Source organism: Trachypithecus francoisi, unplaced genomic scaffold (genome assembly GCF_009764315.1).
Source record: "Trachypithecus francoisi isolate TF-2019V2 unplaced genomic scaffold, Tfra_2.0 Lachesis_group14, whole genome shotgun sequence".
In the NCBI taxonomy this organism is placed as follows: domain Eukaryota; kingdom Metazoa; phylum Chordata; class Mammalia; order Primates; family Cercopithecidae; genus Trachypithecus; species Trachypithecus francoisi.
Genome location: NW_022681459.1, coordinates 30,883,408 through 31,127,200, shown reverse-complemented (window position 1 = coordinate 31,127,200; position 243,793 = coordinate 30,883,408). Strand labels below are relative to the sequence as shown.

Below are 243,793 nucleotides of genomic sequence, written 5' to 3'. Positions count from 1 at the left end.
GGGGCTGTTTTTGTGTTGCTATAAAGGAATACAGAGACTAAGTATTATACAGAAAAGAGGTTTAATTGGCTCACGGTTCTGCAGGCTGTACAGGAAACATGGTGCCAGCATCTGCTCCTGTGAGGCCTCAGGAAGCTTCCACTCATGGTGGAAGGTGACAGGGAGCCAGTATCACATAGCAAGAGTGGGAGAAGGGGAAGGAAAAGGGGAGTTCCCAGACTCTTTTAAACAATCCACTATCGAGTGAGCTAACTGAACGAGAACTCACTCATCACCAAGGGGATGGTGCTAAGCCATTCATGGCGGATCCGCCCTCATGATCCAACACCCCCCATCAGGCCCCACGTCCACCACGGAATCACATTCCAACATGAGATTTGGAGGGAACAAAGAATCCAAACCGCATCAGTGTGTGTGCGCGTCTCTGCACGTCTGCGTGGAGGTATCTCTATGCATGTGTCCATGTGTTAGCATTTGGTCCAAGCCTTGCTTCCAGAGCCACAGCAGCCACAACAGCACCAGCTGAGGGAAAGGGCTGCTCGAACGCCACTGCCTCCCTGATGCTGATGGGTAACTTAACCACAGGGACAGCCCTGGGTCTCTCCAGCCAAGGCAGAGGATTGGCTGGTTGGTCTCAGAAGGCAGTGGGTGGGCAGGGTCTTCATTCTCTGGCCGAGATTTCTTGGGCCTGGACTATGGGTGCTAAGGCTGCTGAGGAGTGGGGGCCCAGGAGCTGGGGATGGGTCACTGCTGTGGGGTGGGCTGCAGAGCCCACCTGAGCCCCTCCAGGAGGGGAAGGGGTCTCTGTGGCCTGCAGCCCCCAGACATCACTGTATATGGCTGGAGCCTACAGGCTGGAGGGCTGGGATCCATACTGCTGGGCCCCTGCTGATCCCTCCAGCCCAGGGCTTCACCCAGGAACCAGCTCTCCCTCCCATCCCTAACGCTCAGGCACTTAACTATTTGACAAACCAATGATGAAATACGCAAGGACGGGGACCGCTGGAGCCTCATGAGGCCCCAAGCACAGGATCCATTCCCAGATGCCAGTGTCACTCCCAAGTCACCTGCTTTTGTAAGTCTCTATTTTGGGTGGAGCCCTCTGGAAGCCCACACCCTGCTGTCTGTGGCCACTCCTCGCAGCGAAGCCTCAGTGGAGGCTTCTGTAAGGTCTTCACCAGTCTCCTGGCTCCTCCCTCAGAGCAGCTGCCTCCAGAGTATAATTGCCACGTGCGGTTTGTGGTTGCAGCCCCACCCCCCTACTCCGAAGCAGCTCCTGCAGGAAACCTGGGCCTTGTGTGGCTGGGGAACTCCCAGGACTTCTGCCACACAGGTGGACCGGAGGACAGCTTGGGCAGGCAGGGGAAGATTTGCTTGGCTCCACCTGGCCGGAGAGACAGGTGAGGGACTGGCCTTTGTGGGTCCTCTTCGGGCTGTGGCTCCTTGCCTTGCTGTTTCCAGGTGGGAAGGGGGTGGGAGCCAACCTTCTGTGGGAAGGGGTCTAGGAGCCCCGCTGCTGTTCATCCTCACTTCCTCTGGGCTTCCTGGCCTGTCTTGCGCATAAAGGGAGCACACTGCCCTGGAGCGCTGGCCCCATGGCCGGCTCCTCTTTGCCTGGAGGGAAGGAAGGCCGCCTCCTCCTTGGCGTTGCCCCTCCTGTCTTCCAGCAGGCCCAGGGCTCTGCCCACCCGTGGAGAAGGCCGGTACTGGGGAGACAGCCAGGGCTCCCACGAAGCAGGGAGTCCCTCCAGGCGAGGCGCTCCATCCTGTAGTGCTCCCTTAAATTCTGCAAGCTACCCCAGATCCCCTGTTTCCAGCCAACAAATCCTTTTTAAGTTCCTTTGAGATTTGTTCGTGTGGACTCCGGAAAGAAGGCCCAGGCCAGAGCTTTGGGCAGGCGGCCATTTAGGGCAAGGGCGCTGTGCCGGCTTCCCATTGGGGCTGCCCGGCTGGTGGGCAGGAGAGCCAGGGCACCCCTCACACCAGAAGGCAAGTCGTGGACTGTGTCGTCTACACCCGGGAAGGGGTGCATTCCAGGGACGCTGCTCCAGACTCACCGCTCACCTGGAACCCGCAGTCTTGAGGTGTAGGTACCAGGGTGGCCATCCCCTTCTGTTCTGTGCGGCTGACTTCCTGGCTACTCCTTAGCCTTGGGGCCCCCACAGCCCTCGGCTTAGCTTCCCTCCCCATAGCCAGGTCTTGGATAACTCCAGGGTAAAGTGATCCTGTGGCCCCCCACTTCCCCTGTGTCCTGCACAGTCCTGGGGCTTTCGGCGGCGCTGTCTGCTGCAGCCCCGCGCCTTCCTGGGAGAGTGGCCCAGACCTCCCTTCCTGAGTGTGACTGCCCTGCCGTCCCCACCTGCCAGGCCTGCGCGGGTCTTCCCCGGGCTGTCCCTGCTGGGATGGGTACTGGTGGCCCCGGGCCGCGTCCTGGATCCGGCTTGCTCCTTCGCACAAGCCGGTAGGGGTCACCGTCAGGCAGGAGGGCGGGCGGCGGGGGTCCTGGGGGCGCCGGATTCGGGGCCGTGCAGTCCCCAAGAGCAGGCTGTGCGTGTCCCTGTTGGAGCCCCAGGAAGGCGGCCCAGGGCCACCCCTGAGGGCGCGTGGGCCCGCAGCGCTCTGGGATCCGGCTTGCGACCGGCCGGGAAGGCAGGTGTTTAACGGTGCAAAAAGGAATGCACAAGGCCTCGTCCAGGAGGTGGAGGTCGGGAGGGGGGCTAGGGAGGAGGACTAAGGTGGGGACTGGGGGTGGAAAGAACGCGGGGAGAGGGATGGCAGGGTGCCCGCCCGAGGGACCGACAGTTCCGCGCATGACGCCCCAGGATGCTGACGCCGGCGGGGGAGGGGGCCCGAGGGGCGGTCGGGGTCAGGTGGCGGCCCCGGGGTCAGGGCCGCAGCACGAGGGGCCTCGTGACCCGGGCGGGGAGAGGCCGGCGCCGGGGCTGGGAGAGGGCAGTGGGCGGGCGCTGCCGTAGGTGGGAGGATGTCCCGTGGAGACGCTCCTACAGCTGCGCCCAGCCACGCGCGAGGCCCCGCCCTCAAGGCGCGTTCAGTGGGGACGGAGCCGCCCTCCCCGCAGCCGCGGGCCCGCCGCGCCGCCTTGTGGGCGCTGTAGTCCTGGAGTCCGCGTGCGCGGGGCCGGGTCCCGGGAGCCCCAGGGCAGCCGCTCCGCCGAGCCGCAGGTACTGGTGGGGAACGGGGCCGCGTGTCGGGGGCTGCGGGGTGTCTCTTGGCCCTGGGGTAAGTGCGAGGCGCGGGCCGAGGTTTGCAGGGCCCTGTGAAGTGAGTGTGGGGGGCTGGCACTGGGGTCCGCGGGGCTTGGGGAGGGTGCGGGGGCTCGGGCCGGGGTCTGCGGTCTGCGGCCTGGGGGGCCCTGGGGAGGGTGCGGGGCGTGGGCCGGGGTCTCAGCGGGGGGCGCGGTGGGCTGAGAGCCGGGCGCCTGGCAGAACAGTTGCAGTGCAGCGGGTTTCCCGCCGCTAACTTTCCGCCCCAGCCTGCTATTGGGTTGGTGAGGCCCGCCCCCCAGCCTGCCCTCCGCGTCATCCTGGGGCGCCAAGTCCCACCCCCGGGTCTGTAGGAACGCGTGGATCCGGAGTTCGCGTCCAGGCACGTGCTGCTTCGGGACGGGCCAGCCGGCGGGTGAATCCTGCCAGCCACGCGTGGGGCGGGCCCCTGGCACCTCTCCAGGTCATTCTCTCCTGTGCCAGAAGCTTTGTAGGTGCAGCTTCCCCTTGGAGCAGCTGTGAGTGCGGATCCAGCCGAGCAAACCCAAGGCGTCTCAGAGAGAGTCTGGACAGCCGCTGCAGCCCTTCCTGAGTGGGTCCTAACAACACCCTTACAGCAGGAAAGCCATCCCGCTAGGGTCCTGTCCATCAGAAACTCCTGTCCTGGGGAGTCTGGCCTGCCTGGCCTCAGGACACAGGCTAACTAAGGTGGCCCCGAAATCCAGAATGCATCCAGAGGGGAGGTGGGAGAGTCCTTGGAGGTGCCTGTCGGCAGCCCTGTAAAGAGGTGGCCTGTAATCCCAGCACTTTGGGAGGCCAAGACCGGTGGATCACGAGGTCAGGAGATTGAGACCATCCTGGCTAACCCGGTGAAACCCCGTCTCTACTAAAAAATACAAAAAAACTAGCCGGGCGAGGTGGTGAGCACCTGTAGTCCCAGCTACTCAGGAGGCTGAGGCCGGAGAATGTCGTGAACCGGGGAGGCAGAACTTGCAGTGAGCTGAGATCTGGCCACTGCACTCCAGCCTGGGCGACAGAGCGGGACTCTGTCTCAAAAAAAAAAAAAAAAAAAAAGAGGTGGCCTGCCCCCACGGAGACCCAAGGATCCCTGTGCAACCCTGGTTCAATCAGCAGAGCTGAGGCCGCTCTGGCCCAGTGCACCTGCCTGCACTGTCCAGGCCTGGGAGACAGGCTGCATCTCACTGGCCACCTTTGCCTGGGTGCCACCTGTGCACTGCTTGTTGCAATTGCTAATTGCTTTCTTTCCGAAGGGGCTTTGGTGGATTTTTACAATACCGGATAGTACAGTTTTCTGTGCTGGACACAGATGAGAAACAGTGCTTCTCGGGTGTTTGGGCCTGCAGCAGTGATAGCTGGAGGGTCTAATCATGCTCTTAGGAACCCTGAACTTGGTCATCTGAATGGGGGTGGGAGGGTGTGCAATGCTTTCTTCTTCTTCTTCTTTTTAAACTAGCAGGCGTTCTAAAAACGCGACGAACATTCTTGGTTAGCCTTCCAGAGTAGGAGCTGGTTTAAACACGGAATGATAGGTGGTGTTTGCTTTTGTTTTGATTGCGGGTCTCCAGTCTTCTCAGGTGCTTGGAAGGACAGAGCCTGGGCGGGGGTGGTCACAGGGGACACTGGGGATTTGCGGGGGCTGTTACAACCTTCTCCTGAGGCAGGGATTCTCACTGCTTCCCCGTGGCCCTCCTGTCTGGCTGGGACTTCCTTCAGATGCTGGGAAGAGGCCTCAAGCTTATGGGACTGGGCTGGAGTCTAGGCTTCCCCTGGCTTGGGGCTGCATTTCTATGATGGTGACCAAGTTCCCTATCTTTTCTCTTGGAGGTGGTCTTGGTCATGCGCATCTGCCAGTGGGCTACGTTCACTGCACATAAGTTAAGCATGCTGGCAGCAGAGGCTGTTAAGACCAGCAGCACCCCCTTTGCTGGCTGAGACTCTGGCTGTCTCTCCAAGGAAGGAATGTTATGGTCGCTTCTGGAGGTGGCACCTTTCCAAACAGGGGGCCGAAGTACCTGGGGCTCCTGGGGGTCCTGTGGGTGGGGATCTGACTCCTGGGGCCGTGGACTGTGGGCCCAGACCCTGGGCTTAGTTCAGCTCCTGACGGCTCCCGTTGTCTGCGGTGATCTGGTTGCTCTGTGTGTCTGGGGATCGGTGCACCTGTCTAAACCTGCTGATGGGTGGGAAAGTGAGCTTGACAGGGAGTCCCAGGGCCGAATGGGTCTCCCAGTGGGGAGGGGTGGGTGTGGTCTGAGGTATGTCCAGCTCTACCCGTGGCCTCTCTGGGCATCAGGGTCCCTGGTAATGGAGCCCAGCCTTTGTGCACTGATCTTCCCAGCTGTTGTCACAGGCCCTGGGGAGGCGTGGAATGCGAGGCCGAGGCAGGTGACTGTCAGATCTGCCTCAGCCTTGCAGTGGCCCCTGCCTGCGCTTCCTCCTGCCTGGCTGGCTATTTTCATTCTGGCCCTTTGAGAACTTCTGGAGTCCCGGCTGCCTCCGATGGGGGGTGCTGGTCCCATCATCTTCCCAGCCGTGCCCTGCCGTGGAGCTCTGGAAATCTCGAGGTTCCCCAACCCTTCCCCCGCTTCCCTGCAGCCCCCACGGCAAGCCCACCAGCCTGTGCCTTTTAAGAGCTTCCCTGCTGTCACCTGTCTGTGTTCCTTTGTCACAGATGTGAGTGTGTAGAGGTGTGAAGACGGGACCCGGGATGATGCTGATGGCTTTGCCTGAGTGGCCTGGGGAGGGTCCCCCTCTCCGGTCCCTGTAGGCCACCTCTTTCCTAAGCCTGTGTGTCAGGTTGGGGGCAGTTCAGGGACCACTTCCAGCCTGAGTGGTCTCTGATAATCAGAGACTGAGTGCTGAGAGCTTGGGGCAGCTTTTCCTCAGAGTCCCTGGACCCCCAAAGCCGGCCTCACATCGAGGGATGCTCTGAGCACGTGCTGGAGGGTTGGAGGAGACTCTCTCCAAATCCAGACCCTCTGCAGACCCCCTGCCACCCTCCCAAGCAGGCCTTATGGTGAGGCACAACTGTCCGACCGTGTCAGGCCAGTGCAGACAGGACGGCGACCCCGCCCCGTGTGGCTGCCCAGCTGCCCTTGGCATGTGCCGTATCCCCACCCCGCCTAAGCAGCAGGTGGCCTTTCCACGAGCACTCTGCCAGGCCTGGCCTCCAGGAGCAGAGGTCGGCTGATACAGACCTGAGGTGTACCCGTCGGGGACCAGGGCTGGGTCCCGGCCTCACTGAGTTGGCTTGGTGTGGGCCCTGACACACTTGTTTATGACGGCTCACTTTTGACTTACTTGAAAGAGAACTTTACACTGAGGCCTTAAATGGAAAACCAGCACTATGTGGCACCTGGAGACATGATTCTGATAAGTGGACAGGCTGCTACCCTGCAGCTAGAAGGCATGATTTGTGGTGGCGGGATGAGCTCTTGCCCGCACCAGAGGAGCCTTTCTCCTGGGCAGAGTCAGGACTGAAAGAGACAAGCCCTCGGGGCTGCGTGCTGCTGCTGCTCCACCACATGCCCTGGCCGTGTGGGGTGGGGTTGCTGCGGGGATGGTCCCCAAGGTTGGATGCGTGTTGCCTCGTGGATGAAGGCCCGTGGTCTGGGGTGCTCCATTTGGAACGTGTCAGGTCCACTCATGGCTCCTGCTAGCTGCTTTTGTCTAGGATAACCTGCCTCCGGGGATGCTGGGGTCCCTGGGCTCAGGGGCTGGGCCTTGGCTCCATCCCATCCTCCGTCCCATGCATGTTTCACCCCTGGCTGCCCTCAGCCCCCTCAAAGACACCTGCTTTTTCCTCTGCCCTTCCCTCCCTGTGGACTTGGCCTGCATGCCCTTCTGCCAGGGCACAGGGGCGCGTGTGTTTCCCACGCTCGTGTGCAGGATCCAACCCCAGGCTGATGGGGACCTAAGGCTGGTACCTGCAGCCACCCAGTGTCGGCCACCCGTGGTGTGACCAGGTGTGTGCCCGGCCTCCAGCAGCGTCTGTTCTGCCTGTGCCCTCCCCGGGCCACCTGGGTGCTTCTACAGCAGCAGCAGGCATGTGGGCTGCCCTTAGGCCTGTGGGGTGAGGTGTGCCCGCCCGGCCGCCACAGCCACACGCGCTGCCCAGCAGTGACATGAGTCTGCTATGGCCCCAAACCCTAAATTTTGTTAGTATAGTTAATATAGTAAGTCAGTTCGTTAATTAACTTGGTTTTGAGTGGCATTTATTTTTATTTATTTTTTTTTTTTTTGAGGCGGAGTCTCGCTCTGTCTCCCGGACTGGAGTGCAGTGGCCGGATCTCAGCTCACTGCAAGCTCCGCCTCCCGGGTTTACGCCATTCTCCTGCCTCAGCCTCCCGAGTAGCTGGGACTACAGGCGCCCGCCACCTCGCCCAGCTAGTTTTTGTATTTTTAGTAGAGACGGGGTTTCACCGTGTTAGCCAGGATGGTCTCGATCTCCTGACCTCGTGATCCGCCCGTCTCGGCCTCCCAAAGTGCTGGGATTACAGGCTTGAGCCACCGCGCCCGGCCTTGATTGGCATTTAAATCACTCCATGTGACTGGAGACATCCCTCAGCCTTAGAGACCCTGGAGGTGGTGACAGCCTGGCCTGGGGGACTCCGGAGCAACTCAGGTATGGGTGGCTCCCAGTTTGGTGCTGCAGGGTGAGGATGGGTCCGGGGTCTGCGTTCGTCTCGAAGGTGGTTGGTCCTGAGTGGCGAGGAGGAGGCCGGCACTGGGCCTCATTCTGCGGGGTGGGGAGGCCTACAGACTATCTTCTGAGCTGCCCTGACTCCACCCCTCCTTCCAGGCAGAGTGTCACCATTGTCCCCTCCGGAGCTGCATGTGACCTGAGCAGCATGGTGCCCTCCAGCCCAGCGGTGGAGAAGCAGGTGCCTGTGGAACGTGGGCCTGACCCTGAGCTCCGGTCCTGGAGGCGCCTTGTGTGCTACCTGTGCTTCTACGGCTTCATGGCGCAGCTACGGCCAGGGGAGAGCTTCATCACGCCCTACCTCCTGGGGCCAGACAAGAACTTCACGCGGAAGCAGGCACGTAGGCGCCAGGATGTCGGGGCGGCTGCCTGTGGGTGGGTGGGGAGCAGCTTTGGGGGCCAGGGCGCTTTTCCTGTTGGAGGCGTGAGCACTTGAGGCTGGAGAGGGTGAGTGGCCATGTCAGCTGATAATGGTCCCGGAGCGAACCCGGCTGGGGTCTCACACCCCCTGCAGCGGGCACCATCAGATGGAGGGGCCTGGCTGCGGCTTAATAACCAGGCTAGATAAAAAGTGATACTGTTCCTGCCGAGAGGGAGCCTGCCCCACCCCACCTGCCAGGCTGGGCTCATCGGCCCTCCTGGAGGAGGAAGCCCACGTCCAACCCTGCTGGGCACCTGCCTCCAACAGACTTAGTGGCTATTTATCTAAAGAGATTATTGAAGGAATTTTCATTTTACTCAGCCATGAGGACAAAGGGTCTTATTGAAACTGTTCTAATAGACTTATGCCCAGTCACAGGTCTCTCAGGCCACGTGAACGGTGGAGGCAGGAGCGGCCGTATCTGAAGCAGTTTCCTCCTGGGGCTGTGGGGTCCTTGTCCATACGGCATGTCCGCACAGGAGGAGCCTGGAAGCTCTCACAGGCTGCCGGCCCAGCTGATCACCCCGACACCCCATCTCAGGGCCTGGGGCCTGCTCACCTGCCCATCCCAGCCGCTGTCCCCGTCCTCTGCAGCACAGCCACCTGGCCCCTGCACCCACATTGCTGTCGCTAGGCGTGCCTCTTGTTCCCTGTGTCTCCTGGCCGGAAGCCGGGCCCCCATCCCTCACAGACCCTAGAATTGTGAAACTGATGTGCAGCCAAGGGGTGTGGTCTTGGAAAAGTGGAGGTGCTGCCCTTCCCGCGTGCCCGGCTCAGAGCACCATGCGTGTGTGACTGTGTCTAGTCCCACGGCCAGCACTGCTAGCCGCCAGGGCGGGGTCACTTTCCAGGTGAGGACAGGGTCTTTTCCTGGCTCTGGCTGTCGGTGGCGGGGCTGGGGCTGGAGCGGCAGAGCTATCTCCTTGACCCCTCATGAAGTGCCTTCTGCTCCTGGCCAGTCTGCCCCTCTCCCTGCCACCCACTGACCAGATGGCATCTCTGCTCTTAATGGAGGGCCACTGTCAACCGCCAAGGTTATTTATAGGGATGAGCATTATGTGTGGCGTTTCCCTTAAAATAACACAATAAGAAAAGTCTCTAGAGCGAAAATGTTTAAATCCCATCTGCCTGCCCTCTCATGTTGCACATTAACGGATTACAAAGTAGATTCCAGAAATTAAGCCATTCCACCAGGCCTTGGATGTCATCAGAGGGACGATGGGTGCAGGTGCTCTGTGCACCTGCCACTTGGCGGGGGCCCCGATCTCAGCTCCTCTGGCTGCAGGAGAGGCCGGAGGAGAGCTTTATCGCTCCCTGCCTCCCGGTCCAACAAGAACTTCTGACGGGAGCAGGCACGTGGGCGCCGAGGGGCGGGGGCGGCCACCGGTAGGTGGATGGGGAACAGCTTTGGGGGCAAGGGGGGCCCAGCCTGCCAGTACTTGCCAGTCCCTGTTGTTGCCGGGTTTGTGTCTAGGAAGTTTGCGTAAGTGGTGTCTTGTGACCCAGCTTTCGCAAGTTGCTCTCCTGCCCAGTCTGACTTAAGAGATGTTCCACGTGGGTTCAAGGGTGTTCTTAAGCTGCGCCTACCGGGTTGAACTACAAGGTGCTTATCTGGTGCTTTGCTGGAGGCGATTAGGGGATTCCGGTTTCTGCCACTGCTTGGTGATGGCTTCGGGTAGAGCACGAGCCGGCAGCCTCAGGCAGTGGGCCTGAGTGACCCAGCTGGCCCGGGCTGGCATTTCCAGCTCACTCCTGGGGCAAATGCTGCTTCCTATGCAGCCTGCCACGGGCTGCCTGTGTTCCCCTCACCAGCTCGGGTGGGCTGCTGAGCGCCAGCCATCTGGCCACTGTGAGGAGCGTGGTTTCCTTTGCTCACATTTGCTCTGCCTCCATTTCTCCCGCCGTGGGCCAGTGTTTCCTGGCATCCCTGCGGGTGCTGTCCTCCTTGGACCTGGTTCCCTCTTCTGCTTCCTGGAGACCCTGTGCCCTTGGGATCAGACTGGCTGTGTGTTACATCTGATGTTTCTCTGGAGTCATTTTGAATTTGGCCACATTTCCCTCTGGGGTTTCTGCTTTGAGTGGCAGCTGAGAGTGCTTTCCACGGCTGGGTCCGCGAGGTGCTCCTGGGTGGGTTGCGGTTGCCTGGAACCTCACTGGAACTGTGCTGTGTGGTGGGAGCTGCAGCCCCCACCGTCCTCCAGGGAGACCCCCGGCCCAGGACCCTGTGCACAGCCATTCTTCCTGACCCGTGGCCCATGCCCCATCCCCAGCCAGTCCCTGTTGGGTGCCCTTCTCTGGCATCCAGTCCTGCTGCCCCACGCCCGGCCCTGCCCCAACGTCCTGCCTGCCTTCGGGCCTTGCCCACCTTCCCACCTCCCTGTTCAGAGAAGCCTCCCTTGCTGTCCAGGTGTAAATTTGGGTGCAGCTCCCTGCACTCTGCCCATTCAGCCTGGACCCCAACCACAACCTGTGGAGAACAGGGCGGACGCTAGGCTCAGGCAGCAGGAGGCTGTCCTCATGTCAGAGCCGTGGCCGCCTGACAGATGCCACCTCCCTGCTGGGACCGTTGTGGGGGCCCCTCCCCCAGCAGCCTAGTAAGTGGGTCGCAGGTCACAGCTCTGGGCAGAGCCTCCCTGCTGTCTGCCTGCCAAAGCTGAGGAATGGGGAGTAGGGGCCATCGAGGAGGTGCAGGGAGAGGAGCAGGAGGGCCCTGGGTGGGTGCTGGGGGGTGTTCAGGCTCCACCTTGACCCTGTGGTCTGCCAAGGGGGAGCTCTGCACTCGGTTCCTCAACTAAGACCAGGAGGTGCCTGATGAGGCCCCGGCCTGCAGAGCCGGTTCCTGGTGGAAGAGGAGATGAGCGAGGTGGGCGAGGCTTCTAGGACCCCCAGCGCCCTTTTCCAGAGAGCCGTGGGCTCTGGGGAGAGCCTCTTTGCTGGTGGGCTACCATTTTGACTCTGGGCTGTGGGCAGGACCTGTGCCCTGGCCAGGGGCTGAGGCGGTCATGCCCCCGCGCGGCCTCCTGTGTCTGGGGGTCAGGGGTCCCTGAGGCCCTAGGAGGGCCCCTGCCTCTGAGCCGCTTCTTTGGGAATCTGCAGGGGTTCCCTGGGCTGGCCCCGAGGAGGAGCCTCCCGCGGTCAAGCAGGCCGTCAGCCAGGAGAGCTTGCCCACGGTGGGGCTGTTGGATGTCCCCAGGACATTGCTGTAAACACAGTGCAGAAGCCGATGGCTGGCCCTGAGGCTCTCTGTGACCCGGCATGGTCACTCAGCCTCCTGGTGCCTGACCTACCCTCAGAGTGTCCCGGAATGTCCTGAGCAGGATGGAGTGCAGGAGGGACCTTGGGTGCCTGGTGCTGCTGGGACCACAGCCTTCAGGTCAGCCTGGTCTCCATGACGGTGCAGGCTCCGGGGTGCGACCTCAGGGTGCCCTGAGGTGGGGTCTCTGGGCAGCCTTCCCCTGAGCCCCTGGGAAGCTTCTCAGCATGCTGGCCTGGCTGCAGGGTCCTGTTCCCCAGCTGTTCACGGTAGCCAGTGGCCAGACTCCGAGCACATCGGGCCACACATCTTGGGTATGCTGAGAGGCCCTGGGGAGGAGGCGTGGCTCGGCACAGCACCCCTATGCTGACCCAGGGTTTGGTCTTCTCAAGTGTGGCTGGCAGGGGCTGAGGTCACCTGGGACAGCATGAGTAGGGCTGTGGGGTTGCTGGTGGTCAGGCCTGAGTCAGGTGGGGCCTACTGGAGGCCCAGAGTCCAGCAGGGCCCTGCTGGCCCACCTGGTACCAACCTCCAGCAGATCTGAGGTGGGGTCTGGTGGGGCCCCTGGGCAGGACCACCTGCTGAAAATGCACCTGGGCCCCAGGGGAGGCTCCAAGCATAAGGTGGCTCCCACATCAGTCCCCAGGGAGGGGCAAGGCAAGCGGCTTGGGCCTCACGAGGGTGGGGCCTCTTCCTCTGGACTGTGCCCAGGTGAGCCCAAGTGTGCCTGCAGAAGCCCTGGCCCCTGCCAAGCCAGCTGGGGACATTTGGTGCCTGCCTGGAGTAGAGTCTGGGGCAGTGCCCTCTGACCTTGTCCTGTAGGAGGTAGCACCCCCAGACCCATGCCCAGCTCCACGTTCACATGGAAGGTGGATGTATGTTGAGGCCACAGGCACAGAAGCCAGGCCCGGAGTGTCCACCGGCAGCTCAGTGGCCAAGGCTGTGGAGCTGGGTTCCCACATAACATGATGGAGGAGGTGGGGGTGGGCAGGCCGACAGCCTGTGCTCCCCCTCCTGGGTGGGTGCAGGGCAGCTGCAGGGGTGCTTGCCCCCCTCCCTGCCCCTGGGTTGGAGCCTGGCCTGAAAGACCTTGCTCTGGGGACAAGTGTGAGATGGGAGTGCGCAGCCCAGGGCCCTCTGCCCTTCCCCACGCCCTCTCTTTCTCCTTCTTCCCTTTCCTGTCTTTCTTCCCCTGCTGGGTTCCCCACAGTCCCTCCCACGAACCTGCCGTTCCTGATCCTGCTCTTCCTTTCTGTGCCTTCTGTTTTCGTCTCTCTCCAGGAAGGATGGAAGGAACTTGTGTTAGTGTGAATGTGTTATGGGTTACAGCTCTGTTTTCCATATTGTTTAAGATGAAATAAAACCATGTTTTTTATTTTAATAAAAATAGAGAAGCGGCCGGGCCGGTGGCTCAAGCCGTAATCCCCTCACTTTGGAGGCCGAGACGGGCGGATCACGAGGTCAGGATCGGACATCCTGGCTAACACGGTGAAACCCCGTCTCTACTAAAAATTACAAAAAACTAGCCGGGCGAGGTGGCGGGCAGTAGTCCCAGCTACTCGGGAGTGAGGGGAGATGGCGTGAACCGGAGGCGGCGCTTGCAGTGAGCTGAGATCCGGCATTGCGCTCCAGCCTGGGCGACAGAGCGAGACTCCGCTCAAAAAAAAAAAAAAAAAAAAAAAAAAAAAAAAAAAAAAAAAAAAAATAGAGAAGCTGGCTGGTGTGGTGGCTCGCGCCTGTAATCCCAGCACGTTGGGAGGCCAAGGCGGGCGGATCACCTGAGGTCAGGAGTTCGAGACCAGCCTGTCCAACATGGTGAAATCCCGTCTCTACTAAAAATACAAAAATCAGCCAGACATGGTGGCACGCACCTGTAACTCGGGAGGCTGAGGCAGGAGAATTGCTTGAACCTGGGAGGTGGAGGTTGCAGTGAGCTAAGATTGTACCATTGCACTCCAGCCTGGGTGACAGAGCAAGACTCTGTCTCAGAAAAAGTAAAAATAAAAATAGAGAAGCTTAGATGAACAGGATTGTTAATCACAATTCCTTCTGTGGCTACTGTCAGCTTTCTGCAGGCAAATGCTCCCAGGCTCCCGGGAGGGTCGCGAGTCAGAGGTCCCCGTTCAGAGAGGACGATGCAATGGGACATGGGACAGGGGCGTGTTGGGGAGAGGGGTCACACCAGGCAGTGTTGGGGCAGGAAGCCGTCAGCAGCCATGACCTCGCGCGGGCTATGTCTGCTGCAGCCTCAGCATTGCTAACGCCTAGTGGGGCGCCTGCCCGCCTGTCCGCAGGTCACCAACCAGATCACGCCGGTGCTGTCGTACTCCTACCTGGCCGTGCTGGTGCCCGTGTTCCTGCTCACCGACTACCTGCGCTACACGCCCGTGCTGCTGCTGCAGGGGCTCAGCTTCGTGTCGGTGTGGCTGCTGCTGCTGCTGGGGCACTCGGTGGCGCACATGCAGCTCATGGAGCTCTTCTACAGTGTCACCATGGCCGCGCGTATCGCCTACTCCTCCTACATCTTCTCTCTCGTGCGGCCCGCGCGCTACCAGCGTGTGGCCGGCTACTCGCGCGCTGCCGTGCTGCTGGGTGTGTTCACCAGCTCCGTGCTGGGCCAGCTGCTGGTCACCGTGGGCCGAGTCTCCTTCTCCACGCTCAACTACATCTCGCTGGCCTTCCTCACCTTCAGTGTGGTCCTCGCCCTCTTCCTGAAGCGCCCCAAACGCAGCCTCTTCTTCAACCGCGACGACCGGGAACGGGGCGAAGCCTCGGCGTCGGAGCTGGAGCGCATGAACGCCGGCCCGGGAGGGAAGCTGGGGCGCGCGCTGCGGGCGGCCTGTGGGGACTCCGTGCTGGTGCGGATGCTGCGGGAGCTGGGGGATAGCCTGCGGCGGCCGCAGCTCCGCCTTTGGTCCCTCTGGTGGGTCTTCAACTCGGCCGGCTACTACCTGGTGGTCTACTACGTGCACATCCTGTGGAACGAGGTGGACCCCACCACCAACAGTGCACAAGTCTACAACGGCGCGGCCGATGCTGCCTCTACGCTACTGGGTACGCGCGCCCTGGTCCCCGAGGCTCTCCGTTCACCCCCCTGCCCCGTGGATCCTTACCCCGGAGGCTCCCCTTTGCCGCCCCATGCCCCGTGGATACCTTAACCCAGAGCCTCCCCACCACCTCCCCCTGCCCCGTGGATGCTTCCCCCAGAGGCTCCGCGCCACCTCCCCCTGCGCCGTGGATGCTTCCTCCAAAGGCTCCCCGCCACCTCCCCCTGCGCCGTGATGCTTCCTCCAAAGGCTCCCCGCCACCTCCCCCTGCCCCGTGGATACGTTCCCTCAGAGGCTCCTGCCACCTCCCCCTGCCCCGTGGCCCCCCAGGGCCACTGCAACGCCCCATCCCTCCCGTCTCAGGTGCCATCACGTCTTTCGCCGCGGGCTTCGTGAAGATCCGCTGGGTGCGCTGGTCCAAGCTGCTCATCGCGGGCGTCACGGCCACGCAGGCCGGGCTGGTCTTCCTTCTGGTGCACACGAGTAGCATCTGGCTGTGCTATGCGGCCTTCGTGCTGTTCCGCGGCTCCTACCAGTTCCTCGTGCCCATCGCCACGTGAGTTCCAGAAGGGTGGGGAGCCGGGGGTGGGCAGGCACCAGGATCACGCCCCGCACTTCGCCAGGTGCTCCCATCTTCCCGCCGCGCCCCAGCGACTGTGCCATTGCTGGCCCCGCCAGCCACCTGGAGCTGACCAGGGTCCCCGCTTGTCTCTTCCTGGGACCTGGGACATCCCTGCCTGTGCCGTCCAGCTGCTACCCCAGGCCCTCCGCGCTCCTCTCTGAAGCCTTCTGGGCTTGCTGCCCTGCTCCCAACCCCATCCTCCAGGCCGCAGGCTGCTGAGACCCCATCCAGGCAGGAGGGGGAGCATGCACCTGTGTGAGTTCATCCTCAGCTTACACTCACACTAGGCACTCACACCACACGCTCCCACATGGACACACACCACACACTCATGAACACACACCACATGCTCACAGACGGACACACCACACAGACACACCACACCCACATGGACACAACACATGCTCACACACGGACACACACCACACACACGGACACACCACACACATGAACACCACACACATGAACACACCACACACACGGACACACCACACATGTGAACATACCACACACATGAACACACCACACGCGGACACACACCACACACACGGACACACACCACACACACGGACACACCACACACATGAACACCACACACATGAACACACCACACACACGGACACACCACACATGTGAACATACCACACACATGAACACCACACACATGAACACACCACACACACGGACACACCACACACAGACACACCACACACTTGAACACACCCACACATGGACACACACCACACGTGAACACACACCACACTCACATGGATACACACCACACACGTGAACACACCACACACGGACACACCACACACATGAACACATGCTCACACATGCACACCCACCACACATGTGAACACATACCACACACCAATGGACACTCACCACACGTGCACACATGGACAAACACCACACTCACACATGGATATTTCATACATGGACACAGACTACACATGGACACCACACACGGACAAACGCACGCTCACATGAACACACCACACACTCGGACACACACCACACGCTCACACATGGACACACCCACACATTGACACACCTACCACATACTCAGACCACACACACTGACACACTCAGACACTGACCCTGTGTGCTCACACCGGCCCCTGCCTCCCTGGACCTGCCCCCTCTTTCCTGCCAGCTGGGAGGACTTTGGCCCCAGCTCTCCTTCCTGGGCCTCCACTCCAGGGTGGCCTCCGAGCCCTGTCTCCCTCCCTCCGTGGGTCGTCCCCCTGAGGCTTACGCTGGCCACGAGCCTGTTGAGCTGAGAGCACCCTGCCGACCCTTGCATTGTGCCCTCTGCGTTGGTAGCCTCATCCCTGCAGCATTCTGCCTGGATGTGCCCAGCCCCATACTTCCCTGTCCTCCCCACACGCAGGCAGCAGTCTCCTGGCAAGGGCAGCCCGGCCCACCCTTCTCTCCTGCCCCTGCCATACTTGGGTTCCTTTTGCTCCTGTGTGGCCGCCTTCTCCATGCTCCCTGAGGCCCACACAGGGCTCTTGCTGCCCCCAGCTCCTGAAGGCCCCCCTCCCTGACTTGCCAGCACTGTGGAAAGTGCCAGGGCCTCTGCTGATGTGCTGTCCCATTGCTGCATCCAGGGGGACAACGCCTGAAAGGTTTTAGTTATAAAATCATTGATGCCCATCGCAGAAAATCCAACACAGTGCAGCAGTGTGCAAAGCAGAAAACCGCCATTTGCTGTGGGGAATCCCAGCATTTTCTGCTTGTCTGTGTTGGGTTGATGTCGGACACAGACGTAGGTGGTCACTCCGGGTCATGAGTGGTGGGCCTTACAACCCACCCCCAGTCTGTGGGTAAAGTCACCATTTCTATTTTTCTTACAACAGAAGAACACTGAGATGAATGCCCTTCTACCTACATTTTTCTTTCCAAATTCTAATAATGGCCCTCAGGTGGATTCCTGGAAGGGGAATGGCCAGGTTGGAGAGTATGTGCTTTTGAAAGGTTTCTGTCAATATTGCAGGTACCCTGCAGGCTGGCCTGCGGGGCTTTCTCCCCATCAGGATGTGGAGTGGCCTTCCCACCCTCCCTGAGACCCTGATGGACCAGCTGGGCTCCCAGCCTTTCCTTCACAAGAGAGAGGCCAGCCAGCCTGCTGTGGACTGACTGGCCCCTGTGTGTCTCCTGACTGTGTTGGGACTCGCTTTCCTCTCCTGATCTGGGGAGCGCTCATCTGTATCATGTATTTTCAATCATCTGTGCCCCCATCATGCCCCACACTCGTTTGCCTTTAATTCAACTCCCAGTGTTTCTCAGTGTCCTTGGAAGCACTCTGGGGGCTGGCCTACCCAGCGCCAGCGTCCAGAAGCTCGTTTGTGCTGGGTTCTCCCTGTTGTTCATCTGCCCTTTGTCCTGCTGATCCTGCTCACTGGGACCTCCGTGTGCTTCTCGTCCTCACTGCCACCCGCCCCCCTATCTGCACTGTCCCCGCTGTCCCCCCATCTCCAGTGCCTGGCAGCACAGACACCTCTGCCCTTCTCTAAAGAGTTTCTGGCATTTTTGTTTATTTTTTCTTTAGGTGAATTTTAGGATTTTTTTTGTCCAGTTCTTTTTTTCTTTTTTTTTTTTTTTAAAGCACTTTGCAGATTTTAATTGGAACTGCATCTGAAGACTAGTTTCTTTGCAGAGCACCAGAAGCCTTGTGTGTGACCTCTCCATGTCAGGAATGTGGTGCCTTCATTCCTGGACATGTGCATGCCACCGCCCACTTCCAGGGCTCGCGGTAACCGGCTGTTACCTCCAGGGCCTGCCCTGCCTGGCTGCCACTCACCTCCAGGGCCCCCCCTACCCGGCTGCCATTCACCTCAAGGCCTGCTCTGCCTCCAGGCCCACCCACCTCCCACCCAGCTGCCACTCACCTTCAGGGCCCGCCCTGCCTGGCTGCTGCTCCCTCACCGACTCTGGTTTCACTGCTCTTCTAATTTATCGAACATTTAACCATGAAAGACTTTCGTTCCAGACTTTTCTGTCAGTGCCCAGGGGTTCTCTTGATGATGATTTTCTGAGTGTTTTGAGATGCCTGTGACCTGGTCCGTCCCAGAGCTCATGGGAGCCCTTCTAGGCATCTTGTTGAGTTTGTGTTTTGTGACACCCATTGTACAGGTTCAGCATCCCTCATCAAAACAGCCAGAATTCAGCCGGGTGCGGTGGCTCACGCCTTTGATCCCAGCACTTTGGGAGGCCGAGGTGGGCAGGTCACCTGAGGCCAGGAGCTCGAGACCAGCCTGGCCAACATGGTGAAACTGTCTCTACTAAAAATACAAAAATTAGCTGGGTGTTGTGGCGCATGCCTGTAATTCCAGCTACTCGAAGCCTGAGATAGGAGAATTGCTTGAACCTAGGGGTCAGAGGTTGCAGTGAGCTGAGATGGTGCCATTGCACACCTGGGCAACAGAGTGAGACTCCATCTAAAAAATAATAACAACAACAACAACAACACAAAAAAAATCCAGAATTTGAAATACTCCAAAATCTGACAGTTTTTGAGCTCTGAAAGACAATGCAGTGGAAAATCCCACACCTGACCTTGTTTGACGAGTCTCAGAACACGGTCGAAAGTTTCTTCATGCACAAAATTACTCCAGAACTCAGGGTGAGGCCCTGGGCAGTAGCAGCCCCTTTGGCTTACAAATATCTGTTAGGTATTATATAAAATCACCTTCTGGCTGTGCGTATACAGTGTATATGAGCATAAATGAATTTCATGTTTAGACTTGGGTTCCATCCTCAAGGTATCTCCTTATGGATATGTGAATATTCCAAAATCCAAAACCTCTGGCCCCAGGCATTTTGGATAAGGGATCCTCACCCTGTACTGAACCAGGGGGATGCAGCAGCTCCCAGAATGGCCCCTCAAGGGTGGGTGGCCTGGGTGCTGGCTCCTGCCTGGCAGGGGCGGGCATGTGTGGGAGAGATGGGGGCCTGGTGGGGGGGCTTATACATGCCCTGGGACCCCATGGCTGCCAGGCGAGTCATGGGCTGGTGGGAGCCGGGCCGCAGGCTTTTCCCTGTTGCTGCTTCTCGTTCTCCCAGCAGCACCTGATCTGCCCGCTCTTCCTGTTCAGCTTTCAGATCGCATCTTCTCTATCTAAAGAGCTCTGTGCCCTGGTCTTCGGGGTCAACACGTTCTTTGCCACCGTTGTCAAGACCATCATCACCTTCATCGTCTCGGACGTGCGGGGCCTGGGCTTCCCAGTCCGCAAGCAGGTGAGCCCATTTCAGGCCTGCATCCTCGGGGAGGGAAGCTACTTGTGGGGACATTGCCAAGGCCTCCTGGTGCCCTCCTGATGTGGAACCCACTGTGGGCCGGGGGCACAGGGTGCGGGCCTGGGGCTTCCAGTGGGACACACCAGGCCAGTGAGAGCAGGAAATGAGAGAGACCCCAGCAGGGCTCAGTTGTTGTGGGTGGGAGCCTCCGTCAGGCCCTGGGCCTTGGTGGAAGTGACTGAGCCTCTGCTCGCCAAGGTGGACCTGTCCTTGTCTCTGCTCTCTGCCTGTGGCTGCCGGAACTTGGTGTCCTTGAGCCCTGGCTAGAGGCCACGTGAGCTTTGTTCTCTTCAGGAGGGAGAGCTGAGCAGAGCCACTCAGCAGTGTTGGCATGCAGGCTTCTAGCGGGTACCCTCCCCTTCCCCACCTCTGGTGGGCCTTTGCTGCTTCTAAGAGGAGCTGGAAAACACACATTTAACTCCTGAGGGTCCCAGCCAAGGCCGGGTCTCCAAGTGAGCTGGATACAGCCATGGTGGCGTGGTGTGAGAGGTCCTCCCGGGCTCCTCAGGACTGCCCTGCCCCAGCCTGCAGCTAGACAGATGCGCTTGGCGAGTGGAACAAGGGCTTTGTCCACCTGCGGCCCAGGTCTCACTGGGCAGGAGGACTGTCAGGGCTGGCCCTGATCCTCTGAGGGTGCCACGTCTGTTCAGCCTCGGTGACTCTGGAGCTCAGGATGAGGCCTGGGCAACAGCAGGCATCCCCTTCGGCTTGCGAATGCCTGTTAGGTGAGGGTGGCTGTTGCTCACTCATCGAAATGCATCCTTCAGCCCAAGAGTGTCATTAGGGCCTGTCCACACTGGCAGGCCACATGGCCCCGTTCCACAGAGCCCTCTGGGTGCAACGCCCCTGACCCAGATGTGAACACTCAGGGTGGTGACCCTCTGAGGCCCGGGGGTGAATGCGTCCAGGCCTGGCCTGGGTGGACACAGCCTCCTGGTGGCTGGGCTGGTCTCAGGTCTGCAGAAAGGGGGCCCAGAAGGCTTCTGTTGAATGCATGGCCCCGGGGGTGGGGCTGCTGGCAGCAGTCCAGCTGGCCTTGGAGGGGCTCCAGCACCCCGTAGGAAGTCCTCCCCATTCTTGGAGCCCCTAGTTACCTCTGCCCCCAGACAGCGGTGGCTGCCAGCGTGTATGGGCAGGGAGGGCCTGTCCCAGGGAGACTCCAAGGGCCCTGTGTGGCCCCCGCCAGGCTGGGCCTGGCTTTTGACCTGCCTCTGGGTACTGACTGCCCCTGACTACTGTGCCCCCCCACAACCTACATCCCTCTGTGACTGCCTCTTGTTCAGCCCCTGGCAGCTGGAGGGGCAGATGCCTGAGGGCCCTTTAGGGACCCTGTGCGTGTGCTCCCCTGCAGCTGCCCTGTGGAGGGGGCGCCTCCCAGTGGACTTCTAAGGGCCCATGGGGGCTTGGTGCAGGGGTGCTGCAGTTCTTCCCGAGAGGGCTGCTCACGAGGAAGCCCCTTCCCTTCCTCAGCTGGTCCTTGTCCTGGTGTGGCCATGGAGGCCGTGGGGAGATGGCTATGGGGAGGTGGAGGCAGGTTCTGGCCTGTGGTTCCTGGCTGCCTCTTGTCACATAGAAAAAAACACACGGACTTTTCTCTGGCTGGTTTGATTTCCAGGTTAAAAAGTAACTAGTGGGGCATTTTGCTCATGGCTAGACATCCTGCTGGGTCTAGAGGAGGTGGTGCCGGCTCATCTTGCCCCCCCTGCCTGTTACTGGGTGCTGAGTGTCCACTCTCGCTCCTCCAGCATGGGGAGAACAGCTGGAGGAGTTCAGACTTGGCTGCGGGTAGAGTCTGGAGACGGGTGGGAGCTGTGATGGAGCACCGCGGGGCAGACAGGCCTGGAGCTTGCCTGGGTTTGCCTGCTTTTTAAATTAAGCTTTATATTTGGGTAATCTTATATTCACATGCTGTTTAATAAATAATACAGGGAGATCCATGTACCCCATACCCAGTTTTCGCAGTGGTCACATCTTACAGTTCTGCAGCACATCACAACCAGCATGGTGACAGTCAGGATCCAGAACATTCTGTCCCCACAGGGATCCCTCACGCCGCTCTTTACAGTCACGGCCCACCCTGCTCCCAGCCTCACCTCCTCTTTAACCCCTGGCAACCACTGCCTTCTTCTCCACTTGTACAAGTTTGTCATTTCAGGAGTGTTATATAAACACAGTTATGCATTGGATATCGTTTAGGGATTGGCGCTTTTCACTCAACGTTGTTCTCTGAACATTCATCCAGGTTGTTATTGTGGCTCTAGCTGATTCCTTCTTGCTGCTGAGTGGTGTTCCAGGGTGTGGATACAGCAGGCTTTATTTAACTCTTCACTATGAAAGACTTGTTTCCAGTGTGGGGTATTACAAATAAAGCTGCTACAGACATTCTTTTATAGGTTTTTGTGTGAATATAGGTTTTCCTTTCCCTGGGACACACACCCAGAAGTGCAAATGTTGGGTCACGAGGTAGTTGCCTGTTTATGAAGAAGAAACCTGCTTTCCACAGCAGTTGTACCTTTTTGTATCCCCACCAGACTTTGAGAGATCAGTCACAGCGTCTTCAGTATGTCGCGTTGCTACTCGTTTTTATTTTGGCCATTGTGATAGGTGTAGTGATATTTGATTGTGGTTTTAATTTGCATTTCCCTGGGGGATAATGTTTTTTAATTTGCATTTCCCTGGTGGATAATGATGTTGAACATCTTTTTATGTCCTTATTTTCCGTTTGCAAAATCTTCACATCTTCTGCCGTGGATTTTTCTCATTGGATTGTTCATTTTCATACTCTTGAGTTTTAAGCATTGTTTGTGTATTCCAGATTTTAGTCCTTTGTTGGATATATACAGTTTGCAGTTTTTTTCAACTCTGTAGCTTGTTGTTTCATCTACTTAACATGGTCTTTTATAGAACAAGTGTTTTTTTAACTCCCACGAGGTCTGATTTAACAGTTTTTCCTTTTATGGAAACTCTTTGCCTAGCCCTAAATTCAGAAGATTTTCCTCAAATTTCTTTTTTAAAGTTTTGTGTTTTTACATTTAAGTCTCTGATCAGCTTTGAGTTAATTTTTATATAAGATGTGAAGTTTGGCTGGGCGCTGTGGCTCAAGCCTGTAATCCCAGCACTTTGGGAGGCCGAGACGGGCGGATCATGAGGTCAGGAGATCGAGACCATCCTGGCTAACACGGTGAAACCCCGTCTCTACTAAAAAAATACAAAAAACTAGCCGGGCGTGGTGGTGGGCGCCTGTAGTCCCAGCTACTCGGGAGGCTGAGGCAGGAGAATGGCGTGAACCCGGGAGGCAGAGCTTGCAGTGAGCTGAGATCCGGCCACTGCACTCCAGCCCGGGCAACAGAGCGAGACTCTGTCTCAAAAAAAAAAAAAAAAAAAAAAAAAAAGACGTGAAGTTTAGGTTGAGGTCACTGTTTTTGGCCTGTGTATCCACTTATTCCAGCATCGTTTGTTGAAAAGACTTAGCTCTCCCCATTGAATTACTTTTACACCTTTGTCAAAAGTTGGGCATATTTATGTGAGCCTGTTTCTGGGTTTTTTATCCTGTTCCATTGAACTGTGTGTTTCCCGTTGTACCAATATCACACCATCTTGGTTATGAAGCTTTCTAGCAAGTTTTGAAATTGGATAGACTGATTCCTCCAACTTCTTTTTATTCAAAATTGTTTTGACTCTTACAGTTTCTTTGCCTTTCCATATACATTTTAGAGTAATCTTGTCTATATCTACAAAAATTCTTGCTCAGGTTTTGTTAGGAATTGCAATTAAGCCAGTATATCAATTTTGGGAGAACTGACATGGTGACTGTGTTGTTTTCCAATCCATGAACATGGCATATCTTTCCAATTATTTAGATCTTTGATTTCTTTCAGCATTTTGTAGTTTTCAGCATATGAGTACTGTACATGTTTTAGTTTATGCTTTTTTTTAAGTAAATCAAACCGTATCTTGAAATTTGTTATCTGCATTAGTCTGTTTGGGCTGCCATAGCCCAATATCACAAACTGGGTGACAAACAACAGAAATGTATTCTCTCACAGTTCTGGAGGCTGGAAGTCTGAGATTAAAGTGTTGGTAGATTGGTTTCTCCTGATGCCTCTTTTCTTGGCTTGCAGATGGCATTTTCTCCCTTTGTCTTCATATGGTCTTTTTAATGTGTGTGGTCCTCCCTGGTATCTGTTTTTTTTTTTTTTTTTTTTTTTTTTGAGATGGAGTTTCCCTCTTGTTGCCCAGGCTAGGGTACAATGGTGTGATCTTGGCCGATCATAGCCTCCTCCTCCCGGGTTCAAGCAATTCTTCCTCAGCCTCCCAAGTAGCTGGGATTACAGGCATGTGCCACCACGCCTGGCTAACTTTGTGTTTTTAGTAGAGACGGGGTTTCTCCATGTTGGCCAGGCTGGTCTCAAACTCCAGACCTCAGGTGATCCACCCACCTTGGCCTCCCAAAGTGCTGGGGTTACAGGCGTGAGCCACCGCGCCTGGCTAGTGTCTGTCTGCTTATAAGGACACCTAGTCAGGTTGGAGTAAGACGCCATCCTTATGACCTCATTTAACTGTAATTACCTTTTGAAAGGCCCTGTCTTCAAATGCAGTGACATTGCGGGTTAGGACTGCAACATATGAACTGGGGGATGGGTTCACAATAGTGAACCCAATAGTGGATACGTGTTCATTGCTAGTGTATAGAAATATAGTTGATATTTGTGTGTTTATCTTGTATACTGCAATTTTGCTGAGCTTACTTATTAGTTCTAGGAGGCTTTTCTGTTTTTTGGTCTTTGTTTTTTAAATTCCTTGAGATTTTCTATGTAGATAATTATGTCATCTGCAAAAATTTCTTCCTTTCTGATCTGTATATCTTTTATTTTTTTTTCTTAGTGCACTGGCTGGAACTTTATTAATTCCTTATTTCTGCTTACTTTAGATTTATTTTGCTCTTCTTTTTCTAGGTTCTGGAGGTGAGCTATCGATTTGAGACCTCCTCTTTTCTAATTTATGCATCTAATGCTATAAATTTCCCCATTCAGTACTGCTTTAGTTGCATCCCACAAATCTTAATAGGCTATGTTTTCATTTTCATTCAGTTCAGTGTGTTTTTTGATGCATCATTATCTCAAATTTTGTTGTTTAATTTCCAAGTGTTTTGAGGTTTTCCTGTTATCTGTTATTCATTTTTTTGATTATATTGTGATCAGAAAACACATTCTATAATTATTTCAGTCCTTATAAATTTGTTAAGATTTGTCTTATGACCCAGAATATTATCCGTTTTGATATACTGTGGACACTTGGAAAGAATGTATATTCTGCTTTTGGGTGGAGTGTTCTGTAAATGCTGATCGGATCCTATTGGCTGATGGTATTGATTTCCTCTCAGTTCTTGTGGATTTTCTGTCTAGTTTTATTATTATTGAGAGAGGGGGTATTGAAGTCTCCTAAATATAATTGTGGATCTATTTCTCCTTTCAGTTCTGTCATGTTTTTGCTTCACATATTGGTAGTTCTTTTGTTCGTTGCATACGCGTTTGGGATTGAAATTGTCTTGGTGGACTGACTTTTTGTCAATTGTGTAATAGTGGATTATATTATGTCCTTCTCTGTCTCTGGTCTTTTTTTTTTTCTTTTGCTTGGACGTTTATTTTACCTGACATTAATATAGCCACCCCTGCTTTCCTTTGATTAATGTTTGCATGATACATCTTTTTCCATCGTTTTACTTTCAGCCTTCCTATCTTGGTATATTTGAAGTGAGCTTCTTGTAGACAGCACATGGTTGAGTCATGTTTTAAAATCTACTTTGCTAATCTCTGTCTTACAGTTGGTGTATTTAGACCATTTATATTTAATGTGATAATTTGTATATTAGGGCTTAAGTCTGCCATTTCGTTTTTAATTTTTCATTGATTCTCTGTTTTTAGTTTCTGTTTACATTTTTTCAGCTTCCAGTGGGTTACTTGTACATCCTTTAGAGTTTTGTTTGGTTTATCTATTGTGTTTTTGAATATACTTAGCATAGCTTTTTTGGTTGCTTTATGTATTATATTACTAGTCTGAGTGAAGTATGGAAACTTCGCCTGCCTCTACGTCACTTTATCATCTCCCGCTTACAGTGCAATTATCTTAAATATTTTCTCTACATACCTTTAGTGCTACATAAGAAAATATTGTAATTTTTGTATTAATCATCACACATATTTTAGAAAACTCAAGAAGGAAAGTCTGTTTTATTTACCCATAATGTTGCCTACTATGGTATTTCCTCTTTCCTGTTATTTCAAGATTCTTTCCTTCTTTAGTAATTTCCTTTCTGTTTAGATAACTTTTTTTTTTTTTTGCCATTATTTTAGATAGATCTGCTGGTTATGAATTTCTTCTCTTAGTTTTTCTTCACCTATCTTGATTGTTCTTTTATTCTTGAAGGATGTTTTCACTGGATATGGGATGTTGGGTAGACTGTCCTTTTTTTTAGCCTGTGAGAAATGTGGTGCCCCTTCCTCATAGCTTTCGGGATTTTTGATGAGAAATTAGTGTTATTCAAATTGCTTGTCCATGAAGGGTCATTTTTCTCTGGCCACTACCAAGATTTTTTTACTTATTTTTATCGTTAGCTTATAGAAGTTTGAATATGGTATGTGTTGGTGTGATTTTGTTTGGGTTTTCTGTTTGGGGTTTGCTCAGCTTCATGAATCTGCCGTGTATGTCTCACCAAATTTGGGAAGTTTTCAGCCATTATTTCCTAAAGTGCTCTTTGAACCCCACTCCTTTTCTCCTCTTTTTCTAGAACCCCCGTGTCACAAATGTTAGGTTCATGTTATGAAACCCCACAAGGAATGAGACTTTGTTCATTTTTTTTTTTCAGTCCATTTTTTCTTTGGTTCAGGTTGGATAATTTCTATGGTTCTACCTCCAGTTCATTGATCATTTCTCTGCCTCTTCTATTTTGTTGAGATGATTCATTAAGTTTTAAAATTTTGGTTATTGTACTTTTCAGTTCTAAATTTTTTTTATTTCTCCCCTTTCTTTGCTGAGAGTTTCCAGCATGTTTGTTACTGTTCACTGAAGCATTTTTGGGGTGGCTGCTTTAAGATCTTTCTCAGCGACTTCTACCGTCCCTGTGGTCTTAGTGCTGTGGTGTCTGTTGTTTCCAGTTTGAGATCTTTGTGGCTTAGTGTGCCAAGGGATTTTTAGTGAGATGCAAGCATTTTGGGTATGATGTAATTTCAGCATCCTCTCATGGCTGACGCAGCTCCAGCAGGTCAAGTGGGGTGTGCACCTCGCTACAGGGAGGAGGAGTGGAGTCCAGGCTCCCACTCAGCCTTCGTGACACCTGAGCGAGGGTGGGTGGCTGGGTGGGGGCTCCTTCTTGTTGCCAGGCAAGGATGGGAGTCCAGCTTCCCTTGGGGTCCCCTTGATGCCCCTAGGGTTGGGACATTCTTGTTATTCCTGGGTTGGGTGAAAGTCTGGACTCCCTGCTTGACCTCCTCTGACACCTCCCAGCATGGAGGGGGATGGGCACCCTCTTACTACTGGGCGAGGATAAGAGGCCACGCTCCCCACATGGTCTTCACTGACTCCATGAGGCTTTGGGGGTGACAGTCTAGGCTTCCCTGTGGTCTCCGCTGACTCATGCAGGTGAGGGTGGGCATCTTTACCAGCCAGTGGGAGTGAAAGCTGTCGTGCCCACTGGTGTTGTCTGATACCATCCCACAGGGGACTTGGGGGTCCTTGTTACAGGCTGGGGAGGGTGAGGTGTCCTTGCTGACATGGTGGTTGGAGCCGAGGTCTGGTGTCTGCAGGGACCAGGGTGATTCCTGTCAAAAGGTCTTTTTTCATGTTGGGCTGCTCCTTCCCTGGGTCTGAGGCCAGAGAGAGCTGCTTTCATGGGCTCTTTTTTCTGCATCTGTTGGCATTTCCAGCCTGCTGCTTTCTTGAGTTTCAAAATATCTAAGGCGAAAAGAAAAGCCCCCAGGGAGCTCTGCACGGCACAGTTCCCCAGACCCCAAGGGCCCGGCCGGTCTGCCCGCCTCGCTCCCGCTTTCAGAGTCTTCCCAGGTTTTTATCTCAGTGTCTTGGGTAGGAGAACAGGGAGAAGTGTGTCAGCCCCATCTTCCTGAGTTCGCTTTAAAAACAGTTTTCCTGGAAGGGTGCCGGTGCCGATGGGCTGCAGGGATTCTGGCCTGCGGGCGTGGAGTTGGGGCCTCGGGGTCTTGGGCGGGACTCACTGGGCTCTGCCCACAGATGTCCTGAAAGCATTGCAGCCTCCTGAACCCTCTGCACCTCCGGGAATGATCAGGTCCCTCCCTGGTGTCCCAGGGACATCTCCAGTCCCTCCTGCCCCTGGCAGCTGTGAGAATCAGGAGAGACGGGGCCGCTGCTGGTGCTGCTCCTTCTGGTCATCGTAGCACAGCTTCCACCGTCAAGGTGGAGACGGGCTTCATGTGCATGTGCAGGCTGCTGAGGGGTCGCTCTGGGCGTGAAGCCCTGGGGAGCAGCTCCCGGTCACCTGCTGTGGCTGTCCTCACCCTGATCTGCCCGGAGGGACATTCTAGCCCTCGTGGGTGTCCTCCTGTTGTCTCAGCACCATGGATGGGAAGCAGGCACCACCAAGCAGGGGCCTCAGGAGCAGACACTGCAGGCCATGCAGAGCCACCTGCCAGGTTCCAAGGGGTTCTTGGGAAATGGCGGGAGCCCCTCTTCAGGCCTGTGCCAGGCCGTGGCGGGAAGGGGGGCTGTGGTGAGCACTGTGGCACCTGCTCCTGGAGCTGGCCTCTGACTCCTGTGCCATGTTCAGGGTCAGCCTCTGAGCTGGAGGAAGATGAGCCTGGGAGCAGGCGTTGGGGTGTAGGGTGCCATCATCCCAGCCAGGCCCTCCTCACCCGCCTCACCTGCCTCTCTTTCCAGTTCCACTTCTACTGTGTGTACTTCCTGATCCTGTCCATCATCTACTTCTTGGGGGCCATGCTGGGTGGCCTGCGGCATTGCCAGCGGGGCCACCACGTGCTGCTGCCCCCGGCCCAGGGTCTGAGGAGTCCCACGGAGGAGAAGGCAGCACAGGAGCTGAGCGTGCAGGACAAGGGCCTCGGAGGCCTGCAGCCAGCCCACAGCCCGCCACTCTCCCCAGAAGATGGCCTGGGGACTGTGGGGCCAGCGTCCCTGGAGCAAAGACAGGGCGACCCAGCCCCAGCCCCGGCCCTGCAGGCAGCTGGATTCCTGAGCCCAGTGACAGTCCCTTCTGCCTGCACTCCGTGCTCCGCCCAGGCCTCAGGCTCTGACGCTGCAGATGAGACCTGTCCCCAGCCGGCTGTCCATCCTCCTGCTGTCAGCAGGCTGGGTTTGCAGCGTCATCCAAGTGACAGTGTTCAGAATGTGAACCAGTGACTCTTGGGGGCCCCTCTGGTAACTTTGCAGGTGGCCCTCGGTACGTCCCTGTGACCCCTGCCTTGAAGGTCGCTTGCCTTAGCCATGGGGGCCTCCGCTTAGCCTGCTGGCAGGTCCCCTGGGATTCCCCCCACCCTGTGCTGCACTCGAGCGGTGGCCACAGCCTGCTGGCAACACTCAGGGCAGCTGCCTGGCCATGCTGTCCCTGCGCTGTGCCCCGCGGGCTTTGGTTGCTGGAAGAGGTGGGTGGTGGGCTCCTGTGTCCACCAGGCCTCACTGGCTTATGCCCCTTCTGGGGCTTGAGACAAATCTGTGCCCCCCCGGCTGGTGAAATGGCCTTAGATACCAGCTCAGGGGACACTGGCACACAGGAGTTCTGAGCCCTCTAGGGCAGGGTGGGAGCCTAGGCCCCCGGGCATAGCTGAGCTGTGACATTGCTGGTCATCCTCGGTGCTCTTGCGTTTTGGAAGATGCTCTGCTTTTTTTTTTTTTGAGACAGAGTCTCACTCTGTCGCCCAGGCTGGAGTGCAGCGGCGTCATCTCGGCTCACTGCAAGCTCCGCCTCCCGGGTTCCCGCCATTCTCCTGCCTCAGCCTCCTGTGTGGCTGGGACTACAGGCGCCCGCTGCCACGCCCGGCTAATTTTTTTTTGTATTTTTAGTAGAGACGGGGTTTCACCGTGTTAGCCAGGATGGTCTCGATCTCCTGACCTCGTGATCCGCCTGCCTCAGCCTCCCCAGGATGGTCTCGATCTCCTGACCTCATGATCCGCCTGCCTCGGCCTCCCAAAGTGCTGGGATTACAGGCATGAGCCACCACGCCTGGCCCTTTTTTTTTTTTTTTTTAAACTGACGTAGAATGAAGAACTGTACGTGGCTTCTCTGTCTCTGTGGAAAAGCCATCTCAGGTTGGCGGCAAACGCATCCTCATCAGAGGGAGCAGCGGCTCTGGTCCTCAGAGCTGGTTGCTCTCTCCCACCCTAAGGGCAGCCCTCCATGGTCCTGTCTGTCCTTCTGAAGTGTGTCCATCCTGACCTGCAGGTCCTCAGCTGCTCCCACGCTTGTGCCAGCCCGGAGAGGACTGGTCCCGATCACCGCAGACGTGCTGGCCTTGGTGTGTGCGGGGCTTGCCTGGGCTGGGGAGCCGCGGGGGAGCTGCCTTGGCGGTGGGCGCTGGGGAAGTATGTCCCAGCGGCCTCGGGATCTAAGGAGCACTAGTGCCTTGCCCACAGGTGCTGGACCATCTGATGTGATGTGAACGCTCTTCCCACATACATCAAACACACTTGTTACGTGAGTGTGCCCAGGCTCCTGATTCTGGGCCGGCCTGGCCTGGGGGTTGAGGGTTGGCAGTCAGTGAGGAAGCCAGAAGAGGCATCCCAGCCTTCTCCCCCCACCAGCCCACTCAGGGCCTTGGTGCCCATGAGCTGAGCCCCCCTACAACCCTAGTCAATGGGCCTATCCTGCAGGGCCTCTGCCACATCTCAGTGGCCCCGAGTGAATGGCTGGCTGCTCACCGGCTCCACACAGAGCTGGGGACAGAATCTCTGGCTGAGGAGGGGCCGCTGGAGCTGCTCGACCCAAGGTTCCCCCGAGGTGGCTCAGGGGAGCAGACATCTTGGGGTACCCTGGATTGAAGCAGAGGCTGCACGTGGAAGGTGGCCCGAGTCAGTGGATGGTGCTGGTCAGACAGGGCTGTGGTCCTGGACGCATCCAGGGGCCCTGTCATGGCCACCCTGGGGACCCTGCTGGGAAGGGTCTGTACCAGCCATTTCCTGGGCTCGTAGATCTAGCAGGATGTGATGGGTGGAGGTGGGCTGGGCCTGTGCCATGGGCCAGAGCGTCACTGGGGAGGCCCACGCTGTCATCAGAACCCATCCCCCAGGCAAGGGCTTGCTCCCTCCGCAGCCCGCTCACTGCACCCACCGCCTGCCCGCCTCTGAGTCCTGCACTCACCTGGCCACCAGGACAGGGATGGCTGTCAGGATGTAGTGTTACCGGGAGCAAGCCAGGTCCTGCTGTGAGGAGAGACTTGAGAGTGTTGGTGTGTGTCCACACACCTGTGCATGCCTGTGTGCCTGTGTACACTACGGATACTCCTGTACACCTGTGTATAACTGCACACCTGTGTATGCCCAGGCACACCTGTGTATAACTGTGCACACCTGTGTATGCCCAGGCATGCATACCCCCATGTAACTGCATGCCTGTGCACACTCAGGTTCTGCCAGTGGGGCAGTCCAGGGATAGAAGACTCCTGAGGACTCCTTTTGGAGAATTGTGTGACAGTGAAGGCTCTTGCAAACCAAGAGTCAGTGTAAAAGGTCACTTTTATTTACCTGTCTGAATTGGCTTCACATCACACAGTTATAGAACCAGCCCCACCGGTTTCGTCGCAGTCCCGAGGCAGGTGTGTGCTGGCGTGCTGTGGTCAGCCTGGCACTGCCAAGTCCACTTGTCCCTCCACACAACGAATGACTCTGGTGTCGATGCTCTGCCGACTCTGGTGTCGACAGAGGACCTCGTCGCACCTTGTGGCTGCTTTGTTCGCCTGCAGGGCAGCCTGTGTGCACCCCGGGTGTCCCCTTCAGTCCCAAAGAGGGCAAGGATGTGGGTTTCCTAGGAGACAGCCGATGACTGCCCTGCATCTGGAGCCAGCCTGTCCATGGGCAGTGCACAGATGGCAGCCCTTCCCCACTGCCCTGTGCGCTGGCTGCCGCATGTCCTGTGCCAGCCTCAGCCTCTTCGACGTAGCCTTGTTCCATCCTGGCACTCAGCTGGACAAGTGCTGGCTGAGCCAAGTCCCAGCCGGGTGTATGAGATGGGGGCCCTGGATGAGAGGCTGCCAGTCCCCAACTCACAGGTCCCTTGTATCTTCCAGCTTGGACTTGGCCAGCATGGAGCTATCTGCTTTGGATGTATCTTATGGGTCATTTGGGAGGCCAGCCCCAGGCTCCTGTGTGTGATGTTGGAGGACAGGCCAGAGCCGGGGGTCACAGTGGGCCTCTGAGCTTGGAAACCTGCTCATGCCTGGGGTTGCTGTGAACAGCCCAGAGCTGAGCAGAAGGGGTTGCCCCTAGCCCCAGAGACCTGAGCCCCTCCCATCTACCACAGGGCAAGCACACCCTGGAGGAGAGCCCAGGTGGCTCTGTGCTGGGTGAGGCCACAGCTCCCATTGCCTCACGGGGCCCGTCTGCTACCAGGTCTGGGTTTTGGGCACAGAACAGAGGTGCTAGGTGGGAGATGAAGTTGGCACTTGCCAGGGCGAGCACAGCTTCCCAGAGGAGGAAATCCTGGAGAAATCAAGCCATGGTCTGATTCAGGCCAAGAGGCTACACAGGGCATTGATACTGCAGCCTGCCTGACCCAGGCTGTGCCAGCTGGGCTCACAGCTCAGGGGAGAACTGGGGCAGGTGAACGTCAGCATCAGGCTTCCATTTTAAACTTTTAAAAAAATACACTCTTTGGCTTCCTTTTATTTCTTGAGGATTACATGACACGTGAACTATACAGGAAAGTATGGCCGCCGGGTCCTGGGGCTGGGGGCTGGCCGGCCACTCCCTGCCCACAGTGGCTGCTTCCTCCGAGCCGCCCGTCCTCTCCGGCCATCCGCATCCAGGCGGCGGCTACTTGGAGGCAGTCATGAAGCTGTTCTCGATGCAGAGGACGATATAGGCGTGGTGGCAGCTTGCGGCATTCTGCCCTAGGAGCCTGCCCCCCAGCAGGGAGGAGGCCTGACCTGTGACCGAGGGAGACTCTGTCCGCCACGTCTCGCAGTAGCTCTCAGTCAGCCTGCGCCCGCTGGGGTCCGAGCCATGCCACACGCTCTTCTGGGGCCTGTAAGATGCGCCGGGCCCTCAGTCACACCCAGACCTGCTCCACTTAGGGCAGAGGCCGCCCCCCAGGCAGGAAAGGTGGAGGCAGGAGGCCGGCCCTAGGGGTAACGGGGCTGCAGAGGCTCCCACAACCTGGAGGGCCACGTGGCCTCCCTGCTGGCTGCCTGTGGAGGGAGCTGCATCTCCCAGACTGCACCCCATGCTGCTTCTGCCATACACCCACAGCAGAGGGGAGAGGGCCCAGGGCTGGGCCTGGCTGGGTGGACCCGGCCCTCATGCCTGCTAAGCAAAGCCTTCCTGCGGCTGCCTCGCTAGGAAGCAGCTCCACCTCCTGGCCTCCGGCCTGCCCTGTGGCCCAGCCCCACCCACAGCGCTGCCGTCAGAGACCCTTGGCAGGTGCATCTCCATTACAGCAGATGGCCAGGCACTGCTGGGGACACGCTGTGTGGCACCCCGAGACACCCCTAAAAGCATGAGTGTTGGAAGAATCGGGGCGCTCATGTGGGGAGGGCACAGCAACATTTGGGATGAAGCATTCTTCTGGACACCCTGGAAATTTCTCAACATTTTAAGGGCACACATGCTCGGACTCCGTGTTGTCCTTTGAGGAGTTTATTCTCGGTGAACAAACTCACGGTGATGCTTACATGGCTGACCACGGGTGTGGTGACATCCTGGGAGACTTGGAGTCTATCCGCCATGGGCAGAGGGCCGGGGGCGCTTAAAGGCGTTCTTAGAACTACATTCCTCTCAAACACATGCTAATGATTACTTATCAGAGCAGTTTTCATTTTTCTCAATGCTCTTTTGGATTTTATAATTTTTAAGTAATGAGCATGTATAAAATCTGTCCCAAAACTTAGGGGGAACTGCTCTTAGGTGCACTGGGCACACGCCTGCCCATCCATCTGTCCTGCCTGTCTGCCTTCCCTGGCTGGGGCTCTCAGAGCTGCTCACACGGCACTGGGAACCTACCAGGTGGGGTGCCTCAGGACATCCTTGCCGTCAAAGGAGAAGATGCGTGCCCCGGGCTTCAGCGGACCCTCAGAGCCTGCGAACAAAGCCTCCCAGCTGGGAAACAGCAGCTCATCCTGGAGGAGAAACCATGTGTGTGTGGGCGGAGGGGCTTTTGCAGCCTCTGGGCACGTCCCGCCAGGGAACAAGCGCAGGGAAGCCAGGCCTGGCCGGGCAGCCTCTGCAGACTCCAAGAGGCCTCGGCTAAGGCAGGGGACCCTGTCCCCTCATGCCAGGCTATAAGAGGGTGGGGAGCACCGGGCCGCAGCCGCCTGCTCCCAGCCCTGGACCCTGGGTCTGTGACCCCTCTGCTGTTGCTTCTGGGAATGTGGTTCTCCCCAGGGCACCCAGAAACAGCCCAGTGCACGAAAAGGAGCCACAGAATAAAGCAACATGGAGGGGGGTGCTGTGGCAGAGGGGCCACCAGGCCGGGTGGCACAGGAGGCCCAAGGGACGGTTCCTGATTCCAGGCTTGTGTGTGAGGCCTGTCACCTGTGTGGACACTCGGGCCAGCAGCACGGGAGCCTCTGAGAGGCCGGGGGACTGGGGGTCAGGGGACCACGTGGGGGGCCTCATGGGCTAGCCTGGGGGAGGCGGCAGCGCCCAGGGAGGCAGAGGCCCTGGCCTGAGCCTCAGGGGATGTGACCCACCTGGAGCCTGCCCTGAAGTCACCAGCCGGGGTGGCAGTGTCTACCATGGCGGCCTCCAGAGGTCCTCGAGGGGAGCCCCCCCGCTGGGAGTTCACCCCAGAGGTCAAGTGGGGGCCAAGGAGCCCATGCCCTCAGGACTGGACTGACCCACCTTGAGGTTGACGATGGGCACAGCTGCGCGGTCGGCACGGCGCACGATGCTGTACAGGTCCTGCAGCCGCGAGGACAGGAAGGCGCGGAAGGTGCCCGCCAGCCCCACAGCCCGCGCCTGCTGGAAGCACTGGAAGTCGGCCCCGCGGATGCCCCGCATGCTGCCCGGCAGTGGGCTGTTGAGTGCAACCAGGTGGAGCTGTGGGGAGAGGGGCACATCATGGGCTGTGTCCCATGCTGCACCCTGCACCCAGGCCCTGGGCGCCCCACCCCGGCCCCGCACCTGTAGGGACAGGCACGGCCAAGGGACACACTGAGGGGCCCAGGCAGCAGCCCCCATACCCTGCCGGGTCAGAGCAGCCCCGGGCCAGGTAGGTGCCCCCAGCTGCTGCTGCAGGCAGAGGCACGCCGGTTCCTCAAGGACGTGATAGGGGCTGGACTTTCATGACCACTGCTTGGCCACCAGAGGGCAAGTCCCAGGCTGAGCCACCAGACACCCACCCATGGCCGAAGTCTGGGACCCCCCAGCAGCTCTGCAGGGGCTGGGTCCTCTTCTGCCGCCCCGAGAGCCAAGGGGCTAGATGGAGCCGAGCCCACTATGGGAGCACTCACCACGGGCTGGAAGTCGCGGTGGGTGTGGGCGGGTGGGCTCGTGGGGAGCGCCGGCCTCAGGTGCACGTAGGAGCTGTGGTGCGGGGCTCCAGGGTAGGGCTGGGGCTCGGGCAGGCGAGGGGGGCTGGCCAGGATGTCATCTGCCCGCCAGGGCCTTGCGGTGGGGTGGGGGTACTCCCGCCGGGGGTAGGGGTTGCTGTCGTGCAGCTGCACCACGGGGGGCTGCAAGGCAGCCACTTCGTTGTCCTGCAGGTGGGAGATGCGGGGCCTGTCGGCAGGGGGGCCCTCCGCTTGCCCCTCCTCCATCTGTGTCCTCCTCTGGGCTGTGTAGGGGCTGCGCTCCAAGCTGGCAAGCAGGGCGCTGTGCCCCTGACCCTGGAGCTGCCTTGCCAGGGGGGGCAGGAGTAAGGGCAGGGAGTCCTACCTGCTGTGGCGCTGGATCGTGGTCACCTCTGCTCAGGCCCCCAGACCCAGCCGTGCGCAGAAGCTGTGGGCCTCACTGAGCACATGCCCTGACCTGCCCTCTCCTTGCTGTGGCTCCAATTTAGGGCCCCTGACCTAAGCGCAGCGACCTCCAACCTTATGTCCCTGAGCCCTTGCTCTGTCTCCCTCAGAGGTGACCTCCACCCTAGAAATCCCAGCCCCCAGGTCTGCACCCCAGTCTGGATTCCCCTGATTCTGCACCTTTCCCCACAGCCCTGAGCCCCTCTTGACCCAGCTGCCATCCACCTGCACTGCATCCACATTGCTGTCCCCATTGTCCACTCCACAGAGCCGGGCTGTGTGCTACCCAGGGCAATATCCATGGCCACCCGGCACACAGGAGGGGCCGTGACTATTGACTGGCCGACTGAATGAATGAATGAATCAGCAAATGAGTGAGAGCAAACTGGGCTGAACCCTGTGAGGAGATCGGCTGCTGCAGAGCCCGACACTGCTCCACATCAGGCTTCACTCCTGAGCCAATTAAGAAGTCATGACCTGTACTCAAGGAGGGGCCAACAGCAGCCGGACGCAACACTTAGGAAAACGAAAATATTCACCCAGCTTTGCACCATCCATCCACCCACCCATCCACTCACCCACCTGTCCACCATCCATCCACCCACCTATCCCCTCACCCACCTGTCCACCATCCATCCACCCGTTCATCCACTCATCTACCTGTTCACCATCCATCCACTCACCCACCTGTCCCCATCCATCCACCCACCTATCCCTCACCACCTGTCCACCATCCATCCACCCGTTCATCCACTCATCTACCTGTTCACCATCCATCCACTCACCCACCTGTCCACCATCCATCCACCCACCTATCCCCTCACCCACCTGTCCACCATCCATCCACCCACCTATCCCCTCACCCAACTGTCCACCATCCATCCACCCATTCATCCATTCATCTACCTGTCCACCATCCATCCACCCACCTATCCACTCACTCACCTGTGCACCATCCATCCACCCGTTCATCCACTCATCTACCTGTTCACCATCCATCCACTCACCCACCTGTCCATCATCCACCCATCCATCTACCTCCCCATCTACCTACCCATCCACTCACCCACCTGTCCACCATCCATCCGTCCATCTATCCACTCACCCACCTGTCCATCCAACCATCCATCCACCTCCCCATTGATTCACCCACCCAGTCAGCCACCACCCTAGAGATACCCATTCTTGTGTCTGGCACTTTGGGAGAGGGAAGGCAAAGATACAAGATGTGGATTTTGGCCCCAAGGATTTTGACCCTGAGGAGGGCAATGAGTGATAGACACAATTGGGAAAGTTGAGGGATGAGAGTGGCTCCCTCATGAGGCCAGCAGCTGAGACGGAGGTAGTGGGGTGTCTTGCACTGAGACGGAGGTACTGGGGTGTCCTGCACTGAGACGGAGGTACTGGGGTGTTCTGCACTGAGACGGAGGTATTGGGGTGTCCTGCACTGAGACAGAGGTACTGGGGTCTCCTGCACTGAGACGGAGGTATTGGGTGGCCTGCACCTGTTTTCTGCAGCAGAGGCTGATGGTGAGCCACATGCTCAGCTCCAGGGCTCCAAAGGACCACGTGTTGTTCCCCAAACAAGAGACAGCACATACCCCCTCGTGTCCTAACCACCCACCAGTCTCAACAGAGAAAACGCTCCTTACCGTCCCTCGTGGAAGTGGCGTCCGGGGCTCCAGCTGGAAGAAAGCAGCAGGGTCATCCAGGACCTGCGGCTGGGCCTGAGCCAGGGTGCCCTCCCTGCCCAGCACCCGCCTCTCCCTCCCCAGCACCTGGCCCTTCCAGACCACAGAAAGGTACCCTCCCTGCCCAGCACCCGGCCCTCCCAGCACGTTTGCTAGGATGCCATCCTCTGCCACCTCCTGTCAGGACTAAAGCCCCTGAAAGTTAGGATGGGGCTGCATCTCAGTGCCTACGAGGACACCTGGCACACAGTGGGCACCAGCTTGGCGTCTGCTGTGAGACTGGCAGCCTCTCCCTGGCCAGATAAGGGACTGGAATGGGATTCACAGTCTGGGGGACTGCAGGGGCCGGCCCAGGCCCGGGTGGGGGCCGGTGGTGAGATGGAGGGAGTGCTAGCAGGAAGGTGGGAGGGCTGCAGAAGTCAGGGCTGTGTCAATGCACAGTCTCCCGTGGAGGCTCCCACAGACGTCACAGGCCGTTTTGGCGGCACAGGGCTTCTACCAGTCCTCACCTTTGCCACATGAAGGCAAACAAACCATGCCACGCCCACCTGGGTCAGAGTGGCCGCTCTTGCCGTCCAGGCCGTTTTGGGAAAGCAGGAAAGAGGCTGGCCTGGCCTGGAAGGGGCGATCCCAGGTGTGTCCGAGGAGCCAGGCTGGTGAGCAAGGCCCATGCTAAGTGGCGAGCGCACATTTCATGCCACCTCGGTGTTTATAACGTGGGGTGCAGAGCCACGGGACAGCCTGCATCCCAGCCGGGGCCGTACTGTGGACATCACGTGGCCCTGGAGGGCCCGAGCCCCACTCCAGCCTCGTCCCACCAGACACCTTGTCTTGTTAACAGGCGTGTGAGGTGATGTTTATCTTTGTAAATGTTCACTGTGATGTGACCCGCCAGGAGCCCCTCATGCACCATGTGTTCATCCGCTTCCAGAAGTTTGAGCTCACTTTTCTCTAATCCCAAAACTGCTCACAGAAGTATTTTACTAAACTTTGCCAAAAGTTTGAAAGTTTAACAAGCGCTGGCTGCCACCTGCCTCCATCCCTGTCTGGGGCCTGGGCCTCTCGCCTCCCTTAAGCCCCAGGAGGCAGCTTGGGTCCTTCCACAGGTCAGGAACCTGCCATACACAGCACTCACCTGGACCTTCCGGAACCCATTCCGCACGCGGACGTAGAGCTCCTCCTGCTCGGCCACGAAGATGAGCCAACCCTCGGGAACCTCGTGTATCTGGCCCAACATGGCCTGGCGCGTGGCCCAGAGCCTCACCTGCTGGGACCCAAACGCAGGGGCGTGGGGCTCGAGGCGGGAGGGCATGGGGCAGGGGCACAAGAAAGGGATGCCTGCTTCAGGGCGCAGGGCAGGGGCAGAAGGGATGCCTGTTTCAGGGCGCTGGGCAGGGGCAGAAGGAAGGGATACCCGTTTCAGGATGCTGGGCAGGGGCAGAAGGAAGGGATGCCCGTTTCAGGGTGCTGGGCAGGGGCAGAAGGAAGGGATGCCCATTTCAGGGTGCTGGGCAGGGGCAGAAGGAAGGGATGCCCATTTCAGGGTGCTGGGCAGGGGCCGCAGGGCTTTGGGCAGGCATGGACTGAGGCAGCTGCCCCCATGAGCACCGTGGAGACCCCTGCCCGCCTCCAGCCCCTCAGCCTCCGTGGACAGTGCATGGGCCCTGGACACTTCCCAGCTGGTGGTCATCCTCCTGGGCCCACTGGATCCCCCCGCAGCCTGGCCCCGCTTCTACCCTGGAAACCACATCTCGGCCTCCTGTGCATCTCCCTGTGGGGTCCGTGGGACAGTGCCTCTGAGGGGCAGGGGCTGCAGAACCAGCCAGGGCATGGGACCCAGGTGCCCAGCCGGCTGCCTAGATACTCACCCCTGAGGAGGTGCCCATGGTTCCAGGGGGCCCAGGGGGCCCAGGGGGGCCCGGAGGGCCAGGAACGCTGATAGCTGCAGGAGAGAAACCAAGGTGGGAACAGGAAGCCACACGAGGCGGCCTCTGCCCGGGGTCCACTCCCCACTGACTTACTCTGCCTGTGAGGGCCGGGAAATGAAGGGGGCCCTGGGGGGCCAGGGGGGCCTGGGGGGCCGGGAGGGCCCTGGCGCCCCTCGTAGCCGATGCCGGGGGGTCCCTGAGGTCCAGGTGGGCCAGGCTGGCCCCGGATGCTCTCTCCCTTGGGACCCTAGGGACGGCGACAAGAGACGCTTCCTGGTTACCTCGTGCTCTGGGCTGGGGGCGGGCAAGCTTGTGGGGTTGGGGCTGCACTGGGCTGGGGGTGGGCAAGCTTGTGGGGCTGGGGCTGCACTGGGCTGGGGCGGGCAAGCTTGTGGGGCTGGGGCTGCACTGGGCTGGGGGCGGGCAAGCTTGTGGGGCTGCGGCTGCACTGGGCTGGGGGCGGGCAAGCTTGTGGGGCTGGGTCTGTAGTGGGCTGGGGGCGGGCAAGCTTGTGGGGCTGGGGCTGCACTGGGCTGGGGGCGGGCAAGCTTGTGGGGCTGGGTCTGTACTGGGCTGGGGGCGGGCAAGCTTGTGGGGCTGGGGCTGCACTAGGCTGGGGGTGGGCAAGCTTGTGGGGCTGGGTCTGCAGCTGCCAACATCCCCTTGATGAGCGCAACCTGAGTCACTGGTCCCCTCCCTGCCCACACCATAGCCTGAGAAACCCCCACACCTGAGTCACTGGTCCCCTCCCTGCCCACACCATGGCCTGAGAGACCCCCACACCATCACCCCTTCTTCCCTGGGGGTGCGATCCTGGGGCAGAGACCAGCTCTGACCAGAGAGACCAGCAGAGACCAGGGACCTGACGACAGTGTGGGCCCCCAGGCAGAAGCTGGGGCCCATGGCTCTCTGGAGTCTTTCAGGACTGATGGGCCTAAACCCCGATCTGAACCAGCCCAGGAGCAGAGGTGGATGCGCTTGGCCCTGGCAGGAGGGCAGGCCATGGAACGCTGCAGGGGGACGGGGTGTGTCCGGGGCCAGTGCACCCACACCTGGGCGGCCTGCTGCGTCCCCACACAGGGACAGGGCCATGTCAGGGCTGCTGAGCTTGCAGGAGCAGCTCCAGCCTTGGCGGGCGTCGGTGGCCGGGCTGGACCTGCCCTCAGCTCCTGCACCCAGACCCCTGGGACATACGCTCTGCCTGCACAGGCTGGGACTTACTGGAATCCCAGGGTAGCCAGGTGGGCCTGGGGGGCCGGGGGGGCCTGGCAGGCTGGAGCCAAAAAAGCCGCCGCCCCCGGGCTCACCCCTTTCGCCTTTCTGTCCTGCATCACCTCGGTCTCCCTTCTCCCCCTGTGGATGGAAACACTTGTCAGACACAGGAGCCCCGAACCCCTACAAGCCACAGGTGACCTCCCATCCCTCCCGAGCCAGGGTACGGCAGTCGGAAGCTTCTGGAGTCCAGGCCTGGGAGCTGCTGGCTGCAGAGAATAGGGCTCGACTCCCCACCTCCCACTGTATCAGCTAAGTCCCCAAAAACTGAGCCGGGGACAGAAACGTCCTGAGGGACGCCCTCGACGCCCTCTGGAGCCAGCGCTCCTCTCAGGGCTGAACAGGAAGGGGTCTTGGGCTGGATGGCGCAAGGAATTGGGAGCAGCCACCCGGGGGGATGTACAGGACCTTGGAGGCCCCCAACCCCACCAGGGAGGTCACTCACCTTCATTTCAGCCTCCAACTGAAGAAAGTCGAATGGAAACTGCCCTGCAAGAGAGACACAGGTGGGGTCTCACTGAGGTGGCGTCTGACGACGCCGGGCTCCCCCTGCAGCCCCCAGCACTGGCGGGTTTGCCGGAGGCGCTTCTAGCCATTGTCATATTTCCTGGCAGAGATCCCATATTTCATTAGGTTCTTCCTAGCTAACTGATACTTTCTGATGTTTTTGTTAATGGTGTCTTTTTTTTGAGATGGAGTCTCGCTCTGTTGCCCAGGCTGGAGTGCAGGGGGTGATCTCGGCTCACTGCAAGCTCCGCCCCCCGGGTTCCTGCCATTCTCCTGCCCCAGCCTCCCTAGAAGCTGGGACTACAGGCGCCACCACCACCACGCCCGGCTAATTTTTTTGTGTTTTTAGTAGAGACGGGGTTTCACCGTGTTCGCCAGGATGGTCTTGATCTCCTGACCTCGTGATCCGCCCGCCTCGGCCTCCCAAAGTGCTGGGATCACAGGCATGAGCCGCCGCGCCCGGCCGAGTTGGTGGTTTTTCTCAACTCCCCTTCCATCTGGTGACCTCGGTGAACCCTGACGGTCCACCCGCAGATCCACTTGGGCAGCTTATGTTGGAAACGTGCCGAGAAAAGAGCAACGCGATTCCTTCCTTCTCGCGTCCTGTCCTTCCTGTCTCTCCTCTGCCCCTCCCAGGGTGGGCAGGGAGCTGTCTTGGCCCTGACTTGAGGTCCCCACACCCTCTCCGAGGGTGAAGCTGTGGAAGTTCCAGGTGGCTCCTTCCAGACCACGGAGGAGCCCTTTGCTGAAATCACTCCTTGTTGCTTCTCTCCTTTCCATCAGCCTTGGCAGAGGTCAGGAGTGTCGTTAGCCTTTTCAAAGAATTAACTTCGGATTGTTGGACTTTCTTGATCCTTGCTATTTTTATATACATAAACCATACACAATTTCTTTTCACTCATTTTTGATCTTTAATATTTCTTCCCACCTATTTTCATCAAATAAATGTTTGTTGCTCTTTAACGATAAATGCTGTTTGTTCTTTAGCATTTGATGTGTGGAAACAGGTACTATTTAAAGCTGTAATTTTGTCAACGGAGATGACAAAACCCATTCTCCTTCCAGGTGGGACCTTAGACGGCCTTGGGCAAACCTTCTCCTGTGACTGTTCCCCTGGAACCCTGACCGGGGTGGAGACAACCTCACTCTTTTTTTTTTTTTTGAGACAGTGTCTCGCACTGTCGCCCAGGCTGAAGTGTAGTGGCCGGATCTCAGCTCACTGCAAGCTCTGCCTCCCGGGTTTAAGCCATTATCCTGCCTCAGCCTCCCGAGCAGCTGGGACTACAGGTGCCCGCCACCTCGCCCGGCCAGTTTTTTTGTTTTTTGTTTTTTTTTTTTGAGACGGAGTCTCGCTCTGCCGCCCAGGCTGGAGTGCAGTGGCCGGATCTCAGCTCACTGCAAGCTCCGCCTCCCGAGCTTCTCCGCCATTCTCCTGCCTCAGCCTCCCGAGTAGCTGGGACTACAGGCGCCCGCCACGTCGCCCGGCTAGTTTTTTTTTTTTTTGTATTTTTAGTAGAGACGGGGTTTCACCATGTTAGCCAGGATGGTCTCGATCTCCTGACCTCGTGATCCGCCCGTCTCGGCCTCCCAAAGTGCTGGGATTACAGGCTTGAGCCACCGCGCCCGGCCTTTTTTTTTGTATTTTTTAGTAGGGACGGGGTTTCACCGTGTTAGCCAGGATGGTCTCGATCTCCTGACCTCGTGATCCGCCCGTCTCGGCCTCCCAAAGTGCTGGGATTACAGGCTTGAGCCACTGCACCCGGCCCAACCTCACTCTTGGAGGCCGTGCCCTGTAACTCAGAAGCCTCTGAGCAGGTGGCTCCACACCCCCAGGGCACCCCCATCCCACAGGTGCAGTCCCTGGGGTTGGAGGTCATGGCTGCTGTCAGGACCCATGCTCCCTCCTGGACTGGGTCCTTTTGCAGAGGGAGGTGACCGGTTGTGGAGGCCCCTGAGGGTCCTTCCGCAGAGGGATGTGACCAGCCGTGGAGGCCCCTGAGGCTGCAGTGTGAGGACTAGGGATGCCCTGGACACAGCTAAGCACCAGGGGTTCCTCACTTCCACCTGCTTCTCCTTGACTCATGAGCCGCCTGGAAGGGCACTGCCCTGTGGGCATTTCCCACTTGCTTCTACTGCACTCGTGAGATCACAGTTCCTGGAAGCCAGGCCTGCATTCAGCCTACCCTGGGCCCCTCCGGGGCAGACCCTGGTCCCAATGCTGGGGACGCGGCCTGGAGACCATTGCAGGTGACGCCTGTCAGACCTGCTGTTCAGATCTCTGACCCCACTGTCGCTGGGATCCCGTGCTGGGCAGCCCACGCCGGTTCCTGCAGGAGCCTCAGATCCCACTGTCACTGGGACCCTGTGCTGGGCAGCCCACGCTGGTTCCCCACACACGACCGCACTATTGCTGGGATGCCAGTTCCCACCGGCGCTGTCTCTCCCCATCTCTGCACTCCTTTCTCTCGGCCTCATCTTCCCCCTGAAGTGCCCTTCATCGCCGAGACAGCTCGGGTCTGGAGTGGCCAGCCTGCATGTCATCCTCATTCCGAAGGCTACGGGAATACCATTGGCTGTCGGAGTCTACACTGGCCTTTCTTGGATATTTTGGAAACCATTTATGGACACCTCTGAGCTTCCCAGCTCTCTGCTGCTGTCTCCAGGCTTCCTGCGGCTTTTGAATGTGACCTTCAGAGTTCAAGGCGGGTCCGATGACCCCATGAGCTGGGCCTCCCGGTCGGGTGTGTCATCGGCCTCTCCTCCTGGTTTCTGGTCAGCGCCAGTCATCTATGCCCCACTCACTCCTTCCTGGGCGTCGTGTGTGACGCTGAGAGATCCAAGGATGGGACAGGCACGTCTTCCATCTTTCCGCTTGCTTTCTGCCTCCCTTTTCCTCCACAGGCCTTAAGGATGTCCCAGCCTGACTCAACCTCTGCCTGCCTGGTCCCTTCCCACTCCAAGGTGCAGCCCCAGCTAGAGCAGGTATTGCAGCCTCCTCAGCAGAGGACCCTGGTGGCGAGAGGGGACCATGGCGGTGAGAGGCGCCCGAGGCTGGCCTGGCTCTCTGGGCTTCTGCTCTGCCAGCCCCCAGACATCCTCAAACAGTGGTTTTCTCACATTTTATCCAGCTGTTCTCGGTGGTCTTGGCAGGACATCCAAAGCCCCACCACCCTCAATGGAGGTGGGGCTCAGGGGGCAATTCTCGTTCTTCAGGAGGAGCGGGGGTGTTGGGCTCACCCTCCGGACAGCCTGTTGGACAACGCCTCCTTCCCACATGAGGCCCTGGGGAGTTTCTCGACATAAGGTCCTCCAGGGCCAACCCCCGGCCCCATGTAGGGGAGGGGGCGTCTCAGGACCGCCGGCCCCATGGAGGGGAGGGGAGGGGAGGGGAGGGGGCATCTCAGGGCCGCCGGCCCCGTGGCGGGGAGGGGAAAGGTGGGGTGTCTCAGGGCCGCCGGCACACCGAGGCTGCTGTGTCTTTGCGCAGTGCCCACTGGGGTCTAGTGCGGAAGGGCAGCCGCCTGCTCCTCAGGAGATGGGGTGATGGGGGTATCTTGCTGGGCCTGTGCCCTGCAGCTGCCCCCGCCTCCAAATCCAGGTCCTTTGACGTCCGCATCAACCCAGAAGGGGCTTCTTTCCTCCCACAGGGCGAGGTGGTCACCACCCAGTAAGGGTCCAGGAGCCGCCGGGGGGCTCTGGGTGTGACCATGCCTCAGTGCTGGCCACGCCACCTCCTCCGCCTGGGAGGCCCAGAGGTGCTCACCTGGTGGTCCGGGGGGGCCCACTTCTCCTTTGGCGCCCTTGGGTCCTGCAGGGCCCTGATTCCCTGGAGGAAGAGACCCAGTGCCTGTCACGGAGTGTGCCAGGGAGGGCTCCAGGGTGGTGCCCCCCCTGCCTGAAATACCCCAGTGCCTGGGGGCCTGGCTGGCGGGCATTAGATGGACGTGGGGACAGTCAGGGTAGGAGCTCCTGGAGAGCAGGGGCACCCCGGGTCCCCCTCAGCAGGCCACGTGGAGGCCAGGCCACATCTGCAGGGCATGTGCTGACCAACAGCAGGGATGGGGCTGCTTCCACTCTGTTTGGGCAGAAAAGCAAAGTCTAAACGGAGAACAGCAAATGGGGCCACCCCAAAGTCAGGTCCTGGACAGCCGTGCTGGGAGAGCCCCAGGAAGGGCCACCATCATCAGAACTGGGGCATGGGCTGGGCGTGTGGCACCGGCCTTAGGGCACTGGGGGAGTCTCACTGCTGCTGGCGCGGGAAGGAACGTGGGGCCCTGGAGCGTCCCTTCAGCGCCTGTATCCCCAGCTGTGAGCCCGGGGCCCTCACCTGGCAATCCTGGAGGCCCGGGGCGGCTGGACTCAGCAAACACCTGCAAGGAACGGGGAGAGGTGGCTGTGAGGGTGATGTTCTGAAGTGAAGGCCGCCACCACTCAGGGGTCCCCAAGTCCAGAAGCACCAGCCCCTGCATGAGGCCACATGGCAGCCACCCCAGTCAGAGACAGGAGGGAACAGGGGTGTGGAGAGCAGGAGCCACAGCAGCCTCCCCTAGTCAGAGACAGGAGGGAACAGGGGTGTGGAGAGCAGGAGCCACGGCGTGACACCACTTGACCCTTATCGGTCACTTCACCTTGCTGAGCCTGGGAAAAAGCGGGTGCCCCAGCACCCCTGGGCTCAGGCTCTTAGCAGAGTTTCAGCTGGAAGCAGCTCCACACCCAGAGAGCCCTCCCTTCCACATGCCTTCGCCTTCCTCGGGAACTCAGCTGCTAATCCACTGCCCATCAGACTGGCCCATCCCGGAAGGACCCCCGGACGCAGAGGCCAGAGGAGAAGGCCCAGCCCCTCTGTGGGGCTCTGTGGAAGAGCCAAGGGCAGCCGCAGGACAGTAGGCGCCCCGGAGACTTACATTGCTGTCGTAAACAGGAGTCCCTGGAGGGCCTGGGGGCCCTGGAGGCCCTGGGGGGCCGGGCATTCCCTGTGGGGAGGGCAGAGAGCTGTTGTCAGGCTTATGGCCTGCCTGTCAGGCAGCAGGTGGGAGCAGGGACAGTTCAGAAAAATCAGAAACCTGGCCAGGCAGACCTCTGACCACGCAGAACCGAGAATGCAGTGGGTCACTCGGGCCACGGCTCCCTGAGGACAGGAGCTGGCCCCGGCCACACCTCATCCCACGTTGGAGTCATGCACAGACGTCCCTCGGGAGGAGTGAAGAGGCCACCGGGTCTGCGTCTCAGGTAAAACCTGACTGAAAATGCCCCACCGTGCTGACACCAGGGACACAAAGCTCTCGGCTCAAAAGCAGCAGAGTGGATGCCTTTGGGTTGAGCAGGAGAACCCCCAGCATGGAGGGCATGGAGGGCATGGAGGGCATGGAGGGCATGGAGGGCATGGAGGGCTGCAGGGCATGGAGGGCTGCAGGGCATGGCCCAGGCCCATGGACGCCCTGCTGAGAATCCATGCTGGCCGGGTGTGTGTGTGTATGGGTGCACATGCGTGCATGTATGTGTACAGGTGTGTGTGCGTGTGTATATGTGTGCATGAGTGTACGTGTGCAGTGTGTATGCCAATCATGGAATGAGCCAGGGAGGGCTTACATTCATGTATGAGTATATGGATACACATGTGTATATGTACACACGTATATGAGCATCTGTATACACGTGTATGTGTGTGCATGTGGACAGGCACGCATATGCACGAATACATGTGTATATGTGCACATATGTGGAGTATGTGGGCATGTGTACATGTATGAGCACGTGTGAATATGGATGTGCACGATACATGTGTATGTGTGCACACATGTACAAGTGTATGGGCATGTGTGCATTGCATGTATGAGTGGGCACACGTGTGCATGTGTGTGGACATGTATGAGTGTGCATAAGTGTGGCAGGACCAGCGCAGTGTGGCCACATGGCAGGGCTGCTTATAAGTGGCCTCTGAGAGGAGCTGTAGGACCCCAGGCTGTGGCCAGGCCATTCCCAGGTCCTGGTCTCCCAGCCACCCAGGCCCCCCTTGAGGGACACTCACCCTCATGCCAAATCCAAGGTGGGCATCTCCCGGCTCCCCTTTCTCTCCTTTCAATCCATTCATCCCGGGGCGACCCTGGGGCAGAGCACAGGGGGTGGGGACTGCTGGGCTCTGGTCATCACCAGCCACGTTCCAGCAAGGTGGCTGCAGTAGCCCCACACCACGCCCGGCCCACACTCAGCCTCAAACGTTCCCAGCCTTCAGGCTACTCCAGCCCTTCTCACCCCTCCTTCCTGCTCAAAAACCCTTTTGGGAGGAGGTGACTGACCCCAGCACACACAGGCCCACTGCCCTGTCTGCCCCCCAGGGTCTCCTCCTGGGTACTGGCCCCTCCTGGTGTATTGCCAGCCACATCCAGGACAAGAGCTGTGCCCAGGCCGGTTCTGGGGGGAGCACAGGGGGTGCGGTGGCCGTCCACTCCCCTCTGGGCATGTCACCCCCATGGGCCTGGGCTGCTCCCCACCTGCCAGACCTCATCTGCTGCCCCCACTGGAGACCCCAGGTCCTCACCGGCCGTCCAGGGAAGCCAATGTCGCCCTTGTAGCCCGGCCGTCCGTACGGACCCTGTGAGAGGAAAGGAGGCAGGCTTAGAGGAACAGACCCTGGCCCTTGTCCACGAGCTGGGGGGTCCTGGGGAAGGGGAGGGGCCGTGCAGAGCCTGTCGCCCTGGGCCACCCATCAGCTCGGAGGAGCCCGCTGCAGCCTCCCACCGACACCTGCCCCACGTGCTTTAGAGCTGCACTTGGGAGATGAGCCCTGGGCTGCACAGCACGAACTCAGCAGCCGCGGACAACCGCGTCCTTGGGGGCCGTCATGCCCAAGCTCGGTGCAGAGAAAGCCACAGGCCGACTTACCGGGGGTCCTCGGAAGCCCGGCTCTCCCTGAGCAAAAACAACCAAGAAGGCACAGTTAGATGACGGCTTGTGCCCCACCGGCAGCCTCCCTGAGGACCCCTGTGGCTCCTGTGGGTGCACTGGGCAGTCCTTAAGGCGCCGGCAGCCCTGGGGAGGACGGGAGCTGCTGGCAAGAGGAGGTTCAGGATTGGGGTTTGCATCCAGGTTGGTGCAAGCATGGGGTATACCCCGGGGCCCTGAAGCAGGGGCGGAGGATGTGTGTGCCACAGTGTCCTGGTTGCTGTAGGCCCCGGTTCCGATGCACAGCTGGGTAGGACAGTGGAGCTCTCGCTGGGCCTGGGGATCCTGTGTCTGAGGTGCACCCCTAAGACCCCAGAGGGCTCACTGCTCCTCTGAAAGTGGGAGAGCCAGTGCTCCACACCCCAAAGATCCAGGTTCCCCCCCAGGACCCTTCCCCAGGGCTTGTCTGGGTGACTGCCTGCTGGGGTGGGGACCCAGGCACAGGCCCCTTGACGAACTGACTCCGGGCCCTGCTATGCTCAGGGTCCTGCAGGCACCCTGGAGCTGCAGAGAGGAAGGATCATGCGGCTGCTGCCCACAGCATCAGGGCCCCCCAGGAAGAGGTTGGAGGGGCAGCAAGAAACCTGCTGAGGCTGAGGTGGTACAGCCTGGGCTCCTGCACCCCACAGGCCAGGCCCCAGGGAGGCGCGAGTTCAGAGCCGCAGCCCACTGAGAATCTCCCTTCGGCAGGGTGGGCTCAGGGGCAGGGAGAGGATGAGGGGCCGCGGGACCCTCTGACACGGGTGCAAGAGAGGAGGGGCACGAGGGCCAGGCCAGGATGCTGGAGCCCTGCTTGGGAGAAGCTCGTGCGTCAGGAGCCAGACCCTAAGGAAGACCTTCCTCAGGCTGTCTCCATGGCCCCAGGAGCCCCCATGCCCACTGGAAGGAGGCTGCCCAGCCCTCACCTTGGCTCCTTTCTGGGCAGGGCCCAGGGTACTGCCATCGGGGCTGAAGACGCTGCCCGGTTCACCCTTCTCACCCTGGAACAGCAGCAGGTATGGCAGGGTCAGGGCCAGCTCCTTCCCACAAAGCCTCACCCAGAGCCCCGAAGGCAGGGCCGCTGTGACTGAGCATCACAGCCCGGGGTCCTCTCACGGGAGGTGACCACAGGGACAGCAGGACCACAGGGATGGCAGGGTCTCTGTGACTGAGCATCACAGCCCGGGGTCCTCTCACGGGAGGTGACCACAGAGACGGCCCGAGCGCAGCTTGTGAGTCACAGTAGCAGCCGGGGGATCCCGGGTTTCTCCCAGCAGTGGCCACCTGGGCAGGCTGGGGCCACCCCTGCATCACAAAGTGGGTTGAGGGACAGCACCTGAGCCCCTTACCTTGGGTCCCGGGGAGCCTCGTTCGCCCTTAGAGCCCAGGTCGCCCTTGGGTCCTGCAGGTCCCTGGAATGGAGGCCAGGCAGTGAGGCCCAAGTGGCCAGGGTCTCCCCCATCTCTGACAGCTGCTCCACCTCCCTGGACAGCTGTCCCCTGGCAATATGCCTGTCTTGTCTGCCCCCCCAGGGCCCCTCTCGGCCCCAGCCTCACTCCAGACACTGCAGGCCTCCACAGGTGCAAGGAGCAGCCTCAGTGTCACAGATGCCCACCCAGCACGGGGCCTGCCAGGGGCTCTCGCCCACATCCTGCTCCCATCACTTCCTCGGGGCAGTGACTGTCGCTATCCCTCAGGCCTGACGAGGCCCACCCCAGCTTGACCAGGCTGCTCTGTGCTACCAGGCGGAGACCCCTCCCCAGCAGGGAGGGCAGTGGCGGGCAGCGCGTAGCTCTGGCGCCAGGTTACTCACGGGAAAGCCTGCGAAACCCGGCCGGCCCTGGGGAAAAAGGGACAGCGTCAGCTGGGGTCATCACGCACCCACGCGGCTGCCCGGACCCCACTCAGCCTTGTACCAAGGTCCCCACAGGCCTGTCCCTTAGAAGCCAGGCAGGCACGTACCTCAGGTCCCGGCACGCTCAGGACGGCACCCTGTCCACCAGTCAGCAAAAAGAAAAACCGGAAACAAAGAGCCACATTTAAAATGAAACTGGACTCCCACCGAGCGACTTACAAGATCAACAAAACACCGAAACAGGAAATTCAAGGAAAATGTTCTTTCCACACTCTTTCTCGGCCTGGGGCGTCCCTCCTGCAGCGCAGACGCCCCGCGGCTCAGAGCGGCGGACACAGACTCCAGACGCCCTAAGCCCTAAGCCACTTTTTACTTCCATTTTGGTTTAAAATGCTCCTCCCTGTGCTAGATGCTCCCTTGCTTGCTGGCGGAGGCGGCTGGGCTGACGGGGGGTTTTTCTGATGTTCCAATGACTTGACCGTCACGCCAAGGTCCCTGTGGCCTCTTGAGCTGCTGTCTCCCGATGCCTGTCTGCCTGCTCCCAGCCCAACCCCACCCCTCCTCTTGAGACTGTCATGGTCCCACCTCCTAGGTGAGGAGCCGGAGCACAAGAGTTAACTAACTTGTCCAGTGTCACAGATGGTGCCTGCTCTCAGCTCTGCCCTGGACAGCCCCTTCCACTGGTGGCCACAGAGAAGCAGGGATCTGAACCCCTGGCCACACCCAGCTCTGCTCCCCTGGGCCCTGCGTCTGCCCGGGGCTCAGCTTCCTGCCTAGATGGGGGCTTGGTCCCTGTGTTCCATGTGGCGGGGCTGGGTGGGGACGCATCTGCCTCTGTGAGGCCAGTGGGACACGCTGCTGGCAGGGGCAGAGGGTGCAGCTGAGAGGCCTGATGGACGGGCTGCGGTGGGGAGGAAGGTTCTGGAACCAACACAACCTTCACCAGAGAGCCAAGGGTGCGTCTGCTTCTTCTGACGGGGCAGCTGGGTGACTACATGCAGCTTTGGGGCCACAGTGTCAAGGACACAGGGACTGAACCCGATGGGAGCCTCTGACATAAAAACACTGGTCCCCTGTGCCGGCCCTCACCCCTCCCCGGTGTCTCTATCACCGCATGGAGCTGGGCTCCCTGGGCATCTCTGACCGAGGGCCTCTGCAGCCCTCACTGTGGAGCTGGAGTGTGGCCTTGCAGTCAAGGCCTGTCCTGACCGGGGGGGTGCGGGGGGCTCAGGGAGGGATCTCTGCACCCAGTGGGGTATCTGGACAGATTGGGTGCCCACCCACGCAGCGTCCTTACATCCTGCTCCGACACGTAGACCACAGGCCCCGGGGGTCCAGGGGGTCCGGGGAGGCCTGGCTGCCCGACTCCGTCCTTTCCTGGATCTCCCTGGAAAAGGATGAAACGTGTCCAGCATTTCATCTCAGCCACTCTGGCCAGGACCCCAAAGTCTATCCAGTCCTGGAGGGGGTGCCCAGAGCCCACAGGGGGTGAGGAGGGGCCCAGGGCTGTGGACTGTGGCCTTGGAGCCCCCTGCCAGGCAGGGCAGGCGCCAACAGGGATGGCCGAGCCACACACACTGCCCCCAGCCTGAAAGTCACCCCTGTCCACTTGAGGGTCTTTTCCCCGAGTCTCTGAGGTCACATGGGTGGCAGGGGCACGGACCTGGGGGCAGCTGAGGCCAAACCTTCCAGATGTCCCAGCGCCCCCCACCCCATCCACCCGCCCCAGGGACACTCACCTTTTCTCCCTGGCTGCCTCTGTCTCCCTTTGGCCCCTGAGGAGATACGAAGGAAATGGTTGGTCACCCATAGAAACGAGCCCCTGGCTCCCCGTGAGGGATGGCCGTGATGAAGACGTGGGGTTATTTCCCGACCGGCTGGGGCCTGGGAGGGAGGCAGCCACCGAGAGTCCTGATGGAGACTTGTATTCGGCTCCTGGCACTCAGAGACCCGGGAGGGCACACGGAGGCCCAGGGACCCGGGAGGGACACAGCTCCTGCCAGCTTTCACGTCGGCATAGTCCCTTTGGGGCTCCACCCCCGAACCCTGGGCCCACCGAGGCGGCTCACCTGGAGCCCAGCAGTGCCCTCTCTGCCAGGGAGGCCGGGGAACCCGGGGGCTCCGTTTGCTCCAACTTCTCCCTGAAAGAGTCACATGGAGGACACAGGGCATTGGCCACATGTCCAGGAATGTGGGGACCCCCACGAGGAGTCTGGGGCACCCGTGGCTGTGGTGGTGGCCTGGGCTTCTCTATCTCACCCCTGTGGGCTTGAGCAGGGGCTGTGGAGGGATGGAGGAGTGGGGGAGGGGGGAGTCGGGAGGAGGAGGACGTGGGGAGGGGGAAGTGGGGGAGGGGGAAGTGGGGGAGGGGGAGAGGGAAAGGGGAGGGGGAAGTGGGGGAGGGGGAGAGGAAAGGGGAGGGGGAAGTGGGGGAGGGGGAGAGGAAAGGGGAGGGGGAAGTGGGGGAGAGGGAAAGGGGAGGGGGAAGTGGGGGAGAGGGAAAGGGGAGGGGGAAGTGGGGGAGAGGGAAAGGGGAGGGGGAAGTGGGGGAGAGGGAAAGGGGAGGGGGAAGTGGGGGAAAGGGAAAGGGGAGGGGGAAGTGGGGGAGAGGGAAGGGGGGGGGAGGGGAGGGGGGAGAGGGAAGTGGGGGAGGGGAGGGGGAAGTAGGGGAGAGGGAAAGGGGAGGGGGAAGTGGGGGAGAGGGAAGGGGGAGGGGGAAGGGGGAGGGGAGGGGGAGAGGGAAGGGGGAGGGGGAAGTCACGGAAAAGGAGGGAGAGGCGGGAGGCCGGTGGCGGGGGTTGAAGGGGCCTGCACCGTCAGACAGCTGGGAGGAAGGAAGGCCATGTTCCTGACGCAGTCAAACCAGGGGGTACCCTGGGGTTGGGTGCCCTACAGGTGGGTGTTCTGGGGGTTGCCTTTGAAACTAGCACGTCTTCAATTATAAAGAAACAAAGCAGTGCGAGGAAGAGCAGGTGAGGCTACCCCGAGCGGATCTCCACAGGCGTCCGCCTGGGCCCTCCCTGCCTCTGCCTGGCCATGTCCCCGTCCAGTATTTCATCTCAGCCACTCTGGCCAGGACCCCACAGCCCACCCAGCCCTGGAGGGGGTGCCCAGAGCCTACATGGGGTGAGGAGGCTCCCAGGGCTGTGGACTGTGGCCTTGGGGCCCTCTGCCAGGCACAGAGCTTACCTTGGCTCCCCGCAGCCCAGGCACGCCAGGATCTCCCTAAGTGAATAAAGTGCGCTTGGTAAGCATCTGCTTGGGCCGGCCCCGTCCTCAGGCAGCGTCCACCCGGGGGGCAGGGAAGGGTGAGTTACCCAGGATGCATTTCACCGCCCTCCCCCAGCCCAGAGCCGAGGGGTCCCAGGGACACTGAGCAACTTGTGCAGGGACCCCGTGGTCCCCGCTGGCTGAAGGCACCCGGCCTGGACTGCTGTGGAGCCTGGGGACATATCCCATCACTAGGACTGCAGGCAGAACCCTGCTGAGATGGCCTCATTTAAACAATTTAAGAAATCGAATACATGGATCTTCCAAAAAGCCTTTTGCAATGTCCCAACATCTTGCAAATGAAAGCAAAGCATTCTCAAAGGAGCGGGTGCCACGGTAGGGGCTGGTGACAAGTGAAAGTCCAGTCCCAGGGTGGGCCCCATGTGCCCTTGTCCCCCACGCAGCACAGGACACATTGATGAGCGCACAGCGGGGTGAAAGGCGGCTGCTGCCCAGGGCCCAGGAGAGGAGCCTCCAGGCTCACCCCTCAGGCACCTGCCCTGGGAGCTTCGGGGCCTGGGCAAGGGTGGGGTCTTTGGGGCCAGGCTGGGGGCTGCTGTCCCCCAGGGACAGGGGAAGCAAAGGACAAAGCTCCTGGGTTCTACAAGGTCACCACGTCTCTGTCCCTGAGCCCAGGAGCCCACCTGTCCCTGAAGCTGAGGTGGGAACCCCGGGTTCTTCTCCTATGCCCCTCTTTTCAGCCGGAGTCTGAGAATATGCTTCAGGTGTGTGAACCCAGGAATCTTGATTCCTAGGCTTTGGAGAGAGAACGGTACAATGGCCCCTTAACGCTGGAAGTCTGGGTTGGAGGAGTATGTGATTATTTCTGTTAGGCTTTTTTGCTGTATTTTGCAAATTTCCCAGGATGAATTCATCCTACTCCTGCCATCAGAAAACCCGAGGGAAGGCCCTGTCTCCCCTAGCCCCAGGGTGCCAAGGCCAGGGCCAAGCCAGCGACCGCAGAAACCCAGGCGCATCCGTCACTGACCTTCAGTCCTGGCAGGCCGGGGGGTCCCTGTCAGGGCAGAGGAGACATAGCGTTAGTGCAGCTGGAGGCCCTGCTGTGAGATGCTTCTCCCACAAGAAAAGCCCGCTGGTAATAGTCAAGAATTAAAAATGTGTGTGTAAAAGGAAATGTACTGACTTAAAATGGTAAAGCCATTCTAACTTATTATGGAATCAATTAGGTTCTACCTAATTGAAACTTCTCATTCAATTTGCTCAGAGTAAGAAATGTGTCCCAGACATCCGTGCTCTCAACAGGCTGAGTCTCTAAGCCTGAAGCTGGACGCTGTGGCTTCAGCCGCCCCATGTGGCTCTTGGGCAGGGCTATGGCCCTAGGGCCTCCTCCATGCTGGCGCCACGGGAGAGATGGTGGCGTGGAGGGGACAGCAGGGGTGGGGGAGGACGGAGCTGCCAGTCCCTGGGTCTGCCCCTGACACATCTGAGCTGTCTGAACACAGTTGTTTTGGGATTTAGGTCACTCTTTGCCGGCCCTAACCCTGAGCAGTATATATGTTAACAGTAGAACAAGGTGGAGATTTCATAGGAATTTCAGATTCTACTCAGACCAAACATTTGTTACTTCCCAAAACTGGGGCCACAAAAAGAATGTGATGACTTGAATTTCCCCAGAAAGGCCTGTCCTTCAGGCGGCATGCGGCCCCATGCTCTTTGTCTTGACCACCCACAGTGTCTCCCACTTTGCAGACCAGGCTCTCATCCCGTGACTTTACTTCAATGAAGGGGCATCTCCAAAGAGCGAGGGTGGCCCACGGTGCACAGCGCCTGCCACACGCGGCCCTCACAGCTCTGCAGGGTGGCGTCCAGCCCCATGCAAAGCTGGTGGCTCTCAGGGACACCCTCCTGCCCCAGGCAACACTCCCTCAGCCCTCAGAGCGGGCCATGCCCAGCTCACAAGAGTACCTGTGGCCCCTCAGCGCCTCGGGCTGTTGACCAGAAGGGCCCCCCGGAGCCTTCCATGTCATCCTGGAGGAGACACACAAGACACACGTGGGCCTGTGTTGCTTCTTAGGTAAGGACCCCTCCCTGGGGCCGGCACCGACCCCTCCCTTTGGGGCCACGGTGGCCTGGGGAGCCTCCATTCTCGGATGGGGACTGTCTACCTGGTGGCAGGGCCTGGGTGGGGGCCCCAGGGGCAGCCCATCTCAGGACAGCTCATTCACTCTTGGTCAGGGCACAGGTGCCGGGGTATGGCTGGGCCGAGTTCCCCATCAGCACCGTGGGGCACGGGCGACGGGAGAGAGACTCGAGCTCCACCATGGGGAATATGGAATCGTGGGCCAGGGCAGCGCCAGTGAGACCACTGCCCAGGACGTGCTGCCCTGTGAGTGAGATGCCAGGGGTAGCAGGGCTGGGGCAAGGGCAGCCCCCGGCTCTCCAGGGGGTTAGGTGTAGGCGGTACTCACAAATCCAGCGGGGAGTCCTCGTCCTGGTGGCCCAGGGGGCCCAGGGGGGCCAGGGGGGCCTGGTGGTCCAGCAGGTCCAGGGGCTCCTGCCAGGCCACTCTCTCCGCGAGCGCCAGCAGGACCGGGGTCTCCCTTGCTCCCCTGCGTGGGGTGAGGAGAGCGTGTCAGGACCCAGCCCAGCCCCCGCTGGCCCTGCAACCCTGGTGTAGACATGTTTTCTTATGATGCCTTCTAAACCCTGCAAATCAAAAGGTAAGGAACATTCCACAAAGCAACGCAGACCTCACAGCAGCCTTTCTTCTAACTTTATGCTGGAGAGATCTGTGTGTGTGTGTACATACGCTGGAGATTGTATGTGTGTGTGCATTGTGTGTGCGTGCGCACGTGTATATGCACATGCATTCACTCCCAGCCTGTGTCCTCTCAGCCCCTCCTGGTGCTCTCACCACCTGACTCGCTGCTGTCCTCTTCCTCATGCCTCTCCCTACTGGCCTTCCTTCCCTTATCACCCCCAGCCTGGAGCTTGGCCGTGCTCTGGGGGAAGTTCCCTGTTAGTGCCAACCCTGTCCAGCCCAAGGTGAGGAGCTCCTGATGTTTTGGACACGATTCAAGTGTGTGGCCCACAAAGGCCTGGATCCTCGAGGGGACCTCTGGGGACATGTGTGGTGGTGGGGTCGGCACGGATGCCGACTGGAGGCCCAGGACCAGCTCCCAGCACCTCCTCTGCAGGGTTCCGGCTCCTCCTCCAGCTCCACTCCAGCAGAACAGGAGGAGGAAGTGGGTCATTGTGGGGGCGTCAGATAAGCTGTCTGGTCAAGCAGGCTGTGGCCCAGACCTCAGGCTGCCCGAAGGAAGGCTGGGTCCATGGAGAGTGGCTGCCCTGAGTCCAGAGGGTCTGAGCAGACTCTGGGCCAGGCCAGGGCCACCAAGGACACCCCGGCTGCCTTCAGCGCTCCCTCTGAGTGCCCCCAGACGCTCATGAGCCTGCAGGGCAGGTGGATGGGGCTCGCCTGTGGGAGGATGTTGGGGGGCCCAGCTCAGGGCCCTCCCCAGGCCACAGGTGACCTCTCCACCTGCAGTGGCCCAGCCCCTCCTCCCGAAGCTCCCAGAGCTGCTTTATCGCACTTGCCACAGGGAGCTCGCTTCCAGAGGAGCTCAGCTTCCAGGACACATCTGCCCTCAGTTCACCAGCAGACCAGAGCTCAGAGGAAGCCACATGGCAAGAGTGACAAGGGCCGAAGCCGCCTCACCAGAGGGACAGAGGCCGCTGCCAGCAATTCCGGCAGGGTGGACGGATGGCAGGATTGGGGGTCAAGGCCAGCCCCAGGAGAGCTCACTCCCTCGACCATGGGGCCCCCACCCTCTTTGGGAGCACAACCACTGAGTGGGCACCAGGGACAGGGGACTGCTGTGCCGGGGATTCTGCTTGTACCTTATGTCCTGGGGCGCCTGCTTCACCCTGTACGGAAAAGAGCAGGGTTATGACACAATCAGACCCGCAGCACAGAGGACAGAGGAAGGCACATCGCCCTGCCAGGAACTACGCCCTGACCGGGATCCCTGCTTGGCTGCCTGCGCCGGTTTAATAGTTTCTGAGGCTGTTGCCACTGTCATCCCCCTTTCTGGTATGGTTGGGGTCCTGAAAGGGAAGCCACAAGGGACGCCAAGCCTGATCCCAATGCCGGACCCGTCTCCCCGTGGGGCCTGGGGTCCGGATGCCTCCCCAAGGAGGGCCCTTCAGCTCCGCCACAGGCTTAGAGCCGCAAGGGGCATTTACAGCCCAAAGCAGAGCAGCTCTCATCCGAGGTCATGCTGGAGACCGCTCTCCAGGGGGCTGGACGCAGGCACCTCCCGCCAGGTCCACCCACAAACGTCCGGGGCCATGGCTCCTGGCGTCAGTCCGACAGAGGCTCGTGGCCACTGCCCCGTAACCAATGTGGAAACTTGGAGTAAGATCTCAGATCTCGCAGGGCGCCCACGTTCTTAAAACCAATGAATCCCGCCATTTTATCACGGTCCATAATTTCTACCCGAGCCACAGCTGCCCAGGTCAGGGCGACCTGCAGAGCCCGAGGCCCCAGGCTGTGGGGCAGTGATGGGGGGCGCTATTCCTGGCACTTCCCCTTCATGGACATCACCAGGCACCCCCGGACCCCCAGGGCTCGGCCAGCCCTGGCCACATGGTGTGGTGCCAAGCCCCATTCACCCTAGACTCGAGGGGAGACTTACCAGGCTGCCTTTCTGCCCCGTCCTTCCTGGGGGTCCCTCTTTTCCTGGAGGGCCTGGGGGTCCCTGGGGAAGAGCAGAGCATAGGAGATCTTGATGGCCTTCAGCCACTAAAACGATTTCTGGGTTAACAGGCTATCTGGGCTTCCACAGGTGGCCCGAAGGCACGACACAGAGCATTCCCCAGACACAGGGCCCGGGTCCCAGGGCTCACAGGAGACCCCACAGCCTGCGCAGCCCACAGTTTCATGGCCACATTGGCAGGATGAGATGGCAGGGCCGACAGCACCACGGCCGGAAGGCACTTAACACCAGGGCTGGGGTAACCGCTGCTCCCTCTGAGGGACGGTCTGGCCACACATATGAATATGGATTAGGCATGTTCTTTAAGCCCAAATTGCCCCTTAGAATGGATGCTGGGGAGGTCTTGCCACGTGGCACCCAGAGAGGCCTCAGAGCCAATGGTGATGGTGAACGCCCATCAGGAGGGTTGGTTGGCTCAGGTAGGGACTGTCACGGAGGCAGGGGCATGTCAAGGGTGACCTAGCCACGCACTCCCTGCCCTGCACGCCACGGCCACCGAGTGACCTCGGGCCACGGGATGCCAGCACAGCGTGACCCAATTACAGCAGCCATGTCTGCAGGCACCTGCTGCCCGTCATGTGTGGCAGAGCCGGTGGGGAGCCTGCCAAGGGGCCCTGAGACCCCACAAGTCGTGCTGGCCAAGCAGGCTCCTCCCTCCCCTGGCCCTCCCACCCCCACCCATGGGAATTGCTCGTGGAGACACTGTGCGGTCCGCGGACCCACAGGGCCAGAGAGGTCGGAGGCCTTGCTTGCGGTCACCCTCACTGGTCAGCACCCCCAGAACCACGGGGTGGCCACTCAGGTGCCTCCGCACACCCCAGGGTGGCCCCGAGTCCGCAGTTGTCCGCCAGCTCCCAGAGGAGATGAGGTGAGGGGCGGGGACTGGGGAGGCCTGAGGCGGGGCAGGGGCCCCACGTGGGGTGTTCACCCCCCACTCCCAGCAGACAGGGTTGTCAGGCAGGACTTACCGGGAGGCCGGGAAACCCAGGGGGACCCTCACGCCCAGGCACACCAGGAAGGCCGGCGGGTCCTGGGACGTCAGAACTGTTCACCCCAAAGCGGCCTGGCTCGCCGGGCAGGCCTGGGACACCGGGGGGTCCGGGGGGTCCGGGGAAGCCTCGAGGACCCTGGATGTGGGCAAACACAGATGGTCACAGCCCATGTGGCACCCACCAGGGATGACCACCCCCAAACCAGGGCTCGTCCCCACCCTCCACAGGATCCCAGCTGAATCTTGGGGGTCCGTGGCCTGTTCCTCATGGGCACAGACATCGGGCAGCGCCGCAGGTTAAGGGCCACTCACCCGCAGGGCCTCCAGATCGCCACCGAAGCCAGATCCCTCCATATCAATGAAGGTCTGAGGAGAAGAGCCAGAGAGAAGCGTTGCCCTGAGCTTAGCCCCCGCCTGGCCTACTCCTGGCCCCTGCGCTGCAAGCTGCGTATCAAGCTGTTTCTACGAGGAGCTGAGAAACCACGGCCCCTCTGCTGCCCCCAGAGAAGCCTGAAGGCAGGTGGGTGGGAGCTCCCACCACACCTGTGACCCCTCAGCTCAGCTGAGGCCTCATGCAAGCCCCTGAGGGTGGAGCTGATGCTCCTGGGACAGATGCCCTCCCAGAAGTAGTGCCTGCTTTTGAGGAGGGCAGACCCCAGGTCACAGGAAGCCAAGGGCGGGACTCACCAGTTTGTCATGTCTGAAGGAGGGTCCTGGGGGCCCCGGAGGCCCTTGGGGTCCTGGGGGCCCTCTCGCTCCAACCCCGGGGTCTCCCTGGGAACACAAGACAAGCTCGTCACACCCTGGGCACGCACACAGCCCCCACCTTGGGCCAAGGGCCAACACAGGAACGGGCCCCGCCCAGCCACGAAGACTCACCTTGTCACCCTTGGGGCCCACGTCCCCTGGAGTCCCGGGAAAGCCCTGCGGCCCGGTGTTGCCCTGGAACACAGCAGCCGGGAGCCCGGTCAGGGGAGGCACCCCACCGTGGACCGCAGCCCGGCACCCTCAGTGCTCTTCCCACGGGCAGGGGACAGACGGGAGCTGAGCTCTTCAGGGGAGTCTCCGGGGCCCGGAAAGTAGGAGGGTGCCAGGCCCAGCAGACTGTCTCCCGCCTGAGCCCATCTCGCCAGCCACGCCTCGGAGAAGCTGTGGGGAGCATCCCTCGGGAGGTCACGGCAGGTCCCCCGACGGCCTCCACAATAGCCGGTGCTTGGGTTGTTACATATGTGTGTGTGCATGTGGTATGCATGGTATGTGTGAGGGGTGTGGTGTGTGCATGTGTGATATGTATGTGTGATGTGTGAGTGTGCATGCATGGTGTGCATAATGCACAGTGTGTGCATGTGGTATGCATGGTATGTGTGAGGGGTGTGGTGTGTGCATCTGTGATATGTATGTGTGATGTGTGAGTGTGCATGTATGGTGTGCATAACGCACGGTGTGTGCACACGTGGTATATGTATGTGTGTAGTGCGTGGTCATGTCATGTGTGGTGTATGCCGTGTGTGCATGTGCCCACCTGTGGTGTGTGTAATGTGTGGTGTGTGCACACGTGGTGTGTGTAGTGTGCATGTGTCCACATGTGGTGTGGTGGGGATGTGGTGGGCAGAGCATCTGCGTGTTTGCTGCACGGGTAAGCAGGTGAGGGCCTCGTGCCTAAGTGAAGGTCAGTGTTTTGAAGTGTCCAAGTGAGGGTGACAAAGTCGGGCAGGATTTCCTTTTCTGGATGGGAAAGTCTAAGATCAAGCCTGTTGCTGAGCCCTGTGGATCCCCATCCCACCCACTCACACATTCACACACACAAACATTCAAACACATACATGCCTGCACACACACACATTAACACACGCACACACATTAACACACACAAACGCATACACGCATGCACATGCACACACGCACACATACACATGCGTGCACACACATTCACATACACTGAAACACATACATTCACACACTCAAACATGCACACACATGCACACACACTCAAACACGCACACACATTCACACACACACATGCGCACACACACCCACATTCACACACGTGCACACGTACCCACATTCACACACATGCTCACACTCGCACACACACACACAGGCACATGCACACACATGCACATACGTGCACACATACCCACGTTCACACACATGCTCACACTCGCAGACACACACAGGCACACACACACACAGGCACACACATGCACACACATACACACACATGCATGTGTGTGCGGTTGTGGGTAGGCCCCGTGGATCCTCACCCCACACTCACAAGTGTGTGTACCCTGTTGCAGTGGGTGGGCCCCGTGCCGCCCCCCCGCCGACTGCCCTGCTTAGTCCGCCATGGTCCTCATCGCAGGCAGCTTGGCTGTGGGGTGCCAGGCGGTCGGTAATGACCGTTCGGTGGGCACCATGAGATGCCCTCCCTGTCTTTTCAGACTTTCTAGACTGTTTTTAACTTGAACCCTCCTGTCCAGTGCTTGTGACGGCCCCACTTTCTGCCGAGTGTTACCATTCGCTGGGCAGGCTATTCCGAGATCTTTACTCGCAGTCTATCACGTCATTTCACTGTTCTTGGAAACAGTGTTGGCTGATTTTTAAAATCTGAACTGCGTGTTTTGAGACAGAAGCTCTGACTTTACAGATCCCCTGGTCGCTCCGCGCTTCTCTCTTGTCTTGCGTCCCCACCCCCCGACTTCCTTTTTCTTTGCGGTGCGTTTTCCAAGGGTTTGGAAGCTCTGCCTTTTCTCACTTCCTTTCCTTCTTCCTGGTAGTTGTGGACTAAATGTCTCAACACAAACATGTAACTACCTATTTCCCATCAAGTTACCCTCATCTTTTCTTTACAAAATTTCATTTTCAAAACGGTTTTGCTGTGCGGTCTCCTCTTCAAAAGAGTGTCCCCAGCAACAAAGCCCTGGGGTCTAAGCAAACATCACATGGGGTCAGAAAGAAAAGCAGACTTACCGGCTTTCCGTCTTCACCAGGGTCACCCTGGGTGTGCAAGAGAAGCCGTGAGTGATCGGAAAGGCACCGCCCGCTCCAAGTCCCCACGAGGTGGCAAAGATGCCTGCCCCGGATGTCCCGGGACCCGCGCCAGGAGCCTCCTCACACCCACAAGGGCTGTGTCTGAGCAGCTCCGCCTCCCACATCTGACCACCTTCCAGCAACAACCACGCAATGGTGGTCCCAAGGATGCTGCTGACCTGCCCTGACCCCAGCTCAGCTCACTCCCATGTTGGCCGCAGCCTCTCCCCGTCCTGCCCGAGCCCCCACCTCCAGAAGGCGCTGGACTGGAGAGGCAGGAGGACTCACCGGCTCGCCGTCCCTTCCAGGGGTGCCATCCCTCCCTGGCAGCCCTGGAGGTCCTTGTGGTCCAGGGACAGGTTGCAACGCTGGGCCTACAGGACCCAGGGGACTGACCGGGCACGGGAGACCCGGGGGACCCGGCAGGCAGGGGGAGCCTGGGGGGCCTGCCCGGCCAGGCGGGCCTGGAATACCTGGCTCCCCTTTCTGCCCCTTCAGGCCGCCCTGGGAATAAAGAGAACACAAGGGCCCGGGCTGGGATGAGGCCCCACACACCCTGCCCACTGTCCCGCTGTGCCCTACAGAGTTCCGGGCTGGGCTCTGCTTCCCACGGGGGACACGCAGGGTGGATGCATGCTGGCACTGTGTGCTGGGCACAAAGGAGGCACGGGTACGGAGGGGCTTCATCAGGGCTCACCAGTGAGTGGCCCGAAAGGCCACCAGTCTTTGGTTCAGAATGGTTCTGGAGCACAGGGAGGTGGCCTTACCTCTTTCACGCGGCCCCCAGGGGTCCGGACACTCCCGTCCCACGTGGAGACAGAATCTGAGCCAGGAAGTGTCTGAGCTGAGAAGAGAAGCAGAGGTGGCCACTGTCAGGTCCCCCCGGGTGGCCCCAGCTCTACTCTCGGCACCCCAGATAGCCCCGGCAGCCCAAACGCTTTCAGTCCTGGAGCCTGGCTGGACACCATCAGATTCCCAGCCTCAAGCTGCACTCCCCTAAGCTCTAGCTCCCAGGCACGGGAAACAGGGAGAGAGAATTTAAAATCAACAGTGAGGCCAGTGTGGTCACCTAAGCCGATGACAGCTGAAACCTGGGAGATGCTTCCTGAACTTGTTACAAGAGACCCCAGACCCCCAAAATGCCGTCTTATCACCCAGCATGCTTTGTCTCTCTTCCTTTTTCCCTCTTAACTTTTAATTAAAATAAAAATGAAAACCAACAGAAATCCTGCAAGAGAAGCACAGTGAATACCCAGAGCCTGTACCCAGAGCCACCATCCAGGCCTTAGCATCTCCCCACCTGCCTCACACACACACACACACAACACACAATACACACACACATACTACACACATCACACACACACTTTACACATGCACATCACACACACTACACACACATCATACACATACATTCCACATGCACATCACACACACACTACACATACAACACACATCACACACATACACATGCACATCACACACACTACACACAATACACACACTACACACACATCACACGTTCCACATGCACATCACACACACACTACACATACAACACACACATCACACACATTACACATGCACATCACACATACTACACACAATACACACTACACACACATCACACATTACACATGCACATCACACACATACACTACACACAATACACTACACATGCAACACACACCACGCACTGCACACCACACGTACGCTACACGGAACACACACCACACACAATACACACCACACTGTACACACCCCCACACACGCATGCACCATACACGCTACACACACATCACATAAACATCACATACATCACACAAACATGCACATCACACCACACATCACACACACATCAAACATGTGCCACATATTACACATACATGCACTATATACACCACACACTACACACACCATACATCACACACACCTCAGCATCACACAAACATGCATGTTACACACCACACTCACACACGCACCACACACACCCCACACCACACCACATACACACATCCAGAAAACAGCTTACCTCCTAATGAAGTCACCGTGGTCGGCTCCTCGATTTCTTCACTTCTGGAATCTTCCATGTTGCTGCCTCCAGCCAAGGGTGGAGCAGTGACTGGGGGTGGCGTGGGGAGCCTGGGTTTTAGGGCTGTGCCCTGGAGGATGAGAGGGGAGATGGCCTGTTATTCAGCCAGCAGATGCCCGGCAGAGTCTTGCTTGGTTTGTGAAATGAAATACTTAAGATTGCAAGAAAGATAAAGAAAAATCCTCTGAAACAGGAGGGCGCTGCAGGGCTGCGTGCAAGGGGCTTCCTTACGTGGGCTGCAGGGGTGTGGCCGCCTGTGGGCTACCCGGCTCCAGGATGGTGCCTGCCATCACCACAGAGGCCTCCTGGCGCCCGACAGGCCATGCTGGGAAGCTGATGTGAACCTGCAGAGGGTCCCTGCAGGGACCACATTCCCACACCCGTCTCTAACAGAAAGCACAGCGCCTCAGTCCTGGGGCTGGGGCCTCCCCGCTCCCCGCCCCTCCTGTGTTTTCTCAGGTGGCCCGAGCTGGGGAAAGCCCTTCCTCATGCTCCCTGCACCGCCTTCTCCTCCTGGTCGTCAGACTCACACATCCATTCATTCCCTGGTGGCCACCCACGAGCTAACGGAGGGATGGGGCGAACGGAAGGCCAAGGTCGCCTCAAAGACCAAGGAATGTGCAGGGCAGGACCTCGTTTAAAGGAACGTCCTCTCACCAGAGACACGCGGTGGCCAGGCAGGGCTGGAGCAGGGCCTGTCCCCAGGCTCAGAGCGTCTGCCCAGCCTAGCATTCCTGTTCCCACCCAAGAATGTGTCTTCATGGCATAGAGGCAGCTCTTGGAGCCACACCTGTGTGTGCACATGTGTGCACTGCACTGCTGGGAGGGGCTCTCCCGGGACCCTGCAGGGTGGGCTGGGCCTCGTCCGGCTACTCACCATCTCCTCCCTGAGAAGCTCCCGGGTGTCCCCGAGCCCGCTGCCAAAGTCTCCGGATGCCTGAGGAGTTTGAAAAGGGAAAGGCTGGAGAGATGGCAGCCGGGCCAGGCCCCGAGCCCAGCAGGCCTGGGAAGCAAAGGCAGCTGCTCTTGCCTCCTCCTGGCCCCTCTCGCCTCATCCAGGCCTCTCTCTGGTGCTCTCGGAGGGGCCGCTGGGGTGGGCACGCTGGCCTTCCCTGCCCAGGCACCCTCTGAGCTTCAACAAGTCTTGTCCAATCGGGTCGTGGACAGCGACGCTTCTGAAACTGCCTCCGCCGGTGGTCAGACACGCGGAGGCGGGAGAGGGAACACGCTCCTCTCCTCCAGACGGAGCTCTGCCCTGGAGGAGGCCCCACCACAGATGCTTCCTGCACAGGTTTCCCCGGTACAGGCCCCGCTGGGCCCAGGCCTGGGCCGAACCCGCACCAAGGCGGCTGCTGGACGTTTTAAACTTCATGAAAACCCGGAAAAGAAACATCCTCAGGGTCCACTAATGACCCCCGAGGGCAAGGCAGGCCAGGGGAAAGGCGTGACGCCTCGGAGACCCCCAGCACCCAGCAGCCTTGTCATGGCCACCATGTGAACAATCTGGCATCTTCTGGCATGTTCCAGGCAAAAACAATGGACTTTTCGGGTGAAATATAGAAAAAAACATGAAAGTAACATGGATGTGCACACGCTGCCCACAGTTCAGCCACGGTGTCTCCTGCCCACACCGCCCAGGAGTGAGGCTGTGGGTCCACGGTCACGTGGGGCACGCTGTGACCTGGGCTCCCGAGTGAGAAGAATTCCTTGCTCTTCCTCACACCTGGGGCCGGCGGACTCCCCTTGGCTACCACGAGATTCCACACACCCCAACACACACGCCGCACAACACACACGCCGCACAACACACACACCGCACAACACACATGCCACACAACACACACGTCACACAACACACAAACACGAACAGAGACACACACACAAGATTCCACACCCCACCAACATACACCCCAACACACACGCCACACAACACACACGCCGCACAACACACACGCCGCACAACACACAGACACGAACAGAGACACACACACAAGATTCCACACACCCCACCAACATACACCCCAACACACGCCGCACAACACACACGCCACACAACACACAGACACGAACACAGAGACACACACACAAGATTCCACACACCCCACCAACATACACCCCAACACACACGTCGCACAACACACACGCCACACAACACACATGCTGCACAACACACACACCACACAACGCACAGACACAAACAGAGACACACACACGAGATTCCACACACCCCACCAACACACACCCCACCAACACACAGGTACAGAGACACGCATGAGATTCCACACACCCCACCAACACACACGCTGCACAACACACACACCCCACCAACACACATGCCGCACAACACACACACAACACACACCCAAATACACACAACACACAGGCACAGACACAGAGACACACACGAGTTTCCACACACCCCAATACACACGCCACACAACACACACAGACACAGAGACACACACCACACAGATTCCACACAGCCCACCAACACACACCCCATTGACACACACACCCCACCGACACACACCCCAACACACAGGTACACAGAGACACACACACGAGATTCCCCACACCCCAGCAACACACACACCATACAACACACAGACACAGAAACACATGTACCATGCAGACATACAGACACAACACACAAGACAGAGACACACACCACACAGACATACACACACACAGACATGCACACATCCACACACAGACACACCACACACAGAGACACACCACAGACACACAGAGACACACACACAACACCCAAGACAGACACACCACAGAGACACACCACACAGACACACCACAGACACACTAAACACACAGACACACCACAGACATGCAGACACACCACACACCTGCACACACAAGACAAACACCACACAGAGACACACACAGAGACACACCACACACACAGAGACACACCACACAGAGACACCACAGAGATGCACTACACACACAGACACACCACAGATACACGACACACAAGACAGACACACCACACACCCACACACACAAGATACACACACCACGCAGAGACACACACAGAGACACACACCACATATGCACACAAGACAGACACATCACACAGATATACACACACAAAAACACAGACATGAACACATCCACACACAACCCACAAGACAGACACAGAGACACACCACACACACACACACCACACACAGACACACCACAGACATGCAGACACAACACATAAGACAGACACACACACCACACATACAAACACAAAACAGACATGCACACATCCACACACAACACCAAGACAGACACACCACAGAGACACACCACACAGACACACCACAGACACACTAAACACACAGACACACCACAGACATGCAGACACACCACACACCTGCACACACAAGACAAACACCACACAGAGACACACACAGAGACACACCACACACAGAGACACACCACACACAGAGACACCACAGAGATGCACTACACACACAGACACACCACAGATACACGACACACAAGACAGACACACCACACACCCACACACACAAGATACACACACCACGCAGAGACACACACAGAGACACACACCACATATGCACACAAGACAGACACATCACACAGATATACACACACAAAAACACAGACATGAACACATCCACACACAACCCACAAGACAGACACAGAGACACACCACACACACACACCACACACAGACACACCACAGACATGCAGACACAACACATAAGACAGACACACACACCACACATACAAACACAAAAACAGACATGCACACATCCACACACAACACCCAAGACAGACACACCAGAGACACACCACACACACACACACACACGACACACAGACACACCACACAAAGACATACCACATACCCACATAAAGACAGACACACCACACAGAGACACACAGAGACACATACCACACACAACACACAAGACACACCACACCTACACCACACACACACCACACAAGACACAGACACACCACACACGCACACACACTTTGCTGAGCTGCCTAACATCCTTCGTCTCACCAGCTGCCATGGAGGGTGGTTTCCGGTGTTTATTTTCTGCTTTGTACTTGTTTTTATATGGGAAAGTTTAGGGCAAGGAAGGGCTCCGAGGTGTTACAGGAGAGCATGGAAATGGTATCGCAGCTTCCCGGTACCCAAAGTGGCATCTTTTGGGACTTTTCCTGTCACAGCCCTTGGCCCTGAACTCCGCGTGCCAGGGGTTGAGGGAGATCCCACCCGGGTCCCGGCTGTCACTCACCCCATCTGAGTCATCGCCTTCCTCGTCCAGGCAGTGCATGGGGCCCACCTGGGGGTCCCTGCGCACCTTCAGCTCAGCGATCATCCCCTAAATGCAGACAGAGAAAGGGGTCACCAGCGGTCCTGAGGCGGCAGCGGCAACCCCGGCACTGCCTGAGCTCCAGATTTCGGCGGCCCACAGAGGGCCGGAGCGTCTCAGGGAGGGAAGGGGTCTCGGGCAGCCTCCTGGTGGTGCCTTATGGTAGGAAGACGTGGTGAGACCCAGGGGGGTCCTGGGTACTTTCGTGTGGAAAGCACCCGGCTGGGCGGAGGCTGCTCCCTCAGACTCGGCTCATCCGAGGCGGCTGATGGGCCACCTGAGTGCTATGGGTTTAGAACCACAGTGGGCGTGGCTCGATCCAAGGCCTGGGAGAGAGGGGCAGATTCGAAGGGCTGCAGGTCAAGTTCCCCAGGCCCAAGTCCTGGGAGCTTTACACAAGCCCCAGGCGGCCTCATCTCCCGACTCGGACCAACCAAGGCAGCACCACGGCTTTGCTTTCTTTGAACTTTACCTTTTCATAAAAAGCAAAACCCAGAAGCCAAGGACCAAAACGCCGCAGGTGTAGGGGAGTTTCCTGGATCTCTGCGCCTATTCCATCTGGAGCCGATCTCACTCATCCACCCACCCACCCACTGCTCCCTCCGGCATCCTCAGTCCTGGGCTGAGTGCCAGGGTGCCTGCCCCTGCCCTCTCGGGTCCTGGCGCAGCCGGCAGTGTCTCGTGAGACGCAGGCTGGGGACGCTGGGCAGGGACACAGGAGGGCGCAACGTCCTAAGCCTCAAGCGAGCAGCTCATTGGGGGAGAGGACGCTGGGAGGGGCTTTGGCAGGAAGAGGGGCTGCCAGGTGGGGGCTGTGCACAGGACCAGGAGCTCCACTGGCTGCACTGCAGGTTCTGCATCCTGGCCTAGATTTCAGAGCCAAGTGAGGCCAGGTGGAGCCTGGGGCTCCCCAAGCCAGCTGGGCCCTGAAGCCCAGGCAGGTGGCTCAGGAGTGGGGCCTGAGCCTGCAGGATGGGGTGTGAGTGCTGAGTGTATGGGCACATGTGCGTGAGACCATGCATCTCTGTGGACACGTGTGTGCAAACATGAGATCATGTATGCATGCGTGTGTGAGTTCATGCATGGGGCATGTGGACCCCATGAGCCCCCTGGGTGTGCACGGGTTTCCCACAGAACGCACCAGCGGTTCTCGGCGTCACATTGCAGGGGAGGGGCATTGCCTACAGCGCCCCGGGTAGGCCAGGGGCAGCACTGCAGGGTCCAGGGTCCACCGTCCACCAGGACCTGCTGCGTGGGGGCGGGGCAGCAGCCTTCACATTCAAGAGCCCCCAGGTCATGCCCGGGGAAGGAGCTGGGGTTGCATTCTAGCCCTGGGGCAGCCCGGGCAGGGGGGTGCCGAGAGTGCATCTTAGGTGGTCTTGGTGTCGGGGAGGGGCTGGGCATTCCTGACATCCATCCCCACGCAGATGTGCACCGTCCAGAGAGGACTGTGAGGCCCTGACAACCCTGACATGTGGCCGCCATGCTCTCCGGCCACAGCGCTCTCCTGAGGGTGCTCCCAAGGGCACCGATGCCTTCTGCACGGAGCTACAGGGTGCCTGGGTCGGGGGCAGCTACAGAGGGCAGAGAAGCTCTGAGCCTGTCTGGCCACTGGCTCCAGGGGTGGGGCAGACGGCACTAGTGCAAAAGCCACAGGCCCACTGCAAATATTTAAGGGACTTAGGACTGAAAGTTATGAAATCCGGAGACACCCGAAACAGAGATCACAGGAATTCTGTTAGGGAAAAGCATGTAAAATGCTTCCCGACATGCTGCAGCCTCAGCGCCCTGGAAATCAGGACACAGCTGGAAATGACGTTCACGGCAACAGCACAGCTGGGGGGTGCATGATTTCCCGGGAGACGGCCACTGACAAACCCGACTCAAGAAAGTGAACCTGAAAAGACCAACAACGCCCCAGGACTCTTACGACGAGGAACACAACCAAGGCTCCGGGGGCTCTGTCGGACGCCGCCGAGGCCGGGGGTCCCAGGCACCATCTGTGGCAGCGTTGGGGGCACTGCAGCCTCGTGGAGTCTGGGGAGGAGGAAGCCTCGGTTTCCTCCCTGCTCCCAAAGCTCTGTGCTTGTTTCTGCCAAAAATGGTGAGTCATACAACTTGAATGTTTCTTTCCCAAGAATCTCAATTCAGAAGCCTGAAAAAATCCTGTGCTGAGCAATTCCACCTTCTTCTCTACCACACAAGCGCGCTTCTCCTCTCCCCAGCTGCAATCTCATCTAAGACCCAAAGAGAAAGTTCCTGACACCTGAGGCCTGCAGGGACCTGACACAGAGATCAACCAACACAGCCTTCAGCACACGGCCCGCAGCGCGCCACCCACGCCCAGCAGCACACGCCCCGCGGCGCGCCACCCACGCCCAGCAGCACACGGCCCGCGGCGCGCCACCCACGCCCAGCAGCACACGGCCTGCGGTGCACCACCCAGGCCCAGCAGGGCCCCAGCCCAGGGCCCGACCCAGGGCCCTCTAGCTCCTTCCTGTTCCAGCTCTCTGACCTTCCAAGGTTTCACTGGGCTGTGTAAATCATGGTGTCTTCTTCAGGCCAGATTTAACCACATAAGCACATCAAATCTCAGCCGGGCGCAGTAGCTCACACCTATCATCCCAGCACTTTGAGAGGCTTAGGCAGGTGGATCACCTGAGGTCAGGAGCTCGAGACCAGCCTGACCAATACGGTGAAACACCATCTTTACTAAAAATACAAAAATTAGCCAGGCATGGTGGTCGGTGCCTGTAATCCCAGCTACGTGGGAGGCTGAGGCAGGAGAATCACATGAACCCAGGAGGCAGAGGTTGCAGTGAACCAAGATCACCCCATCGCACTCCAACCTGGGCAACAGAGCGAGACTCCATCTAAAACAAACAGAACCAAAAAACCCAAAAAAACCATACATCAAATCCCAATGGTCAAAAAAAAAAAAAAAAAAAGACAAGTTGGAAATAAAGTCTGCAGCATGCAGAACCAAAGAGCAGTTTCTTTTCATTGTAAGGAGTTTGTATAAATCAATGAGAGTTGGGCCCGCCGAAAACACAGAGAACATAAACCAGTCAGTCACAAAGGAAGCAATACAGGCAATAAACAAGTGACAACATGAAAGTTTGTCCTCACTGACAGTCCAGACCCGCTTTTCCTACACATCTAACTGGGAAGTGGGACTTCGCTGATGAGGAGGCCTTCCCTGCGGGGCGGCGGCCCGGCTCTCCGCAGCACCATCGGGCACAGCTGCGTACCCACGTACCCGAGCTCTCGGCACTTGGCCGCTTTTCCTTACAGCGTTAAAGATGTACAGCACTTGTGGGCGACTTTATTCCACCAAGAAATGACTGGGGATTCACACAACAAATTGCCTCTCACAGGAGGGGGTGACTCTGACTTCTTTCCCAGCAATCATGTTTGTGATCAAGAGGAAAACAAAGAGTCCCAGTTTGGTGTCAACGTCCTAGCGGCTCTTGAGCTCTGAGGGTTAAAAGTTCCTGCCAAAGGTGAAAGGTCAGCTTTCAGAACCACCAGACACCAGGACTTAGAACAACTTCAAACAAACAGCCCTTTATCAGGGCAATAGTTAACCTTCTGTCCCCTGTGGCCCGCCAGGGCAGGGGCGTCCCAGCTGCAGGCCAGCTTGAATGTTAGAATTCAGGGACTTGGGAGACAGTGCCAGCTGAGGTCACCCACACGGCTGTTCCCAGCCAAAGGTTCCCAGAAATGCAGGGGCTTTGGACATAGACCCCACATGGGTTTAGGGCTCTGTCCGCTCCCCCAGCCCCAAGAAATGAAGGCGCATTGGAGGGACTTCTCAGAGACTCAGGTGGAGACGGCCACACGACCACTGGGGGACCCCACCACATGCTCCAAACTGGAGTCTCACAGGCACCCTTGCTGAAGGTGCTGACCTGCAGGGCCGCCCTGAGTCCCTGGTCCCAGCCGGTGTGGAGTCACCACAGGAGAACCCTGCTGGGACCGACACCCTGCTGCCGCCAGCTTTGGATCATTCATTGTTTTCAACAAGGACCCCAGCTTTCATTCTGCATGGGGCCCCGAGGCTTGTGGCTGGGCCCAGACTCAGTCCCCACTCACCCAACCTGCTGGTCAGAGGTCGGGAGCCCCAGTTCACCACGGGGCTTGGCACAGGCCTGGGGATGTCTCTGGGTCATGGGGTCATAGCTGGGGTGGATATCTAGTTACAAAGTTGTTCAAATGGGGCCCTCCTAGGCTGGGCCTTGGTGTCTCAGAGAAACCACAGAAGCCCAGGGCAACCCTTCCTAGGGGCACAGGAGCCAGAGAGCCAAGAAAGTGAATGCTACCCCAGCCAGGCCGGCCAAGAACCCGGGAGGCCTGCACCGGAGGCCGGGGCTGACCACAGCCGGGGTGGGGCTCTCCTCTTCAGGCTGCAGCTCTGTCCCTGTCCCAGTGGCCACCTCCACCCCACCCTACCCTGGCTGCTCCAGCCCCCCGGCAACAGCATAGTGGGGGTTACCTGGAACTTGTCAGGGTCCGCTCCTCCTGCCTGTGCCACGAAGAGCCCGGCGCCAGGCTCTAGCTCCAGACCCCGTGAGGACCGAGCAAGCGGCATTCTCTGGAACTCCTCACAGTCCACGTAGAGGACCACGTAGCCGCCCTCCACACTGAGTGCGAAGTGCGTCCACTGGCCAACGAAGGCAGGGAGCCGGAAGCTGGCGGCTGTGTGGGTCTGGCCTGCGCCTGGCTCCGTGTAGAGCAGGGAGATGTCCTGGTGCCCGTCCCGCACCCCAGAGAGCTTCACGCCCAGCGAGACCACTGCCTGCGCTGCGTCGGTGATGGCAAACAGCACCCCTGGGCCCTCCGTGGCCGGCTGGATGTGGAACAGCAGCGAGAAGTCACGGAAGAAGAGGCTGGGGAAGTGGTACCGGGCCACTTGGCCGCTGTTGGCATCTGGCCCAAAGACGTAGGCCAGTCCGACGTCGGGGTCATCCGTCTGGGTGATTTGCTGGGGCGGAGGGTCCCCAAGGAGCTGCAGCAGCCCCACCTCCTCGCCGACGCTCTCTGCAAAAAGAAAGACAGCTGGTGAGGTGGCTGTGCAGGACAGAACCAGGGGCCACCGATGCGGCCTGAAGAGGCGGCCAGGCAGGGGCACAAAGGGGAAACTGAGTCTGAGAGGGCTTTCCACGTGCCTGGCAGCCTGCCCTGATGCCCTGGGCTGAGCCACCCCATGGCCACCCAACGGCCACCCTGGTTCACTCACTCCCAAACGACGGGCGTGCTCCATGCAGAAACCTGCCTGCAGGGGACATGGTGTCCACAGCCCCCACCCCCTTCCCTGCTTTCAGCAGGGATGGGCACAGCCAGTGGGGAGAAGGGGCCAGGGACTGGCCGGCACCCCTGCCGAAGCAAGGAGCTGTGAGGGGCTGGGGCTGGCAGCCCTGTGCCCCGCCCACCCACTCTGCCCCTGCTGGAGCAGCCCAGGCAGGCAACCCAGCGTGGCCTCCACTGTGAAGCCACAGCTCCACTGCAGGGAAGGAAGGAGGCTGACTCCACGTCCCAATGTTCTTCAAAGCCTCGGCTACGGAGCCTCGCCCAGAGCGTCTGCCTCGGCTGGGGGTCCGCGTGGCGTCTGAGAGGCACCGTGTGGGATTTCACCCAGCGCCGGCTCACCCGCTGGGCGAGGTGCCTCATGTAGCAAGGACAAGTAGTGTCTCCCCACCCCACCGTGCTGATTCCTCTCGGGGCCACAGTCACCCCTTGGAGGGGCTGCATGCCTGATGTACCTGCCAACGTGCCACAGTCTCCTCACCAGCCCCGCTGCTCCCTGCAAATGCCCCGCAGCGCTGGGTGACTCACTCCACTCATTCCTGCCCAGGCGGAGCTTGACCTCACTTCAACTCAGTAGCCCAGGGTCAGAAGGAGCCCTGTCCATCCCTCTCTGCGTACCTGCCAGGATGCAGCCCCAGTGCCCGGAGTTCTCACGCCTCGTTTCCTGCCCACGGGAGGGGGCAGCACCCACTCAAGGACAGACCCTGCTCAGAGTGACTTCCCAGCACACCTGCCATGCCAGGCAGAGCAGGGGTTTTGCGGCCACAGTCTGGGCCAGGGACTTTCCCCAAGGCCCTACTCCCGTGACCGCGAGGCCCCAGACAGACTGGACACGGTCTGCTTCCGACAGAGTGTAATGGTTACTCCGGGATGCCTGTGCGGCGGGCTGGCTCCTGGTCGAGCTCTCCTGTGGGAAGGGGCTGCTGATGCCCAGGCGTCCTGAGGAAGGCGGGGGCGAGCACCTGTGTGCGTGTGTGCGTGTACCTGTGGGCTGGGGGCCCTGTGGCTGGGCCAGGCTGACCTGGGACAAGACACAAGGGAAGAAGTGCTGAGCCTGGACATCACAAGGGAAGCAGTATCTCCAAAGAGCTCACAGAACACAGAACCAACGGAAACTAGAGTGCAGACCCCCCGCCCCTGGCACACGCCATGGGCACCTCCAGTGCCATCGCTGCCCCCACGAGGCCCTGACTCCAGCATGAGGTGGTGTGGCGGCCTGGACTCCCTGTGGGCCCTACCCTCGTGCCGACTGGAAGCAGGGTCAGGTGCAGAGTGGACAATGGGCTCTGTGGACAGCAGCCTGGTCTGGTGCCTGCACCCCGAGGCTAGAGGCAGAGGGGTCCCGACGGGCTGAGCCTGGGCTCTGGGGCCAGCAGTCATCTCCCCCTCCGACAGAGGCTGCCGTCCACCCAGATGGCAGCTGTTACAATGATCCTTTCTTATAAGAAGTGCCCAGGCCACACGTGTCCACGCCGGGGCTGTGCTAAGATCAGGAAATGGGACTCTCGGCCTGGGGGCCAGATGCCCTGGCAGTCGCCCAGCTGGCCCCGAGTTCACCTTGGAGAAACCTCCCGCCACCCTTCCTAGAACATTCTGACATTCACTGGGAAAGCAAGATGTGGCAGCTGCCACCTTCCTGGGCTGGAAGGCACCAGCACGCTACGCAGGCGGTCCCAGGGACCCCAGTGACAGCAAAGCCCTTTCCAAAGCTGTCCCGTCTCCTCTCCACAAAGCTCCTGGGGGTTCCCTTCGGAAGTAAGCTTCCAAACGCCCGGCCCCAAGATGCTGGATGGGCAGAGAATGGCGCAGCCTCCACTCCCCGAGGTGCGGGCCCAGCTGTCTCAGATGTCCTGGAGTCAAACAGCAAGGTCCTGAACCCCACTTCGAGAGCTCGGCCTTCCCGGGTGTGGTGGGCCGGCCCCTCCTGCTGGGTCACCTCACCTTGGATCAAGGCACTTGCCTCATTAAAGACCATTTCCTCCTCAGGAATCGGGCCAGCCAGAAGTGTGGATGGTTCTGGAGGCCTGTGTGTGTTAACAAAGGCCCCTTTAAATAAGCCCAAGACAAACGGCGCAGCCAGCATCCTCCCCACAGGAGAGCAGCAGGGACCTCTGGCTAGGACTCTCCGCTGTTCTCACAGTGCAGGAGGTCCCCGCCCCTCCCCTTGTGTCCCTCATCTTAGGGTGCCGGGGACATCCATCCCTTCCATGGCAGCAGCCTCTGAGCCAAAGCACCCCCTCCCAGAAGCGGGACTTTCCAGGACCCTCACTCCTCAGCTTCACCCTGACACACCCTGACTGGGGGTCCCCTGTGAGTCCCATCCTCAGCTTTGTCTGACAACTCCCAGGACAAGACCCTCCCTTCTTCCCAAACTGGGCTCTCCACCCAGAGCAGCGTTCACCCACGAGGGAGTGGGCTCCAGCCAGCTCAGTCCTCGAGGGCCACACCCGGTGTCCTGCATCCCTCATGGCCACCGTGGCCCCGAAGAAAAGGGCAGACCCCTCAGAGACCCTCAGACACGTGCACTCCACGGACGCCCGTCAGCACCAGGCGCTCCAGCCGCTCCCCAGAACCAGCCCAGCCTGACTCCCTGAGGCACGGGGCCTGGAGTCTCTGCCGCCCCTTTGAAGGGCTCCTGAGGACAAGATCCAAGGCTGCCTGGCCAGCCCCCCGCCCTCCCACACAGCCGCCTCCCGTCCTGCAGAGCCAGGGCTGCTCCTGCCTGCGTGGGGCGAGCCGAGTCGGGGAAGCCTAGTGCAGCCACGTGGGTTTCACGTTGCTCAGGCAACATCCAGTTCAGCACTCAGAGGCCCAAGAGGTTCCGAGACACAGGGTTTGATGCAAACTAGAAATCAATATCCAGTTCAGCACTCAGAGGCCCAACAGCTTCCAAGACACAGGGTTTGATGCAAACTAGAAATCAAAGCAATCTCATGGGTGCTCCGAGAGAAAATGGCCCTGAGACGGGACGTTTCTCTCAGGCCAGGGGAGTCAGCACAGCCTGTCCTTCAGCTCCACCTGGGCCTGTTCAGAAATCCAAACACACAGTGGCTGTGGGGCCCATGGGGGCCAAGGGCAGGTGGGCTGCGGCATCCCCAGGGCGTGACCTCGAAGTCCAAAAACCCACAGCATCCATGTCATGGTAGCTGAAACCTCGGGGTGTCGCCACAAAAGCTGCCCTGTGACTCCCAGGACCAAGTGCCCTGGAGATTTGCATGGCACCTGCACGGTGCCCAGGTCCGTGCCAGCAAGTGGAGGCCACGTCAGTGGTTCTGTGAAAGCTTTCAGGGACCCCGGAAGCCTCCATTTCAAGCACACACGGGCAGGACTCTCGTTAAACAGAGACGTCACAACTGATACAAAAGAGGCAGAAGAAGGACAAAAGCCAGAACCTGCAGTCAGTGACCACAGTGGCACGAGAGGGCAGGGCAGGTGCCAGTGAGCTGGTGGTTTTGGCGCCCAGGGCACAGGACATGCAGACCACATTGGTGGGCACAAGGCAAGCAGTGGATGAAAAACAGCGGCAGCAAGAAAAATCCAGCTCCACCTTGTCAAAAACGTTAGCTAAAGTAACACCAAAGGCTAACGGAAAAACAGCAGGTAAATGGCTGTGAGAGTGAGCACTGCAACACTGACATCGGCCGAAAGGACCCGAGCCGGAGCCATTCGGCGGACAGAGGGGATGACGCGCCCTGACAGCCCTGTGGGGTCTGCTGAGCCAGAATCACTGTGCACCTGCAGGCGAGGGAGTCGCTGCCAATGACAGACCCTAAGGCTCCTCGCTCAGCCCACTCTCCTGTGAAGAGAGAAAATAACCACCTCAGTAAGACTCACACAGAGCTTCCGGAACCCGATCCAGAGCTTGAAGAGCGCGCCATCATCACTGCCCCATCACACTGCAGCACTTACGCAGTGAAGTGCCCGGGGGCATCAACACGCCACCATCATCACCCCATCACACCATGGCACTGACATGGTAAAGTACCCGGGGGCATCAACATGCCACCATCATCCCCTCATCACACCGTGGTACTTACACAGTGAAGTGCCTGGGGGGACATCTTGGCATCAAAGAAAAACAGCCTCCGAACAAACACTTCCACCAATGCCCAAGGCTGCAGAGCCCCACGGAAGGGCTAAAAACAAGCTAAGAAACGGCCGTCCCTGGGTGGAGACCTCCTGCTGACACTCGGACACATTTATAACATCCAGTCTCTCCACTGTCAGCGCTGACCCAAAACTCATGTCAGGCCCACGTGGGGCAGCTCAGCTGGTATCTGACAAATAACGGTGAGTCTGCGCGATGAAACCGCCAGTCAGGGCTGAGCAGGTTCTGCAGGGCCATCTGTTATACAGAGAGGCAGAAATACGTGCAGTGCTTCAGTCAGGAGGGGCTGAGGAAAAGACCAGAACCACACGAAGAGCCAAGGCATCTACCTGGAGTTAGGGAGACTCCTGAGATGCAGGATAAAGGAAAGAGGGACTTGCAGACACAGGGTAATCCCATTTATGCAAAGTAAGACTCCCATGCATACGCACACATGTGCAGCCGTGCACATGGGCAAACTGTGGTGGGCCGAACCATGGCCCCAAGGATGTCCATGGCACAACAGCTGGAACCCACAAGCATAATTTTACGTGGCAAGGGGATGCTGCAGCTGGGACTCAGGCTGTGGACCTGGAGATGGGAGATGATCCACATCTAACCACACAAAGCCTTAAAATCGAAGGACAAAAGACGGCACCATGAGGACTTGCCCAACACTGTTGGCTTTGAAGGGGGAAGAAGGGGCTTTGAGTGAAGGAAAGCAGCAGCCTCTAGAAGCTGGAAAAGTCAAGAAAACGGATTCTCCTCCAGAGCCCCAGAGGGACCCAGCCCTGACAACACCTTGGTTTCAACTCAGTGAACTGGTTTCAGACTCTGACCTCCAGAACGGAAAGATAAGACAGCTGTGCTGGTTTAAGTTACTGCATTTGTGGCAATTTCTTACAGTCGCCAATAGGAAGCTGCACACCTATACGCAAATAGGTGCAAACCCATGGGGGCAGGTGGCCGCGGGGAGTGGGACTCAGGAGCTGTGTTCCGTCCTCTCATGTGTGGCTGGAGTCTTGCCGAGGGTCTACCTTATCTAAGGGGGTCTTGCGGCCCCAGGGTGAGCTGTTGACTTCTGGGACAGACTCCAGCCCACCAGGAAGATCTCATCCCCAAATCCCATCCCAGGAAGAGGAAGAGAGGAAAACGGCAGGCTTTGGAGCTTCCATTGAGGGACTGTGGGATCCACCTCTGCCCCAGTGCCCGAGGGCTGGGCAACCTGGAAATGTCGTCACTCTGCCCTACAGATGTGTGTCTCTTCCCCAGAGCTAGAGGCTTCCACTATGGTTGGGCTCCAGCCCAGTTCTCAGAGCTCCAGCCTCTGAGCTCTGGACCCAGCCACGGTGCCCATAGGGAGTTTCTCCCTACACTTGGCATAGCTGGGTGGCATCCAGGATAGACACCTGCACATGATATAACAATGATGATGCCTCAAGACTTGATTTCTTTTCTTTTCTGTTTTTTGAGATACAGTTTCGCTCTTGTTGCCCAGGCTGAATGAAGTACAGTGGCGTGATCTCAGCTCACCACAACCTCCACCTCCTAGCTTCAAGCAATTCTCCTGCCTCAGCCTCCTGAGTAGCTAGGATTACAGAAACGCACCACTACGCCTGGCTAATTTTGTATTTTTAGTAGAGGCGGGGTTTCTCCATCATGTTGGTCAGGCTGGTCTCGAACTTCCGACCTCAGGCGATCCACACGCCTTGGTATCCCAAAGTGCTGGGATTACAGGCATAAGCCACCACACCCGGCCAGACCTGATTATTTGACAGAAAGAAACATGTTTGAAAATGACTCTGGAGTACTCTGGGAAATGGCAGATGGAAAGCACCAGGAATCCATCTCTCCAACTAATTAACAAGTGCTTGGACAGAATTTGTCTTAGAACTCTTTTGGAACTCTGGAGTCTACTGAAAGTTTGCAATGTCCAGAGGAAGGTTTGAACAGTAACAGATGGTTAATTTAGCTGAACCCCAGCTCTTGGCACAATAGCAGCTGCACATCCATCCCCCACCCCCATTCCCATAGCAGGTGCCATGCACAAGTTCCTGGAGCAGTGGCCACACAGCTTGTGGGAAACAGGATGGCAAAAAGGACTCTGTCCTGCAGACATCGAGAACCTGTGCTCTGATCAGGTTGCTTGGGAACACAGAGGTGCAGACCGGGAGGTGGGGCCGTTGTTTTACACTCCCTCTGTTGTTGCAAGTTCCCCCTTCCAGATGAAGTGACTTCAAGAGGATTTAGATGGCTGGCACTGTTTTTTCTTCCTCATTCTTATCTTGTTCCTCCTTTGGGAGCCAAACGTGAAAGAATAGGACATTGAAAAACAGCAGCATGTAAAAGTAAAATTACAAAGTGGCTGCACACACCCAGGGAAAGGGACAGGCTCAGAAAAGACCCAAGAAGACCTGAAGTTCACACCTCAGGGAGATCTTTGGCACAGAGACAAAAATTTTTTTAAAAGTAACAAAAAGCAGTGAACACTGGTGAAGGGCGAGTATTTACTTCCAGAGCTATATTACTGAGTTCAAATGTTCACTTTTTAACACAAAGTCACAAGGCACACAAAGTGATAAGAACTATAGCACATTAAAAGGAGAAAAATAAATCAACAGAAGCTGTCCCTGCAAAAGACCTGATGGCAGATCTACTAGACAAAGACTTTAAAACAACTGTCTTAAAGATGCTCAAAGAACTAAAGGAAGGTGTGGAGAAAGTCAAGAAAGTGACGTATGAACAAAATGGAAATATCAATATAAAAACCTTGAAAGAAACCAGAAAGAAATTATAGAACTGAAAAGTACAATAGTTGAAATGGAAAACATCACTAGAGGAATCTGAAGGTGATTTGGGCAGATAAAAGAATAAATCAATGAGCTTAAAGATAGGATAATGGAAATTATCAAAGACAAAAGATAAGTGAAAGGTGAAAAGACCCTAAGAGGCATGTGGCCACCATCAAGAGACAAGGAAGCATGCATGCTGTGGAAGCTGCAAACAGAAGAGAAAAAGAAAGGTGCAGAGAGACTATCTGAAGAAATAATGGCTGAAAACATCTCAAATTTGTAGGGAGACATGAATATAAACAGTTAAGAAGCTCAGGGAACTGCAAGTAAGATGAACTCAAAGAGACTCACACCAAGGTACATTATGATAAAACTTTTAAAAACAGAGAATCTTGAAAGCAGCAAGAGAAAAACAACTGATCACATACAAGGCTTCTTAATAAGATTATCACCAGATTTCTCACAGAAACTTTGGAAGCCAAAAGGCAGTGGACCAATATATTCAATGTCCTAAAAGAAAAAAAATTGTTAACCAAGAGTCCTATATTCAGCAAAACTGTCCTTCAAAAGCGAAGGAGAAATTGGCATTCCCAGATAAACAAAAGCGAAGGGAGTTGACTGCCACTAGACCTGCCCTGCAGGAAATGGTCCAGGTAGTCCAGCAGGTGAAATGAAAGGACACTAGTCAATAACAACAGGTTACATGAAGAAATGAAGATTTCAATAAAGGTAAATACATGGGCAATTATAAAAGCTGGTATTGCAACAACAGTTTGTAACTGCACTTTTTATGAATGAACCTGGAGGATATTAAACTACAAGAAATGACAGGCACAGATGCAAATACTGCATGATCTTACTTATATATGGTATCTAAAAAGGTCATATTCATAGGAGCAGAGTAGAATGGTGGTTGTCAGGGGCTGAGGTCTAGAAAAGACAAATATGTGTGTGTGCCACAGATATGGCTAGCCAGAAGGGACCCTCAAAGGGGGCCCAGCAGCCTGGCTCCAGAGTGCCCTTCAGCATTGCAGCAGATGTAGGACAAGCAAGGGCCCAGTAAGGGGGCACCAGGAGACCAGCAGGCATTCACTCTAATGGTGCAGGCCATCTGATGAGGGGTAGGGACCGGTGCCAGGACAGATGGTGCCCATGTACAGAGTGGGGTGCAATGGGGCACAGCTGCCACCCCACTCTGTGCATAGGCAACGGGGGCCTCCTTGACTTACTGTTACTAAGTAATGTCCTTTCATTTCACCTGTTGGACTACCAGACCATTTCCTGCAGGGAAGGTCCAGTGGCAATTAACTCCCTTAGCTGTTGTTTATCTGGGAACGCTAACAGGGCACAGCCCAGGCCAGCCCATGGAGAGAAGGAAATATGACTGTGGGTTGAAGGGTACAAAGCTTCAGTTATGCAGGAAGCGTAAGTTCTGGAGGTCTAATGTACACATGGTGATTACAGATAGAATACTGTGCTGCATATGGCCCTTCAAACTTGAGTAGATCTTAAGTGTTCTCACCACACAACGGTAACTGGTTGAAGTGACAGATGTCCACTAGCTTGACTTTAGATATCTACAAAACCCAAATATATGTAAGGACCTGCAGGGAGCCCTGTTTGGAGTGCTGTGCTTTTCATTCTATCTGTGCCTGGTTCAGAATCACACAAGATCTTGTACCCACAGACAACTGAACCCAATGCACTGGGCCCTTGACACTCCAGTAGGAGTTAAATGCTGAGTCACTCTTGGTGCATCTGAGAGACATGGAGAATTTATGAGAAGCTTAGCCAGCATCATCGAAAAAATATGTGTAGCTTGCCAAGCGGTGAGAGATAAGAATGAGCTGTTTCTCATGGAGTGGTCTTCTCTCCTTCTTAAACCAAAGTTACATGGAAATATCAAGCAAATCAATTTTCTCAAGTTCTGCATTTGACTAAAGGAGCAAGAGGTAGGCACCGTGTAAGGACACTTGTGCACCAGCGGCTGGCCAACAGGGTAAGGAGCAGCAAGAAAGCAGCAGCCCCTCAGGGCCATCACAGTGACGAGACCTCCACGTGCACTCCTATGGCCTCCCATCGACCTCCGAATGTCCAGTGATGGGGGTGGAGGTAGAGGAAGTCCCAGCCCAGGGACCCGTGCACCACTTGCCAAGATCATGGGACTGGTACATTGGAGATGAGTGACCTGGCTGGCGTGTGTGTGGACCTGCTTCCCAAGCACCCTGGTGGCAGCTGTGCCCAGGTGCGCCCCACTCTATGCATAGGCATTGTCCATCCCAGCACTGGTCCCTGCCCCTCATCAGATGGCCTGTACCACGAGGGTGGACGCTGCTGGTCTCCTGGTGCTCCCCGGCTGGGGACTTGCTTGTCCTGCATCTGCTGCGATGCTAAAGAGCGCTCTAGGGCCAGGCTGCGGGGCCCTCCTCAAGGCTCCCTTCTTGCTGCCACACTCGTGGCAGGCACACGTGTCTGTCCTTCCTAGGCCTCAGTTTCTCAACTGTAAACAGGAACAATACCCACCTCCCAGATCAGAAGACGCTTGCCTGTAGGACTCCTTGGAAACATCACCTGCCTCTGCTACGGTCCCAGGGGCCAGGGTTTGCGAGAGCTCAGGAGGGGCATAGAGAGCAGAGTCCAGAGGGCCAGGCACCCATTGCTGTCATGGGGTGACACTCCCACAGCCCTTGTGGCCTGAGCTCCGTGTCACTCATAGAGTCCCACTGAGACAGCCCAGGGGGCTTCCTGGAGGCAGTGTCCCCAGCAGCCCAAGCCCTGTTCACTCACTCTTGGCACCTGCAGTGGGGGAGCCTCCCTACCCCACTCCGGCCCTCCCCTGTGTGGGGGCCTCACTCCCTTCCTTGTGGGTCTGAGGGACAAGCCCACAACACGCCAAAACCCTCCACAGGGTCCCTGCCTGCGTGCTGACCACGGGGTGCACCCTCCCTTTGAGTGCCCCCACGCCCCAGCATGGCCACACTGCCCCCCATGCTCTCCTCGAGGTGTGCCAGGGGGGTGGACACACAGGGCAGTGCCCAGGACCAGGTGGAGAGGGCGCTGGAGATGGAGCCAGGCAGGAGGCAGCAGGACCCCTCCAGCTCCCCTCCCCTCAGGGGCTCATACTCCCTGACCCCATGGCCTGGAGATGCAGCCAGGGCCCTCTGTGGGCCTCGAGGGCTCTGTTCTGGTGCCAGGATCATAGCCCAGCACCCCCACTTCCAGGGCCTCACAGCCTGCCCCGAGGGGTCAGGTACCAACATGGGGGCTGGGCTCCCCCTCCTCCTCTTGCCCCTCACCCAGGGCTGGGAGTGTCCAGCCCAACACCGGGGCCCGGCAGGAGTGGGGGCTCACCCAAGAGAAGCCTGGGCTGGGGAGGAGCTGAGAGGCCAGAAGACGGGGCAGGACCCTCTGGGCCAGGCCACACCTGGGAAGGGACTCCATGATAAAGCCCGAGGCCCACCTGTGGCCAGAGGCAACGTAGGCCACGAATGCCGATGGAGACCCCCAGGACCCTGTGCGGGACACTGCCTCCCTCACATGGGGACACTATCAAGCTGTCCAGTGTTCAGTGAAAAGTCCCCTTCAGTCTGTGCCACCGACTGGGCCAGCTGCAGTTACAGAAATTCCTTGCCCTCATAGCCCCACTCAGACCCCGGCCCCCAAGCCATGCAGCTGAGCACCGACTCCCAGGAGATCAGCACCTTCCCTGAGGCCGACGCTTGTTCAGAGTGCTCAGCTGATCCCAGACAGTCTCGGGGCCTGGCGTTTCCCTTCCCACAGGCCGCAGCCCTCCCAGCCCGCCGCTGTCCTGTCTGCCTCCGAGGACAAGGTGGGCTGTGCTCGAGCCTCCTGGGGCTCCAGGACACTGGACCAGGGTCTCTCCAGGCAGGACGGCCCCTGAAGTGCTGCCCTACCCACACACTGGGGGGGGAACAGGGCTTGGCCACCAGTTGCCAGGTGTTGCCTGCAAGGTGGCTGGTGCTTGCTTGGCATTTGGGTGTTCCAGGGACAGAGCATGAGTGGGACCCACGAATCTGGCTGCTTGTGGCAGTGCCGGCTGCCCTGGGGGTACCATCGAAGCCCCGAGATGCCAACAGCCATGGGCACAGCCCCTGCCACAGGAGAGCTCCAGCCCTACGCTTCCGGGGCGCATCCACAAGGGCCCCCACGCCTGCACACACCACGTCCCCCAGCACAGTTCCTGTACCTGCCTCAGGCTCAGCCATGTCCCACTGCAGCCCTCCCTCCCTTCCTGCCTGCCCCTCCATTCCAGCCCACGTGGGCTTTGCTCCTGGGACCACCTGTTGTCAGCACTTGTCCCTGCCCTGCCTGTGGCCCCCCGGCCACACCCCAGGCCCCACACAGGGTCTGCAGAGGCTCTGGGCTTTGCTGAGTGAAATGGTCACTGGCCTGAAACTCGAGGGGAATACCAAGCTCGTCATCCCTCACGGAGCCTGGCAGGTGGGCGTCCACTAAAATTTCCACTGCAGGTACCCCCACCTCCAGGTCCGGCACAGCTGCTAACCCCCACCAACCCTGTCCCAAAGCCCACAGGGCAAAGACCAAGGCTGCGTCCCCTCGGCACTATGGGGAGGACAGCAGAAGAGGACAGAGCACCTCGCCCTGTGGGGACGGGGCCTCTGGGCCAAGGCTGCCAGGTGAACACAGCAGGCAGAATCTGAATGGGGCAGGCATAGCTCAGGGGCCCTGTCTACCCCTGGACACAGAGGAGGGAGCTGCTGGGGTCCTTCCTGGGCTGCCCTGCCCCCGGGAGGTTAAAGAGTTCCCCCTTCCCTCCTCTTCCTGACCCCCCAACTGCCCAGCCAGCAACAGGGCCAGGCCACGTGGTGATGGGGCAACATCCCCTGGGCCCAGGAGCGTCCCCTACTGTGGCAGGGAGGCTGTGTGCTTCATGATGGGGGGGAGGGGGGACATGAAAGGCTCCCTCTCAGGACAGGCCTTGCGGACCTCCCTGGTCCCCACCCTGGTGAGGGTCTCTGCACTGTCCACAAGGCAGCACCCTTGGCCTGAGCACGCTAAGGCTCCCAGGAAGCGGGTCGAACTGTGCAGCTTAGTGACTGGGGCAAAGTCGATGCAGCCGCACCTGAGTGGGAATCCCGGCTCCCTGGGGTGAGTCACGCCACTGCCCCACGCCTCAGTTTCCTCTCTGTGATTCAGGGCATGGCAGGGTATCTCGGGACTGTACTGAGGACTAAATGCGCTAAAATGCCCACGAAGCCCCAGGACACACCAGCTGTGGTTCATCCACCCTCTTCCCGTCCAGACGCCGGCCTCCTCCCGGCACAGGATGCCTCACTCCCAGCTCTCCCGCCTCCCGAGGGCCACGGGCCCCTGACCGTAGAGACTCAGTGTGGGGGAACCTGTACCAGGCTCATGTCAGCCCTGACCACGCTTACCTGGCAAAGGCAAAAAGAAAAGGGTGGGGAGAGCGGAGCCGGCCAGTTACCTGCAGCCGGCCCAATGAACACACAGTACCCGTCCTCCTGGGCTGGGAGCGAGGCACAGGCGACAGGCAGCCGGCCCCCACTCAGGTGGCTCCAGCACGTGTCCTGCAGGGCCTCGCAGAACTGGCGGCAGGGTGGCGGGGCGGGCAGCGGGACCCTGCCGCACGGTGGGGCCAGGAGCAGGCAGAAGAACCAGGCGAGGAAGGGGTGGCAGTGCGTCCGCAGCAGGCCCCCCCACACCCACGCCGCAGCCTGCACCTGCTCGACGCTCTCATGGTGGAGGTGGTTGGGCAGCCAGGAGCGCGAGATGCCCAGTCGGCCACAAACCGGCAGGGAGGGCGGCAGGGGCAGGCAGCGACCGGCAGGGACCTCAGGGTCAGCCCCGAGCAGGGCAGAGTTATTAGCAAGACCCAGCCCCGCAGAGTTGGCCGCGTGGGAGACCCAAGCACCGCTGTCCCCGATTAAAGTGGTAACTGCGACCTGAGACAGTGAGCCCGGGAGCCCAGAGGAGAAGGCAGAGGGGGCCGCGTGCACGCCCAGGAAGCCCGTCACCAGGGGGTGCAGAAGTGGTGTGCGCAGGCGGATGTCAGGGTGTTGGAGCTGCTGGCTGGGAGCGGCTGCGGTGGGCGAGAGTCCTTGGCTGTCCAGGTCCTGCAGGCTTCCCCAGGCAGGGGCCCCGCCCAGCGAGGAGGAGAGAGAAGCTCTACCTGAGGACGGTGGTGGCACTGAGGGCCCCGTGAGTGGTGCCCAGGGCCTGCCCAGGGAGGGAGGCGATGGGGTGGGTGCAGGCAGGGTGCCAGCCTCGGTCGTGTGGGCGCCCGGAGAGCTGGGAGTGCCACGGCTGGGCCACCGAGTGGTCCCATTCTCCTGGGGGGTGCTGGAAGGCCCAGGGAGGGCGAGGGGGCCCACAGGAGCCTCGACAACCAGCGTTTCCGCCTGGGCCAAGCTCTCAGTGGGCACAGTGCCATTCCACAGCTGGACAAAGCTCCGGATGCCCTGGGCCACGTTCAGGATCTTGGCTCCCACACCGGCAATGTTCTCCTCTGGCGTGTCCGGGCTCTCAGCAGAAGTGGGGGTGCCCTGGCTGTCCTCCAGCAGCTCTGAGGGTGCCTCAGGGCTGCCAGGGGCTGTTGCTGGCTCCGTGGAACCATCCTGGGGGACCACGTGCGTGGTGGTGTCTGCTGTGGGCTGCACAGGCAGGAGCCCCTGGGGCTCAGGGATCGTGGTAGTTGCTTGGCTGGTGTCCTTATTATTGAACCAAAGCCAGTTCAGGTTCAGCAGGTCGGCCTGGGCAGCTGCCAGGCAGCAGAAGAGCAGCAGCAGGACGCGGCAGCCGCTGGGGTCGGGAGCCATCGGGGCTGTGACGCTGGAGCCGAGGGCGGCGGGAGGGCCTTTGTGCCTGGAGGTGGGGCTAGCCAGGCTCCCGCCCTCCTGCCCTCCCCTATGCAGGCTTCCCAGCCTCTGGCCAGTTCTGTCTCCCACCCCTCACTCTTGCAGAAAGAAAGAAGGCACCAGCCTTGGAATCAAGGTGCCCAGCACCCGAGGGTTCCAGCACCTGAGGGTTCCAGCACCCAAGGATTTTCAACTTCTTTCCCACGGCCCTGCAGCAGCCCCAGGCTCCGTGAGGACAGAGGGCAGTGTGTGCAGTGTCCGCGGGGCTCCCCATGTGCTCCGCTAGGCTCTGCCCAGGCAGGGCTGCTGAGTCTCCGGACTGGGGTTCCAGGCCAGGACCCCATCCCAAAAGCACTGAGGCAGCGGCCCCCAGCCCCTGCTGCCCCTCTGACCTGGAACGCCCAGAGGTGCCTGGCCCGGAGCCATTGTGCTGTAGGAAACTTGGAACTGAAAAAATGCTCAGCTTGCTGCAGTGCCAATTCCACTGTTGCAATGGCTGCCCCAGTCGTTAAACATCCCGGGGAGGGTCTCGGGGAGCTCGGACCCCCTCAGAGCCACTGTGCCTCCCCTCGAAGCTGGGGCTTTACTTGTCTTGGACTGTGTCCCTTTCAGCCCTTCCTGACCTTCTGCCCAGGAGACCCAGCAGAGGTGGAGCCTGGGACCAGGGCAGGAATGCATCCTCCTTCCCGGCCTCAGTCTCCCCATCAACAAAAGGATCCGATTAGACTGGAACATTCCAGGCAGTGGGTAACCCACAGGGCTGTGAGTGGCATGTGAGTGGCTGCTGTGTCCCCACCAGCTGCCCGGGCACAGCAGTGGGTGCTGAGTGTGCCTTACGCCCTCTGAGGATCTGTGTGCAGCCCGGCCATCGGCCCATTTCACAGATGAAGAAAACTGAGGCATGAGCCTGGGGACCCTGCTCAAGATCACGGAGCCCAGAAGAGGTGGAGCCACATGGAATCCAGGCAGTCTACACAGGCATGCTCACACACATGCACTCACATGCACACATGTGCTATCACACACATGTTCACACATGTGTACATCCTCACACGCACATACCCACAGTTTTCACCCCACAATCCATCCCCCCCGCCACAGCGCTCTGCACACCCGCTCCCCCAGCTGGAGTCCCTTGTCACCCTGCCTCCTCCAGGCTGTGTGGCTGGGTTCGCAGCCACCCTCCCCCGGGGCTGGGGTCAGATGTGACAGCAGCTGTGACGAAACAGCCTCACAACCTGTCCCCAGCTGTCCCCAGGTCAGGACATGCTACAGCCAGCAGCTGATTGCTCCCACAGGGCAGGGCTGGGCTGCCTGGGACCCGGCCTCGTTTCAAGCAGCTGAGGGCCACGTCCGTCTCGAGGGCAGGCGCAGGCATCCCACAAGCAAACACCTGCGTCTCGGCGAGGCCTTGCTCCCCAAACGAATCCCCACACTGCCCAAACTCGTCTTAGAGATGCCCAGAGAATAGTCTCTTTGCTTGAAAACTGACTGGCGCTGACGTGATTTTATGCCTAACACGCTTCCGAAAGTCTCCGAACAGAAATTCCAGAGACCGCCCCCTCCTCCCCCAGCACTTCTCTGGGAGGGAACTCTGGGCTCCACTTGTGAGGGATGCCCTGCCACACTGTTAGGGTGGGGACGCCCCCAGCCCCATCCCAAAGGCTCTGTGCTCGAGGTCATTCACACCCCCCACATACAGCTCCTGGGCAGAGCCAGGCACAAGGAACTGATTATACCCGGCAATGGAGGGACAGCAGCGCTGGCCCTCGGGGCCACACTTGGAGGATGGTGGCAGCCTCATCGCACTGAGCACCCACCCTGCCATCTGCAGGGTGCCCAGCTCCCTCCAACCTTCACCTGCCCACTGCACTCCTGACCCTACCCTTCCTGCCCACTGTCCCGGACTCCTCCCCCTCCAAGTGCTTTGAGAGCCTCCTGTCCCCCATCAGGGTTCCCTCACCTCCAAGCACCTCCACAGCATCACACATTTCACCTCTTGGAAATCCTAGTGCAGCTCTGCCACGGCCCCACAGCTCAGCCCCTGGGATCTGGTTCCCACTAGGAAGCACCTGTCGAGAGTGGCTACTACATGAGCCTCCACATACATGTCATCACACACACATGCGTGTATACACACATGCTCACACACAAACACCCACCCACACACACACGTATGCTCACTCCTGCTCACACATGAACACATGTAGTGCATGCTCAGCTATGCCATACGTCATGTGTGAATACTCACATACATACACAAGCCCACACACGTACACATGCTCACACGTCACACACACCGTGCATACGCATGCTCAGCTCTGCCATGCATGCTCACAAGACCACTCACACATGTGCACACACACACATGCCCACACATACTTGCACACACATACAGGCAAGCACACTCACCATGTACTTGTGCTCTCAGAAAGCACCCTGGTGTCGCCCAAGTCCTCTAGCAGTATGGCCAGGGACCCAGGCCTCCTCCCCAGCCCCTGCCCAGCTCCGTGTACAGGGCCTGACTATGACTTGTTCCAGGAGTCCGTGTGCCCAGACGGCACCATGAGCAGCGCAGACCAGGGTTTCGGTGCGGCCTCTTCACCGTGGTGGAGAGAGCAGAGAAGCTGAGGCACAGGGAGCAGCGGTTGGCAGTTTCCCTGCAGCTCCTTGGCCCCTCCTGGGGTGAGTACGGCCTCAGGCCTGCTAGAGACGGAGGACACATGTCATCATGAGGGACCTTGGGGTCTGCAGGAAGGCAGGAACCGCTTGGCTCTGATGAGGCGGCTGGGAGGCCCATGATGGAGCTCACATGGGATGACCCAAGCTAAGGATGAAGAGGGTCCACGGATCTCCACAGAGCACAGCCAACAAGACAGGTGAGACCCCTCCCTGGGGGTGCACAGGACCTGGGTGACACAGGAGGGTGCCCCAGTCTGAAGTCCTTCCACCCTGTTGCCTTGAGGCCTGAGATGGACCTTCCCAGTCTGACTTCGCAGAGGAAGCAGCCTTCAAATCCCACCGCCTTCCCCTCTGAGTGTTCCTCGGCTGAGCGCAGAACACGGGGTCCTCATTCGACTCAACAAGGGCAATGTTAACCACAGACTCCCTCAGCAAACCCCACGCAGACAAGCACATCATCCCTGCGAAGGCCAGCAGGGAGCTGGGGAAGAGCACGGCTCGCCAATCCCGGGGATGCCGGAAAGGCAGCACCACACAACACAGCCACCCAGCTGCGTCCCCAGGGCCCCGGAGCCTGTGGGGCCCCTTTCTCTGGCTCTCAGTTATGACAACAGGCGGGCCAAGGGGCTCCCCTCCTGGAAGCCAAGCTGACCCAGCTGCTGTGTTGGGCATCATCACAGCCTGTCCCACTCGGTGTGGAGACAGACTTGGGTTGACTCCCTGCTCTACTCCCCAGCTAACCTGATGAGAAAATTGGTCTCCCTCTGTTGCTAGGCTCCAGTGTGGTGGTACCATGGCCCCCGCTGGCCGGCCATCTGGCCAGGGCACTAGAAATGCCCGTTGGAAGCTGTAGCCATGGGCTGCCCGCATGCTGCCACTCCTGTTATCATGACCTGCCCGCTCCTGAGGGTCCTGAGGCAAACAGCTCAGAACCCCACACCCCCTAGAGGACCTGCCATCCCCCACCGGTGCCGTCCTGTAGAGTCAGGCCCTGTCTCCTTAGGTGACGGGGCCACTGGGGCAGCCACGAGGCCCTGGAGCCTCAGCGTCCACCTGGTCTTGGTGGACCCGGGGGTGCTGTCCCACCACAGAGCGGGTGTCCTCCCTCAGCCTCTGGCGTCCACACAGCCATCGAGGGCTTGCCACTGCCACGCCAGCCACGGGCTCCGAACACTGAAGCAGCTGGCAGCAGGGTGCAGGGTGGGCACAGCGAGAGGGAGGCCTGAGATGCAGAGGGAGGTCATATGCACCGGCGGCTGTTTCAGAGGCCAAGGGAGACTCCGCCCACCATGAACACAGGTGCCAAGAACTGAGCCTCCCCCCTCCCCGCACCCCATCTGGTCTCCAGGAAGGCTCCTCCCACTGCTTCACCTGCCCCAAGCCGGGCTTTGTCCTGTCTTGTTGGTCTGTCTGTTTCGGATTCCTAAATAGTGTGGTCTTTTATTTTCTTTTTTAAAAAAGGCACAAACACCCACACGTGAACAGGGGAAACGGTTCGTCAGGGGGCAAAGAGGGGGGCCCATTTCCAGGCTGAAGGCCCCAACCGTAGCTTCGAGGCTCCGGGCTATTCAATTGTCAGAAGTGCTCCTCCTACTCGTGGCCACCCTAGGCCTCGGCCTGTGGCGGGTGGCTCTGGGCTCCCTCCCCGTGGGCCTCCCACACCTCAGCCCTGGAGGCTGGGGGAGGACGACAGAGATAAGGGAGCAGGGCAGCCCCCACCTGAGCCACCCCCTTCGTTCCCTCCCTGTCCTTGCCCCCAGATACCCGCCTGAGCCCAGAATGTCCTGCAGAGACCCCTCAGGTGTGGCCTCCCTCCCCTCCTTCCCCAGGGACCAGAGACTGTCCAAGGACAGGCCCAGGCAGGGCTCCTGGAGATTACACGGAGGGAAACCTGGGCCCTGAGGTCCCAGTACCCACTGCCCATGGGCACGCCCCCCAGGGGGGCACAGCCAGTCAAGGTTTGGATGCTGCGGACACGTCTCCAGCCCTTTTGAAATGAAAACATGACTTTTCATCTTTCTGTGGCGCAACTAGTTTATGATTGTCTAAAGTGTCTGAATGTGCTTCCTGGACTCTATACCTTGTGGCTACTTTTTCAAACCACAATGACAAAGGCCAGAAGCTCTGCAAGGGCCCCCTGAAGGCTCCACTGCTTGGCCAGGACCTCTCACCAGACCTGGACTGGGCACACCCCGGCCAGCAGCATGACCAGCTGCCACCGTCTGGAGATTCAGTGGCTGGAGGTGGCCGCACAGTGAGAGGGCCAGGTGGCTGGGCCCGGGTCCAGGTCCCTGGAGGGCGCTCCCCTGTCACCGAACACCACGTGGACCTGAAGACCTATGGAGGCAGAGGGGGTGTGACAACACCTTGTCTAACGTTTACAGCCTCTTTCCCGCTCTGCTCAGTGCTCAGCGTGCCCCATAAGCCCATTCTCTCCTCCATGGTGGGGCAGAGTGGAGGCTTCTGTCCAGATTCCATGAGGAGGCTTCTCTTAGCTCTTCCCTGGATGTACATTCCTGGACTCAGCCGTGTCCCTCCCCAGGCTCTGGTGTCTCTCTGACCGCTCGGGAGAGCTTGGGGACCACCAGGTGGGGAGCCTGAGCTCTTCAACCTCTTCAACCCCAGTCCTCCGCTGGGTGATCACGAGTGGTGGGAGCCTTCTTGGCTCCTAAATGAATGCCAAGCACAGCCTGGCGCTCAGTGGGCAACCTGCCTCTTCCCACACCTGGCTGGCGGCAGCTGGAAGCCCATGAGAGCCAGGTCCTCCCCTTGGGCTTGGTGCAACCTCCTCCGCACCCCCACGGCCCACCCTTGGGAAGGCCGCCAGAGACACGGGAGATGGATCACTGGTGAAGGGTCACGAGCCAGGCAGCGGGGCCTGAGGCAGGAGCAGCATGAGGATCAAAGCGTCGCAGAAGAAAGACACTTGCGGCATCTTCCCAGGGACAGCTGCCACCTGTGCCCCTGACAGGAGGCCACAAGGAGGACACATGGACCCCTGCCATGGTTCTCCACAAAGCCTGCACCTAAACACGAGCAGGCAGGTGGGTAAGTCCAGGCTGCGGGACAGACACCCCCGCAGAAATCCAGCTGGACTCCCAGAAACACCCATGTCAGGAAGAAGGTGGTGGGGCGGCGGGGGCAGGCAGGGCTGCTCCAGAGTCAACAGACTACAGAGCAGGACACTAATGCAACACGTGGTCCCCGACAGCTCTGGGACTGCCCAAAAGACACGCAGGCCAGTGGGGCAAAGGACACTATGGAGTGCATCTGGAGACGGCCTGTTCACGGGAGCATGGACAGAATTATTGTAAACTTCTCAGGCGTGACGATGACACTGTGGCTCTGTGGAAGAATGTCCTTGTTCCTGGGATATGCACACAGCAGTGCATCTACAGGGCAATGGGTGGAGATGCTGTGGCTCACCTCAGCAAGTGTCTGTACTTGCCTGTGGATATGCAGGAGCACACGTGTGTGCGTGTACATGGATGTATGGCTATGGATACATGCATACGTGGCTATCTGCGTGCATGGACTGCATGTGGATTATGTGTGCAAAGAGACGAGCATGGGTGAATGTGTGCATGGGTATGTACATGTGGACACATGGATATGCATCATGGATGTGTGCAGATATGTACACCCATAGAGGTCCATGTAGATATTCTTGTGTGTGCACACACATGGATACCCGTGTGCGTGGATATGTGTGTGTGTGTGGATATAGATGGAGAGAAAGGGAGTGCCTGGGAAAAATGTAGCAAGTGTTTGCTTGTGAGTTGAATGGAAGGTGTGTATGAGCATTTTCTGATCATCCTATCAACGTCAATGCAGGTTTGAAGTGTTCTCAATTGGATGTTTGTAGAGAAAACAGAGGTTTCTTCCTGATGTCTTTTGGCAAACTCCCTATGCCAGCTCCACCTCTGGCAGTGCAGGTGACTCAGCAGAGGGTGGGAAGAAATGCTTTTCAGACCTCTATCCATGTCCCCTGGGGCTCCGTGTGGGTGTTATTCCTCGCATGCCTTCAAAGTCTTGTTACTCCTCCCAGTCCGAGGAGGTTGGCAGAAGACACTGCCTCTGTCTTCTCCTGAATGCTGCAGCAAGGAGGGCCGAGGGGTGGAGCACAGCGGGGCAGTGAGGCTCACCGACATCTCCTGCTTGATGTTATAAAGTTCACTAAGGTAAAACAAAAGATCTCAATGTGCTCTGTAGGCTCTAAGGGAACCATCCACACTCTACCCAAAACAAAGCAGATATTTTCAAAGACACTAAGAACTTCGAGAGCCAAGGGGTCCCCGATTTTGTTCTTCTCCAAGATTGCTTTGGCCATTCCGGGTTCCTTGAAATTCAATTTAAGTATTGGGGTCACTTTGACAATTTCTGTAGCCAGTAGGGATTCCAGCAGGAGTTGTGTGGACTCTAGTCGATTTAGGAAATATTCTATCTTCTAATCCATAAACACGGGATAACTTTCCATTTATTTATATCTTCCTTAATTACTTTCAATGCTGTTTTGCAGTTTTCAGAGTATAAGTTCTTGTTGATGCTGTTGTAAACAGATTTTTCTTTCTTAATGTCATCTTTGGATTGTTCATTGCAAGTATAAATAAATACAATAGATTTTTCTATATTGATCTTACACCCTGCAACCTTTCTGAGCTCATTTATTAGTTCTAATAGTTTTTTTGTGAATTACTTAGAAAAAAACTGTATTTTTAGAGGAACAATAAAAAACTTTTTAGAAGAAACTTTTGCTTTTATATATGATATACAATATATATGATATGTGATATAATGATACATGATATATATATCTCATATATAAGATATACATATATAAGATCTGGCCTCTAAAAATACAGTTTTACTTGTTCCTTTCCAATCTGGATGTCTTTTATTTCTTCTTGCCTAACTTTCCTGGCTAGAACCTCCAGTACAATGTTAAATAGAAGGGGCAATAGGGAACGTCCTTGTCTTGCTCCTGATCTTAGGAGGAAATCATTTGCTCCTTCACCACAAGCATGGTGTCAGCTGTGGACTTTGTCACAGATGCTCGTTATCAGCTTGTGGAGTGTTTTCATGAATGGTGTTGAATTGTGTCAAATACTTTCTCTGCATCTATTGAGATGACTGGGTGTTTTAAATTTTTTATTCTATTGATATAATGTATTACATTGATTTTCAAGTGTTAAACCAACCTTGAATTCCTGGGATAAATCCCACTTAGTTATGGTGAATTTTTTTTATATGTTGCTGGATTTTATTTACTAGTAGTCTACCAAGGATTTCTGTGTCCATATTCATAAGATAAATTAGTCTGCAATTTTCTTTTTTTGGCAATGTCTTTGTCTGATTATGGTGTCAGAGTAATACTGGTCTCATAAAATGAACTGGGAAGTGCTTTCCACTCTCCTAGCCTTCTGAAAGAGTTTGTGAGAATTGGTTTTAATTCTTTAAATGCCTGGTAGAATTTAGCTGGGAAGCTCTCTGGTCCTTGGCTTTTCTTTAAGGGTGTTTTTGGATTACTAACTCAACCTCTTCACTTGTTATAGATCTATTCACACTGTCTATTTCTTGTTGAATCAGTTTGAGTAGTTTGCACCTTTCCAGGAAATTTTCAGTTTCATCTGCCATCCAGTTTGTTCATAGGATTGGATTAGAAAATAGTTGAAGGACTTATGCTCCCAATTTTAAAACTTACTACAAAGCAATGGTAACAGGACAGTGTGGGAGTGGTGCAAGGACAGACACATGCATCGATGCAGTGAACTGAGGGTTCTGGAATAAACTCATAAACCTACAGGCAACTCATGTTTGACAAGAATGTCGAAACTGTTCAATGAGGAAAGAGTAGCCTTCAACAAACGGTGCTGGGTCAACGGAGCAGACACACGCAAAAGTTCACAGTGAAGCTGGATCCTTACTTCACACCACACGCAGCTATTAAATTTTTTATCTTAATACATTAAATATATATTAAAAATATATTATATTTATATATATAATAAATATATAACATATTATATAATATATAATCTAATAAATATATAATGTATAATATATACAATACATAATATATAATTATATAATATAATATCTTGTATAATTGTATAATATAATATAAATTATATTAATATATAAATACATATTAAAATATTAAAAATATATTTAATATATTAAATATAAGAGCTAAAATAAAAAACCTTTTAAAGGTTTTCTTTTTCATAACCTTGGATTTGGCAAAGGCTTCTTACATATGACAGCAAAAGCCCAAGTGACAAAAGAAAAATAAATTGACTTCATAAAAATTTAAGGCCGGGCGCGGTGGCTCAAGCCTGTAATCCCAGCACTTTGGGAGGCCGAGACGGGTGGATCACGAGGTCAGGAGATCGAGACCATCCTGGCTAACATGGTGAAACCCCGTCTCTACTAAAAAATACAAAAAATTAGCCGGGCGATGTGGCGGGCGCCTGTAGTCCCAGCTACTCGGGAGGCTGAGGCGAGAGAATGGCATAAACCCGGGAGGCGGAGCTTGCAGTGAGCTGAGATCCGGCCACTGCACTCCAGCCTGGGCGACAGAGCGAGACTCCGTCTCAAAAAAAAAAAAAAAAAAAAATTTAAAAGTTTGTGCTTTTAAAAGTTTGTGCTTCAAAGGACACCATCAAGAAAGTGAAATGACAACTCACAGAATGGGAGAAATATTTGCGAATCATATATGTGAGAAGCACGTCCATCTAGACGATGTAAAGAACTCATAGCTCAACAACAAAAAGACAATAATTCAACTAAAAGTGGGCAAGAATCGGAATAGACATTTCTCCAAGGAAGAAATACAAATTGCCAACAAAAACACACAAAAAAAGATGTTCAACATTATCAGTCATCGTGAAAATGCAAATGAAAACCACGAGATACTGTTTTACATCCAAGTTGGGCTGGAATCAAAGTCAGGTAAAAACAAGTGACGGCAAAGATGTGGTGAAATCGTAACTCTCAAGGCTGCAGGAAGGGATGTGAGACGGCGCAGACACTTGGGAAAGCAGGCTGGCGGCTGCTCAAATGAGTCAACACAGCTACCATAGTCCCAGTGATTCCACCTTAGGTATATACCCAAGAGAAACGAAGACACACGTCCACATTGAAACTTGTACATGGCCGGGCGTGGTGGCTCAAGCCTGTAATCCCAGCACTTTGGGAGGCCGAGACAGGTGGATCACGAGATCAGGAGATCGAGACCATCCTGGCTAACATGGTGAAACCCCGTCTCTACTAAAAAATACAAAAAATTAGCCGGGCGAGGTGGTGGCGCCTGTAGTCCCAGCTACTCGGGAGGCTGAGGCAGGAGAATGGCGGGAACCCGGGAGGCGGAGCTTGCAGTGAGCTGAGATCCGGCCACTGCCCTCCAGCCTGGGTGACAGAGAGAGACTCCGTCTCAAAAAAAAAAAAAAAAAGAAACTTGTACACAAGTGTTCACAGCAGCACCGTTCATCACAGCTAAAAGGTGGACACTGCTCAGAAGTCCACCAACTGCTGAATGGACAAACACAGTGTGGTGTCTCCACCCGGTGGGGTATCATTCAGTGACAGCAAGGAATAAAGCCCTGGGACGGGGTGTAACACGGGACGAACCCGGAAACCACATGCTGAGGGGAAGAAGCCAGACAGAAAGGACCATACGTTACATGGTTTCATTTGTACGGAAGCTCAGAAGAGGGACCCCAGGGACAGAAAGGAGATGAACAGTGGCCAGGACTGGAGGGAGGGAGGTGGCGAAAAGGCTTCTCTCTGGAGTGATGAAATGTTCCACAGTCAACGGGGATGATGGTGGTACAGATTTTTGAATATACTGAAAACCACTGGATTGGACACTTCGAGTGAATTGCACAGAATGTGAATTATATCTCAATAAAGCTGTTCAAAACAATCAAGGGAGACCCGTATCACATTTTCCAAACCACACAATCCTTAATGCTGCTTGATTTCTGATTACTTCCATTTTGAGTGAGATTGATTTTTTTCATGTATCTGATGAAAGTGTTTCTCTTCTAAATTCCTGTGCTTTTAAAACTCATTTTTAGAGGGGGTATTTATCAACTTCTAAAAACTAGGGTATGGACACGGAGTCATCTTTGCTGCTAGTGTTGGTTTTCAAACCTAGTACCAGCATGTTCGAGGAGCACGCCACTTCCTCCTAACGGTTGAGTAGCATTTCCTCCCTGGCTCACAGCCTGTGCTCCCCATGGCCTCTCTCGCCCTGAGCCACCCAGGACACGTCGAGTAGCGAGTTTCCTCCTTGGCTCACAGCCTCCACTCCCGGAGCCTCTCGCCCCGAACGACCCAGGCTCTCAAAGCTGCTCTTGCGCCGGCTCCCGATGCTCACAGCTGGCATTTATCGAGGGCTCTTCTGTCCATAGCACTGTAGAACCATGCTCCATGCACGAGTGAGCGTGCACCTCACAACTATCCTGGCACGTGCATTTTACAGCCAGAAAACCAAAAGTCCGGACGACCAGCCGACCCCAGCCCCACGCCTCGCCACACCCCCGCACACCACCCACACGAGCACACAGCCCTCCATTCACTCCGCACGTCCCACAACTCGCTACACCCCTGCACGTGCCTCACCACACCCCCGCACACCACCCACATGGGCACACGGCCCTTCCTTCACTCCGCACGCTCACCCGTGCTCCTGCTGCAAGCCCAGCCTGCTCGCAGCACTGAAGATGCATTGGAGAACAAAAGGGGAGGGTTTCAGCTCTCGTGGCTACTGTACCTGGCACAAAGTGAACCGAGAGGTGATTTCGGGAGGCAGGAGGTACCACGGAGCACACAAGTCACATGGGAGAGGGTCAAGGACGCCACGGGATGACCACGCCAGGCCAGGATGTGCAACAGGGAAGGGGCCAAACAGAAGACAAGAGAGAGCGGCAGCGTGGCAGCCAGGAAGCACATTCCCCACAGAGGGACACTGAATTCTTACGTGGCAACGTGGCCCCCCAGTGGTAAGGCCAGACACCTACTCAGCCTGCAACATCCTGGCCACCCAAAAGAGGACAGGCAGTCCTGACTGCCATTGGGAGGACAGTCCCCTTCCTAGGAGTCTGCAGGGCCACCAGATGTCCAGTGTCCCTGGGACACATCTAGGGGCTCATGTAGCAGGCATCTCTCTTTAGTGCTACAGCTCAGCTACTCCTCTCCACCAGCAGAGCCCTGCAAAGGGGCATGGGGCCGCATTGTTCTCATCAAGACTCTTCACCAGGAAATTAGCATTTGATTTGTGTTTTCACGGAGGCCCCCCTGGGGACCCAGCTGCAGCCCGGGATGTGACAGACAGCTACAGGACCACCCAGAGGCTTCACCCTTCGCCCACCTGGGAGAAAAAGGGCCACCTGTCGGAGAACAGTTCACCACAGTCCACACCCTGGGACCTCCTAGGTCCCGAGAGAACACAGTGCAAGGAAGGAGCCCTTGGCCGAGGCTCCCAGCCCTGGGTGGCCAGTGGGCAAAGCATCTCCACCACCAGGACTCTGCTGTGACACCCAGCTGGGCTGTGAGGGCCGAGGAGGAAAGGCATGGGCGGCCTTTCAAGCTGGTGAAGGCCCACTTGGTTTTCAAGGGTTTACAGGTTGCTCATTAACTGGGTTTTCTCATGGAAGGCCTCAGGGCAGCCTCATGCAGCCAGGTTCCCACAGAGCTGCCTGACCTACCTAGACCCCAGCTGTGACAGCCACACTCGTGCCTGCTGGGTCCACGGGGGAAGCGCCTCCCAGGCACCAGGACCTGTGCTGGATGCAAGACCCACGTGTCCTCCAGGAATCCGCCCACACCAGGACCGCCACCCTTGGGTCTGCTCAGGGCCACCCGGCTAACCAGGGCAGGCTGGACCTCTATGCAGGTTGGGGTCCCAGGCCCTGCTCCTGACCACGGACCACCCCTCACCCCGGTCTGCTCCTTGCCCCAGGACCTAGCCTCACTGCAAATACCTAGAAATCATCACCCATGTGGAAAGCAGGACTGGCTGGGAAGTGAGGTGCATGGAGGTGGTCCGCCTAGGGCACCATGGCCACCATCAGCAAGGCAGCCCCGACCTGGGGCAGACCCAGGCCCATGAGCTGCTGTGGCAACGCTGCAGGCACCACCCTCCCAGCTCATGCCCTGGAAAGTGAAGGCAGGCGTGCGATACCCCAGCGGTTCCAGCTCCCTCCTACACCACACCCGCCCTGTCCTCCGATGCTCTCGATCACTTCTTTGACAGTGGGACCCCCATCATCACGTGGGGCCTCATCCTACTGATGAGGGAAATCTGCAGGGCAGACCTCGGCCTGGCTGGATCTGTATGGCTGTGGGCCCTCACCCCTGGGCCTGGGCGTGCTCGCCCAAAGGGCGTGCTCGCCCTGGTGACAGAGACTACGATGTCCAGGAGGTGGTGGAGGCGGAGGCAGAGAGGGCAGTGCCTACCCAGCTGAGGACACAGGTGAGGGTGGGCTCAGGGGCAGGGACACCCACGGTGAGTGAGACACGTGGATGATGCAGAGCCAGAGAGTAAGGGGCCCTCCCCGCAGACACGACGCGTGCCTCGGTGGCTTTGCGGTTTTCATCATGCTCTGCAGTTACAAAAACAAAACTCACAGGGGGGATTTAAAGAAGAAAAAGAGCAAGGCACAGGCACTGAACGTGGCACAGAGGCCCAGGACCTGGAGCCAGAGGTCAGCCCTGCGGGGTCTGAGGAGCCCACCCAGCAACTCCCAGTGGCCCCCGGCAGGCCTGAAGCACCTGCTTTCCTCACAGACAGCAAGGCGCAGCTCTGGACCCTCTACGTGGGTGGGCAAGAAGCCAGGGGGTCGAGAGCCCAGGGAGGCCTCTGCTTCTGAATCTTGCAGAGCTGGGAGAACGCAGCAAATTCCAGCCAGAGCCTGTGTGCCAGGTGAGGAAGCTAAGCTGGTGTGGAGCCCTCACACAAACAGCCACGGCTGACGTTCCGACCGCACAGCCCTTGCTCTTGCATCCCCGAGCCTAGGGGGCTGGGCCGGAGACGTCTGCCCCATCGTCGGCCCTCAGCCAGCGCGACCCACGGCCTGCCAGCCTCCCCTCGTGCTTTCTGGGTGCTGGCCCCACAGAAAGGGTGGGAGGTGCGAGGTCGGGACAAGAGCGCGCAGCCCGAGATTTCCCGGTTTGCTTTCGCTCAGGAAGTCATTCAGACAAACCCTCCCATCTCCCAGGCCTAGTTCCCACTCCTTGCTACATTCGCAGCCGGAGACTGTAATGGCCGCCACAGGTTCGCACTGAGCACTCAAGGGCGCAGAGAGCGGCATTTCCTGAGCATCCTGGAGGCCAGGCTCTGTGCTTGGCAGCAGGACGAGCTGCACTTCCAAATCCAAACCCTGCTTGCTGCACGCGCCCAAAGCCGCCCAGGGTGGCAGCAGCTCCAGGGAGAACACGCTCTGAACCCCACCACAGCTCGCAGACCCGGAGGCCCGTGCACAAGACGTGATCCAGGACGCCCGGAGCCCGCGCGAGGCGCTTCCGTCAGCCAGGGACCGGCCGCCAGGGGGAGCCAGAGGCCCAGGCATTTCTCAGCCGGCACCGAAGTCCCAACGGGAGCCTTACCCAAAAAGTTCACTTTGCTCCTCGTTTTGTTGGACATTTTTATTATGAGCGGAACGCACACGCTGCAACACGCAAAGGCCCAGAAAGTAAAAGGTCATGACCTCTCTGCCCACCAGCCCCTGACCGGCGGGCGCCCGGCATCCACAGCCTCTGCTCACGCACGCGAGACACGCAGGCAGGGAGCACAGCGACCCCCACCGGAGGAGCCGAAACGGAACGCGCTGCGCCCTCCGCGCCCTGGACCACGGCTACTCGACCACAGCCACTCGACCACGGCCACTCGACCACAGCCACTCGACCATGGCCACTCGACCACAGCCACTTGGGCCTGTCCAGGCCGGCCTGGGGTGCTGTGGCAGAGCAGATCCCTCCCACCGTGTTCTGATGGGGAAATGACCAAGGGACACGTTTGTTTAGGCTAGCACTGTCCATAACAGCAACAGAAACGTTTTCTCGAATTGAAAAACTTTGACACATAAGGGTCACATTTGTGAGGTGCCTGGTGGGGTCAGATGCAGGTGATAAGCGTGGCCCGCACCTCCGACAGCCTTTCTTTGTGCCGGAACGGCCCTGCCAAATGACCATGAATGTTCCTAGGCACGTCCTGTGGCTTTCGGTATCCACCTCCACACAGACCCAGAGCAGCCCCTCGGCCCCCACCGGCCCCCAGACCACACCAGGGAGCCCCAGGTGGCCATCTGGAATGTGTCTCTGGGTGCCAAGTTGCATGTGGGCATCTAACTTCATTTTCTTCCTTCCGGCTGCACAGACAGACCTGCTAATATGTCTTATAAGCCACTCTGCCCACAAGGATTAGATGCGCCTTTGTCAATGTGCTGCAGAGCTCGTGTGGCCCTGGCACCATGCAGAGGTGCCCTGAGCCTCAGTGGGCTCCTGCCAGAGTTGAGCAACCATGGAAGGGCTCAGTGCAAATGGGGTCTCAGCCTCCACAGCACACACTCCCTCTCAACTGCCCCTTTCCCTTTCTTGCCTCGAACACCAGCCCTGCAGAGTAGCCCAAAGCCCTGAGAAGGGCAGGCCACGCGGCTGGCAAGAAAAGTAAATCCAGCATTGAGAAAACAAGGATGGGGTGCACAGTGTGACCAACACTCCCTGCCCAGGTACCCAAAATGAGCTCTGGAGGCCAGGTCCGGGGTCCCCTGCCCAGCCCTGGAGTGTGAGGGTCTGTGTGTGTGTGTGTGCAGGAGAGTGCCTGTGTGATGCTGTGGTGTGAACGGCACACACCCCACCTGCAAAACCTTGGCAATAGAACCCATCTTCACTGTGTACAGGAACAGACGCAGGGAGCAGAAGCCCCAGCCACGGCTCCTGCCACAGCCAGCTGCTCCCCAGCCAGGGCCCCCCCTTCCAGCCCGGCTCACCCCTAGCCAGCCCCTCCCTAGCCAGGGTTCCCCCAGCCATGGCTGCCCCCAGCCAACAACTCCCCAGTCAGAGACCCCCAGGCATGGCATCCCCCCAGCCACAGCTCCCTCTCCCCGACAGCTTCCCCGCCAAGCCATATCTTCCTCCCCTCAGGGACCCCACAGCCACAGCTCCTTCCTTCTAGGGCACCCCCAGTGGCGGTCCCCCCAGCAGCCTCAGCTCCCTCCCTGCCAGACCCCCTCTCCCAGCCTTAGCCCTACCCCAGCCACAGTTCCAGGGCTGCAGGGGTGGGGCACTTTCCCGCCATCCAGTCCCACGGTCCCCACCCCCACGGGAGTTCCATGTGGCCTCCACGTGGCCTGAGGCACAGTCGCCCACAAAGACGACCTTTTTGCCGAATTGAAAGCCTTCTCCTTCCAGATAGAGCAGGAAATGGAACCTCCACTCCCCAGCTTTCAAATCACAAGAAATGCAGGAAGTCAGGAAAATGAACGCAGATTCACAATGGGGTGGCGGCACCGTCCCTCGTCCCTGCCCAGCTCACGCAGGCTTCTACCCACTGCACACTGGATGGGCCAAGGGCGAGGACGGCTGCTTTGCTCTGACACTGCTGCACAGCTCACTCGTCCCTGGGCCTGGGAACTCCAGGCTGAGGGGCTTCTCAGCCCAGGGGCCCACGATCAGCTCAAGGAAATCAAGGACTAGAAACACTGTCACCTGTGTGGGCATTTCACCAAAGGGACGGCAACCCTGTAGGTAGGATTTCAAAGGAGCCCTCTTTAAACATGGTCCTGCTCACAGAGAACACTGTCTGCAAAGATCCCACGTTGTGCTGGCTTTCTAAAGGAGCCCAGATGAGCCTGAGGCCCCAGTGTCCCCCTCGCCGACTCCAGTGGGCAGGAGTTGGCCACCCTGCCTGGGCCATGGACCTGCAGCTCTGCTGTGAAGGATAGCAGGTGAGGCCGGGACCCCAGGATGCATCTCACAGGGGCCCAAGAGACGGGCTCATGGGGTTACTGATGGGAAGGACATTTGTTCACAGGTGTTCCAATTAACAGGCCCATGATCCTGACTGCAGAGGAGGCCAACACCCTGAGCAGACCTGTGCCAGGGAATACCGAGGGCATGTTCGAAGGGCGCACAGGTGCCCATGATGCCCTGACAGTGCCTCAGCCCAGGGCAGACCCTTCTCCCCATAGGACTCCCGGCTCCCCATCCACCCAGCGTCCACCCCAGCGGGCAAACACTCACTGCCTGCTCCCTGACCCCACCTCTGCCCCAGTCAACCCCCTACTCGCTCCCAGACTCCCACAGCCTGGCCCTGCCCATGCCTTCCACCTGACACGTGGAGGCTAAGCTGGGGCTCAGAGGGTGGGTGCTCCCCAGCCCCCAGGGTCACCAAGAATGGGCTGCCCATTCCCAGTGGGTCTGTGCTCAGAGGGAAGGCCAGGGCTCCATGGCCTAGCTGAGCACCTAACACTGCAGGGGCTTCTGAACCCAGGCCTAACCAACCCACCCATGGACCAAACTGCTGGAGGTCTCTGATGGGGATGCCCCCACTTCCTCCTCCTCCCTCCACCCACCTCACAATCCCCTTCCTCCTTCTCCCTTCTTCCCACCCCCTTCCACCTTCCCCTCTTCCTTCCTCCCTCCCCCCACCCCCTTCCTTCTCCTCTCTCTCCTCCCGCCCCCACCCCACCTTCCTCTTATTCCTCCCATCACCCCCCTACCCACTTCCCGGGACTCACACCTGTAGCGTGGCATCCCAGCATCCCCATATCTGTCCCCGGGAGGGTGGGCTCACCCCACTATCCCTACCTGCACCCACAGATGAACTCTCATGGCTGAGACACAGCAGCTTTCCTGCAGCCCTTGGTGCTCCAGGGACAAATCCCACTGAGCACATCCCTCAGGAAACCATGCAGGGTCAGAACCAGTCCCTGGCTTCCCCGACTGGGCTTTCCTGACCCAGGCTCTCAAGCTGCAGTCTGTCAGCGTCACAGGAACCACTGCCTGGTCTAGAACCAGCTGCTCAAAGGCCCTGGGTCACCCTTCCCCAAAGAGACCCCAGCAGAGCCCAAAGGACAGAAGCGATGTCCCTTTCTGGAAAGCCCAGCTCTGGGGGCTGCAACCCGCCAGGACCCCGCCAAGGTGTGGGGTAGCCCCCATCTTCTCCCCGCTGCCAGCCAGCCCTCCTCACCCCCGATACCCAGGAACCACCTGCATATACAGTCTTTGGTCAGGAAGAAGGTGGAGGCGGAACGTCCAGGTGCAAATTCATTCAGCCTCTGCTTCCCTCTGAGGAGAATACACACTGGGTTCTTCTCCGTGACTTTTTAAAGGTTGTCGCAACAGCCCTGCTTGTACATGCTGAGCCTCTGAAGCTCATAGAGCTGCAGGAAGCCCTCACCCCGACTCAGGCAGGGAGTCCCAGCCTCTGGCCTGATGCTCAGAACTGCTGCAAACCCCCCTGGAGAGTGCCCCAGGAGAGAGCACGGAAAGCGGGTCTCAGAAACAAACTCTCTCACCTGGGCCTGTTAACTGCTGCCTGGGGGGTCAGATGGGAAAGGTACCTGGTTTCTGAACTGAGAGCGGAGGCTTCAGCCATCCCAGCATGGGCCGCCTGTCCCCAAGACAGAAATGCTGCGGCCCTGCAGCCTCTGGTCAGATGCTTCTGTCCTGCCCTGTCACAACCCCCTCCTGCAAGAGCTTGAATGTCACCACCCCCCGGTGAAGCCACTGCCTCTGGGTTTCTGGATCACACAACCCATGAGCCACAGGAGCACAGGCTTGCACAGGAAGTGTCTGCTCACATACCTGGCCCATGCATCTGCTCACACACCTGGCCCACGCACCTGCTCACATACCTGGCCCACGCACCTGCTCACATACCTGGCCCACGCACCTGCTCACATACCTGGCCCATATACCTTCTCACACATCTGGCCCATGCACCTTCTCACACATCTGGCCCATGCACCGTCTCACACATCTGGCTCATGCACCTGCTCTCACATCTGGCTCATGCACCTGCTCACACATCTGGCCCATGCACCTGCTCACACATCTGGCCCATGCACCTGCTCTCACATCTGGCACCTGAGCCCCCGAAGGGTGGGTGTTCATTCCCCTCTGCCCCTGACGGCCTCTTTCCCACTGTGCACACAGACTGGGGTTCCTGGGGGGCTTGCCTTACACCACCTGGCTCCTGGCACTTGCTCAGTGCCCCTCAGCCTGTCATGCCATGCCACAGCCCTGCCCCTGGCCAGTGCTTTCAGTGAACCCATTTGCAGGGGAGAAAAATTGAGGCACAGAGAAGACACATGACTCAACAGTCACACGGCTGGCCAAAGAGATGCTGCCTGTCAGTGTAAAGAAAATTATCGAACCCCACATGGGACCAAGAGCTCAGGAAAGTGAGCGGCTGGGGGCTCCAAATGCCGTCCAGCTCATCTCCCCAAGGGGTCACCTCAAAAGGTGTTCCTGTAGGAGCTCTTCCCATAGGACAAACCGAGCTCCCAGGGGCCATGGCAGCCATGCAAAAGGAGCCTCCTTGCAGGCCCTGGGCTGGGGTCTGTTGGATCAACCTGAATCCACCTGAGACCTGCAAAGGCCCTGGTATGTTCTTGGTGCTCTGTGGCCCTGCCCACCTTCCGGACAGAGCTACGACCAGGCACAGGCACAGACGCCCACAAAGACGACCAGAGAGGCTTCCGGGCTTCACTCTCATGGAGCTGGTCCAATCCACACACAGGGAGTGCTAGCAACCTCAAATTTTAAAGTCTTTAAAGCATGTTACTTATAAAAATAAAGGGCTTTTAAGAGCCTTAAGTTGGAAGATTGAACTAAATGTTCTGTGCTATCAACCAAACTTTCTGTCCACATCCGAACAAACCCAGCACATCCCTCTCTCCTTGTCCTTCTATAAACTAACAAGGTCAGAAGAAATCACACATGAAAGGATGTCCGTGACCCTCTCAAAATGAAGTCACTGTTACTATTTTCTTTGGCTAAATGATTCGGTCAAGTGTCGAAGAGGATTAACATCTGTGCACACTGCTGTTTTTTTCTAGAAACTATTTGGGGTCTCTCATACTTATTCTAGGAAAAGCGGCCGCAGGAGGCACCTCTCCCTAGAAGGGTGAATTCAGTGGGACGTTTGGCATAACTCTGCCGGAGGGGTTGGCGCAGGGTTCTGCCTTCCGTAGCCCTTGATTTCTGTGGGTGGAGGGTGAGGCCCCTCGTGGCTGTACCAAGGGAGGCCTGCATAGGGCTGGCACACAGAGCAGGTTGTTGCTCTAGGACGGCCTGCTACGGGGCCATGTGCCGCCCTGACCCACAGAGCCACGTGCCCAGAGACATTTCAAGGAAGCTTCCAGATTCCAGCCCACGGAATGGCTCAAGATTCCCGTCAGCAATCACAGAGAAACTGGCCATTGTCCTGCCAGGCTCTGACCCCAGCAGTGTGGTCCAGTTGCTCTGAGTGAAGCCACAGGCGCTGAGGTGTGGCAGATGTAAGTGGGTGATGAAAAGTGGCAATGTGGCCCCCAGCAAGGCCTGCATAGCCCAGGGGGCCGTGTCCACAGAGCCTCCAGCTGAGCACCCCAGTCCATCCCACTCCAGGCCCTGTGCAGAGGCAGAGGAGGCCGCTAGGTAAATATCTGCCTGATTTAAACCTGGAGGCAATCGATGGGCCGCATCACCCACAACACAAAGTGGGGGGTCCCTCAGCAGTGTCTGCAAGGCTGCCTGCCTCAGACTCTCAGTAAGACCCTGGAACGTGGCCTCTGCCAAGGCCACCTCTGCCAGCCCAGCCCAGCCCCAGCCCTGACCTTTAGGAGCCCCCATGAGGGCACCTGTCCCCCAAACCCAGGGAGGCCCTGCTGGGGCAGGGAGAGGCCTGGGACTTGTTCCAATCTGTGCTCTGGAACTTTCCTTATCTCCAACTTGTGTCTGCTCTAAAGTGCTGGAAAGAGGCCAGTGGGGACTGAGGTGGGCACCATCCAGGGCATGCAGCCCACAGCAGGCTCAGCTGCGGAGGGTCTCCATGGGCTTAACAGGATGTGGGCCGGGAAAGCAGCTCATGACACCCTTGTTAGCAACGGGGCAGGAATGAGAGCAGCCGTCACCAGGGGCAACAAGTGCAAAACGAACCCAGGGCTGCCTGTGGCAGGAGCGGTCGGTGCCCACTCACCCACACACTCATCCGTCCTGGTGTCCCCACTGTACCCCGAGAAGCTGAGAGCAGGGGCTCTGCTGCCCCCACCAATGCGCGTGGCTTAGACCGTCCGTGACAGCCTGCCCTGGCAGCCTGACCTGCCTGTGTCCCAATTGTCTCAAACGGCAGACACCAAGAGCCACAGACAGCCAGCTGGGATTGTCTTGGGGGCCTTCGGGTCTGCTGGGCCCTCTAAAACATCACCATCTTCTGGGGACTTCCAGGAACCGGTCAGAATGAGTCTGCACTCCTGTGGGCCGTCTAGACCTGGCCTCCACCCCTGACCCCCAGGGCCACCTGGTGCTACCTGCCTACCTCGCCTGGGCCCGGGGTCCAAGCAGGCTCCACCGTCTCTGCAGCCAGCAGGTGCTCGGTGGAGGTCACCTGGGCCTCCCCAGGTCTCTGCAAACACTGCCCTTCTGTCCTCGGCCCAGAAAGGGTGGGATACCCTGTGTGTCGGTCGCCCACCCTTGGCGAGCACAGAGGCGGGCTCCCTCCCAGGCCTGCCTGACAGCCCAGATAAGCCGCTATGAATGGAATGCGACCTCCTCCGGCACGGGCACAGGTGTGTCACCCCCAGGGTCGCCCCCAGCCTCGCAAACAAATCACCTGGAAGCCAAGAGACTAGTGCCTGCCTGTGAACAGTCCTGCTCGGCCCGCCCGTCGACAGGCAAGGGCACCCCGGACCTTATTTCTAGGTCTTTCTACAAACCTGATTTTCAACAGCCCAGCCCACTAAGGGCAGGCGAGGCAGTCCACGCATTCTGTTCCGTCTGATCCGCCTTGCTCCCGAGCTGACCCTGCCTGATGGGGTGACCACGGCTGGCAGAGCCTCATGATCCCGGCTTCCCAGGCCAGCCCACAAAGGAGTTGCTTTGGTGGATGAGCGCAGGCTGAGGGCCAGGGAAAGCCAGCTGGGCCATCGATGCTCCCGTGCAGTGTGGCCTCCTGCCTAGAAATAAAGGCAAGTTCTGCCAGACCAGCCACGAGACCCCAGGCTGAGACGCGCCATCTCCACATTCTTGGGCTTCCAGAGACTTAGGCAGCCACCCACGCTCTCCACCAGCCTTTGTAACCAGACCCGGGGTCACCAAGAATGATCCTGAACCTGCCCAGGGTGGATGCCCCACCCGGCCCCTCCTCAGCAGCTCCCCTGGGCACAGCTGGAGCAGAAGCCCAGGATCCCAGTCTCGAGCCCCCTCCCCAGCAAACAGCAGGCAGCAGAGGACCCGGGTGGCGGGGAGGCCCCTCCTGCCATGTCAGTCGTAGCCCATGAAAAGGCTGTGTCCTCCCAGAGCACTCAGGGTGAGAGGCGCCAGGGAGCTGCTTCGACCTGTTTGGAGCTTTAGCTCTGATCACAGAGTTCCACACACGCAGGAGAGGTCAGAGGGCACTAGGGAAATGGGGGGCCCTCAAACCATGACCCCGCTTCACGGACACAGCACACGCAGGAGAGAACAAGAGGGCGCTAGGGAGACGGGGGGTCCCCAACGAGAGGGCACTAGAGAGAGATGGGGGTCCCCAATGAGAGGGCACTAGGGAGACGGGGGCCCCAAACCATGACCCCACTTCACATGCCAGAGAGGGCGAGAGGGCGTTAGGGAGATAGGGGGCCCCTAATGAGAGGGTACTAGGGAGACAGGGGCCCCCAAACCATGACCCCGCTTCACGGACACAGCACTCCTGACCTGGCACCGCTGGAGAGGCAGGAGCTGCTCTGCTGGACCACGGCGGGCAGGCGTCAGGGTTGGCTTGGTGCGGGGAGCCCAGGTCCTGTGCACATGGGCCCAGAGTACGTGGGGAGGGGGCACTGGCAGCCGAGGACACACAGTGGCCTTCACAGGCCATGGAGAGGACGCTGACAGAGGCCGCAAGAGCCTGTCCGTCACCTGCAGTCTGGCTCCACCGTCCTGGGATCCCGCCGCCTGCTCATGAGCACATTCATTAGCTCAGAACTCAAAACTAGAAGATGCCTCCAGCCCTGTCACGAGACCAGAGAGGGGAGAAGAGGAGACAAGAAGTGGAGCCTTCCTGGGCCATGTTCTATGGAGCCGAGCTGGGGTGCTGGGCACACAGCAGGTGACTAAATGATGGAATGGGCGGGCACTGCCAATCAACGTCCGCTGACTCCTCTCCTCCTGCTCTGGGCACTGCCCCTTCCTCACAGGGACCTGCAGCAGCCATCGCTGACTGTGACCGTTGCCCACAGCTCACGGTGGCAACTGTGCACCTGTAATGTCCATGCCTGGGACTCTGGCCTTTCATCTCAGGAAGGCCTCGCTGAAACGTTTTCCAAAGGAAAGGAGACAGGGAAAGGACTCTCAGATCCCTCCCGGGACGCAGTTAAAGAAAGCTGTAGAGTCTCGGCCGGGCGCGGCAGCTCACGCCTATAATCCCAACACTTTTGGAGGCCAAGGCGGGCAGATCACAAGGTTGGCAGATCAAGACCATCCTGGCCAACATGATGAAACCCCATCTCTACTAAAAATACAAAAAAAATTGGCCGGGTGGGGTGGTGCGCACCTGTAATCCCAGTTACTCGGGAGGCTGAGGCAAAAGAATCGCTTGAACCTGGCAGGCAGAGGCCGTAGTGAGCCGAGATTGTGCCACTGCACTCCAGCCTGGCAACACAGCAAGACTCTGTCTCAAATTAAAAAAAAAACAAAAAAAACAAAAAAAAAAAAAAACTAGAGAACCTATGGTGGACTATTACACACCCATGAAAAGGGATGAAACGTGGGTCTGCACAACAACACGACGTACCTGGAAATGTGAGGCTTGTGAGAGGAGTCAGACACAAAAGGCCTCACACCGTGGGAGCTACTTGCGTGAACGGCCAGAATGGCCGATCCACAGAGGTGGAGAGTTGGACTCACAGGTTCTCGGGGCTGGGCAGTGGGCTCCCTATCCCCGGTGTGCAAATGTTCTAGAATTGGGCAGTGGTGATGGCTGCACAGCCTTCTGACTATACTAATATCACTGAATTGTTCATTTTAAGATGGTTACTTTCATGCATTGTGAATTTCATCTCAATTTTAAAAAGTTAAAGAATCCAGTTGTTTCCAGTTCTTCCAAAGATGGAACATGACAAGGTGGAAATTGGTGGCCTTGGTCCTGGCTGTTACTGAAGTCTCCTGACCCCACAGACCCCACCCTTGGCCATGCCTGGCTAGTCACCCCGGCCTGCCAGGTCAGCTGAGGGTGCCCCTGGCCCCACCTTTCTCAGAGAGGGCTCAGTCAGTCTCCTGGTTCCCACAGTGCTGAGTGTTTGAGGCCCGAGGCCACCCTCACCACACGCTTCTCAAACTCTGAGAGACCCCAGGCCCAGATGCCACCTGCTCACAGAAGCACCAGACCCCACACCGCACAGCACTCAAGATGCACACTCGAGCCATCCACGGAGGGATGGGGGGCAGTCAGGAAGGCTTCATGGAGGAGGCGGTGCCAACGGGCCTTGGCCGGTGCGAGCAGTGGGCAGGAGTCGGCTGCCTTGGCTGTGACCCAGGAGACCTCGCATCCTCCCAGCTCTGCAGGGCCAGGGACAGCATCTCCCAGGACAGAACAAGCAGGGAAGTGCCTGACCCAGTCAGACTCATCCAGGCCCGGGGTGTATGAATCACCTCGCTCATTAGTCAGGCCTGAGCTCATCTCTAGGTGCCGGCACATTCCCGAGGCCTCACCCCCCTTCCGCTGGTTCTGAGTCCTGCAGACCCAACCGCAGGCCCAGGGTGCACAGAGGTCCCGTGACGGCGACCAGCATGAATGCTGGGCCCGGCAGACCCATTGTCCAGCAAAGGCACCAGAGCACTGGCTGACCCTCCCGGCAAAGTCCAGGGTACACACAAGTATGCCCGGAACCCTCAACGCCTGCCGGCCTGCCCACCCCACCTGGAGAATTCCTCTCCCCACCCGCCGTGGTGCTGGTGTGTCCAGACACATGGCAGAGGTGTGAGGTCAGGGGCAGGGGTGGCTGAAGAGCAAGACGGGGGAGACTGGGGGAGGCAGAGCCCATGAGCACGGTACCTGGGCACACAGTCTGGTCAGTGCTAGACGGGTCAAGAGGCCTGAGGCAGGCCTGGGAAGCTGGTGGGTCGGGGGAGCCAGAAGCCCCAGGGACTACTGGTGAGTTATGAGGGGCCACATCTGGCCTCCTGGGTCAATGCCAATCTTAAGCCCCAGAACAAAGGGGTGGGGAGAAGCCTCCAGGGGCCACCGGCAGGACAGCAGGGGGAGGGGACACTGAGATTTAAAAGGTCTAGAGAGAAAGGGCTGCGATGGAGGTGGATACGGCACCCACACGGAGAACAGAAAGCTGAGCCCAGCCCCCAGCATGGCTGCGCATCAACACCAAGTCCAGATATTCTAGTGACCAGACCCCACACATGCTCCCAAGAGAGCCTGGCTTTTTAAACTGCAGCAGAAAGCAAACGCACAGGCATCACCTTCCAGAAGCGTGAGCATGAAGCTGGGGCGTCCGCACCTCAGGAGGCTGCCCTGCTGGGGTACGGCCCTGGGGTGGCGGGGCTGAGATGCCCCTGCATCCTGAGAGCACCTGTGTTGACAGCGCCCCCGCCTTCCCTCCCCTCTGCTCAGCCCCTTGCTGTTCAAGAGGCAGCTCCTTCCACCGCGGGGAACTCAGTCCCAGCAGCACGGGCACCCCCCAAGGCCTCCCTCCCAGACCCCTCAACACTCAGAGGAGAAAAGACAGAGAGGAGGCCCCAGAATGGGCAAGTGTCTGCTAGGGTGCAGCCACCAGCTCCCCAACCTGCCGGACAAAGCAGCAATCGGCAGCACGCGCAGAGGGCAGACACTTCCGTGGTCTCACACCAGGGCTGAGCATTCGGTGCTGCTGCCGTCCCGGCCAGGCCTGGCACCCAAAGGGACCCGCGCTCTCCTGCTCAGGCCTGGCAGGGTTTCCAGGGGCTCCCAGAGCCGGATGTGATGGGGCAGCCCTGCAGGGATCTGGGCTTCTCCATCTCCACGCGAAGTGTGTGAGCGCCCACTGGGAGAGCAAGTGCGGCCTCACCACACTGAACCAGGGGCCGCCCTCTCTCAAAATAACTCCAGGCCAGGCGCGGTGGCTCACGCCTGTAATCCCAGCACTTTGGGAGACGAAGGCAGGTGGATCACCTGAGGTCAGGAGCTCGAGACCAGCCTGGCCAACATGGTGAAACCCCATCTCTACTAAAAACACAAAAATTAGCCGGGTGTGGTGGCACTCACCTGTAATCCCAGCTACTCCAGAGGCTGAGACATGAAAATCGCTTGAACCCGGGAGGTGGAGGTTGCAATGAGCTGAGATTATGCCACTGCACTACAGCCCGGGCGACAGAGAGAGACTCCATCTCAAAAAAAGAAAAAAAGGAACCCAAAAGTCACTCAAACTAAATGTTATCAATTCACTTATGCCCTGGTCAGGCAACTGCAAAAAGGTGGGGAAGCAGGAGGGGGCGGGGCGGGGGCGGGGCTCTCTAAAAACCAGGGGAGTCGCACTCAGCCCCTTCCTGGGTTCTCATCCCACATGAAAGAAGCAACAGGGATGCGGAGATGAGGCCTCACGGTGCTTCAAGCAAGAACGACGGCGTCCTGGCAGCTGGACCAAGTCAAAGTGAAGTCTGCACGCACAAACGTGCTGTTCTGACTTGGGATAAATGTGGATCTCGTGAACCCCCAGAGCCTTGGCCCTCTGCCTCCGCTTTGGAAAACAATGTCCCCTACCAGACCACCCTGGGGAGGATGGGGGTCACCACAGGCCCCCAGGGGCGTTTCCTTCCTGCTGCCCAAGTCCAGAGGCCACAGGCCCCGAACCTGCCCAAAGGAGCCGGGAAGGCTGGACAACGAGAGGGACCCTCTGACTCCAGACACAGGATCCCACCTTCTGCAAGTCTGCAGCTCAACGCCACACCTCACAGGGCAGCCCCCGGGAGGCTGCTGTGCAGTGTTCACACAGGAGGGTGTGGGTGAGCGGGGTCATGGCCCCTGCCATGACGGTTTTCAGAGGCCTTGGGCCACCGGAGAGTGAGGCAGGGGGTCCACCTCCACGCAGACCTCTTAGGGGACAGTTGCAGGGACCCCGGGGACGGGGCAGCACCAGGGTGCTCTCCTGCAGGGGAGCCCAGTCTGGGGCTCTGGCAGGCGTATCCAGGGAGACAGGTAGATACAGTCACACTGTCCGGGGAGACGGACAGGCGTGTCTAGGGAGACGGGCGGACACAGTCACACTGCACTCACAGCACACACAGCTGTGGCTCTGACAGGCGTGTCTGGGGAGACGGGCGGACGCGGTCACACTGCACTCACGGCACACACGGCTGTGGCTCTGCGCAGCCCGAGGCTGGTATGAGGAAGGAGGCGGTGGGCGGTGCTGCCCACCCTCGGCTCACAGGCCCAGCAGCACCAACAGAGAGGCTGCGATGCCACAAGTCAGACCCACCCCCTCACCACGAGACTGAGTGACCCCCGAGCCCAGGGCGTCCACCTGAGAAACCTCCTGTGAACAGCTACAGAGGAAATTTTCAGGTGCAAGAGATCTGCAGAAAGTTCTGGAACCCGTGCCTGGACCGGTTTGGACCTTCAGTGGAAACATGTCAAAGAGAAGGAAAACCAGCTGGGGAATGATGCCAGCAGCGGCGGCTCAGGTCTGGGAGAAAGGCGCAGGCGAGGCAGTGCCTGAGCAACGGAGACCGACAGGCAGGAGGCGGGACGGGCTGCGCCACAGGCCTCCCAGGGTCACCACGCCACTGCACACCTAGGACTGCGGGAGGGTCAGTGGGGGCCAAGGGCTGCCCCGGAAGGGAGCTGGTTTTCAGGAGCTTCCAAGCTGAAGGGCAGAAGCCGCCAGGACCTGGCCCAGCGCTCTGGTCCAGGGTCAGGTCACACCTCCGACCAGGGATTGGAGGCTGCAAATTGGAGGCACCACTGGCCGCATGCTTGTGAGTTCTCCACTGGCACAGGTGGGCCGCGGGAGCCTCAAGGAAGCGCCTTGGTACTGTGGGAGGTGACTCCATGCAGGCTCAGGCACGGCCGCCTTGGGGGTCGTCCTCTGTGGGGCACCTTGGGGCAGGTGTCCTTATCCTGGGAACCCTCGCCCGGACACCCACAGCTAACCCGCAGCAGAGTTGCATTCCAGGCATGTTTACCTGCAGCCACACACCTCCCCATGTGGCTCCCCGCCCTGCAGAGAGGGCCTTCCACTGCTCCCTGGTGGAGCCCTGCGTCTGCCTGTGCCGTGGGCCTGCCAGCACCACCAGGGCCCACCACAGAGGCACAGGAAGCCCGGATTTGCTCCTGAATTGCTGTGACTGCCACCTCCTCCACCTGAGAAGGTGCCCCTGTGTCACTATGGATGGCAGACCAGGCACTGTGGGAGCTGGGGCAGCCTGCTATGATCCCGACACGTGGCCTCCTTAAGCCCTGCACTCCCTGCCCTCCCCCAACACCAGCGCCTGGGACCCTCTGCAGGGACTGTTTCCACCAGGGCCCAGCAGCAGTACCCAGCACCCTGGCCTGGCTTCACGTGCAGGACCTGCTGGCAGGACAGGCCCCTGTCTGGGCATCAGAATTCGCTGGGAGGCAGCTGCTCCTACAGCCTCAGATTCCAAATCCAAATGCCCAACAGGAGGGCCCTGGGTGAGGAGCTGAGTGCGTCCAGCCTCTGTCCCCAGGACACTGCAGAATTCTGGTCCAAGAGAGTCTTAAACTGGCGGGTAAAGGATCCACCTCAGAACCACGGAGTCTGCAGGACGGAACTGCCTCCACCCGGTATGGGCAATATACTCAGGAAGAAAACCAAGCTATCCTCCAAACACTGGAGGCTCTGGCCGGCCTCCTCTGTTAATATTTGACTCAAGCCTGAGGTACCTAATTCAGCATTAACTGGAGTCACTCAATGGCCATGAGCCCCCTGGTTCCGCAGTAACTCAGATGGGGGTGGAGACAACCTGGGCTGACCCTGAGGAGGCTGGGATTCAAGAGAGGCCGATCTCCAGATCCACTCACGTGACCCTGGGAGCCAGGCCGTCCGGGAGGCGGGAGGCGGGAGGTGGGCGCCCGGCTGTGTGTGGACACAGCTTTGGGAGGGTACTGCTGCCACCCGAGGTGCTTGTGGGGCTCCACACCTTTCTCTCGGCAAATAACTGAACGCAGAAGCAAGGAAAGGGAAGACGGTGGAAGCTCGGGGAACGTACCCCAGCCCAGCAAGGGCAGCTGGCTGACACTCAGGGGCTGCACCAGCCAACACTCCGGACCAGACCGGCCAACACTGGGAACTGGACCAGCTAACCCTCAGGAACCATGTCACCATGGAATGTAAGCCATGGTTTCCAACTCCCCTAAGCTCCAGGACACCATTTCCAAGCTCAATTTGCCCTGTGGAGAAGGAGAAGTGGTCAAAAGTGAGGACATTAAGACCACTTCGGCTGGGTGTGGTGGCTCACACCTGTAATCCCAGCACTTTGGGAGGCCAAGGCGGGCGGATCACCTGAGGTCAGGAGTTTGAGACCAGCCCGACCAATACGGAGAAACCCCGTCTCTACTAAAACTACAAAAAATTAGCCGGGCGTGGTGGCGCATGCCTGTAATCCCAGCTACTCAGAAGGCTGAGGCAGGAGAATCTCTTGAACCCAGGAGGCGGAGGTTGCAGTGACCAGAGATCACGCCACTGCACTGCAACCTGGGCAACAACAGTGAAACTCCATCTCAAAAAAAAAAAAAAAAAGCCACTTGGTCCTTCCTGAAACCCCCCATCAGGGGTCTCCCAAAGAACAGACCCCTCCACCCAGGAGGCCCACAGCCCCGCCTCACCCAGTGGCCTAACCTGGGGCTGCCACCTCCCCTTTCCTTGGCAGGCTGCTGGGCGGAGTCCCCATTTTTCACCCCCGTTTTCCCAGATCGACAGCTGGGAGAGCCCGTGCCACCCACTGTGCCCTGAGATCTGCACAGCACAGCGACTCACAGATGCCTTTTGCTGTCCCGCCACAGCACGAGGTGCGTCAGGCCAGACAGCCATGCAAAGGCCCCGGCTCCTGGCTTCTGCCATCTTTTCTGGTCCTGCAACTCCACCCTGGAGCCTCCCACTCCTTCAAAAGCTGCAGGAAGAGGTGAGACCCCTCAGTGCCCACAGGCAAGGCCCTGCCATTGCACTCCAAATGCCTGCACCAAGCCCAGGGCCCTCCTGCCCCTCTACAGACAGAGCCCACCAAGCCCAGGGGCCTCCTGCCCCTCTACAGACAGACAGCAAGGGGATGTGCCAGGGTCCCTAAGCCAAGTCCAGGTGCTCAGGCTTTGCTGAGACTAAACCTCACAGTGAGCCTGTGTGTGCACGTGTGTGTGCAGGCCTGTGTGTGCCTGCATGTGTGTGTGTGAGCCCATGTGTGAGCCATGTGTGTATGTGAACTTGTGTGTGAGCCTATGTGTGTGTGAGCCTGTGTGTGTGAACCTGTGTGTGAGCCTGTGTGTGTGAACCTGTGTGTGCCTGCATGTGTGTGTGTGAGCCCATGTGTGCGGGAGCCGTGTATGTGAACCTGTGTGAGCCTGTGTGTGTATGTGTGAGCCTGTATGTGTATGTATGAGCTCATGTGTGTATGTGAGCCTGTGTGTATAAGCCTGTGTGTGTGTGTGTGCCTATATGTGTGTGTGTGAGCCACGTATGAGAGCCTGTGTGTATAAGCCTGTGTGTGTGAGCCTGTGTCTGCATGTGTGTGTGTGCCTGTATGTGTGTGAGCCCATGTGTGTATGCGAGCCTGTGTGTGAGAGCCTGTGCATGTGAGCTGTGTGTATGTGAACCTGTATGTGAGCCTATGTGTGAGCCTGTGTGCCTGCACGTGTGTGTGAGTCTGTGAACCTGTGTGTGTGAGCCTGTGTGTGCCCGCGTGTGTGTGAGCATGTGTGAGCTGTGTGTATGTGAACCTGTGTGCGTGTGAGTTGAGTGTATGTGAACCTGTGTGTGACAGCCATGTGTGCGTATTGGCCTGGGCGTGTGTCTGTGTGTGTGAGTGTGTTGGCATGGAATGGGGTGAAGATGGCTCCACACCACAGGCAGGAATGGAGGGCTGCAAGCTGAGAGGCCACACATATGACACAGGTCATGGTCACGGTGCTCAGGAATTCCAGAGGTTCAGCTGGCCCTGGGGGACCCAGGCTGTGTCCTGTCACAGGGCCCTGAGCCTCAGGTGCTGAGGTGTTCAAAGGTTCTCTCCAATTGGTGGTCCACCTGGCTGCCTAATGCCTGGGAGGTGACAGGAATGAGGGACTCTGTGCCAGGCAGGCACGGCAGGTCCCTGGCCAACGCTGAAACAGTGTGAGCTTCCTTCCTGGCAACTTGCTGACCACCCGACCCGCTCCATGCCTTCCAGGCCTGCAGGCAAGAGAAGAGGACTACAGGAATGAGCAATTTAAGAAATGGAAGTCCGAGGTCTCCCAATCTAATTAACAGCATGACAAGCCAGGATGAGCTGCTGACCCGCATGGAGCCTTGCACAGCCAGAAACACAGCGTCCTGCTCCGCTCCTGAGACACTGCGGCTGTCACTGCAGCACAGCCCCAGACACTTCCACACAGGCAGACTCTGGCTCTCCAGGCACTGCGGCACCCTCTCCTCCCCTTCCCAGCTCTCCTGAGGCCTGTGGTTCCGGAATTCTCTGCTCTGTGCAAGCATGACTGTGGCCCTCCTCCCGTGTCCAGCCACAACAGGCCCTGGGATCCCAGACGGGCTTCCCCTTCACAAGGGGCTCAAAGCAAGCACCTATGGGGGTGGGGGCAGCAAAGCCATCTGGCCAAGGTCCCTTCTCTAGAGTGCCTGTCTGTCCGTCTGTCCTTGAGGAGCCTTAAGAGTGCAGGGCAGGACAGGCAGGCACCAGCTGACACAGTACCGGGCAGGGACCAGTGCAGGATCTCGAGGCAGGGCTGGGTGGGGTGGGGGTGGCCAGAGTCTCCTGGCTGGGAGCAGATGTGGGTGAGTGGCACAGACTGTCCTCATGCCCTCCTGGGAGAGAGGCAGGAATCCATGACCAGGACAGACAGAGTCAGGACTGGGAGAGGCAGAGCAGGTGCCTGAGCTTGGCCATGCACAGCTTCCAGCGAGGTTGGGTCATCCATGGCTCCCCGAGGTTCCCCGCCACCGCTCGCTGCACCCCAGCACAGCCGAGAGCTGTGGTTTCTCCTCCCGTGGAGTCCCACGTGGCTACCCATTCCAGGTCCAGCCCGAGGGCACCGCCTTCTCCAGGCTGCTTTCCCCACACACGCCACACCTCCAGCCCCAGAAGGTTCTGAGGAGGGGAGGAGCTGGGGCCCCCACTCGCCTTCCTGTTGCCAGGATACAGGCCCAGGAAAAAATGCCACAGCGCTGGATTAATGTCTAGACAGCGTGACCTTTCCCCTGGTTCTCTAGATATAATTGGGACCCAAATTGTCCGGTGTCATGAGCTGACAGCAGGGATGAAGGAGGGGGCTGTTCTCACTGCCCCAAGGGGACTCTGGGAGAGGGCCGCCCACTACCTGCGTGGGGGCTGCATGGGGACAAGCCAGGGTCACCCACAAAGGCGCTTTCTGTGGAGGGGACGTCACCTCTTCCATCAGCGATGACACAGCTCTGAGATCACAGTGTCCTCGCAATGGCTCCCATTAACTCCCTGCTGCCCATTCTGTCAGTCTGGTGCCACGAGACCCTCGGGGCTGGGCCGTGGGACAGGTGCCCATCCTGCCAGCCTGGTGCCACGAGACCCTCGGGGCTGGGCCGTGGGACAGGTGCCCGTCCTGCCAGCCTGGTGCCACGAGACCTTTGGGGCTGGGCCATGGGACAGGTGCCCGTCCTGCCAGCCTGGTGCCACGAGACCCTTGGGGCTGGACCATGGGACAGGTGCCCATCCTGCCAGGCTGGTGCCATGAGACCCTTGGGGCTGGGCCATGGGACAGGTGCCCGTCCTGCCAGGCTGGTGCCATGAGACCCTCGGGGGCTGGGCCATGGGACAGATGCCCGTCCTGCCAGCCTGGTGCCATGAGACCCTCAGGGCTGGGCCGTGGGACAGGTGCCTGCCCAGCCCTGCAAACACATCCAGCAGGCGTCAAGGGCTGCCAGGCACAGAGACTCCTACTGCCAGCAGTGAACAGCGCCAGCTGCGACAGCAACGCCTCTGCCAGGAGATGCAGAGGAGACCAGCCCTGACGCTCCTGTCCTGGGGGGGCTGCTGCACACTCAGGCAGAATGAGGGGTCCTGAGGGGGACCCTCAGCCTACCCACGGCTCCCGGGGCAGGTGGCCGGTCTGGTCCTGGTGTTTATCTCAACCTCATTGTTGTTCAGAAGCTGCTTTTTATTATTTGTGACCATAAAAGGATGTAAACAAATTCCTGTTTTGAGTCAAAACTACCTGGGTCCACCGGGCAACAGAGCAGGGACGCAGCCTCAATGTGGAATCAACAAGCCAAGGTTGTAAGAAGATTCTCAGGAGTGGGGTTCAGGGAGGGAGAACTGAGGGCTGGAGTTTCGGGGGGCATTTTACTTTTTATTCCAGGCAGCGCTATATTGGCTGGGATCTCAAATGCTGAATAATGCTCCTGTTGGACTTCAGTAATTTTAAAAAATAAAACTGTTTAAAAATCATGAACATTTCACAATGCAACCAAGTGGCCCCAGGTCCTCCCCTAAGCATGGTGCCCACCCATGCTTTGAGGAGGGTCCTTCAGCCCCAGCCAGGCCCTCTGGCATTTACACCCAAAACACCCAATAAATCTGCTGAGAGAAACGCTGTCCCTGGTGGTAAATGAACTCCAGGCCACTTTGCAGCCCAGCTCCCACACCAGAGCCCAAACAGGGATGCGCGGCCTCAGAGAGCAACCAGGGGCCCCAGGTAGCCGGACCCGAGCCTTCGGAGCCAGCCTGGCCTTGGCAATCCTACAAGCACGTCACCACACACGGCATCACGTGTCACCACACACGGCATCGAGTGTCACCACACATGGCATCACGTGTCACCACACACGGCATCACGTCACTACACAGCATTGTATCACCACACAGAATTACATGTCACTACACATGGCATCGCGTGTCAGGGCCCAGCCACAGAGCCTCTGGCCAGGGCTGGCCAACCTCTGCTGAGTCCTTTGGCCTCCCTGACCTGCCACTGACACTGGGGACCTGGGTCCTCTCGTCCGTCCTTTACTGAAGCAAAGGAAGAGCAGACCTGCAGCCCCGATGCCCTCCAGACTGAGGCGGTGAAGACCATGGCACCGTCTGCTTCTCCATCTCCCTGCCTGCCTGCCGCCCGGCGGGCCTGGCTGGTTCCACATGACGGAAGTTCCTCTAGAGGATGTATGCTGGCCATCACGCCTGGCAGGTCCACAGGCACAGGGGGTCGGGGTGGGAGGGACCCAGGAAACTGACACGAAAGCAGAGACAGCCTCGGAGGTGGCTGGGAGGCCCCTGAAAAGGTGCCGCTTCCCTGAGACCCCAGGAAGAGATGTGAGCCAAGGAGGGCGGGCTGTGGACACAGTGGGGTCAGGAGGTGCACAAGGCAGGCTGTGCAGAGCAGGTGAGAACGGCCAGTGAGTGTCCTGAGGCTCAGCGAGGAGGCAGCCTCTGCATTCACTGCAGCAGACAAGCGACCAGGCAAGAGTGGCTCCGGGGGCCCGCCTGGGAATTCATCTAAACACCCAGCAGTTGTTTACAGGCCACCAGCTCCTGCCACAAAGCAAGGGAAACCACCAGGAAGGGATGGCTACCTTGGTGTGGAAAGAATGAGCCCAGCACTGAGCTGCCCTGCCAGAGACATCCTTCCCTAGCTTGGGGACCCTCAGCAATGCTGGCAGGCAGGCATGGGAAGGGCACACCCACTCCACCACTGCAGCAGCTGGGGGTTGGGATGCAGATCCCTCTGCCCACACCAGGGATGAGCACCCAGCCAGCTCCGCTCAGCGCTGTCCTCGATCTGCAGATGCAGTCCACAAAGAGCTCGGAGTCAGAGCCGGCTCCCTGGAAAGGAAGGGTCTTGTCACTGCACATCTAGACAGCAAGCCCTGGCCGTCCAGCCCCACGCCAGGTGCCCCCACTCACAGCCAGCGCTCCAGGAGTGGCACGTGTTAACGAACAGGCACCTGCCCTTCTCGGTTCCTGCGGCAGCAGGACTGGCCATGCCAAGGCCACCTCCCGGGAAAGGTGGGTCTGGGGTGGCAGGAGAGGTGGGAGACGCAGAGTGCCACCAGCTGCGCTGTGCGTGGGGCCTGGGGAAGGAAGCTGGAGGCCAGAACCCCCTTCTCTCTTCCCTACAATGCAATTCTCCCCACCCTTAGCGTTTTCCACCGAGCAGCACCTCCTTTGCCGCTTCATGGGAGTGGCACCCAGGACGGAGGGCCTAGCTCTGCCCAGGCCACAGTGGCCACAACGGATGCAGAGGATTTGGGCCAAACCACATCCCCCGGCAAAGAGTGGTCACACTTCTGTCTGCTGTTATTAACAGGCCTGGTGCGCAAGTCCTGGGTGTGCCGAAAAGCCCATCAGGGAACTGGAGGGAGCCACATTTGGCGCACAGAACAACAGAGAGACCGCGAGCCTGGAAGCACCACGGAGAAGGCAGCTGGGCTGGGCACGGCGGGGGCACCCGTGAGGCCCTCGAGTCGGAAGAGGACACCTGAGGACGCTGAGCAAGTCACAGACCACAGGACAGGGAACCTGCAAGTAAAACGGCCCCAAGGCCCAGGGAAGCCCAGGGCTCCCTGCACAGCAGGCAGGCATGGCCAGGGGCCAATCCAGAGACTACAGTGGAACAGCCCACAACACAGAGAAGCAAGCGCAGAAAGGAAGTAAGACAAGCTGGAGCCATTCATACCCATTAAGAGGCAAAGATGGCCGGGCGGGGTGGCTCAAGCCTATAATCCCAGCACTTTGGGAGGCCGAGACAGGCGGATCACGAGGTCAGGAGATCGAGACCATCCTGGCTAACCGGTGAAACCCCGTCTCTACTAAAAAAATACAAAAAAAAAAAAAAAAAAAAAAAAAAACTAGCCAGGCAAGGTGGCGGCACCTGTAGTCCCAGCTACTCGGGAGACTGAGGCCGGAGAATGGCGTAAAACCCAGGAGGCGGAGCTTGCAGTGAGCTGAGATCCGGGCACTGCACTCCAGCCTGGGCGACAGAGCGAGACTCCGTCTCAAAAAAAAAAAAAAGACGTAAAGAATCCCACAAGGCCCTGACAAGCCAGGAGGTGAGTCCACGTGAAATACAAAAACCAACAGGCTCTGGCAGCGACAGGGGGAGCTGCTCCGGGGGAATCTGGGCGGGCTCTCTGGGATCCCAGCACCACCTTTGGAAAGATCATTCTCCAAAACACACGTTATCTGGATAGCAACCCACCATGACCAAAAGCAACCAAGAACACTAACACTCCAAAAACCCCTTTAACAAAACTAACTTAGGGAACTAGAATTATTTCTGCTGAAAACAGAAGGGCAAAGATCAAATTAGCTGCTTCCAAATATCTGAAAACTCACGGAGCAAGAAAACACACCTGACACTGAAAGCGCCCTCACTCTCCCGAGAGCAAGACCAGCTTGCAATTCAGACGAGGGAATGCAGAACGAAGGAACGGAAGAGTTGTCAGGGGCAGGGGCTGGGGCTGCGGATAAAAGACCCAGCCAAAGTGAGCTGTGCTGCTTTCAGTCAAGTGGGAGAGTAGAGGCTGCACCTCTGGAGTTCAACTAGAAACCGTGTGCTAGTCAGCATGCAGCTCCAATCTGACTAATATTTAGCACCTGCTGGGCCTAAGCTGGAACCTAAGAGAAGCCGGGTGACTGGGTCACAGAGGACAGACCTAAAGCACCAAAAACAGACCTGAGGGCCTGCTTGGCACGCACCTGGTCAGCTTTTCTTTATGAAAACCCCCAACACACTATGCCCGCCTGGCTGTGTGAGCACCACCCAGGGCTCCACCCGGCATCAGTTCTCCCCTCGGCTGCAGCACCAGGCACTGGGCTGGACGGCACTTTCCAGGACTGCTTGTAGCGCTCACACCTCTCTGAAGGCCAGGCAAGGCGTGAACCCCAGGCCCCCAGCCGGCGTCTGATCAATGGCACCACCGGCACTTTCCTGTCCGGGGCCTGCCCAGTCTGCCTGCCGCACCCCTGCCCTCAACTCCACACTGCGCTGGCTCCCACCCGCATCCATCTTCCGGAAGGGGGGCTCCATTCACAGCCCCACTCTGCCACCCCTGCGCGTGGTTCTGCCCCTCCTCCTGCCCCACCCATGGCAGCCGGCCCTGAGCCCCGAGCCCCAGGCGTCCAGCTCCTGGCTGCTGCCCCGGGCCTATTGGGAGGTCATCCTGGGGACCTGATGACCAGAGGTTCCACTGACAATCAGGAGAGTCCGAAGGCCGAGGACTCATCTGTAAGTCCCGACAGAGCCCACAGCCTGGGGTGGCCCTGGGTGTGCAGGAAGTGCCCACATTCTGACCCCCAGCAGCCCAGAGGGTCCTGCTGAGGCTCAGAACACATCCAAGGCTTCCTGCCCCACGGAGTGGTCCCAAACAGGTGAGAGACCCTTATTCCCATGGTTACTAACGCCTCCCTTTCTGCGAACCAACACCACACCGCGCTGCCACCTCTGGCTGCTGGGACAGGTCAGTCAGTGTCTTAAAGCAACACAGGCGTCTCTCGGATCTCAGGAGACTGGAAGTCAGAAGTCACGGTGCCCAGAGGGGTCCTCTGGAGGCTCCAGGGGAACCCACTTCCTGCTAATGTTCTCCCCAGCCCCCGCCCGTGGCTCCGCCTCCACCATCCCCTCCTCTCCCTGTCTTTGCTTCTTCTCTATAAGGACCCTTGTGACGACGTGGGGCCCACCCGATAATCCAGGGTCATCCCCACCTGATCCTGAGCCTCATCCCACACACAGGCCACACGCACGGGTCCCACAGGCCGGGGTGGTCAGCTCGGGGTCGGTATTCAGCCTTCTACGTGTGTGATCGGAAGTGGAAGCATAAATGTGGGTTTTGGGTTTTGTTTCTTAAGTTCGGAGATGTTAGCGTCCATCTGTCTGCCCTCTCACTGGCGGGCAGGGCTGTTTTCCGGTCTGGGAGGCTGGCTGTCCGTGAGGCCCTCAGGCCACGTGCCCAGAGTGTAGCTGTCAGCAGGGGCCAGGCCGGGGCAGAGTCGGCTGCACGGTCCCCGTCTTGCCTGCAGGAGGCCACCCAGGTCTGTTTAAAGTGTCAGACGTCTCCGGTGTTGGCGCGACAGGCTGAATTGGGACAGGTGGTTTTCCTGGTTTCCAAACCTCCCACAACATTCTTAGTCATTTTCACAATAGAAACATGTGACTAGCAACCTGAGTATCCCAAATTCTGAGCAGGTCGGGCTGGAGCCCATTCCTTTGGGGGTGAAGTCTCATTTCAGCTGGGAAACAGGGATGTCCTGGCTGCCCTGAGGGGATCCGAGACCCCGCATCAAGATGTGCCCCCGAAAGGGAGACAGGGCTGAGATGCCAGGACCCAAGACAGATCAGAGGTCAGCACCAACACAGCCTGCCTCTTCCCCCTCCTCCCCTTCCTCCTCCTCCTCCTAAGGACCGAGGCTGAGAGCAGAGATAGTTCAGGTGCACACGGGCTTGGAGAGGGTAAGCTGTTTAGCTGAAATGAGAATTTATACTAGAAGATGCCTCCCAGCTCCATGGACCAGCTCACTCCATAAGGCTCCTGCCCCTGAAGGTCTGCCACCTCCCTCAGCACCCCTCCAATCCCACACCTAGGGAATTTCCTGGGAACCCGCCTTTTAAGCCCTCTCCATCCTCCACTCTGCCTCTGTCCTCTGCAAAGGCCCAGGCACAAGTGCTGGGCATGGCTGGCGGGGCCTTTGCTTCCCTCAGTGCCCGGGGACAAGGATGTGCAGGACTGGCGGAGGGACCCCGGGGTTAGCTCGGATGGGATCCATGGACACTTCCTTCTTTCTGGCTGGAAGGGTGAGGTGATAACAGAAAGGAAGCGGATGTTCTCTGATCTCCTCAGAGGCGGCACGTGAGGCTCAACTTTACAAAGCACAGACGCCTGCCTAGGGGAACCGCCTCTTTACAAGAAAGCTCCTCGCAGGGGCAAAAGAGGCCCAGCTTTCTCTGAAGTCTCCTGACAGCCGAGGGGTCTTAGCAGGAGATTTTAGAAAATGCTCCCGCCCAGTAACGAAATCCGGCAGCAGAGGAGGCGGGTGTTCCCCGGGTCCCCGTGACAGGGGCGCTGAAGCCTGTCAGAGTGCAGGCGCCCTGGCCTGCGGACACAAGGGGGGCTGGAGGAGGTCGGGGTGGCTGCCCTCCCTCATACACATCGTTGTGGGCAGGCACAGCGTGGGGCTGAGTAAGCAGCAGCACAAACCTGCGTCTGGTCACAGGGACCCATTTTACTCATGGTGCACACCAGTCCCTCCTATGCGGCTCTGCCCTAAGGGCGGGGATGGAGCCCTCTCCACCATGGAGCCCCCCGCAGAGCCTCAGGACCAGCTGGCCTCAGAGGGCTGTCAGCAGGACCCATCCCAGGAAGCCTATGTGTGATGTCCCATCCTTCCTGTATGGCCCCATGACCATCCCCAGGCACAGATTAGAGACCAAGACACAGAGAGGGTAAGCAGCCTGCCTGTGGCCACACAGCACTCAGGGTCACAGCCTGAGCTCTCAGTCATCACACTAGATGGCATCCCACTCCTGAGGGCAAAGAGGACCACAGACGATGGCCAGGCTTCCTGACAGTTTAGCCATTACTGTGAGAAGCATCTCTAACTCCATATCCATAAAGGCAGAGTCAAGACGCTAACAGTTGACAGGTGCCACGTGCCTCTCCACAGGCACTGACGCCTCAAGCACCTTCTCGTGCAGGACCCCCACTGCCCCTCAGCAGACCTGTGCTGCAGATGAGCAAAGTGGCAGGGCCAGCTCCACTGTCGGTGTGCCTGGGCCGCAGGCCCCTGAGCTCTGCTGGCCATTCCAGGGTCCCACCTCTAAAGGGACCAGAAAAATGAGGAAAAACAACTCTACACATTAAGAAATATACCCCATGGCTGGGCATGGGGGCTCACGCCTGGAATCCCAGCACTTTGGGAGGCCGAGGCAGGTGGACCCCTTGAGGTCGGGAGTTTGAGACCAGACTGGCCAACACGGCAAAACTCTGTCTACTAAAAAAAAAAAAAAAAAAAAAAAAAAATGCCAGGTGTGGTGGTGCACCCTTGTAGTCCCAGCTACTCAGGAGGCTGAAACAGCAGAATTGCTTAAGCCCGGGAGATGGAGATTGCAGTGAGCCGAGGTCACGCCACGGCACTCCAGCCTGGGCGACAGAGCCAGACTCCGTCTCAAAAAAAAAAAAAAATCAAATCCCCAGTTAAAGGCTAACCATAAACAATAAAAGTACGCAAAATAGGACATACAGAGCTGAAAGCATCAACAGACAAAAAGCAATGGGGAAAGAGAATGCACCTTCAGGGAAGTGGGCACGAGCCGCAAACCCAGCATTCCCGGAGAAGCACGACAGCCCGAGTGCGTGCAAACATTCCCCACACGGCGAACTCCACAGCCCGAGTGGATGAAAATGTTCGCCCGCACGGCAACGGGGACTCACAAAACAGAACTCTGAGATGACACTTTCCATCAACCAAATTAACAAGGTTTTTTAAAAGACAGGACCCAGCCTGGCCATTAGGGCTGCAGAGCTGCGTGTAAATGAACGTCGCCCATGAGAAGTGAGGCCCTCCCCTCTCCTGCAGGTCCCCGACCACTGCCCCCCTCCACTCAGCCCTGACTCTGGCTGGGGTGGCACCCAAGATAAGAGCCGTGAGACGACGAAGCCCTCGCCTACGTCAGCGATAAGGGTGCGCTGTTCCCTGTCACTGCTTGTTCACGGTGCCGGGCCCTCCACAGCCTGCGTCAGCGATAAGGGCGCGCTGTTCCCTGTGTCTGCTCATTCACAGCACCGGGCCCTCCAGACTGTGGGCGTCCGAGGCTCACTGTGGTGTTTCCTTCCCCTGTCTTGGGCAGGTATGGCCTCTCACACACAGAGGTGCTCAAAAATGCACACAGGAAAAAGAATCAAAGGCCAGAAGGACGAAGAACAGTGGCTGGGCTCTCCCAGAGCAGCTGGTGGGGGCCTCACCGCCCATCAGCCCACAGCCCTGGGCTCTGAGGTCCTCCACTGATGCCAGCCCCCAACCCCACTGGCCTCTTTAGCCCCAAAACATGGAGGAAGTCACAGACACTGGTTCCGTGGGGTCACCTGGCATCGGGGAAGGCAGAGTCACTGCAGACAATGTCCTGCCCCCTGGATAACACCCTGCATTGGCAGCTGCAGGGCTGGGGCTTCACCGCAGGCCCACGGAGGTCCTGGGGCGCTACCCCTGTCTCTCTCCCATGCCCCTCCCTGCCACAGCGAAAGGCCCGACGTCCCGCCCAGCAGCGGCGTCCATGTGAATCGAGTGATTCCTCCCAAAACAAAGTCTCCCACTGTCTAAGTTGAAACATGGAAGGGAGGTCTCTCTCGGTCCTCGAGGCTGTGGGGTGTGTGGACTCGGGCCTGCCCAGGTGCGTCCAGAAGAGGCCTCTGGAGCAGCCGAATCAGAGGCTCTCCTGAGCCCTCAAGCTCCGGGCCTGGAGATGCCAGACCTGGTGAAGCCGCCACCAAGACGGGCTGCTGGCCCAGGAGCTATGTCCAGCCTGGCATTCTCATCGGTTCATGTCACCCCAAAACAGAGAGTGCCTCTCCTGCCCCAGGAGCAGCTGTGCTGGCAGGTTCTCTGCAGACAGAGGAGTCCGAGCTGCTGAAACTTGATGCTATCTCAAAATCTCTAAGCGCAGATTCCAAAAAGGCCTAACTGCGGCGTATGTTGAAGCTGCTCAATGGAACGGTGGGAAAATACAAAAGCAAGGACTTCAGACCAAAAATAAATGAGCAAACGAACAAACAAACAGCTGGGGGGTGGGTGCGAGTTCCACCACTGTAACCCATCACGCTCTTTCCTCCTGCTGCTCCCACTGGCCTTCCTGCCTGTGGCTCTGGCCCAATGTCTATCCATGGGTACTCACCACAGGGGTCAGTCCTCACCCTCAGTGTCCATCCATGGGCACTCCCCGCAGGGTCAGCCCTCACCCCCGGTCAGTGCCTGGCCCCAGCACCAGCGTGTGCCCACTCACAGGCCTGCTGGCCTTCTGGAGGACGGCATGGTGACAGCCAAACCACCATCCAGCCTGGTGCTGGTGCCTGCCCTGCCCTGCCCATCACATGGCCCCGGTGGGAACGAGGGGCCCCATAGGGGATCAGCCCCAAGGTGGAGAGGTGACCCCGTCTGCCAGCATGAAATGCCAGAAAGTGGCAGAAAGATGCGAGGGCTTGAGAATAGTTCCCCTTTCCACAGCTCTTGTGGAAGAAGCCAGAACAGCCGTGCCGGGGCTTGCCTGCGCGGGAGGAGCTGTGGAGGGAAGGCAAGGCTCCCGGAGGCATGGGGTACAGACACTTCCCCTGCAGCCTCCACATTTCATCTGACTCAGCGCATCCGAGATCAAAAGCTCCCCGACAGCCCTTCTACAGAGGCCCAAACCTGCCATCTCAAACATTACCGCCAAGGCCGGTAAGCGCCGCTCCCTCATTCTCTGTGGCCCTGGGCAGCACCAGGGGACAACACAGATCAGCTCCCTGCCTGGGCTGGCTGTCTTCTCACGTGGCACGGGGTCTGGCACAAAGACACAGTCTGTGGAATGTGGCTTTTACACAGTTGCCAGCAGCCGCTCATAGAACCCCTCGAAGAAGCAGCCACTCCCGCCCTGGGGTTAAGGAGGGGGAACTGAGGCAGCAAGGCTGGTGATAGCCACTGGCTGTGGAACAGGGTCTGCGCTCAGGCACCAGATGGCAGGGCCTCACTTGCCTGGCACTCTGCTGCCTTGGACAGGTCCTTGCCTGTGACCACCTGGTGCTGGGCTCTGGCCTGTGACTGCCCAGTGCTGGCCCTGGCAAGGCTCCCAGGAGGCGGGGCTCAGTGGCCCAGTCATTCTGGGCAGGTGCCTGGGCCTCAAAAAGGGCCCCAGACCCCAAACTTTCAGGCCTGAGTGGCTTCAGATGATAGAAGCACCCAAGCCCAGAGGCCACAGAGCACCCCACAGTGCCCCAAACTGCTTTCAGGATCTTCATGGGCCACAGTATTTCAAAATGTACCAAATGTCATCATCGTATAAGGGCACCCAACATGTATTTTAGTTTCCCAGGATTCTGTCCCTGCCCTGCACAGCACCACATGAGGGAACATCTGTCTCAGGCCCTGTGCTGTCCACCGCTGGCTGGCCACTGAAATCTCGCCATGGGGTTTGGCCCAGCCAGGCCTATCATCTTTTTCTCTGACAGGCACCTGCTAACAGACAGCCCGGAGGGTGGCAGCTCTGACTGGCCCTGGCAGGCACTGGGGTGGCCCCTTCTCCGCATGGTCCAGTGCCCCATGCCAGGGGTGGGGTGAGGGCCATGGCCAGCCCCTCCAGACACAGCCCCAGCCTGGGGGCTGTTCTCAGCCATAGCCAGCTTTCTCCCCGCCAGCCTCTGCACCTGACCCCTGAGCACTGGTGGGGAGCCAGTGCCGGGCACAAAGGCCCCGTTGGCTGGCACACCCTCCTCTGCAGGCCTGGGGCTGAGAGAGGAAGAGACTTGCTAGAGGTTTCAGGTGTCACCCCACCCCATCCCCCACAGCTGTGAGGTTCTCTGGATCCCTGGGCTTCACCTAGAGAGTTCCAGGGGGGACCAGGAGGGGTCTCCAGCATACGCTCCACAGCAGACCCAGGAGAGTCTCCAACATACGCTCCCCAGCAGACCCAGGAGGGTCTCCAGCATACGCTCCACAGCAGACCCAGGAGGGTCTCCAGCATACGCTCCCCAGCAGACCAGGAGGGTCTCCAGCATACGCTCCCCAGCAGACCAGGAGGGTCTCCAACATACGCTCCACAGCAGACCCAGGAGGGTCTCCAACATACGCTCCCCAGCAGACCAGGAGGGTCTCCAGCATACGCTCCCCAGCAGGCCCAGGAGGGTCTCCTTCCTGAGCAGACCCAGGAGGTCTCCTTCCTGAGCAGACCCAGGAGGGTCTCCTTCCTGAGCAGAAGCAGGCACCCCCTGCCCCCACACAGTGAGTGAGGGTGGGAGGGTGTTGTGGGGGCCCCTCTCTGAGCTGCCTGCATATCCCCTGTCCCCACACGGGGAGGGGCAGGCGGGGAGGGTGTTGTGGGGGCCCCTCTCTCTGGGCTGCCTGCATATCCCCTGTCCCCACACAGGGAGGGGCAGGCAGGGAGGGTGTTGTGGGGGCCCCTCTCTCTGGCTGCCTGCATATCCCCTGTCCCCACACAGGGAGGGGCAGGCAGGGAGGGTGTTGGGGGGCCCCTCTCTCTGGGCTGCCTGCATATCCCCTGTCCCCACACGGGGAGGGACAGGCAGGGAGGGTGTTGTGGGGGCCCCTCTCTCTGGGCTGCCTGCATACCCCCTGTCCCCACACGGGGGGGGGCGGGCGGGGAGGGTGTTGTGGGGGACCCTCTCTCTGGGCTGCCTGCAGGCTGCAGCTTCTACCCCAACCCAGCCCATCCTCTACTGTCCGTCCTCAGCAATCAAGAGCTGCTCCCAGGGCAGTGGTGCTATTGCTCATACCACAGGTTCCCCTGGTACTCCCGGGGCCCAGAGAACTCAGCCTTTCCCACAATCCAGGTGAAGACAGAACAAGGCACTCTAAGGGAGAAAGAGTTTGTGTGGATGCATCATGACTACGTGAGAATCACACATCTGCGGGGTGCATGTGTGTGTGCATGTACACAGGTGTGCCCCCGCACTTGTGTGTGACTGGGAATGTGCACCTGTGTGCACAATTGTGCATGCCCATGTATGCGTGTGCCTTGCACTTTTAAATGGAGCAGCAGCGGGTGAGGTGGGGCTCTCCCGGACTGGCCCCCAGTGTCTGGCGCCTGCACTCTGGAGCAGGGCGGTTCACTCCTTCTAGGTTTTCCTGCAGAGGATTTCCCCCACTCTGCTTTCATTTATAGGAAAACAGGAGTACCCTGAAAAACAAGTTTTGCTGAAATTCAAAACTATCTTCCAAAGTCCCTGCATCTGAATCCTGAAGACTCCCCAGTGGGTGAGCCGAGGAATAAGACCACCTTCTATGGGAGGGTCTCTCCCGTTACCTAGGTGCTGTGTGCCCTGGGCTGAGCCACACCAATGGAAGCCAGGTCACTGAAGCCCAATCCCCGCAGGGCTTCAGGGGGAATGGGGAGTGAGGTGCAGGGACGCTGCCTTGTACCCACACACTGGGCTCTGTGCTCACCACCAAACAGGAGGAGGTCCTAGTGGTGAGCAGGGGCAGGATATGCACCTTCTGGGAGCTGCAGGGGGGCGAGGGGAGAGCTTGATGCAGTGGTGGAGTGTAGGAGAGGCTCAGAGACAAGGCGACTCATGAGACCAGGCTCCTGGCATGGCCATGGGCATCAGCAACTGCTCCTCTTCCTCAGCCCCATTCTGACTCTGAAGCACTGACTACAAGCACCTCCCGGGGACCATGGACATGTCGCACACACGAATTCACCAGAGGAGAAACTGCAGGTAAGACTGCAGCACCTGATTGCTGGGTGGCAATCAGGTGGTCAAGTGAGCACCGAGCCAGCAGGTTCCTGATTACAGGAAAGGCACAAACACCATTCAAAAACCTCAGCATCACAGCGACCAATCCTGACACAAAAAAGCAAAAGACTTTTCTAGGGGTCAAGTGCAGCACAGAGACACGGAAAGATGCATCATTCTTGGCCAGAAAAAAAAAATGTGCAAATGAGCAAACCGGGCCTCAGGCCTTCAACTCTCCAGGGTGCTTTTTAACTTTTGAGAACAACTCAAACCCATGCCAGAGTCAGCATTTCAGACACATTAGCCCTTCTCCAATAACCCCTAAAGGGGGCGACTGTTTTCCCATTTCACTGGGACTTGGTCCTGTAGGGACTGGAACCTGGGCTGCAGGTGGCCTGGAGCCTGAGTTCTCTCCGGATTGGGGGAGGGGTGTGTGGGCAGCATCCAGGCCCCTCTCCGGGCCTGCTTCCGCTTCAGCCTCCAGGACACCCGCCTTCCACATTCCATTAGACACCTCCAAGGGGCCTTCCTGCCCCAGAGTGCTTGAGGCTGGGGCAGGCCCAGGACAGAAGAGGAACGCACAGCCCATTCCCATTTGGTGAAGGGTAACTTTCCCAGCTGAGGTCTGCACTGACTTTACACCCACTCTTAGATCTCAAGATTGCATCTCACCAAAGTTCGCATAACAGTTTTTGTTTTTTCTATTAAAAGGCAAAATCCATCACCTTTTACATCTCCTCCTTGATAACATTTCATAAGCTCGGGGCTTGGGCCCCAGCGTCTTTCCTTTCCTTTCCTTTGTCCCTGTGCGATTTTAAACGTCCCGCCCAGGGATCCCTGGTCTGGGCCCTGTGGGCGCTGGCGGCCCGGCTCAGAGGGCAGCTCTGCAGCCTGATTAATGGCCCCGAGCGACCCTGGGCCGCGGTAGGGATGGAGCCGCGTGAGCTCGCACGGCCTTTCTCCGCCAGTGTTCACCCCCTACAGTTCACACAGTAAATGAGGAATTATCTACGACTCAACAAGCAGGTGTTTTCAATACATCTACTTACAAGGTAGCTACGGTTTTGAAAGGTCTATGCGACTATTTAACCTGGTGACTAACTCGATTGGAAACAATGAAACAAATTATTACAAGAATCCAGACGACATCCCTCCCTCCCTCCCCCTTTCCTGCTTCCTCACCCGCTGTAGCAAGCAGATGGGGAGTCGAGTCAGAGGCAGGGGCTGGCTGCGTGGACCCCCGGGTGGGATCCCACCCGCGACAAGGCACCCAGGCCCTTTGGGCGGGGCTCCCCGGGGTCAGCGTCCCCACCGCCTACCCTGGGCCTCTGCTGGGCTGGCTGGAGGCAGGAGGACCCGGCCAGCAGCGTGGTGGGGAACTGGGTCCTGGGGTTGGCGGCAGGAAGGTCCCCACGGGGCCCCGTGCACAGTTTGCCGCGCACGGGAAACGGCGAGGCCGGCAGGGCAGCGGCTTCTGGGCATTGTTCTCGGGCCGCGCGGCGCTCGGTGGCATCAAAGGGGACCGCGCAACCCGACACCGCGGCGGACGCGGGGACAGAGGCCTGAGGGCGGCGGGGACAGAGGCGCACAAGGCCCGGCCCGCGGCGAGGAGCCTGGGAGCCCGCGCGGCTTCGCTTCAACAGGTTGGAAACGCGGAGACGACGCCCCGCGCTCCACCGTCTTCCGCCCGCGGTCAATCCCGGGACCCGGCGCTGCGGGGACGAGGCCGTGACGGCGACACAGGCCGCGTCTCCCGAGACCCCGCGGCCCCGCCCCGAGCCCTCCCGGCACCGACGGCCCCGCCGGCCGCGGGGGTTGGGTCACCGCGCGTGGACTCCGGCCGCTCGCACCGCGCACCCCGCCCGGCCCGGACCCCGCGGGGAGAATGAATGGGCGGGACTCCGGCAACCCCGCCCCGCCCGCTCCGTCCGGCTCCGGCGCCTCCTGCGCGCGTGGGCAGGGCCGGGGCTGAACCCAGAGCGGCCGGGGCGGGGGTGAGCGAGCCGGGCGGGGACCCCAGCCACGGCGGCGAGGCCGGCGGGGACCGGCGTGAACCTTCCCGTCCAGCCCGGGTCTTACCTGACTCCACGGAGGCCGCGCAGACCCAGAGCAGCAGGAGCAGGGGCGCGCGCACGTCCAGGAGGCGCCGCCGCCGCGGCCACAGCCAGGGACACCTGCGCGGGACAGACACGGGTCAGGGCCCCGCACACCTCCGCCGACCCCCGTCGGTCCCCGCAGCCCCCGCCGGTCCGCAGCCGCACCTGGGCGCCCCCCGACCCCTGCCCGCAGCCCCAGCCGCACCTCGGCGCCATGCTCTCCCCGGGACCGTCAGCGCCGCGGGATGCTGCCTCCTCCACCGCGGTGCACCCGCTCGGACCGCCGCGCTCCAGCCGCCGCCGCGGAGAGGCCGGGCAGGGGGCGGGCAGGGGCCGGGCAGCGGGCGGGCGCGGGGCGGGGACGGGCGGGGGGCGGAGCGACGAGCCGGGCCAGGCCAGGGGAGGGGAGAGCGGGGCGGGCGCCGCCGCGGGCCTGAGGCTGCGAGGACGGGGCGGGCTGGGACCCGGGGGCGGCGGGACGGGCGAGGGCGGACCGGGACGCGCCCCGCCCCCAGGGAGCTGCCCGAGGCTGAGACCCAGCGTAGGGTCCGGGGGCTGCCCTGCGAGGAAGCCTAGGTTTACGCGGAAGTGACCACCGCTGCCCGCCGGGCTACGACCCCAGCCCCTGAGGCCGGTGGGGCAGCGGGAAGGAGGGAGATTTGAATAAAACATTCACCGCGGGGCGGGGGGACATGATGGAGGAAGAAGCCTGCACCTCCTGCCCCGCAAAGCCCCTGCAGGATCCTGTCCTGGCTGCACGGAGGGACGCGAGACAGGAGGGGCGTGCGAGGGCCAGCTCTGTCCCCAGGTCCCCCTGTCCCGAGGACCCGGCCCAGCAGAGCCCCTTCCTTCCCAGTTCCCAGGCTCCTCCTCCCTCTCAGGTGAAGACCCTGTTTCCATTTCTGCAGGGCCAGCATCCTGAGCCCCACCTGCCGGCCCTGAGTGCCTTCCTCCCGGCAGCTGTGCCCCCACCCCACCGACCGCTCCCTGCAACCAGAGAGCCCTCACTCACACCAGCAACCCCCTACCACGCACCTGCTCCCTCCCGGTGTGCACAAAACTCATGGCACTGACTTGACAGCTTTCTCTAAAACCCTGATTCCACCTTGGCCCATCCACACTGTCCCTTCCCAGCCAGGGCTCATCTATGCCTGGACCAAGCAGCATAGTCTCCTGTCTCCCTGGTCTACCCACACGTGACCCCATCCATCCTCTGAAGCAGCCCCAGGAGGAAGCCGGGACTTCACACTTCTACTGCCCGGCCCTCTGGGCCCTCCTCTCTGGGCTTGCTTGCCAGGGTCCTCCCAACCTGACCACTGCCTCCCACCTCCTCTCCACTCCTGTGGCTTTCCCGCCGCAGCTGCACGGCCTGCTTGGGATTCTCCTCTGCTGGCATCATCGCTGCCTGCCTCAGCCTTCCCAGGCCCAGTCCTGCCCAGTCTCACCCCTTCCCACCCATCCACCTGGCCAGGTCCCCACCAGCATCTGGCTTCAAACCTGGAGTCCTTCTCTGAGTGCTTGTGGTCCTCTGTGAGGAAGGACATCAATTTAAAGGATTATGACCCACATTTTTTAAAAAATAAAAAGATTAAGAACAGCATAGAGTAGAAGTGGTCATCGCACACTCTTCTGCAAGACTTTTGTTTCTCAGGTGGACGGAGGAGTGAGTCTGTGTGGTGTATGTCAGGATCTGGTGGTGTCTCTGCAGTGCAGTGGGCGTGTCTGCGTGTCTGCTGTGTGTGTGTCTGTGACTGTATCTTGTGTGCATGTGTCTGCATGTCTCTGTGTGCTGTGTCTGTGCATGTGTGTGTTTCTGTAACTATGTGCAGTGTGTGCATGTGTGTCAGTATGTGTGCGTGTGTGTGTCGGGGGTGTTCGTGTGTCCTGGGTCCTGGTGGCATCTTCTCTCTAGGCTCCTGGTCTGTCTGGCGCCTGTCCATTAACTCTGCAGTGCAGGTCTCTTTCACCTCTTCCATCTTACCTGCCCTGGGGCGCCACTTCCGCCCAACCCAACCCATTCCTAAATCTTCCGTCAGGGGAGACGCCTGCTGCCAGGGGAAGCAGGTCTCTGCAGGTGTGGCCTGATGCATGGCCCTGGGGGCCTGTCTGCGGCTCCTGGGAGGGAGGGGCTGGGGCAGGGCGGGTGCCAGCCCACCTGTGGCCTGAGTTGGCCTACCTCTCTCCCGCCCCACTCCCCACCTTTGGGGACTATAGCGTGCAATCAGTAGGAGACACAACTACTAAGAAACACATGTGACTGCTCACCTGATCGCTGTAGAACTCTTTTTGCTCATTTGTTTCACTTGGGGCCTTACCTTGGCCTCGTGGCTGCGTCTCCATAGGCCCTGCAGCATCCCCTCTTTCTGTTAGAGTTGTATTGTTTCCTTTATAGACACAAGTGATACGTGATCACCATGGAAAAATCAACAGAAAATGCACAAACGCACGTAGAAAATAAGACCAAAAGTCCCTCTGTTCACCTTACCTCCTCCCGGGTCCTTCTGCACAGACACCCACAGGTGCTCTGACGGTAGTGCCCAACGCCCACGTGGAGCTCTGCTCAGCCCTGTTTGTCCCTCCGCCAGGGTCCCAGAGGCTCTGTGTCCTCTGGTAGGGGCAGGCTCAAACCAGTGCCCCCAAAGAGACAGGCATGCCAGGTGCCTGGGGGGCTTTGGAGCACAGGTGTGGGCAGCAGGAGAGTGGCCATGGTGCAACCAGCACAGGTGTGGGTTGCAGGGACCAGGGGAGGACTCATGGGCTGTGGAGGAGTGGGCTGTGGGGGGGGCACGGGGAGGAGAGAGCATCCAGGACTGAGGGCAACTGCAGCAAAGGTCCTGGGGTGGAGCAGGTGGAGCAGGCTTAGGACTGTGTCTGGGTTCCAAGAAGTGGTAGCAGATTCCTCAAGTCTGGGGCCTGCACCACAGGTGTCTGTCTTTCTTCCTGGGCAAGTGGGCCTGGGATGGGGTTGGTGGGTTTGCAGGGAAAAGTGGTACAGACACGGAAGGGGCTGCACTCAGGTTCAGAGGAGCTGCCCGGGCCGTGGCTACAGCCCGCTGTGCAGCCCTCTAAGGGGCCCCAGGAGCCTAGGAAAGGTTCAACTTTTGTGAGGGGCTGCACTCCTCCTGACATGGAGCAGACCCAGCCTCAGCCCTGGCTCTGGCCCTGAAGGGGCTTTAACAGCACAGACTCAGGCCCTTGGCCTCAGCGCCCACCCCAGCGGCCCTTCATGCCTGAGACACCAGAGGAAGACAGGTGGACATGGGGAGTGCTCGCCCAGCTGGCCCAGCGCTCCCTGGAGGCACAATGGGATCCAGGCTGCAGGAACCGTCCCTCCTCCCCGTGCCCAGCGGGCCCTGCCCCGCAGAGCTTGCCGTGTACTATGGAAGTAACTTTTCATCCAGTAAGGAAGAAAACTGTCGCACAGGCAGGGCAGGCTGTGAAAAGCACAAACATGTATCCCAAAATCAAGTTTTCTGCGGGGTCACACACTGGCGTTCCCAGGTCCTAACCACACATGCCCACCCATAACTGAGGCGCCTCTGGGTCTGCTCGCACCCATCCTGGCCGTGAGCACCCACCTGAGATCTGCAGCGGGAGAGAGGCTGGGCCGTGGCCCCTGCATGACCCTGTGGTTCCCACCCCTGTTCCTGCCACTTGGCCCTGCTGCCCAGATTATCTCCTCCTTGGCCCCAGTTGCTGCAGCACATTGCAGTCCAGGCTTGTTTCCCTGTGTCCTGCCTGGGGCTCGGGCACCCCCCCACGGGATGCTCTGGCTTGCTGGTGTCTGCATCTTCGCTCCTGGCATGGTGTGGAGTAAACACCCATCACATGAAAGACCTAGGGGCCAGCTGCCTTTCTCACCCGGACCTCAGCCCTTACTGCTGGGCCTCGCTGGTGGACATGGCCTGAGGGGACACTGACCCACTGAGCCCTGCGCACCAGGCAGGGCCAGCCCCTCTGTGTCACAGACAGTTCGTAGGAGGACTTGTCATGGCAGAATCTGGGATTAGCAGGTGAACGATGGGAAACCCACACAATGGGCCACCAGAGCCATCAGAATAAAAAGCGTCTTGTGGAAAGAGCCGCAGCCAGAACCCCACATGCCACATGGCCCATGGCATGGAGCATCCGTGTAAGACGCTGTGAGCCTGCTGTGCCACACGACTCCCTCTGAGTGTCAAAGTACAGGAGATCTCGATCCTTTTCTCTCTGATTTTCCACACTTCCGAAGGGTTCTACAACAACCATTTGAGCTGGTTTTGGGTGCTTGTCCCCATCTTGCTGCTGCGAGAAAAGGCCTCCGGTCCCCGATCCACCTGGCCTGTGTTGACTGAGGAGAATCCACACACCGGGATACACACCGCCTGGCCTCCCACGTGGTGCTGCTGACGCAGGAGGAAGGAACCAGGCCCCAGACACCCGGCCCTGCTGCTCCCTGCCTGCCTGACAGCCGCCACCAGCAGCAGAGCCACCACCCAGACTTGGGGCCCCTCTCCTTCCTGCTGCTCAGCCTCACGTGGAGAAGGGAATCTCACTGCTGGCTTCACAGAGGACACAGCCCTCCCAGGGAGCTGGGACTATGCTCAGGGGGAGGCACCCTGACTATGCACACACCACATGCACACACACACACATGCCATCCACACACCACATGCACACACACACGCCATCCACACACCACATGCACACACACACATGCCATCCACACACCACACACACACACACACGCCATCCACACATGCCATCCACACACACATGCCATCCACACACCACACACACACACACACCATCCACACACCACACCTGACAAGCAACACCACACACACATGCCATCCACACACCACACGCACACACATATGCCATCCACACACCACACCCCACAAGCAACACCACACACACCCAGTACTACACACCCCTCAACACCACACACACCACACACCACACACATGCCTTACACACATCCCCAAACACACCATCCACACACCACAAACCACACACATACATCACACTCATGCAGCATATACACATGCCATCCACCCACCACATACCACACATACACATCATACACTACACACACATGCCATCCACATGCCACAAACCACACACATGCTATCCATCACACACACACACACACACCATCTACACCATCTACATACTATACATCACACACATTCACTACACACATGCCATCCACACACACCATATACATACCACACTGCTGCATCACCAGCATCCAGAGCCATGCTTGGCAGGATGCAGATGCTGAATACGTGTGTTTAGATGGAAGGACCGGACGTGGGGAGGAACTTGAGCCTGGCATGTCTGAGACAGATGATTGGGAGTGTGCAGCCTCAGGGAGGTGCTGGCATGAACCCACCACAGCCTCCCAGGCCTCCACCTGCACCTGTCGGGACCCTTTGTGCTTCCTCTCCTGTCACACCATCCACGCAATCACAGGATGAGTCGTCTGAAGACACACAACTCACGCAGGACACAACCTCACTGTAAAACTCCACCTGTGACCAGTAAAGCTGGAGTCCCATCACCGCCTCCTGCCAAACCAAACCCTTATCATCTCCTGTGGGTTGTCCTTCCAGGCTGTTTTACAAAAAGCATTTTGTAGATATTCGTTACTTTAGAAATACTAGGTTGCTTTGTGGAGGTTTAAAACAAAGCATACATATTTAAAAGAGATAATATCCATGGTTTTGAAGCTTGCTTTTAAAGCTCAATTTATGTTCTAGCTCTTTCTATGTCAGGATGAATACATTTATGTAAATGATTGAAATGAAACTAACTAGCTAAGTCTCCCTAAAATTAATGAGTTAGCTTATTAATTAATAATGAGAGTTAGTCAATTCTTCACCATTACTGAGACTTAGCTTATTTCCATTTCTTTGCTTAAAATAACATACTATCTTGAAAAGAGATAGAAGCTGTGAGAAAGAAAGAAATGAAAAGGCTAAAAATGAAAACACAGTAAAAGAGATGAAAAATGGCTTTGAGAAGCTTGTCAGTAAACTCGACCTAGCCAAAGAAATCAGTGAATTTGAAAAGAGCTCTACAGAAATCATCCAAATGGAAAACCAAAGAGATAAAAGGAATGGGGGAAACATAGAGCATGTCTCCAAGGGATTATGAGATGTTATCAAGCAGTTTAACATACATACATTGGAATCACAGATGGTGAGGGGGTATGGGAGGAATATTTGAAGAAATAATGGTTAATAATTTTCCAAAATCAATGACAGACATCAAAGCACAGATTAACAAAACTCAGAGACAAACGCCAAAAAAGTAAAACAAACAAACAACACAGAACAGATACAAAAACAAGCACAGAAACCTGTGCATATTCAAGCTGCTGAGGAAAAAAGACATACAGAAACTCTCTAAGGCAACTGGGAGGAGAAGGGAGGTAGAGGGACACATGAGACATGAGAGAAACAAAGACAAGAAGCACAGCAGAGCTATCTGCAGACACTATGCAAGGTGGATGACGATGGAGGGATGGCTTTCTAGTACTGAAAGGAAAAAAAGTACTGATTCAGAATCTTTTTTTTTTTTTTTTTTTTTTTTTGAGATGGAGTCTCTCTGTTAGCTGGGCTGGAATGCAGTGGCGCAATCTCTGCTCACTGCAAGCTCTGCCTACCAGGTTCACGCCATTCTCCTGCCTCAGCCTCCCGAGTAGCTGGGACTCAGGCACTGGCCACCATGCCTGGCTAATTTTTTGTATTTTTAGTAGAGATGGGGTTTCACCATGTTAGCCAGGATGGTCTTGATCTCCTGACCTCGTGATCCACCTGCTTCAGCCTCCCAAAGTGCTGGGATTACAGGCATGAGCTACCATGCCCGGCCTGATTCAGAATTCTTTATCAGTGAAAATAACTTTTAAAAATTAAGGGAGGAAGGGGGGGGCCAACAAGCAGGCATTGGCTATCTGAGCAGGGGCCTAGGGTATCCTGTTCCTTCTGTAGTTTGCTCACCTAAGCCAATTCAAGGCACTTTGTCTTGGAAACGGACCACTGTATACATTATTTATTTCAGACATGAAGAACAATATAGGAAAGGATGAAATGAAAATGAAAATTAAAAAAAAAATGTAATTGCTGCAAATGACAACTATTTCAAGGGAAAGTGGTAACATTGTACTGTGTTGATAACATGCTCCAAGGTAAAGTGTGTGATGATAATTCACAGAGGATGAAAGGGAAGAGCTGGGAAAACACCGCTGTTGGGTCCTTACACTATAAGTGAAGCAGTCTCACTATCTGAAGATAAACTCTGATTACTTTAAGACTTAACCCTGGGACAGTGAGTACAATTTTCTAAAAGAGGTGTAAGTTATAGGACAAGGGGGCATAAAATGGAATAATGAAGTAATGCTCAGTTAACCAAGAGAAGGCAGAAAAGCAAGCAAAAGAAGCAAAATACAGACATAACAAATAGAAAACACATGACAAAATGGTAGCTTGCAATCCAATTGTATCAATAATCCTATTAAATGTGAATGGTCTAGCCATACCAGTTAAAAGATAGATTGTCAGACTGGATTTTAAAAAGCAGGATTCAACTACATCGTGTCTATAAGAAATGCACTTTAAATCTAAAGACATATATAGAGTTAAGCATAATACACCATTCAAACACCAGCCAAAAGAAAGGCGGAGTCACTGTCTTCACCTCCGACAAACAGATTTCAACATCTACATGGATGTAGATGTAGATCTAGAAGGAGCATCAACATGGATGATGAGGGACTTTGCATAACAATGAGGGTCAGTGCTCCAAGAAGACATCACAATCATACATGAACATGTACCAAACAACAGGGTTTCAAAACCCATGAAGAAGGCTGGGTGCAGTAGCTCACGCCTGTAATCCCAGCACTTTGGGAGGCCGAGGCGGGCGGATTACGGGGTCAGGAGATCGAGACCATCCTGGCTAACACGGTGAAACCCCGTCTCTACTAAAAATACAAAAAATTAACCGGGCGTGGTGGCGGGCGCCTGTAGTCCCAGCTACTCGGGAGGCTGAGGCCGGAGAATGGTGTGAACCCAGGAGGCGGAGCTTGCAGTGAGCCGAGATCACGCCACTACACTCCAGTCTGGGCGACAGAGTGAGACTCCGTCTCAAAAACAAAAACAAAAACAAAAACAAAAACAAAAAAAACCCATGAAGAAAAACCCATCGAACTGGAAGGAGAAATAGACAGAACCTCAGTTATGCTTTAAAATTTCATCTCTTTTCTCTCGGTAATTGTCAGACACATGGACAGAAAAATCAGTAAGGATGCAGAGGGCATGAGTGACACTATCCGGCATCTAGAGCTGACTGATGTTTGTAGAACACACACCCAACGACAGCTTAGAATGTTCTTCTCTTTTTTTTTTTGAGGCAGAGTCTCGCTCTGTCGCCCAGACTGGAGTGCAGTGGCGCAATCTCGGCTCACTGCAAGCTCCGCCTCCCGGGTTCACGCCATTCTCCTGCCTCAGCCTCCCGAGTAGCTGGGACTACAGGCGCCCGCCACCTCGCCCGGCTAGTTTTTTGTATTTTTAGTAGAGACGGGGTTTCACCATGTTAGCCAGGATGGTCTCGATCTCCTGACCTCGTGATCCGCCCGTCTCGGCCTCCAAAGTGCTGGGATTACAGGCTTGAGCCACTGCGCCCGGCCTAGAATGTTCTTCTCAAATGCACATGGACATCACCAAGAGAGACCATATGCTGGGCCTTAAGATACATCTTGGCCGGACGCGGTGGCTCAAGCCTGTAATCCCGGCACTTTGGGAGGCCGAGACGGGCGGATCACGAGGTCAGATCAAGACCATCCTGGCTAATACGATGAAACCCTGTCTCTACTTAAAAATACAAAAAACTAGCCGGGCGACGAGGCGGGCGCCTGTAGTCCCAGCTACTCGGGAGGCTGAGGCAGGAGAATGGCGTAAACCCGGGAGGCAGAGCTTGCAGTGAGCTGAGATCCGGCCACTGCACTCCAGCCTGGGTGGCAGAGCAAGACTCCGTCTCAAAAAAAAAAAAAAAAAAAAAAAAAAAGATACATCTTAACACATTTTAAAAATACAAATCCTGGCTGGGCGCGGTGGCTCACGCCTGTAATCCCAGCACTTTGGGAGGCTGAGGTGGGCAGATCACGAGGTCAGGAGATCGAGACCATCCTGGCTAACATGGTGAAACCCTGTCTCTACTAAAAATTAAAAAAAAAAAATTAGCCGGGCGCCGTGGTGGGTGCCTGTAGTACCAGCTACTCAGGAGGCTGAGGCAGGAGAATGGCGTGAACCCGGGAGGCAGAGCTTGCAGTGAGTGAAGATCGCACCACTGCACTCCAGCCTGGGCAACAGAGCGAGACTCCATCTCAAAAAAAAAAAAAAAATACAAATCCTACAAAGTATGCTTTTAGGGCATAACAGAGTTAAGCAAGAAATAAAAAATAGTTATCTGGAAAGTCCCAACATATTTGGAAATTTTAAACAACACATTTCTCAATAAATCGTATGACTCTTGGGAGACAATTAAAACTTTGTTTAGTTAATTGAAAATAACAGCATATCCACATTTCTGGGGAAAAGCTAATGCAGCACTTAACGGGAAATTTATAGCAGTGAATGTGGAAAAGAAGGAGCACAAAGAAATGACCCAAGCTTCCAACTGAAGAAGCCAGGAAAAAAGCAAATTAAGCACAAAGGAAGTAATAAATATCAGAACTGAAATTAATGAAAAATAGGAAGCAGACCAAAACAGTAGTGAAAAATTATTGAAGTCAAAAGCTGGCTGTTTCTTCTTTTGTTTTGTCTTCTGGAAATTCTGTCTGGACTGAATTTTTTTTTTTTAATGGCGTCTCACTCTGTTGCCCAGGCTGGAGTGCAATGACACGATCTCGGCTCACTGCAGCCTCCACCTCCTGGGTTCAAGTGATTCTCCTGCCTCAGCCTCCTGAGTAGCTGGGATTACAGGCGTGAGCCACCACATCCAGCTAATTTTTGTATTTTTAGTAGAGATGGGGTTTCATCATGTTGGCCAGGCTGGCCTGGAATTGCTGACCTCAAGTGATCCACCCACCTTGGCCTCCTGAAGTGCTGAGATTACAGGTGTGAACCACCGCACCCAGCCCAGACTGATTTTTTTTAAAGGGTACTGATATAAATTTCCAATATCAAGAATGAAAGAATAGAAGAAGGAGAGATACTGCAGATACTAAAAAGATAGGCCAGGCACAGAGTCCCATGCCAGCAATACCAGAGCTTTGGGAGGTCAAAGCGGGATGATCGTCTGAGCCCAGGAGTTCAATGTTACAGAGAGCTATGATCACACCACTGCACTCCAGCCAGGGCGACAGAGTGAGATCCTGTCTCTTAAAAAATAAAAGGGATAATAAATGCTATTGGTGAAAATAAAGAATTTATAAAATACCGTTTGTGAACAATTTTAATTTAAAAAACTGAATAGCTTCACATCTGTTGAAGAAATTAAACTCATAATTAAAAGCCATTTAGGAAGAAAACCCCTAGCCCAGATGTCTTCACTGCTAAATATTATAAAATATTTATTGAAGGAATAATTGCAAATTACAGAAGCTCTTTTAGAACATGGAGGAGAAAGGGAAACTTCCCAACTCATTACACGAGGCCTCTATTACTCTGATACCAGACAGAGACACTGCAAGAAAAGAAAACTGCAGATCAGTATCCTGCAAAAATCCTTCACAAAATGTTAGCAAAGAAAAGCCAGTACTGCAGAGAAAGGATCATCACAATCCTGACCAGCAGGTGCCATCTCAGGGATGCAAGGTTGGTTTAACATTCAAAAGTCAGTCAATGTAATTCACTGTATTAGTAGAATAATTGAAAAAAGTCATGGGATCATCTCCTTACAAAGAATACAACATCTACAGAAAAAGAATACGGCAAAATTAAACGCCCATTCATTCTTTAAAAAGTTCAGGAAGTTAAGAATAGAAGGGAATTTTTTCAGCCTGGTAAAGAGCATAACTTTATACTTAATATTGAAAAACGAAATACTTTCTCCCAAGATAAGGAACAAAAGAAGGATGCTGCTTTCAACATTTCTATATGATATTGCATGGAAAATCTTAGTTTAATTAAACAAGAAAAAGAAATAAAGGGGTAAAGATTGGAAAAGAAGAAATAAAAAAGTGTTATTCACACATGACATGATTGTGTCTAGGAAATCCTAAGGAAACTACACACAAACTGTTAGAATTAATAAATGAGTTCAGCAAGGTTTCAGGACATAAGGGCAACACAGAACAACTGGCTGTGTTTCTATATACTAGCTGTGAAAAATGAGAAATGAAACAAAAGGCAATACTTACACCACAGCAGGGAACACGAAGACTCGGAAGATTGTTGATCAGAAGGTTTAATATCATGAACATGTCAATTGTCCCTAAATTATGTATAAATACAACACAATTACAAGCTACATGCTAGCAGTTTTTTGGTAAGTATTAGCAAGCTGATTACAAACTCTGTATAAAAACCCAAAGGAACAAGGGTAGCCAAAACAAGGTTGAAAAAGGAAGAACGAGTGGGAGAATGCTACTCCCTGTCTTCGATAGTTTATTATAAAGCTACAGTCATCAAAACAGTGCAGTTTGCAAAAGGAAACAAACATAGACCAATACAACAGAATAGAATCCAGAAATAGATTCGTGTGTATATGATCAATTGGTTTTCAGCAAAGGTGCCTCCTCTTCTCTGCTCCCCACCCCCCCCGCCCCCGGCCAAGTGGCAGCTGGGATGTGGGAGAGCAAGACCCATGTGGATGGGTGAAGCCACCTGGCCTACGGTTCCGTCTCTAGCTCAGCTCCAGAGGGGTCAGTGTGGCGCACACCAAGGAACACACCCAGAAGCAGGTCACTGCACTCGGGGAACCGAAATCAAGGGTGCTCCCAGCAGATATTTCTAGTACCTGCAAAGATCTGCAGATTTAGGTGCAATGTGTCCATCAGGGGTCATCTCTTGAGTGACATTCTGTCTTGATCAGACTTTCAGGGAAACGTACCTGGAAAATTAAACCAATATTCACTTGTCCATATTGATGAGAGAAGGTTATGTTAATCTTTTACTCACCTCCCAGAATCAGCAAAAAGAACACATGAGACAACACCAGCTCTCAGAGGGGATAAGAACCGGGTGGAGCACCCCCATGCTGCTGGTGGGAGCATAAATTGTACAGTCTCTTTGGAGCAGTGGCCCCTCTGATAAAGTGGAACATGTGTGCATCTGAGGAGAAGTCCTCTCCTGGGAATGCGCCCCACAGATAGTGCTGCATATGTTCTAAAAACACGTGTCCAGGAACCTTCACAGAGCACGGTTCATCACAGTCTGAACCAGAAATAGCCCAGTGTCCCTCAGCAGTCCAATGGAGAAGGTGGTTGTTTAACACAATGTGGTGACCTTCGGCAATGAGGAGGAAGGTCGGACAGCAGGGCTGAGCCTCACAGATGTCATGGCTGCGTGGGAGGAGACAGGTGCCTAAGTGCACACAGGCAAGGATTCCTTGCACACAAAACCCTTACTGTTTAGTGGTCAAAAACATTCAAAGTGGGCTGGGGGGCAGTGGCTCACGCCTGTAATCCCAGTACTTTGGGAGGCCGAGACGGGTGGATCCCTTGCGTCCAGGAGTTCGAGACCAGCCTGGCCAACGTGGCGAAACCCCATCTCTACTTAAAATACAAACATTAGCCAGGCATGGTGGCACGCCACGTGCCTATAATCCCAGCTACTTGGGAGGCTGAGGTGGGAGAATTGCTTGAACTCGGGAGACAGAGGTTGCAGTGAGCCGAGATCATGCCACTGTACTCCAACCTGGGCAACAGAGCAAGACCCTGTATCAAAACACACACACACACACACACACACACAACCACCATTCAAAGTTATTCTTACAGATCATAGAAAAACTGGGGCATTTTCCAATTCGTCATACATCACACAGAGACTAGTCTTCCCTAGAAATACAGAGTCTCAGAATCCCATCACATGGAATTCATCTGTGTATTTACCAGCAACAACACATTCAGAAATATAAAGATGGGTCAATATTAGGACATCAGTGACCACAAGTCACTGCTTTACCAGGTCAGAACAGAAAGCCATGGGATGCGTCAATAAATTCCAAGATATTTAATAAAATTCAACACTTGATGATAAAAACTCTTTTGCTATGGGGCAAAGCATGCTTTCTTTTTCTCTTTTCTTTTCTTTCTTTTTTGAGATAAGGTCTCACCGTCACTGAGGCTGGAGTGCAGTGGTGTAATCATGGCTCACTGCAACCTTGAATTCCTGGGCTCAAGCAATCCTCTTGCCTTAGCCCCCCGAGTAGCTGGGACTACAGGCACGTGCCACCATGCCCAGCTAATTTTTGTATTTTTTGTAGAAATAGGGTTTCACCATGCTGCCCAGGCTGGTCTTGAACTCCTGAGCTCAAGTGATCTGCACACCTCAGCCTCCCAAAGTGCTGGGATTATAGGTGTGAACCACCGTGCCTGGCCAGCATGCATTCTTAACTTGATAAAAGTTATCTCCCAGATATTTAAAATAGATTGTGAAATATTTTGCATTCCTTTTAAAATAACCAAAAACAAAAGGATAAAATTTGGTAAGAACAAACGCTCGATACTTCCTGAGATCCTAGATGATGTGATCAGATAAGGAATGAGATGAAGAATAAGATGTTATTTGTAGATGACAATTATTTGTCCATCTAGAAACTCCGAGAGAAATCAGAACACAGCAAAGATATCAGAACAAATAAAAGTTGGGGATGATGGGCATGGGCAAGGTGAACGTCAAAACAAATCAATAGTTTTCTTATCTATCAACAGTAACTAATATAGTATGATAGAAACAATGTCTTCACAATAGTCATGAAACATGAAATGCCCACAGTGAGCCTCGAAAGATGTGCAAACAACTTCATCAAAAGGATAAACTTCTACCAAGGGCTTGGAAAGCGTCTCCGTAAACGTGAGAGCCCCTTTCATTCCGGCAGCGAAGTCCAAGGGTGAAAAGCAGAGCTTTCAATGTTAGAAAGAGGATGGGACACCCAGTGGTCCCCAGGCCGGTCAGCTTAGGGCCCCATCTCGTCATCACCCTGCCTGTCCCCTGCTCTCCGCCTGCTCCCTGGATCACAGTCCTCATAAAGCTCTTACACTTAACCCTCTCCTCAGGCTGGAGTCTCCAGGGAACCCACCCAGGACATCCTCTAAATTCACAGCTAGGGAGTTCACACCAACGGGTGGTGAAGCAGGAGAGGCACACTCAGCCTCTGCAGCCGGCCTGCCTGGCCCATGTCCACTTGCCAGCAAGGACCACAGCAGACGCTCGCCCCTCTGACCTGTCTGTCCTTGTCTGAAAAATGGCGGTAATAACAGTGTTTGCCTCCTGAACCAGCTGTGGGGATCCAACCTGATAATCCACTGAATCTCAGCGCTGGGACCTGCAGGAGCCGAAGTGGAGAGAGTGTAGGCCAGGGTCTGATCCCATTTTGGAGACCAGGTTCACAGAGTGGAGGCCGTTTTCCCCAAGCCTGCATGGCCACAAGGGAAGAGCTCGGATCAGAGGTAGACAGCCTAAGAGTGCCTGCTCAGCCCCCAACCACACAGCGGACTGGGACCCAGGCTCAGCCCCCACCCCCACAGCCAACAGGGACCCAGGCTCAGCCCCCAACCCCACAACCGACAGGGATCCAGGCTCAGCCCCCACCCCCACAGCCAACGGCAACCCAGGCTCAGCCCCTAATGCCTTGTGGCCAATACCATCCCAGTTTGTGGCTTGTCTTTTCACCTTTAACTTTGTATCCTTTGACAAATAGTTCTTTTTTTAAATGTAGCCAAATGTATCCATTTTTTTTTTTTTTTTTTTTGAGGCGGAGTCTCGCTCTGTCGCCCAGGCTGGAGTGCAGTGGCGCAATCTCGGCTCACTGCAAGCTCCGCCTCCCGGGTTCAAGCCATTCTCCTGCCTCAGCCTCCCCAGTAGCTGGGACTACAGGCGCCCGCCATCTCGCCCGGCTAGTTTTTTGTATTTTTAGTAGAGACGGGGTTTCACCATGTTAGCCAGGATGGTCTCGATCTCCTGACCTCGTGATCCGCCCGTCTCGGCCTCCCAAAGTGCTGGGATTACAGGCTTGAGCCACCGCGCCCGGCCTATTTTTAATTTTAGAATAGAAAATACCAGGAAGCATTGCACACTCTAAGGGTAAGTGTTGATTCACAGTCATCGGTTGTCCTGCTGTGTGTGTGCACTAGGTTGCTGTAGACAGTGCGTGCTCGGAAGATTTGGACAACACTCAGAGAAAGGCTTGCACCCATGCCCCTGGTGACACGCACAGCAAAGCTTATAGGAGAAACACCGGGAACAGCCAAGTGTCCTCAGGAGCGGGATGTCGTGCAGAGGCAGAAATAGACTTCATGGACTTCAGATGTGCCGGCAGATCCGCACCTTCCCTGCTCCACTCGGCTTAGACACCTGCAAACTTCAGTCCCCAGGCTCACTTGCCAAGGGCTGTCCACGAGCTTCGGCCCATGGCAGGGCTCAGCGAGAGGCTGGAAGGCAGGAGGGAAACAGGAGCCACGGTGCCTCTCCTGCGGCGTCTGCTCCGGGTGCCACAGCGCGGTGTCCTCTCCTCCTTCTCCTCTGTAGTCCCAACACCCACCTGGGAGTCGGCCGGGGTTCCTGGCGGTGCCCAGCTCCTGGCTCTGGTTGCACCACCTCCTCTCTTGCTTCCTCCAGCTCAGGAGACAGTGGTAGCTTCCTGCTATTGTCTGTGGCTGTCTCTGCAGCCCCCGCTTGGCGTTCCAGCCTTCCCACGCCTTTGAGTCCAGCCCCCGCCGTGCTCTCCCTCCACTGAACTTCTCGCTACGGATTCCATTTTCCTGACTGTGTCCTGAGTGATCCGGGAAACTTGCCATGAATGGATGTCAGAAATACATTAAGGGGAATGGAACGTCCCACTTCTCAAGGCAGGTGGTGCAGCACTTTTGGGGCCTCCCCCAGACCCTGGGGCCTAACTGGTTCAGGGTTCAGCCCACATCTCCCGCTCTTGCCTGCGGACTTTCTTTCCGAGGTGCAGCCAGCCAGAGCCCCCAGCTCAGCACTCCAGGTGAGCTAGTACTGAGACACGGAAGGGCCCCTCCATGGCTGCATCCTCTGGGTCCCGGGCTCCACCCGCCCTGCCTGTGCCCCCAGGGATCACCTCCTAGCCTGGGAGCCTGGCCTCAGACTGTGCTTCTGGACAGTGGTGTGTTTCGGATGGTTTTTATGTTACTCTGTAAACCACGCAAACACATTGCACACACACTTGTGGATGCGTGGTGTAGCATATCTCACAATACACGAAGTCAGTAAAAAACCTGAAGACCGAACTACAAATGCGGATGAATTTTTACGATGAAGTTGAGCTCTCTGGGGACGTTCTCAGTGGAGGAACCCGTTCAGACCCAACTCCCCTGCGCTGCCTTCAGGTGCGGTGAGGGGGACACGTGGTGTTTCTGGCCCCTCAACTCGTGGGAGGAGACCTGGGGGTGCTGGGAGGGACGGCGTGGGAAGAGCGAGGACTGTCACGTCCAGGGCGCGGGGGAAGGGGCTGGGGGGGCGAGCAAGGGAAGGCGGTGGCCGCGGCAGCCTCACGCTGCGGACCCCCCCAACCCAGCCCCTCTCCTCTCCGTCCTGCCCTCCCGTCCCCCTCTTCTCTCCGAGCTCCTGTCCTGCCCCCACATCTGTCTCCCCTTTTCCTGTTTCCTGTCCGGCCCTTCCCTCCACCTCGGCCTCCCTCGAGGGATTTCTGCAGATGAAGGAAAAGGGAAAGAGCCAGCGTATGGCCCTGCCCCGCGAGGGGAGGCAGAGGCCAGCATGCCCTTTGCCCAGCCCTGCAGGACACCCGGCCTTGGCACATCCTCGCAGCGACTCCCGCGGGACGGCGGTTCTGGAAGAGTCTGCTGGGCTTGCCGCTGGCTCTCCCTGCCTGCCTTGGAGCCGCACGGAGCCCTCTGTGTGCTGCTCAAGTCGGCGCAGAAATCCCCGTGCACAGCCTTCCGCACCCCTTAACTCACTCAGGGTGCCCCGACCCACCGCCAGCCCGAAGGCACGTGCTGTGGGCTGTGGAATGAGTGGAGGGGGACCCAGCGGGCCCACTCGGGGGGCATTGGCAGAGTTTGGAAGGCCTGGGGGGCGGCCTGCAGGCGGAGTGCCTCTGTGTCCTCCCGCCTTGCTGTCGGGGATGTGGGCCAGACCCCTGGTGCTGGTGAACAGAAGCACTCGGGCCCCCACCGGAACCAGCGGAGGATTTTGTTACCTGTCCTGGTTGCGGTGAGGTGAGTGCTGAGCAGGAAGAGATGCAAGCAGTTCCTGGAGAAACCTGGTGTCAGGCCTGTCACTTGCAGAGAAGCCCCTAGAGAAGGTGGGCATCTCCCCAGCATGGCCAGGCAGGGACGGGGGTGGGGCAGGCGCCCTCTGCTCATGGGGGCACTGGCAGTGGAGGGGAGGTTGGGTGGACACAGGCGGCAGTGGGGAGGATAACGTGCCCCGGGGCTCATAGATGAGTGGAGTTGCCTCTCCCCTCTGGTCAGTGGCCCCTGAGCCTCCTACGGTGGGCAGTGAGCATAGTGTCCTCACCCATCCCCTTCGTGGCCCTGAATGTATCATCATCTGCAGACGAACCACTGCTCCTGCACACATGTATGCCTGTGTGTGCACCTGCACGTGTGTGTGTGCAAGTATAGGCAGGCCTGCATGTGTGTGTTCTGTTTTTCTCACGTTAGCTACAGACTCAAACACCCTTTTCAAGACATAGCCTTTCTCCCAACATCCAGAGATGCAAGAGTCTATCCTGGGGGCTGTGTAATGTTGCTCTGTTTTGGGGGTCGGGGGAGGACAAACAGGCAATATCTATTGGTAGTCATAAAAATGTTCAGATTTGCTGACCCTATAATCTCATTCCTGGAGCTGAATCATAAAGAATTGGCTCAGAAGACTTCTGACACATAACACAAAGATAGGTTCAGAGTGATATTCTTTCTTTTCCTTTTCTTTTCTTTTTCTTTTTTTTTTTAGACAGAATCTTGCTCTGTTGCCCAGGCTGGAGTGCAGTGGTGCTACCTTGGCTCACTGCAACCTCCATCTCCCAAGTTCAAGCAAATCTCCTGCCTCAGCCTCCTGAGTAGCTGGGACTATAGGTGCCCACCACCACACCCAACCAAGTTTTGAATTTTTAGTAGAGATAGGTTTTTACCATGTTGGGCAGGTTGGTCTCGAACTCCCAACCTCTGGTGATCTGCCTGCCTCAGCCTCCCAAAGTGCTGGGATTACAGGTGTGAGCCACCACACCCAGCCCAAAGTGACATTATTTCTACATAGAACAAGAGAAACTCAGGTGATCAACTACTGGAAATTCTTTGGGTGAATTAAGGTACATCAGTAAATGGAATATCATGAAATGCCAAAAATTACTGAAATTAATCTATGAGGGGTGGAAAATATTTTGTGTGTTAAATGAGAAGGAATACACAACAAAGTCAGGCTAGGGCTAATATGACAGCAAAGTGTTTGTGTCGAAAAATTGGAAGGAGGCAAAGAAAACAAAACACTTGCTCCTGGTGTGAGTGCCATGAAACACACATTTGCCTTGAGGGAGAAGTTTCTTGAGCCCCGGGAGAGGACTCCAGGTCTCCTGGCAGGTGTGAGGAGGGACTGGGTGGGGGAGAGGCTTGGCCTCCCCACTCTTGTCACCTCTCTCCCTCCCTCTCGTCACCCCTCTCCCCCCTCATCACCTCTCCCTCCCTCTCGTCACCCCTCTCCCTGCTCTTGTCACCCTCTCCCCCCTCTTGTCACCCTCTCCCTCCTCTCATCACCCCTCTCCCCCCTCATCACCTCTCCCTCCCTCTCGTCACCCCTCTCCCTCCTCTCATCACCCCTCTCCCCCCTCTTGTCACCCCCTCCCTCCCTCTCATCACCCCCTCCCCCGTTCTTGTCGCACCTCTCCCCGCTCTTGTTGCCCCCTCCCCGCCTCTTGTCACCCCTTTCCCCGCATCTCATCGCCCCTCTTCCTCCCTCTCCTTGCCTCCCAGTCAATTCCTTCTCTCTGGTGCTCTCTTATCCTTCTCTTCTCTCACAATGAGGAACAGAGATGCAATTTAAGGATTGTTTGCAGAATTTCAGCCACTCTTTAACAAATATGTATTGATTCCTACCGTATTTATACCATCATGTTAGAAAGTAGAACAAGAGAAAACAAACCCCCATGTCCAGGAATGTAGAGTCTAACCAGAGGGAGACATGTACAATTCCAACGAGAAGGATAAGGGCTACGATAAAGTACTAGGCAGGAGGGATATAGTTACACTAGAAAAATGTGCATAGACTCTCCCTGGAAACAAGGTGAGTCAGCCCTGCCTTTCGACAGACCAAGCCTCTCCCCCACCCAGTGTCTCCTCACACCTGCCTGGAGACCTGGAGTCCTCTCCCAGGGCTCAAGAAACTTCCCCCTCAAGGCAAATGTGGGCCACACTTCACCCCTTGCAGTGGGGCCCTGTGGGAGCCCAGCCTCCAGGCTGAGGGTGCAGGGCAGGAGGGAGGCATAAACACCACATGGCCCCAGCGAGTGAGCCTGGAGCTGGGCCAGGAGGCTCAGGATAGTGGAGCCAGAGAGAACCTCTGTCCCACCCTGCCCTTTGGGCAGTCAGCAGCTGCAAGCCACATGGTAAGGTGGGCTGCCCCCAACACCTCCAGTTTCTGGAGGTTATTGGACCTTGAGAACCACTGCCAAGGCCCTCAGGGGCAGGAAGTAAACTGGGATCTCAAAATACCAAAGTGGGAAGGCACTTCAGTATCATCTGGACTCCTCTCACCTGTGCACTTGTCTTCTTCCTGCTACCCAAGAAATGTGATACTCTCAACTTTACTGTGCTTCCTTCATGAGGAAAATACAGCTGATGGAGGCAGTTCCCTCTGTTTTCTGCTGCTTTAATTGCTAGCAAGCTTTTTCTTTAATAAATTTGAACCCACCACCTTAAAACATCTAGCCCAGAACACACAAACTTGTCTGATAATTGGTGTGACACCATCAAGGATTGAAAAAGAGGAAATAAAACTATTGTTATTTTCAGGTGCAACGATTGTTTACATTCATACACAAAAGAAGCTACAGATATATTATTATAAATACTAGGAAAGCTTAATGAAGTCACTAACTAGAAGATTAATATACAAAAGGCAGTGAGATTTCTGTATGCTACTTTCCCTCAAAAAAAAAAAAAAGAAAGAAAGAGAAAACAGATTTATAGTATTATCACAGAACATCAAGTATTTCATAATAAATCTAGCAAAAAGATGTATAGGACCTCTACAGTGAAAACAGTGAAACTGAAACTCTGTCTCAAAAAAAAAGATACATTTTTAAAAGACATAAATGGAGAGGCATACCATATTCATGGATATGAGTATAACACATATTATAAAGTTTACAATTATCCCAAAATCTGTGCGTATGCATAGATGCAACACATTTTCAACCAAAATCCCAAAAAGGTGTTCCATGAGACTTGATGTGATTATTCTAAAATGTACATGGAAGACTAAAAGACCAGGAGTAGCCAGGACACTTCTGAAAAGGGAGGGAAATTTTTCCACCACATGTTGGGATTGTTATGAAATTATAGCAGTGAAAGTGATGTGAGATTTTTGCATGGATAGACAGATGGGCACCAGGATTGGACAGAGAACCCAGGAACAAACTTATGTGTGGGTGGAACCAATGGCTTTGCAGGTTAGTGGAAACAGGAGAAACCTCTTAATCAGTAGAGCTAGAAAAAAATAGTTATCCATATGGAAAAAGATGAAAGTAACTTCCAGTGGATTAAGGATTTAAATGTCAGAAACAAAACTGTAAATTCTAATTAGAAAATGTGGCTGGGCGTGGTGGCTCACATCTGTAATGCCAGCACTTTGGGCGGCTGAGGTGGGCAAATCACCAGGTCAGGAAATTGAGACCATCCTGGCTGATACGGTGAAACCCTGTCTCTACTAACAATACAAAAATTGGCCGGGCGTATTGGCTGGTCCCTGTAGTCCCAGCTACTTGGGAGGCTGAGGCAGGAGAATCGCTTGAACCCGGGAGGTGGAGCTTGCAGTGGGCCGAGATCGCGCCACTGCACTACAGCCTGGGTGACAGAGTGAGACTCAGTCTCAAAAAAAAAAAAGATTGTAAGTGGCTCTTTTGGAGGGTGTGTTTGGAAAAGATTTCAAAAACCCGACACACAAAGAAGCAGAGGATGTAGTCAGAATTGATACTCTGAAGAGTTTAATGATTTACAAAGGCAAAGACAGGGTTTGTGGAACTCAACACAGGATGTACAGCGCCCAGGGCTGGTAACTCGTTTATTAGAGTTCGAGAGCATGTTCCAGTGGGGTGAGCCTACAAGAGTGGTCCAGTGGGGTGAGCCTACAGGAGTGGTTGTGCTCAGTGAAGGACTCACTTGTTTATTAGAGTCGGAGAGCGAGCTCCAGCAGGGTGAGCCTACAGGAGTGGTCCAGTGGGTTAAGCCTACAGGAGTGGTCCAGTGGGGTGAGCCTGCAGGAGTGGTCGTGCTCAGTGGGGGACTCAATGACTACAGCAATTGACAGGGAGAAACCCAGGGGAGTATGTTCCCCCAACCTCACCCTGCGCACTGGTCCTGCCTTCCCACCGGGGCCTCCCTGTGGATGAACCTGGGGACAGTAGGGAGTCCAGCTCATGGGCCTCAGGGCAGGGAGGAGTGGCTGCCCACTCCCCATGTTCTCTAGTATATGGGGTTTCCTTCCTGAGAGGCTCCTGGGCTGCTCCCTACAGCCTGTGAGGCCAGCAGGGTGGCTTACAGGGCTGGTTTCTATGCTCTAGTGTGGACCACGGCTTCCTCCCACCCCGAGCAAGCCTGTCTGTCCTGTCCTGGGAAGGGCTGCAGTTTCCAAAATAGCTTTAGAATTCCTCAGAGCCAGAGAATGCAGAGCCTCAGACAACAAAGACCTCTGGGGACGGGGCAGATGTCCCTGAGCCTGGATTCCTGCCTCTGACATGACTTCCGACTTGGGATTCCCCACACAAGGGTCAGTGTGGGATGCTCCTTTTAAGGGACGTGTGCCCCTTGGGGCCACTGGAGCCGCTCCTGTGGTGGGGAGTGCTGTGGTGTAGACCAGGCTCGGCCAGCAGTCCCTCCAGTGGAGGCTGAGAGGACTTCCCTCTTCTCCCAGGACCAGGTACAGTGTCCAGTGGACCTGGAGGGAGCAGGAGGGGCGGGAGTGGCTGCCAGCTCCCAGCAGAGCCCACGGCCAGCCCCGTCCCCCTCTCTAGCCTGGGCCTGGGATGCTTGCCCATCAGTTGGGTTCATGAGGGCTCAGAGCCCCTGAGGTTTTCAAATACATCCTGATTCCCAAGAGCCGTGATTTGATGTATGACCTCGTTCTCCAGGCCCACGAGAGGCATTAAAGTTCACGTCTTTCATTTCCTTTCATGCTCGGTTTGCCTCTGGTAAGTAGGGTGTGATTTTTGTTATAGAACCTTCCAGCACAGACAGGGCTTGGAGTCCCACGAGGCTGCCATCGTACGCCAGCTGGGGTTATTTGTGTTATGGTGAGAACACGCTTACAAACACACACAAGCACACACACTCACACATTCACACGTTCACACACACACTCACAAAAGAGACAGCAGAGCATTGCTTGTTCTGCCCCCACCCAGACACTGTTAGGAAACTCATTTCTCATTGCTGTGATGTCCACCAATGACCATGGAAGTGCCCTGAGTATTGATGCTGGGTTAGGATAAATGCTAGTGAGTAGGTGAATTTGCCCATGAATAATGAGGCCCGACTGTGTTTTACTTGAAGAAACACGTAGGAGCTCCAAGTAAGTGGAACAGCATTCAGGAAGGCAATGCTGTTTTTCCTGAACTCAGGCAACATCAGGGTCCCAGGGTCCCCGCACTCCGGCCACCGGGCCTGGCAGGTGTCTGCTGAGCATTGCATCCCCGTGATGCTGCTTCTGCTGGTCTGGGATCTGCCCTGAGAGAACCTGCTCTCATGGAACGGGTGCCTCAGGTCTGGCTCTCAGGGAGCCAGCTGTGGACCTGTTTTGTGTGTGGAGAGCTGCGTGGAGGCTCCTGGCACAGCCCCATGGCAGGAAGGGAACGACACAGCAAGCCCAGGGCCGTCTCTGCAGGTGGCAGCTTCTTCCAGGACAGCCTCTTCCTGCAAGTTTCAAAGTCAGTTTCCATGCACATAAAGCCGGAGTCAGCGAGGCTGAGAACCTCACAAAACAGTTTCCATGCACATGAAGCTGGAGTTAGCGAGGCTGAGAACCTCACGGAACAGTTTCCATGCACATGAAGCCAGAGTCAGCCAGGCTGAGTTCCAGCACGACCAAGCTGCCCCCGCGAGGCTGCCTGATACCCAGATGTTTCTGTTTCAAAGAGACATAAAGGCAAGACTTGTCACGGTATGAATCATCTGCCGTGCTCCTAGGGGCAGCTAGTTTTAAAGTAGCCAGGACTGTCTCAAGGTCATGGTGACCCTTGTGGGCTGTGTTAGTGCAGAGTCAAACCGGAGAGAGCGTGAGAGTGTGTTTGGGACAGAGTGGATCTGTGGATGCTCCTGACTTTGCACAGACGATGTCAATGTTGTTCAGGCTTCGCTCCCGGCATTGGTGTCCACCTCAGCATCTTTCACCTGCAGAGCACTTAATGGAGCTGCAACCTGGAAACAAGGAGCCTGAGGTTCCTCGAGGTTCCAGGTCCTGCTGTAAAAGTGCTCCCGAGAGCAGCTCAGGTGTGTATGTCCCCAGCCCTGGCTGGCCGGTCACAGCCGGTGGGACAGGAGCCCGGCAGGTATGGGCCAGCTCAGGTGACTGCCCAGTCGCTGCCTGCCTGGAAACTGTGTGGCCTCCCCGGTCTGCCTGGGCTGGCTGGGAGCTCACCTGGAAAGGGATGCACGGATGCACCTGATCCTGCAGTGCCGGTTCCCAGGGCTGCTGGGCGACGCGCGCTGAGCTGCACCCTGGATTCCTCACATAGCTCAGGAGCCTTGGGTGTGCGGCTCTGCAGAACCAGGCCCCTGGAACACACTTTCCCATGGTTTAAAACGCTCCTTCCTCCGTGGGGCTGGCCCTCTCCCACCTTGGGGTCGGCTGCCAGAGCCCTCCATAGGGAAGGAGGCACGGATGTCATCTGGGGGAAAGATGGACCTTGGGGTCGGCCGTCAGAGCCCTTCACAGGGAGCGAAGCACTGATGGAATCTGGGGGAAAGATGCAGACATCTGGGGGAAATATCATGCAGAAAGTGGCATTCATGTGCCTCCGAGTCAGTGTGGCTGGGTGGCGCGTTTCCCATTTCCCAACCAGTGCGACTCAGCCCTCCCTCCGGCGCGGCACGCAGGCCTAGCACACTGCCTGTGCGGCTCACGGAGAGGCAGCTACGTGTGGTGGAATCTGTCCACAGGCCTCTCGAGAGCCACATCCACCAGCCCGGGACCCTCACTGGGCCTCAAGGCACTGCTGAAGGCCAAGGAGGGGTCAAACCTGCTCTTCTGATCAAGACTGGCCTCCCCTGACCAGGGACACCTGCCTAAAAGCACGGAGGGCTCTGCCTCCAAGCAGTGTGAAGGCAGAGGGTCTCACCTGTTCCTCTCCCACTTCTTCCCCACCCAGGCTCCCCCACTCCCTTGGGGCAGGGGTGCTGGGCTGGGTGGATCTGCCTGGCTTCTGCCCTGCTCCACTCCCCCTCACCACCTCCCTCTCTAGCTCCTTCTGCATCTCCCCAGTGCATCTCATTGCCACCCTCACCTCCACCTCCCTCCCTCGGCCTGTCTCTTTCTTCTTCGTCAAGCCATGAGTGGCCTCAGATGTGGTTACAAACCTGCTGGGACTGGCAGGCCTTGGAGACGGTCTGTGACACCAACCCCAGGTGCACACAGGGGAGCTGAGGTCCTGCCACCATGACTTGGCCATGGTCTCCAAAATCCCCGAAGGAATAGAGCAGATGTCAGCTCCTGACCCCCGGACTGACTCCTGCCGCCACCTTCTTGGCTCTGGCGGTGGAGGGAAGGGGCTCCGAAGTGGGTGGGAGGTTCTGGTGAAAGGCTTTGGTGAGAGAGAATGCAGATGGGGCCAGACGTGCTTCCTGTAGGAGCTGGTGCTGCTGGAGTTGGGTGGACGGGAAGCGTGCCTGCCCCAGCCACACAGCCCGACCCAGCACACAGCTCCAGGGAGGCAGGGCTCCTCAAGGCCACTGAAGGGTGCTTTGGAAAATAAGGGGCACTTTCCCCTCCTTCATGGAGACTTCTGTGCCCCAGAACATAAGTGTTCTTTTACCATTACTGAGAAAGCTCACTTTGTTATGGGAAAAATGAAATCAGAGAATTTGTTCAACCAGGAGCCGTGGGCGGATAAACAAAAACACACACCAGCCAGTTCTAGGCAGTGGGACGGCGCTGCGCCTCCCTGAGACCCCAGGTCAGGGCTGCTCACACACCTGCACCCGCTGTCCATCAACAGTGACAGGCGTGTCCAGGCTGCGTGTCCAGGCTGAGCACCCCAAAAGTCAGGGAGGGCCTCTGGACCCGCTTTTTCACCACACGGCATTCCTGGGCCTTCTGGTATTGATGTGGTAACTGTGTTTCTGTTGGCACCACTTTTAACTGAGAAAATCAGACACTTCTGTCTCAGGAGACAGATTTCCGACCACTATTTTTATTTTATTTTATTATTTCACCTAGAAATTTTGCCGCTGGGTTTGGTGGCTAATGTCTATAATCCCAGCACTTTGGGAGGCTGAGGAGGGCAGATCACTTGAGGCTGGGAGTTCGAGACCAACCTGACCAACAGGGCGAAGCTCTGTCTCTACTAAGAATACAAAACATTTAGCTGGGCATGGTGGTGGGCGCCTGTAATCCCAGCTACTTGGGAGGCTGAGGTGGGAGAATCGCTTGAACCCAGGAGGCGGAGGTTACAGTGAGCCGAGATCACACCACTGCACTCCAGCCTGGGCGAAAGAGTGAGACTCTGTCTCAAAAATAAAAATAAATGTCCTCTTCAGCATGAATATAGCGGTTTTGATTCTTATAACTTCTGTCATCTACAGGGCACAAGCTCCACCGCATCTGACCACCCCCCCACCAGCCCCTGGATTCTGCGAGGACGCAGTGATCACGGACGAGACCTCAGGGCACAGGAAGGCTGAGACCCCCGCACAGCCTGGCACGGCCATGCTACCACTGCCGCACTGTGTCCCATCCTGTGCCGGGAGCCTCAATGGGCTGGCGGCTGGGAGATTCCCTCTCTTCTTAAAGCAAAGAGCCAGTTTGGCCAAGGTGCTCAGCCCTGGCTGCAGGGAGGCAAATGACTTGGGAGCAGAAAACCTGAGGAAGCTGGGCCCCACCTGCAGGGCAGGCAGGTCGCGACCCTGGCTGGTGGGGCTGGTTTTGTGCAGGGGCAGGCCCCTGGGGGTGCCGCTGTGCAGCCAGGGGGAGGGTGTGGGGCCCAGACAGTGTTTGCTGCTCTGTGGGGCAGATCCTAGCGTCTCACCCCAGACAGAGGCTGTCGGGACCAGCAGATTCCCTCAGGGAGGGCGCCTGGCCTGGCTGTGGGCACGGGAGGAAGTGCAGCCCTGGTGCGTGAAGGGCCTGTGTCCACGTCTGGAGCTTTGCTACTGTCACCATCATCCTCGGATGACACGGCCCGACTCTGGGGATCATGCTGTCCCCATTTCCACAGTCATTTGATTCCTTAGGCCCAGTCCTGGGAGGACAGATGCGCAGCCTCTGGGCCCCGAGGGGAAATTGTGTCCTTTTCCATCGAGCGACCAGCCCAGTGCTTCGGCCGACCCCACTGCAGGGGCCGGGGGGAGGGGCTCCCACGCTGTGCAGTGCCCAGTGGAGGGCCAAAGCCCCACACCTCTGCAAAGGGCAGATAAAGCCAGGATCAGCTTTAGCAGGGACAGGACTCCTGCAGCGGAGAAGAGTGGACGTGGCCTGTGGTCGGTGGCCCCTCCTGGAGGAAGACTGTGACTGGCAACAGGCAGGTGCAATCACCGGAGAATTGACTGTCAGCTTTTCTACGCGGCACTCTCTCCACGGGCAGCCCCTCCCTGAGCTCCCTTTCGGAAGCTCCTCCCCACCACCCGAGGGAGCCCCGCACAGCCCAGCCCCACAGCTGAGCCCAGCCATCCCCTCTTCCCTCTCCTTTCCCATTCTGTGGACTTCCTGGGGTTGCTGTGACGAATGGCCGCAGCCTTGGTGGTTTTAAACAACAGAAATGCATGCTCACGGTCTGGGGGGCAGGAGTCTGAAACCGGCGTCACTGGACCAAGGGGCTCCTCTGAGGCCTGGGAGTGGGTCCTGTTGGCTTCTCTTTGCTACCAGCAGCTGTGCACTCCTTGGCTTGCGGCTGCATCGCTCCGACCTTTGTGGACAGCCTCTTCACGGTGCTCTCTTTCTCCGTGGTCCATGGCTTCCTCCGTGTCATCTCCCTCTCGTGCAAACCTTGCAATGCCACCCAGATAATTCCGGATGATCACCCATCCCAGGATCCTAACTCAATCCCATCCCCAAAGACGCATTTGCCACATAAGGTCACATTCGAGCACCACAGGGATTGAGACCTGGCGTCTTTGGGGGCCATTTTCCAGCTGACCATGCTGCTTCCACCTGAGCTGAACCCACAGGCCGCTTCCTGCTGGGCGCTGGCCTCCTGCCTATCCCTGGTGCAAGGGCAGAGGCTCCTGAGGTGTCTGTTTCCTTCTCCCTCCTCAGCCAGCGCCCGCCTTCGTGGAACTCTGCAGGTGTGTCTTCTGGTGGGGCAGATGCTGCCCCCTTACCCTTCGCCCCTTCTCTGAAAACCAAGAAAACCAAGAAAGGGCCGACTAGGATGGAAGTCACACAGATCCTGGGAACTTGAAGCCACAGGCAGGCGCCTCCCAAAGGCTCTGGGCTCCTTGTTGCAGTACGCTGGCGTCCACTGCTTGGCAGCGATCTGTCCCTTGCTCTGTTTTCCTCAGTCTATGTGTGTGTTGCTGTGGTCAAACAGCCCACACAGCCTTGACACGGACCATTCACGTCCTGCCTTGGTGACACTGTGGAGGGCAGTGGGCCAGGAGCCGGACGGCAGGATCTGGGTCGTCTCCCTACTCTGAGACCTGGATGTGCTGAGAAGACACAGATGTGCCACCTGGTCCTGGGGCAGGTGCTTTTTTTTTTTTTTTTTTTTTGAGATGGAGTCTCGCTCTGTCACCCAGGCTGGAGTGCAGTGGCCGGATCTTAACTCACTGCAAGCTCCGCCTCCCGGGTTTACACCATTCTCCTGCCTCAGCCTCCCGAGTAGCTGGGACTACAGGCGCCGCCACGTCGCCCGGCTAGTTCTCTGCATTTTTAGTAGAGACGGGGTTTCACCGTGTTAGTCAGGATGGTCTCGATCTCCTGACCTCGTGATCCGCCCGTGTTGGCCTCCCAAAGTGCTGGGATTACAGGCTTGAGCCACCGCGCCCGGCCTGGGCAGGTGCTTTTTGAGGGGGGTTTCCCTGAGACTGGAAAGGGTGTGTCTGGAAGTCACCAGATGCTCAAAATCTGGACCAAACCCCGAGGCCACAGCGGCCTGAGGGGCAGCTGCACAGAGAGACAGCTTTGGCCTCGCTCCCTGCTGACCCCTAAGGACCCACCTGACACTGTTTGGCCTGGACAGGACTTCGACCAGTTCCTCTCCGGGTGCACTTTGGCCGTCTCTGATTTCGGGGTGAAGCTCTCTGGACACAGCTGTTTGTTTCCGCTGTAGCCTTTCCCCATCTGCGTGCTGGGGTGAACACCAGGTGTCTCTCTGGCTAAGTGGCTCCCGGGCCTCTGCTGCTGGTGTTTTTTTTTTTTTTTTTGAGAGCGGAGTCTCGCTGTGTCGCCCAGGCTGGAGTGCAGTGGTGCGATCTCCGCTCACTGCAAGCTCCGCCTCCCGGGTTCCCGCCATTCTCCCGCCTCAGCCTCCGAGTAGCTGGGACTACAGGCGCCCGCCACCGCACCCGGCTAGTTTTTTTTTTTTTTGTATTTTTAGTAGAGACGGGGTTTCAGTGTTAGCCAGGAGGGTATCGATCTCCTGACCTCGTGATCCACCCGCCTCGGCCTCCCAAAGTGCTGGGATTACAGGCTTGAGCCACCGCGCCCGGCCTGCTGCTGGTTTTATGTGCTGGGCTGTGTTAGGCTCCTCTGGGTGCTTGGTCACTGCTCCTGGACAGCCCAGCACCTGCCCCTGCGGCCACCTTGGCCATGGCCCCCATGTCTGGCGCTCAGCGATCCTGCACCCACAGGAGCTGGGTGCATGTGAGGGGAGCATGTACGGACAGACGGATGCTGGGTGCGAGGGGAGCGTGTGTGCACGGACGGACGCTGGGTGCGAGGTGGGGGGTACATGACGGATAGATACAGATAAACAGGCGAGGCTGGGGCTTATTCATCAGCAGGCGCTTCTGTTCTGGGATGGGCACCGTGGTGCTGACATTAACTGGCCAGAAGGCTGAATCAAGACAGAGGAAATGGAAAAGGAAGGGGTGTTTTCCCCATGACAGCACTCACCACCTGCTCTGAGATTGGGGCATTGGAGGCTCTTTTGAGAAGTGGCTCTGGAGACAACTCACCTAGGCTCAGCCGGGCTCAAACCCTGGCTCCCTGCCCACCTGCGGGGTGTTGCTGGCTGAGGCATTTGACCTCCCTGTGCCTCAGTTTTCTCACCTCCTTAGGGATCTGTCGGCATGAAGGTCGGGGGAGTGTCCAGGGCTGTGAAGACCCCGTGAATGTGGCTCCTGGAGACAGTCCTGGCATGAAGGTGGGGATGGGTGTCCAGGGCTGTGAATGTGTCTCCTGGAGGCGGGCCCGGCAGATGCCAGGTTCAAGGCAGAGGTGAGGGGTTGGCTCAGGTCTTTCGGGTCTGAGGGGCTCAGGGAGGTACAATCAGGGAAACCAAGTCAGTCTCTGGACAGAGGAGTTCAGAGAAGGAGCAGGGATAGCACCCCGATGGGGATGGCGAGCGCTGTGACCAGGGAGCAGCAGAGAGGAAGGTGCAAACCAAGCCTGATACCCAGGGAGCCGGGGAGGAGGTTCCTAGGAGAGCGGGACAGCTTCCTATGGCTGGCTCTGGGCCACCGTGGCCCTGGTGGGAGCAGCTCTGGACAGTGATGAGAAGGAATGGGGCAGCTCGTGGCCACCATGGCCCTGGTGGGAGCAGCTCTGGACAGTGAAGAGAAGAAATCAGGCAGCTTGTGGCCACCGTGGCCCTGGCGGGAGCGGCTCTGGACAGTGATGAGAAGGAATTAGGTGGCTTGTGGCCACCATGGCCCTGGCAGGAGCAGCTCTGGACAGTGAAGAGAAGAAATCAGGTAGCTCGTGGCCACCGTGGCCCTGGTGGGAGCGGCTCTGTACAGTGATGAGAAGAAATCAGGCAGCTCGTGGCCACTGTGGCCCTGGTGGGAGCGGCTCTGGACAGTGATGAGAAGGAATTTGGTGGCTCGTGGCCACTGTGGCCCTGGCGGGAGCGGCTCTGGACAGTGATGAGAAGGAATCAGGCCTCCAGTTTAGGGACTCTGTTCCTGGTGACCCCTGAGCTAAAGGACTAATCAGGGGAATCTGAGTATTTTCCCCGACATGTAAGTCACTGAGGAGGGCGATGGTACGGTCACAGCAGTGCAACGTGCCTTCCTGTCACCTGAGAGGTCACCCAGGGCCTCACCTGGCTGCCTCTGCAAGGCCTCTGTCCCTGGCCAGCCCCAAAGGAAGGTGAGACACTGGGAGGGCAGGGGGAGAACTGGGGGGATGGGGAGGAGTTTGGGGTCAGACCCTCCCAGAACTGGTTTTGCGGGAAGTCCAGGTCAGACCACAACCACCTTGTCATGCAAAGAGAGGGCCCAGCAGGGACCGACCTGCCAGTGCCCTTGTCCCTGTGTATTGAGTGGAAGTGGTGGAGAATTCTGTGCTTGAAACCCCAGCCGCCCCAGGGCCGGGTGAGTGGGCTGGAGACTTGTATCACCAGCCAGGGAGGCTCCATGTGGCTCTGTTTAGAGTTTCAGAAAGAGTCGGCTCTCCCTGTTCGGTTTGTTTGTTTGTCAATGAAGATTGCTTCTTCCTTTCGAGTCTTTAGAGGAAGAATCACAAAGAGCCTGGGGCTGGCTGGAATTTTCTCCTGAGCAGCCGTCCAGCGTCCCCTGGCCGTGTGCAGCATCTCAGTGTGCGAAGCCTTTTGTATACTTCCCTGGAATGTGGTTTTTATTTTGTAACAAAGCAAATGTATCACTGTTGGTTTTCCTTTAACAAATAAATATTGGCTCCAACACATGTCAGAGAAAGTCTACAACAATAAAACCAAGTATCTGTGATTCATGAAGGGGAGAATGATCCTCCCCACTCTTCCCCTTCCAAAACGTAGGTCCCAAGATGAGATTTTCAGCCACGGACCCCTCCATAGCCTGGGTGGGTTTCTGTACTTTTGGGTGGTTGAGTTTTTTCTGTGGCCTGGGGAGGCCCCATCCTGGAGTCCTTTATCTGCTGTTTCCCACATGTCAAGTGGGGCTAGAATCCAATAATGGGAGAAATGGCCCCGCTGTGCTCTCAGGAAGGGCCCTGCACAGAGCTAGTACCTACGGTCACATCTGTGTTTTAAAAAATACAAGGCCAGTGTGTTGATTCTCCCAGGAGCCTTATGGTATCAGCCAACCCCTGGGCGCTGTGGGGCTGAGGCAGCCCTTCCAAGTAGCCCCCGTAAGAGCTGGGGCCTTACGGACCTTTACATACCGTATCCTTTCCTATTGGCTTATTTAGGGGAGGAAAACCTTTATCGCTCTCCTCAGGTTCTGTTCCTGAGGCCTGCAAATTAAACTGATGAAAGACAGATTTGCAGCAGAAAAGATAGCAGAAAATGAAATTTACATTTGAATGTTATGTGCACGGAAGCTTCACAGACAGGAAGCCAAACCCAAAGAAGGGGTGAGACACAGGGACTTATATGCCATTTGAACAAAGGGTGATACATGGTGGAGAAGTCACTGGACAAAGGGAAAAAGGGGGTTTGGACTCCTGGAGTGGTAGATTGTTGGAGGTGATTAAAAAATGTATGTGAGGTAAGGGTGGTATGGTAGGGGGTTTTTTGTAGTTAAGAGCCATTCTCCTCTGCCTGGTACTGGAAAGGGGAACACCTTTTCCCAGAGAAATGTGTGCCCTGCTTTTAGGCAGAAAGAGGGCAGAGAGCTCTCCCTAAAGCTGCAGCCTCTGAATTGCCTTCAACTCAAAATAATTCTTATGCAAAACTGGCGTATTTTGGGGTCATGTATTACAATCCCCTTCACCAAGGGCTGTTCCCAGAGGGGGTGCCGTTGAACAAGGCAGCCGCCAGCATGCCCAGCAGCCAGGTCCCCAGGGATCTGGGTAGGGCTCCCTGACCTCCACCACCAAGACCTCCCAGGCTGACCAGAGTCATCCCTCGAAGCTGACACCCCATTGGCCAATGCCAGTTACGTCGGCTTCACCATCGAGAGGTTTTTTTTCAAGGAAAACATTTGCCTGAACGAGAATGCAGGATCGCCCCGCAGCCTTTGCTGAAGGCAGCAGTGGCTTCTGGTCGGATCTCACACACCCTCCCTCCGCTGCAGAGCATGGCCAATTCCCCAGGGGCTGGTTTCCCGCTCGCATTCCACTGATGTCACAGGAGCTCGGAGTTTGGTTCTTGCAACATCTGAGTGTGTTTTATGGCAGCCGTGGGTTCCCAGGGCAAAGCTCCCACAGAAACTCAGCCCAGGTCCAAGTAATGGAGCGTGCTCCCCCTTCTCTCCAGCTGCTGCAGAAGCCCCCACCCAGCAGAGAACCAATCTTGCTGGGGAGCAGGGGCTCCCAACAGGGACCCCCAGAGACACTGGCAGACAGGTGAGCCGGCACTCAGGGCCACACGGGCAGCTGGATGGTGTCCCTGGGCAGGGTCTGCTCATCCCTGTGGCTGTTGGGGGCTTGTCAGAGTCACAGGGACTGAAGCTGGGGGAAGTGGCTCAGCAGTGGCTGGCTGGGCCTTCCAAAAGACCACTGGCTGCCATAAGGATGCAGCATCGGGGACCAGCCACCTCCAGGCCACCTCCAGGCTATCATCTGTAGGCCACGTCCAGGCCATCTCTAGGCCATCATCTCCAGGCCACCTCCAGGCAGGATGCCCAGTCGTCTCTGTGCTTTACTCTACTCTCCCTCTCCTGTCTCTGGAGTGGTCTGCAAGGGCCTCTTCCCCACTGCCCCTTTCTCTGGTCTTCAGATGTATCATCTAAAAGTCCCAGAGAGGATTGCTTGGAGCATGGCTCATCGAGGCAGAGCCCTGGACTTGGGAACAGGTCCCCAGTGATTGGCAGAGATGGGGCACCCTCCTGCATCCCCCCAGCCTGCAGTGTCTCTGCTCCTCCCCTCCCATCACCCCAGCCTGCTGTGCCTCTCCCCACTCCTCCATCCCCCCAGCCTGCTGTGCCTCTCTCCACTCCTCCATCACCCCAGCCTGCAGTGCCTCCGCTCCTCCCCCATCTCCATCCCCCCAGCCTGCAGTGCCTCTGCTCCTCCTCTCCCATCACCCCAACCTGCAGTGCCTCTCCTCACTCCTCCATCCCCCCAGCCTGCAGTGTCTCTGCTCCTCCCCCACCTCTGTGGATGACCCTCAGCTCCCCTTCCGCGAGGAAGATCGGGGGAGCCTCCGTGCTCCCCGCCACCCAGCATCCCCGAGTGTGTCCTCCTCCGCGTGCGCACTCCCTGCCATGGCCGCTGGACACAGGAAGACCCAGGCCCCTCCCTCCTGCCTCCTGCCTCACACCTTGCTCTGCACAGCGCTGGAGGACAGACACCCACTGTCCTGCCCTGCTCCTCTCGGTCCTTTGCTTGCACCCATGGCATCAGTCAGATCCCCAACCCCACCCACAGCCGATGTCTGCCTAGCGAGTCACCCACCAACCTCCCAGTCGCGGCCGTCAGCCGACCTCTTTCCGTCTGTCCTTGGAATGTGCTCCTCCTGGCTCTCCCGCCCCCCGCCCAACACCCCACTGCCAATCTCCCATGCCCCTCGTAGGGTCGGAGACCCCAGTGACTCCCCTGTCGTTCACCTCATCACTCCCTGGGCCATCTTACCTGGCCTCACAGCTTTCCGGAGGTGGCACAGACCCCTCCCAGCCTTACATCCCCGTCCCCAAACTTGCTTCCTCCTGATGCGCATTTTCAGGCCAAGAAGGTTACTTAGTGCCCATCTCGAACGGAACATTTCAGCAGACGGCCCCTCCCCTCCGCCCCCTCCGCCCCATGTGTTTCTTGTGCTCCCTGTTCAGGCACTGGAACCACAGTGGACAAGTCTGCAGCTCCTGAAAGGTCAGGTTCTGTGGAAGGGGAGAGAACAGCACAGCCCAGTGGGCTCTGCCCACATCCCCGTGCAGGGATCCAGAGGGCCGTACAATTCCAGGATGTGCCTCTGTTCCTCCAGGCCAGGACAGTGCCATCAGGGAAGGAAAACACCAGCCCAGCTGCCAATAACTACAGAGGAAATGCAGTGTGGCTCTCACAAAGCAAATGTGTGTGGCCTGCAGGCACGAGGGTCTTCCACAGTGACAGTGCTCTGAGGAGGAGGCTCAGCTGCAGCCAGTTCTCTATTCCTTGAAAGAAGCACAGTGAAAAATCGTCTGTGTCTGACCCTGCCTGTGAGCCTGGAGGGAGCCCTTGGGTCTTGCTGGTCCCTGAGGTGGCTCCGGGATGCTCCCAGCCTAAGAGCCCAGAAAAGAGCCAGTGGCTTCAATTCACCTGTGCTTAGAAACCGCAGCTCACATTCAGGGAGACGGACAGGAGCCAAAGGCCACACTCCGAAGAGAGAAGGTTCCCACTGAGGGCCCGAGGTTGAAAGCCTCAGCCCCGGGGCCCAGGAGCTCTGGGCCGAGGAGAGGGAATGCCTCGCTGTCTCCTCACGCCGGGGCATTGGCAGGTCTGTAAAAATGATGCCCTCTTCTTCTTCTTCTTTTTAAAATTTTATAATTTGAGAAGGAAAACAGTATGATAAAGAAAAACATCCTGAGTTGGCATCCTGGTGATGTGAAACCTCCCTGGCATGTTCACTGCTGGGCTGTTAACCTGGGAGTTCCCATCTTGGGCTTAGGTGCCTGGAGGCTACGAATGGAGCTGAGCTGTGAGCCGGGCTCCCCTTGGGGGCATCAGGGTGGAGAGGAAGGGATATGGGCATGGGGAGGTTCGGATGGAGAGGGCAGGGGTGGGGAGGGGCAGGGGAGAGGCAGGGGTTGAGGGGGAGGCAGGGGAGGGCAGGGGAGGAGGCAGGGGAGGGGCAGGGGTCGAGGGGGAGGCAGGGGAGGGCAGGAGGGGGCAGGGGTGGGGAGGAGGCAGGGGAGGTGCAGGGGTGGGGAGGGGTGGGGTGGGGAGGAGGTAGGGGAGGGATGGGGTGGGGAGGAGGCAGGGGAGGGGTAGGGGTGGGGGGTTGAGGGGGAGGCAGGATAGGGCAGGGGAGGGGCAGGGGTAGGGAGGGGAAGGGTAGGGATGGGGTAGATGCAGGGGAGGGCAGGGGTGGGGTAGAGGCAGGAAAGGGCAGGGGTGGGGAGGAGGCAGGGAAGGGCAGGGGTGGGGAGGAGGCAGGGGAGGGCAGGGGAGGAGGCAGGGGAGGGCAGGGGAGGAGGCAGGGAAGGGCAGGGGTGGGGTAGAGGCAGGGAAGGGCAGGGGAGGGGCAAGGGTAAGGAGAAGCAGGGATGTGGAGGAGGCAGGGGAGGGCAGGAGTCAGGAGGGGCAGGGGTAAGGAGAAGCAGGGGTGTGGAGGAGGCAGGGGAGGGCAGGAGTCAGGAGGGGCAGGGGTGGGGCAGCGCTGCAGAGGGTGGCATTCATGTGTGGGTGTCTGTTTCTGTCCCCTCCAGCAGAGCTCCTGGTGTGGGCTGTGTGGGTCCCTCTGGGCGGTGTCCACCTCCAGGGCTTCCCTCTGCTCTGGGCAGTGTCTTGGACATGGTGGAGGGGCAGGCCCTGCCCTTGAGCCAATGGCAACATCCTCCTGGTTCCTCAAATTCCCCCTGGAGCTGCCTGATCCAGTCCCTCTTCCCTACGAGGGCTGATTGGTCCCGAGGCACCAGGGAGCTTGTCTTCCACCCTGGGAGGGACTCTGCAGGAGGGGCCGACGCCTGCACTGGGCTGACGGTCACCCCCATCCCAGGGGAGTCCAGCCCCCAAGTTCTGCAGCACCTGGCTGTGGCTCGTCCCCACCTCCTTGGGTCTTGGTGGGCTTCTCTGTCTTTGCTCATGGCACAGTATGGCGACCCCACCCTGAGCTCTCCCCTCATTAAGAAGGACCCCATGGGGAGGGGCTCACAGCCAAACCTGGCTCAACGGCTGTGCCCCGGGGCTGGTATTGGTTGGGTGGAAGAAATAAGCAGGGGTTTCTGAGGTGGCTGGCCCATCTCAGACCCTGCTGCTGATCCGCGCCTTCAGGCCAAGAGCTCCACAGCTGAGGGGCAGTTCCTATTTAGGGACCACCCAGGGTTTCTGGGCATTACCATCAGAGTCTGAGTTTGAAAAGGATGATGGCAGGGGGCTGGCAGGGTATCACCACTGGTTTCAGGTGAGGCAAGTGATGGCATTTCTCTGCTTACCAGCTTGGGCATGTGATCTCAGAGGTGTCCATGGGACAGGAGTGCCCATCTACCACACTCTCAATGGAGTGTGGTGGTGGCTCAAAGCAGCTCCAGAGGTGACTGTTAGGTCAGCCCCTGGCCCTGCTCCAAAGCGGGTGTGTGCTGGGGGTGAGGGATCTTACTTATATGTAGAATGGGGGTGTTTCACATCTCCTGAGGGTGTTAAGAGGATAAGATGCACAGAGCAGCTTCTGCACCCAGTCAGTCCAAATGAGTATTAAGTATTCATGTGCTCCCTGATGCCCCCTGGCCCGCGACAGGCAGTGGTGGGTGGGCCTGTCACTGACAGTGAGTCTGGTGCATAGATTGTAGTGATGGCTCATGCCCCCACTCTCTGGGTCTCACCTTTGCTGTGTGACGTGGGGCACTGCAGGCTCCAGCCACATGACTGTCTTTGGCCAAAGGGGTGTCAACAAACATGGCCCAGCCCCAGACTTCAGGAGTGAGGCTGTGTGGCTGGACTTGTTCCCTCTGGTGCCTCTACTACCACCATTAGACCATGCCTGGGCTAGTCTGATGGAGGAAGGAGGTGTGTGTGCACTGGTGCTGAGTCACCTGCAGCCAACCCCAGTGTGCGAGCTCGCCCAGACAAGTTCAAGACAAATACAAAGAAAAATACACCTACGCATATCAGTCAGATTGCTGAAAACTAAAGACAAAGACAAATTTTTAAAAGCAGACAAAAGGCAACTGTTTTCAAAGGAAAGCAAAACTTACAGCTAACTTTCCCAAGGAGACAATGGAAGCTGGGAGACAATGGAATGAGATCATTAAAACGTTTAGAGAGAAATCGCAGCTGTCTCCTGGTGTAAAGAGTGGGTTGGTCCCAGGACCTCCTGGAGATGCCAAAATCTGCAGATGCTCAAGTACGTGTTGCAAAATGGTACAGTGTTTGCATATCACCTCCACACACCCTCCCATATGCTTCAGATTGTCTCTATGTTACTCACAATACCTGACGTGCTGTAAATGCTAGGTCAAGAGTCGGTATACTGTGTTGTTGAGGGAATCATAGCAAGAAAAAATCTGCATATGTTCAGTACAGATGCAATTTCTGTTCCCAATATTTTTAATTAGTGGTTGGTTGAACCCATGGAGATGGAGGGCTGACTGTAAGTTCCAACCAAGGGTGTTTTGAGGGTTAAATTAATTTATTTAAATTTGCATTCTGAGATCATTTTAGACCTTCTACACAAGAAGCATTATGAAAATAGTCCAAGAGTCCACATATTCACTGAGCTTCCCCCATGTTAATGTATTACATAGCCATGACACAATTATCAAAACTAAAAAGTTGTTGGTACGTTACTATCAAAGAACCAACAGGCTCTAGCAGCATTTCGCTCGTTCTTCACTAACATCTTGTTCTGTTCCAGGATCCCATCATGCTTCTCCTGTCAAATCTCCTTCGTCTCCTCACATCTGGGACCGTTTCTCTGTGCGTCCTGGCCTTTCACGACCTGGACACTCTTGAAGAGGATTGCCAACGATGTTGGAGAGTGACCCGCGGTGGGGGTTTGCCTGAGACTTACTCACAATTGCAGTGGGTTGTGGACTTGTGGAGAGAAAACTACATACACGAGTTCCCTTTCATGACATCGTATCGGGGTGCAGGGTATTGCCCTGACTTACCCCTGTGATGTCACCTTTGATCACTTGGGCAAGGTGAAGTCTGTGCATTTCTCCAATATAAAGTTATGATTTTCCCCCTTTCCTGCTCAATTCATGGAAATTGAGTCACTAAATTCAGTCCACATTCAAGGGGAGTGACATTAAGCTCCATCTCCTAGAAACAGGGAGATAAATGAGTGTGAGGACTCATGCTACAGTCACTGCAATAATTACTGTGTTGAGTTACCTAAATATCCTGTTTTTCCTTAAAATTCTGTCCATAAATGTTAGCATTTATCAGTGGTGACAGCAGCGATTACTACTGTAATGTCATAACAATGATTTTCTATTTCCCTTATTCCTTCTACATTTATCCACTGGAATTTTTCTGTAGTTAAGAGTTGCCCCTTCTTATGAATTTACATATTCAATCATTAATCAAATTCATGTGGACTCCTGGGTATTCATTTTTCCTTTGGGCTTTAAGTCAATAATATTGTAATTTATGTCATTGCTCAGTAACCAACTGTCTTATGTCGAGGAAAAATACCCTGTAAAAATGAAGTCAGAATACAAGCATTTCAGACACAGGAAAATAGAAAGTGTTTGCTTCCAACCAGGGGTACTGGAAGGCATTCCCAGGGGGCTGCTCTGATGTGGGGCGGCCGTGGCCCCACAGAACACAGCACAGAAAGGGGGTGTGGAGGCCTTGGGGGGTAGGGGCCATCAGAGTCACAGGACATCAGCGTCACATGACAGGCCTCACGGTTTAGAAGCAGAGGGTTAATACTCATGGAAACCACAGCAGAAGGTGTAGGAGGGAGATGCATTCATCGTCTGTGGCTGCGTAGAAATCACTATGAGTTTAGCAGCTTGAGAACGCAGACCTGCACTCACGGACGGCTTCTGGTGTCAGAAGTCTGGGGGCTCCACCGGATTTGCTGCTCAGGGTCTCTCGGCCAGAGTCCAGGCGCTGGCCAGCTGGGCTCTGAGCGGGAGGCCTGGGAGAGGACCCGCTTCTGAGCCCATTACTGTTGTCGGCAGAATTCAGGTTTTTGCAGTTGTGAACCCAGGGCCCCCTCTCCCTCCTGGCTGTCAGCTGGAGCTTCTGCTCCTGAATGCCCCACATTCCTCATCATCCTCCCCTTCATCTCCAAGCCAGTGAATTGCTGCAGCACAGGCCAGGGAACGTTCTCTGCCCTCGAAGACCCATGTACTCAGACCGGGCCCGTCCAGATGATCTCCGTATCATAAGTCCACAACCCTCATTAAAAGTCTCTTTTCTATTGTGTAATGTGTAACATAACATACTCATGGGGTCTAGGGATTCGAACAAACACGTCTTTGGGGGAGGGGTCATTTTATCTGTCACTGGGAATCATGGAATTAAAGAGTTCAAAGGTCCTGGCGTTGTCTGGGGAGAGGTAAAAAACTAACTTCCATTGGATTCTTAAAAATCAAAGATGCATATTGTAATTTCTGAAGTCACCACTAATAGAACACTAAAAGAATCTGTAGCAAGCAAGCGAATAGAAGGAGAGTATAAAATAATAGATAGTTAATAAAGTAAAAAAAGAAGATAATAAAGGAGAAGAAAAGGAAGATGGAACAGGAAGAGAAGCCACCTGCAGGATGACGGTGGAAACCCCACATATTTTCAAAGATTACATCAATGGCAAATGAACAAATACTCAAAGTCAAATATTGTCAGAGTTGGTTTAGAAAAGGCAGCAACATCCAGTAACATTCTGCTTATGGAGGATCCATCTAGAAATACACGGAAAAATGGCAAGTAAAGGAATGCAAAAACACATCACTTAAACACTAAGAAGAAGAAAGCTGCTACAGTTGCCGTGATGTCAAAGTAGCTGAGAAGCCACAGAGATGACCGTGGTTCAGCAGCAAAGGCTTTTCTTATTTTTTTATTTATTTTGAGACAGAGTCTTGCTCTGTCGCCCAGGCTGGAGTGCAGTGGCGCAATCTCGGCTCAGTGCAACCTCCACCTCCTGGGTTCAAGCGATTCTCCTGCCTCAGCCTCCCAAGTAGCTGGGATTAGAGGTGCTCGCCACCACGCCCCACTAATTTTTGTATTTTTAGTAGAGACGAGGTTTCATCATGTTGGCCAGGCTGGCCTCGAATTCCTGACCTCAGGTGATCCACCCGCCTTGGCATCCCAAAATGCTGGGATTACAGGGGTGAGGCATCATGCCCGGCGGGAAGGCCTTTCGATAAGCGGTGCTGTGTGGGTGGAAGGCCTTTTCAGTGAGCCACACTGCATGGATGGGATCTCTAATCAGGGAAAATGAATCCCGTTCTCACCTCCCATCATTCTAAAGTATCAGTTCCATTATCGCTCTCAAGATAGAATAACAGAGATTATAGAATGTGACATAAGGAAATATATAATCATGATATTTTACACAGCCCAGAAGTGCGTATCACAAGGAGTTCGTGAAGTTTAAGGACTTCTGTTATCAAAAGACACTGTGAAGACTGAAAAGCCACACGGTGAGAGGTGCTACAGCACGTGTCATTTCTTAGGGTTCACGGAGGACTTGTGTCGAGAATGTACGAAGAACTCTGACAAATCACTGAGAATAAAGCACCTGCCTGGCAGAGGCACTGACAGACTGAGACGTGTCGCGATGGCCAGTGTCCGGTGACCACGTGGGAGGGGCCCAACCTCACCCATCGTCCAGGAGGTGCAGACTAAACCCTGAGACGCCGTCCTACCCCAAAGAGGCCAACATGTCAAAGATGGACAGTTCCAGGCAGTGGGCAGAGTGCCACGGCCAGTGTAGAAAACGGTGGCCGGCCTCCACTCCTGTCTAACGTTTTGTACCTGGGACCCGGCAGTTCCAGGCCTCAGTGTGCGTTCTGGGCAGGAAGCACCTACTCATGTTCACCCAAAGACATGAGGCTGTTTAGAGCAGCATTATTCCCAACACCCCTGAACTGGAAAGAGCTCAGATGACCACTGGCAGTGGGGTGGGGCTGGAACATCCACAAAATAGAACACGGGGTGGCCGCGAGACCGGCTCCTGGACACGCAGCCACGTGGCTGCATCTCACACCCGGGAAGCATCTGTCGGGAGGCGCTGTCCCTCCCAGGCTCCTGCAAGTGTGAGGTGGGCACCTGGGATGAATGGCGTCCTTCGTGCCTTGGCTCACTGCAGGTGTACTGCAGCCCTTCTCCCGGGTCCCCGGCCATGAGGTTCCATCCCCATGGTGCCTCGAAATCCCAGCCAACTCAGGGTCCTTCCCTTGCTTGCTCCACCTCCAAACGTTCCTCCTGCTCTGTGTCCCACAGGCTGCCCGGCAGGAGAGCTACATGGTGGCCCGTGAGGAGCTGAGGACACACACTGTCCTCCCTGTGCAGAATAAGGACAGAATCTCCCTCTCTTCTTTAAGGTTTTTCTCTGTCCTTTTCAAATGTATGTAAATCTACTTTCTAGCTAAGGAAGCCTCTGCCCAGGCTCACAACTCAGGAACGTTTCCTTGGGAGGTAGCACCTCAGAGGAGCGGGCCTCACTTGCCAAACTGCAAACCCCGCGGAGGGCACAGGTGCGCAGTGCGCACGCGACTGCAAGGAGTGAGGTTTCTGTCTCTGTGATGCCTTCAGTGGGCTGCCCCGGCCGCACCTCGCGTCCTGGCTGTCTCAGTAATAGAATTGCTTTTTCTCTTCCACCTTTCTGGAGAGGTTTTCCGGGTTGGAAAATACGTTGTGTTAGATTCTGTTTCCCCAGCAGACCCCTGCCAGGAGATGATAGCTGGGTGGAGAGTGGGCTCGAGGGCCTCTCCTGGGCCCCGGGAGCCGCTCGCTCCAGCCTGGGCACTGTGCCCATCCCAGCTGCATGTGGGTCACTCTGTGCTAAACTCCCCTTCACTCCCAGGTTTGTGTCTCCCTCAGTCAGGCTCCAACCCGCTCTGGGAAGGAGCGTCTGCTTTGTCAGAGCCGGTTGCCGTGTGGGGGCTGCACTTGCTCCTGGTGGTCAAGGCCGCACCAAGTGTCAGGAGTTCCAGGCCCTGCAGCAGCTGAACCGCTTCCCCCCGCTGCCGCACATGCTCTGCAAGACAAGACCTCACTGGCTTATAAGCCATGCCCAGGGACCGACCACGGGATCCCGGGAACGACCACGGGATCCCGGGGACAAGGATTTCGCCTTGTGCCTTGTAACTGAGGACACAAACTTTTCTTTCTCTCTCCAAATGCTCTTTGCACAGTGCATGGTGGGTCAGCAATGCAGCCTGGGTTAGCTCTGCCCCGTGTGGGACGGACAGGCCAGGCACAGCCTCCAGGATGCCTGGTCACCCTGCTGGAGCTCCAGGTGACACCCAGCCTTGTCTCCTCAGCCACGCTGGTCATGCCTGGACATTCATCAGACCCTCCCCTTCAGGGACCCCCAGGAGGACCTTCCCCAGGGGTCCTTCACTTCCCCAGCCTTGTGCAGTCGTCAGGGACCGTACATGATGGTTATGGGGGAGTGTTTAACCGGCAGAGGCAGAGAGGAGAGGAATCTGCAGAGACAGAAGGGGCCAACCCACAGTCCAGCCTTGGCAGCCGGCAGTGGGGGATGAGCTCACGTGTATGTGTATCTGGAATGAGCGGCTGGGGCCGGATGCCCACGGGCCGGGCGTGGAGGAAACTGGTGCAGAGGTCGGGGAAAGGCTGGTGTGGGAGGCACCGAGCTGCAGCAGCTGGAAGCGGCCCCTGGAAGCTTCACAGCTGCCTCAGGTGGGCATAGGATTCCCACGGAACTGGGATGGGGGCATGGGGCCAGGCTGGTTGTTGGTCTCCAGGGCCAGGAGGACCAGGCCTGGGGGCCCCACCCCACGTCCAGTTGCAGTGAGGGCTGCGTCCCTCCCCCGCCAGCTGGGCCTGAGTCACCTCCGTGGCTGCTCTGTTCCCAGGCCCCACTGACCCGCCAGAGCCTGGAGGGCCGCCAACTGCATCCAACCTCCCTTCTCCAACCTCCAGGTCCTCTCCCCAGCACCTTCTGTTCTCCTTCACGCCACAGGTCCAAGTCTGAACCCCGAGGACCGGCGAGGTGGCTGGGAAGACAGGGCTGGGTAGAGGGGTTTGGACTCTCACTCCTCTGTTTAATTCTGTGTGAACTTTCCACAATGGGCTGGAAACACATCTGAGCCTGTGCTGACTTCTGGGCAGCTCTTGGCCTGAGGGTCCTTCGCTGCCAGAAGGAGGTTGTGCCACAGCCACCCCCGCCAGGCTGTCCCCCTCACCAGGCCACCCAGCGGGAGCACCTCCCTGGCAGCAGCTCACACATCTCCTCTCATACATGCCAATACTGCAGCCTCGCGTCTCAGAGTGGCCGAGCGCACGCCACCACCCGCCCCGCTGCTGACCCGGAGGCCCCAGGAGTGGCCCAGGCAGAGGGGACTCCAGCTGAGTCCCGTGCAGTCCCCTTGCCCCAGAGACCCTTCCTGCAGTGATTCTTTTTTTTTTCAGATGGAGTCTTGCTGTTGTCTCCCAGGCTGGAGTGCAATGGCACGATCTCGGCTCACTGCAACCTCCGCCTCCTGGATTCAAGTGATTCTCCTGCCTCAGCTTCCTGAGTAGCTGGGATTACAGGTGCCCGCCGCCACGCCCAGCTAATTTTTGTATTTTTTTAGTAGAGACGGGGTTTCACCATGTTGGCTAGGCTAGTCTCGAACTCCTGACCTCGTGATCCAGCCGCCTCGGCCTCCCAAAGTGCTGGGATTACAGGCGTGAGCCACCATGCCCCGCCCCTTCAGTATTTCTTCTACAGCCAAGCTGCTGGCGCCGGGGAAACCAAGGCGCCTGGAACCCTGATTTCTGACGTGAGGGATAGAACTCCTGATGTCATAGGAAGACACAGGCTCATGGGTGCGGACACCGCCTGGTTTACAGAGGAATGTCGTGAGGAATGTGGTGAGGAATGTCACATTCCAGCACCTCCTTGGGCTCTGAACTCTGAGAATCTGTGAAAATCCCCCAAAGGCCATTCAAGATAAAAGGAACTGAAAAGGTCACCCCTCCAAGTCCCCATCACATCAAAGCACAGATGGGAATTAGATTCCAGGCCGGCAGACGGTGGGAGGTCCTCCTCTCTCCACTCCACACTCAGAGGTACTTTGTGGGTCCAGTGACAACCGGCTGGTTCCACTGTGGCCCCTGCCAGCCACACCTGGAGTCAGATGCACAAGTCACAGCTGCCTTCGGCTCCTGCCATCAGCCCCTCAGGGCCCCTTTCAGAGCAATCCAGTCTCTCCTGGAGGAACTCCTGGTTTCTTCTGGGTGAACAGCTCCATGGATGAATTCCGTTTTTTCTCCTCTCAGGGGTCCCCGCCCTGGGGCCTCTCCAGGCTCCTCTGCAGCTCAAACAAAGTTTCTCCGGGGGAGTGAGAGCTGGGCCCACGCCTTGCCTCTTCCCCTCCCAAGGCCTGGTGCAAACCGTGTGCTCCTCCAGGACTGGGAACCCAGAAATCCTTTCAGTGCAGCCGGCTCTGGCAGACCAAGGACTGGCCGCTCACTATGGCCCGGCGACACCGCGCCAGTCAGGCTCCTCGGGCTTGACAGGGAGGACGGAGGTTGAAGGAGGCCCCCTTTGCTCCAGCCGGGACCTGGCCCAACTCCAGAGGCCGCAGCCTCAGCCTCCAGGGGCAGAGGTCTGTGGGGCGCCAGAAATCGCCTGGCAGCATTACGTATCCGGCACTCCTGGGACCCCAGAGAGTAGGAGGGGAGGGATGCGGGCAAGTCCCCTCCGCTCTTCCCACCCACAGCCTCATTCTCCTCCATCCCGTCTCCAGGCTGCTGCAATCGGCTGGCTGGGATCACTGCCTCGTGTTTTCAGAAGAAAAAGCAAACCTGACCATTCACAGACAGGACAAGTCAGCCTCGTCCGGCCCCGCGTCCCGGTCGGGGAATTCCAGTCCACCCTGGCTCCACCCGGCCCAGTCTCTTAGGGCAGCACCCGCGGGGTCACAGCTTCTCACAGAGGCAAAGCTCAGCTTCAAGGGGGGGCTCTGGAAGAACAGTTTCCTGGGTCCCAGGCCCTACCCCTTTTCCAAACACCCCTTTGCTCTCTGATGCAGCTCCAGCCCCAGCCCCTGGTGACTCCCCCTGGCCTGGTGCTTGCCCCAGGCCCCGGCCCGGGCTGAGCTCACAGGCTTCCCTGCCCCATCTCAGGCGCCTCTCCCCATCCTCTCCTCTGCCCTGCAGCTGGACCTGGCCCAGCGGCCCTGGGAGGGACTGCCGCGACACGTCTCACTGGTCGCTCGTGGAAGCAGGCTGGGTGATTTTGCTGGCCGTCCCCGCGTGTTCAAGGGACTGCCATGGGCTCCGCAGACAGTGGGAAAGCACTCCCAGCAGCCACTGAGAACTTGGCCGCCTGCACCCCATTGTTCACGTTCCGGCCCCGCTTCCTTTGGTCGTGAACCAGCAGAAGTTGCTGAGGTCTGTTTCCCCCATCAGGGTTCAAATGACCTGGGTGAGTCATATTGCGGCCACTTCCTTTTGGATACACTCACCAAATATCCACAATTTTACTCCCGGCAGCCAAGAAATTTCCATCTGTTCAGAACATACAATTAAAAATACATCTAAAGTGAAAGGAACTTATGACTCAGCAGGGCCCCGAGAGTGACTCACCGGCTGGGAGCCATCGGCCCATGTTTCTGGCCCACACTCCTTTCTCATTGACTCAGCAAGCACTCGCCAAGCTCCTACTGTGTGTCAGGCACCACGCAGAGCTCACACAGACGACCAGAGGCCCAGTGTCCACGCTCAGGCGTGCCCAGTCTGGCGACAGAAAGAGCGGTGGTCACAGCACTAGCCAGGCTGTGGCTGGGCCAGGGCTGGGTGTAGAGAGTGGGCGACGCCCCCGGCCAGGGCACGAAGGACGCCCTTCATGCCAGGTGCCCACCCCACGCTTGCAGGAGCCTGGGAGGGACAGCGCCTCCCGACAGGTGCTTCCCGGGTGTGAGGTGCAGCCACGTGGCTGTGCGTCCAGGAGCCGGTCTCGTGGCCGCCCCGTGTTCTATTTTGTGGATGTTCCAGCCCCACCCCACTGCCAGTGGTCACCTGAGCTCTTTCCAGTTCAGGGGTGTTGGGAATAATGCTGCTCTAAACAGCCTCATGTCTTTGGGTGAACATGAGTAGGTGCTTCCTGCCCAGAACGCACACTGAGGCCTGGAACTGCCGGTCCCAGGTACAAAACGTTAGACAGGAGTGGAGGCCGGCCACCGTTTTCTACACTGGCCGTGGCACTCTGCCCACTGCCTGGAACTGTCCATCTTTGACATGTTGGCCTCTCTGGGGTAGGACGACGTCTCAGGGTTTAGTCTGCACCTCCTGGACGATGGGTGAGGTTGGGCCCCTCCCACGTGGTCACCGGACACCCCCATCGTGACACGCCTCCGTCTGTCCGTCCTCTGCCAGGCAGGCGCTTTATTCTCAGTGATTCGTCAGAGTTCTTCGTACATTCTCGGCACAAGTCCTCCATGAATCCTAAGAAATGACACGTGCTGTAGCACCTCTCACCGTGTGGCTGAAGTTTGCAGTCTTCACAGTGCCTTTGTGAGGAGACCGTGGAGATGGAGGGTCTTTCCCTGACTGTGTTCTTGCTGGGAAAAGGGACTAACGGGGCTTCTCTATGACAGACCAGGTGCCCACAGAATCCACACTCCACAGACCAGTGTCCCCAAGTCACAGCCCCGGGTATGGGAGAGTTGTCACCGAACCCAGGAACAGAGCTGTCCAGCAGGCGCCGACTCAGGCCGGGAGGGTGACGCTGGCCCCACGGAGGGGCGTCGGGAAGCGCCCACTCGCCCTGGAGGGTTCCGTGGGGCTCAGCCTCTCCTGCTCAGAGGCCAGACCCGATTTCCGCGCTCAGGGCACAATGCACTTTGGGATGAGAGTGTGGCCTTTTGTGGGCCCTGGGGGCCCTTGTCGGTGGGACCACCCACCCCTCCTGGGGCCGCTGTAGTGATTTTCAAAAGAAAATAAAACACAGATGAGGGTTTCTCAGAGTTTAAAAGCAACGCAAACCTGACTGTGTGCCCGGCAGCCAAGAAGAGGCCTAGACGTCTGAGATCAGCCAGGATCATTAAGGACAAAGATGGTCAAAGGAATTTGATGGAGAAAACCCCACGGAGTCAGTCAGAAGTCCCAGCTCTCAGCGAGCAGCTGACGCTTGAGGATGTTCACGGCGGTCACTGCTGGGTCCTGGGTGCACCGGCAGGGCTGTGTCCCGGGGTCCCAGCGCCCCTGCGGGAAGGGCCACGGGCAGCTCTTTCCTGCTGACCTCTCTCTCTCCCACCTGGCATGGTCGGGTTGCTTCTCTCTCCTGTTCACAGGGAGGGGTCCCGTCTGCACCCTCGCTCTGTCCCCAAAGTCCTGATGCCACCCCAAAGGCGCTGACGTGAGGGGGTGGTATGTCCTGGGTCTGGGGACGGGTGGGGCGGGGCTGGAGGCAGATGGGGAACTGGGCAGAGCTTGGGGCCAGGTGATCAGGGAGGTGGGCGGGGGCTTTGCAGACCTCCTCACCCTGCTCCTAAGGGAAGGAGGCCCAGCCCCGCTCTTGTGTCCCCACGTAGGAGTGCGGGGAGAAGCACATGATGAACGTAAAGTCACAGCTCGGAGGTGATGCTGGGTTAAAAGCAACATTTTCAAATAAAATCTGTTGAAATTCAGACAGGCAGGACAGCGGGGAGCTGGCCTAGGACCCGAAACCCAAACCTTGCAGGGCAGGGAGCTCACCAAGGCCATGCCAGGCAGGGTGACTCAGGCACCCCCTTCCCCTCCTGCCAAGAGCCTTGAGTTTCACTAAGAGCCCCCTTGCTCGCAGTGTGCCCCTGCGGGGGCCCTTCCCGCATGACCAGGCAGTCGGGCCTCTGGGTCAGCCTTCTTGGCCAGATGACTTGCAGGTGACCAGGGCTGTGGGGAGCAGCTGAGGGAGCAGGGAGGGAGGCCACTGGGGACCCCGAGTGCTGGCTCTGGCCCATCTGGGTCCTCAGGTGGTTGGCTCAGCCAGAGGCACTGTGGCTGCCTGGAGATGGTGGGGCTGGGAACAGGGGCTGGGTGGGGGTCAGGCTGAGCTCACAGGGATCTTTGCTTATCAAAGGGAGAGAGGTTTTCCGCAGGAAGACTCAGGACTGCGAGTGGGGCTTGGATTTTTGGGATTCCAGCCTGGGAGGGTGGCTTCTCGTAAGTCCTGGGCCATTCCTTGGGTAGCCCACATGCCCCATTTTATGAGGCCATTAAGACATCTGGACTCTGTCCCGTGGCTGCTGTAGGCATTTGCTTGCCTCTCCCGTCTCTGGGACAAGAGAGGGTTGGGGTAGCAGCCTGCCCAGTCTCTAATAGCAGGGAGGGTCCCCAGGGCACCCTCCCCTCAGCCTCCAGCAGTAAGTGCCTCAGCTTCTCCTCCTCCCTACCCCGGGGCCTGGAGGTGGGGCCCCCAAGATTGTTTTCAGCTCAGCCCTCGCACAGAGCATGAGGCTGATCTTAGCAATGGTCTCTGCCCCCTGCAAGGCTGCAGTACCCCAGGCCCTTCACCCTGCCCCAGGCACATACGAGGACCCAGCCTTGGCCCCTAATGGAAGCCCCCAAGCCGGCCCAGCATCCTCGCCAGCTGCCCAGCTCTGCCCTCTGCTCAGGCCCCCAGAGCCACAGCCCCCGACACTCTTCCCTTCATAGATGTAACACTTTCTCTTCCTGTCTGTACAATTTTTATTAACTTAAAAAGTTTTGTGACGTTTCTCCCTTTGTGGCACCTTTTCAAATCCCCTGAAATGTTCTGCTTCAATGTTTGTATGAGTTCCCTGTGGCTGCTGTGACAAATGACCACAAAACCAGTGGCTTAAAACAACACAGATTCGGCTGGCACAGTGACTCACGCCTGTAATCCCAGCACTTCGTGAGGCCGAGGCAGGTGGATCACCTGAGGTCAGGAGTTTGAGACCAGCCTGGCCAACATGGTGAAACCCCATCTCTACTAAAAATACAAAAATTAACCAGATGTGGTGGTGGGCGCCTGTAGTCCCAGCTACTGGGAGGCTGAGGCAGGAGAATTGCTTGAATCCGGGAGGTGGAGGTTGCAGTGACCTGAGATCATACCACTGCACTCCAGCCTGAGTGACAGAGCAAGACTCCATCTCAAAAAAAAAAAAAAAGATTCACGATCTCGTGGCTCTGCAGGAGTCACTCAGGGTGGGCAGGGCCGGCTCCTCCCGGCCCCCCAGGAGAACTGCTCTCCTGCCTTTCCTTGCCTGCGGTCCCTGCTTTGGTCCTGTGCCTCGCCCCTGGCCCTCCTGCCTCCCTGGATAAGGGCCCTAAAGATTACCAGCAGATAACCAGACGACCTCCTGTGTCAGAGTGCCTGGTCTTCATCACAGCGACCACGTCCACTCAGCACAGAGCCACACATTCCTGGGAGGGAGCTGGGTGTGATCACTGCAAAGACCGAGTTCACCCTGCCAGAGCCACACATTCCTGGGAGGGAGCTGGGCGTGCAGGTTTTATGGGACTAGTATTCTGCTTAACACAATGTGCTGATAAAACCTCATTGTGTCTGGAGAAGATTTTGGTGGGGGCTGCTTTCCCCCTTTACCTTCCCTGAAGGCCTGGGCCTTGCCTCTTGTTCTGAGCTGCTCATGTTTCTCTCTGGGTGGGAGAGGGCAGCAGGGCCCAGGGGAAAGGGGAGTGGGGGCCGCACCTGAGTTATCAGACTGCACTGATGAGGACGAGGACAGGGACCTGTGTCCGAGGGGGTGGGGACAGTGGCGAGTGGGTACTGTGAGGCTTCCTGGTCACCAAGACGACCTGCACGATCCGCCTGCCTGGAGCCGCCTCCTCAGTTCCCACGTAATGAGTTCGGGGATGGCTGGGTCTGGTCTAAGCAGTGGACGATCGCTGGTCCTGGTTGGATGTCCCTGGGGTGTGGATGGCAAGAGAGCAAAGCCACACTTGCCTATCCTGGTGAACCTCAGAATAAGCCTTCGCTTTGAGGCCCTGGGAGGTTCTCTGGGGACCGTATCCAGGAGGAGGGAGTGCCCTCTGCATAGGCTGGCAGCTTCCGGCTCTCAGGGTCTCCTGGAGGAATCGCCTCCCCAGCAGGGCCTCCCGATCCCACCTAGAGCAGCTTCCATCCCCTCCCTCTCAGGCCTGTGCCAGCTGTCACAATGCTCTTGCCTCCTTCTCACCTGCACGCAAGGAAGGCCCAAGACAGCAATGGGGCCTGTCCTGTTTCCCTGCCCCTGAGGCCTTACCCAGTGCCCATAAGGACACAGGGATGGACGCGGGAGGGGTCAGGGGATGTGGGGCTTCCCACCCTCCAAGTGCCTAAAGCTCACACTGCAGCTTAAAGGCTCACTTGTATTTGGCCACACACATTGCAAATCGCCTATGCTAACGCTCGCATGTGCCTGCAATTGCAAATAGGACATCTTTTGTTCCACTGCATTTTCTGGCTGGTGTACATGAGGGAGTGGGAGGTATAGCCCCTTGCAGGACTCTTGGGACTGCACTGGGGAGAGCCAGAGGAAGCATTAAACACTGAGCTGAGGAAGGCATCTCCTTGGGGCCTTGACCCTTGGTAAGGTTCAGTGGGGTTGGCCCTGCCCGTGGCTGCTTCCTGTGCAGGGGCAATCCACACATAGACTCCCCTCCATGCAGCTCTCCTGCTCTGCACCTAGACCAGCCTGCCTTCCCAGGGGCTGCAGGGCTGGCCCCCACCCCCTCAGATGCCCCGAGCCGCCTCTGCTGCCAGGACGCTCCCCTCCCTATCCATCTGCTCGGCTTCTCATTCCTGGGCTGTGCCCCAGATTCCCGAAGTCTGAGACCACCATGCACGCTGCCCTGGGCCCCACACCTCTCTGTGGCCCTCTGGGCAGCTGGTGGACTAGAGCTTTGCTGTCCGATTCCCTGGCTATAAATCCAAGCTCTGTGATGCTCAGCCGTGCGGCCTCCCTGTGCCTCAGTTTCCTGCTCTGTCAAATAGGGATAGTGGTGGCACCTATTCGTAGAGTTGTATGGCCAGGCTGTGCTCACAGCCAACAGCCGTGGAACATGACACAGAACATGCTAGTTAGGGGAACTGCTCTCCCACACTTGGTGTGAAATAATGAGGCTGATGAGTTGGACCTATTTTGTTCCATCATCTTTTGTTCCATCATATTCCACCCAGGTCCCTCGCCCACCTGGGGACTCTGGCTCGATAGTGCCCCCCCAGGCAGCAGGGACTCGGGTACCACGGAACATTTGACCAGTGGTGGAATGGCTGGATCCCCGGATCTTGGCTCTGACCTGAGCCAAGTTCTCAGTCCTGGAATTGGCTGTGAATCCAGGTTCTCTGTGGGGACGGGGCCCCGGTTCACAGAGCAGCCAGGAATGGTCGCAAGTCATCACTGGTCAGATTTGTTGGCAGGAGACCACTATGCGTTCACCATACACGAGAAGGTGGCCTGACGGGGGCCGCAGCTGCTCCGGGAGAGGCTGCCCCTTGGGCTTCGAACCTCACCCATCGGGCGGCGTTTGCACAGCTGGGCCCTTCCTGGCATCCACCACTAGGCCCGAGTGTGGGGCCCAAGTTGCTGGCTGCCCTGAGTGCCCTGGTCCCTGGGGTCCCCATGGGAGATTGAGGGGCTCAGGAGAGGGCGTGGGTCTCTGAGGAGGTCCCGGGGCAGCTCCCCCTTCAGGTAGATCTGGGCTGCTTTTATGCTTCACCTATTGGGCCTCATTTAGACCAGTGCTGTCGTGTAGGAAACCGACTGAAGGCTTTGAAAACCACAGGACCCGGGAGGCCTGTCCATTCCTCCCGCATTCACCACGCTGTGAAACCAGGACTCTCTCCCCAGCAGCCCACAGGTGCGGCAGGGGCCAGCTCACCGTCTTGCTCCTGTCACGCCCCGTGCCCTGAGAGTGCCCGGCGTGCGGGAACACGCGTTCAGTGGTCAAGCGATACTAAGCTGGCGGGTGAAGAGAGAAATGAGTGGTGTGGGCCTGTGTGTGTCCGGTCCCACGCAGTTGGAAAGCATCACCCACAGTGAGACCGCAAGCAAAAAACTGAACATTCTTTTTCAGCAAAAGAACATCTGATTGGAAAAACATGGTCCCAGCTGCAGGCGCTGAGGTCAGCCGTGAAACGTGCCGGCTCAGCGTGTTTGACAGCGGAACTGTTCTACAGTCCTGCAGTCTGCGCCTCGCTGGTTGTGATTGCGGACACATGGTCACTTCCCTGGGAGAGAAATCATGACTTTTCCCGGACTTAACGTTCTCATTCTCTTCACTGCTATATTTTGAAATTTAAAACTTAGAAGACAAAGTTGCGAGGATAGAGAGGGAGCACCTCACTCGGACTCACTAACTTTGTGCATTTTGCCCCATTTTCTTTATCACACTTCCTCTCCCTCACTCAGAAGTGTTTTTAGAACCAAAAAAAAAAAAAAAGTAGGCGCGCAGAAGCCAAGGGAAAAACTTTCCCTTTGCCCTCCGAAGGTTCACTGGAAAATCACCTCACAGAAGGCAGATTAACTGGAGAAAAGACCGACATGTGTTCTAATGTGCATAGCACAGGGAATCTTAGGAGGATGGTTACCCCAAAGCCCAGGGGGCCACAGCTGGCCATGCACCCCTCTTCTTGGGGGAAAGGAGATGGGGCAGTGGGGGTGACTTTAGGGAGGTGGTAAATGATTTTTAGGGAATTCAGTGGGCTTGAAGAGCAGACAATGGCCTGGAACAAAGTCCGCTGGAGCAGACAGTGGTTGTGACATTTGCCAGGTGTGTTGACAAACCTCAGCCTTTCTTCTTGCGATAGGAGCTCAGTTAACAGAAACGCAGGGAGGAGACTGTGGGTCATTGTTTTCTTCTTTGGCCAGTACGGACGGACGGACGGACGTCAGGCAGATAAGGGAGATTCAGGGAACGACTTTGTGCTTTGGGAGACACAGGAGCAGGGAGGTCGGAGAGACCTTGAGGCTGCCTCGGTTCACATCAAAGCTGCATCTCGGGTACTAGCTCTGAGCCCCAGCAAGCTGGGGTCATCATGTCCACTCATCCCTGTGGACGTCAGCGTGTGCCTGCAGGGAACGCCCTTTGGTGCAATCACCTAACGATGTGACACAACCATCTAGCGGCAGGCAACTGTCAACTGTCCCGATAATGCTCCTCCCCACCCAAGCGTGCAGTGCAGAAGGATGCATGGAATTTAACCGTCACGTCTCCAATCTCCTCGAACCCAGAACACTCGCCTGACCTCTCCTGTCCCTTTGGACCTTGGTGGTCTCTCCAGAGCCCCTTATTGGCTATCTAAGGGGATGCCGGTGGGCCGAGCAGAGATGTGGTTTGTGGAGTCCTAGCCCCAGCAGCTCAGGGTGGGGTCCAGAGGGTGGGTTAGGTGAAAGACCGCACCTTCAAAACAGGCACCCTCTCCAAACTGCATGGCTCTCGTTTGTCTCGCCTTGTGGCATTGGCAATCATTTCCAGTACGGCATTGAACAGAAGTGGCCCGGCAGAAAGCCTCACCCCGTTCACAGACTGAGAGGGACACCGTTAGGGAGACCCACCCTAGTGGCCACATTTTCACTCGGTTACTTCTGTAAAGATCCCATTCTCCAGATACAGTCACCTGCTGAGACGCTGGGGTTAGGATGTGAATTTTGGCAGTAGGGAGAGGAGCAAGTTCAGGACAGAGCAGGAATTCTCCCCTCTTCCTCTGCTTTCTGAACGAGTTCATGTAAGGTTGGCACTCCAACATCACATCGGAGTTTAGCTGGAGGTTGCTCATACGTGGCCCATAGCATACGGAGAAAGTTCCACTTTGTTCTTAGCCTGTCTCAAGTTCTTTTCTGTGAGAATGGGTGTTGCTTTTTTGTTGAATGATTTCTCTGCATTTATTGAGATGACCGTGTTTTCTGCGATGACCGTGTTTTCTGCTACCGTGGTGAATGACGTGGATGGATGCTCAAATGGTAAACGGCTCTTGCATTCCTGGCGGAAGCACGTTTGGTTGTGGTGTATCATTTACTTCCCTTGCTGGCCGTGATTGCTAACATCTGGTCGAGTGTTTTGTGTCTGTGTCGATGCGGGGGACGCTCCCCAGTTGTGTTTTATCATCATGTCTTTCTCAGGTGTCCTCTCAGGCTTACATCTGCCTGGTACCACGCGCTGGGGATTTTATTAGTCTCCTTGGGCTGCTCCAAGAATGTGCAGAACAGGTGGCTGGGAAGACAGACACTTCCTTCTCACAGTCCCGGAGCCTGGGGTGCGAGATCGAGGTGGGGCAGGCTGGTGCCTGGGGTCTCTCCTTGGCTTGCAGATGCCATCTTCTCCCTATGTCCTCACAGGGCCACCCCTCTGTGTCTGTGCCCTCATCTGCTCTTCTTATGAGGACCCCGGCAGACCGGGCCAGGGCAACCTTAATGACCACGCTTTAACTTAATTACCTCTGTAAAGATCCCCTCTCCAAATACAGTTACCTTCTGAGATGCTGGGGCTAGGATATGATTTTGGCAGCAGGGAGAGGAGCAAATTCGGGCCATGACAGAAGTTCTTCCTCCTGCTTTCTGAATGAATTTGTGAAAGACTGGCATTGTTTCTTCCCCACGTATTTGATATAACTCACCATAAAACCATCAGGGCGTGCAGTTTTCTTTGCAGAAGGAGTTTGATAACGAATTCAATTATTAAAAGTAGACATAAGGCTATTCAGATTGTCTATTTCATTTCATGCTGATTTTGGTAAGTTCCCCGCATGCTGGGGTCCAAGCTGGAGGCAGCATGGCTTCTGTGTGGGCTGCTGGCTGCAGGGCTGACCAATGGCCAGGGCTGCCCTGGATCTGCCAGCAGTGGCAGCCAGCGGGAAGTGGGTCCCAGGTGTGGGCTAGTGGAAAGAGGAGGTTGAGCCACAGCCAAGCTGCTCAGATTTTCCAGGGTTGGACCCCCGGGTCATCCATGTAGGAGGAAGGAAGTGGTCCTGGGAGGGGCAAGGGGCCCTCTGGCCCCCACAGGAAGGGTGGGCCCTGCATCCTCAGCCCGTGCCTCTCTTTCCTAGAAGCCATGGGCCCAGGTCAACCCCAGGGGCCTCTGAGGGCTGGTGCAGAGCTGAGGATGAACACATCCCCACGGCAGGCCCCACTCAGACCCCCGAGCCAAAGGGGAAACTAGGGACGCTTCCCTGTTCCACTGCCAGTGCCCAGGCCATGCTGTCAGTAGACAAGTGGACAGGCAAGTGGGCAGGCAGCAAAGCCAGGCCTCTGCTGACCTCAAACCCAAGGTGTCCAGGAGGCCCTCAGCAGGAGTGGAACACCTGTACGGCATGAGGTTCTAGTACCACATGTGCCAGGGCGGCGGCGTCTTTAACCACCAGTCAGAGAAGTTGTTTGCTGAGTTTCTCTTGTTTTGTAGCATCAAGACCTTTCCTCATTGTGGGAAGAGCTGGTGCAGAACCTCCCTGATCCGTGTTCTCCGTCAGTCTTGCCCTGTTTTGGGGGTCCATCCGGCTGTCACCATGTCCTGGTCCCCACGGAGCCCCACGTACGCAGAGGCCCTTCCCCTCATCCTGGGATCCAGCCGCCACCAGGTCCTGGTCCCCACTGAGCCCCACGTACGCAGAGGCCCTTCCCCCATCCTGGGTCTCGTCATTGCAGGGGAAACTCTGAGGCCCCCCAGCCTCCTGGTCCTGCCGCCCTCCCTGGTAGGTTCTTGTCGACTCAAGCCCAGTGAATGAGGCAGCTGGAGGATGGAGTCGCGGTCAGCGCTGACACCGAGGTGGCCCTAGGGGACTGCGCTGCCCACCTCAGCTTTGCTTCCAGCATCAACTGCTCGGCTTGCCCCTCACCCTAGGGTCCTCTGTAAATGCCGAGCACTGCAGCCCGTGGGAGGGGGCTTTCTCCTGGCCCCAGTCCATCTCCTGATCACCACACTCCTCTCACAGAGGCTTCTGGGTTCTGAGGTTTTCATTTTCACACCTGGCTTCTGTGGCAGGTATATATGTAAATGCAGATCTATGTGCAGATATGTATACATATGAATCGTGTGTGTACACAGCTCTGGTATATGTGAGTGCATGCACCTGCACATAGGTACATGGTGTGTGTATGTATGTGACATGCACCCATGCACATGTATGTGGTATATGTGGTACATGTGCACACATATGCAACACATGTGTATATGTGGCAGTGTGTGATGCATGTGGGTATATAAATGTATAGGGTGTGTGTGGGAATGCATTGCACATGTATAGGTCTATGTGTGATATGTATACAAGTGTGTTGTGCTGTGTGGTGCATGTCTGTATGCACATGTGTTGTGTGATGCAGGTCTGTGTGCACATACATGTGGTGTGGCGTGTGGTGCATGTCTGCATGTGTGTGGTGTGATACATGTTTGTGTACACGTGTGTGATGTGTGTGGTTCATGTCTGTAGGCACATGTGCTGTGTGATGCGGCTCTCTGTGCACAAACATGTGGTGTGGCATGTGGTGCATGTCTATCTATGCATATGTGGGGTATGGCATGTGGTGCATGTTTATATGCATTGTGCAGTGTGATACACGTTTGTGTGCACGTGTGTAATGTGTATGGTACATGTGTCTATAAGCACAAGTGCTGTGTGATGCAGGTCTCTGTGCACATGTATAGCACGTGAGGGTGTGCACCTATGGACATGGGTGTGGTGTGTACACACGTGAATGCTTGTGCACACATACATGTGTGGCCTATGGGCATGTGTGAATGCTTGTGCATGTGTACATGTGCCTCTTTAAATTCAGGAGCTGCTCACTCGAATGACGTAGGAATGAGCAGAGGCAGGAACTCTGGAGTGTCCCTGAAGGCAGTAAGTTCTTCCAGTTCTGGAACAGAGCTGCCGGCGAGCGAGCCCAGCCCCGCTTTCTCCTTCCTCCAGGGCGATAATGTTCCCATAGGCTCATTAGAGAAGATGGATGAATCCTGGCAGCTTGAAGGCTTCCAGAGTCACGAGCGTGCACACGCACACACACGCACAGCCCCACCAGTCTCATTACCAGCAGTTATGTAAAGCACGCTTCCTGGGAACAGCTCGCCTCATTAGTCCACCGGAGTGATTAAGCTGCAGAAAGAAGCCTCTCTTTCCCGGAGTGGAGCACACCGTGCCCAGTCTGTGCAGCTCAAACCACACTGTTTCCAAAGGCTGGAAGTAATTTTCCGGCCCTGAGGGAATTCCCATGGATTTTTTTGTTTGTTTGTTTTGTTTTTAGAGAGAGTCTTGCTCTGTCATCCAGGCTGGGATGTGGTGGCATGATCATATCTAACTGCAGCCTCGAACTCCTGGACTTAAACAATCCTCCTGTCTCAGCCTCCCGAGTAGCTGGGACCTCAGGCACGTGCCACCACCCTCGGCTAATTGTTTTTTGCATTTTTTGTAGAGATGGAGTATCACTATCTTGCCTGGGCTGGTCTCAAACTCAGGGGCTCCAGCGATCCTCCCACCTTGGCCTCCTAAAGTGCTGGGATTGCAAGTGTGAAGCTTCGGCTGAATTCCCATGGATTTTATGTCAGTTGGTGCTGAGGACTTTGAGGCCGATGCCAACGGTGATCCCCGGAATGTGGTGACCATCCACCTTGGGGATAATGACCCCAGATCACCTCCCCCATCCCTAATTAGAGCAGAAGCACCAAGGATTCTGCCTGGGAAATGGCTGGGAATATTCCTCCTCCCCAGCCCCTGAGGCTGGTGTACAGTGTGGGCATGGGGGCTGTGGGGGCCCAGGCAGGGCCTGACTCTGGCCTACTGGGGACCCGGGCAGTGTGTCTCCCAGAGACTGGTGGTCTCGGCTGCCAGACCCCTGGTTAATGTGGAATTGAGGTCCAGCAACCCTGGATAGAGGCACCGGGCAAATGCCGCCAGCCAGCAGTGCTCCCATTGGTTCCTCACATCCACGGCATGACCCTCGTCTTACAGATGAGGACTTTGAGGTCCAGCAAGGTCACTAACTTGCCCAGGGTTGTACAGCAGGAAGGGGAGAGAAGAGATTGGGAGTGAGGCAGCCTGGCCCCAGACACAGGCCCTCACCCACTGCTCTGCCCTGCCCTGGCCTAAGTGTTCACAGGAAGCTGATGATGGAAAGGCCTTGTGTCCTGACGATGTCATGGGTGCAACTCCTTGGCTCCCAGGAGAACCCAGAGGAGGGCCAGGCCCTCCTACTCCAGGTCCTGGGATCCTGGTGGACAGGATGCTGGGACCCCTCCAGCCTGTGCTGCTGCAGAGGGGTGCCCCACAGAGGGGGTTTGCAGACCGCCTTGGGGCCCCTGCCCTCAGCCCTTGGAGCCTGAGACTCCCAGCACCCTGACCTGTGACCTTCAGTAACGATGATGTATCGGCTGGAATCAGACAGACCACCCAGTACCCTGGTCAATAAGGAGATTTCCTTTTACTTCCTTTGTTTAATGTCCTTCTTTTATCCACTCTTACATAATTGTATAACTTTTTATTAGGAAAATGAATCCATGAATGCATCACCAAGCTTCAGTGACAGCCAGGCTCCGTCTAGCCTCATAAATCCTGCCGTGGGGTATTTGAAATCAAATGAAGATGTCCCATCACTGCGTCCATAAACACTGTGGTATGTGCCCCCAGCAGATAAAATCTCTCCTTTTTAGAAAACATAGTCGCAATGTAATCATCACAATTGAGTCCTAAATATTCAGCCTGTTCACGTTTCCCTGACTGAAAACAGCTGTGGTAATGTGTTTTCCTCGCTGCCCTGGCCGAGGTGTGTCTTCCGGCCCCGCGCCCTCTGTCCTCTCACTTTCTGGGCATCTGCGCGTGGATCCCGGGCTGTTCGTCCCGTGGGATGCCCACTCCCGGGCTGCTGCTGCTTCTGCCTGGCCGGGTTTGATGAGCTCCTCCATCCCTGCATTTCCTCCAGCCTCGGGGTTGCCAGGCAGTGCCAGCTCCTGTCCTCCACACACTGTGGGGGCACAGGGTGTCCTGGTGCCTCTCGTCTAGGGATGGTCAGCCTGGTCACATAGGCCCCCAGAGGAGGGCTGGGTACTCCTGCCCCTGGTTCTGGGATCCCTGGAGGGCAGGATGCTGGCACCCCCTCCAGCCTGTGCTGCTGCAGAGGGTGGCCCCGCAGGGGGAGTTTTTGTACCGCCTTAGAGCTCAGTGCAGCGGGGGGCTGCCTCAGCTCAGGCCCTAACCGTGGTCTCAAGCCAGCTCTCTCCTTGTAGGGACTGGGTTTCCCCATGTTACCCTACTCCCTAGAGCCTGACGGCTCAGCCCCTCTCACGGCGGTGGTTCACCTCTGGCATTTCATGAAGGTTTGCAAAATGGCGATCTTCGGATTCCATTGCTCCTTCTGCATTTACTTGCTGGAGATCCTCTGGAAAGAGCTTTCTCCCATGAGCTGCTCGGCTGGGTAAGAAAGTTCCTGCAGAAAAGCCAGGACACATGCTTGCTTCCTCCCCCTATTTGCCAGTTCTCAGCATCACGGCTTGGTGCCCTAACAGCAGGAGGGCACAGGAGGCACAGGGACAGGAGGGACCGGAGGTTTCAAAAGTGGTTTGATAAATTCACGGAGTTTTGAGTTTTAAACATTTGGTGTTTTCTGCCATCACTACCGTTAGTCTGTTTGATGTCTGTAGCGCCCCGGCTGGCGCTGGGAGCCCTTCTGCACCCGCTCTGCACCCCCAAATGAAACCCCATCTGGACAGGGACCCTGTCTTGCTCACCCACAGATCCTGGACACAGCAGGGAAGACACTCCCCTGTGATTTCTTCCAGACGTGTTTGTTTCAGCCTCCGTATTTGCATCTGCAGACTGCACGTGGGAAGACGTGGGGCCCCAGCTTCCTGCATTCTGTACGGATCTGCAACTGAGCTGGCACCTTTAGTAAAGACGTCCCCCGTTCCCTTGATCTGCAATCCTGAATCTGTTGTGAATCAAGCGTCCCGTGTGTGTGTCTGTTTCTGGACCCTCCATTCCACTTCACTGACCACTGTGTTGCCTGGTTCAGACTCCTGTAGCTTTGTAGTGGGCATTGGCACCTGTGGTCTGAGTCCCTCGCTTTGGTCGTCTTCAAGGTCATCTTGCTATTCTTACCCCGTCCATTCCCATGTAAACTTTAGCTTGGCAACCCCCCCCCACCCCCAACACACACACTCACACACATCGGCCTGGATTTTAATGGGGATTACACGAAATTTATACATCAATTTTTGTGCTTGTTAACTTGTTCTTAATCCAGAAACATATCATATCCCTTCCTTTATTTAAATCTTCTTTTTTTTCTTTTTTTTTCTGTCACTCAGGCTGGAGTGCTGAGGTAAGATCTCCACTCACTGCAACCTCTGCCTCCTAGGTTCAAGTGATTCTCCTACCTCAGCCTCCCAAGTATCTGGGATTGCAGGCACACACCTCCATGCCTGACTAATTTTTGTATTTTTAGTAGAGATGGGGTTTCACCATGTTGGCTAGGCTGGTCGCAAACTCCTGATCTCAGGTTATCTGTCCACCTAGGACTCCTAAAGTGTTGGGATTATAGGCGTGAGCCCCCAAGCCTGGCCTATTTAAATCTTCTTTAATCTACCTTAGTAAATGTTTTGTTGTTTTTGGAATATTTTTCTAGAACAATTACTAGGTAGTTGATGCATTTTGATACTACTAAAATGGTATCATTTAAAAATTCTCAATTTCTAATTATTTGTTGCTGGTCTATATAAAGACAATTAATTTTTGTATATTTAGCTTGTATCCAGTGTTGTTGCTAAATTTACTTTTTAAAAATAACAGCTTTATTAAAATATAATTCACATACCATACAGTTCACCTATGTAAAGTGTAGAGTTCAATGCTTGTTAGTATATTCACAGAATTGCACAACCATCATTGCAATCAATTTTAAAACATTTTTACTATCCTCCCTCACAAAAAGTACAACAAACAAAAACCTGTACCAACACTAAGTTCATTTTTCATCCTAACACACACCTAGAGATTACTTTGGATTTTCTACAAACACAATGCGGTTCCTGCTGTGCTTGTGTTGGGAAATCTGCCGGAACCTACAGGAGGGAAATTTTAATGAAAGCACGCGCCTGCTGGAAAACGAACTGGGCTTTTGAAAAGAGAGGGGCTGAGTTTGTGCTGACATGAACAAGGTACAGAGAGATCTAAATGCATGGTATAGTGCGTGTTTATGTTGTCCACAACGGCTAATTAAAATGTTCATTCTAACCTTAGACATGGATTGAGAATTAGGCAGATGTATACAGGATTGAATTAGGAGACTCAGGCTACCAGGAATTTTGAGTGATTCCAGTACAAGCTCCTAAGGGTCTCATCGGTAAAGGCATTTCTGAGTGCATCCTCTTCCCCTCCCCAAAGAAGAAGATTAAATGTGCCAGGTCTGTAGGGAAGGTCAGCAGGTGTGATTGTGGCCAAGCCTGCATCCCCTCACCTGGGCCGCTGGCAGGCCGGGCCCCCAGGCAAACCCTAGCATCCGACTGGATCAACTGAGCAGAACAATGCTGGATTAGGCTTCTGCCCCGAGCTGGGGGGAGCCAGCCCCAGAGACCCCGGGCGGGAAAGCTGGGCCAAGCCCGAGCCTCCTTCTGTGGGGGGCACAGCGGTGGCTGCTGGAGTCATTCCCAGGGGTTGGAGGCATCCACCCCAGGCCGCCTCCAGGTGACTTGAGCAATGAAGAGAAAAAATTCTTTCTGTGTCAAAATATGTTTCTGTGTTAGCCTAAGGTAAACTGAGAGAAAGAATCCCTGTTTAAGAGAATTTCTGCATAAGTAAGGTTCATAAGTATATCTTAGAGCTTGTGATTCTCTGGGGGAAAATGTCATAACAATGTAGAAACTTTATCTAGACAAGTTTGCTCATTCTATAACTTTGGTACACACACTACTGTAAAATGTCAAGTTTTAACACCAAAAATTAAATTTCCGAGGGTAGCCAGGTGAACAATTCCCTCTGAGGAGAGGGAAGATCCACACTTGATGATTTATTTTCCACCTTTCTCTCCTTTTCCCTGTCCTGGGACTTCCAGAAACCATGGGAAGTGGGGCCAGAAAAGAACAAGGATCTGAAAATGTTCTTACTCTAACTCCCATGTGGCATGTGTGAGCCAGTCTTAGCTTTGGTTTGCACTTTCTGAAAGGAAGGAATTATGTCGAAACCTTAGTTTGAGAGATGATGGATTTCTGGGTGGAAATGAGCAAACGGATGGATGGATGGATGGATGGATGGATAGATGAGTGGATGGTTGGGTGGGTGGGTGGTGGGTGGGTGGATGGATGGATGGATGGATGCATGGGTGGATGGTTGGGTGGGTGGGTGGATGGATGGATGGATGGATGGATAGATGGGTGGATGGTTGGGTGGATGGATGGATGAATGGATGGATGGATGTGTGGGTGGGTGGGTGGATGGATGGATGGATGGGTGATTGGGTGGGTGGGTGGATGGATGGATAGATGGATGGATGGATGGATGGATGGATGGACGGATGGATGACTAGATAGATGGATGGATAGATGGGTGGATGGCTGGGTGGATGGGTGGCTGGGTGGATAAGATGGATGGATGGGTGAATGAATGGATGGATATGGATGGATGGACAGGTGGGTGGATGGATGGATGGATGAATGGACAGATGGGTGGGTGGGTGGATGGTTAAATGGATGGACGGATGGATGGATAGATGGATGGATAGATGGATTGGTGGGTGGATGGTTGGGTGGGTGGATGGATGGTTAGATGGATGGATGGATAGATGGGTGGATGGTTGGATGGATGGATGGATGGTTGGGTGGATGGATGGATGGATGGATGGATGAATGGATGGATGGATGGATGGATGGATGGATGATGGATGGATGGATGACTGGATGGATGGATAGATAGGTGGATGGTTGGATGGATGGATGGATGGATGTGTGCAGAGGAAAGAGGCAATGTCATTGGTCTCCATGTGAATTCCAGCCAGCAAGACTATAATGCTCCTATAAGACCAAACTATTTTGTTTCCATTTTGAGGATACGCTTACGCTTAGAAGAAAAATCACAGCTTCTGAGCTACTGGTCTGTAAATTGGCAACAGCACGAAGCAGATAAGGGAATACGCTTGCTATGGACATGTGCCCAGACACAAAGCAGATAAGGGAATACGCTTGCTATGGACATGTGCCCAGACAAAGAACAGTGGCTAGTTGTTCAAACATTTCCTTCCAAGGCTAATATTTTCAGAAGGAAAAATATAACAAAGGTGATTACTGCCACATTTACATCTCTGCAAGGTCCCGTTTTATTTTTAACCTGATAAAAGGGACCGGAACTAGTGGATCCATGTCATGACGCACTTGTCAAAACCCACAAAATGTTTGACACAAGGAGTGAGCTCTAATGTGAGCTGTGTGTTCGCGTGACTGATAACTGTACCAAACGCAGCACAGGATGCAGGGTGTCAGTCCTAGAGGAGCCGAGGCACTGGGGGCTCCCTGGACCTGATACTCAGCTTTTCTGTAAACCTAAAAATGCTCTAAGTAACAAAGTTCACTCATTAAAATGTTTAAAAAGGAGCCAAACCATGCTGCTGCTTTAATACATCTTATATGCTTTTGCCAATAGTAACAGGAATCATTTTAAATGTCCGATCTGGAGATTTTCATATCGTGTTTGAAAGACTGGGCATTTTGAAAATCCCCTTTTGGGTCATGTCATTACCTGATACAGTTCATTAAACATTCTGTGAATGACTGTGACACACACGATGGCTCCCTTGTTTTCGTTCATAAATGGGATTCTATAGAAGCACTGATTACATCATCGTATTATAAAGGCCTACAAAATTGCTCCTGAACCTGAATTGCAGGGCGAAATTTAAAGGCAAGCATCTCTAATAATATCAACGTGGAAAGCTATTGTATTTTGATCTTATTCCATCACGGTTTCTGACATTCTCAAATGGCCTTTGCACTTTGTAGGAATAGGGCATTAAGAAATAAATGCCTGGCCGTGCGCGGTGGCTCACACCTGTAATCCCAGCACTTTGGGAGGCCAAGGTGGGTGGATCATGAGGTCAGGAGATCGAGACCATCCTGGCTAACACCATGAAACCTCATCTCTACTAAAAATACAAAAAACTAGCCGGGTGTGGTGGCGGCGCCTGTAGTCCCAGCTACTCGGGAGGCTGAGGCAGGAGAATGGCGGGAACCCGGGAGGCGGAGCTTGCAGTGAGCCGAGATCGCGCCACTGCACTCCAGCCTGGCGACACAGAGAGACTCTGTCTCAAATAAATAAATATCTGAGTGTCTTTTTAAAATTAGAATTCAACACCAAATTGTGGGTTATTTTAAAAAATATGTTAAAGACTGACGATTCTGAAGATAAAGACCCTTTTTGTTCTTCTCAGAGAACCGTATTGCCTTAAAACCACACTTCCAGGAATGACCACCTGCAAGCTGGCACTATGACTCCCACCCCAAGACATTCGGGCCAGTATGAGCAGAGAGGTTCCCAGCACCGTCACAAGACCCTGTGATATCATTTTAGACTCATTTGTGGCTGTTGACAACACCACACACATGAAATTATGCTCACTGGAATCGAAATGTTCAGCTAAACAAAGAATTGTATTGGTCATGAAATTATTAACAGGAGGGATAACATTCCAGAGTGGGCCATTCAAGAATTTGAATTCAAATCATTCTCATGTAAGATGTTGGAGCTAGATTTACACCTATGCGTGTGCACCCACCAGGTCAAAGTCTCACTTCTGCCCTGTCCCTGCCACACCCACCCCAGAGTCGTCACAGGGACAGGCTGGTGGGGATTTGGGTGCAGATGGGAGGTAGTGCCAGTACAAGGCGTCCCCATGGTCAAGTTGTGGCTACCTGAACACTGAAGGAAAAAATAAATCATAGTTACTTAAAATAAACTTATTACCTAAAAACTGCAAACCCCCAGTGGAACACGAAGACAACTTCCTTTTTACTTGTCTAACGAATAGTACTAAACAGAGGCCAATTGATTCACTACAAATGCTACTCGCTTGAGCTGGGTTTTGATTGTGTTTTCTTTCTTCTTTTTTCTTTTTTTTTTTTGAGATGGAGTTTTGTTCTTGTCGCCTAGGCTGGAGTGCAATGGCCCAATTTCGGCTCACTGCAACCTCCGCCTCCCGGGTTCAAGTGATTCTCCTGCCTCAGCCTCCCAAGTAGCTGGGATTCCAGGCACCTGCCACCACGTCCAGCTATTTTTTGTATTTTTAGTACAGACGGGATTTTGCCATGTTGGCTAGGCTGGTCTTGAACTCCTGACCTCGGGTGATCCACCTGCCTCGGCCTCCTGAAGTGCTGGGATTCCAGGCGTGAGCCTCCACACCTGGCCTGTCTTTGCTCTTAAAAGGTGCAGAAATATGCATTCGTTTTCTGGGGCTGCTGCAACACTGTTCCACAAACCTGATGGCTAAGAACAGAGGTTGTCTCACAGATCTGGAGCTAGAAGTCCCAGATCAAGGTGTGGGTGGGGCCGCACCCCCTCCACAGGTCCAGGGAGGGGTCACAGGTCTGGGGAGGGAGCCCTGGCCCAGGGAGGGGGCACAGGTCCAGGGAGAGGTCACAGGTCTGGGGAGGGAGCCCTGGCCCAGGGAGTGGGGCACAGGTCCAGGGAGGGGGCACAGGCCTGGAGAGGGGCACAGGTCCAGGGAGAGGTCACAGGTCTAGGGAGGGGGGCACAGGTCCAGGGAGGGGGCACAGGCCTGGGGAGGGGCACAGGCCCAGGTAGCACAGGCAGCTGAAGGCCCAGTGGGACCCTGACCCCTGATGGCCAAAATCACGAGGGTGACAGGCAGGCACCACGGCCCAGAAGGGCCCCCAGCCCCACCTTTACCTGCAGGCCAAGCTTCCCCCCACCAGCCACCCCTACGGGCCTCTCAGCTGGCGTGGGACACACAACAGCATGTTGACAAAAACCAACACAAAGGCGGCAAAGCTGCCGGCCAAGTATCAGTGACTGTGAACAGATGCTGGGGTAACGGTGAGATGTGTCCACGCTGAAGGAGCCAGCGGGTAGGAGTGGAGCGCTGGAGGCCCCGTCTCTGCTGGGCAGGACACGGGGGAGCACAGACCCCAACGTGAGCACAGAGAGGAGAGCTTGACTCCTCACTCCAGGGAAGGCATGTGGCTGCCCCCACACTGCACCTGCAAGACTCAACCACACCAGGAAGACCAGATTCATCTACCTAGAAATCAAGAAAGGCTCACATTCAATCAACCAGACACATCATCTGAAAATTTGGGGAAAAATACTAAAAGGAACCCAAAGATAGATAAAGAACAGCACCAGCGAAGGCAGCAGGAGGCGGGGACTTGGTCAGATGAAGGCCCGACTCTGAGGCCAGTGCAGTGCGGGATGAGGCTGCCCAGAAACTCCCGGGAGCCCCCACAGGCAGACACCGAGGGAGGGAACCGTTCCCAGCCACGGCTTTCTTGGCATGACATAAACCAAGAAGCCTTTGAAGCCTGCAAGACCCAGGACCTTCTCCAGTCAAAGGCTGCTGACATCTGCTCTGTCCATGGAGGAACCAGACCCACAGGTCACAGAAACCGCGGCCGAACATTTGAAACGATGCAACTCTTCCCCACCAGTTCATTATGTCTCCAGGACAGGGGCCTAGAAGTAGAATTTCCTGGTTGAAAAGACGGCATCTTTAAAAACCGTCACGTGAGAACAACCCTGTCTTTCCCATGCCGGCCAGCGCTGGCAGCCGCCTGCCCCACTCGCTCACCCCTACACCGAAGGCTTCAGAGTAGTTCCAGGCGCTGGGGATCCATCGCCACAAAGCAGGGGAAAATCCCTGCCATGCAAATCCACATTCCAGTAAGAGACAATGAGACAGGCTGCTGGGTGCTGGTTAGGAATGTGAAGGGGGTTGACAGAGGGGCCTCGCTGAGAAGACCCCGAGAAAAGACTGGAGGAGGCCAAGAGTGAGGGAGGCCTGCGTGGTCCGGGGAACAGCGTCGCCGGCAGAGGGAACGTCGGAGGCCTGCGTGGTCTGGGGAACAGCGTCGCAGGCAGAGGGAACGTCGAGGCAAAGGCGAGTCAGGTGTGTCCCCAGTGTTCCAGGATGGAGAGTCCATGTAGCCAGAGGGTGGGGAAGGAGGAGAGGACCTCAGGGCGGGACGTGGGTGAGTTGGGAGCTACCCTGGCGCGCCTGCCAGATCCTAACAGGGTTACCAGTCTTCTGGCTCAAAAGCCAGCTGTCGGCCAGAGAGCAAGCTTTGGGGGCTGCAAGAGGGGTGACATTGGTGTCTCCGCCCAGCTCAGGTGGGACAGGCCAGCCTGGCTAACCCTGGGGTTTCTTGTCTGTCTGAGCATCGTCCCCACCACCTTACACGTTGGATGCACGTGTGGACCGTGATGACAGGTGGGCCTTTGTGGGGTCTGGGCTCTGTACAGGGGCTTGGTGGTGAGGGAAGATGCGGGGACGGAAGGGAACCCGCTGTCGGTGAGAACGTGCCCAGGACACCTGATAGTCTCTCATCTCAGTCCTGCTGAGCCGCCCCTCCTGGCTGCTCCCACACACCACAGGGCCCCTGGACTCACGTGGACAGGAAGACGGGGGCACCCGCCACGGAGGGGAATGGCCCAAGTCTGTTAATGCTCTCTAGGTAGCAGCATGTTGACGGAGGGCAGGCTCCTCAGCCCCACTCATGGCTGACCCAGTAAAGCAATGGCAGAAGACAGCGGTTGAGGGCGCATCTCAGGTTTACCTGCACTGGCTGGGAACTGGTTTTTGTTCCTCCAGAGGCCCCGTGGGGTGGTTTCCAGTCTCTAAATCACCTAGGACTCCAGATGGCCTCCTCTTACAGCATAGGCGGACGCTAAGGGGGTTGTTGGAGGCTTGAGAGATGTAAAGGAGGGAGCCTGCCAGACCCAGAATCCCCACTGTGTCTCCTCGGTGTCCAGAGGATCAGCTGTGTACGCACACAGACGCACGGACGCACGGACGCACGGACGCACAGACGCACAGACGCACAGACACACGGATGCACAGACACACAGACGCACAGACACACAGACGCACAGATGCACAGACGCACAGACGCACAGACACACAGACAGACGCACAGACGCACAGACGCACAGACACACAGACACACGCACAGACACAGACGCACAGACACAGACGCACAGACACACAGACGCACAGACGCACAGACACACAGACGCACAGACAGACACACAGACGCACAGACACACAGACGCACAGACAGACAGACACACAGACGCACAGACAGACACACAGACAGACGCACAGACACACAGACGCACAGACACACAGACGCACAGACACACGCACAGACAGACGCACAGACACACAGACGCAGACGCACAGACACACAGACGCACAGACAGACACACAGACGCACACACAGACGCACAGACAGACACACAGACGCACAGACGCACAGACACAGAGACACAGAGACGCACAGACGCACAGACGCACAGACAGACGCACAGACGCACAGACGCACCGACGCACAGATGCACCGACGCACCGACGCACCGACACACAGACACACAGACACACACACGGACGCACGACGCACGGACGCACGGACGCACAGACACACAGACACATAGATGCATCAACACATAGACACACACACACAGTGACAGACACACACACAGACAGACACACAGACGCATACAGACACAGATGCACAGACACACACAAATACCACACATGGGCACACACACGGCCCTGACATTTAGGGAATTCTAAGAAAGATTTTTAAATGTTTATTTTATTATTTTCTTATTTTCAAACAGATTTTTGTTCATGTAAAACCTAGAAGTGGCTTTAAGGCGATTTGGGTTTTATAAATAATCCTCACTGTAAATAGTTCCAGGACAACATGAGAGGAGGCAGCAGCCCCTACCCCAGCCCTCCGCCTGCTCGCTCTCAGTCCCTGCCCCGGCCCTCCCTCTGGCCCCTCTCAGCCCCTGCCCTGGCCCTCACCCTGCCTGCTCTCAGCCCCTGCCTCCTGCTCTTCCCCCTGCCTGCTCTCCAGATAGTCGGGCCCTGAGGGTGGGTGCCTGGCCTGCCAGTGATTCCTCCTTCACTTAGGTCCCTCCCGATGTCCTGCGGGGGCCACCCCCACCCAACCTACTGCATGCGTCCCCTCCCTCACTGCCCACTCTTGGCTAAATCCACAGGCACTGCTTGTCACGGCTGGGCCCTGTACACACAGCATTCCCCTAATCATCCGGCCCAACTCAGCTCTCTGGAGGCTCAGGCTCCTCTTTCTAGGACACGACCCCCGCCCTCTGCCACACTCCACGGTGTGCTGAGAGGGCCAGACCCATTCCCCGTGTCTCCCCACAGAGCAACCCCTTGGTGGGCTGTGGGCCTCCCAGCCTGGGTGGTCCTGGCCCTGCCCTTAGCCAGCCTGGCCTCCCTGGGCCACCCTGTGCTGAGCGGCCGCCCCCACTAAGGCTGAAGCTGCCCCCGGGCCGACCTTCTTCTGCCTTCGGAGCAGGTTCCCGCTGGCTCACCGGGTATGGCCCGTGGGGACAGTGGGAACCGGGAGTCTCAGCATTCCTTCCAAAGATGTACAGCCCAGACTAGAATGAAGTGCTCATCTCCAGGACAAAATTAAAGCAGAGAGCAGGAGGGTTCCAAAAACTCACTCATCAGAAAAGCGATATTTTAATGCAATCCTTTTCAAAATCAAGAGCCACGCAAAAAATATCCATGACAAAAAATCAAAATAAAAAAGGACATTCTTCTTTTCAAAAGAAGTCTTGTTTCTTTACAGTTCATCTTCCAGAAGTCTGAGGTGGTTCGGGGCCACCGTGGGTCCCCTCCCGTCCTCTGCTGTGCTGTGGATGGAAGCGGCTCCACCCCGAAGGCCCCTCAGGCTCCGGGAGCGGCTCCACCTCCCCTCCCCTTTCCCACAACCCCCCCACCCATCTTGAGACCCTCTACCCTAGCAGAGGCCGCACCTTGGAGTTCCTGACCTGATGGGAGTCCACCCCCTCTCCTGCCTCAGCCGGGGCCCCCCACCCCCAGTTTCACCCAGAGACCTCGCTCCGCCCCATGAGGGTCCTTCCGCCTGGGGCTGAGAAGGAGGACACCAGGCAGTGTTTGAGGAGCCCCCTTCTGTGGAGACCTTCCAGTGGTTATGTTGGGTGAAAAGAAGGAAAACGGCTGTGAAGAAGCCAGTCGGCTGTCCAGTGCCGAGTCCTGTGCCGAGCCCTGACCCCTCCATCCTCAGACCCTGAGCCCTGACTGTCCTGCACTCCGAGGCCCTGGGCCCTTATCACACTCCACTCTGAGGCCCTGAGCCCTAACTGCCTCCACCCTTAACTGCCCTCCACCCTGAGGCCCTGAGCCCTGACCATCCTCCACCCTGAGGCCCCGAGCCCTGACCCTCTTTAACCCTGAGGCCCTGGACCCTGACACCCCTCCACCCTGAGGCCCTGAGCCCTGACCATCCTCCACCCTGAGGCCCCGAGCCCTGACCATCTTTAACCCTGAGGCCCTGAGCCCTGACCCCCCTCCACCCTGAGGCCCTGGTCCCCAGCCTGGCTGGACCCCAGAGCAGTGAGCAGGGCAGCAGGGCGGAGTGAGCAGGTCCCCTCAGGTGACCATCAGGTGATGCTTAGTCCTGGGCACCCTGCACCCACGGTGCTTGGCCAGTGGCCCCTCCACTCAGCGCTCCCAGGGGCCTGGGCTGACCCCGGCTGCCCTAACCGTGTTTGTGTATGGCACCTGAGGGCTCAGGCCAGACAAGTGTCTACCAAGGGCAGCAGATACTGGGGCACCTGGCCCGAGGCCACAGGGACAAGCAGCCTCCCGCAGAGCCTGGCATGTGGGGGTTTGAATGCTCTCATCTCCCTGTTTAATGATTTCCTCAGCAAACACATCCTCAGAATTGCTCAAGGCTGAGGTCACTGTTCAGCTCGGCTTCCCAGGAGCCTGCGAAGACATTTCCGTGAAGAAAAAGGGTCCACTGAAAACAGCACGGTCTGGGCTGCCAGCAACTTGCAGGTGGGAGGGCAACTTCCAAAAAGCCTCCAGTCAGAAAACAAAATGGCAAAAAGACGTCTCCTCTGCGGGCCTGGTCTGTGACAGATGCACCTGTGAAATCCTGGGCCAGGTGTCTGTCCATCTGGGGCCAGACGAGTGCTGAATTCTCCAAGAGAAGGTGGGGTTAGGACGCTGCACCCGTCCCTGGCGGAGTTCCAGGTGGAGCCGGGAAAAGCATTGCTCCCACCCGCAAGAAAAAAGCTACAACAACTGCATGTCAACAGCGCGTGACCAGTCCAGGAGCCCGGAACCAACCTGGAAGAAGCAGGTTCCTCTGCGGGTGGGACCCTGGGCAGGTGCCAGGCCAGGACACTGTGTCAGCTGGTGAGAAATGTGAGCTGGGGATGGTCAGCAGACTGCGGCCTGGGGTGGCTGCTGGGCGGGGTGGAGATGGGGAATCCCCCCGGGCTCTTCTCACAGTACTGGCTGAGGGGGGCCACCCTCCGGGATCACGGAGCCCAGGGAGGCCTGCGGTACCAGGACGTGGGTACGTGTGCCGTGAGCAGCGCACCTGGAGGACGGGCCGGAGAACTCTGAGCAACCTGAGCCCAGGCCCACGGCGGAGGATGTCCCTCTGGGCTCTGCAGTGGGCAAGACCAGGAGAGCTGGGAGGGACAGGTCTCTCTCTCTCCACCCCCTCGGGAAGTGAAGCCCCAGGGCCAGGCAGAGATAAGCACAGGTGTGGCTGGAGCAGCCTGAGGGTCGCCGTGGCCACAGCAGACATCAAGCCAGGGGACTCCTACGGGGCTGGGCTCAGCCCCATGGTAAAGGCAGGCAGAGGGTGGGGGCTATTACAGGCTGAGTGGTGTCCCCTAGATCCATGTATCAAAGCCCTAATGGCCAGGACCCCAGAAGGTGACTGTATTTGGAGACAGCTTTTAAAGAAGTGATTAAGGTAAAATTCATTCCTTAGGGCAGGCCCTGATCCAGCCTGCCTGGGGTCCTTATAAGGGGAAGGGAGGGCACAGATACACAGAGAGACCACCCTGCGAGGACCCAGGGAAGAGATGCCGCCCACAAGCCAAGGAGAGGCCTTGGGAGGAACCAGGGCTGCCACACCAGGACCTGGGACGTCCAGCCTCCAGGATGGACAGAAATAACCGTCTGCTGTGGAAGCCGCAGCAGAAAACTTGAAAACTTGAACAGGATGCTCTGCTGCCAGCATGAGAGACGTTTTCCTGCAAGGCTGGGCAACTCCTCCACTGCTGGTGGACGGAAAATGGGGTGGCCTCCACGTGCCTGTTTATCCCAGAGAGGTGAGGACCTGGGTACACGCAAGCACACAGCCTGTGTGGTAGCGTCTGCCATGGCAATGTCAGGACCGTGACGGCTGGAAAGGACCCGGAGTGCTGCCTTGGTAATGGGGTGACAGACGGGAGCATCTGAGGCAGGAGGCGGGGCTCAGATACTGGACCACATGGAGGACTAGCTAACACAGGGCAGGGGCGGAGGCAGCTTTCCATGAGACACGCCCTCCAGTGCGCCATGTCAGTTAACGGTTGCCATGGCAATACCTGGGTGCTACTGCCCCTTTCCATGGCAACCACCCCACTACCCAAGAGTTACTACTATTTCCCTAGAAGGAGCGCCCACCCCACACGAGGACTGTGCCAGGGCGGGGTCCGAGATGTGTGGGGCTGTCTGCAGCCTTGAGGGCCTCGTGGGCACAGTGCAGACTCGGACACAGGTGGCAGCGCCGGGCGCTCGGAGCTGAGGATGGGTCCAGGAGATGCTGACACCAGCTGAGCTCCTGCTGTGAGACCCCTGACCCCAGGCGTTCAGGAACTCCACCCTGTCTGATGGCATCACCCTCATGGACAGCCTGCAAGTCCAGTGACATTGTCTCCATTTCACAGATGAAAAGGCTGAGGCTTGGTGCCAAGGGCTTCCCACACATCTGGGAGTGAGCGCTGTCCTCAGGCCAAGCCACCCTGGGTCCCTGGGAACTCGCTCCATCCTGTGGGTCAAGGGTTTCCCTGTGAGTCCCCTGCCCAGATCCCCTTAGAGCCAGACTCAAACAGCAGCTTGGCACCAACACCTCCCCTGACTGCACAAAGGGAACGGCCGCTGTCCCAGAACCCACCCACCTGAATGCCCTGCACCGCCGCACACCCAGCCCTGCAGGCGGCAGCCCCAGGCGTAACAGACACCTCCTCACACACCTCAGGACCCCAGCATGGCGCAGCCTCCAAGCACCTGACCACTGTGCCAGCTCCTCGTCCACCTGGCCCAGGCCCACTCACCTGGACTCACAAGACCCCAGGCCTCCAGTCTGCACCAGCGTCTGCAGGCCCAGATCCTTCCACAGCCCTCCCAGCTGAGGACACACCCCAGGCCTCGCAGGGCCTACTGGTCTCTGCCAGCACCCGCAAAGCTCTCCGCGTCTCTGCCCGGCAGCCTCCTTCCTTCAGCTCCACCTCGGCCTCGCGCGGCCTCCTCCTCTCCACCCGCACCCGCAAAGCTCTCCGCGTCTCTGCCCGGCAGCCTCCTCCTTCCCGCAGCTCCACCTTGGCCTCGGGACACTTGCCCAGCATCCCCTCTGTCCCTCCACTCACCCCTGGGTCTCCATGCCCCCAGTGTCACCTCAACACCCCCTCGCTGACCTGCCGTCCAGCCACATCCCCACCATCAGCACCGCCCTTATGCCACTGTGTGAGTCTCTCCCTTGGGTCTCTGCCCCGGCCGCCCCCAGGGCCTCTTCCTTGAGAGCAGAACTGTTTCTTCCCCATGGTCTATCCCCAGCACCAAGCGCAGCACCTACCACACAGCAGGTGCTTCCCAAATAGAGTGGGGCGGGGTTTACACCGTTTGACTCCTCAGGCCACCTCTTTCCATTGCACACAGAAGGGGAGGAGTCGTTGTCACCCAGGCAGTCAGGGGAGGCTTCCCGGAAGAGGTGATTGGGGAACTGGGCTTTGAAGGATGAGGATGCCCACACCTCACCAGGCAGCAAAACCCAGAGGTAGTGATGCAGCTTGCAAGCTGTGCTGCGGTGAATGCCGGTGGAATGTTAGCGTCAACTCCAGCCAGGGGTGGGGCAGGAGGGAGAGAGGAGAAAAGAGGAGGAGGAGGTATCAGGAAGGGCCAGTGGGGGCCTCCACACCCAGCCACAGAGCGTGGGGCTGTCCCGTGAACACTGGGCATTGTGAGGGTGACTAAGAGATGACCAGCGTGGGTGGTATCGGGGAAGCCCAAGCCCGGGACTTAGGGGGACCCGGGGCCCTGAACACACAACTGCAGCACGTCTGGGGCAGATCGATGGGACCGTATGGGCCGGGGCAGACACCGGGCGCTGGGTCAGGCAGTGACCTCTGACAGTGTGTCCCCACGGCTCATGCGTTCATGGTTCAGTGCTTTGAGGGACATCGGATGATGCTGTGGGGGCAGAAGCAGGGAAGTGAACCCGAGTCCCACCCGGGCGTGTGGTGAACCTCCTGCGTGTATTCTTCCGGAAGCTTCCCCAAGGTGTCCGTACATGTTTTTCTGTGGAAGTTCTCAACCTCAGCGGCTGACTGAGGCCCATGCTGCAGCCTGGGGAGGTGCAACCCCCAAGGACCCCCAAGGACGAGCCAGCCAGAGGGTCCCGAGGGCCACAGCTGGAGGAGGGTCTTCCGGGCTTGGGCTGGGGACAAAGCCCCTTTGTGCCTTCCTGGCCGAGGCCCCATGGAGGACAGAGCGCCTTTCAAGGCCGCCCTGATCCTCCACAGTGAAGGCTGACTGGGCTTCAGGGATCCTGGGGCAACACCCTGTGGTCGACACCACGGACTGATTTGAAACCGCTGGCAAAGGCGCCGGGGCCTGGGTTGTAGGGGGTGGTTTCAGCCTTTTCTAATCTGGGCTCTGACTCAGTTATCAAGAGTGGGCCCAGAGCCTCCCGGGGGGCTGGTTAACACCCCAACCCCGATACAAGGGCCCAGAGCCTCCCGAGGGGCTGGTTAACCCCCCCAACCCGATACAAGGGCCCAGAGCCCCCCGGGGCTTTGCCAACTCCATGTGAAGATGACTTCAAGGCAGGGGCCGCGTGGGATGAGCCCGCATGGCAGGGGAGCGGCAGCCAAGGCCAAGACACAGACAAGTGCAGGGTCCGAGGAGACAGCAGTCCAGCCAGGCCCCTCAGAGGGCAGATGAGGGCCAGAGCACAGCCCACAGGGACCACAGCCCACAGGGACCACAGCCCACAGGGACCACAGCCCACAGAACCACAGCCCGTGGACGGGTGTCGCGGGCGATGGGGGAGGCTGGGGTGGGAAGGACGTGCCCACCTGCCACACCGGGCCCCAGCTTCTCAGGGCTGTCCCGCTGGGCAGGGGTCCCCCACCCGCAGAGCACCCACTCCTCCCGGCACAGCTCCTCCTTGGGGTCTTCCCCGCACCCCGGCCTCGAGGCCCCTCCACACAGGCTCCTTGCAGCCCTGTCTCCCACTACTATTCATCCCCCAGGAGCCCCACGTGATCCGTCCCCTGCCCTGCTGGCACCGACTCTCCTTGATCCACTGGGATGTGAGTGAGCCCGAAGGGGGAGCACCGGGACGGAAATCAGGCGCTATGGCACCGTGATGGCTGGGGATCCCCTTTAAGCTGGTGCAGGTGAAGAGGCCTCAGGCTGAGTCTGGGTGGCAGCTAGAATGGGACCTGCTGGACTGAGGTATTGAGGGGGTCCTTCCCCCCTTCAGGCCCACACTCTGTGGGACGCACGACCACACTGCGGATGGGCACTGCCCTCTGCACTCAGCCCCACCCAGCGGCCACTTCTGTCCACATCCTGCTGGCCAGAGGCCCGGGCGTCAGACACCCCCAGACTGCCTGCCCCATGTTTGAGCAGACCCCACCTTCTGCCCTGGGGATTCCTGGCTGGGTGGTCAACAAGGGGAGTCTGGGGGTTCAGCGCCCAACTCTGCTCGGCCAACATCCCCCTCGGGACTCACCCGGCCCCTGGGGGCCTCGGACACTGGGAGCACGGTGGACAGTTCACACTGAGCTCTCGCCTAGACGGTCCCAACCCAGACGCAAATGCGGGAACTCTTCTTCCTCCAGCGTCCACAGTCACGCAGGATGCACCACGGCGCCCAGACCCAGCTTCCTGACCCAGCCCTGCCCCTTCCTAGCTCAGGCCAGGGCCCAGGAGACCCCTCCACATCCCTCACCCCACCCTACCCCGTCACCTCCCTTCCACCCCCACCCCCTCACCTGCCTCCCATCCCCCCCTCACCTCCCTCCCGCCCCCCCCCCCTCACCTCCCTCTCACCCCCCCTCACCTTCTTCCCACACCCTCCTCTCCCTCCCACTTCCTCCCTCCTACTCCCCTGCACCCCTCATGTCTGGCCCCCTGGGAGGGTGACTCTGTCCTCAGTGTCCTGTCCGCCTCCACTGATGTCCACTGACTGCCATTCACTCCAGGCTCAGCCTTCTCAGCCCCCTGGGCAGGACGCTGCCTCCTCCCGTCACTGCCGGACTCCCCAGGCAGAGTGCGTGAGTTTCTCACCTGGAGCTGCTGAGCCCCACCTGTGTGGGGTGCTGGGGCTGCCCCAGTCCTCACAGCAGGCTCAGCTCAGGGTGAGTGCTGGGGGGTGGGGAGGCTGAAAGAAGGAACTATAGGTGAGGCACCTGCAGGTCGGGAGGGAGGAGGGGCGGGTGGGGGAGGCGCCTTTAGGATGAGCTAAGCGAGGGAGGCCCAGGGGAGACAGTGCAGATTCCAGGAGTCCACACCCGCTGGAGACCTTAGGGAGAGCTCCAGGCCCAGCACACCTGCCCCAGCCTTAGCCCAGGAACTCTGCCCTGTCGGGGAAGGAATGTGTGGAATGTTCCAGCAAAGAGGAGGTGAGTGGCACGGAGATCCTGGCCAGGTGAGGGGCATTGAGACCCCAGTGACCCCCCACGAGTGCTGTGGCCTGGGAGGAAGAAGAGGGGAGCTGGCCAGTGAGCTGCAGGCCTGCCCACACCTGTGGCCCTGCTGGGACCCCTGGGGACTTGGGGGGGTGCTCTCTGGGGCTGGTGGCCTCCCAGTTCAGGGAGGTGATGTTTTCACTTTCAGAGTTCCCACGAAGATGAGCTCGCGTCCCTGGGGATTTTCCGCTTGACCAGCACCCCATGAGGCTGCCCCTGTGCAGCTGCCAGCCCAGCCCTCCATGAGCGCCTTCCAGGGCCTGGCCCCAGGTCTGCAGGCAGGAGCCTCCCGTGCAGGCAGCACATGAGAACTTTCAGGTTTATTAAGGCGGAGGTGATTGAGGAGTGAAGCGCAGGGGTTGGAGGTGATTTTGTCCAGGTGGAGAGGGTCTTGAGCTTGGCAAGAAGGCAAAGGGGCAGCTGCATGGGTGCACACATGGCTGGCACAGAGCACCAGCCTCCTGGGGCCCACCCTGGGCTCAAGCTCTCGAGTCAGGGACGCAGACGATGGGCAGAGCCGTCCTGGCATGAGGGGGCACCCAGACGGCTCCTCCTGACAGCCAGACTCTGCATGCAGGTTTGGCGGCACCGGCTCCGGGTTCTGAGCCCGGCTGGAGTGCCTGCTCTGGCCAGGACGGGGTCAGTTCCCTGCTTCCGTGGGTGTGGGCCAGGGCTGGGCATGGGGGGTGATAAAGTTTGGGTGTCTTGAAGGAGAACGCTGGGTCCTCCCAAGAGTCCCATGCAGGACAGGACCTGGGTAGGGGCGAAACGGTGGGCATGGCTTCCCCCCCACGCTGTCCTCAATGCCTCAGGGCTTGGGAAACAGCTCAGCAAGGAGGAACTCAGGGCCCTGCCCCCAACTCCATCCTGGGGAACTGTCAGACGTTGAGGCTCAGCCAGCCTGGAGGTGGCATCAGAGGGACTGCCGTGAACAGAGGGCACTATGCAGAGATTCGAAGAGTCCGAGAGTCCGAGACCTGCCTGAGGGGAGGGGGCTCAGGGGACAGAGTCCGGGCCATGACCTTGACCTGAGGACTAAACACGGAGCAGGGGGAGGAAGGGCGGGGCCAGGACAGCAGAACCCATGTGAGGAAGAGGAGGGATGGGGCTGGAACGGCAGAACCCACACGAGGAAGAGGAGGACAGGGCCAGGACGGCAGAACCCACATGAGGAAGAGGAGGACGGGGCCGAGACGGCAGAACCCACACAAGGAAGAGGAGGACGGGGCCGGGACAGCATAACCCACGTGCGGAAGAGGAGATCCACCACCCCTGCGATGGGGACTGAGGGTCGGCCTCTCTAACAAGCCGCTGGTGATGGTGATGTGATGATGTGGAGCAGGGGCCACGGTGGGGGCCAGGGCTCAGCCTGCAGCAGGTAGATGCCTCTCCCAGGACAGGGAGGGCTGGCTGTTCCAGGTGCCTACTGCATCTGGGGACTTCCTAGCAGTGCCTCCCTCACCCAGTCCTGGGGAAAACTCGGCCTGCTGGCCCACCCGACCGCCAGCAGCTGATACAACGCAGCAGGGAGCTCTGAGGGATGCTGGGCTCAGTGCCAGGCCTCGAGGCTCTGATAGCAAACCACAGGCTGCCCTGCCCTCCTAGAGCCAGGAAGTCACACTCTGGGTCCTAGCCTCCCTTCACCAGCGTGTGCTCCTGAGCCCGAGTCCCTCTGAGAGGAGGGATACGTTTCCCGGGAGTATAGCCAGACGCTCCATCTAGTCAGGTGCACCTGGGCCACCTGCAGGAGGAGGCCCGTGGCCCCAGGAAGGCTCTCCCTGCACTCACCCGTTTGGCATTTTCTCCGCATTGAAGTTATATTTTTGAATCACTAAAATACATGTGTTATTTGGGCTCAGCCCTGGTGTTAGAGTAAGAGCTTCTAAAAATAAACCCTTGCTAAGCTCCCACAGCAGAGCCTCCAAGCCGAGGCTCAGCGGGACCAGACGCTCACCATGTAAGGCTACCAAGGGCCAGCTCTGAGCGCCATCCCCCTCTTCTCTCCCAGGTCCCCCCAGGCCAAGGTGTTGGTCGAATTCCTTCAAATCTTAGGGGAGATTCGCAGGAAACAAGAGGGAGTCTGGACTCCAGGTCGAAACAGGCCAGGAGCAGCCAGGTGGCCGTGTGGCCCCACATCCAGCCGCAGGCCAGTGGCAGGGCAGACCTTGGCTCTCAGAGAGCATCTTGAGCCTGGACAGAGCCTTATAAGGCGCTCCTGGGGCCATGACACACACTCCAAGAATAGCCTCCAGGCTTTGTCTTCTGACGGGCTGGCGCCAGGGTCCTGCAGAGAGTGCCCGGCAGCCAACCAGGGGCCAGTCAGGCACATGCACACCAGCCTCCTTCCTGCCAACCCACTGGGCTGGGGTTTCCCGGGGCTGCGGGAAGGGAAGTGGAGGAAGGACGCAGCCCCGCGGCTGGCAGGTGCAGGCCTGAGCTCTCATCCTGGTGCTGACCCCACCTGGTCAGGCAATGCCCACACGGGACTAGACTAGGACCCTTAACCTTTTCTACTGCATCTTGCTGGCCGGCGGGCAAAGCCTCTGTGCTCATGGAATGCCGTTTAAAAATGCGTCATGTAACATACAGGACCCTCACCCAACCATACTGCCATGCGGCAATAAAACATTTTAACTGTGTTGATGGCATACATGTGAATCAAGTCTGGCTGCCACCACTGTCCTCTCCATCCAGCTTCACAAGTGGCCGAGCCCCTGCAGGAAGGGCCAGCCGCAGGGCGTCTCTGGGCATTGCCAACCAGCCATCTGGCGGGTTCCCCGCAGTCAGGGCCATTCCTCGGGCCTGTCCACCTGAGCTGCTGCCTGCACACAGGCCTCACACCCTCACTCACACTCACATGTGCTCCATCCCGACTCCAGCAGCCCGTCCCCCTCGGGGCCTAGGTGCCTCTTCCTGTCTCCCTCATGCCTGAGGAGGGACCAGCATCTGGTGCCCTTTGACCTTGGCCTGGTTCTGAAGTGAATCACCCGGAAGGAAGGCGCTTGTCCTCCCGGACCCAGGTCTGCAACAGTTATGACCACGCCCATCCCAGTGGCCCTGCCAGACAGCAGGGCGGCCAGTCCACCTCCACGTAATGGGCCCCAATCCTGGAGCACAGCCTAGGAGAACTGCCAGGCTCCCAGAGCACGGCCTGCAGAGCAGATAGACACAGAGCTAGGGCAGGAAGGGGCAGGATGGGAGTGGAGGGCAGGAGAAGAGGCCAGAGCTGGGCTGCAGAGGGGCCTGGCCTCACCCTGGAGCAGGGCCTCAGGTGGGCTGGGACTTCCAGGTTCGTTGGGCCCTGGGTGGGGAAAGGCACCCTCCATGTCATGCCCGGTGCATGCAGGGGTCTCCGAGAGGCCTGGGCACCCAGGGACAGTCCCCACCCCAGCCCACAGCCTGGTCTGGCAGCCACTGCAGGTGACCAGAGCATTTAAACATGTGCAAACCATCCTTATCCCAAATGCAGCTAAAAGCTCCTGTGGGTGGAGTTTGCTGTCTTAAGCTTGTGAGTGGCTCAAAGTGTACCCCAGTCAGCAGCCTGGGCACTCCTGGTGCTGTAGGATGCAAGCGCCCTAGCCCACTCAGACCCTAGTGTGGGGGCGACCCACCCAGGCCTCTAAGAAGCCATCTAGGGGTCCTGCCCAGGCCTTTGAGAAGGGCAGCCTTGGCCAAATGGTCACACCTGTACACGGGACAGGCCATATAACTTCTTTAGAGCTGGGGCCAATGGGAGCCTCCTGAGTGCCCCTCAACAGGGGCCTGGAACACCAGCTCTTGTTAAAATGCAAATTCTGACTCAGCAGGTCTGGACTGGAGCCTGGGACTCTGCATTTCTACCCAACGCTAGTCCTAGGCGGTGGGAAGATGGCCCACGTCTTGGTGGGGAAGGAACATTGGGCGACGGGGCAGGAAAGGGGATGGAGCCCCTCTGGAAGAACCTGAAGCCCCTGGGGTGGGGCACATGGAGTTTCTTAGCCAGGGGAGTGGGGGCCAGGGGAGCGGGGGTGGACACCCACATCCTGAGGACAGTGACTGACCTGGAGGCAGCGGGGGGGCGGGGTTTGATTTTTCACGAGTGGAGGAGCTTGGGGCTCCCCAAGTGCATGTTGGGGGGCACTTCTTGGTTCCTTGACCTCTGGCCTGTGGGCGCCCAGCCCCTAGGACCCGCCTGGAGGTAACATCCAAATAGGGTGGGATTCCCTGAAGGCCATAGGAACCCCCATAAGCCCTCTCCCAAGTAGTCCCACCCTGGACCCTCTGAGCTGGCCTGAAGTGGGGGTCTTGGGGTGACCTCTCAGCCCCTCCTCAGGTCCCCAACTCCAGGCTGAACCAGGCATGGCCTCCTCTGCCGTGGGGGCTGAGATTGCGCCTCTTCCTCCCACCCTGTTTCTTCTTGAGATCGGGGTGGGCAGCCTGGCTGGGGACACTCAAGGTCACCCTGGGCCCCCAGGGCCATGCATGGTGGGACCAGGCATCCTAAGAGGAGGCGGAGTGGGGATCCACTCACCAAGGCCACAGGAGAGGATCCCAGGCTAACCCAGGTCCTTCAGACTGACAGGAATCTATGAAGTCAAACAGGGTGAATTTCTAAGACAAAAGCTGGTGTTGTTTATTTTTTGTGACTGAGTCACTTTCCAGCCTCTTCCCAGGATGGAGGTGCCAACATTGTTTCTTGCCTCCTCGCCTCCTTCACATGTGTCCTCAAACCCCAGTGAGAGAGGGAGGGACAGACGACAAGCTCAGGTCCCAGCCCCCACCCCACCCACATGCCCATTTCTGCAGCCCTCAGGAGCTGCAGTGCAAGTTCCACGCTAGTGGCTGGTGCTGTGAAGGTACCACCACCAGGAAGTGAGGTCCCAGGAGCAGCCTGGGCACCCCTGGGCGTTGGGTAGAAATGCAGAGTCCCAGGCTCCAGTCCAGACCTGCTGAGTCAGAATTTGCATTTTAACAAGAGCTGGTGTTCCAGGCCCCTGTTGAGGGGCACTCAGGAGGCTCCCATTGGCTCCAGCTCTAAAGAAGTTATATGGCTTGGCCGGGCGCGGTGGCTCAAGCTTGTAATCCCAGCACTTTGGGAGGCCGAGACAGGCGGATCATGAGGTCAGGAGATCGAGACCATCCTGGCTAATACGGTGAAACCCCGTCTCTACTAAAAATACAAAAACTAGCCGGGCGAGGTGGCGGGCGCCTGTAGTCCCAGCTACTCGGGAGGCTGAGGCAGGAGAATGGCGGAAACCCGGGAGGCGGAGCTTGCAGTGAGCTGAGATCTGGCCACTGCACTCCAGTCCGGGCGACAGAGCGAGACCCCGCCTCAAAAAAAAAAAAAAAAAAAAAGTTATATGGCCTGTCCCGTGTACAGGTGTGACCATTTGGCCAAGGCTGCCCTTCTCAAAGGCCTGGGCAGGACCCCTAGATGGCTTCTTAGAGGCCTGGGTGGGTCACCCCCACACTAGGGTCTGGGTGGGCCAGGGCGCTTGCATCCTACAGCACCAGGAGTGCCCAGGCTGCTGACTGGGGTACACTTTGAGCCACTCACAAGCTTAAGACAGCAAACTCCACCCACAGGAACTTTTAGCTGCATTTGGGATAAGGATGGTTTGCACATGTTTAAATGCTTAGAGAAAAATACAAAGAAAAACATGAGCAGAGCACAGTGGGTGTTAAGGACCACATGGCCGCAAAGCTTAAGTCCCATTACTTTCCAGGCCTCGACAGAGCTGGCAGGTCCCTGCTCCGAGTAACAGAGAAAGTAAAAGAGCCTCTAAGAGAGCCAGTTCCCTTGGATAACCACAGCCCCTCATGCCCCGGCCTCCCCCACCTCCGGAGATCACACTCGCGTGCCACTGATGTTGGGTGCCTTCACACTTTCCACTCTTGCCAGTATTTTCTCTGGCTACCATGAGCTGAGCATTCTTTAGCATTTATTATTCCCCCATCTGCCACTGGCCTTGTGACTTGCTTTCTGGGGTCTTTTGTGATCAAGTTGTGTTAGCTTCTGTTGCAGTCCCTTTATCTTCTCCTCCCGTGCTGTGCGTGGGGCTGAGTCTGCGTTCAGGAGAGTTGCGACTCTAAGGTCCATTTGTCCTCTGATATCTTTTCTTTTTAAGTTCCGGTGTATATGGGCAGGTTCGTTACACGGGTAAACATGTCCCATGGTGATTTGCTGCACGTATCAACCCATCGCCTAGGTATTAAGCCCAGCACACATTAGCTCTTTTCCCTAATGTTCTCCATCCCCCACCCTCTCCCAATAGGCCCTGGTGTGTGATGTTCCCCACCCTGTGTCCATGTGTTCTCATTGTTCAGCTCCCACTTGTAAGTGAACATGCAGTGTTTGGTTTTCTGTTCATGTGTTAGTTTGCAGAGGATAATGGCTTCCAGCTTCATCCATGTCCCTGCAAAGGACATGATCTCGTTCCTTTTCATAGCTGCATAGTATTCCATGGTCTATATGTTCCACATTTTCTTTATTCAGTCTGTTGCTGATGCGCATTTGGGTTGATTCCATGACTTTGCTATTGTGAATAGTGTTGCAGTGAACATACGTGTGCATGTGTCTTTATAATAATTTATATTCCTTTGGGTATATACCCAGTTATGGGATAGTTTTGTCAAATGGTAATTCCGGTTCTCAATCTTGGAGGAATCACTACACTGTCTTCCACAATGGTTGAACTAATTTCCATTCCCACCGGTAGTGTAAAAGTGTTCCTATTTCTCCATAGCCTTGACAGCATCTGCTGTTTCCTGACTTTTTCATAATTATCATTCTGACTGGCATGAGAACTCATTGTGGTTTTGATTTGCATTTCTCTAATGATCAGTGATGTTCCCTATCTTTTAGGGAAGGTTTAGGTTCACAGTAAAATCAACACAAGCTTTTTTTCATGCTTGTGTTGGCTGCATGTATGTCTTTTTTTGAGAAGTGTCTGTTCATATCCTTTGCCCACTTTTTAATGGGATTGTTTGATTTTTTCTTGTAAATTTGCTTAAGTTCCTTATAGATTCTACGTGTTAGACCTTTGTCAGACAGGCAGATTCCAAAAAATGTTCTCCCATTCTGTAGGTTGTCTGTTCACTCTAACGATAGTTTCACTTGCTGTGCAGAAGGTCTTTAGTTTATTTAGATCCCATTTGTCAGTTTTTGCTTTTGTTGCCATTGCTTTTGGTGATTTCATCATAAAGTCTTTGCATGTGCCTATGTCCTGAATGGTATTGCCTAGATTTTCTTCTAGGGTTTTTATAGTTTTGGGTTTTACATTTAAGTCTTTAATCCACTTTGAGTTAATTTTTGCATAAAGTGTAAGGAAGGGGCCCAGTTTCAGTTTTCTGCATATGGCTAGCCAGTTCTACCAGCACCATTTATTAAATAGGGAATCCTTTCCCCATTGCATGTTTTTGTTGGGTTTGTCGAAGATCAGATGGTTGTAGATGTATTGTGTCATTTCTGAGTTTTCTATTCTGTTCCATTGGTCTATGTGTCTGTTCTTGTACCAGTACCATGCTGTTTTGGTTACTGTGGCCTTGTAGTATATTTTGAAGTCAGGTAGCGTGATGCCTCCAGCTTTGTTATTTTTGCTTAAGATTGTCTTAGCTATGAGAGCTCTTTTTTGGTTCCATATGAAGTTTAAAATAGTTTTTTCTAATTCTGTGAAGAATGTCAATGGTAGTTTAATGGGAATAGCATTAAATCTGTGAATTGCTTTGAGCAGTATGGCCATTTTCATGACACTGATTCTTCCTATCCATGAGCATGGAATGTTTTTCCATCTGCTTGTGTCCTCTCTGGTTTCCTTGAGCAGCGGTTTGTAGTTCTCCTTGAATAGGTCCTTCACTTCCCTTGTTAGCTGTATTCCTAGGTACTTTGAACTCTATGCAAATAAACTGGAAAATCTAGAAGAAATGGATAAATTCCTGGGCACATCCACCCTCCCAAGACTGAACCAACAAGAAGTTGAATCCCTGAATAGACCAATAACAAGTTCTGAAATTGAGGCAGTAATGAATAGCCTACCAACCCGAAAAAGCCCGGGTCCAGATGTATTTATGGCTGAATTCTATCAGAAGCATGAAGAAGAGCTGCTACCGGTTCTTCTGCAACTATTCTGAACAGTTGAAAAGAAGAGACTCCTCTCTAACTCATTTTATGAGGCCACGATCATCCTGATACCAAAACCTGGCAGAGACACAATTAAAAAAAAAAAAAAAGAAAACTTCAGGCCAATATCCCTGATGAACATCATTGTGAAAATCCTCTATAAAATACAGGCAAACCAAATCCAGCAGCACATCGAAAAGCTTATCCACCACAATCAAGTCGGCTTCATCCCTGGGATGCAAGGCTGGTTCAACATACACAAGTCAATAAACGTAATCCATCATATAAACAGAACCAATGACAAAAACCACATGATTAACTCAATAGATGCAGAAAGGGCCTTTGGTAAAATTCAACACCACTTCATGTTAAAAACTCTCAATAAACTAGGTATTAAAGGAACATACCTCGAAATAATAAGAGCCATTTATGACAAACCCATGGGCAATATCATACTGAATGGGCAAAAGCTGGAAGCATTCCCCTTGAAAACCAGCACAAGACAGAGATACCCTCTCTTGCCACTCTTTTGTTTTGTTTTGGTTTTTGTTTGTTTGTTTGTTTTGAGACGGAGTCTAGCTCTGTCGCCCAGGCTGGAGGGCAGTGGCGTGATCTCAGCTCACTGCAAGCTCTGCCTCCTGGGTTCACCCCATTCTCCTGCCTCAGCCTCCCGAGTAGCTGGGACTACAGGCACCTGCCACCACGCCCGGATAATTTTTTGTATTTTTAGTAGAGATGGGGTTTCACTGTGTTAGCCAGGATGGTCTCGATCTCCTGACCTTGTGATACGCCCGCCTCGGCCCCCCAAAGTACTGGAATTACAGGCGTGAGCCACCGCGCCTGGCCATCTCTCACCACTCTTATCCAACATAGTGTTGGAAGTTCTGGCCAGGGCAATCAGGTGACAGAAGGAAATAAAGGGTTTCAAATAAGAAGAGAGGAAATCAAATTGTCTTTGTTTGCAGATGACATAATCCTATATCCAGAAAACCCCATCGTCTCAGCCCAAAAGCTTCTTAAGCTGATAAGCAACTTTACCAAAGTCTCAGGATACAAAATCAATGTGCAGAAATCACAAGCATTCCTGTACATCAACAACAGACAAGCAGAAACCCAAAGCATGAGTGAACTCCCATCCTCTGATATCTTATAGTTTCCCTTCCTGTTTAGGCTTTTACTGTCTGTGAAACATGTTTTTGGGAATGAAGTAAAGAATGGGAGGAATGGTTATTTATTACTGCCTCAATTTCAGAACTTGTTATTGGTCTATTCAGGGATTCAACTTCTTCTTGGTTCAGTCTTGGGAGGGTCTGACTTCACGTGTACTGGCGAGTCCATCGCACACCCCTCATTTGAGAAACCACCCTTGTCACGGATGGGACTCCCACAGGTGCGTGGAGCTTTTCCTGCCCTCTTCACTCCACTCTGCTGGTTTATTTCTCTGTTCCTGCTTCATTTATTCTTGTTTTCTTATGCATGTCTATTAACGCAGCTTGTCCTTCTTAGTTTTTTTTTTTTAAATACACTTTATCTTTTAGAGAAGGTTTAGGTTCACAGTAAAATCAAGCAGGCAGTACAGAGCTCCCATGCACCCTCTGCCCCGCCACAAACATGCAGCCTCCCACCATCAACACCCACACCTGAGTGGCCCATTGATTACAAGCCATGAGTCTGCATGGCCACATCATCAGCACCCAAAGACCCTGCTTCACATGAGGGCTCATTCTTGGTGCTCTTCGTGCCATGGATTTGGATAGATGTGCAATGGCATGGATCCACCATTGCAGTCCCACACAGAGTGGTTCCGCTGCCCTGAAGATCTCCTGGGCTCTGCCTGTCTGTCCCTCCCTCCTAAGTGCTTGTGACCACGATATTGCCTTTTCCAGAGTGTCATGTTGTTAGAATCTCACCATCTAGCCTTTTCTGTGTGGTTTCTTTCATGTTGTAATATGTAGTCGAGGATCCTCCATGTTTTCTCCTGGCTGCTTGACAGTGCATTTCTTTTTAGCACTCATCCTATTCCATTCTCTAGGTATGCTACAGTTCACCTACCCCTTTCACCTACTGAAGGACATCTTGGTTGCTTCCAAGTTCTGGCGATTATGAATAAAGCTTCTATAAACATCTGCATGGAGGTTATTGTATGGAAATAAATTTTCACTTCCTTTGGGTAAATGCCAATGAATGTAATTGCTAGAATGTGTTTAGTTTTGTAAGAAACTGCAAACTGGCTTCCAAAGTAGCTGTGCCATTCTGCGTTCCCACCAGCGATAAGTGAATGCCAAACTTTGCTCCACGCCCTCACCAGTATTCAGTGGTCAGTGTTCTGGAATCTGACATCTTAACAGGTGTGTGGTGGCATCTCATTGTTGTTTTAAGTGCATTTCTTACAATCTTTACATGCGCTTCTTTGCCATCTGTGCATCTTCTCCAATGAAGTATCTGTTCAAGGTCTTTTGCCCATTTTGTAATCGGGTTGTTTGTTTTCTTCCTGTTGAGTTTTAAGAGTTCTTTATATATTCTGGATAACAGTCCTTTATCAGATGTGTATTTTGCAAACACTTTCTTTTAGTCTGAGGCTCATCTTCCCATTCTCTTGACTTTGTCTTTCACAGAACAGAGGGTTTTAATTTTAATGAGGTCCAGCTTATCACCAATTTTTTTTTCATGGATCAGCCTTTGATGTTGTACTTTAAAAACTCATCACCAAACCCTAGGTCATCTCGATTTTCTCTTGTGATACCTTCTAGGAGTTTCATAGTTTTGCATTCGACATTTAGGACTGTGATCCATTGTGCATTAATTTTTATGAAGGTTTTATGGTTTGTGTCTGGATTCATTTATTTTTTCTGCATGTGGATGTCCGGTTGTTCCAGCACCATTTGTTGAAAAGCCTATCTTTTGGTCCCTTGCACTGCCTGTGCTCCGGGGTTGAAGACCAAGTGGAGATATCTATGTGCATCTATGCGCACAGTGCTCTCCAGAGAAGCAGAGCCAAGAGGATCGTTGAAGGGATGGATGGATGGATGGATGGATGGATGGATGGATGGATTCATGTGTTTGTGCTGTCACTGGACCTGGAACATCCTCCTCACACACCTCCACCTGTGGACATGCTGTGTGTGTGTGTGTACACACATGTTTTCTGGGCCACTCCAGTGTGAGTGTTGATGGTGGGAGGCTGCATGTTTCTGGTGGGGCAGAGGGTGCGTGGGAACTCTGTACTGCCTGCTTGATTTTACTGTGAACCTAAAAAATAAAGTCTATTTAAAAAAGCTAAGAAGGACAAGCTGCGTTAACAGATGTGCATAAGAAAACTAGAGTAAGTGAAGCAGGAATAGAGAAATAAGTCAACGGAGCAGATATGAGAGGGCAGGAAAACACTCACATACATGTTTACGCATATGTGGTTGCATGTGAGAGAGAATTTTGTTCTGAGGAGTTGGCTCACATGATTTTGGAAGCTGAAAAGCCTCACGATCTGCCATCTGCAAGCCAGAGACCCAGGAGAGCCAGTGTCGTGGTTCTAGTTTGAGTTGAAGGCCCGCACATGACAGGAGCTGAGGGTTCAAGTCCCAGCTGGAGTACAGGAAAAGATGCCACCTCTCAAGCAGTCAGGAAGAGAGAATCCTCCCTTCCTCCACCTTCTTTTTTTTTTTTTTTTGAGATGGAGTTTCACTCTTGTTGACCAGGCTGCAGTACAATGGTGTGATCTCTGCTCACGACAACCTCCACCTCCTGGGTTCCAGCAATTTTCCTGCTTCAGCCTCCCAAGTAGCTGGGATTACAGGCACCTGCCACCATGTCTTGCTAATTTTTGTATTTTTAGTAGAGATGGGGTTTCACCATGTTGGTCAGGCTGATTTCGAACACTTGACCTCAGGTGATCCGCCCGCCTTGGCCTCCCACAGTGCTGGGATTACAGGCGTGAACCACTGCTCTGTGATGCACCGGTGGGCAAAGGCCTCTCTCACGTCTTCAGGAGCCTCTGAGCCTCTGAGGGTGCCTGTTAAAGCCTGGAGGAGCCTTCTCAGAGGCATCTGACGCTTCCTAAGTCCAAGGGCCAGGGAGCTGACTCATCCCTGCTCCCTGGGAGGATAGGCAGGTGCAAGGGGGTCAACCCGCTGTGGCAAACCTTCCACAACCTCTGCCAGGTGGCAGATCTATCTCCTGGAACTGCAAGCCTCTGCCTCCAGAGCAGACCAGGCTGCTGGTGGACACAGATTTACCTGGGCTGACCTGGACCAAAAGGCATCTTGGGACAGGAGAGGTGGATGAGTTTGTTTAGGCTTCTTTCTTTCTGCAGGCTCTGGGAAAGGCCAGGGTGCCCAGCCATGCATCAGGGTCTATGGGTCTGCTAAGGAGCAGCCAGGTTCTCAGATGTCCTCACCCTGCTTCTGGGGATTTAGTCCTTAGGGCGGCACCCAGGAAGTCAGAGGCCAGGCTGAGCTCGGGCACCGCCATCCTAGAGCCGCCCCCACCTGCCCAGCTTCCCCAGAACACCCGTGTTCAGGGCCAGGAACACCCTCCCCACCCACCTCCACCTGTGGACACACTGAGTGTGTGGGGGCTTGTATGTGTGTATACGTGTGTGCACGTGTGTGCACATGGCTGCATGCACAGTGTGGGGGGGCTTGTATGTGTGTATATGTGTGTGCATGTGTGTGCACATGGCTGCATGCACACGGAGCGTGTGGGGGCTTGTATGTGTGTATATGTGTGTGCACATGGCTGCATGTGCATGTTTTGCATGTGTGTACACGTGTGTGGATGTGTGTGCATATAATTATGTGTGCATGTGTGAGTGCATGTGTGTGCACGTGTGTATGGATGTGTGTGGATGTGTATGGATGTGTGTGGATGTGTATGGATGTGTGTGCATGTGTGTGGATGTGTGTGCATGTGTATGGATGTGTGTGGATGTGTATGGATGTGTGTGCATGTGTGTGGATGTGTGTGCATGTGTATGGAGTGTGTATGCATGTGTGTGCATGTGTATGGATGTGTGTGGATGTGTGTGGATGTGTATGATGTGTGTATGGATGTGTGTGTGCACACGGCTGTGTGTGCATGTGTAATTTGCATATGTGTGCACATGTGTGTGCAAGCATGTGCATGTGCACATGCATGTTCCTAGAGTGTCTCCATTATCCAGGACGGTGCCTGGCAGGGAGTGCAGTTCATCTCTAGCCAGGGCCACCCCTTGCAGTCCAGGCCTAAAGCCAGTGTTGCTCGCGGGCCCTGCACCATTCCCTGAAAGTGTCTGGGGATCCTGGGCTCTCCGGGGCGGGCAGGCTGCCTTGGGGTTGAGAAGCGGCTGGTTTCCCAGGGGCAGCCCTTTGACCCTAGTTGGGTCACTGCCCCCTTCTGGGATTCTGTCTTCTCTCCTGTTTAAGGACAAATAGGTCTTTCCCTTGTGAGATGCAGTGCCTGGCCAGGGCAGGGACACAGATATTGACCCTGACTTTGTTCGGAGGCTGGGCTTCCCCGGCCCTGAGCCAAGAGGAAGCCCGGTCCAGAAGCCAGGAAGAGCAGCAGGGCCAGCCCTGGCACTGCCCAGGTCTCCCCAGCTCGGCTCTGCTCAGCGCTGGCCTGGAGAAAACAGAACGGCGGCTGTCGGGGCTGGTCCACGAAGTGTTGTTTTGTTTTTAATTTTCTGATCAGGGTAGTGAGAACTAAAAGTTCAGGAAAAAACAGGTATTTTTGGACATTTTAAAAGCCGTGACTCATTACTGGTAACTCATCTTCCTACTGATGAGTCAGATGAGCTTTTCTCTGGGCAGTTGGAATGTCCCCTCGTCCTCAGTTTTGTGAAATTTGAATAAAATGTGCTACTTTGGGTCAAGGTGACAGTCTGCACGTGTCCTGGGGCTGCGGTAACAAAGTGTCACGAACTTAATGCTTTGAGCACCAGAAATGTGCTCTCCAGGTCCGAGGCCAGAGTCTGAAAGGAAAGCCTCACAGGGCTGCCTCCCTCCAAGGGCGCCAGGGCTGCGGGGATCCTTCCTGCCTCCTCCCGCTCCTGGAAGCCCTGGAGTCCCTTGGCTGGATTGTGCCCTGTTCTCTTCTCTCTCCTAAGGACCCTTGAGATGTCATCTAGGTCCCCCCCTCCCGATAGACCAGACCATCTCCTTGCCTCATGAGCCTGACCTCACCTCACCCACAAGACTCCCTCTTAGGCAGGGTTCCATCCACAGGCTCCGGAGTCAAACACAATGCAGGGGTGGCTAGGCTGGAGGAGGGCCGAGGCTGCCAGACGGCACCAGCGCTGTGGACTTCAGGAAAAGGGTCCCTTGCAGGAAGAAGGAATCAGCCGCCACCCTGCCCGCTCTGCCACAGGACCCTTTCAGCCCCCCAGCAGCACGAGACAGCAGGCAGGCAGCTGTTGTCTATAGATGGCAGCCTGGGCTCAGGCAGAAAGGGGCGCCAGGCCCAGCCCAGCCTGCCAGGCACTGCCCCGGGTGTTCTAGTCCCGCCAGAGGCCCCAGCCTACAACTGAACTCTGGCTCCACGTTTCGGGTCCACGATTTTGCAATCTTCTCCAATGTTTATGAGAGTGTCCTCCCGCTGCCCCAGCACACTGTAAACTCCCAGGGCCCACCCGGCTCTCCACTGTGGTTTTGAGGGCAGTTTCAGCAATGCTCCCAGTGCAGGTTTGGGGCCAGGCATTTCATAGAGCTCCCACCGGCTGCCATGCCTCACACACCAGGACATTCCCTCCTGCTGGGCCCAAATGCATCTCGGGTCCCACTATGCGAGAAGGACTAGAGTAGGGCATGGGCAGCCCGTGAGTGGGGCAGGTAGGAGATAGGCCCTGAACTCCCACTGGGCAGCCCCTGCTTTCATGAGGCTGCAGCTCTGCTGGGCTGTGGGTGTGAACATGTGAGTGAATGTCCTTAGGGAATAGGTTGCGTGTCTCCACTGTTCCACACAGAGCACGTCGTCTTTTTGTGCATGTCTACGTGTGCGTTCCTGGCGTGTATTTGTACATCTGCCATTTGTGTGTGTTCTGGAGTGTGTCTGTGCACGTGTGTTCCTGGTGTATTGTTCATGCATATTCCTAGAGCATGTCTGTGTACATGTGTTCCTGGTTTGCATATGTGCTGTGTTTTCCTGGAGTGTGTCTGTGCACGTGTGTTCCTGGTGTGTATTTGCACATGCATGCATATTCCTGGAGTGTGTCTGTGCACCTGTGTTCCTGGTTTGCATATGTGCTGTGTTTTCCTGGAGTGTTTCTGTGCATGTGTGTTCCTGGTGTGTATTTGCACATGCATGCATATTCCTGGAGTGTTTCTGTGCATGTGTGTTCCTGGTGTGTATTTGCACATGCATGCATATTCTTGGAGTGTCTGTGCACGTGTATTCCTGATGTGTATTTGCACATGCATGCATGTGTGTGCTTGTGCACCCCAGCTCCATCTTCCTATCGTCCTCTCTGCCCGCTGCCCTCCTGGGCCAGCCTCTCTTGTTCTGAGTGGAAGTCAATGAAGGCCAGGGCTGCACAGGCCTGTCTGGGGTCACAGGCGTGTCAGGGCCGCCTGCTCCTAAACCTCCTGCATTGAGATGGGGATGGAGAGGGGAGGCTGCGGGGTGCTCCTTCGGTTCAGACGCCTCCTCCCAAATGAACGGCAAATGTCAAATGCAGCCCCAAGGAAAACAGTTCCCACACCTAATCATGTCCGGGCGAGGTCGTGGCGGGGGGCGCCGGGAGCACATGCTGGGTGGGAACAAGGGCCCTTTGTGAGCCTTGGGCAGCTGTGGCTGCAGTAGCGAAGCTAAGTGGACCGGCTGTCTGGCCGCCTGGCCTGCCCGGAGACAAGCACTCTCCTTCTTGTTGCGTCAGTGCCTGAGCCCAGCCCCCGCTGGGGCTGCGGGGGAGCCTGGGACACTGGCTGCAGGGAGGGGCACGCTCTCACCCGTGGAACATTCTCAGGCCAAGACAGTCACAAATGGGGTCACTTCTGATGGTGCTCAGCTGCCGCAGCCGGGAGCCATGAATCGCCCACGCTGGCTTTGGCTGGGGCAGAGTCTCGGGGTCTGAGTGAGAGATGAAGCAGGAGGGACAGTGAACCAGGCAGGCTCCCTGCGAGGTCGTCCCCATGGCACCTGAGGATGGGGCAGCAAGGATGGCCTGGGGGACCTTGCAGCCTCTGTAGGCGCCCCTTCCTCTGTTGTCTGGCCTGAGCACAGCTGTCCTAGGACTAGCAGAGCCTGCACCTCACCGCTGCCTCCCGCAGAGGGTGCGGCAGAGCGAGGGTCCCCCTTTCACGAGAGATTCCACCCTCGCTTCGGAGAAAGCTGAATTCAGAAAAACACCCTCCTTCCCATGCAGGCAGGGAGGGAGGGCGCTGGGGGTCTGGGCTCCATGGAGGAGGCATTGGAGCAGGACAGAGGGCAGCTTTAGGCGACGCAGCCTCTAGGCTGGTCTGAGCCCCATGGGTCAGGAGACCGGTTACACACAGGAGGCCGAGCACGTGAGCACGTGTAGGGAGGCCGGCAGGGCCGACTGGAGGCGCGATGTAGAGAGGCAGCCACAGTGGGGCACGTGGTATTAGATTCCACTTGGAAGCACCAGAATGCAGGGTTCCCAATACAAATAGGTAGAAGAATCTGCGATGAAATGTGCGCACATGCATTTGCAAAGCAAGAAAATGCCAGAAAACATGGATGGACATGAAAGACATGGATGCCAGCCTGAAGGGTCCCCCGCTGAGACAAACGTAACATCAAAATAAACTAAATAAGGACAGGAACAGATGATGGCCCGTGCATAAAATGAGACTCTGTGGTTCTCTATAGATGTCAATTTACTTAATTAATAAATGGGGGGAAAAGAAAGCTCACCCACCCCAGTAGAATTCCAGCTTTATGATAAGTGACAGCATGAGGAATTCCCCCCAGCAGCCGTTGCAGTCACCATTAATTCAGGCAACAAGAACATCAGTCAATGCCAAACCTCGTGGTGAAAGTGAAAAATGGGGTTTTACATCACCTCTGAGTGTTCCCACGAAATGTGTATGAATTATAGAGAAAGAAGGAATTTCCAGTGGAGACCCCTACAGACGCCATGTTCCCCAGATGGTCAAGGTCAATGCCCCCCAGAGTGGACGCATCGGTATGCCCACCTTCCAACCCAGATGAACCAGCTCCCTCCACTGACAACCTGGGTCTAACCACAAAATAAACCCTAATTGAGAGTATTTCTCTTTTTCACAGAGTCAAGCTCTTAGAAGTAAAGGAAAGACTGAGGACTGCTCTAGGTTGAGGATGAGCATGAAGCCTCACAATCCATGTAATCCCAGCATTTTGGGAGGCTGAGGTGAGCGGATCACCTGAGGTCAGGAGTTCGAGACCAGCCTCGCCAACCAACATGGTGAAACACCGTCTCTACTAAAAATACAAAAACTAGCCAGCTGTGATGGTGCATGTCTGTAGTACCAGTTACTCGAGAGGCTGAGGTGGGAGAATCACTTGAACCCGGGAGGCGGAGGTTGCAGTGAGCCGAGATTGCACCACTGCATTCCAGCCTGGGGGACAGAGTGAGATTCCTTCTCAAAAAAAAAAAAAAAAAAAAAAAAAAGGCATTATTGAGACAGTTGGTAAAACCCGAATAGGTCTCTAGGTGAAGAATACGTACTCTGTACTGTTCTTGCAACTTTTTGGTGTATTTGAAATTGTTTTGAAATAAAAAGTAAAATTAAAAGCGAGAAGCACCCTGTGTGGCTGGTGTCCCCCGCTGCTCGCATCTCCAGGAAGCAGCATGGTGGGGCTGGAGGGCCCAGGCTGCTGTGGCTACTTCATGCTGCTGTAAGAAGGTACCTGTGACTGGGTGAGTCGTAAAGAGCAGAAATGTACCGCTCACAACTCTGGAGTCTGGGAAGTCCAAGACCAGGGCCCCAGCAGATTTGGTGTCTGGGAAGGACTGCTCTCTGCTCCCAAGACGGCCCCTTGTTACTGTGTCCTCTCATAGCAGAAGGTGGAAGGGTAAAAGGGTCCTGGCCAGTCAGACAGCCCTTTCGTAAGGCTCTAATCCTACCCTTGAAGGTGGAACCCTTACGGCCTAACCCTCCCGAAGGCCTCACCTCTGGACCCTGTTGCACTGGGGATTAAGTCTCAATATGGATTTTGGAGGAACACAGACATTGGAACCACGGCAGTGCCATCACTTCCAGGCTGAGACCCCACCTGGGCTCTCTGCCCAGAGCATCTCCTCCCTGGCCCCTGGAGAGACACAGAAGGAGGAGAGAAGGGCTGTTCTGTCGGAATCGCAAGACTGAGTGGACTCTCACCTGGGGGAGGGCACCTGCAGCCTGGCTGGCCCCAGGGATCGGTGGGCACGGAGCACTGGCTGGGTGCCTATCACCTTCTTTACCACTTTACCCTGGGCACCCAGCCCCTGGACCACCACTGCCAGGCATGGAGCAGGTATGGAGGAGAGTTAGCAGGACGAAACTCACCCACATCACGGCTGCCACAGACGGACAGTCTCATGGAGAGGTGTGGCCAAGGGAGCAGGGGAGGGGCCCGTGGGGTCAGGTGGTCCAGAGGAGCGCCTTCTGGCAGGGGGGCTTGTGAGAGCGTTCCAAGGAGGTGGGCGAGCTCAGCCAGGAGGGTGGAATGGTAAGACAGTCCACGCCAGAGGACGGCAGCCGCAGTGGGAGGGACAGTGAGAAGCCCTGTGGTCTGGCTGGAACTGAACAGATGACAGTAGGAGAGGTAAACATGGCGGGAAGGTGGGGATGCAAGCCGGTCCTTGGAGCTCAGAGAGCTTCTGGCTTTGGTCTGGGCTGTGTTTGGTGTGATGGCTGGGGGAGCTGCTGAGGTGGGAACGCCCTTGAGGGCTCTACCTTGAAGGGTGGGATTAGTGCCTCACGAAAGGGCTGCCCGAGAGTCCCTGTTTACAGGGAGATGGTTGATGTGGGAGGGAGTTCTGGCTGAATTCACAGTGCCCAAGGGCTGATCAATAACGAGCCCAGCCCAGTGTCGCCCAAACCTTGTGGTCAGTTTAGCCTGCTCAGCAGCTGGGATAGAGGACCATGCACAGGGGCTTGGCGTCCCACACCGATTCTCCCACAGTCCTGCAGGCTGGGGCCAGTGTCCAGATGCTGCGGGGCCAGGGCTTCCGGAACCACCTTGGCTGGCAATCAACGGCTCCTCCCATCCTCCCAGGGCCCCTCTGTGCTCTCTGCGTCCTCATCTCCTCCTTGGGAGTCAGACCGGACAGGGCCACCCCAGTGACTCCCTGTTACTGTAATCACCTCCTTACGGCCCCATCTCCAAATCCAGTCCCACTCTGAGGTCCTGGGAGTTGGGGATCTAGTATATGGATTTTGGGGGCCTCACTCAGCCCTGACACTGCACTGGACAGAGCATGCCTCAAATTCCAAGGGCAATGAATTCACTGTAACCACACTTCTGTCATTAAACATCACTAATCACCAGGTGCTGACCTTTGCTGGACAGGTGCCGCCCACAGCCCCTCGCCGCCCTGGATCCAGCAGAGCAGCTGCTGATGCTGAGCTCTGTGGTCCAGACGCTGCTGTTGGCGGTGTCGGCCCAAGGGTGTGCTCTCCTCCCTCTGCCAGGAACACCCTCGGCAAAGATGCTGTTCACCCACGGAAAGGAGGTGAGGTGGCTGCAGCATCTTCACAGAACATGTCCCCCCAACACGCACCAGGGCGCAGCCCGAGGCCCGGGCCTCCCACACGCCCCTGGGCTTCCAGCACGTCCTTCCCATGGCAGACACCAGACAGAGCCGGTGCAGGCGGCTTTCAGGTGGCGTGTCCCTTCGGATGGGCTCTGCCATCCCTGTCCTGTGCAGCAACTGCTGCATCCACCCTTAGTGCCAGCTCTGGGGGCCTGAGCAGGAGCTCAGGGACACGGTGACTGTGCGGAGGAGGCATTCACTGTGGGGTGTCCCAGGGCTGGGCACCAAGGCAGGACCTCTGTGTGCCCCGAATGCCGGCTTCCCTGGAGACTGCAGTCAGCCGGGTTCTCTCACGTCAGCCTCCCAAGACCGCTGTGAGGGGGGCGCTTAGAAGCAGAAACACCCAGGCCGGGCAGGTTGAGCAGGTGACGCTGCCCAATGCAGGGGACAGGACACAGAGGCGACTCACGAGCCTGGGGCTCCAGCAGCAACTAGGTGGGTCCTTGCCACGCCTTTCGCTCCCAGCTAGCAGTCAGCCTGCCATCATTGCCTTTGCTCGTGTGCCTGAGGCCCTGGCTCCCTAAGCAGCCGCTGACTCCTGGACGCCTGCTGGCCAGGCCCCCAGTCACGAGTGCATTCGGGGAAGGCTTCAGGCCTACAGGAACGGAAGGAAAAACCATCCGGCCTCCCCGACCCTCCACACAGAAACTGATGGGTTCCCCACACACCGGCTGCTGGGGACGCGCCTCGACTCTGGTTTTGGCACAGACAGGCCCTGCTGCATCCGTCATCTCTGATGGAAGTGACAGCCGTTTCCCCTGCAGACAGGCCAGAGTGGCCCATCCATGTTCCAGGGTGTGAGGACAGTGGTTGCGTCCCCAGGGCCACAGCCCAGTGAGGGTGAGGTGGGGGAGCGTCCTGGCCGAGGGCTGGGCGCCTCCCGCGTGCCCTGGGGAGCAATGCTTCCGCACCACCGCCACCCTCTCATGGCTGTCTGTGAAACTGAACATCTCCAAGTAAATGTTTTAACTGCTAAGCACAGGCAGCGCTTCAAGGTTTCATGACGATGATGTGGAAATCCTAACCCTGACCCCGCCGTCGAGCTGGGCCTGCATTTCCGTCAGCACATGTGTCCCTTCTCCACAGCAACCGCCAGCCCGGACAAGCCCCACACCACCCTGGTTACCCTCAGCTGTGAGACGGGAGGTGCCAGGCGCAATAGGGACTGCGTCTGGTCCGTGCTGCTGGGATGTGGCCATGCGTGGGGCCAGGGCTTAGATCAGCCTCCTGTCGGGCTGAGTGGGGAGGCGCACACCTGCCCCAGACTGCAGCTCAAGAGGCAGAGGCGAAGGTCAAGTGTTCCATACCGCGAGGTCCCTGGGGCCCTGCCAGAGAAGGTGGGGGTCTCAGGGGGGTTTGGGTTTTGCTCTGTCTCCTGGGCCCGACCCCTGGCCAGAGCTGAACCTTCTAGAAGCCAGGAAAAGTCGGTACCAATTCCTGGACCAGACTCCCGACCAAGCCTGCCCCCGAGTGCCCTGTGGCCGGTGTGGGAACCCAGAGGGAGACTGTGCTGGTGTCACCGGGGGCCTTCTGGCGGTCAGAATGGCTCACGGGGAGGCAGGCACTGGGGGGCTGTGGCCAACCCTGGGGACCCGTCCACCCCCAGGACTGCTGTGAGGCCTGAATGTGGCGCGGGTTCCCCGATGTGAGTCCCTCGTCCTCGTCCTACAACGCTCGGTGTCGGATGGGGGGCAGGACCCACAGGCCCCTCTCAAGGAAACCCACAGAGGCCCCTGCAGGTGACCTCAAGGGAGGCCCCGTGTGGGGAAGAGAGCACCTGCCCGGCACAAGACAAATCAAGTGGATGCCAAGGAGCAGGCGAGTTTGGGGTGGATGAAGCCACAGGATTGCCCACAGTGAAGACGGGGAGGCGGCCGCAGACCCCCCACCCAGGGAGCCTCAGAGGCAGCCAGGGCCGCGGGGGTGGCACGAGGCAGGTGACACCAGGCAGCAGGCAGGGGCGGCGCTCCAGGAAGCAAGGCCCAACCGGAGATGGTGGGGGTCTCAGGGCGACTCTGGATTTTGCTCTGCTTTGTCTGGGGCTGAGCAGTGCTGAAGGGTGGTCTTGAGCTAATGGGATGCCAAGGCGAAGGAGGACAGAGGATGAGGCAGGAGCAAGGCCTGGGGGAGGCAGCAAGAGAAGAGCTGAGGCCCCCGGAGGGGAGTGGGCAGCTCCGGGTGTGGCGGGCTTCGGGGACAGGTGAGGGTGCAGGGCAGCCCTCTGACCCGAGAGCCACCCGAGAGATCCGAGCTACGGTCCTGGCGTCTTCACCTCTTGCAGGTGGCGCCCAGGACTCACGGGAAGTCAGGAGCTGCCTGAGATCCCACAGGGGCATCCGCCTCATGCCTTGGGGCGGGACGTTCTGGGTAGGGGGGCTCCGAAGAAGAGCCGCCGAAGGGGATGAACCGCACGCGGGTCTGAGGGATGGGCTCCGTGGGGCCGAGATCTTCAGCAGAGACAGCTCCCAGGCTTGGCCCCGCCCCCAGCGCCGCGCAGTGCCTGCCGCTGTTCAAAGCCATTTCCTGACTTTCTCATGGTCTGGGATTCCCAGTTTCATGAGATTAAGATAGAAAGTTGTGGTTTGCGAAAAACCTTGCAGTTAGAGGATGAACATTCCATCGATGGGAGCCTCAAGTGGTCTGGAGGGAAGGCCAGCTGTGGGAAACCTCTCCCAGACGACTGTCATTGTGCGGAGGGGCGGGGCCCCAGGGACCTCGGGGTATGGAACGTTTGACCCTCACCTCAGAGACCTTGGGGTATGGAATGCTTGACCCTCACCTCTCACCTCTGCAGGTCCTGGGTGCAGACTTCACCTTCTGGACCTTCTATTCGGAAAGTGCATGGCCCACACGGTGGTACAAGGAGCCCTGGGCTGGGCAGCTGCCAGCCTGGATCCGAGTCTTGCCTTGGTGAAAGTGCTGATTACTTGACATACTTCTGTATCTGCAGAAGCAGGTGATTGATCCCCAAAGCCCAGCCAGCTCCAGCAAGCTCTGGCACCTGCAACCATGGGTCCCCCTGTGCCCGGCCCACCCTCCTCGAACCGTGTTCCGTTCACCGTGGCACGGCCGCCCCCGGAGCAGTTGGTGCCATGTGCAGAGGACAGAGGCAGGCCCGGACAGAGATGTGGAGGGGTAGCCAGTATCAAGGGCACCCCCGCTTGCGCTCGCTTCCCCACCCGCCTGCTTTTGCCGCTAATGTCCAGACATTCTTTTGTCAGACCCAAAGCCCCTGGGGTTCAGTTCCTGCTGTTGCAGCCCAAGGGCTCCACCAAGAGCTGGGGGCAGCGTCCAACTCCTGGGGGTCTCAAGGGGCTCCATAAGAACCCCTTGTCCTGAGCTCCCACCCAGGCTGAGCATTGGCAGCTGTTCAGTCCAGGCTGGCTTTAGCTGCTGTCGTTTAATATTCAATACTTGACATAAACTGTTTTGATTGTGAAACCACTCAGCATTCCTTGTCCTCCTTCCGAGATTTTGAGTCTAAGCCCCTCTAGGAAATATCTGCCCCGAAGTGACCGTCTTGTCTGGAAGGTTCCCACAGAGCAGGGTATGATAAGAGCCCCACGGGCTTCCTCCCAGCGCACACGCGGCTCCAGCGGCTCCGGCAGCAGCACCTTATCTGCAGACGACAGATGCCGAAACGTGCCGGGGCCTGTGAGCCTGCGCAGCGTCACACACACTCAGCCTCCGTGAGCTGCACACACACATCACTGCGTTTGGGATTATAGTTTTATAGTGTGTTGATTGTTGATGCCCCCTACTTTTCTGGATCTTCCATTTTTTTTTTTTTTTTTTTTTTTTAAGATAGGACCTTGCTCTGTCATCCAGGCTGGACATTATCTAAAACAAACAAACAAACAAAATCAAAAGTGCAGCTCTCACCTCCTGGGCTCAAGTCAATCTCCCACTTCAGCCTCCTGAGTAGCTGGGACCATAGTTGTCTGCCACTACCCCTGGCTAATTAAAAAAAAAAAATGTTTTTTTTGTAGAGACAAGGTCTTGCCATCCTGCCCAGGCTGGTCTCGAACTCTTGGGCTCGAGCAATCCTCCTGCCTTCGCCTCCCAAAGTGCTTGGCTTACAGGCATGAGCCACACCCAGCCGTTCACCAATTTTGCATTGGCATTAGTAGCTTTAACTCTGTTGTGTTTCTCTTACAATAAGAACCTTTCTCAACACATTTCCATCCATTGACAAAATAGGGAGAAAGGGGCATTTCCAGTGATTTAGATTCTTTAAAAAACATCTGTGTCATCTCTTTAAAATGTTCAGGGACTTTGTGTTGGCAGCGTTTTCCTCTGTGCCGTCAGACACATTCTCTACTGGTTTATAGAAAGCAAGTTAAGAGCCATCTCTGGAATCAAGGTTAACTTGGGTAAATGCTGAGACCCGAAGGGATTTGGTGATAGCAACTCTCCTTTCAAATTCTGCAGGAGGAGTGGGTGTTAATCTGAGACGGCCACAGAGCTGAGGGTTCCCACAGGGAACAGCAACATGAGGTGTGTTTGTGAACTGGCCCCTGCTCCCCAGTCTCCACCCAGAAGACCTCAGGGAAGACACAGGCAGACCCCTGGGACACACAGAGTCCCCGGGTCACAGGGAGAGAGGAACAGAGAACAAACAGGGCAGGTTTTTTCAATTATAAAACTACCATGTTCTGGCTTATACTGATACATTTTAAAAGCCAGGTGAAATAGATGATTTTCTTAGAAAATATAAAGTATGGCTGGGTGCAGTGACTCACGCCTGTAATCTCTGCACTTCGGGAGGTCAAGGCAGGTGGATCACTTGAGGTCAGGAGTTCAAGACCAGCCTGGCCAACATGGTGAAACCCCATCTCTACTAAAAATACAAAACTTAGCCGGGCGAGGTGGCACACACCTTTAATCTCAGCTACTTGGGAGGCTGAGGCAGGAGAATCGCTTGAGCCTGAGAGGCAGAGGTTGCAATAAGCAGAGATCACTCCAGCCTAGGCAACAGAGCGAGACTCTGTCTCAAAAAATAAAATAAAATCTAAAAACAACAACAAAAAGGAAAATATAAAGTATAACATTGACTCAAGCAGAAATAGAAAATCTGATTAGCCCTATGGGACATGGGCAGGAAACAGAAAAAAAAAAAAAAGGTAGTCAAATGATATCCTTTAAAAAAGCACCAAGCTCAGGCAGTTTTATACGGGAATATGCGGGACTGACCTCTGCAACGGAGAGACAGAATGACCGTTTAGGAACCTGTCCTCTGAAGGCCAACCGCTCAGTTCAAATCCCATCTTCACCCCCATGGCTGGTGACCTTAGGCAGACTACTTAAACTCTCAGCCTCTTCATCTGTCAGATGGACATGAAAGCAATACCTAGTTCACAGGGTTGATTCCAGGTTAAAGACTTGACTCATGTAAAATATATAGAAGTGTGTTTGCTGCACAGGAATAACTTGATACAGGTGAATTGTTACTAAGAATTACTATTATTTCCAGGCACAGAAAACGACAAAAGTATCACAATTCATTCTATAATATATAGTTGTATGAGTCCATTCTCACATTGCTATGGAGAAATACCTGAGACTGGGTGATTTTTAAGGAAAGAGGTTTAATTGGCTCATGGTTCTGCAGGCTGTACGGGAAGCATGATGCCGGCTTCCGCTCAGCTTTGGGGCAGCCTCAGGAAACCTTCAATCATGGTGGAAGGTGAAGGGGGAGTCGGTGCGTCTTACGTGGCCAGAGCAAAAGCAGGAGGGTCAGGGAGGTGCTACACACGTTTAAACGACCAGATCTCATGAGAACTCACTATTGCGAGAACAGTACCACGTGGAAAGTACTAAACCATTTATGAGAAATTCACTCCCATGATCCATCCACCTTCCACCAAGCCTCACCTCCAACATTGGGGATTACAATTCAACATGAGATTTGGGTGGGGACACAGATCCAAAGCACTTCAACAGTTAATCAAAAACCTGAGAAACTAATGGCAAGAATAACACACACACATCTACACACAGTGATGCTGACATATTATTTATAATAGGGATGTAATCACCCAAAAATAAAAGTATTAACAGAATCCAATCCATCAGGAGCAAGTAAAATCTCTGGAAAGCAAAGATGGTTCAACATTAGAGAATCTGTTAGTACAACTCACTACATGAGAGACTAAAAAAGGGGAACTTTGGGGCATCTCAAAAGATAGGCCCCTAACAAGTATCAGGTCAGTTTAATATTTAGTCCTAATTTTAAAGCACGCACAACCACAAAATATTCAGAAAGCTAAAAACAGTCAGAAACTTCCTTAACCTGTAACAAACATTGTATTTAATACATGAGAACAGATATCAGCAAACTTTTCTGTAAAGGTTCAGATTGTGAATATTCTAGGTTTTTTGGGCAATATTGCCTCTGTCTGGACTATTTAACGCGACTGCTGTGGCCCGAACGTAGCCATCAGACAATACGTAGAAGAATGGAAATAACTGTGTTCCAATAAAACCACCTACAAGAAGAGACCACAGGCTGCATTTGGCCCCCTGGCCACCAGTTTGGAAACTCCCACATTAGAATCATTCAACATTAGTCAGAAACAAGAGAAAGACGCTTGATTTTGTACTTGAGTCCTGGCCAACATGATAATATATACAAAGTATAAATATTAGAAAGGCAGAGACACAACTATAATTACTTGCATAATTATATGACTGTTTACCTAAAAAGTTCAAAATAATGAATGGACAAACTATTACAATCACAAGTGTAACATCAATATGCATCGATCAACAGTGTTTATTAGAACAGCAATACAGAATTACAACAGTTTGTGGGAAAGTGTCCCATTCATTATAACAAAAACTTGGTGGATTTCATAAAAATTCAGAAAATACTCAAGAACAAACCAAGAAATGAGCACATCGGACATCAAAGAAATCTTTAAAACTCTGCCAAAGCTCTAAATTCGTTGAGAGCTGGAATCCATTTCCAAGTAGTAGGAATCTAAGTCACATGAATGTCAGTTTTCCAAACTGTCCCCATAAATTCTGTGCATCCCTTAAAACTCCCACAGGACTGCTGTGGGTCTTGACACTGCTTCTAAACTTGACGTGGGAGAGGAAACGTGTAGGACCCGCTGAGGAATGCTTCTGAACGGCCTCGGGGAGGCAGCCTGCTGTAAAGTTGTCATAGTTGATGCAGAAACAGAAGTCAGCCCCGTGAGTCAGGACTGAGACAGCAGAGACAGCACTAAGTATTTATGGGAACGTTGTTTACGATGATGGTAGCATTTCATGTCAGTCGGTGGAGAAAAGATTCCTTTTTCAATAAATGATGTGACAACTGGCTATGTATTTGAAAAAGAAAATGTTAGACGCGTCTCTCACACAACCCCAAACAACATTCCAGGGGATTAAAGAGCTAACCATTTGAGATGGAGTCAGTGCTGATGCGTCCCCCAAATTCCCATGTTGAGGCCTCACCCCCAGGGATATGGTATCAGGAGAGGGAGCCTTGGGAAGGCGGTTCCGTGAGCCAGGAATCCGACCCTCACCAGGAACCTGACCACACGACACGGTGATCCAAGACTCGCAACCTCCAGAACCGTGGGAAGTAAGTTTCTGCCGTTTCAGCCCCGCAGTCTGTCATTTTGTTCTCAGCCCTGGCCGATGAGAACGCCATTAGAACATCAGAAGCCAGAGCCATAGAAGGACAGAAGAGACACCGGTTTGTTTTAACCGTCTTGCCATAAGAAATACCCTGTAAGTCACACCTGAGACTCAGGCGTCCTAAGAAAGGGGGATGTGGACAGTCCCTCCAGCACCTCGCATGGCCGGACTGGGTGACAGGCACACAGGAACTCATGGCACTCACCTCATAACTATTGTTCACATTCAACATGTACCAAAATTTACAATAGGACCCCATCGACAAAGCTAAAAGGCAGGCAACGGATGGAAGAAACCATTTCCAAACTAGCCAAGTGTCCCAAAAGGAAAAGACTAACGACTGGGAAAAAGATTCAGTTACACAAGTCACAGAAGACCCCGCAGGTTCCACTCCTGCAGAAGCTGGTCACTCTGCCGACACCGTCAGCGTGATGTGGAGGGGTCTCCTCCCCACACCCACAGCTCCCCGCATACCCTTCTGTGGGCCCGAGGTGGGTGTGTAGCTCGTCTACACCTCCGTCTGCTCCTGAGAGCAGCGCCCTTCACGGCTGCATCCCAGGCCTCACTAAACACAGGACACGGAGGTCCCCCCCAATTTATCGAATGAATGAACGAATGAAGGTCGTTTTCAAGACCTCTGGCCCTTCTCTTAGAATCTCTAAATCTCACACTTGCACTTGCTCTGGAGGGGATGAAACAGACACTGCCAGGGCCAGGAGGTTTACGATGTTTATGCTGAGGCTCAGGGAGCTACGGGGCTCAGGACCCGTATGGATTTGTTACCCTGAACTTGGTGGTCAGGGCCTGCTCGTGAATCAGCAAATCCTCCGGCTGCGCTTCATTCCAAGGAGGAAACCCCAGCAGCCCTGTCCCTGTCTGCATTTCCGCTGACGCTATCATTGGAGAGGGAGAAGAGGAGTCCTTGAAACTAGCCCTCCAAACATAAATAAGCAGCCGGGTTCAGTGAAGCACATGACGCACTTTTCACCTCTGCCAGCGTTTCCATCTCAGAGAGTCCTGCGGGACAGATTCTCAGTCCCCAGTGAGCCCCATCCGTGACCCCCGCTCGCCCCCCATGTTTCCCAGATGACGGCAGCTGGAGAGCCTGCCTCTGACAGTGGCCCCAGGCCACGGAGAGGCGACCCCGCAGAGAGCGGATGTTTGTGAAGCTCCTCCTGGAGGGAGAGCTGCCGCCAGTGCTGAACACCCCCTCTCGAGGCGCAGGCAGGAGAGCGGTCACGAGCCGGTCAGTCCCTCTTAGAGCCAAAATCGGGGGCTCAGAACATTTTCTAATGACTTCTGAGCCACCGAGCGCATCTGGGCAGCCCAGTCTCTGTTTTCATTCCCTGAGATGTACTTTCTCTCCTGGAGCCCCGTACTGGGGCCACTTCAACAGCTGGCCTTGCCTCCCTCCCATGGTGCTGAGGAAGGACAGGCCCTGCCTTCCCCAGGAAAGCTCAAGCTGGAGAAGCCCCAATGTGGGGGGAAGTTCTGAGCAGGCATTGTCACCCCAAGGTCTAGTGTCTCCACAGTGTCCCCCTGGCCCCAAGCCCAGGCTGTGCCTCCCCCATGTGCAGCCGCTGGGATGTGTCCAGGGCAGGACAGGAGGCAGGTGCCCAGGTGCTCCTCTAGGCAGAAGACTTGGGTTCTGTTTCAGGGCAGGTGGGTTGATGTGGCCCCCGGGAGCACAGAGTCCTCACTGTGGCCCCCCAGATCCCCACAGATGCCGACCAGTCTCACCCAGGAGGGCAGGCCCTGCTGTGCTGCAGGTCCCCTGGGGCACTGGTCCCCCCATCTGACCACACATGGCTTCCTTGGGATCAGCGCACCCCCAGGAAATCCTGGGTGCCTTCATGTCTTGGTCACTTGGTGGCCTGGGACCCTTGGGTGCCTCCTCCGTCCACAGAGCTGGCCAGGCTGTCTGTGGGGAAGTGTTGACTGGGGGCCCCAAAGCTCCTGCTAAGAAATCCTTCTGAGCATAGCCTCTGGCCCTGGAGAACCAGAACTCCCTACCCTGCCACTGACTTACAAAGTTGTTCCCTCCCTGTGCACTTCCAGGCACAAAAGCCAGGATTTGATTACTGGGGAACTGCGACGTGCAGGGGTGGAACCCTGCGATGAGTCCAGAAACTCCAAACACACGAACCTGGTAACTCACTGCACAGACAGAGAAGCCGTCCTGCACAGGGTCGCTGGTGTTTGCCCTCTCAGCGGTCCTCGGTCAGTCCACTGTCTGTCCCTCCCACTGGCCAGCCCCCCTCTGCCAAGGGACAGCTCAATCGTCTCCATGGCAGGCTGGTCTCGGGGTGCAATGGTGACATCCCCAACTACCTTTCTCTGCTCCTCACTGCTGATCCTGCTCCCAGGGCCACCCTCATTGGGTCAGGAGGCTACAAGACAGTGACGGGGAGATGCTCCAGAGACCTGCCCAGCCTCTCCCCATCTGCACGTCTCTTAGGAGAGGACCCACATCCAGTCCCCACACATCCACCTGCTGTGGGTGCTCTGGCCAGGGGGCCTGTGACCCAAATCTACCTCGGGTCCAGGGCTCACTCAGGGGGCTGGGGCCCTGGAGTGCCCAGAGCTGACCATGCTGAGTTCTGCGGGGACGGACGATACTCAGGGCCCAGCGGGGTGGAAGGATGGGCTCTAACAGGTGTGGCCCCAGGACCACAAGCTGCACCTGCTGTGTCTGAGCCCAAACAGGGCCTCCTTCCCCTCAGGTGAGGTTCTGCAGGGAGCTGGGCGGGGCGCGGAGGAGCTGGGAGCAGGTCAGCAGCTGAGGAGTGGCTCCGGGAGGGGCTACAGAGGCCCAGGGCCTGCTCTTAGGGGTCGCTGGGGACATGAGAGACTCTGACAGGGGCCGACCAGTCTGCACTTCTCTCTTGTGCTGGGGCCTCTCTCTTCATTCCCTGCTGGACACATCCATGCTGTGCTTGGTGGAGCTGCGTTTCTCCTGCTTCCCGGCACAGAGCTCCCGGGAAGGGCTCTTCTGCCCTCTCGTGGCGGCCTCAGGGCAGTGGCCTGTGGGGGCCGCCAGCTCCTCCGCTGTGTGAGCTGCTGGTCAGAGAACAGACTGTGCCGTGCAGGGAACAGGGCCACTTCCTGATACTCAGGGAGAGACTTTCTTCTCTTGAGGAAGGACTCATAAGACCTCTTCCGGGTCATTCCTGATTAGGAATTTAATCCAGGGGTCAAGAGAAGACTCCCCAACCTGATGGAGGCTGCCCAGGCAGGGAGAAGAAAGATCAGAGACCACGGAGAGGCGGAGGGGCGCCAGGCTTGAGTGCCCCCTGCTGCAGCGCCTGGCATGTGGCTCACCTGCTCTCCTGCCTCTGTTACTCGGGAAGAAACAGCGGGCAGGGGGAGAGTCCCCCGGGGCCTGAAGCAAGGCCAGGCCTTTGCCATGGACAAGTGACTTGGGCCTGCTGGAGCCAGGGTGTGGACCGTGGCCTCCAGGTTGTGAGCACAGAACTGCCCGTAGGACCCCGGCTGTGAAGGCCACTGAGCCCAGCAGAGCTCCACCCTGAGTCCTCCCAATAGAGCCAGCGGGGTCAGGGAGGCCTGGCCCCGAGCAGCGCAGACGCAAGGACGTGGCCCACTCAGTTCCGATGTGGCCTTGGCTGTTCTGTGGATTTTGTTTCGGGGTGATCTGTGGCCCCCTTCATAAAGAGGGTCAGCTTCTGCTTGGGCGGTCAGCTCCCCATCCGTTAACCACTGACATCTGAAAGGAGTATCTGTTCACAGACATAGCAGCAGCCCTGTCTTCAGAGGCAGTGGCCTGGATGTGGCTGCAGTGCTGTCTGTCTCCGGGGTGGGGGAGGGCTGCGGTGCTGTGGGCCCCTGGGGGGGGTGGGGGACTGCAGTGCTGTGGGTCCCCAGGGTGGGGGTGAGGGCTGCAGTGCTGTGCGTCCCCGGTGGGGGGCTGCTGCAGTGCTGTGGGTCCCTGGTGGGGGGGGGCTGCTGCAGTGCTGTGGGTCCCCAGGGTGGGGGTGAGGGCTGCAGTGCTGTGCGTCCCCGATGGGGGGGCTGCTGCAGTGCTGTGGGTCCCCGGTGGGGGGGGGGGCTGC

General features: G+C 56.7%; 2 protein-coding genes, 4 long non-coding RNA genes and 1 pseudogene across 14 annotated transcripts; 6 read left to right on the top strand and 1 right to left on the bottom strand.

Annotated features, from left to right (window-relative positions):
* The first annotated feature begins 1,137 nt into the window (after nucleotides 1-1,137).
* Nucleotides 1,138-32,434, top strand: SLC19A1 (solute carrier family 19 member 1). Of its 4 annotated transcripts, XR_004442218.1 has the most exons (8): nucleotides 2,971-3,182; nucleotides 8,044-8,281; nucleotides 13,913-14,672; nucleotides 15,029-15,221; nucleotides 19,391-19,532; nucleotides 28,500-29,016; nucleotides 30,016-30,088; nucleotides 30,207-32,434. XR_004442218.1 is itself a non-coding variant. In XM_033232637.1 (7 exons), the coding sequence occupies exons 2-6, from the start codon at nucleotides 8,093-8,095 to the stop codon at nucleotides 28,974-28,976; spliced, it is 1,761 nt and encodes a 586-aa protein (XP_033088528.1). In that variant the 5' UTR covers nucleotides 1,138-1,400; nucleotides 8,044-8,092; the 3' UTR covers nucleotides 28,977-29,016; nucleotides 30,016-32,434. The 4 variants fall into 4 exon arrangements, 3 of the variants coding, with proteins under 3 accessions (XP_033088528.1, XP_033088527.1, XP_033088529.1); XM_033232637.1 differs by lacking the exon at nucleotides 2,971-3,182 and adding an exon at nucleotides 1,138-1,400 and having other exon boundaries at nucleotides 30,016-32,434; XM_033232636.1 differs by having other exon boundaries at nucleotides 30,016-32,434.
* Nucleotides 31,287-135,343, bottom strand: COL18A1 (collagen type XVIII alpha 1 chain). Of its 6 annotated transcripts, none has more exons than XM_033232632.1 (42): nucleotides 135,209-135,343; nucleotides 134,987-135,081; nucleotides 72,887-73,431; nucleotides 68,314-68,400; nucleotides 64,914-64,973; nucleotides 63,977-64,106; nucleotides 62,712-62,788; nucleotides 62,233-62,448; nucleotides 61,885-61,911; nucleotides 59,794-59,856; nucleotides 59,602-59,688; nucleotides 59,227-59,280; nucleotides 58,892-59,050; nucleotides 57,843-57,905; nucleotides 57,046-57,072; nucleotides 55,614-55,754; nucleotides 55,111-55,173; nucleotides 54,173-54,199; nucleotides 53,104-53,139; nucleotides 51,984-52,055; nucleotides 51,654-51,689; nucleotides 51,212-51,301; nucleotides 50,022-50,051; nucleotides 49,873-49,899; nucleotides 49,409-49,471; nucleotides 48,986-49,060; nucleotides 48,021-48,047; nucleotides 47,677-47,730; nucleotides 47,167-47,241; nucleotides 46,043-46,111; nucleotides 45,466-45,508; nucleotides 44,902-44,964; nucleotides 41,077-41,120; nucleotides 40,581-40,712; nucleotides 39,453-39,606; nucleotides 39,300-39,373; nucleotides 38,567-38,698; nucleotides 37,393-37,425; nucleotides 35,237-35,482; nucleotides 34,626-34,823; nucleotides 33,786-33,901; nucleotides 31,287-32,811 (listed from the first exon to the last, which is right to left on the bottom strand). In XM_033232632.1, exons 1-42 carry the CDS (start codon nucleotides 135,217-135,219, stop codon nucleotides 32,601-32,603), a joined length of 4,032 nt encoding a protein of 1,343 aa, XP_033088523.1. In that variant the 5' UTR covers nucleotides 135,220-135,343; the 3' UTR covers nucleotides 31,287-32,600. The 6 variants fall into 6 exon arrangements, with proteins under 6 accessions (XP_033088523.1, XP_033088524.1, XP_033088522.1 ...); XM_033232633.1 differs by having other exon boundaries at nucleotides 38,567-38,695; XM_033232631.1 differs by lacking the exons at nucleotides 134,987-135,081; nucleotides 135,209-135,343 and adding an exon at nucleotides 86,750-87,429 and having other exon boundaries at nucleotides 38,567-38,695.
* LOC117095872 lies at nucleotides 114,396-121,510 on the top strand. The gene is made up of 3 exons (XR_004442219.1): nucleotides 114,396-116,634; nucleotides 117,174-117,425; nucleotides 118,680-121,510. It is a non-coding gene; the product is annotated as an uncharacterized LOC117095872 (long non-coding RNA).
* On the top strand, nucleotides 129,539-133,032 carry LOC117095873. The gene is made up of 4 exons (XR_004442220.1): nucleotides 129,539-129,896; nucleotides 131,902-132,001; nucleotides 132,334-132,425; nucleotides 132,799-133,032. It is a non-coding gene; the product is annotated as an uncharacterized LOC117095873 (long non-coding RNA).
* Nucleotides 135,344-208,053: 72,710 nt separating the features above from the next.
* Nucleotides 208,054-209,836, top strand: LOC117095869. The gene is made up of 4 exons (XR_004442217.1): nucleotides 208,054-208,144; nucleotides 208,246-208,292; nucleotides 209,234-209,351; nucleotides 209,741-209,836. It is a non-coding gene; the product is annotated as an uncharacterized LOC117095869 (long non-coding RNA).
* A 1,978-nt stretch (nucleotides 209,837-211,814) lies between these two features.
* On the top strand, nucleotides 211,815-214,370 carry LOC117095868. Its single transcript, XR_004442216.1, has 3 exons — nucleotides 211,815-211,941; nucleotides 212,420-212,605; nucleotides 214,280-214,370. It is a non-coding gene; the product is annotated as an uncharacterized LOC117095868 (long non-coding RNA).
* A 26,405-nt stretch (nucleotides 214,371-240,775) lies between these two features.
* LOC117096493 lies at nucleotides 240,776-241,522 on the top strand (annotated as a pseudogene).
* Nucleotides 241,523-243,793: the final 2,271 nt, after the last annotated feature.

Excerpts from the sequence above, each read along its gene's own strand:
- COL18A1 (XM_033232629.1), bottom strand. The coding sequence starts at position 87,395 with ATGGCTCCCGACCCCAGCGGCTGCCGCGTCCTGCTGCTGCTCTTCTGC. Across the intron at positions 53,140-54,172 it reads CCGGCCTGCCAGGACTGAAG|GGAGATCCTGGCGTGCCTGG; the intron begins GTCAGTGACGGA and ends TTATTCACTTAG. Across the intron at positions 47,731-48,020 it reads CGGGCTTCCGAGGACCCCCG|GGTCCGTACGGACGGCCGGG; the intron begins GTAAGTCGGCCT and ends TTCCTCTCACAG.
- SLC19A1 (XM_033232637.1), top strand. The coding sequence starts at position 8,093 with ATGGTGCCCTCCAGCCCAGCGGTGGAGAAGCAGGTGCCTGTGGAACGT. Across the intron at positions 14,673-15,028 it reads TGCTGCCTCTACGCTACTGG|GTGCCATCACGTCTTTCGCC; the intron begins GTACGCGCGCCC and ends CTCCCGTCTCAG. Across the intron at positions 15,222-19,390 it reads TTCCTCGTGCCCATCGCCAC|CTTTCAGATCGCATCTTCTC; the intron begins GTGAGTTCCAGA and ends CTTCCTGTTCAG.